Consider the following 264,322-nt stretch of genomic DNA (forward strand, 5'->3'; position numbering starts at 1 on the left):
GGAAATCTTTCACAATAAAAAGCTCTTTCTTATGTTTAAACAGAATTGCCAGTATTTCAACATTTGCCCAGTGACTCCCATCCTATGAGTGGATACCACTCAGAAGTGTCTGGTTCCATCATTTTTATTCCACCCCAACAGGAGCCATGCTGATAATATCCCCCATGCTTTCCCTTCTCAAGACTATAAGGTCCCAGCTGCTTTCAGAGAGCTATACTGGTCACTTCCCAAAGCAGAAAACAACAAAGTCCGAACACTGCTTCTCAGAAGAAGTTTACTTGACACTGGCTGTAATCAGGGGAACAGAGAAACCCACAGAGAAACTGGTTCCATCCGTATTATCCTAGTAATGCTGTGAAATTCAGCGGAGATGAGCCATATCACTAATTAAGGTGGGCACATCATCACACCAACAGTGTTCTTCTGCCCGTAGGCCTGAGTTGATATCACCCTTTGAAGACTTCCAACACGGGTGAGCAAGAGCTCAAGAACCTCCGCCCTGCGCTCCCCTGCATTGTGCATGCTGGGGAAATCAGCAGAGGTGTTTCCTTGGCTGTATACACACACATAGCCACTGCTTTTTACTTTTAAAAAAGTCTCCACAATATGTGATGCTTTAAGACTGTAGGCTCTTTCTTCCTTAGAGATGTGAATTAAGGTCGGTCTTGCTGTGCGTTCAATACCAGCCTGAGGAAAGAAATATTAGCAAATTCTGATAATTCTGGTTAGCAGAACAGATAACCTCCCCACCCCTGTAAACCAATATTAATGCAATGGCTCGAAATATCTGGCAGCCCTGGGAGTAAGGAACATGACTGCAGTTCTTTTGTATATAGAAATCTGCAAGAACCAGCTCATGAGACTGCAATGCTCCAGTAGATTTTAAGGATCCTAGATAAAATGTTTTGTATCCTAAATAAATAAATAAATAGGCAGATAGATAATTGGGTTTTGGTTTGTATGCATGACTTACCAAGCATCTCTGGAAAGCTGTATGAAATGACAGACTTCTGAAAGACCCTCAATCTGTTCCCCTGGCCATAAGCTTGACAGGACACAACATAATGCTTAATGCATCTTTTAGCAAAGTGAGCATAATGAAAACAATGATGTGACTTTTTGTTGATTCTATAGCAAGAGTCTATCAAGGTTCAGTTCAAGGCATTCACAACAGAAACAATTTCCAAGACCTAGCACAGAGCAGACAATCTGTTAGATGAGAGAGCCTTAGTCCTTTAAGTTCCTGAGCCAATTCATGATAATGTTATTTAGTGTAAATTTCCATTTGGATGAATGGTAAAGAGCTTGATCTATAACATCTGTAATTGAATTAGCAACCTCTTTGTTTCCCTATTCTTTTTATGACCGGGCCATGTATGCGTTTTGTGCACATTCTGAATTACAGCGCTCAAGTCATTAGTGGGGAAAAGTGCCACATAAAGCGCTTTTGGAAGTGGATCTTTATTCCATTCAACTTTTTTTCCTTTCTGGAGAGGTGATGCTTTGCCTCTATTTAATTCTGTTTGTTTCACGTCGATTCAGTTGGATTCCATAGATCTGCTTTGCATGGCTGATATAATTTGACCCTTATAAGCCTAAAACTGGGGCTTCAGGATTCATTTGTTTTTCCATTATTTTTCTGGACAAGAATAGTAATGGTAGATTAGGAAAGAAAAGACTAATTTAACAAGGGATTTAAACACTTGCTTAATTACATCTCTGCTGAGGGCAGCACTGATTCAAGTGCTTAATTGGGTGTTATTTGAAAATACGGAAGGATTGCATGAAAAGGGCTTTGTGAAAGTACCTGAACACATTAACCACGTATTATAATGCTCTGCATTAAAAGAGGCCGACATTTTGAGTTTATCTAGTGAATCCTATGCTGAGCAAAGACTGAAGAAAATGGATGACAGGATAGGAGTAAGGATACTTCTGCTTTTGACAACATATGGATGTTTACCTTGGGTGACTCTCCCATTTTCCAACACAATTTCAGCAGTATGAAAACTGTAATCTCTTGAGTGACAAAGAAACTGCAGTCCATTTTTGTAAGTATCTACATACCTCTCCATCAGGATCAAAACTTGCTGTGCCAGGGAGGAACATGATTCTGGCCATCTCTCAAATGGGGGGGAATTGAGCCTGAGAGTTAGCAGAGGTTAAAGCACATGGAAAAGAATACAAACATTACCATGCCTAAATCAATTAGCTCAAAGTACTCAAGTATTGTATACTGCCCCTGAAAGCAATGAGTTGTCTCTTCAGTTGTTGACTATCACTTGGACTATCACACAGACTATCTGATCCCTCCAGCTTCCTGAGCATCAATGTCACTTTTATAAATGAGGAGTATACTCCTAAATTAGTAAAGTACAAGTGAAAGATTTCCCTGTACTCCAGCTAAATTTTCATCAGCAAAGCCTTAGCAAAGCTTACATTTCCACTGGTGCTTCAGGACAGAATTTGAGACAAAATTATTTGTCACGTCTTTTAAAGCTGAGATACTGGAATCAATGTACAAACACACCAGTGGAGACAAACAATTCTTAAAAAACAAAAATAAAAAAATATGTACTGCTTGCATGGATACGTGCATATACATGATTATACCCATACTAGTACAAGTAAGGTGAAAGAACAGCTTGTTTGAAAGGTTTAAAGGCTAATAAGAGTGAGATGTCGCTGATGCTGGATAGGGTAAGCAATAAAAATTTGCCAGTGAATTTACCTTCCTAAGAGGAAAATGGCATTCAGTAAAATGTTTGGAGCTTTTCCTCTTGTGAATATCTTTATCGAATGGGGCTCTGGATCATATTAGCTTAAGCCCTCAACGTAGAGCATTCTTCTCCCCCTCCTTTGAGGTGTAAGTCCTTAGGGCTCCTGCCAAAACGTATTGCTGAGAGGCATCTATGAGAAACAGAGCCAACACACACACACTACAGCTGGGAGAACAACTGAACAGCCAATTCCTTCAGGGCCCAATTATTTGCCACAAAATTGAAGGACTGGGATGCATTTCTGGCTTTAGACACCTCCTAGCCCACTTCGTTTTTTCTTCTGCACTTCAAATAGTAAGAAATAAATAAAACCATTTACCAATAATATGCTGAAAGATCCTTTGCTGAGTTTGAGGCTATTAGTATTCAAGTAGAAAACACTGGATATTCATGTAATCAACCTGATTATTGTGAATATGACACTACTAAAAGCTAATCTGCGCTGTCCAGAATCATTTAAAATAATGTCTTTCAAAAGCATAAATATATTTTTTACATTAGTAATCATTTGAGTACCTGAAGTTAGGATTGCTTCCAGAAGGTGATTTAAAAGATGTCTCATTTTAAGGGACAGAAGGAACCATTTCAACTACCAGAAAATGGCTGAACTTGATATTTAGAGAATGCTGAACTCATGCTTCAGGAACCAGCTTTTCTTTTTAACTCCCCAGCTGGAATCTTATTGAATACATATGAAATACATCTCACAAATCAGTAGAAAATAAACCTGTATATTAAGCATCTTTGGGTAGAGCAGTTGCTATAGTTTGTTTATAAGATTGCTAGTAACTGAAGTGGCTTCCAACATTTGTGCTAGCATGTGTTCAATTTGTTTGCTGCTTTATATTAAAAAAATTTAAAAAAGATCCAGAAAGGACAGATTGTCATGATCTCAAAGGAAAAAGAACCAATTTGCATAATGTTGCAGAATAAAATCAAAATATAGGGAATTTTAGTCACTTTAATTTAGCAGCTCCTACAGTAGAAGAAGAGACAGAAGTTAACCATTGATATATGTGAAGTAAGATACCTTTGGAAAAAAGCTTCTTCAATCACAGTGCATCCTTTTCCTCTGTAGACAAGATACTTGGCATAGAGCCTTCCACTTGGCCTCTTCATGCTGCACTCTATACATTTTAAGCAAAACAGATATAAAAGAATGTTGCAAAACCAAGCAAAAAGTGACATAGCTATCTACAAATAAGAGGTGCTACACATCTGCAATGCAATTGACAGGCATATGTTTGACTAAGTTACAATTCACGCATGCCAAAGTCAACTAAGTAGCAAAGGAATCTGTAATATGAGTTACAATTACCCAGATTAATCAGCATTGATTTTAATTTCCTTATTAGGTTAATTATTTTTAGTTATTAAAAGAAAGAATAGCACTAGTTTGTAACAGAACAGCTAAGGGAAAAGAAACATTCTCTAGCTGGAGTCATTTTTACTTGCTCATAAGACTCATAATGTTATCAGTGGGAATCAGGACAATAAAAACAAGAACCCAACCAAGAAACTAGACTGCTTACTGCCAAACCTTAATTAAGCAAAAAAGGAAATAAATAATGTGAAAACAAAAATCATACATGCTGTGTATGCAAAGATGAGACCAAATCAGGCTTTGAAAATAGATAACACAAAATAATTAATCATAGCAAAGCTGGATTTCAGAAAAGAATTGGAAACCTCATTGAAAGAAGGAATTCTCATGCTTGCCAGCAGTGACTTCTGTGGATAGCTGGCCACTACCATAATTCCAGGTTTAACATCTCAATATACCACTTTATAGAATCACAGAATCACCAAGGTTCGAAAAGACCTCTAAGATCATCCAGTTCAATCATCCACCACCAATATCTTGCAGTAAACCATGTCTCTCACTACAACATCTAAACATTTCTTGAACACCTCCAGGGACTTTAGTGATTATTTCTAAGAGTGCTGAGAGACACAAGTCTGTGGTGAAAAGACACCCACACACTTGCCCTGTCTTATTACATAAATGAACCAACGTGTCAACAAACAAATTATTTCACAATGGAAAACACTGTAAGGAAAGACTTACACTTCATGGTGTATAGTCCTTATCCTCAAGGAATACAGTAAACACGAATGAGTAAACACGTCTACTTAAAAATAAGAATTTTAAAAAAAAATCTTCTCATATATACAACACAGTGCTTCCTCAGTTGTTTATGACACCCCTCATCCACTAGAATTAGTGATATTTCAACCAAAGGAGAAAGAGCCTCTCTTCCCAGACTCTTTCCATCAAGGCATGTCCTGGTCTTGCTCTTTCAGGCTATTACAAGTTCATTAAACACAGAATTATGGCCAGGACACACACACACAGATCTTAGTAATATATGGGCAGGTGAATGTACTCAATGTTTGATTTTGCACAGTCATGCTGGAAAACCCAATAAAAATGTGCCAATGGGATAATCAACTCTTTAGAAGAGAACAAGCAATGTTCATATTCAGAATCATTATACACAAGGCTGGGAATGAGGCATGAATATTAAAAATAACTTTTCATCCACTGTTAGATCTTCGCTTTTTCACTTCAGATACATACGTGTTATTTTAATTAAGCAGCACAATTCAGGGTCAGCCCCTGCAAAATGCCAGGCATTCTAAACCAAAAATCATCTGCACATAAGGAAGCAGAAGTTGCTAAGATTAAATAATAAAATAGAATCATAGAATCACAGAATGGCCTGAGTTGAAAAGGACCACAATGACCATGTAGTCCCAACCCCCTGCTGTGTGCAGGTCGCCAACCAGCAGCCCAGGCTGCCCAGAGCCACATCCAGCCTGGCCTTGGATGCCTGCAGGGATGGGGCATCCACAGCCTCCTTGGCAACCTGTTCCAGTGCCTCACCACGTTCTGTATGGAAAACTTCCTCCTAATATCTAACCTAAACCTCCCCTTTCTCAATTTAAGACATGAACCTTGTCCTTGTCCCTTGTCTTATCACTATCCACCCTCACAAACAGATCCACCCTCATAAACAGTAAAATAGTTCTTGACTGAGGTTTCTGGGATCCTATCTATATGTAAAACCCCAGGAAGCAGTCAGTAAGAAATTTGGGGAGAATACCAGTATTTACTTAGAAAAGCTGAATACATTCTCCCCTTCCCTGCTCCCTTTTTTCTTCACACCCACACAAATCTAATGTCAGAACACTTTTATGTTCATATGTAGATCAAAATTTTAACTTGTTCCAGCAAGAAATGAAATTTTCTCCTGAATTTTCAGCATTTTCCATGGAATGAAATTCTCCATTATGACAAACAGCTGTTACAGTAGCACCAATGCTCTCTGACACTGGAACCAAGATGTATGCATTCAAGCAGTGGACTCTGCTCCAAAAACCCTGCATAAAACATTAACACTCTTCCAAGTACAACTCTGTGTTCCACAGTCCAAGATATGAAATATTCTTACCATAGTTCTTCTAAAAAATTACATATTCCGTAAGGATTCCTCATTTCTTCTTCTATGTAATAGATCTACTAAGTTTATGGCAGCTTTTCAGCTCGTGATTTGTATACTAGAATGTATTTTGTGTCACTGCATCTCGAACATAGATGGAGAGCAAAGAAAAATACGATGGCGAAAGTATGAATTAGCTGTTTCCTACCAATATGAGAGCCATTCGTGTGAAAAGGGCAGTGTGGATTTCACTCTCAGTTACATTTGGGCTCCTTTACGCTCCTGTGCAATGAAAGAAGGTCACAAGTGCTGAAATGCCATCATGTAGTACCCCAGGACATGGATCACGGCCTCTCAATTCCCCTATGCTTCTGATATGTCATCCGGTGCCTGCACCTTCATTTCCTTTGTTATTGCTTTTGTCCATTCCCCTTGTTGAGATTTCTGGAGAAGAAATAAATTCCCCTCATGAATAAATGCACCAGGTAACAGAGGTGAAAGGAGGAGAAAGTCTGACTTGGGGTACGTGAACTAACGTGACTATAAGAATGGAGCCTAATTGGCCATGGTCTATGGATGTCCCTGAAAAGTACCCAAAAAGTCATGCACCAACTTAGACCCTGTCTAAACATGGCCTGTAGACGATGACAAAAAAAGAAGCCTCAACAGAAAAAATCAAGTTACTGCTGTAGGTGTCTTTTGGCCAAAATGCTGCTGTTACGAGGACATGGGAGACAGTTTAATTTACAATGGAAATGACTGAAGAGAATATCAGAGGATTCATCTGTCACATCTATCAGACCACCAGCTGTATGCATGGCCCGAGGCTACGACGGCATTACTGGTTTGATTTGTTGTTGTTGATTGCTTGCTTCATGTTAATTCATTCTACTGTACTAGAATGTTTCAGGGGCTCATCTGTTATTATTAATATTAATAGACCAAAGCACTTTCGACCAAAGAACTCGAGGCACTTTACAAACATTAATTAAGCTTCACAAGACCCCTAGGGGTAAGTAAACTTTCAAGATCTCTTGAAAAGGTCAGAGAGGGCTTGGCTGAAAGTAGCAGCCTTGGTTAAATTCAATGGACTGAGTAACAGGAGACTGGAGTTCAAGTGTCCTTTTTATCACTGACACTCCCCTCTAAGAAATGACTCCATATCTCTATGCCTCAGTCTTCCAGTTGAACAGGATGGATTATGGGACAGGTCTAGCTTATGGGATCTGGAGGAAGGACGAGATGACAAATTATCAGGAGAAATAAAAAAGATACTGAAAGCATCAGGCTTGAAAACAGAAAGATTGATAGTTTTCTTCAAAGTGGTACCTGGAAATTCTCTTCTGAACTGTGGACTTGAAGTGGTCCATAAATCCCATGGGAGTCTCTCAGGTACAAGAGAACATGATATAAAGGAAATGGAAATTGAGGTCCTTGAGAGCACACAATCAAGGTCTGGTGCAAGTGTCCCTCCATTACCCAGAGAACGACCACCTTCTGCTGCAGCCAGAGCCATGGCTTTATACAGAAAAGTAAAGGAAAACAAGGTCTGTGTAATGGGAGAAAGGAACTTCTGCAAAGCCTCCGCTGCTCCAATGGCAGTTCTCAAAGAGATCAGTCATTGAATTGGACCAGAAGAAACCCTACCAGCTGGGTTACACCATCAAATGGACACACAGACTCCCTCCCACCTTAAAATCCATGACGCTGTGCCAAATGAGAAAGCCCTCATCTCTTTCAGAACTAAGACAGAAATCTCATCTTTTCCACTTGGTTTGTGAGCAATAATTCCCCTAAATGCAACTGCCTTCTCCTCATTTAGCTTTGCCTTTTTGGATTTCTTTTTATTGCTTTTCTAAAGCAAACAACCTGTCCATTCTCATCACCAGTATTTCAGGGAAAGAGATTTTACGTTTGATGGGAAGAAATGAGATACTGTGGAGATGGGCAGCGAGATAAAAACTGAGGTAAGTGCATTCAAAGCGTCACAGAATCCATTAGGGGAGGAAACACTGAATGACTACAAATAATTTTTTAATATTTTCCTATTCCAGGAAAAATCTCTGATGTGTAGAATGTGAGAGATCACGTGAGCCAGGTAATTAAGTGAGATCTGGGAAAGCTGCAGCAGCAAAATGTATGTTTTGGGAACTAACATTGAAAAACCAAACAAACAAAAAAAAAAAAAAAACATGAAACTGGTTTTCCAGCATTCATCGGGAAACCCTCCCCTGGAAAACAGGGCTGTCTACTGTGAAATTCCTCTTTAACTTGAGAATTCCGTTTCTGACCCCATTACATGCTCAGAGCTAATAGGACCACTTTCTGCACAGCACAAGGGCTGGGTGTTGCTGCTACACCAGGCAGGACTCAGAAAGCATTTCCATGAGCTTGCAAAACACTTTTCCTAATGTTTAGGAAGGAAAATTCCTCCTAACACAATGGTGAAGAACACAATGGCTGTAATCTCTCTTTACAAAGATGAGCAAACCAGACTGAGCAGTTCATGAACCCAGAGAGCTCTGTAAGTGCCTGAGATGGGAACCTAATGCTTCTGGTATTGTTGCAAATGTATTGCTGTAATTCATTAGACTTTTTAGAAACAATGTTTCTTTAAATATATTGTTAAATTGGTCATGCAGGAGTCGTTAGTCACTCTTGAGATAAGAGCTTGTTTTGTGTTTTTGAACTCCAGTCCTTATCTTTTAGACAAGCACAGCAACACTCCAGCTATTCACTAAACAAAAAATTAAAACCCAAACCAAAACATGCTGCTGAATTAACATGCAAGCTATCTGTCACAGCTTGTGCCTTGTCTTGGAAGCTCTATGGCAGCAGAATGCTCACCGAAACCAGCTGCAGCCCTGTAATTCAAAGGCTCATACAGGATCAAAGCTGTACAGCACAATTCAAGGAGAGTATTTCCACCAATTTCAAATAGGAGACCTGGGTTTCAGGCCTAAACAGCTAATTAACTGTGAAACAGGTAGACAATGCAAAGACAAAAGCTTCACAGTAGAAGTGCACAGATTAGCCAACTGCTTAATAACTGTAATTACCCTCTTCCCAAGTGTTTTGTTATTTTCACCGCACAACTCCTCTGCCTCCAGCTCCAAGATAAACTTCAACTTAATGAAATTGGGGAAAAAAAAAAAAAAAAGAAAAAAAAAACCACTTCCCACATTTAATACTTTCATGCAAATGACAACCTTTGGGTCTTTTTTGCATCCAAAATGCAAAGTGTTTTAATAAAGCAATAGCCAATGTGTTGCACTGCCATTGTTTAGAGATTTTTAAATGTTATGTCAATTAATAAAAGAGCCCAAGCCACAGAACATTCAGGCTCTGAGACAGCAATTTAGGGAACAATAAAACAAGTTCACAAGGTGCATAAAGGTATTTCAAAAAATGTTCTAATCTAATTGTCTCCATGTTCATATCATCTATTAACAACACCAGTTAAGAAACAGCTCCAGCCAAACATCAGCTTTAGACTGGTGCACAACACAAACTGCTGGTTCCTTCTCACCTAGAGAAGTGCTTTGTCAGCACTGTGAAATCCAACACAAGCATCATCTGCAGATGTCATTCCAGATCCTCCTCCCTGGGCTTGTGCTCCACTCGTTGCATTCTTAGAGCCCAGATTTGTGTGTTGCCATTTGTTCCTTTGGTGATAAGGAAAAATAACGCAAAGCAATCTGTTCTTTCACTTCAGAGAATTATATACAGCAAGGGGCTCCAAAAGGGATAAAAGCTTTCCGAATATACACAACCCACACTTTGATGCACGTGGGATAGGTTCTATTGGTTCGCTTTCAGCCTGCCTCCTTCCTTCTAATTAGCTTCTGCATAGGTCTGCAAACAACACCCTTACTCCCCCAGCACCAACATACCTCCACTCTCTGGACCTTAGTTCCTGTTGCTGATAGTTGATCTAATTTTGAACATGGAGTTGAATGAAAGGCAGGTTTGAGGTTTGTTGGTTGGTTGGTTGGTTGTTTTTTCCCCAGAATGATTGTTTGGTGTCCTTCCATCCTTTCTCTTGCACTCTGGGAGCTCAAAGTGAATTGCCACTGCCAACTAGTGACAAATATGAATAGTATGTGGAGAATTATGCTGACTGATTTTGTCAGTAATTCTTGAGCAAGATTAAAAGATGAAAACCCAGCCAACAGAAATATAAAATGTTATGATTGTTTGAAATGTTGCTAGATTGCAGCTAATTCGTAGTTACTTGAAAGTTATTACATGGCCTTTAATTTCCCAAGCTAGAGCCAATCTGAGATTCACATACAATTCAAATACAAGAAAAACATAACATTTAGCAGATGTTTAGGATGGCAGATGCATGTTGTACTCCCACCAATAGAGACATTGGCTGTTGCCATGACTATTACATAATTTGCCAGGATTTACCACAAAAAAAAGACAAGGTTCTTTTGGAAACAACCTTCAGTAGTCCTCAATTCTTAACTGGATATCTATCAGAAAGAAATCTGACCTTTGGTAACTAACTCAGAGATGGAATGCTACAAATGGATGGGCCTCCCACCAACTTTGAACTGAAGACTAATGGAAACAATTGTCAAAAACATCCAAGAGGTTTAGGAACACAACTGGGTAAAAGCACAGGTTCACCGAGTCCCGAAACATTCTTGTAGCACAGGTTGAATTTTGAAGAGCTTGAAGTGTTTTAGGTCACCCTATTAGATATTCCACCTTCCCCTCTCTTCTCTGCTGTCCATTCTTCTAATTGTTCCACTTGGAGAGGTGAGATAGGGCAACGTTCTGATCAGTGTTTCTAGGACTGATGTATGTATTTCTCTCTTTAAAAGACAGTCTGGGGAATTGAGAAAAAATTGAAGCCATTTTCCTAACCTCGTGGCTCCCAGAAGGCACGAATAAAAGTCCCATATTTTTGTCATCAAGCTGATAGCAGCAATCTTCAGATCTGTGTGAGTCCACAAACATTTACCTGGCAGAATTCCTATAACTCACAATAAAAAGATAAGCCCAGAGCAAATTCCATTTCGCTGGTAGTGTTTCTGTTCTGAGCTATTTCTGAGAGAACATAAATGGGAGTTGACTATTTAAACCCTTCTCAATAAGTGGCAAATTCTGACCCTTTGTTGTGTTCCTTACGGAAGCAACAGTAGAGCATAAGCACAGCTAAGGTTACAGAAGCTTTCCTTAGCTGACACATCTCCAAAGGCTAAATCTCTTCCCCAGGATGCAAGATAAACTTTGGGTCTTCATCAAGAACATGCAAGTCTGAGATAAAGGAATAGGTCTCTCAAGTGGCTGTTCACACTTTCATGCTATGTGTCAAGCAATCATTTAGCCTGTATGCTGCACAGACATCATTATTTGACAGCTCAGGACACCACCCCTGTCATTCATTTCCAGGCAAGCCACATCATTTCCTGGTGCCTCAGTTTTACACCTCCTCAAAATGGAAGATAATACAATTTTCCCTGAGTGGCTTGTCGACAACAAAGCCCATAAAAGAGGCATCATTCACTGTCAGTGATGGAGTCAGGATAACCACCTGAAGAACAGCTGCAGAAAATCTTTGCACTTTACTCCTCACCTAAAGCAGATTGCATGGGCACGATACATCAGCTTAATGTAGCTTCAAGGATGCACAATCTGTGCATTTTAATTGTGTTTCTTAACTGTTCCTGTGAAGGACGGTTTGTTTTAAAAACTCTAATAAAAAGCTTTTTGCATTGCATGGGTTTGTTTAGTAAACATACAGAACACTGAAATCCATGAGAGACAGAAATCTTAATAAGGAGTTAATACTGAAGCAAAGCAAAAAGCATCAACCCATGCTAGGACCTAAGTATAAATGACAGAAACTATTGCCTCATATGTCTAAAACTGTTTTTGGTATATCTGCATCTTGTAAAGCAATGTAATTCCATTTTCATTTCCATTTACTTCTCTCAATAGCTTTCCTATTTACCCCCTCCGAGCTCTACATTATTTACTGATTGCAGAAAATACGGGTTGTTCCATTATTCCTTGTTCATGGCTACAAAGCAAAAACAGTTTTCCAATAAAAGAGAAGAAAGTAGGAAAGAAACAGGGGAAAACAAGCAGACAAACAAAAACAAGCTCTAAGAGAGAACTGGATAAATAGTTTACTTCGAAAAACCAGTAATAGCCTGTAGATGGTGCCTACCTGCTGCATCAAAAAATATTTCTATAACCACAGACTATTTAACTTTGACTTCATTGCACCACTGCAACAGAAGTTCCTCTCCCATCTATGCCATCTTCACGTCTCACTTTGCTTCTAGTGGAAAACCAGGAGTGCCATTTTGAGAGTTTCCTTCCTTTTCCCATCCTTTCACTCTTTTGTAAGGAGGATTTAGAGAAAGGGAAGAACCAGAGGATAAATGGTAGTGAGAACACATGGCTGTGCCACTGCTAAATCTCAATCTGCTCCTTTATCTGCAAGGGCAGCCTCTCTCTGAACCACAGACAAAATTCTTAGGAGGGCTAAAAAGATATTTTTAGGCTTCCCCTATCATAATGAGGAAATTCAAGCAAATTCTTAGGCAGAATTTTGTTTGTGGAGTTAAGCCACTATCAAAAGACCTAAGAACACCATATTTTAGAGAATTTACCAATGTAACATCCACAGCAACAACAATAACCCTATAGAACTACACAGTATTACCATACTCTTAGAAGTAATAAACCTCATACTGAAAAAGCTGCTGTAATTGCAAATGTAATAAATAGCTTGAGAAATATTACTGTAGCACTGTGTTACATGGGCAGTCCAGTCAACACGATCATTAATCAGAATTTGTCAATACAGTGTGAGATAATCACTTTTAAAAAGCTATCTACGCTCTTGCTTTCCTTTAGTTTCTCATCTGTGGAACTTTCAGATGCACTCAGCGCTGCCTGTGCTTCATTCACACGTCTCCTGAATCCCTTACAGACAGAGACTGGCATGCAAAATACAACTGTATTTCCAAGAGCCTTAAATCCATCCTCATGGGACCTAAAAACCTTTCTGTTTCTGCAGTGCATGGACCTCCTGCAATGGGCAGCCCACAGGATCACTGCCTTCATTTTAAGAATAGAGCAAAAGGTGGATAGAAACTGAAGTAAAAAAGAAAGTAGAGCTAATACTAATATGAAAATAATGTGTAAGGAAAGGCACAGAATGGTAGAGTTGTTCAGAGTGGAAAAAACCACTAAGATCATGCAGTCCAACCATCAACCCATCAAACATTTTCACATCCAAAAAAGAGAAAGATACCAAGACGGGAAGGTAGCTGAACTGAGACAACTGTGCTACATATAAAACTGATCAGCAATCCAAATACATTCAGAAATAACATGTGGTGACAGAATTCAAAACAAAACCCAACCGAACAGCAACAGACGTTGGTCAGGAAACAGAAAACTGTTTTGTTTTCTGAGGGGAAGAAAGGCAAATATATTACTCTCTTTGGAACTGTGGCATGCAGCCTGCTGGCAGCTGTAGCCAAGAGATGGCTGCTCCTACTGTTTTCTATGCAGGCTGTAGTCCCAGGCTCAGCTCCAAACACAGGACACACGCTCAGACCTCAGACCTGTCATGGTGGAGAAGGCTGCACCTTGAAAGGTAACTGCAGCCAGGGAGCCTTGCCTGCTTGGGGACATCATAAACCAGCATGGGCAGCTGTCCAGAGCTTCCAAACCCAAATGTTGTGAGAGAAGTTATTTTTTCTTGTTCTGTGAGCATCGAGAGGAAAAATATCTTCCTTTGAAAAGAAAAGGGAAAAAAAAAAAACCACCAAACTTTTGTGTAGATAAATTAGGGTTTAGCAAAGACCAATACTGAGGGATTCTTCTGCAGGGAGCTGCAGAATGCACCAGCACTGCCAGAGAGCTAACTTATTTCTAAGAAACAAATGATTGTGAAAGAGCAGAGATTGCATTGTCTACCTGTTTTTAATCCAATTCCTGGCAGACAGGTCAAGGATATTGCATGCTGCAGTCACCAACGTCAGTCCTTCCTGGGAGAACTTATTCATGCTCAGAGCAGCAATGAGGTGTGCAGGCAAAGTGAAGCTGCACAACAGCAGCCTCAGCTGCTTGTTAACTTAATTCAACTCAGCAAACAGTGGAAAAAAAAAAAAGTTGTTAGCATTTAGCAGATTATCTCTGCCCAGAATGAGTCTGCTAATGGATACAGAAGCAAGAGATTTTTTTTTTTTTTAGCTGCTTTTAATTATCCACATAAAGTTCTCTCCCTGCAATCCTTTAGAGATGGTGTTTTATATGCATGACCCACAAACTCTCCATACAGATGACATTTTCCTCTAGAGCAGTTTCAGGTTACTAAAAGAAGAGAAAAAATAATAATAATTACAATCTATCTATTCTATTTGGGTATGAAATACTTCAGGTTAAAACTAACCAAGCTAAAGTTATACTCACATTTACGTCTGCTCTGAGGATGAAGAAGTGAAAAGGACAAAGCTGAAGGGAAGAAGAGCTGCTTTTTTCTTATTATTAATACTACCATTGTACGCTTTGAATTTTGTCTTTTTTTTTCTGACAAAGCCCTGACGCTATTACAATCCAGCCTGAAACAGGATTTATTCCCTGAGATAATCCCAAACTGGTTTTCTTACTTCTTCTCTTTGAGAGAAATATACATGAGTTGGATGATCAATTTTGTAATTTGCAGTTGCCAAGCAGCTTTGAAGCAATTTAGTGATTTGTATACTTATTTCCTGTCCTCACCGATGGCAGGAGATGATATAAGGATATTGAGTCTTAATAACCTATTCATTTCCTGGATCAAACTGGGGGAAGTAGAATCAGAAGCATCCTTCTGACGTTCATTATTTTGTACAGAGCCTGTTTTTCTGTTGTGAAGTATCTGTGCCTTTATTTAGGAATGGCACCCTATAGCAAAGGGCCAATTTGAAAAAATACCCAGACACCCCTCTACTTGCATCTTGCAACCATCTGCAGATGGGCACTCAGGATGCTTCAGGTGCATTAATGCAATAGTTAAGTTAATGAATGTGAAAGAAACACCCATGTGAACACTGTCATTCAAAAGTGAAGCATCTTCTGCTCACTGCAGTTTAATCCGACTCTCAGGATTAATTTCAAACATATAATTTAAATTCACTAAACACTATCAAACTGGGATTCACTCCATTATTAAGCATTTATCACAACACAAAAAGCCTACATTAATTCCTATCATCTACATCCCTCTAACCACCCTAAATAGGAGGTCCACAAATCACATCCCACGTGCCAAGAGGCGAAGGAAAGGGTCCAGGACCCACTGCTGAAGTGATTAGCTTCTGGTCAGCAAGGAAATAAGGAACAATCAAGAATCTCCTTGGGGTGCAGCATCCCCAAGGGCTTCTGCAGCATCATGGGATGGGACGTGGCTTAGGGGCCAGCATTGGTGGGAGGTGGATGGTTGGACTTGGTGATCTTAGAGATCTTCCCCAACTTTCATGATTCTATGGTCATCTACCTACAGAAAATATGAGTTTAAGGAGCTGAAAGTCAAACCCTTCACTAATCAGTAACCAAAATAAAGAATGTTCTTCCCCCCAATCCTTAAAACTGATTCATTTGCAAGCAACAGCTCATGCCTGTTGTTTCCCCAGTAGATTTTGTTTGAGTTGCATTTTTAAAAGGACAGGAATGTTTTATGAAGAAAAATACACAATCTTTCAATTTCGAATAGCATTTTGAACAAAAGCAGAGGGGAGGTGGATACAGAAATTGATAACACGTCAATGTGCAGCCAGCGTGCTTTACCCTACAGCACATTCCAGAAGCAGCCAATTTTATAGACTGAGGATGGAAGGAGCTGGTGCTGCTCGGAAAGCAGAGCTCTCAGCACTCCTTCCTCCAGCCCCTTCTCTAAATGCTTCATCAAAACTCCTGCAATGAGCTGAAATCTCTGTGCTATCTCTGCCCATTGCCACCGCTTGAAAAGAAAGCACTGTGCAATTGCAAAGCTCCCAATGCTGTGCACCTCTGATCCCTAATTAGTTTCCAGCCGTTTCTGTAATTTAGGTTCTTGCACTTCGGGTCAAAGGAAGCACTTGCATTTCAGATGAGAAGCAGTGAATGTGAAAAATATTTCTGAAACAAGAATCGACCACTTCAGGAATTAAAAATAGCACAGTTATGCACAAGTAGATGCTGTGAAATTTTCTTGACACAGAATCCCAAGCTATAGGTATCTCTCCTCTCCATGTACTCAAGCACATTATCCTCTATTCATTTAAAAGTTATGTGGCTATTTTCAGATGATGTATCCTGGAAGACAAAGGCGACGGGCTTTAACTAGGTCACCCAATTCTATTTATAATAGTAATTCAATGTCCCTTTTTCACATCAAACATTTGGTTTACAGTCACACTAAACACTCATTAACTTGTTACTTGGTGCCATCTCGTTTTCTCACTGCTCACTCCTCGCTATACAAATAAAATACAGAGCAGCCCCTCTCTGCAGCATTTCATACAGCACTTCTGAGCTGCATTTAAAGATTTTGAGGAAAAGGGTTCCCATCTCTCACCTGGAGAGTCTATTGCACAGCACAACACATTTTTAAAGCAGTCCCATTGCTGGGAGTGGTCTGCTGAATTTGCAGAGATTTTCCTTTCTCCCCTTAGAAAGCTAATTTGTGAATTTTAAAAAATGGGAAATTCTGAATGAAGCATCAACAAGACATTAAGCACGGAGACACAAACAGCTGGCTGCAATATTGGCAAATAATGTACAATCTGAGATAAGGAAGGATTTACTCAAGGACCCAGGTGTGGAGCACGAAATGGAGAGCAAGAAAGGGGCAGAGTAATCATCTGTGTAGAAAAGAAATCTATCTCAAAGGTAACAGGAATTCAGCAGATTATTACTATTTTAAACCATAATGTGGTTAATATTGATTCATTTCTGCAGAGATCAGAGAAAAATTCCCAAAGCCGGAGGTGTGTCATCCTGCAGGCACTGCCTACTGAGCAGAAACCAGGTAGGTAATGCTCACAAAGAAAGAAAACAAAAAATGATGTCATTTTCCTCTTCTGTTTGTTCAGGTTGTTCTTATAGGAAGATATTTTCTGTTTAAAAAAAAAAAAATCCTGTTGGATATCAGGGGGAAGTTCTTTACAGAGAGAGTGGTGAAGTGCTGCCCAGAAAGGCTGTGGATGCCCCGTCCATCCCTGGAGGTGTTCAAGGCCAGACTGGATGGGGCCCTGGGCAGCCTGGGCTGGTATTAAATGGGGAGGTTGGTGGCCCTGCATGTGTTGGGGGGGTGTTGGAGATTCATGATCCCTGAGGTCCCTTCCAACCCTGGCCATTCTGTGACACCATGCAGAAGGAGAGTTTTGAATGGGGTGAGAGTTCATCTCTCTCTCTTTTGCTGCTGGGGTGCTAGCTAGGCATTGGTCAGAGGGTGGTGAGCAATTGCTTGTACATCATATATCATATACATTCATGCACATATATTTGTCATAACTATTATCCATTTATCATAACTATTATCCTTCCAGTACATGGTTTTATCACAACCCACAAGCTCTACTTTGTTTTTTCTCTTCAGTTCTCCCCCCCATCCCGCTGGGAGGACTGAATGAGCGGTGTGTTGCCGAGCCACCCGCCACGTTAAACCACAACACCTACCAACAGAATCGCTGCCCACCACCACTGAATCCTCTTTTCAAGGTCTTTCCATCCGCAGCCTCCAGCACGCCGCTGCCACCTGCCTCCTCCCCAGCTTCCCAAGGCCCTTCTGTTGTTGAATGCCACCCGAAGATGCAATGTTGACAGAGCTAATGGCTGGCTGAACAGATGGCAAAGAGAAGTTAATTGATCTACTGGGGCAGAATGAATCGGCCTTGTTGAGGAGAATATGCAAAGATCCATAATGAACTTTCATTAGAGATGGAGAAAGTTCTGTCACACGTACAGACTCTATTATGTGCATTTCATGATGCATATCCAAATTCCAGCTTAATGACTTGTATCCACTTCAGAAAACTTAGCTCCTTCAAACTGCTACGGAAAGGAATATAATTTAAAGCTTTTCCTTTATTTTTTTCCAAAGCAAATTTCTTCTGCCAAGCTATTCTCCTCAGAAATAAAATCCTAATTTTTTTTACATCGAAGGACAAGTCTGTTTCCCTCATGCCTGCCATTTCTACATTTCGCTGCAATACATTTCTGACCAGACAGAAAGGAACCTCTGAGAGGTTTTAAAAAAAAAAAAAGCCAAAAAATGGACTATTGTCAGCAACATCAGCAACACTCTGAAAAATGTACTGCAAATACATCCAGGTTGAATTTTAGAACGGGAATAGTATAGGGTGGTATGGAGCTCCCACCATGACTTTAGAAAAAAATCTGGATGTCAGGAATCATTCAGAAAAAAAAAACAGATTTTCCTGTAATATCAAATCCTATTTTTTGCAGAGCAACATAAAAAAACATATTCAAGATCACAAGAAAATTCTGAAAATTTGAAGCAACCGGAAAGGAACCTCACTTATCTACCAGTAATATTAGTTATTCTTCCAACCTTTGATGACTTAAGCTTACAATCTCTTCCATACCAGGCAGAGACTCAAATCTGCTAAAAACAATCCAGAAGCTTACAATGACACCAGTAATTACAGTGGTGGACAGCACACTAGATGCACCATCCCAAATATTACAAATATCTGAAGGTTTTACTTCTTGCTGGCGCACTGTGCAACACAACCTGTTGTAGCAGATGCAGCAACGAACCCCCGCCCAAGTTTACTTAAAAAATCACCTTTCAGGTTCACATGCATTTAATGATGAACAAAGCTCTCGGATGCTGAGAAATATTAATTTGCCTCCAATAATTAACAAGCCTCTCAAAACCAAAGGACCACAGAAAAAAAAAACTAAAAAAACTAAAAAAAACCCAAAAAACAAAAGCTCTACAGGACCAGCAGAAAATTCTGGCAAAGACAAAAACCAACACACTTTTATATAAAATTTGTTCTATGGAAATTGGTTTTAAATAGCTCCACGTGGGTTAGCAAAATAAAAGCCCTTCAAGCTTAGTTCAGGAATTTCCATAGAAGGGATTTCTAAGGATGTCCCAGTGGCACATAAGCACCTGAGTTTCAGTTGTTCTCTTCTGGGTTATAGGAGTAGGACTGCAGAAGGCCATCATTGACTGGAGAATGCAAAGACTTTGTGTAAACAGCTGTCAGCATGCTCCCAGCCCAGCTATTCAGGCAATGTGCTCAACCAGTGCAGGAAGGAGAGATCCCTCCCTTCCTTCTTCCTGGAACTATGGTGTAAGTAGCAGTTTTGAGAGAGAGAGTTTCAGGCAGTGAAATCCAGGCAAAGCAAAATGAAGGGACCTCTTAGGATTTGGGAGGTGAAATGCATTCAGATGAAATTGATATAAATGATGCAGAATGTTCCTGTCTGCTCTGGACTGCTCCCATTGCTTTTCCATTCAATAGAAGGATAGCCTGTAATGCAGGTACCCTGCTGTTGGCTTATTTACCCAGTTCAAATACATGCAATGCTACACTAAGTACTCCAAGAAGAAGGCAGAGAAACTATAAAACAATCATGAAAGAATTAGATCCGTATAATTCGGATAATCATAGGTGGAAAAAAAATATTCATGTGCATCAGACCATATGAAATTCAGTCTTTGCATTTCTTAGAACACTGTTTCTCATGCAGGGAGATGTCAGGGACTCTTCCTCCAAGCTGCTCAGCACCCACAGCTTTTACAGATACCTCTTTCAGGAGTGTTATCAATCCATATGCTGCTGTGTGCAGCACCAGGCTGAGGAGCTGCTCGTTTCAGTGCTGCTTAGCATGCCAGCCTCAATACCTTACAAAAAAGGGCCATTATGAAGGGTATTTGTGAATGCCAGCAGGGTGCACATAAAACCCCAGAAACGACCCAAGTACAGGCAGAAAAAAGAGTCAAGAGCAGTGCTCCAGAGACCTGGGCTTGTTACTAGCTCTGGTGTTTAACACAGATGACCCTTATCCAAGTCAGTTCATTTTATTATGTCCCCAAAAACCTGTAGCATGGGAGCAATGATACTGACGTCCTTAAAATCTATGGATGAGAAGTGCTACAAGAGGCAAGGCATGATGTACTCTGAGCCCTCCGCAGCCAGGCAGCAGCTCCCAGTCCTCTGAATGGACTCACACCTACCTCCATCAGGTGGTCCTGCATTTTTTAAGACCAGTAAGATCGTAACAACCTCTTCTGCCCTCCTACATAATGCAGGTGACACAATTTCATCTTGTAAGTCCTGCAGCGAACTCAACAATTTATTTTTTAATAACTTGATATATATTTCATCAAAACTGTCATTCAGGCCCTCAGAGCTGGGAAAACAAAGACAAGCATTACAGAAAAGTTTATGATTCTCTCACTCCGAGGATTTCCACTTTGCATTCATTGTTTTTGGCAGACTTACTGTTGGGAGGTTTTCTTCTCCTTGGTTATAAATATTCCATGCCGACTTTTAATTAGAGCAGCATGTTTGTTGGCAGAGACGAAAGTCACTGGATACCCCCCTACCATTTGGGCTTCGTTCATCTGGATGGACTTACACTAATATATACACATCAAATCCCTGCATAACTAAAGAAGAATATATTTTATTGAATTCAAAATTTAATTGCTCTTACCAACAGGTGCATATATCACAGCAGGAGAAGTATTTGAACTTGCCCTCCCTTTGTTTAGTAACTTGTGAATTCACTAAGCAAGTAAAATATGGGGGTTTTAGCAGGTTGTTATCTGGGTTTAAACTGGTCTTGTAAAATGCTTCATTAAACATGAATGCTTACTAAAGAAGCTTACAAAGTTGCTCAGATTCGTTCCAGAAAGCACCAGGCTCTCCCTGAGCCCTTGCTCCATGTACGTGAGCAAAGGAAGAGGAATTCTATAGGGAAAGATGAAGCAAAAACAACAGGAAAAGCAGAGAGACAAACATATAAGCCATGCTTTGACAGTGAAACACAAAGAACAGTATGAAAGCAGAAGGCTTGACGTTGGTAACTGCATCTAAAAGAAAAACAATATTAAATATGGGGGCTTGTGATTCAGTTTCCAGGTTCATGAACTTATTATTACAGGAAGAAATCTTCTTCCCGAACTACATCATCTAATAGATGATGACTGCCCAAAAGCAACATGAAAACTTTAAGCTAACACATGATTTTATTCCTTATGATAATATTCCTTATGATGACAGCAACCTGTCCACATATGCATAGCTACAACCTCTGTGTATTACTAAGAATCTTTCTCTGCTGTTTATGTCTCTGAGATTTCTTCCAGGGCCTGCTATAGTATTCTAATGGATTATACATATTGTGCATAGCTAACATTTTAAGTCCTGATTTATGTCAAGATTTATGGCCTTGCGTAACCCCATGTGAAACTTACACTGTCAGAAAGGTTATGCAGTCCCTACTCAAGTCAGATGTGCTGGATCCCGCAGCAGCCCAGACCTTGGATGAGACTGGAAAGCAACACAGAGCCATCCATATTCATGGATGTGGCTGTTCACATCACAGAGAAGAGCATTAAGCACTGCAGTCAGCACACAGCAGTGATGTGGATGGGACAGCATTTGGGACACCACGGTGTAGGACACAAGCATGGGACACACGTACATTCCATGCTGAGAAGGATCTCTGACCAGCCTGAAGATCTATGTTTTATACCAAGGTTTCTCCTTACTGGCTGAGTTTTTTTGGATTCTCAGATTTCTCAAGTTCCCATATTTTATGTAACTATTTTCTACCATTACAAAGAAGTCATTCTGCTGTTGTTATTTTTCCTTCTTTCTTTCGTCAAAGATTTTTATGCCCTGAAGAAACAACAGTAAGAGGAATTCAGAAAAGACAAATTTGAAAGACATTCCTTCTATAACACAGACAATTACAATATACAAATTTATTGCTCAGCCCTCTTTATTCTGCACAATGACTCCAATTCACAAGACGTGCTCAGTTTTAAGCTCAATGATTCCAGCAGTTCAGTCCCCAATTGTTTCCATTATGACAGGCAAGCTATAAAATGTTGCTGATGATCAAATGGATAGTTCCAAAGGGCAAGGGCATGCTGGATGCTTAAATTTACACCAAGTGTGAATAAGAGAATAACAATTTCCATAGGCCACCACCTGAGTCGCATTCAAAACAGTTATCTGGCCCACAGACATCTAAAAGCAGTGCTTGGTGGTTCATTATTCTCCTGTGCATTGGTCCAGGATGCACAAATGTGATTTGGAGTTGGTATTTCATATGCAAATGCACGGTGACTTTCTGCATCACTTGCAGAATGAAGGGAAGAAAAGCAGCTGTTAAGGAGACAGTATGTCGTATTATTTATTCATGAGCAACTGAACAGAAAATTTGATGGGCTTTCCACTATAAACAGTAAGATAAATATAAGGGTAAGGTATTATATTCTGCACTCAAAAAACTTAGCTTAGCACTGATATATTGGGTCCTCCAAGTCAATCTTGTGAAAGCCACGTAGCATCCTCAACTTGGCACTGAGCTGACAAACACTGACAGGAAACACTGAGTCATCAATAAAATGTTACCAATATTCCCTTTTTCCATGAGATTTAATTACTTCTTCCATTAAAAATAAACGTAAAGCAACACTGAATCAACAGAACTAAACACAAAGTCATTGGGAGGAAACGTCTACATGTGGAGTGTTTCATTTGACCCAAATGAAAACTCACTGCTGCAGGAGTCACCTCAGTATGCCCAGAATTCCTCATACTGTGAGCATGATTTCCAGAGCAGCAATGTGGAGTGTGAAAATTATCCTGATGAGCAAAGGCAATTTGACTGGAGTAGGTCAACTCAAGTCATTAATGGACTGAAACAGACCAAGACATTTGCTAGACAAAGTGAGACACCTAAAATTAACAGGATCCAGGATTACATAGAAAATGGAAAAAACTGCATTAAGTTGAGCCGATGTTTCTTTGTCCCACTCTAGCAATGCAAAAAAATAACGCATAAATGTACATCCTGCTGAAGAAAAATCTCATAATAAACTCAGAAGTGCGCATAAAAATTGCCACAAATACAAAATTACAGCCCTAACATACATTATAACATCATGCTTGAATTTCCAAGAATCGCTTATCTGAATTCACACTGTATTCTCATTTCTTTCTTGAGCAAGCTCAGTTCCCAAGGAACGTACACAACTGATGAACTTTAAAGCTAATTCAGCTCCAGTTTAGTTAGCTGAAGCAGAAGAGACACCTGAGACTGAAATGCTGTATACTTCCTCAAAAAACATCAGGATTGGATCTGGCTGAACCAATTTAGTCTTTTCTCGCAGGACACTGAAAGAGCCATTCAGTTGCAGCAAGTTTTGATCATTACGACTGTGAACCAGATTTGATCTTGTGACCTCCAGGTTGAAACTCCCAATTCCATTATCTGGCCCCTGCACTGCTGAGTATGAATGGAGACTGTGTAACATAAAGGACTGCATCTATTTCATTTGTGCAGCAGGGAAAAGAGGCGAAGGAGAACAGAAGCAATAACACCAGATGGCCATCAACCTTTTTTTTTCCTTTCCACCAGAGCAAAATTACTTTATTCCTGGAAAGACACGGGGGTAGCAGCAAGGAAGTGGACACCATGAGCTGACCCTGTGTTCATAGCAGAGCAGGACAAGAAGCAAAGTCAATGCCATGCTGTGAGAAGAATAGAAAGTGTCAGTCAGGGAAGCAGTGCCATCTACTCTCTCCCCTTCGAGAAGCAAAAAAATCCCAAACAAATAACAAACAAACAAACAAAAAAGCAAAGACAGATTTAAGTTTCCATCAGAAATGAAATGAGGACCTGAACTAATGTCTGTTGTTTGCATTACTATATTGTGAATGGACCATGGCCAAGACAGGGCTAAGCCCTTGGCCAACAAAATACTTTTGTACCCCTGTGGATTTTCATTATCTGCACACAAACCAAAAAAGTATTGGAGAGAAATATCTTTGAGCAAAGAGCACACCAGGTCAAGGCCAGGCTGCGATGAGCACATACAGAAGCTGTCCTTTAGTCTGGCACCCCACCCTCTGGATACACACACATTTAGGTCTCATGCCAAGACCAGGTGTACTCTCATCCTTCAAGCTTTGTGTTTGTTCTGCAAATCCAGGCTTGCATGCTAGTCTCATCTTCAGGTTATTTCTCACCACAGACCTAGAATGCATGTCACACAAAAAAATGCATTGGAAACCATAAAAATTCCTGCCCTTGTTCTCATCATTTTCTCTGCGTTCCACCCCAGGCAAAGAAAAATCATTTGGCTTTACAATAAATTCTGCTGGAAGTCAAGTGCTATTAAGGGCTTCCTCATACTGTTTACCACGGGAATCTACCTTGATGTCTTTCTGAGCAGTCCCGTAAATGTTTGTTTATTAAAAGGTACAAGTGTTACTACAGCCCTACAAGCATCGGAGTGATGAGCTCTCTCTTTACAACTGTGGAATAAATAATACAAAAGACCAAAAGAGAACTATAGATGTTATCTTGTTCGACAGAAGAATGTGGCTTTTACACCATACAATTAAGGATGTAGTCCTAATACTATATAGCAAAATAAAAGTAAAACCACTATACTCTTAATGTTATATAGCAAAATAAAGATAAAACCACTGTGCCTCTAGGTTAAAGAGCAGGAACCTATTGTAACTGTTGGTAGGTATTATCCTCCACTGCCTTGCCTTTATTGCTGTTGTTTTCACCATGTAAAATCAGTACACACTGAATGCCACGAAGCAGCGTTTTGCAACTGGCACCTGATAGGGTTTGAAATCCTGGCCTTTCAGATGCATCTGAATTTAATTTTGTTTAAGTCTTGTAGATGGGTACAGAAGATAACAGCTGCTTTTGATATGGAAAGGATAAAAGAGAAAAAGGATGCAGAAGAATGAGCATTCTTCAACAGACATAACAGTATCTCCTTCTTCTGCATCCAGTCAACCAGCTTCTCGCACCTCTTCCTACTGCAAGCCATTCTAACTTCATACTAATGAAGAGAATTTCCTGCAAGGCACTGCTTGCCTATGCTGCACCTACAGCCTTTGCTTGAAGGATTCATTGTATGATCCTTGCCTGATGAGCTTCTAATGTATTAAAGAAACAATTCCAACTCCCCATAAAAAAGAGCAAGCTATGCATAAAGTAAGCGCACGTTATTTCAGGAGCAAAAAAAAAAAGAAGATATATTTTAATGTCCAAAAATTAGCATAACTTTCCTATTATTCTAGAGTCCGCTTGATTAAATTAGTCTATATCACTTTAAAAAGAATGAGATTTGAATTCTAAAGAAAAAGAGCTTAAAATTGCAATTGGAAGAAAAAAAAATTTAACAGGGAATGCATAAAAGCAAGGTATCACAATGTTGTCCATAACAACAAATGCTGTAATCCCATAATAGAGGGGAACAAAGCATCAGCCTCATGCAATCACCCACTGAGATGGCATTCAGCTCATGCTACTGGAGAGTCTTTACCATTTGCAGATTGATTACAACATGCCAGCTTGTTCTCCCTCCAGATGCCTTCTTACTTGCAGTAGCTGATGTAAATAAGCCACTCAAGTCCTACACTACCGGGCAGGTGAAAAACAGGGAGGCTTGCTTGACTGTTCAAATTGCAGTAGACACAGTGGTAGGTTGAGATAGTACTTCCAACAAGGCCTTTCTTCAGCTAATAATGAAATAATATTGGATAGGCATTGCAGGACGATAAAGCTAGAACCAAAGATTGATCCAGTAAGAGCTTTTGTTGGTATTTTGATGGAAGAGTCACCTTATTTTGAGTACTGCATTGCCACAATTTCTTTACATGGATCAAATACAAGAATTCAGAATAACACTTTCATTATATTTACTTAAATATGAATCCATAAATATATGCACTGAAACAGGTATATGATATTAAGATATTAATACAAGGTTTGTCTACTTAGGATAGCACTGTTAACTATGAGAGAGCACAGTTTACAATGCAAAGATAATATCCTTCTGACCAGAAAAAAAAAAAAAAAATTAACCACAGCCTATAATATCAAGTTAATAATTCCCTTTTGAAGAAAGATCACAGTATCTTGGCTCCAATGTAGATTATATGGTGCAAAAACAAACAGAGAATAACTCATCTTGAGCAGCAATAGGAGAGAAGGAGCAATATTTTCTTTCCTTTGAACTGTAGTAACATTTTCAGGGCTTCATAGGAATCCTGATTGCCTTTCTCACCCCTAGCAAAGTTCACAACACACTGATCGAAACATTGATCCCTATGATCCCTAATGTTAGCTTTGGTAATGGAGAAAAAAGATTTCATTGAAACCATACTCCAATTAGGAACCGTGGTTATCTGAACATAAAAGACCCAGTAATTTCTGCTGATGCGATCATTATTGCAGAGACTTAATTGGCCAGAACTGTCAATGGCAATTAAATGCTTACAGTTGGGACTCTCAGAGGCTCAGTGACTTACTGCACGTTTTTTAAAGCATCCCATTTGTTCAGTCACAGTAGATGCCTGCAATAGTGCCGGGAAACCTACATTTTGTTCTATGGTAATAGTTAAAACATCCTACAAGCAGATCTTCTATAATTGCTAGCTTTATAGGCAGCAATCAATTGTCTTATCTTTGTATAGAGAAACTGCACTTTTTGTCATTATTTTTTTTCCACTCCTTGCTACTTGTGAGGTGATTGCAATGGGAGCCAGTAATTAGAACCGCAGTGAACCATTTGAGATTTGAAAGGTTGAAAACACTATCCTTCTGGGATACTTTGTTTTGAGAGCTTTTGGGCTGGTGACCCAGTCTAAGCTTCCCTAAGTTCAGCTGAGTGATGTAACCTCCAAAGTTTTACAAAAAGGAATTGCCAACCTAAAATCTGGAGAGTCAAAATGGTGGGAGAGATGGTTGGCTAAAAAGCACAGCTGGCTGGTGTGGAAAGTTGTCCCAAAGATGTTTCCTAGTCTAACAGCAGGCTGTATATGATTTCTGTATCACGCAGTACCTCCAACATAATGGCATGCCCAAACACAGGTCAGGCTCTGGCATCAGAAGCTGTCGAAACACAGGAAAGCACAGTCACTTTAAGAGAACATCACAAATCAAGGTTTAAAAAGGAGAAGATGCAGTGGGCATGATGGCAAATCTCATTAAGGAGCATAAGGCAGATGTTCCACTGTGATATATATAAAGAAGAATGGCACAGAAACTACCTAGTGAATAAAGGTCTACGGGATACGGCCTCTCACTCCAGTCCTGTCATTGACTTTTCACACAACTTTCAACATCTCCAAGTACTTATCTGTACACAGATCTCGATTTTTATCTAAATTAAACATCCCTGTTTCTTCTGAATTCCACTCCAAATCCCAGACAGTAAATCTGTGTTTTGGGGCTGGGGGTTAACAGAAGGTAAATGCTATTGCTGGTTGGCCCATTCCATTGAGTTAGCCCATCTCTGGCTTTCAGAGAGAAAGCAAAGCACCAAGCAGTGACTCATCCAATTTTGCTAATTCTTTTGTATGAAAATGGGTACACAGTTAGGTAGATTTAGGGGGTGAATACAGAAAGACTTCTTCCTCATATACATGCTTTTTTCACAGATTCCTTATTTTCAACATTTTATTATGAGCTACCACACAAGGACATATATCATTAGTGTAAGAACTGGCTTCATGCTAAGGAGAAAAATAGTAAAAGTGGGAGAGGCATCCAAAGATCTGTAAAAGAAAATAAATTCACTATATAAATCACTACAAAACTAGGTACCTATGTTTCAGGTCCAGAAAAGAGAGATGCACTTTATAAAACCTGACACTGTCACCTGGAGTCTATGAAAGAGAAACAACAGAAAGAATCTGGATGCTAAATTTGTCCTTCATTTAGAGCCTGAAAATTGTGGCTTCATAAATTTGGAATAAATCAGATAACTTCAGTCCCTTACACTACCAGCATTTTGTCATATAGATTGTACATTAGATACTAAGAATCTGGATGCTAAATTTGTCTTTCATTTAGAGCCTGAAGATTATAACTTCATACATTTGGAATAAATCAGACAACTTCAGTGCCTTACACTACAGGCATTCTTTATTACAGATTGTACGTTAGATACTAAATGTTAATATTAAGCTGCATTTCCCTCTGAACAGGCTTTTTGAGATGTCTCCATTACGTTGGCTAACAAATCCTGTCCCCTTCTATGACTGTTCTTTATATGAACACCAGCCTCTATTTTCATGGATTAGGCTAGCAAGAAGCATCTTGGCATCGTGTCCTGTGGTACAACTGGAAGCATACTGTTAAAGCTGTATAAAATGAAGGAAATTCTCCATGAAGAGGCATGAGAGGCTGTTGTGTTCCAAACTCATGGCAAGCTAAGCCCTGTTTCCACTGAAGAAAACAAGGACTATGAAAAAGTCACTTTATGAGAGTCAGAGAGCAAAGCCTAAGGAGTGCAAAGTTGCAGAGTGGAACTGGTATACAATGCCAGGCTGCCATGCACTTGTGCCCACAATGCAGAGTTTTGCAGAAGATAAGAGGAAGGCAACCCAAAATGTGAGGCTTGCTCTGGAGATTTGTGGAGCAGTCCTAACGTGACACTAAAACGTTTCAATCCCCTGTGCTGCAGTGTGACACCACGCCATACAAAACCAGTTGCTAAAATCCTCCACGGTGATTCTAAATGTTTAAAAGGAGAGGAGGCATAAGGTCGCTGTGAACAGATCCATGCTCACAATTTCACACCTGCTGAGGATGCGGCTACAAATTTCTCTCAAGTGACAAACAGCATTGGATGTCAAGGTTGAGAAACGAGGCAGGTCTGAGAATAATGAAAGAAAATCTGATCTTTTTAGCAGATGTGTGAATCTGGGTGAGCGCAAAAATGGATGCATGTGGAGGAAATTGTCATTTCTGGAAATACCTTTCTCCTAATGAAACCATTCCTCAGCAGGAATCTGCCTTTCTGTCCTGACTCTCCAGGAAAGCAAATGCTTTATTTGCAAATTTAAACATCCCAAACTCTATACAACAGACCACGCTAATAAAGAGATGCATCTTTGTAGGAACTATTGATTTTTTTTTTTTAGGAAAACAGATGGAAACGAGATAAGGTAATGCTAAACCTCCTTCAATAAGTGAAAAAAGGATGGAAAAAGGATGAGAGATACAGTTCACATTTTATAAACCAAGTTTCTAGAGGTCAGAGAGAAGTTAATTATGCCTGCAAAGGAAAGGCAGCTACAAAATTATTAATAAAGACGTTGTTCAAACAGTTCAGTGGCATTTGTGTGGTTTTCAGGGTTAGACAAGCATATGAAGCTGTTATTGTGCTCTTCCCTAAAAGGAAGCTGAAGAAGCTTACAAGAGGAAAAAGAAAACTGAAATACAAATGTTAGAGGACAGAAAAAATGTCCAGTTGCTCACCTGAAAAAGCATGGAAAGAATTGAGACGAGCAATACCCTGCCTGAATCACTGAGCACTGCATGCACCTACACTGCATTTCCAACCATCCATCTGGTGTGGTGCATTTACTCTTCCAAAAAGACAAACTTCTCGAAGATCAGATGTTAGGAAGCACAAAGTCACGTATCGTTCATGTTGCCTTATGAACTACTTTAGCCTGGGTGCTTCATTTTTCTACTCTAACGGCAGACAATACTAGTGAAGTGCTCACTAAATTTGTAAACCAGGTGACTATAATGCGGCATAAACACGTTCATTATGCAAATATGATTGCCTAAATCTTCAGATATAGCTCATTTATTTGTATGAAGCTGAAGATACTCAGTTCTTTGCCTTTCCTCCACTAATTCAGTAATGGATCTTTCTAGATAATTGTTCCTATTCCACCAAAAGCTATTCATACTCCAGTAAAAGTAAAAGAAGGCACTTTACCCTGCAAAGCAGATCTGATAAAGGAGAAAAAGTTACCTGGGATTTGAGCTTGGATTTTGCTTCCTAATTCAGAGGGATGGGTTGCAAAGGTAAGAAATGCATTAATGCCTCGTTTTTGAAATATTCTGAGGTCTTTTAATTTATATTTTTGAATAACACGGATGTTGTATGGAAATTTGATTGCTCTGGCAAAGCAGAGTGTAGACACCAAATAATTGCAGGTTGTAAGAACAAGAAAACTGGAGAACTGTGCAGGGTTACCTTAGAAAACAGCTCCTTAAAAGCAAAAGGAAGAAATAATAGCAGTGAAACTCCACAAAGTCTTCAGCTTTCACAAATATCAGAAGTTCACTGTTCAGAGTGAAAGTAAGAGAAAATGAATGCAAATGCAACTTGAGATGGAATAGGACGCAAAAGCCCTAAGGGTGATTTTAGTGCTGCCAACTCCAGCATTAAATAATCATGAAACTGGCTTGAAAATCATGAATTTAGGAGCATTTTGTCTTTTAACAAATTGCACTTCTTTACAGGTTAAATATTCTTGCACCTGCCATCTCCTGAACAGCCAGGAAAGACAAAGACAGCCAGAGGGAAATAACATACAACTGCCACTGGCAAACCAACCACTAACACCAACCTGTATGGAGCAAGTCATCTGCGAGTACAACAACCAATCCTCACCACAGTTAATGATTTTCCTTGATTATCCACACACTTCTAAAGCACAAAACAGTCACACACGACGATTCAGCTCCATCTGGGATCACAGACAAACCAGCTAATATAACACCGCTCATGGGACACATCGTACCTGTAAGAAAATTCAATTTTATTTTGTTTTTCTCAGTTTCACCATTCCCATCCTAACAACAATCGATCAACACACTTTGCAGCCCATTGGTTTGGATAAGACGAAATTAGGGTAGAACACCAGAGTAAGCAACTCATATTTCTTTGAAAGCAAACGAGGACTGGCTCTCCTAGGACATTACACTTAAGCCACACCACCACAACAGTACTGCACAAGACCATGCTGTGGAATGCTCCTACATTTGCAGAGGAAAGGCTGAGTAAGCTGGATCTGTTCAGCTTGGGGATAAGAAGACTAAGGGAGGGATCTGATAAATGTTCATAAATAGCTAAAGGTAGGTGGGAAGCAAATGGATGAGGCCAGGCTCTTCTCAGTGGTGTGCAGCGATAGGACAAGGAGCGATGGCCTAAAAGTTGAACACAGGAAGTTCCGTATTATTATGTGAAAGAACTTCTATATGGTAAGCGTGACAGAGCACTGGAACAGGTTGCCCACAGAGGTGGTGGATTTTCCTCCTATGGAGACCCGGATGGACACCTACCTGTGTGACCTATTGTAGGGTACCCGCTTTAGCAGAAGGTTGGACTCAATGATCTCTTGAAGTCTCTTCCAACCTCTGCGATTCTGTGAAGGTTAGAGCTGACTCTGGCTTCTCCTCTCCAAAATAAACATTTTCTGTATCCTCCAAAACCACACAGACCTATTAAAGCCACTCCTGCCATTTCCATGAAATCTGCATTGGGCAAATGCCCGTCTCCAATTAAACTGGAGCATTCCTGTAAAAACATCCAACACATGGCCACAGACACTAAACATCTCCTCCCTTCCCTTTCTCTTTTTCAAAGCAATGCAGTCCTGTTCCCAGTGTTCTGCTGGGCAGTGGAAATGGAACTGGTGACACATCTCCCATCGGCAATAAATATCTTATTGGTCTTCCCTTTGTCTACGCGTAGGTGCTGACTCTGTGAAATCATCATAGCCGGCTGTGAATGAAGCATGAAATGAAAAACCCTTGTCCATTCCACAGAGAGATGGTGCAGAATCATTTTTTACACCATGGTAAGAACTGTGTGCTATACAAACAAAGCAGCCATGAGTGCTTGGAAATTCTCTCATGCATTCCCGTTCTGTTAACTACATTATCCTCTTCTTCCTTTTCTAGTTCAAAGAATCAGTGAAGAAAGAAAGATCCACTTCCAGCACTAACTCCCTCCTCATAAACACAGTGGGGCCTGATTCATGTAAATCCATTAATTGTAACTGAATTGTTTAATATCAGAATGAAAGCAAAGAATTCAGTTCAATCAGAATAACGGTGGTTACAGCATTTAAAGCACACAAGCGAACAATACCTTTGCTTAAAACACATGAAAGTGTTTTTCAACCTTTTCTTCAGCTGCTCTTTTTCTGCTAAGATGAAGTTTCATCTCACCTACTTGGAAGAAGCGTAGCCATCAACAGGGCTTTCAGGTTTGCTGGCTACAAACATAGCTCCACATGAAACAGAGCTTTCAAAAGGGTGCACAAGGCAAGTTCAGGACCTGCTGCTCATTGAATATGAAAAGAAACCAAGCTGCACCTGAAATCCAAATGGTGAAATATTCAGGAGTTCACAAGAAACATTACAGACTGACAAGCTTCTGCAGGGCTGTACAAAGATTTCTCAGGAGCTCAGGCTGCGTCGTATCATTAAATAAAGACAAGCCAGGGAGCAGCCATTGCCTTGAAGTCAAATGGCATGGGCAGGCTCACAGCTGCACACCTCTCGGCCTGAAGAGAGCTCAGCCAAAATTCCAGTGCGAGAGTTTGCTCCTGGGCCTACAATGGGAACAAATCATCCAGGACAAAAGTTGCAGCCCAGATAAAACCTGATTTTAGCAGGCCAAGACTGCAGTTGCTCTCTGAAAACACTGCTATGAAATTAAGCTTAACAAGCCAGAAAATACAACGCACTGCCAAAGAACAAGAAGCCATTTGTACAAGCCCTCGAAGCCTACAGTCCACATTAGCTGTTATTTAGAGTGAAGATAACGTAAGATAGCAAGAGGAAAGAAGAGTTGTATCAATAGCCAGAGGCAAGCCAAACAGAACATGTTTCTGCAAGTAGGCAGATTGGCTTTTCACAACCTAGTCTCTGGTCATCACAGAGAAACTGCAATTAAAAAGCAGAGCTACATAGCAGTAGGCTTTTCTTCCTCTACAAAGCATGTATACCACCATATATAGGACATACAGAACACTTCAAGTCTTATCTCAGCATTTATAGCTTCTTAAATGTAACACTGCACTGCAGCTTTCTTTTTGTTACAGGCCACTGTTTTTGAGAATGTCCTTGCCAGGAACTTGAAATGAGAGTACATCAGCACTCATATTAAAAGGTCACTGCTCAGGAACAGAAGAGGCTGCAGAGCATCAGTGATTGTCAGCAGCGGCAAAAGATGTGTGGAGAAGTGATGTCAATCAGAAAACACTGAATTATAGAGTAGGTACACTAAGCAGAGATGGAAAAAAAAAAAGTAAAAAGTGTGTTTTTTTATTAAAAAAAAAACAACTTCCTTTTTTGTACGCAGAAATCTGAATATAAAAAGGCAGCAATTTTAGGGATTCTTTCTGGTAATGCTTTCGTTCTGAGATCTGCATTCCACCTTCCTCCGCTTTCAAAAATCAGACTGGTGGCAAATGAAACAAAAGACTTGAAAACCCCCAAACCCAAAGAACCCTTAAAATTCAAAATACTCCCTGAAAATTCTGTGGCTGCTTTGAGCATTTTGAAGCATATTTTGAAGTTTTGGGGTAAAAAATCCGATGTTCCATCACAGTACATCCATTTCAAAAAGCATCTCAGCTCCTAGCCCAGTTTCTTTGCAAGTGGGCTCTTTCTTGTCAGCTTGTTGCATCGGGGACAGAAAGGCAGTAACTAGATGTGTACTTAGCAGAGAAATACAAGAACAGGATGTCAGCCTCTATTAAAATCCAGGTTGTAAAACAGGGCAGCAATATTTTTTTTTCTTCTTTTGTGATGAAATAATCATATCCAGAGTTTTGTTTTGTGTGAGGAGGCATGTGTTAGGCTCTGTCATCTCCGTGTTAATTGCCCAGGAGTGAGAAGGCTGACAGTGGTGATGGTTCCATCAGGGGATGCTACTCATGGACTGTGGATGCTGTAAAATTATTAAAACATGAAGGGAAGCAGAAAGAAAGCACCTTTCTTCTTCTACCAGCTCTATCCACCAGAGAACACGCAAAACTAAATCCTCACTTCAAATTCCTCTTTCAGTCATGTTTGATTTTACTGACAGCTTATCAGAAACACTGATTGGGTACATCTACAATGGAGGCAAAGGTATGACTGCAGTGGCTGTAGTTAGAGCAATGAGCATTACAGCTGCATCACTGAATTGCCTGCAGTTGAGAGTTTGGCTCACTAAGAGTCTGAGAGGAATGCCACATCCTGCACTGAACTCTGTGCTGCAGGAGTGTATTATCCACTGCATGCAAACTATGCACATCCAGGTGTTCTGTGATCTCATTTCAACTTTTGGCATTTTTAAATGGCATTTTATTCAGTGGAAGCTTCTTCATTTCTCAGACAGGTGGATGCAGGACATCTTTTGAGAGCAAAACAAGAGGCTGTGCTGCACCTCGTACATTTACAAGACAGTCCCTGCCTTTTAAAAACTCCCTGCCTTACAGCCTGCAGTGCAAGCAGGAGAGGCAGAGGCATCATCAGGACAGTGCTCGGGTCAAAAGGAATTTCAGCCTCAGCTTCTCAGCTCCTTTCCATCACTCTTCATCTACTTAAATTACGGAATGTAAATCACATCATGGCAAGGGTGTGCCCAGTTGAAAACAGAATCATGGAGTTATTAAGGTTGGTAAAGAACTCAAAGATCACCAACCCCAACTCATCCCACCATGCCCACTGACCATGTACCCAAGTGCCACACCTCCACATTTCTTGAACATGCAAAGGCACTGTGACTCCAGCACCTCCCTACCAGCCTGTGCCAATGCATCTCCACTCTTTCCAAGAAAGAATTTTTCCTAACCTCAAACCTTAAAGGGAAGAATAGCTCCCTATCAGCTCTCAGTCTGCATAGTGTCTAAGGAGTTCACTAAGTCCTTTGGGAGTTGCCATTTTATGGCAACACATATCTGTAGGAACATATTACAGCCTTCTGTTTGCTTGAATCCCAACCTTGACCCTTTAGACAGGTATTCTTCCTCAGGAAGCTGTGGATCCACACATGAAACCAAGCACATGTGTACTCAATCCTCCCCATCTTCTCAGCCCACCAATGTTCTGAATACTTTATATTCCATTCAAAGGGAGACCCTGATCCTGCAGTCCTCAGACAGGGAAAATTCTCCAGGGAGCAACAGTAGGATCAAAACCATGATGCGATGCACGCCTCTTGGTCATATTTATTATTAACTTCTCAGCAGAATGGCTGGAATTTGACCTGACAATAACAGCCAAACTCTCTGTCTCATCTATGAATTTAGCATCTTATGTTTCAAAATGCATGCTATTATTAGAATATGCAGCGCTGCATCCATGCAGAAATGAGAGCTGTGCTCTGTATGGTTAGAATTCTGCACAGTCTGCATACAGCGATAAAAATTAAGCTCATATACATAAAAGAAAAAAAAAAAAAAAAACTACTGCATTCTTGATATTTTAACTCCTCAGAGAATTCCCTGGGAGGTGATGATTTTTTATCCAAGTAACTATTATATCTCTACGATAAAACAAAGATTGTGTGACATTTTAAAAGAGAATTAAAATACATAGAGTGGGCAGAAGGTCATGGGAGAGCCTATGCCTGGCAGTTAGAAGAAATTTATTATCTAGGCACGAGTGAATGGAACAGAACCAAGGATTTAATGGACAGATTTAGAAATGTTACTAATGCTGTCACTGAATGCATCGTTAACTTTGGAAAATTTGCATAACTAAGTTAGGAAAAAATTTAAATCCAGCAAAAAAAAAAAAAAATCCTATCTACTTTTAATTTTTACCCCTGCTGCCTGTTTGCCATTTGCATGCTCATCTAGACACAAAGCCCCTGGAGACTGCACCAGAGTATATGGAGAATATTTGATAACCTAGTTCCACGTATTTAAATCCCAGAAAATAAAATGATTCTTCAGCAATGCTACAACAGAGAAACTTTTAATATATTTTTCATCGGCACAATTCATCACCTTACTCTTTGTTCATTATGTAAGGATGACAATGAACGTGCCTTCAAGATAGATGGCAAACAAACCCCTGCAAGAATCCGCTATGCTTCTCCTTCCCATCTGTACCTTTTTAAAGTGAATTTATATAGCAACGAAAGGCAGATTTGTAGACCCTGAAAGGGAAAGTTTAAAAGTGAAAAAATGAATTGATGTTGAGGAGAGGATAATGAAGACTTGTTACATGCACTCCAGTGAGGTTCAGGCCAGCATTAAATACATACAAATACCTAAAGATGCAACAGCTTAAGACTTGGAGAACAGCAACCAACTCCCACCCAAACCTTCTGCACTATGTTGAGCAAAAGGGAAAAGATTCTCAATTTCTTAGCAATAAAACACAGACAAGCAGCACTCTCATTGAGACAGTGAAGACCTCTAACAACACTATGGCCATTGAGAGAGTATAAAGCAGGCAAGTAAATCACAGTACTAAGGGTTACCTGACCTTTAGGTGAGCGTAGTTCTTCACATAGTTCTCCTGACCTTAGTACGAGCACACTGAGCTGTGCCAATGGAGGATAACACAGGACCATGAAACTTCAGAAAGTCTCTCATCCCTTCTTCAAGAACAGATTTCTTTTCACCCCAGCACATTTGCTGGCCCTGCATTTCACATAAATAAGGACCTCTGGCAATGATTTGATGCTTGTCAGGTTCTATACTTCATATAGAGATGTCAAGCACCGTTTTAACTCAACTTGGAAGCACCTTCAAATGCCTGTTGTCAGCAAAAGTGGAGACAAAAAAATTTTAGAACGAATCAAATACAGGGAGCCTCATTCAAGACAATAATCACGCTATTTTTATTAATATTTTTTGTACAGATTAGCAATAAAAAACTAAACAGGAGCCTCATAATAGCTAGTGTGTTCTTGTGCACACATAAGCACCCATTAGATTAATAGTGTAAGGTGGCAGCAGCTTACGGAACTTGTTTCCTCTGCCATTTGCAGCTATGATGAAATCCTCCAAAGCATTGCTTTCCTATCACTGTCTACATTCCTGTAAGCTCTCTTCTCCTGAAGAGAAACTCAGATCAAATATCCAAGCAGAGCTGGTACTTCAAGGTCTTTGGAAAAGCCTTGGCAGAAGAGGGAAAGACAATGCACTTTCATCTAGGGGCTTAAGTTTCAAAAGCATCCAGAATCTGTGATGGAGGAAAGAGTTGGAGAAGGAATCTTGATATGTATCTTCTTTATTTTCTTTGTCTCCTTGTGCCACAGTATCCACCCCAATATAGAAAGCAGCAAACAAAGTAGCTTTAGTTTAAATATACACACATTGACTGCTCGTAATGGAGACCCTATATACTAAAGAAGCTCTAATCCTTAGGAGCAGTAATGTGATGATGGCAAAAATGAGAGAAAACACGGCTGTATTGCAGGTTAGAAAGGAATGGAAAAAAGTCTGCAATCCAGCAGACTTCAAACACAGACTTATTTTTGAACTCTAAACTGGGACATCTCCAAAGATAATCCTGGGAAACTGCCCTGCTTCCAGAAAATCCATCCATTTTACCCTAAGTGTGAATCATTAAAAGCATCATCTCTGGCTTCCTAACCCACTTTGGGAGGGTGGGTATGTGAACAGCTCAATTGTAAAAGTTCAGTATTTGGTACGTAATACCTAGGCTAAAGCCTCCATACTAACACTACTCTTGCATATATAGATGAACAGACATATTTTGTATTTTCTACCTCCTTTGTATAGTAAGAACACACTTCCATGGCTAGCACTGGCTGCAGTGAATTGCTTCTTGCAGAATTGAAGGATTTTATGTGTAATTCTATGTTCTCGGACCGAAAGTGTCTCTGGAAGAGATAAACAACTCCATCCCATAAAAATTCCTCCAAACCTATAACTAAAATACAGCAACCTACACTGAATTAATGGGAGAAACACATCCTTGTTGCCATACAAAAAGTTAAAAGTCTGCATTTGGACTGCTCCATATGCATCACGTATCCTTTTTGAATAGGATTATGCTCAAATTCCCCACACTGGTAATTATTGTATGTAAATACCCAAAGTCGATTTGCCAACCGCGTGGCTGTATTTGACATCTGCATATTTCTTCTATACACCGTAACTCTGCATGCAGACAGCTGCCTGCTTACATAAATCTGCCATTTGACTTCATGAATCTCATGAGCTGTAGTGTAAGCAGGTCAGGTTTTGTGTAGAAATGCTGGAATTAATGAGACCCCACAGTGCAGGTGTTTCTGGATGAGCAGGCAGAGGCTGGGGTTGGCTGGAGGAGGCAGGGTTGTTGTTTGCTGATACGATTAGCAGTAAAACCCTGATGGTTGAGACAGAGCAAGTCCAGCACCGTTGCAATTAGAGCTAAATGGCTGTAAAACACAAGCGCTCATTTTAAAACACATCTATCCTTATCCAAATCAAACAGAAACCTTCTCAACGCTTCACTCTGTGTTGTGTACCTCAGAGGCCACAGCTGCTCTACATTTATTTTGAAGACATGGAACTGCAAGGCACAGGTTAGAAGAACACAGCTGGCATACATTTTCCAAAGGTAAAAATGTGAACACTGTAGATTCACCAAATATGGAAACATCAAACTGTTTCAGAAGCAGAAAGTCAGAGACTACTTCAGTTTGACTTGAGAAATGTCATCTGTTATTTCAGTCCTTTTCTTTGTTGCCGTTGTTTTTAAAGAAGGAACTGAAGGTATTAAAATAGAAAAATATTCAAACAAAATGCCTTCAGTATTTTCATTTTTCCTTTAGATTTCTAGCTGCGAATTTCCCACAAAGTTTTGAGATCAAGTTTTCACTCAGCTCTAAGATTGAGAGGCTCATTTGGTCACAGATCACTCGGTAAAAGTAAAAGAATGTCACATACATCTAAAGATTGAATGGGGAAACATGGGGAAAAAGAAAGTAAGAGCAGTTCTGACAGAAGGCTGCTCAGCTTGCATTGAAGCAGCTATCACAAGGATTGCATAGAGGACAACTGTATTATTCAGAGATGCTGAACAACAGGATTATGGTAGAAAAAGAGTCGAAGACTCTTACCGATCAAACAATTCATTGTAAAGGCAGGCCTGAGAAGATTACTTTCAGTTTCTGAAAATCACTAGCTGTAACAAATATCTCAAACGAGGATCTCAGAAGCCTCAGAAGGTGCCTAAGCCTTTTTATACATCAGTGTGGGGGTGAGATATTACACCCTAGTCCTTGACAAAACTTCAACCCACAGGATAGCATTTGCCATCATGAATAAAGGAGGCAACAAGGTCTAAGACAAGATTTCAAAACCAGGAAGGGGAGAAAGTAGAAAAGGAAAGATTTATAAGTTTCATCCCAATAGCAAGTAGGATTCTGTTCGCCAAGGTTAGCTGACACAAGCACAAAAATGTAATAGCTATAAATTTGTCTCCAACAAGATCTATCGTCACTTGGAGATGATGGAACCTGTTTTATCATCTGACTTTTAAAATATATACACAGAGCAAGACATGCTATTAACCTATAAAATAATACTGCTTTTGAAATTTTAAGCGGATACCCAGTATATATTACTTAAAGTGGAAATAAAATGAGTATGTGGTTAACCATTTCCCCAGTGAAACATCACTTTCAAGAAAGCGTGCATTGAAGACTTCAGGCCATCTTATTCATGCAAATAGTCCTAGATAAATCAGCACGAAGGAAAAAAAAAAAAGAAAGACAAACGCCTTCACACAATACTAGCTCTACTGGAAGCACAGAACTGAAACCACTGTATGAGCAGGGATCTTCCCATTGAAATCTCTTTCTCAGAGCAAAGTGATGAATAAAAGTGGACAGTAGGCCAACATGCACCGATTGAAATAATCATCAGCATTTCTCTAGCTAGATAAAAGTGAATAAGCAAATGGAGTTAAAAAGTTGGAAGTGGCTTGTAAAGGTGCGTTCAAGCTGCGTGAGTTGACTACTTTTAGCCTCACAATCATTAATGAAGCCTAAGTGGTATTCATTACTTGTTTCCAGTTGCAGTTGTACTCTTTGGATGCAACTTTACCAGGACAAGCAATGGAAATACCCTCTCCTCCTTTCTCATTCCCCTCTGCTGTGTGCACATCCACACACAGGAGGAGCAAGTCAGAGCCTTGTAGCTACATGGGCATATTCCTCATCTAGATCAGCTCTGCCCATCCCTGCTGATTACTCTTTTCTTTTTCACCTGGTCACATTCTAGAGAGAGGAAGAGAGAAGTCTAAGAGGACAAGAAGTGATACATGACACTGGAAGCAACCCCCTGTTCTGGGCTACATATGCCTTTGAGATCTGCACAAATGAATTTGCTCAGCAGATTTCCAGTTTATACTCTACAGGATATCATAAAAGTGAATATTTTCCTATTAAAAGTTAGTTAGAAGCATTCTCCAGAGCCAAAGATACTTTAGGAATTCTCAGATCATCCTAAGGAAATCAGGAGCTCTGTGCATGCCCACATCAATTTCTTTGACCTTTAAAAAACTCTTTGAGGATGGTGATTTTTTTTTCCTGGTGATGAAAACGTTGCATGCTGGAATATTTTGTAATCTGCAGTGCTGGAAAAAAAATAAAAACCCCATCCCTGAATGTGGGAAATGACTCTTATTTATCACAGTCTATCGCAAGATTTAGAACAGAGTAAGATGATTCCATCTTAAGGTTTGATAAAGCTGAATTTGAAAGAAATAAACCCAAAACCGAGTACTGTGGTATCACGGACACGAGAGAAACTTGAATATTGCTCCAAGCATTTGAAAAAACAGCTTGTTCACAGCAAACTATCATCCTGAAATCATGTTGAGAATGTGGAATAGAGACCATCTTAACAAGTTGTTTCTCTAGCGTCAAAAAGCAGATTTATGTCAAGTTCTGAACTCAGAGAAACCATGAAATACTCAAATGGGTGGACACATCATTGTTGCAAATGATGATATTAATGCCAAACTAAGAACAAATGACAGCAGCTATTTCTTTGAAATGTCATAGAACCAAGGGGTCCTTTAAACAGAACTGTAGATGTTTTTATAACCTGTGTATAACACATACAGACTTGGATGGCCCTCTCATATTTCCATCGCAAAAATCTCAATGCAGTGGATATCTAAAGCAATTGCTTAAGTTTCATTATGTATTTCCTAATCCCCACAGAAGCACAGCTTTTGCTATAATCACTATTATTTTCTGTGCAAGCAATGATTCACCTAAAGCAGCACTGAGTAGAGTCAGACGTTTCATGCACTCCACTTTTTACTTTGAGGTCTGGGACGCAGCCTTGGAGCAACAGCACTGAAAAATAATAGCGTGTGTCACAGCCAGCCCTTTGAAAGAAATGGTCTTTTGGATAATACTTTATATACCATGTAGGTTTCTTCCCAGTGGCACTGGATGTCCAGACGGGGGAAACATATGGGATTCTATTGCCTTCTCAAAAAGTTTGCACGCCAATTGCAAAATGAGACTAAAGCAAAGTTTTTTCCATCAGCATACACAACTGCAAAATTCATTCTAATACAAAACAGAAACGAAACCCCTTTTCAGTGAAGGGTTTCTTCTCTTAATCACTTGGCTAATTGTTTCTAGAATAACATCTGCAAAGATCTGAAGCATGTCCCAGCATGATAGGCAAACCTCTGATCCATGGCGCTGCCTCTCCCAGTGGCTTTTGCTGCTGTCTGCCCTTATGGGGCACTGCATGCCATTCCCAAGAGTCCTCTAAAATATCACCCTTAAAGTTGTCTTTAAAGGGTAGTTGTGCAAGTACCACAGCGATGCCTCTTTGCACGGGACAGCTGCATTAGAGCCATGGAGGAGTATTCCTCTGGATTGCAATGATTCATCCTACAAATATCCCATGTAAGCACTCACGAAGGAAAGGAAGCAGAAATATAATCCAGCTGAAGTATTTGAGCCCAAATGCATGAAAAGCCTTTTGGACAATGCAAGTTAAACTTACAGTTGTCACTGCCCAAATCCATCCCTGGTGCAAACATTACTGACTTCAGCACAAGAAGCACTGCACCAGCTGTCTCATGAACTGGAAAGAGGTGCTGCAGCGATGCTTTTCCTACTGTAGTTCTCCTGGGTCATACATCTCAGGACAAATCTTTACTGGCACCTCACCTATGCTCCCTTTGCTTCAGCTGCAGACTGGTGCAGATGGTCTCTGCGGGTTCCGTGCTGAGAACTCAGATGCCACCCAAAAGCTGTGGCACACTGACAGCACTTTGAGCAAGCCACCACTTCTGACTACCAACCAGTTGCCAGGAGCGTTGCATGCCTTCAACCCCATGAGGCCTCCCTCCTCTCCAAGTCCTCCTCTCTGTATTTGGTTTTATATATGGACTATAATGAATTATTGGAGACACACGCTGAAGGCATGGTTGAGCAGTCATGCAAGTGAAATAGAATACAGGGAGAGAGAACCTACAAGAGGTACATGCAGAGGTCAGAGGTACTCAGGCAAAAATAGAAAGCCCATCCCAAGGGGCAGCTTCCCTGAAAATGGTATTGTTTTGTTATTAACATGCCTACCGAAGACATTAAAATAGGAATACAAAAGTAAATAAGAATCCTGTGGGGATGAGAAATTGTAAGAGAGGAGATGTGCTGTTCTGTTGGGAACATATCAGCTCATTTCATCACATTGGGCAGACCCTCACAAGCAGCATTTTGTGCTGCGTGAGATCAGAAAAGCATCTTTGCTCTGCAGTCCTGAGACAGGTGGCTCCATGCCAGGGGAGACAGGTATGTGAAAGCAGCTGGATTTGTGGAACAACTTTAATGTAGGCAATTTTGCACAGAATTAGGTATCTCATTAGTAGAGAAACCGGCATGCATGTGCAAATAAGGGGACAGACCATGACTTTGAAGTAAACCCTGATTAAGAAGGAGGATGAATTCAAACTTGCACAAGGTTTGCCAGAGAAGTTGCTAAGAATTCCTGTTCTCATGATGCCTTCTTCTCACCAAGAACCATTTAGGAAACCACAGTCCCAAGTTCTGCTCTGTTCCATAGCAAGGATGGTTTCAGACCAACTCCTCAACATTTAGAATTTTCTCTTCCTTCCCATTGGAACAGGTCCCATTGGCATGTTCTCAAGAAAAGCCTACGACTGCTAGAGGACCAACAAGGGACACTCAGCAGAAGCATCATTTGGGGGAATATTAAGAACAGGCAGATCTAATCTTGGCTTTGAAGATGGATTCCCTGCGCAACGTAGGGCAAGTTGCTTCCCTTCTCTTCCTCAGTTCCCCACCGGCAGAATGATGACAATACTCACTGTTTCTCAGAGCTTACTCCCAAGTAATACTGTCGGTATAAATCCACTGCACTTGGAAAATTAAGTGTATTTTAAGACAGGATAGAAACAAATGGGAAGGTGTTACATCAGATGATAAAATATCCTATGAAACGTTCAACAAATGAAATATTTCCTCTGCTAAATCAGAATAAAAACACAAAAATCTCAATTGTCCTCTTACTTTATAGTTGTATAAAGAAGGAAGAATTTCATCCAGGTTACTTATTCACTGGGTTCTATTTAAAAAAAAATAAAATAAAATAAGAAAGAAATAGGCACTTCAGAGGCCAATTCATCCTGCTGTAATACAGGTAAGATAAATGGCTTTTATACCTTCACATAAAAGAAGCCATAAGAACACCCTAGGAGTAGGCCCTTAAACTTGCCAAGCCAGCTCCTATTAACAGAGATGAATTTCATTCTACCTGAAAATCCAGTCAAGCTTTAATTTTGGATGAACCCTTGACTGTCAATTAAATTTCTCTTTTAATTAAAAAAATCATGTGTGAAAACCAAGCCCTTCGTTTCACTCCGTGCTATCAGCGTTCACACAGAACACTTCCTGACCAGCTCTAGCAATGGAGAGAAAATTATAAATTTGTTTTGGTCATGGTTTTATTTTTTTTTTCCCATAACTTAATTAAACATAATAATAATAATAATAAAAAAAAAGGCTCAATCTGTTGGAGGCAGCAATCTACTCCCAAAACCACAGAGTGCCTCAAGCTTCTGCAAAACCAGAATAAAACTCACCATTTTCTGCTGTCTATTCCATTCAAAAACCTACAGGGTTTCACTAGCACAGTATTTTACCCTAAGGAATGACTTGAGGCATTTAAAACAGCTCCTGGGAAGAACCAAACAATATTGTGAGGTTTGTATTATCTGTTGTCTGCCCACATAAAGGTGTAATCGGTATCCAGACCAAGCAGCAAATGCAGTGGATTTTAAGCATTACATTTTAGTAAACTTTCATGATTACTTAAATACAAGTCAAAATTAGTTAGGTGCTTGTGACTCCAAAAGGTAAAAATAAGTATCTCTAACATCACTTCAAAAGAATAATTGGTGAAATTGTGAAATTGCTAAAAGCAAAGGAATTGCTAAAGCAAATATTCTACAAAGCAAATAGTAGGGGTTTTTAACTATCACAGTCACCCAAATGACAACTGGATCACATGCACCTGCCATGGTGGGCTTTTTTTTTGTTTTTTTTTTTTTTTTAAATCACAGGGCTTTGGAAACTCAGCTTTTACTTCCATTAATAACATTCCATCTGATGCTCACAGATTTGGGTTCAGCTCTTACTGTATTTCCATTTTATTCTTGGGGGCAAAGGAAAGTGTTAGTCTCTAAAATAAAACTCCCCTGAGATCTGCCCTCTAGCTTATAGCAACTTATCCTCTCCATGTTTCAAACTTGTTTCTAACATGAGCCAAGGAAATGACTCCAAATGGCAAAGGTTAGCAAGTACGGCTACTTCGTGAGTGGATAATAGGAAGGAAAGCCCATTACACTTGTTATTTTTCCATTAGGTGCTTCTGAACAAACAGCTCTCGTAAGTGGAGTCTTGGCTTGATTCTCCTTCGTAATTAGAATTGTTCTGCAGTTCACAGTCCTGTAAAACCTATTCACTTACTAGAACACATTTTACTACTCAGAGACCCAGTCTAGAAAGACTGAAATAATGGGCTCGATAATTCAGACCAGAATTTTTATGACTGGGGAGGGCATGACCCAGTCAGGGCATCACAAAAGCCTGTGTCACGAACAGTGAAAGTTGCAAATGGATAAAAATAAGTTGTTCACTTGATGGTGGTTATTATTAAAGCCGTCTGAGATTCTTGGATATGAAGGATACTTTTACAGTTGCTACTTTGGAGGCAAGTCACAGTTTTCTACAGTGAGAAAAAGGGAAACAAAACTTGGGTCAAAGCCTGAAATGATTCAGGACAATTCCATCCACAAAACTGCAGCAAGGCAGTTCTGAAAACTTTGCTCCTCATGTTTAATAAAATCATGCACTTCCAACAAAGCCATCACAAAACCAGGATGGCCACTGATGTGTTTTTACACCCATCACCCAACAGTGACAATGAGCTTATTAAATATTGAAATCCCCAAGCATTGCCTGGATCCCAGAATTATATATTGCAAACCACGTACTTTAAGTTGCAGGTATTAGTTGCCACAAAGTATTTTCCCAGTCATCTCCTTCTTCTCCCCTTCCATTCAGTGAAAAGGGCTAAAACAAAACACAGGAACAAAATCTATACAGCTTAGCACCTCCTAGTTAGGCAATGCAAATGAGCTTTTTGCCCATGATAGGCAAAGAGGTCCTAAAAAAAAAAAAGAAACCAACATGAAAGTAAAGCATAAAAGTAATCAGAGAATATACAGAAGTGACCCTTGTAAAAGATGACATTTTAATGGAAAGTGCCATGGTGACATGAAAATGCTACAAGTGACTATAGGCAGAAATAAAGACTTACAAAATTAGCCTGCCCTTTAGCAGTTGCTGCTTTAGGACTTTTTTGCTTGGAAAAGTTAGCACTCAGCCAACTAAAGCATAGATTTGCAGCACACACCACTCCATGGTAATTCCCTCCATCAATGATCTGGAGCAACTCCCTGCTAGACAGCTTTCTCTAAGAAGAAAGTAAAATCAGTAAGTAAAACGAACCTGTGCATTACACAAATCAAAGCTCTCACTGTACAACACAGCAGAGTTAAAATTAAATATCAATGCTACATAAAAACTGTAACGAAGGTCTTTAAAGTAAACCATGCCATACAGAGATGCTTTTGATGTGCAAGAAAAGCAACTACCCAGGAAGTTAGTGCCAAATGCATACCCCACGTGTCTTCATGCTAACAACTCCTGCAAGTTTTGCATTTTTGTTCTAACACAGTAAGAGTCATTGGCATCTTTGAAAGACACCAAAAGACCCGAAGACACAGCAGCACAAATTGTGGTCCCCTTAAGCTGCCGGTCCATGTCTTGGAGAAGAAATGGAGGAATAAACTGATGGAGGCTGAGTGCACAGCGTGAGGTTAGCAGATGAAATACGAAGGTTAAGACCCATAATTGCTGAGTGTCATGCCAGTCGTGGCCATAGTCAATCTGTGGGGCTGAGATCAGGTGCTGGCATCAAGTGATTTAGTGCAGCTGAGCTAAGTGTCTTGCCCCCTGAGGTCCAAACATAAATACAGCCATGCTTTTTCCAGCCGAAATCCCAAAAGCAGTCCGATAAATTGTGCCTCATTTTCGAAAGTTCTTTTCTGGGGGAGAAATAAACAAATAAAATAAAAAGCTAAGGTTCTCTCATTTCCATGTTTTACATCTATGAAAAGCCACTGGAGGCTCATGCCCCAACTCTACGCAAAGCAAACCTCCTAATAAACACCTTGTAGACAAGCAAGCCACCCAGAACACTGTTCTCAGCTCATAGAAGAGAATTACTCCCTTCTCTGCCAGTTTCTGAGAACGATGCTCTCAAAGAAAACAGAAGAATGAGTATTTAAGTACGCTTAGAGAAACGCAGCAACATCCAAGGTGCTGGTTTCATTATAAGTCATTCTATGCTTGAAGGATGCACCCTCGCTGTGTAATGCTCTTACAGCAGAGGACAGGTGGACAGCAAAATAATCCCACAGTACTCTGGATCTGCACTGTACTCCGTCAGAGGTGAACACACAAAATATAATTACAAGTTCTGCATCATCTCATCAGGTACTTCTGATCTGCCTTTTGCAAAGCATTAAAGAGGAGCATTTGCCCAATGCTGAGCATGTGGATTAACAAGGACTGGAAATTATCCTTGCAGCGACGTGCCACTGTCTGAGAGCTTTAGCAGAATTGGAACTGAAGAAGGCACGTAACAGGAAGGAATACTGTTTTTGCAAAGCAGACTGCAGACAAAACGCTGAGGTGAACATCACCCTGACAGGTTGCTGCAAAGTGGAAAATGCAGTCTGGGAGACAGCTGAAACAAATAAGTTTTTATTTCACGGAAAAGCAGGCACCTCCTTCAAAGCACAGCGCACTACAGGACCACAAAAAGACACTTTGTCAGTGTCGATGATGGAGAGATGAACCCCAGAAGAAGCAGCTTGCAGTAGCATCATGCTGGCATTTTCCTGAAGTGCTCCATTCAGCCACATTCGCCCATTTTGCACATAAAACTGTTTTCTCAGGTGGGAAGTTAAATTCTCAGCACATTAAAATGGTGCCACACCATTTTTTGGCCCCCATTGTACTTGCCCTTCCCTTTCTTTTTGCTGTCCCATGGGGGCTCAAGAGTGATTCAAAAAAAGCCACAACCTTCATGTTATTATCAGATGAAGCACCTACTGCAAAGCAGATAGCTTTCCTTGCAGGTATTGCACTTTTCTCCCCTGGGTAAGCACGATACCACCCACTCAGCTCCAAACCAAGTTCTCACTTTATACCTTCCCACCAGATCCAAAAAATAAGTTGACAAAAGTAAACAGCAGTGAATTTAGACTTTTTAGTTTCTGCCAAGTAAAACAAAAAACCTTAAAGCAAAAACAATTCACATAATGCAAACAATGAGAAGTATACAATTAAAGGAGCTATTTATGCTTCTGGAGCTGGAAATGTGCTGCAGGTAACAGAAAGTTTTCTTCCTATTACAAAAGACAGTCACAAATTACCTTGAAGGAGAAGGAAGGATAAAAATGATCTTTGAAGGATGAGTGTGTGGGAAGTACCTTTGAGCTTTTCTGTTTTGTCAGCTTAGTCTCATCGTTAGAGGAAAGAAAATAAAGTCCACTGGGGAAAAAAAAAAAAAAAAAAGGAAAAAAAAGAGTACAAGGGCCCACCTGTCTGCTGGTACAGAGTGAGGCTGCTCCACTGCCTCTGGGGCTTTAACCTTTCACACCCCCGGGGAGGCAGTTCACACTGTGGATGATCTACACAGAGTTTCTCTCTCCCTAAATCCTCCACTTCAACACAATGCATAATGCAGAAGGTTATTTTGTATTACTACTTTGCAGTCCCAGGCTTTCCTAAGGACAACAGTTAATAAGGAGGCACCCCAGCAGGTAACACGAAAATCTGTCTTGTGTATTCCTTCTTGGTTTGTTTACTTAAAGTGGAGGCAAAAATACACTAAGCAAACTGATGCATTTTTAGAGCTCCATGTTCCCAAACATTTGCATTAGAATCAACTGCTAATAAATCCAGCATATCCAAAGTGATTTTCTGTACCTAAATTGCAGGCTTGTGGAAAGCACAACATGCAGCGCACTTAAACGCCTTTCAAATCTCACTTTTTAATATAATTACCCACCTTTTTGCACTGAATGAAACTAAGACAGGGCTAGATACAGAATGTGCTGCTGCCTACCTGAGCAAAGCTGGCAGCATGCAGCTTTTCTCTATCCCAGGTGAGAGCAAGTGGGCTGGCAACATCCACAAACACAGGTGTTGCAGGTGGAAATAGCAAATGCGTGTACGATTGCATCTGTGCTAACTGCTCAGATCACCACCTACATGCCCTGTATTCACAGCTTTTCAGCAGGAAAAACCAATCTGAATTCACACTACTGGACAGCACAAACAGGTCCAAGTGCTGCTGTGTGCCTGTGGGCTTTGCATGCCCAGCTGAGCCCCCCCAGCACAGCCTGCCCTGCTTTGCAGTCATCTCCTCATTGCCCCCAGGTAAAATCAGCAGGCTCATTGTGCATCTCAGCACTGTCAGGCTGCTGTGTCAAAAGGCAGTAAGCTATGGAATAGCATCATGTAAGTTCAAAGCAGGAATACAAAGCCCAGGCCAGTGAATATTTCATGCTAACGCCTGTTCTCTTGGCCCGTGATTCTGCATACAGTGTTGTCTAAGCTGTTTTCTCCAAAAGGATTTAAAAAAAAAAAAAAAAAAAAAAAAAAAAGCCTTGTTCAGGAGAGAAGCGATAATTTACAGCTTCCATTTACTATTCTACACCAAGAGAGAGTATGGCATGAACCAAGCTGACTTCTCCATCCCTACCTGTGTGAGCCCTGCAGGCAGTCAGCCAATACCCGCAGCTTGTAAGCCAAAACCAATGCTGTAGTATCTCATCAGGAGCCATACAGGGAGATCTTAACACCTTTCTCAATCCAGGAAAGGGACAAATAGTCAATAGCGCAGTCGAAACTCCTGCATTTTGTCTGAATTATTCCTCTCCCATTTTCCTTTGTGGTGTTTTATCCCCCACTCAAAGATATATCCCCTTAGAGCACCCTACACAACCCTCTCCCTGTGGGTGCACATACCTTTCAACTGCTCTCAGATATCTTTTATAGCCCATCCTTAACAGCTGTTTAGTCAAGCCATACATACTTTATCACTTTAATCTCCCCTTATGAATCAAGCTCTCAATCCTCTTCATCATTTTTGCTGTCCTTCCATAGCACTCTATTCCTTCTTAGCTGCTGTTCTCCACACCAAGTTGATAAAAGAAGATATCAAATATTTGGACACCTCTTATATTTCGCAAATTGTACCAGTAGCTTTGTTGTACTTTTCTGACCTATACATCATGATGTTTATTTCGCCTGTTCATTGCATTCTTCTGCTCAAAATCTCACTAACCCTCCAGTAGGGAAAGAATAAGCAGGTAATCAAAATATGGAATACTAAAAAGGTCAACATAGTACAACACCTGAGCTACTACATGTATTAGATATTAAAATTTTTATATCTCGTACATCTGAGAAGAGAGCAAGAGAGAAAGAAAAAGAGCAAAGAACGGAACAACAATCCATTCAAGCATCAAAGACTGTAATGAACGAAGAAAAAGACGAGTTCTGAACTACCTATCCTAAAAAAAGTAATTCTTTTTTTTTTTTCAATAGGAAAACGGATTTCCCCTTATCTGCGTTATGCTAAATATTTAGAATAAGGCTGCTTTTCAAGAAGATCCAAAATAAAACCTGTCCTGGAAAGAACAAGTTGGTAGGCCACTACAAATAATGTAAATAGACACTTCATATATCAAATCCTTAAGATCATGTTAGTGTTGTTTATATTATAGTAAAACACCTATCAAAATAATATAAAAAATGATATGAGGAAGAAACCATGTTTCTTACAGAAGCCTTCAATTGAAATAGATATAAAAATGTTAGGAAAGTATTGAAGCATAAGCGTTGAAAGAAAAAGTCTCAAAACATTTCAGATTTTTCTGTTTACATTTTTGTTATGACATATTTTTGCTCCAGAAAATAGAAAATATATATTTTTAGCTGATGAAACACACACCCGAAGCCCGTGTTTAAGATGTATATAGAATAGAACTCAGCCATGGCTTTTCAGACTACGAGAAGTTGTAAGTAAAAGGAAATTAATGATTCCCCTCGATAGAACAGATTCTGTTTTATCTGCCCTGCTGCTAAGTGGGTATAACTGCATATGTGTTACATATATTTTCCTTTTAACAGCCATATCCCTTGTTTACAAGGTCGAAAATGATATAAACCCTAAAAATTTTAGAAACATTTATGCGGGTTGGCAATGGAAGTGACAGCTATCAGGCTGTGAGAGAACTGGTGAATGAGGATGAATTTAGTCCTTTGGCTATGCATCTGTTACAGACCAAAAGCCTTGAATTGGAAGAGGGAAAGGCAGTGGCAGCAAACCAGGACTTCATTCATCAATTAAATTCATTTTTCATAGTAGCATAATGAATATCCGAGGGAGTGTTTAATGCCAAGCAGAAGAAATAAATAACGAAGAGCAAACTTACAATTAAAAATACAGATATGGAGAAGCCTTCTACAAGTTGGAGAGATTGCTGGTTTTTTGCCCAACTATTCATCCTTCACAGAAGCATGCATCTACTCCTGCAAGAAAAGAGAGGTCACTGTATTACAATATGGATGAAGAACATGCTTGTCTGAATTTTGGCTCTCAGTGTACACATACCATTAGATCCCTCAAAAGCAGCAGCTCATGACTCACTAATGGTAAACAGGATGTCATTAGATTTCTCCAAACTAGGAAACTTCCTGTCCTCATATGAAAATTAATATTAAAGCTCAGCGCATACAAAACCACCACAGGAAATGATCCATTCAGCACTTTTTGCTGCATGTGAGAAGCTGAAGGCTTACTAGAACTAAAGTCATGACTTGAAGTCATTCTCCTTTTTTTTTTTTTTACAATTATGTTTGGTCTGAAATCAACAGTGTGTGAGCAGTTTGCTCAGAATATCAAGGAATCATAGAATGGCCTAGGTTGGAGGGGACATGTACAGTTTGCATGTAGCAAGAAAATCTAGCTTCATTTATATCATGCCACATTTAACCAAGGACAGGCTGCCATTCTTCCCAAACCGTGGACCAAACTCCTTCCAGACAAATGGTGACAGAAAAGCTTTCTCCCTTAGGATATATGCAAAAGGTGCATCACTTCGGAGCCTACCAAGAAACCTCAAGGTCTGAGCAACTGAAAAGTTGCCCTTTGTAAGGTGAAGAGATCTTATTTACTGCATTAAAACCCATAAAAAGCAATGTATGCTCAATAATGTTGTCATTACTGAGACAACTAACAGGCAAAATAAGCACTCAGGATACTCAGAAATGCTGAGATAGCATGAGATGATCATTAGCTAAGTGAATATGGAATTAGAGGGATCTCCAGATGTTTTATTCCTCTCCTGTGTCTTCCTTAGATTGGAAGAACACACCCAAAATCCTTTTTCCCAAGTCAACGCTGTATTACAGCATCCTAAACAAATGCACGGAATTATTGAAGTAGATTTTGCATTAACACCTTAAAAATAAAAGATGACAGCAATGAGTAGCTATGAACGTTTGAATATACACGTATCTGCATCAAATCAACAACATGTCGTACAGATGTCAACAAGAGTTGCAGGGTGAAGGAAAGAGGAAGAATATATACGAAAAGAACATAAGCAGGAGCAGCAACACTGACTTTTGTGGGGTTGCTCCCACCAGCACCAATATCAGGCAGCACCATTGAAGCACTGCACCCATGTGCTCTTATGCCTCAGAAGGCAGCCAGCAGCCTGCTGGGCAAAACCAGTGCTGAGATCAATGTTTCTTGATACCCTCCTGAAGAGACCCAGTGCAGAAAGGTCAGGCAGGCACTGGGCTGTGTTGGCTTTCCTTCCATTCTTCATCTCAGTTGCAGAGCAGTCCTAGATCCTTCCTGACTCCTCTCTTTGGAGATCTGCCAAAAGTCGAGTGCTCTCACGAATACCAAAACACACTGACCGGTTCTCTCAACAATTTCTGTGAGTGTTGCTTTCTAGCAATCATTAGAGTGGAGCACGCACCCAACAAAGACCTGGATATGCAAAATAAAGCAAATAAGGCAAATGAACACTCTGCTTGCCATTGGAAGACTGGACGGTAATCCCAGCATCACTTTGCCTGGAAATACTGCATTCCTTCTCCAAGAAAGAGATTCATCATGGGGACGGGGAGGTCTGAGAATGGGAAGGAGAAAGGGAAATCAGAGCTTGGAGGGCATACATCACCCAGTAGAGAACTGAGGTCACTGTGCTGCAACTGGGGGAAAACAATAAAAATTTAAAATAAAAACAAAAATGGAAAAAACAAACAGCTGTGTCACAAAGGCTGCTTCCTCTTAATTTTTCCTCATTAGAATGTTAAAAAAAAAGACAAAAGGACAATTGTACCATGATTTGTGCCTGATGCTCCATTTTATTTACAACACTTTCCTTTCTTAGCTAATAACTCATTAATTTTTTTTTTTTTTTTCCTGGAAAACAGTTAACTAAGAGTGGAAACAGACACAGTAAATTCCTAGATAAGTAACTTGAAAAGATACAATCAATAAAATCCTGGGTGGCAATAATGTTTCCATATTAAATTTATGGCATCTGTTTAAACAATACTCTCCCTCCTCCATTATTCTAAACGTTGCTTCAGGAGGTCTTTTTTATAGACTATATTTTTTCTTTTATGGAGGGACTGTAAACAGGCAGTTAAACTAATATTTTGGTACGTTTGGCATGCTGGGTTTCATTTTATAGAGCCTTTCAATAAAAACTCATTGCAGCTTCAAATGCTCTCTTACAGCGTGAAAACTGGAATGGCAGAAATTTCCTTCCTGCTCTACCCAAGGCACAGTGCTGCATAAAGATGGGTCACAGAGCTTCCTATGGGATATATTAGAAGCATACTGTGAAAAATGAGAAAGTTCTAAAACAAAATCTATCTTCGGCTTTATGTCCAAGGTTCAAGCCAAAAATGAAGCCCACAGCAAAGCCTTGCTCATCGAGGAAACAGGGTTAGATGTAAATGTTTGCTGTTATTTATGTTTTAATTAAGAAATCCTATTCATCTTCATGTACACCAGATAACCTGCCTTCTGCTCCAGCTACTAAGAAAAGCAATGCTCAGAAGGAGCCAGCCTCAAAACTCAGAACCAAAACTCAGCAGTGCTCTAGCAAGTGGTTGAACAAAGAATGTATTCTCTTCCCACTCCAGAAGTTTCTTTAGGACTACATAAATAAACAATTTTGTCCTCTGGGTCTGTTTCCACCTCATTTCCCAGTGAATGATAAATTCTGAGCTAGACAGAAGATGTGAACACAGACATGAACAATTCTCCATGTCAACTGAACTAAACATCAATTTCTTTGTTTAGGATGTTCTCTGGGGGGATTTTTAGGGTTACTTTTTTGTGATGGGGCCGACTCTTCCCTCTATGTTCATATAGCAATGTGCATACGGAAGCCTTTAAGTCCCATTGCAAGTAACACTAATAATGCAGTAGGGACACCAAAGTAAGACAAGCAACTACTTCTCACTTTTTGGAAACAAACAGCACCATAAATAGGTTGATTCCTTCGAAAGCGAGTGGATACGCACTTTCTAACCCAGAGAAGCAATACTGCTATCTTTAGAAAATGCTGGTATCCAGAGCTTTGTTTCACCCTTGCTTGACATTGATGCAAGCTCTCCGAGCTACAGGACTCTCAGGAACTTCTGCTAATGTCACAGATTTTTTGGGCAAGTGATTTGCAACCTGTGCTTAAGCTCGCTCCTAAAAATGAAGAGCCAGGTTATTTACGTTCCAAGTAACCAGACTTGTATCAACTGGAAAAAAAAGAAAGAAAAAAAAAAAAAAAAAGGAAACAGAGGATATTAACTCTCTCTGTTTCTTATTTTTACTGTCTTTATTGATTGGGAGAAGAGGTTCTAGGATGGGAACTCTTCTGTATGAGCTTTTTCGATGTCTCTGAGTGCGGGTGTCACAGTGCGTGCCCTATCACACATGATGTGTTTCATTGAATTTAAAGGAAATTTAAAAACAAAACAAACAAACAAAAAACAAAACCTGAAAGCATTTCATAACAATGAAGAAATAATGCCAAAATTTTATAGAGAAAGATTTCTCCATAGATGTTTTCAACAGCACGCTTCTTGTTGTCTTTAATCAACTTTGGATTAAAATATTCATCAGCAATATTTCTTGAAGCCTGAGATGAACTGGAGCCCCTGTTTGAGTTATCCTATGGAAGAAGATTCATCCCTAAGTAGACACATAGCTATACCTGGCTGCATTGCAGCTCTGGTTTGGGAGGACAGAGATGTGCTTAATCCACTCCCACGAGGAAAGGGAGAAAAAGCCTTTACTCCATTCCCTTCTCCTTTGTATATTAGCTGCCATCCCCTACCAGATCCACAATGAAAACCTTCCTTAGGTGAAGCAGCTCCCCAGCATGTGTCAATAATTTCAATGATCATTTCGAATTCCTCTCTCAATCATTTTCTAGTAGAGCAAAAATTATTTACACTTATTGTGGCTTGGGCACATCCAGCTGCTGCTTCACCTACTCCTTCCACAGAATATTAAATCTCATAAAGCAATTGGAAATAATGGAAAAAAATAAAATAAAAATTGGAATCATGAAGCAAGTATAAGCAAGAGCAAAAGGAGGAGCTCTCCTTTTAGCAGCCTCAGTGTATAAATTGGAAAAGAAAAAGAAAAAAGCAGCTAAATCAGCAGGAAGGAGAGCACTGCCCCAGGTCTGCATCAGGCACAGCAGCCCTTCACCACATGAACTTTGCTCAGGTGTTCCCTATTTCTTCCCAAATACAACGATTTAGCACCTTTTTTTTTGCCAGCTAGCAAGATGAGTGGGTTTGAGGGGTTTCTGTGCCTCTGGTGTTGGGTGCTGACCTGGTTCCTGAGCACTGTGCTCTGTGCTGCTGCTGTAAGCTCTATTTATAATCCTCCTTTCTGCACATCCACTCACAAAAATATTATCAGCCTGTCTGGGATGTGCCCTTTTCCTTATGCAAGTATTCTGGCTAAAAACCTCAGCACCACTGCTGTCATTCGTTGCTTCCCAGCTCCCTTTTCTTACAGCCCACGATCTGAGATCTGTGAAAGCTGAGAGGATTTTCAGAGTCTGATTTCAAGCTTTCTGGAAATTCCTAAAAGCACAACATTGGGTTTTTTCTATTTTTGTTTTAAAACAACATTGTCTTGTTTTAGCAACAACATAAATCCAACAAATTAGATTTCCTTACCTTGGAAAAGGGCGATCTCCAAGAGATAGGAATTCTGAATAATACTTCATCTAACGTTCTCTCCCAAGGTTTAATATGAATCACCACCTGCAACTGTCTCTGAGCTTAGACAGCAAGTGGGAATCAGCAGCATTGTGCTGGATCACAGTCCAGACTGCTTGGTGTTATTCTCCTATACTAACTAGTTCAGCTAATTAAAACCTTGTTTCCAGCTGATGATAGCTTTGGGAGAAAAAAAAAAAAAAAAAAAAAAAAGCATCAAACTTTTCTTCCAAAATCACTGAGTCTTTGAATACTGTAAACAGAACAAAAAAAAAAAAAAAAAAAAAAAAGGCAGATATTTGGCAGTCTCTCTTTTTTGAATGTAAAGCATGAAAGAAAGCATGTGCGTGCTTAAATCAGAACATTTTTCATGGGCTTTCTTTGCTCCTTTGACATGCTTCTTCACACAATAAGTTTGACAGAGACAGTCAAGAACAGATGAAGTGAGAAGCGAGAAAAAATGAATGTGCTATACATAATCTTGTAATTTGTTGCTGTTGTTGCATATCCGAAACAAAAATCAATTTTCTTATTGACAGTCCTCTCCATCCAAAATGCATATATCCTGCTTTATTGCCAGTGGTTTCTCTATTGTGGGCTCTTGCATTGATTTTTCTTGTTTTGGAAAGGATAAAAACCACGCTGAAGCATTCATTTTGGGAAGAGAGCATGAAATACTGCAGAAAGCAAACAAGAAGAGGCCACGTTCTGGGGACAAGGTTGAATTCCTGCAATATTTCCAAGTTGAAAAATCTACGTGACTATTTAGCAGCACCTGAAGATCAATCAGGACCATTTACACAGCGGCTGGACGGCTCTAATGAATTTGATAATAAGGGTTCTGGGAATTTGCATAGCCACATTTACATTGTAATGGTTACACTGACATTGTGTTGGGTGTGAAGGACCTGGAGAAATGATTGATGACGCACGTAGCGAACCAGTGAGCTGCCCCATGTTTCTGTCAAGTCGCTTTGTGCTAGATAACAGTAACTTTTGACTAATGCTTCTACTACAGAATTGCTGTGTATTCATCCCAGTGACTAAAAACACTCGGTTGATTTTTCATACTATTCCAGATAAGAAGTTTCGAGCTTAAAGCTTATTAGTGTTCTGAAATTAAGATGGAAGTTTAATTCCTCGGTGCAGTTCAGACCCTCCAGTTAATCCTGGATATGCTACCAAAGGATTTTGGTTGGCTTGCTTCAGCCCCACTGCTGTAAGAGTTCCCTTCCTCATTCCTTTTCATTCGATTCCCACTCATGCTGCCGGGCCTAGAGGCATCTATATTCAATTTGCTGTCTTCGTTCTTAAACGCATCTATGAGGTTATGGCCCCTATTAGACTCATAGAATCACAGAATCACCAAGGTTGGAAAAGACCTCCAAGATATTATCCAGTCCAACCATCCACCTACCACCAATATTTCCCACTAAAACTATGTCCCTCAGTACAACATACAAACGTTTCTTGAACACCTCCAGGGTCAGTGACTCCACCACCTCACTGGGCTGTAAGAAGAACTGAACATGTTAAATACTGAGCTTTAAGAGTTTAAATAATACACAAAATGAAACCCTAATGAATTAAGAAAGGACAATGAGATGCCCATTAGAGAATTCACGGCCTAAAGCATTTGTTTCTACGCCCAAGCAGTTTTTACTGCATCTTTCCTGAACCAGCAAGCAGTACTGATAATTATGCAGCATTGTAGCCACACATACCTCCTCTCCTCCACTCAGGGTAAACTATTAATGAGTTGTAGATTATTTTCATGTGACAAGTCTAATGCTATCTGACCTAGCTACTTCTGAACGCAGCAAACTGAATAAATCTCATTTCTGTCACATCAGCAAAGCCTGACAGGACATGAGTAGTTTTGAATATTCCAGATGTGAGCAGCAGGTACAGCATTATACATATCTCCATGGACAGTCATCAAGTCCTGAGCAGTTATTACTTCCCCTTATGTCAAAAGGAGAAGAAACTGGATTAAGAGAGGACTGAATCCTAGATAAGTAATTCTGAGCATACCATCATGCTGGTTAAAAAAAAAAAAAAGAATAAATAAATAAAAGTAGGTATGGATTTGTATTTAAAATGTACTGAATATTGAAAAACAAATATTGGTCTATCATCACATTAAGGGCTGTCACAACCACAGCTTGTATGTAACACTAATATATAACACTGCCTATCTACCGAGTGCTAGCTAAATGCATAACACTGCATGACACAATGAGTAATGGAAAAAGTATGATAGGAAACTCAACTGACCTGACACCCAAAAAACAATTTCTATATTCATTTCCAGGGCAATTCTGTTCCTCACTTGAATTTGGCAGCTCAGTTTTTATCGCAGGAACATACAAATAATAAACATGGGCTGCTAGATCTTTCCCTGAAACCACCCTGCCTCCAGCAGAAAAAAAAGAAAAAAAAAAGAAAAAAAGAAAAAAAGAAAAAAAGTAAAACCAAAATACATTTGGCAATGAGATGACACTTGATCCTGTCAAGCTGATGTGACACCAGTAGCCCCCCCTCATTTGGTCTGCAAGAAATGCACAGCAGCAATCCACAGCGGTGCGCAACAATGATGTAGCCACACGTGATTAGCAAAGATCAATATTACTTTTACAAAGAAGGCACCCGCAGGTCCCTTCCAGCCAGGCGGAATTAAGGAGTGTGCATTTTCACAGAAGAGTGGGAACAGAATGCTGTGATCTGAACACAGCCGACCTCACACTGTTTAACCAAACGTGACTGCCACCTCCACGCGCTCGCAGCACAGCCAGCCCTGCAGCCCAGCTCTGTGTCGTGTACTGCTGCTGTTCCCACTGTTGGTTCAGTGTCTGCTAAACACTTAGAAGCACACAGCTGGCCTTTTGTTTTCAAAGTCAGCCTTGCAGCATATTCATCAACAGATGCTCAATATGCAGTTGTAGAAATAAGGGTTCTGGTGCAGGGTGAAACTCCTTCGTATCCTAGGTAAAGGGGTGAGAACATAAAAGCCTCTGCATCAGTTCATCTCAGAGTAAACTGAAACAGCTCCACACCAGGATGGTTTCCACACTGAGGGCCAATCTGAGTGCCAGTGAAGTTGGAGGAGGCTCACTACTGACATAAATGAATACAGAATGTTTTCAGGTTGCCAGACTTGCAATACAGAAAAACAGCCTGAACCAGAGAACCACCTTGGCACGGATTTAAAGATTCATATTAGAGATTAGAAAATCACAGAATGCTTTGGGTTGGAAGGGACCTCAAAGTCCATCCAGTTCCATCCCCTGCCATAGGCTGGTTGCCTCACAGCAGCTCAGACTGCCCAGGGCCCCATTCAACCTGGCCTTGGGCACCTCCAGGGACGGGGCACCCACAGCTCTCAGGGCCTTACCACCCATCTCTATACAGCTCCCAGGTGGAATTCAAAGCATCACACCCATGGCTGGTACCCAGACAAGTCTCTCAAACATATTCACAAAATTCTTTTGGTATGAATTCAGATCAATCCAGCATATGAGCTTGGAAATAGGAGATATGAACAAGAACCTAAGAAAAATAAACCTAGTCATTGTATTTGAAATTTTTTAACTCTCTACATTTATCTATATTCAGAGCGAAAGTTTGCTTGTAAGACCTGGACAGCTCAAAGGGTCTTTTATCTGCAGATTATAGGTTTAAAGCCAATTTGCGTTAATAGCCACTTAAAGTTCATTTCCATTCAAAAGCTGTTAGGTATCATATGCATGTACAAGCTTTGACACAAAATTAGTTGCAGAGGTGAAAATTATCTTGGAAATATCTACAAGAAAGGGACTGACACTACATTGTTCCTAACTAGATAATTCAAGCTATGAACCAGCTTCTTAGTCATCTACATAGAGTGCTGTGAAACAAGACTATTTCAGTGAAAAAGAGATGGAAATAGATGTAAAATCCTAAGGACCATTTCAGTAAACATTTAAGCATTATTCTATAAAGTTATATATATATCAATTGTTTAACCATTACTGTATATCTAAATATTATTACATACATATAATTCAACATTATCTAGCATTTTCTTAGAATCACAGAATCATGAAGGTTGCCCACTGACCAAGCCTCTCAGTGCCACATCTCCATACGAGATCTCTTCTGAGCCTCTTCTCCAGACTAAACCATCCCAGTTCCCTCAGATATTCCCCATAAGACTTGTGCTTCAGACTCTTCACAGTTCCACTGGCCTTCTTTGAACACGCTCCAGGTTTTCAATATCCCTCTTGCAGTGAGGGGCCCAGCACTGACACAGCACTCAAGATGAAGCCTCACCAGTGCCAGTAAAGAGGGAGGATCACCTCCTGCTCCTGCTGGCTGCACTATTGCTGATGCAAACCAGGATGCCATCGACCTTCTTGGCCAGCTGGGCACACTGCTGGCCCATGTTTAGCTGAGTGTCAGCCAGCACTCCCAGATCCTTTTCCTCTGCACAGCCTTCCAGCCACTCTACCCCAAGCCTGCAGCAATGCATGGCATTGTAGTGACCAAAGTGCAGGACCTGGCACTTAACCTTCTTGAACCTCAGTACAATCTGCCCATCAATTAGCCTGCCCAGGTCTCTTTGTAGGACCTTCCAAGTCCAAGCAAATTGACACTTCCTCCCAACTCAGTGCCATCTGCAAACTCACTGAGGGTGCACTCAATCCCCTTAGAAGCAATTCTTACTGTGCTTGTCTCATTTGAACAACCAAAAGTTCATAAAACGCACAAGGAATGATCTTATCCCTCTGCAGAACGTTCTGGGATACTAAACGTGTAACCTTTCAACATAAAACCATATAATAGTTTCCACAACAGAATCAAGTTTTGGATTATCCCAAAGCTCAAAGCAGTTCTTCCGACACTGCACTTGGATGCAAACAGGTGAATGAACTCAATGCAAGGAAATGACAGCAGGGCAATGTTTTTTTGTGGCTGCTCAGTACAGACAGATCAGACAGCTCTCTACCCTTCTGCATCTCTAAATGATCAATACAGATTGTGCCAACTGTTCTGTGTAAATAATTGGCCTAAGCTAAGGAAGAACGATTAATTCCATGACACCAGAAATGTCGGCAAATGCTAACTGTTATTATAAGTTTCTCTTTGAGTAAACTTTATTAGCAGCTTCTTCCCCTGCATGCAAATTTCAACAATTCTCACACCATAATTAAATTAGCATTGTTTATGCTTTAGAATATTTAAAGTCTGAAATTATAGGCAATAACTATAAAATACAGTGATAATTAATGACAACAACTCATTCCTACGTAAACTGGGCTGAGGCTCTGCAGTTACAACACTTTTTATTCACAACAGCTACTTTATGGTACTTGAAATTACTCAGTAATTCTCCTAAGCTAATTTTTATTAGCATGGAAAACTTTCAATGGTAAAGGGGGGAGGGGGAAGGAATTATTTATGTTCACATTCAGATTGATTAAGTTTTAGGTCACTTCTGACTGCTTATGCTGTGGCACTAAAAAATATCACTGTAGTGGATTTGACTACAAGCAGATGCCTTGTCCAGATAATAAGGACCTTGACTGAGGTGTTAGATTACATGTACTGATCCTGACTCAGCAGCTGCCAAGGCATGATGCTGGAGATGTCTTCTAGAGCTTGTGCAACCCCTTTGGTAGATTCAACCACTTGCAGTCCAGCACATCTCTTCACTGAAGCAAACTTCTTGTGCAACTTTGGTCAACAACAGCAGCAAAAGTCTGCTAGAAGTACGAGCCTGAATTCCCCATGTTGTAAAAGCTGGTACAGCATCTAAATCTTGAGAAGTTTTTTGTGTTTTAGCATGGAACAAAGCTTTAAATCATGGAGACTACAGTAAAATTGCTTTTGCTTTTTAAAAAATGGGGTTCTATACACCACAAAGTAGAGGGCAAGAGATCAGCATGGCAGTAGCTGAGGGATGACTGGAGACATCCAAGATAATAAAACCTATTAACTCTCCAAACTCCAGATTCCCAAAAATCACAGGATTGAAAAGAAAGCATTTTGGGGGTTTTGAGCAACTTGGTCTAGTGGGAGGTGTCCCTGCAGCAGCCAGGTTGGAACTATATGATCTTAAAGATCCCTTCTAACCCAAACCATTCTATGATTCTATGATTCTAAGATTCTGAATCTTGACAGAGATCAGTTAAGTTTTATTTTAAGCTTCTGTAAACACAGGAAAGGAAAGGAGTAGCAAATTAAAAACCATGACGTTCCTCCCAACCCCAGGTTTATGAAGTCAATACAGAATAGCAGACTGTCTCAGATGCAGACACTTCCTTTAGAAATAAAAGAATCTTTCACGTAAAATGAGTGTCAGTGACCTGGAGAGGTGGAACTGGTTTACACAAGACAACTTTCACTTGGAGAATTCTCTTCCAAATATTTTCCTGTTTCAGGTTCATGATGCTGCAGGTGCTGGATACCCACATACAGGGTGGGATTCTGATGCAACTCCATGGAATCCCAAAGGAGCAAGTTTGGAAGAATTACAGTAAGCTGGTCCATTAAACAATGCAAATACACACAGAAACAACCAAATACCAAAGCCTAGCTCTGCTGCCACCCAGGCCTTGTGTCACCTTGTGCCACCCAGACCTGCATTCAGCAAGCATGAAATGCTCCCCATCAACACTTTCCTTTGCAGCTAAGCCAGCTGCAGGAGAGCTGACTAACCACCTGCCTTCATGAAAGGAAGAGCAAATGTGAACAAAAGTTCTTGAAATCACAAGAATCAATCCTGATACACGTCAGCGTGATTTGTATGACATGAAGTGAGAGGTCCACCCCGCCCTGCAAAGGCCTAGTGACAGACAGGCGCTGAAGAATTTATAGTCCAAACAGACAAGATCGATACAGTGTGAGACTCTCTTTAAAAGTGAAGAGAATTAATTGCTAGTATTATAGTCCAGAGGGAGAGTTAAAAAGCTGAAGTCACTGGACCTGCACTCCTCAATATCTATTCAGTTAGCCAGGAATCCATGCTACTTTTCCTATACAAGAAGGATTTAAATCCAATTAGACTCCCCATTTGGTTGGCAACGTCTATCTGTGTATTTACATCACACTCCTTACGGTGGTATCTCATCATCTGTTCCAGGAAATCTTTCTGAGCACAGCTAGGTCACTCTGTGTCCATCCAGCCAATTATTTTAGGAGTGGTTAGAGATTTCCACTTTTGCAAAAGTAGTTTCTTGGCAACTAATAGAGCTCTGAGGAGACATCCCTCTTGATTAGAGCATAGATCTTTACTCTGACACCCCTGAACTTTTTATGGTTGGTTGGAAGTTCTGCAGGCACAGAAGAGAGAACAAATTTCAGACTTTATTGGCCGAGGAATGAACGTTTAGCTGCTGCTGCCACCTTGCTTCTCGTTTGGACTTGAGAAATGCATTGGTCAGCTGGATCCTGCTTTTTCCTTTGCCTTCTCTAAAGTGAAAGAATCATGCAAGGAGTGCAAAACATCACTTCAAGCTCCAGTAGGAGTCCTTTGTACCAGCATGGGTTAACAGACACCTTGGCGCCCTTTGACATCACAAGGAACAATTTGTCTTCACCTTGCAAGAAGCATCCAGAACACTGCAAAGCAGCTGTTGCTCTTGGACCTGAGCTTGTAGCTCTCCTAGAAGCACAGTGCTCCTCTGGGGTGGAACAGTGGCTCAGATGGTATCGATTTCAGCTCTCTCCGTCCATCCATAACCTCCCACTCACCAAATCCTGCTTGGATTTGTGACATTAATGGAACACGCAAGGTTTATTCCAGTCCAAGTATTAGGACTAACAAACCTGTTATTTAGATTTGTTTCAACTAATCCAGCTCATTTAAACTGGAATGAGTACAAAGAAAGAGCAGCTATACGACAGGTACTTGACCAAACATACTGGATAAGAAAATGATGAGAGAGCTTGTCGGTGCATTATCAGGCCTTAATCTCTTCTGCCAATGCATCTGCAGCTAGAAACTGCAGTGTGAATGAAGCTATGATGCATCCTCACTCATTTCTGCTTTCTTCCTTTTCTAGCATCAGTCTATTAGTACACAATCCTGTGTTATATGTATCAGCTTAATGACATTACTTCATACAGAGGTAGCTTGTGATTTCAGTCACCTCTCTCCTACTCACACATAAATCCACAAGGGCAGTATCCTTTCTCCAAACCACGCTGCAAATGCTGGTTTGCTCAAAATACAGGACTGGATGCAGAACTCCTGGCTCATACTGCAATCCCAACGCTTATAAAACATAGACGATTTCCAGATTATTTCCTGAGTGCAGCTGTTGAAGGTGTTGAGTTGGCAGAGTGGGGAAATAGATGTGTTGTTTATTTGCAAAGCAGGTACAGTGTGAGCATCATTGGTCCCAGCTTCCTCATACTGCCCCTGCCAATGTGTTGTACCTCATCCATGGCTGGGCTAAATTCCAGCCAGCGAGCTGAGAATGAATGGGGCTGCATCCTATTATCAGTCCTTGGAGCAATACAATCCCCTCAGTTTATGAGCTGTAAAATATGTACTTCTACCTAGTGGCTTCCTAGGGCTAGCATCTTCAGCACTGAAATCAGCAGAGCTTTGCCAAGGTACACTGCAGAGTGCGTAGGATAACACAGAGGAGCTGCAGGGCTGGTAAAGGGACACACAAAGTAGACAACTCCTTGGTAAGCAGGGCTGAATGGCAAACAGATTTCCTGGCATTTTTTCTGTTCATCAGATGGGAACAATAACATTTAATTTTTAATTTTTACTTTTTTAACTGCCCAACTGAAAATTTGATGCGAGGCAATTTCATGCATTGCTATTTACACCTCACCTCATCCTAAATGCCCATGATTTTCAAACCTCTTAATAAATAGATACACACATACAATTACACTCGAGCCTATAGTTTTTCCCTAAAATTGGTTGAATTTCACTTTCTAGAAACTTAGATGCTTTAAATGCTTGAAAATTTTATACAATTCCTCCGCATGCGTTACCAACTGACTACATAAAAATCAACCTCCAGATCAGAAGAAACCAAATATTTGCTTTCAGTTTCATTAGGAAAGATAATGAATTTCTCCTCCCTTCTCAGAGAGGATGAGGTGAAACTACATGACTGAACAACCTCACTTTACTGCCTCCTTATCCCACAGTAAACAAAATGAAATATGGCACAGCACAACTCTCCCAGCATCTCAGCCTGGAGGAACATTTACTAATTTATTGGCAGTTGATGGGGCCAGAAAAAAGAAGGTGGAAAACAGAAACATAAGGAAAGCCTGTCCATGCCAAGAGTTTTTCACAACTGGTTTGAGGTTCAGGCATGAGCTGGTGCAAACCAGCATCTGGACTATAGACTTCACGAGGCAAAACCCAACTTCCTCTGGTTGAGTGCTTGAAAAACTCTGAGTTGTCCAGAGTTTTTGTCCAGTCCTTTACATGCGGCACTCTGAAGTGCTTTCAGATTTGCCTCACAGCACCCAAATACCAACTCTCAGCAGAATTTGCTGGTCTCAAAATAAAGCTTGATGCATTTATGAAAGGATCATACAGCATGGTTAACAGGAAGAGAAGAGCATGAAAGGTTCATTCAAATATAATGTTTCCAAGGGTGATTTTTGCAATGATGTTTTGCAAAAGCAAAGAACTGCATGCAGTCCTTAGCAATGCAATCATTCTTGGGAATATCACTTGGAAATTATGGCTTCATAATAGTGATAGCTGGAGGTTCCAGGCAAAATCTAAGCTCCAGTTCAGTAGATGTTGAACGAGCACAGATGAACAGATGATATTAACCTAATTTGTATATTGATACTTCGTTAACAGACTGCAAAAAAACAAAGATGAATTTACTTTCCAAGGTCACATAAAAAAAGCAGCTGGTGGCAGCAGGGATATATCCAAGCCTCCTAGTTGTCAGTCCAATAGCAATCCACTTCTGCACCTGCGTCCCTAGTCTGGGTGTCCAGCATTCAGCCAAACACCTGATGCATGCACAACACTCTGGATTCAAGGAGACAAGCATGGAATTCATTTCTCCAATCCAGTTTTAAGTGCCAAAGGAAAGTCAAAACACTCTAATGCCTAAGCTACTTCTCCTTTCTATACTAAATATCAACAGGGCTTAATAAACCTAAGATTCTCCAACTTCCCACTTCCTATGCACAAAGCACATTATTAATCTTTCTCCTCAAGGAAGTTGCACCCACAAGTAAAGCTTAACTCCCCCTTTAAAATGAAGGTGTCTTTATTTCTTTTTCTCTCTCTTAAAAAAGCTAGCAAATTAACAACGAAAAACTCAAGCAAACAAAAATGATAGAAATTGCAATACAGTAAAGGATTACCTGAAGCTGAGCTGCATACACTGTGCCTCCTACAAAAGATTTACCAAGTTGGCTATTAATTCCAAGAAATCACAAGGAAAGTTGGAAGTATATTTCTTTGAATGGGAAACCTATACTCAGGCACAGCAAGCAGAAAATTGGCTGACACAGCAGCAGCAGTTGAATGTAATGGGTTACCCGTATGGGCTCCTTAATCTCAAAACCAAAGCTAAATTTGCTTCGTCCAGTTTCTGCTACATTCTCTTTTCATTCCAGGAAACATCCAGCCCACTCCATTTCATTTCCTGACCTTTCACCACATCCCCCCATCTTTTTCAGGAGACTCGCTTTTATTTGTTAAGATAGGATTTGCCAGTCCTTCCCCAGCATACATTACTGTGAAATATGCTTGATATTTAAAACGTACAGTGAATTCTGGAATTAAACTTAACAGCAGACTGCCTCTATATGAAAGAGAAAATAATGGTTACTTATCTCTTAGATTACTAAATTCAGAGATTACACGGTTATAACCAGTAGATCCTTTATCTTTCCTTCCTAGCTACGATCAGTGTCATTAGCACAAAAATCTCAGTGTGCCGAGAAAAATATCCCCCGTCCATGTACTGTTTGCATTCAAGTTGGGCCATCTCTCACTTTAAGCTGCAGATATCTCTTTCTGCTCTGCTGTCTCAATACAGCTTGCAGCTCTTCTGCACAGCGGAGCGCTGGGGCGGGTTGGGGAATTAATTTCGAGCAGTTGGTTCACCAAATCCCATGGGAACTGTGCACTGCAATAACCTCAGCAGCTGGTGCTCCAAGTGAAAGGTACACTGCTTTGACCCTGCCTTTAGAAAAAGAACAAAATAAAAAGCAAAGCAATATGACATAAGAAGAAACAAGAACAGAAAACACTTTGCCGTGTGCCTCGCTGCTTTTGGGGAAGAGCAGCCACACGACAGGGCTGTCAGTCATCCTAATTAATACACCATTGAGATGCACTCAAATACTGTGATGAGCAGTACAACAAAAGCTGTACAGAAATACTCAACTCTCTTACTCTGATACAGATTAAAGGAAAATACCACTCAGCCTGGATGATTGATTACATTTTCATTTGGTAATGAAAATTCTTCTAATAATTATGTTTTGCCAAGAAGAGCACAAGTTCCCCTTTTGAAAGGCTGGTTTCTGAATACAGAGAAGGTAGAAGAGCGGAGGCTAACATCTGTTTAATTTATAACACACTGCCTGTAATAGCCTTACAACCATTCATAATTTAAGAAAGTTTCCTTCATAAACGCCAACAATTTTTGTTTGGCAAGCTATTTATTTGCTAACAGGACATCACAGCCTGCTTTACTGACCTCGTTGGGTACCTCCATTCACTGCCAGATGCTAACAAGAATCCCACTGTGGCACTGCAAAAAATATCAAAGTTTCTGTACAATTGATTCTAGTTGTATTTTACAAGAGATTGATTCAACCGACGCCAGTTACACTGCTTAAGCCACTTATTCACATTCCCCAAATAAAGTCTAGGATTATTTAAAGCTTTAATGTTGCTATTAGACTACCATGGCTCCTGTATATATAGAGCAAAAGAATGCAGAGTGTTTTCTTGAAGAAAAAACTGCAGTCTTTATAGGAACAGAGGGCTGTGCACGTGAAGGCAGAACAGAGTCAAGCACTGCTCCAGCACTGCGCTGTGGTTCTGCTGTTGCTGGGAACTGCAGTGAAGCATATGTCACTAATTTGGGGATCCTCTTTTGTGCAGGGTTCTGGTAGCAGAAGAGGGGCATGGGGAAGCAATAAAATAAATAAAGAATTTCAATCCACAGCTCTTCATGGAATCAAGGCAAAAGGCTGCACTGCGCTCCATCTCAGCATGGGGTGAAAAGACTGATTCACAAAGTGTGTTCAACTTTTCACCTGTTCCTTTGCCACCTGAGACGTCAGCAGCCACATAAACTTTTCTGAGGCATGTGATTCCTCGTCAAACAAGACAGCTTCTTATGCAGTAACCTTCAAAGCATTAGGGAGCATTGCTGAGAAGCAGCAGTGATGCACCGGCGCTGGGAGGACAGTCCATGGAGATTTAATGCTGTGCAGCCACTGAAAACATGGGAAGGCAATTATAGCTACTGCAAATTGCACTGAGAACATCAATAGATCAAGGCAGTGATCCAGCAAAGCACTTAAGCACATGCTTAACTTTAAGAGCTCACTCCTCCCAGGCTTGAGCCTGCTCCATTGCAGAGGAACAGCAGAAATGCCATCAAAGGAGAGTGGCGTGCACTACTCCTACAAGCAGCAAGGTGGGCCAGCAGGTAGATGGTCAGTGCAGACTGGCAGAGCAGTCTCAGAACTGTTTTTCAGACTCCAAATGCCTCACCCTGAAGAATCAATAGGAAACCACCGACCAGGGCAGCAGATCAAACGAACTCAAATGAGTACAGCAACTACAGGAAGAAACATTTTTAACTGGCATCGGGAACTTGCTGGAGTTGCTAAGTAACTCTTAAATAATCATGAGATTTGTGATATTAAAAATAATGCTCTGGTTTTGTATCCACATACTTTTTGCTGAAGGTACCAAAGTGCTCCAAGTAAGTTCAGCTTCATAATTCATCCCACAATTCTTCTTGCAAATATACCACTGTCTTCCCATGTTTGTTGAAATGCATGATTGATGGTTTCTGAGAATTTAAGCATTTTGGAGCCCGGTTTCTCGTAGCCAAGAGTTTATTTATAGGATGAGCTCTAAAAGCAGACAGAACAAACCATAAATAGCAGAAATTTAAGCAATGGGATTTTCTTAAAGGAAAAGAGAGACAGGAGAAATGTGCTGCACTCATATGGAATTACAGTGGGATCTGAATACCACGTTGGGCATCTTGAGAAATTCCAGCCTAATTTTACTGTTTCTATCTTCTTTTAATAAATTATCCATATGAAGATTCCACTTTCGAGTACTTTCTTTAACTCAAACTACTCCACATGATTTATTACATATATCTCTGATTGCCAACTGTTCCTCATTATTTGTTGCCATCGTTACTTTGGCAACGTGCAATTTGTTGCCTTCATTGTGAACTTGCAGCCAAATCAGGGAACAGAAGAATAGTGAGCAAGCCTGGAATTAATTACAGAAGATGAAACACTTTTACGGAGGTTTACTTTATACCAACCCTTTCAGTATTAATGCATCAAGCAGGATTTTGGTACCCTGAAACTTGCAATTTGCCTCGGGAATAGCTCTTAGAACACAGATATTCAGTCTGTGCCTTGTGTTGGCTTTGTGAGCGTGCACCTGGCAGATTTGGGCTGATCCCATTCTTCAAAGTCTCTAAAAACAATCCTTCCTATTCCTTTTCCCTTTCCCTTTTATTTAATTATAGATGCTTCCAGGAGATGCTTATTTCTACTGAAAGCACAGTAAGAACTAATCATGGCTGGACTACTAAACATTTTAAATAAGAATCAAGTATAAATCAAGAATAAGATTAGAATTCTGAGTTGTGGCCCATGGAGCTGGTTGGTACTCTTCTACAGAACATGAATAAAAGAAATATCCTAGGTAAATACTCTGCTTTCATTGAAATAATCCTAAGGAATTAATAACTGAAATGGAAAAAGAACATTTTAAATCATTGGAAATAGAACACTGAAGTCAGAAGGCGCTCATTTCATCTTACCAAAATGAAAGGGCTTAATAACATCAACAAGAAAAATTCCCAACGAAAATGTTGAAAGTTCTCTCCCTGCAAGAAGATCTAGTGATGGAGATGCTGCATTAACTCACTGAACTATTTTTTTCCAGAGCATCCTCCTTCAGTCACCCCTAGCATCCCAAAATTATGAGAAACCTTCAAGTGTTTAAGGATTTGGAATTAACAAAAACACTGCATTCCTACAGAGCTGTGATCAAACAGCAGAGGGGGGAAATTGTGAAGCGTAGCACCAGGTTAAAGTTTGATAAATGACTGTGAAGTCATTAGAAATTCTTGCCAAAACAGCACCAACAGACAAGACACCATTCTCCTGCCTCCCATCCTCAACTCCAATTTTTTGGTAACAATTGTTCATGGAAATAATCTGACTAAAGTACTAACTAGCTTTTTAATTAAAAAATACGTTGGTTTTTTTTTTTTCAGTTTAAAATTCTACAACTTCAAAGCAAAAAAACAGAATGAGACTCTCCTTTATCCAGCAGTTAATAACAGAGCTGATGTTAGGTTGCAGAGGAGGAACATTAACCAGTTAGTTACAGAGACGGGCAGCACAAGCAGAAGAGATGAGAGGACTCCCACGTTCTGTTGGCAGCTGCCAATTCATAATTGCTACTGGGCTCTTCATCAACGTTCCGCTGCCACTGGCATAAGATAACTTCATCCATGTCCTTGTCAAACTGCTGAACATTCAGAGTATAAAATATAGACATAGATATAGACTTTATTTTCTCCTTGGAGAATTTATGTACCATTACATTCCATTATATTTTGAACATTTAAATGATGTTGAATCAGTGATCACTAAACCAAACTCCTCCTTATTCAGCAAGGGTAGGATCTTTGACCCCCAGCTGCCTCTACCTAGAAGATGAATCCTTTTATAATACTGACAAATTATTGCTTCTCTGTCTTGACTTTTAATTAAGCATTTGGAGTCAGCAGCAGCCGAATCATAACTTCACTCTAGTTATAATTCCTAACTTCTATCCATGGCATTATAATACCTTTCAAACATGAGAAGCCAAACGTTGAAAACAAAACTCATTATTATGCCCATTCGCGATCAAAGAAATGGTCTGGGTTATTTGTTTTATTTCATTTTCTGTCCAGAAGGGGATGATCAATGGAATGCATCACTTCATGACACAGCTGCTATAATGCATTCATGAAATGTTGCCGACACCCAGAAACAAACACTTTTCAATTTGTAAAATCTCTGCAAAATACTTTCCTTCAGCCAGCTATTAATCAAAGTAAATTATGGCAGAAATTTGCTGTGCTGTCCCTTTTTAAAAGTTCCACATCCTCACTTTTTTTTAAAAAAAAAAACTTTTTTTTGTTGCAAACAAGCTACACCTGGGAACACCAGTATGTGTTTGGATAAGGGATAAAACCTCAGTGTGTCGATGTGAAACACGGAGCAGTGTGTTGCTACTGATCTCCTTGGGAAGAGGCAATAGCAAGCCCATGTTACTGTACAGCAATGAGGTCTTGAGTATAGAGAAATTTTAGCACTACAAATAAAGAAAATGGAGTTTCTTCTTTCAGCTTTTTATTTAGAAAGCGACCGTGCTGCTATGAAAAAAGGTGCTGGGTAAAGGTAAGAAGGAAGGAGCAACTCTTAAAGTGAAGCAGTATACAATTATAAAGGAATTTTCAGTAGGGAAAGGGATGAGAGACTTATTACCTCTTCAGAGGATACGTATCTTTACACTACCTTGTTAAATGGAAAAACAAGTCTGCCTTTATTCGTTTTCACAGAATCATAGAAAGGCTTGGGTTGGAAGGAACCCCAAGGATCATCAAATTCCAACTCCACTGCCACAGGCAGGGCCACTAACCTCCAGAGACAGCTATTAATTAAAACCCTAAAAATGCCCTACGTGTCAAGTCGGGGGAAGTATGCATGCTGTATAAGCAACAAGAAGAACCTAATCACGTTACTGTCCTCTTTCTGCTTTGCTGCACACACAGGAGTTCATTTTTACAGGCCAATTTCCATTTACATCATTTTTCATTGACTCAATTCTCATTTGGGGGCATCTGGAGTCTCTCTGCTTTGCCCTCGTGGGGGCCCATCTGGAGCGCTGTGTCCAGGTCTGGAACCCAGTACAAGAAAGACAGGGAGCTGTTGGAGGGGTGCAGAGGAGCCACAAATATCATCAGGGGGCTTCAGCACCTCCACTACAAAGACAGGCTGAGGAAGCTGGGCTTGTTCAGCCTGGAGAAAAGAAGGCTGCAGGGTGACCTCATTGCAGCCTTCAGTACCTAAAGGGAGCCTACAGACAGGAGGGGAATCAACTCTTGGAAAGGGGAGATAACAGCAGGACAAGGGGAAATGGTTGGAAGTTGAGGGAGGGGAGATTGAGGTTGGATGTCAGGGGGAAGTTTTTTGCTGTGAGAGTGATGAGGTGCTGGAACAGCTGCCCAGAGAGGCTGTGGATGCCCCGTCCATCCCTGGAGGTGTTCAAGGCCAGGCTGGATGGGGCCCTGGGCAGCCTGGTCTAGCATTAAATGGGGAGGTTGGTGGCCTTGCCTGTGGCAGGGGGTTGGAGATTCATGATCCTCGAGGTCCCTTCCAACCCTGGACATTCTGTGATTCTGTGATTTTACCAAGAACCTAGCAAAAACATGGTGACTGCTATATGCTTAGGGATTTGGGTTTTTTGAGTTTCATTGCAAAGTAAAAGCTCAGATGCATAGCGAGCAAGGCCAGCTAGCAAGATACAGCAGCAAACTGGGATGCCCTTACCTGTTGAGAATACATTAATGCAATTGTTCTTTGTACATTATTAAAGATGATACAGGTGTTAATTCCCATGACTAATAACACTAGGAAAATTAAATCCCTTGAAAATAATCGTCATTTCACACAAAAAAAGGACTTTAGACAGTAAAACAAAGGACGCAAGTGTGCACTACCCCTCCTAAATATGTCACTGAATGTCATTTAACTGCAAAACAATCTATTAATCTTAATTACTAAAATAAGAAAAACATGTCATTTGCCTGGTTAATCAAAATCTAGAGCTATGGGAAAAAAAGAAAAAAAAAAAAAGCTTGCCATTTACTCTATTGCATTTACTTCCCAAATTAAACAAGTGACTCATAATTATCAGCTGACCAGCATCACCTGCAGACCTGTATTTCACTGAAGGCTATTTACTGTGCCTTGAACATTACTGATACCTGAGCCTCTCACAATAATGCAATACTAAAATCAGAACCAAGGAGGAGCAAGTTCCCTATGGGATGGGAAGACAAAGGCTTAAAAACTATTGTGACACGGATTTTCAAACACGGTTCTGCTCAATAAGGCACTGGAGTAAGAGATGAAAATTGCTGCTTTGCAAAACAGTTAAGTGCAGTGCATAAGCACCTATAACATACTCATTCTCCAGGAACATTACCAGCTTGCACAGGGGGTGCTGAGTACGTACACCAAGTAGAAAAACAGAAACTGTACTCCTCTGAAAGCAGTACTCCTAGTTCCATCTGTAAAGAAATTTGGGTACGTGTAAGGTAGGACAGAAGGTCATAACAGACTGAATGTGGCTTTTAAGCAGTTCTTTTCAGCATCCTTTAACCCAAAATAATTCCAGAACATGAAACTGCTGGACTGAGTTTAACATCTTCGAGTTATTACTTTACTTCTTCCTCAAAACAGTGCCTGACTTTCCTGGGGGTTTCCAAATGTCAGTCATGAATCAGCTGTTTGTCAGAACTCCTGCCATTTAGCAACAGACCAGATAGAAAGGATGGAGGAGGCACCAGGAGCTGCCCTCACCCAAGTGCCCAAAGGCTGTACAGACAGAGGAGATATTTCACAGGGATAACCAGACAGCTGCAGACAGACAGCCCTGCACCCTCCAATCCTGTTGCTCAGTGTTGCAGATGGGGCTTCTCTAATTCTCATTTGGGATTCAGTATTCATGGCAGTAAGTGAGAAACAACAGCACAAGGAGCCAAGGAACTGAAAAGGAGAATGTTGTCATCAGTTACGATAAGTGGATCTTTCTGGGAAAGACCTGAGAAAGGACAAAAGTAGATTTAAAAAAAAAAAAAAGAGGAAAAACATTGGCTGGTCTCTTTACATGTAAGGAAAGGTTCTGAATGAAACATAACTATTTGCAGAAACTAAATTAAATATAAGCTTTAATGTAGTTGGAGAGAAGCTACATGATCGCTATCAGCCTTACATATCACTGTTTAAAAATAACAGCTACATATGATGCAAGGAAATACTGTAAGCCCTTCCTATGTGGAAAACAGTATTACTAAGACACAAACTGCCTTATCTGAAGTCAGAAGAATCATATAGGGAGACAGGGTGGGAACATGATGAGGCATTGGCACAGGCTGCCCAGGGAAGTGTTTGAGAACCATGGGGATGAGGGACATGGCCAGGGGGCATGGTTGGACTTGGAGAGGTCTTTTCCAACCCCAGTGATCCTATATATGTATGTATATATATAATTTTTTTTTCTGTACAGATTCTTTAATCTGTATTTCTCTCGTCTGAGTCTGATGTGAAAATAGTTGGTGAGGTTATTGGGGTTTTGGTTTTGTTTGTTTGACACAGCAAGTTTCCACACATCCAAATTCCCACAACAAAACTGTTGGTTTTCATGGGTTTTTTTCCCAAGACAAAATACAGATTGCATGAGGTCCTTTCGTACTGTTGTTCATCAAACTCTAAATCTTTTTTTCAAAAAAGATTCAAGGGAAATTTATCAATGAGCGCTGTAACTGAGTCCTTGCCAGGGAGCAAAGCTGCAAAGCTCTCATCCACATTTTCCCTTAGAGTCTGCATGCTTGAATGCCTTCACTCTGCTTTCACCCCCGTGAACAGAAAGCAGAACATTGTCAGAACCAGAAGGTACATCAAGATATGACAAAGACCTCCTGAACAGACATAAGTGCATTTCAATTAAAACTTGGGCTTTGCTGCACTAATTGTTCCCATTATGTTAATATCATAATTGCTGCCATTTTCTTACATACTTTTGCTGCTCCTAACAAAATAGAAAAGCAACCCATAGAAAACTTGAGCACGCCATGAGAAGTTCCAGAGGCAAAGAACAGGAGGTACAGTTAATTTGTGAGAAGATTTTGCTGGAGTACTGTGGAATAATGCAACTCATTAACTCTTCATTAAGTTTAGGAAGCCAGCCTTTTAAATCATAATTAAAAGATACTCTCTCTCCTCTCCTCCCCCCTCAAAATAAAAGTCTGTCAAGAATATGTCTTCTGAATAGATATTACAATGAATTTTTCTGAAATGTAATCGCTAATGGATTAATAATTGGATAGTTTGCTTAATAGAAGAGTGCTTATTATTAATAGAATTGCTAACAGTACAAGGTATAGCTAATAATCCCTTGCTTTTTTAGAACTGATACACAGAGGAAGGAACATTGCACATTCCCAACAAGAGCATATATTTTCTTTTGTTCTTTTCTCACCCCTCTTTCTCTTATTCTCCTCTCCTAGCACTCTGACACTGGACACCAACACTATTTGCACCTGGAATGAACTCTTCATATCTTGAAATGTTATATGAGATAGTATTAAAGAATCATCATCTTCCTTCCATGCCTAGTTAGAGGAGCATATATATAGGGGGCATGTTTTATACAAGTCTGGAGCAAGCTAATAGCAGCAGCCCTAGCTAGAGTCTGTTTCTTAGCTGTCTCTGCTAGAGAAGACCCTCACACAGCTTCGTGCTATGCTGTGTTGTGCAAGCATGAAGTTGCACTGAATACTCTTAGCTTTTCTTCCATATGGTCACATCTGAGACATGTTCCAGTGGCACTCCTGGTCAGCAATCACCACCAGCAACTTTTGGTGGTTTAACTGAAGATTCATCTTCCCGTAGGCACACGTACCTTGCACATCACTATAACAGCAAGCAGCATGTGATAGATTCTCACCCCTGACTACTCCACAGGGTGGAGGAAAAGCAAAAAGCCACACAGAGGGACCAATAAAACCAATGGCACTGACTGAGCAGGACTCACCACCACCTAACGATGGTACTCACAACAGGCTCTCTGCAAAGGAACAGCAGTTGGCAACACAATAAACACAAAATAAATAAGATTTACAGATATGTCTTGAAACTATTCCGTTCAGGTCATTGGAAACTTCTTATCAGTTTCAAAGGATCTCCCATTCCCAGAATTTAGCTTAAATATGGCACGTAAATAAAGTGAGAAAATAAAGAGCATCAATGTTGTCTCTGACTAAACAGCAGCGTATCTAAATAGCTGGAAACACTCCTCCTAACATCATCTTTCTTGCTCTGGAGCTAATAAACCAATTTCAAATTACTTGTAAACTGTCTAAATAATGAGTGACCTACTATTAAAGAAGGCTAAATGGATTAGCTTAACTGCAGTTCCTACAGCAAGACCATTGATACGGAGGGACTGATTTTGGTCTATTCTAAGTTTGATTTACATCATTCTGGCAGAGTAAAGGGGAATTAAATTAACATAAATGTGATCTATGTCCACTTAAAAAATCCCTTCCTGCTTCTGTGTTGAATAAAGGTAGCTTACTGTAAATAAGGCTGAGAAAAATGACATACAGGTTGCTACCTTGGCAAGAGAATAAGTAATCCTCAGGGTAAGCGGTCTAAAGCAGAATAATGTTAGCACCTGACCTGTGAAAGACATGAGGACAGTAAGTCCAGCTCCTCCTTTAGCCAGGGAGACTAAAACTGGACGGCCTGATGCCTTTCCTGCTTAGCAACATGAAAGCAGAAAACTGGAATTAACATCACCAGCAGAAATGACCCTCCCAGATTCAAACTTAGTTTCATGACCGTATGGTAACAGCAGTGTATCAAAAAGGAACAAAGTTCAGCACAATGGAAGCTAAATGCTCTGAAAAAGATTAAACAAAACCCAATTTAAAGCTGGGATTCTTGCCTTTTCCCACAGCTGCAGCTTGCATTGCCTGCTTTTCCAGCTGCCTACCTGCAATCAGACACAGAACCTCTGCACCCAGGAGGACCCATCCTCTTAGCTCTTTGAATTCTCTTCTATACCTTCTTTTTTACTGCAATCACAGTGAAAAACTCAACAGCACTTAACATGTACTGAGATGATTGTCATGGTGACCAACATCGATCCATAGTTTATTGGAAATTCATGACTGTACCCACATGCTTCCTTCTGTTATATGTTCAGATCATTTCTGCTTTGAAATATAGATGACTCCTTCTTGCATACCGGAGGATAAACAATACTTCACATAACACCATGGCCAACCATACATCTTTCCAGATCTCTTCTGGATAGCTTCACTCTGCTTGACAAGGGTTATGCTGTTTCCCCCTCTGTCTGCAGCATTAATGGAGTGTTGACATTGCCTTTTATCAACCTCAGCAACACATTCATGAATGCCCTGCCACCAATAAACACTTCAGAGGGTAAAAGAGGATTCAAATATTCTGCATTTTGCCCAACTCTGAGCAAGGAGCTGCTACTCAGTTGTCTTCCATATGCAGAAGGCTTTTGAGACACACTTCTTCAAGAAATACTTCTATAGAAATAAACATATGGAAAAACATAGATGCCAGATAGTCATCTGATAATAAAAACAAGCAGAGCACACCAAATTCTAATGCTTTTGAACTGCCAAAGACCCCAGTATGTCAAGGGCAATGAGTTGTGGTTGACACGCATCCCTGACAACCACCAAGGACCAGGTGTAGCTCTTCTAATGGAGGAATTCAGGTGGGCAGCCATAGAGCTCACAGCCCAATACACAGCTTGTTATCAGCAAGGCAACTTGTTTTTGTCTGATTCCCAGCTGCAAAGATTCCAGCTTTGTGAGATACAAGAGTAGGTCACATATTTAGCAAACGATAGTCATTCCCTGAAGATAATAAAGAAGTAGCTTGTCTGTCACCAGCCTCCTTTTGTTTTTGACTTTGAGGCACATTATCTTTGCAGCAAATAAAATGCAGGTAATAAAGGGGACAAAACAGAGCCCGTAAACAACCAAAAACAAATCTCAGAGGCTAATAAAGAAAGTGCAAGAAAAAGTTGAGCAACTCCAACTTGGTGTACCACCATGGGATTCTGTACTCCCTCCAATACCATCACATAAACTGAGAACAACTTTCTACACTCGTCCTAGAGCACTCTTGATTTCTTCTCTTTCCTCTCAGCTTCTTTCCATATAGATGTTCCAAAAAATTTGAGGATCCTCGTTCACAGAAGACCACCAGCCTATTTTAACAGATTACATTTGTTTGCCAAGCTCATTCTAACACACACAAGAAAACACATTTACTCTTCTTTTGGAGGAATTTGTTTTCTGAACATCTCATAACATTTTTACAAGGGCTTCTTTCGATGGATTTCAGTTTCCTCTGAGAGGTTAAATAGGTTTAAACCAAACATATCTGTTTCTGCAAACAAAATTTGGATTTAAACCCCATTTATTACACCCATAGAAAGTTCATCTCAAATGCAGACAAAATAAGTCCATTTCAGCATCGTCACGCCATCTCTGTTAAGATAAATTCTTATTTCAGACTACAAATACACTTACACGAGAACTTAGCTCCAGGGAGGGTGAAAAAGGCAGAGATTACGACAACTTGAAGCCAAACTGCACTGCTTCACTGGAACAAATTTATAGCAGTTGAGGATCTGGTCTATGCAGCAATATAGGCTACCCTGCTGCTGTACTTTCATGGTGCCACTGCCAACATTATTTATAAATAAATACAGTGATTAACATTCCATTTGCATTACCTTCAGCAGCCCCTGGTCTTCACCTTTCCACTCTTTGACAGTTTGAAATATAGCTTGTATAATTCAAAAATCATCACGCAATTCACTGGGCAAATTCTTGCATATCATGCAAATTCCTATGTGGCAACAAATTAATGATTCAGACTAATTTGATATTTAACTGTGTATTATTTGAAATTTCCTATTTACAGGCAAACACCGCCTATAAAGACTAAAGAAATCAAAATCAGACAATCATCCACTCAACAGCATTCTCCCCTAACTGCAAACAATAAATCACTTCACATAAGTAGTTTTAAGCCATAAAACTGCAAATAAGGCATTTTGTGCTGAAAATTGATTTCTATTGAGAACTATACCTCCATGCAACTTAATTTGTAACTGACATGGATTGCGAACGGGCCTGCAGTATAAAAAATAGATGACAGTAACTAATTTAGCTGCATATTGGTAGTCTTGCATCTTCCATATAAATGGAACTTCTGGTATCTTTTCTTAAATGCACAGGACCCAAAATAGAAAGCTATTTGTGCAGAACTGAAGTGCGAGTTAAAGTGCTGTTGCAATACATCTCTGGAGTTCAACTATAGCATACTTTAATTTTTCTTTCACATCTGCTTTAACATTTATTGCAGCAGGGTATGATCAGGCATTAGGAAGGCAAGATTTAAGTGTTTTACAAGGATCTGAGCAGACCCAAAGAAAGAGCACTTGCATTGTGATAATGCCAAATAATATCTCTGCCCAATTCCAAGATACACTAAAAATAAAAGCTCTGCATTCATGCCCTGCATTAGCAATGAAAGGAGTCCCAGAGAATGTCTTATTACTGCAGTGCGAGTTATCAAGTTGCCAAGAAAGGCTACTACAAACTATTTTTATGATGCTTGTTACTGCTAAGCAGCAAAATTTATGTTGTCACATAGGAAACACGGATTATTAATACTTCTATAGAATTCAGCCTGCCTTGAAACCAAAATAAAACAAAAACGAAAGTGAGATTGCATTGTAGCCAATTTCTGAACGTATAGGTCCAAGACATCATGACAGACAGGAATGTATTCACCTTCTCAACTCAGGATGATTTGGCCGAGCGGTCGGTAGCTTGATTGGTTCTTGCCTCTAGTGAAGGGGCAGGCACAGCGTTACCAGAGATGGGAAAATGTCTGATATGTTCTCATTCTACATCCTCAGGGAGAGAACACGAGTAAAGCGACAACACCTGGATTCCCTGAATCGATTACATTAGAGTACTTGCACAACTGGAGTTAATTACTTGCCCAAAATCATTTGTCTGGATTGGAATTACAGTTCTCAGTCTTTTGCAAGCTAGAAAACCACATAAATTATTCCCAAAGACAAGCAAAGATACAGCAAGAACTGAAGTTTTATCCTCCGTTTTCTCAGAGCAATAACAACTTCTGAAATCTTGGCCCCACTGGAAACAGGGGAATTTTATTACCAGCTTTGATGGAGACATGATTTCCCCAAAGCATATTGTTTATAATAAACAGGGTACATAATGGACTTCTCAATGTTGAAACCATAATGAGGGAGTTCTCTTTTTCTCCCTAAACTGCAATTTGGAGGCAGAGGTATTTTAAGCCAATTGCATAAAAAGGATGCATAGCTGACAGACTTCCCCCACCATTCTGCTAGCCTTTCTGCTGGTTTGGGAGCCTTAACATACATGCTGGATCACATTTTATGCTCTCTGCAAAGTTTATAAAGCCATTATTGAACACAAATATAGATATATTCTTTCTCAACTTTTTTTTTTTTTAAAGTATGTCATCATGTTGATTTAAAAAGTGAAATTGTGCCTGTGAATGTTTAATGAAAATAATGGCAAGTTAGTCACATAGAAGCGGAGACAATTTACTGCCCCATTCCAATTTCATTGGAGTTTTTTTATTTCCAGTTACAAAGACAGTTTCTGAAGTTGTTGCAAGATCATTTCCTTCCCTCCTCCCCTCCTCCTAACCCTTTCATTCTGTGAAAATTAAAAAGAATACAAGAATCTGGTCATAAAACCTGAAGAGGTACAAGATTCATAGCTGTCTGCTCCTAATCCCTTCATCCTGCAGAGCACACACCAATTGGTCTCTCTGCATCGACAGCATTCTCAAACAGGTCTGTTTTCCTTTCCTTTATAAGCCTGAGCCCACCAGCAGTCCCAGAAGACACTTCAGATATCCTTACATGGCAGAGAGTGGCACCATATGAAAATTCTGATGCAAATGCATGAGTGCAACACCAGTAGTGCAGTGCCTGAGCCACATTTATACGCTCTGCCCTAGGATGGAGTTATCCAGAACTGTTCCTACAACTGTCCCCAAGCCAGAAACACATTTGTTTTGTATTGCATACTCTATTTAAAAAAAAAAAAAAAAAGAATTCTGAGAATTCAGTGTAAGTAGAATTTACACTACAGTGAAGGAGAAATATTAAAATCCACTATTATCGTTGTGCTGCTTCATTGTGAGTTATTTTTATATGCAGAGTACTCATATTTTCCTCGTAAACCTTCAACTATGAAAAATCTACATCACATTAAAGATTTCCTGTAAGTGAAATCTACAGCTATGATTTTAAAGGAGATCCATTAACACTTTTATTAAGCAGAGGAACACAAAATATTTGTTGAATCACAGCTCAAGTGCCATTCTCAGTGTGATCTTCATTTGCAGCTGCTGACAAAATAGTGGTCATGATTGAACTGAGCTGGATATTATTGAACAAGCATCAGCTTTGAAATTCTGCAGCAAAAATAAGATCAAATTACTGAGAGAAAAGATAAAACACAAAGGTATGGTCTGTCCAGGACAAAATATCACTTCTCACCACCACTGAATGATCAATGTTTCTTGTGTACTCCAGTGAATACTACTTGCTTTCAAGATGGAGGCTAAAAATTTTTAATTTTTAACTACACCTCCCAAAGCAGAAAGTTTCACTTATGCAGTAGATAAGCAAGCAATCTTATCCTTCATATTCTAAAATAGGAATTTTGTTAAGAAGTGCAGCTATCCGATTGCAAATGAAGCTCGGATATTTCCAGCCACACCAAGTATTTACTTGCATACCACGAATCTAGCAGAGGAAGCACATTCAGATAGCACAGTTCTACCTTTTCCTTAACATGCAAATCAGGAAACTGCTTCTGTTCCAGCTGTCAAGCCATCTAACAGCCCTTTATTTGATCTTCACAGAAAACGATGACTATTCTGTGTGCCAACAACATCAGTCTAAGCAGGGGATATTAGTATTGAATCAAGCGTCCCAAGGACTTTTTTCCTCAAAGAACACCACTTCAGATCTCTATGATTCATGCTAGTGTTCTGCCAGTATATTTAAAAATAATCCTACAAAATGTTTACTTTGTAGGGTAATCACAGACTCATGGAATGGCCTGGGTTGAAAAGGACCACAATGATCATGTAGTCCCAACCCCCTGCTGTGTGCAGGTCACCAACCAGCAGCCCAGGCTGCCCAGAGCCACATCCAGCCTGGCCTTGAATGCCTGCAGGGATGGGGCATCCACAGCCTCCTTGGGCAACCTATTTTCTGTGTGAAAAACTTCCTCCTAATATCCAACCTAAACCTCCCTTGTGTGATCAACTAGTCCAGTTTTGTTTTTAATAGAAAAACAAAGAAAATTGCTGGATTTTCACACAGAGGGTGGTAACACACTGGAACAACCCAGGCTATTCCATGAGACTGTGACGGCCAGAGATTCTTTCCAACCTCAACCATTCTGTGATTCGATGACTTCAGCTTTTGTAAACACTTCTTTTTTCTGACATCAATGAAAGCCTGGTGGTTAAAAGATGCATCAAAAGTTCAGTAACATCAGTCCACTTCCTCTACATTCCTATTTGCATGCAAATCTCATGAACATCCAAAATCAGACCCCAGGTTTCTGCTAGTTTCTTTTAGAACTGTTTGTCTTCGACCCACTCTACTTGGCAGGTTGTGGTCTTAGCATTCAAGCATTTAGAACCATACCCTTTTTTCACAATGTCTCTTAAGGAGTTCAAAATCCAGCTGCAGTTTGTGGAAAGCAAGATCCCACAACTGAGTATGACGATATTAATCTCAGAGGCAGTATTAAATCAGAGTGAATAATTGCTTTTTTTCTTTGTAACCAGTATGAACAACAAGCAGTTTGGTTGGTAAAACTTAATGAAACAAAATCCAAAATAACTGCATGCAAAGTAAAATTAAATATCCCAATCTCAATCCCTTCCATGTAACTAGATTTCACTTCTCAATACCACAACAGGAAAGAAATAGATTACTTCCATTCCTCTCAGACACACTGCGGAATTTGTAAATGAATTTATTTAAATTTTTTATTAACTTAAAGAACTTTTTTTTTTTGAAAACAAATCTCACCCATGCAAAATATTCATCAACTCTGTCGTGTCTTTTTTGCATTTCTGAATTTCTGCTGACCCTGAATAAAATACGTAGTTGGATCAGTCACAAAACGTTCTCTATTTATATATGGTACAATACTTCTAAATGCAGAAAATGCCCAGGAGAGGTATTCTGATGAATAGTTACCCCTGAAAAGACTTTCAGAGTTACAGTGATTCACCTTGTAGAAATAAGACTGGCAAGAGACCTCTGTTACAGCAGTACATTCTCCAGACTGTGAAAAAGCAGACGATGCTGATTTGTTAGCGGCAACAAACCCTTGAAAGAATCTTCATTAAAGATTCAAGTTGGCTTTATGAGCCTTGATTCAAGTTTTGATTGCTATAGTGATTTTATGTACATCTTTGGCATGAGTAACAAACCTGGAATTTGGATTGAAATTACACTCATAAAATGCAAGTATTTACTCTTCGTTCACTGTACCTGCTGCCTCATAAACTGGACTAGCTTGACCTGAAGTTATTTAATATTTAAAGGTTACAATTCAAAGAGTGATTCATGCAATAGAAGGTATATTCCCAGCCAATTCCCAGCCTGACAAACCCCACCTACAGAAGTTCAGATTTGCTGCACTTTAAAGCAACACTGCCTTCATTAACAAAGGAACTCGGAGTAAGCAAAGTCATCTCAGTACCTCTCCCTTGAGTGTTTATTCTCACAGATCCTTTTTCCAGCCTTGCTTGACACTTATTTCCATCCTGTTCTGATGGCAGTCTATCACCTCAGTAGTTCTCTAACTGCTATGACCCTCTATTAACTCAGAGTTTAGGAAAAACTGTGCTTAATATTTTAATTATACCTCCGTTTGCGAGTTTAATTCCCCTGACACAAGACCCAATGTCAGCTACTGGATAAAGCTTTGAACCGAGGCTTCATCCCAACATCTGACACTTCTGATCATAATTCCACAGCAAGGAGCTCAACTGTCAGGAGTTCTTCAGGCTGCAAAGTTATTGAGTGGCCTAAGGGAAGGTCGCTTTCCCTTGTTTCCATACTACTTTATTTACCACATGCATGTTATATATAAATTACTATTAAATTCCTTTGAAAGGTGGCAATTTTTGTTTTTTGGGGTTTTTTTTTTTTGGGTTTTTTTTTTTTTTTTTGAGATCTATTAATAAAATATCTGCTGCTAAATACAATGTTCATCTGATCCCATCAGACAACTCTCTAACCTGCTTGAGGATTAGAATCTAGGAAAAATAAGCATGGGCATTAGCATTACTGGGACTCACCTTGAAGACATACATCAGCATGAATGCTTATAAATAAAAACATGCCTACTTTGTCTCACAGAGTTAAAGAAAGCTGTCTTCAGTGATGGTCTTTGCTTAAGCTAGAGTAAGGCTGCTGAAGTAATTACTTTAATGAGGTAAACCAACAAACCAAATGCTTAATTTCTATAACATCAATCAAAACGAAAACTGACAGCACACTGCTAGCCAAAAAGAAACACAACATACACCTACACATTGTTTGTTCCAGAGAGGACCTCAAAGTATTAAAATAAGAGATTATTTGCACAGCCTGTACTGCTCAGCACGCTGCTGTGACATGTTTGTTGCATTTCATCAGTGCTCTAAATTGAACCACGCAGCCTTGGGAGCTCTGGTGACCAGGGGGGATAGAAAATAGGCGAACAGCCAGTTTTCCTGCTGCCCATAGTCAAGCAAACAGCGTGCTCAGGGAAGGCTGATGAGCAGAAGCAGTCACCAGCCCCACTGGTGCAGAGAATCTGGCATAGTCTCCCCTTCTCACAGCAGATGCAAACTGCTAGACATTTGATCTGAGTCATAATGCTTGTTGCCACAATTCAAGGTCAAGAGGAATAGAGAAGAGGCTTTAAAAAAAAATAAATTATATATATATACATACATACACACACTCTACAGAAGTGTAGAGCAGAGTGAAGTCACCCTTTCTACTCATTCTTAATTTGAAACTGCTCTCAGCATTTTATTTCCTCTAAGGACACAGCATTTTTTCCTGCATTTTCCAATATTACATTAATCACGGAATTTGTTTTGTATCTAATCTTCCTTTCCTCTCTGTAAAATGACCTGCAACCACGAGCAGTGAAAACAGAAAATAACCAACTGAAAGTGGTAGCTCTGAATTGCGTTCCTTAGACTGAGTCATAACAGTTTGACATAAGTTTATGTAACGCTTCCTGTATTAGATTTGTAATGAATTTCACTGATAAAAGAACTGTGCTTATCATCTTGCAAAATAACAGACTTGTTGACATGCTACTGGCTGCTTTACCCTGGAGACACTTGGTAGATACTCAGCAAAGCCCTTATCCAAGGTCCACCGTGTGTCCCATGGATTCAGTATGGTCTGTATTTTGCTCTTAGCTGGGGGGATTATTGCCTCACCAATGATAATCCTCATCTCAAACCTACATCAGGGCTTTTATCCAGTTTAATCCAGAGAAGCGTCCACATCAAAGGGAGTCTCCAACAGGGTAACAAACCTTCTGGTTTATTCTAACTTTCATGGCTGCATCACTCTGCACCTGTATGGAAGACAGGAAGCTGTGCCAACCACCAGTCCTGTCATCTTCACTAAAAGCTGCCACCTGAAAGAATTAGTGAATATAAACTTTTTACTTACAGTCAACCTAACAGTATTATATTTTCTAAAAAGGCTTCTAAAAACTTATGATGCTACATTGGCCAAACTGCAAAAAGCACTCGAGGGTGCGCCTACGTTAATCTGGCAAATGAATTATGCAGGTGACCTATTAGCTCTGTCCATGCTTTAGGACTGTGTTTTCCATTTCAGTAAGTGCAGAAAATCAAGCAAAAGGCCATTTTCAACAGTAAAGACTTCAGTCAATTATTCTAATGAGTACCTGACACATTGATGCTAATTAATCAGTGACTGATTATACATCTTTTAGGTGTCAAGACAGCGACTTAACGTTGAATTTAACAAAGCTAGAGTAAGAGTCAGACACCTACGGTTCATGTAATGCTAAATTAGCTGCATGTTAATTGGATTAAATTATTTAAAAGAAGTTACAAAATGTTGACCAACACTGTTATGAAATGCTGAATCAAGGTGACATTTCCCTATCTGTTCAAGAAGGATGAGAAGCCAGTTGCTTGTACTTTGTGTACTTTGTTTCACAATAAGCAGGTGAACCTCACCTAACCTAGGTGTAGGTAGATGTGGTCTACCTAGACTTCAGCAAAGCCTTTGACACTGTCTCCCACGGTATTCTCCTGCAGAAGCTGGCAGCCCGAGGCTTGGATGGGTACACTCTTGGCTGGGTAAGGAGCTAGCTGGAGGGCCGAGCTCAGAGAGTGGTGGCGAATGGAGTTAAGTCCAGCTGGTGACCGGTCACGAGTGGTGTTCCCCAGGGGTCGGTGCTGGGGCCTGTCCTCTTCAATATCTTTATTGATGACCTGGATGAGGGCATCGAGTGCACCCTCAGTAAATTCGCAGATAACACCAAATTGGCTGGAAGTGTGGATCTGCCTGGGGGTAGCGAGGCCATACAAAGTGATCTGGACAGGCTGGAGAGCTGGGCTGAAGCCAACAGGATGAGGTTTAACAAGACCAAATGCCGGGTCCTGCACTTCAGCCACAACAAACCCAGGCAACGCTACAGTCTTGGGGCGGTGTGGCTGGAGGACTGCATAGAGGAAATGGACCTGGGGGTATTGATTGATGCTTGGCTGAACATGAGCCGACAGTGTGCCCAGGTGGCCAAGAAGGCCAGCAGGAGCAGAGAGGTGATTGTTCCCCTGTACTGAGATCTGGTGAGGCCGCATCTCGAATACTGTGTCCAGTTTTGGGCCCCTCACTGCAAGAAAGACATTGAGGCCCTGGAACGTGTTCAAAGGAGGGCAACAAAGCCGGTGAGGGGTCTGGAACACAGGCCATATGAGGAGAGGCTGAAGGAGCTGGGATTGTTCAGCCTGGAGAAGAGAAGGCTCAGGGGAGACCTCATTGCTCTCTATAACTTCCTGAAGGGAGGTTGTAGTGAGCTGGGGGTCGGCCTCTTCTCTCGTGTCATTAGTGATAGGACCAGAGGGAATGGTTTCAAGCTACGGCAGGGGAGATTCAAGCTGGACATTAGGAAGTATTACTTTTCAGAAAGGGTGGTCAGGCACTGGAATGGGCTGCCCAGGGAGGTGGTGGAGTCGCCGACCCTGGGGGTGTTCAAGGAAAGACTGGATGTTGTGTTGAGGGACATGGTTTAGTGGGAGCTATCGGTAACAGGTGAACGGTTGGACTGGATGATCTTTTAGGTCTTTTCCAACCTTGGTGATTCTATGATTCTATGATTCTAACCTCTAATTAGCGATCAATCACTACACGCGCTGAGACAATGAATTGTGCAGAGTAAAGTCCCAAATGTTTCCTTACTGCTCACTGTCCCTTTTATTACTTATTTTCAGTTAGGGCAACTCAGTCACAAATTACAACCCTAGAAGTATTTCCACATCAACTCCTTGCAGTCTTCTGGAGAACACCATTAGCTGTACTCAGCCTCTCACACTAAGGATAAGGAGAATCCCTGGAAGCACTCACTTCTAAAATGTTACTGTTTGTTTTAGAGTAGTGTCCAGAACCCTTCAGACTGAAGAAAGATGTTTCATGCACTGTAACCATACAAACATTTGACAGGACTGTCTAACTACAAGGCTAAAGGCTAAGGAAAGAGGTGAGAGATTTATTTACAATTATGGCATGATAGCAGCAAACTAGTAACAGAAGTGCAATGCAGAAATTTTTTTTTTTTTTTTTTTTCCAACTAGTGGACCATACATTTGGCAAAAGCAAGCAACTGGAAGAGATATGATCTTTTCCTTCTTATCTTTTTTTAAGGAAAGAAACCTTTAGTGCACCATAAGTTAATGCAACTCCATCAGATCTGAAACGCACAGCAGGAAATGCACTGGAGACTCATGCGTGGAGGTATAACTTACAGAAGCAGTTCCATACAGCCCAAAGAAACCATCCTATTTCTGTGAAGAAGGCTTTTGAAGGATTATGTCTGTGGAAAAGATGTAAGAGAGACTAGCCTCAGATAGCATTATGTTCCCCTCCAGGGGTGTGAATCTGCTAATGCCTTTATTCTACTATAATTGAATCTTTAAAACTGTAGGGGAGAGGGCTCATACATTTAGATTCAGCTTCTGATCCAGTTCTAGCAGTGAACTTCTCTGGGTTTGTTGACAGTGAGATGAAAGTATTTTGAGTACATACTTGTCACAATAGGGGAAAGAAAAACTATCAATTTATGTCTTAAATGGAATAAAAGAGGAAATGAAAACACAACTTTCTATTTTATATTAAAAAAAAATGTGTTCCAAGTGTGGAACTAAGCATGGCTTTAAGGGTATCAGCATTACCCTGCCAATTACATACCGTAATACTTTAGAGAACAACTGTCCTGAATGGCTAAAAAATAGCATGGTAGTGAAGGAATGTTGCGTACCCACATCTCTGGAACCCTATCATGGTGTGATCAGCACCCAGGACCTGCAGAAAGCTGTTGCTGTTCAGCCTAGAGTCCAAGCACAAACCAGGCAGACACAGAGTATTTTAAAGACTAATTTACATTAGTGTGAGCTACTAATACCAAACATGGGGAAAAACAAGCTACACTTTCCCTAAACTTGACCAGGTATTTCACTTGACAGACTCACGAAACAAACCCCTTTCTTGTAAAACTCAGCTCAGTGCCTACCTTGCAGCTATATTTAAACACAACAGCAGCAACAGCACAAGCAAAACTTCCATGAAGTTTAAGCTCTTGTTTTCAGACTCAAGAAACCTAAACAATTATGATTCATGATTGCACTTGTCCTCCTTCAGCAGAAGGAACTGCTTATCAGTTTCAGACAAGTTTCACAAAGGGAAAGAGTACACAGAGCTTTTGCTAATGTTTTATCCCCAGCACATCCCAGCCAGAAATTCATAACTTCTGTAAGCTTATGAGGCACAGAAGGATCCACACATAAAACACATTACCTGGGCCATCAAAAAGAAAGAAAATAGTGACTTTTAGATACCAAATGCATCACCTCTAACCTCAATAATTTCTTGTTTGTTTAATAGGAAACAGATGTCAATAAAGCCTTTCTATGGCTGTTGTTCCTAAGCATGAATAACTGGAAAGATTGACACCATCCTACTTAAAAGGTTTGGAGTGGGGAGAAGGGTAAAAAGCTGCTTGTTGTATACTTTTTTACAGACAAATAGTGGGACTGATCTGCAAATCCAACTGCTCTTTCCCCCACACACCTATGAACAAGCCTTTTTAAGGCTCCAGAACAGAAAGCTTTAAACTGGAAGAGGGTAGATTTAGATGAGATATCAGAAAGAAATTCTTCACTGTGAGAGTGGTGAGACACTGGAACAGGTTGCCCGGAGAGATAACCCTGGAAACATCCATGGCCAGGCTGGATGGATTGGCTTTGAGCAACCTGGGCTAGTGGGAAATGTCACTGCCTGTAGTAGAGGGGTTGGAATCTTAGAGGTCCCTTCCAATTCTGCATTCTATGATTCTGCAAAAGAAGCTAAATGCTCTCACCAAGCTCTCTTACATATCCCAAGAGATGTTGAAATTCACATTCAAAGACAGAGATTCTCTCTTCTTTCCCTATTCCCTCTTCTAAAGGTCATACTGAGTTAGAAAGTACTGCACGCTGCATTATTTTCAGATTTCTGTAAATAGCAGATTTCTCACTGGCAATGAAATCTCACCTTCAAATATCCCATTTCCCCATTACTTCTCTGGGACTGTCTCCACCACACAGCCTCCTTTCAAATCATTTTTGTTTGCTCCGGCTCAAAGAAAAGCAACAAATATAATTTTTCATCACATTTCTGTATTCGAGTAGATTCGTCTATGAAAATATTACAGGTTGAAAACTGTCATCAGCAAAAGCTACCAGCTGACATACAACAAAGCTCTCGGGAATTATTTCTCCTTCTCTTGTCTACCTAACTGGAAAGATCTCTGTAAACTGCAATAGAACTCCAACTTTTCAAGCTGCATCCTCTACTACTGAATATTTTTAGTGCATCTGTTGAGGAGCCTTGTCTCATGAGCACTATAGAAGAGCCAAAAGATCTTGTTTAAAGCAAAGCTGAGTGCTCTCCCAGGACATATCTGGCCTCGTTCTCCACTCATTCAGAATGATACAATTCAGAACAAGTTGAACTCCTTTGTTCAGACTTTCTTGGTTTATTATTCTCAAGTATTCTCTGCTCCACTAAAAAAAAAAAAAAAAAAAAAAAGGGTATTTTCCTAACAGCATCAATATACACATAACATAGTTTCCACATTTGTGTGCAGGCTCACAATTCCTTTGGGTTAGAAAAATGAATGTATGCACATTTGTGCATTTGCAGATGCCTTCTGAGACCAAGTACACGCTGAACAGGAAATGCATCCATCAGAGAGAACTCTGATGTTAAAATAAAATAATGGCCAATGCACTAAAACATATTGCAAGCGTTTCTTACAGAGCCTGGAGTCTCAGGCATATACCATCCCAGCCATAAAGACCAGTCCCCCGTGTATTTACCAGGAATTATAACCTCTGTACAAGAGCACGCATGTGCAGACCAACAAATATACAGCTACTTCTGTAGCTACCAACATTTTACTTATATCAATGCATAAACTCATAGGAAAGTATTGCTCCCCTACTTTAGAACTCACAGAAGCTGCGTGTGCAGCTGAATGCAGGCATACAAGGTCATTGTATTCTATGCCTGATAATGCACCAGACATTCTGAGAAGTGGCTTTGTTACCTTCTAAATCGTAAGTGACAACATTCAAATGAGGCAATATTCAATAAAGATGGAACAGCTTTCAGAACCACTCACATCCACACAACAGGATGGATTCGGAGCTTCAGGTTATGGGGAAAGCATGAGGCAGGTGCTGTACACGCCCCCCCCCCCCCCCCAACCCACCAAAAACAAGAGAACCATCTGAACGTTGTAAGGAAAGCAGAACCACATCTGCTACTGCAGGCAGAAGATTGGGAGCTGTTGCTCAAACCAGCTTGAATAACCAAGGTGGTCCTCAACGAGTGCTGCTCATAAAGCAGATGTGCTTTAAGCTCTCCATCCTGGCACTTAATAGAATGCAACACTATAGAGTCATAGAATATATTAGGTTGGAAAAGACCTTAAAGATAACTGAGCTCCAACCCCTCTGCGTTGCCCCTCATCAGATCATCCTTGTCATACTTTTATCACCAGTGGTCAGAGCCAAAAGGCGGGATGGGAATACTGGCAAGAAGAATCATCAGGAAGCTTTGATATCTGTCTAAAGGGTGCCCTCAAATTGCTATGCAGCTCATTCAGCAAGATGAAAAATTCAAGGCATTCGATGAAATGTGACATTAGTTTGGACTCTTCATTTTAAGCTCTCATTAAAAATGATTGACTGCAATAAGAAATCTGAACAGAAGATGGATTCTTGTACCAATTGTAGGTGTTGTCAGAGGGTGTTTAAGCAGATTAACACAAAATATTATTTTTAATATTAGCTCTAATAACAAGCATACAAAGCATGCATGGACCTGGCAGCTTTCAACAAATGTAAATGTGAAATTACTGAAATGAGCAAAATTTACCCAAAGAATTTAGGAGAATTGGGTGCCCCATTCCCAGGATCATTTCAAAATCCCACACTAAATGAATCATCTTTTGGAGGAGTTTCCATGAGTTAGCATAGAATAGGTGCTATATTAATTTTTCTTACATTGTGACTATCAGCAATAACAGAGTAAGTTAATACTGCTGCATGGATACGGACAGCTCTGAAAAGGATAAACAGTTTTCTAAATAAGAACTACTGGAACAACAGAATTATGACAAACACCACAGCATACAAAGCACCATGTGGCCATATTTCTCAATCCTTTTCCTTTTTGCTTTCTAACATGCTGATTTTCAAGTTTCTGTAAAGGGAGAACTTGAACTACATTTTTAAAATGTACTAAAAATTGTTAAAAGGCTACTTGTAAAATAAACTGTAATTAAAAATTGCTTAAGAGATGAGGAATTTTTCGGATTTAGCAACCTTCACATAACTTTATGTTCACCCCTACGAAGTACAAGGGAATCATTCACAGCCAAAGAGAAAGCATCCAAAGTTCACTCTTACATGTTTTCCTTCTTAATGAAGGAAATCCCATCAAGCTTACAGTGAAAATTAAGCTTAGCTGGGAAATACACAATTCCTACGACGGAAAATTATTCTTTTCCAGCAAGTCTCAGCACTGGTTCTCTCAAAGGCTACAAACTGTCAGAAGGGCTTTTCCTTCACTTGGTAGTTGGGGGAGGTGACATAAATGAAGTAAAGAATGAAACTAAAAATATTAAAAAAAAAAAACAGGGAAGTTTGTTTTTATAATACACTGCAAATCTGAACAGCAGCTCTGCAGGGTAATCTAAGGCTGCTGTTAAATGAAAACTCAGATACAGCCTTGGTTGGTGGGCACAGCACCATTCTGTCCTCTTCTCAGGAAGAGGCACCTGTCTGGCACATAAAGCTCTACTATTCCCCAATGGGAAAAGGCAGCCAATTATCCAGAACAAATTGTGACTGTAGCAGTGAAGATCATTTTATTATTGCCTGGAGGGCTTTTGAAGCTCTCCCTATGAAATTGTCTAGTAAATAATTCAATGAAAATGATTTACTTTGGTGGGGAACGTACAAGGGAAAGCCTTTCAAAAAGAGCATTCTGTCAAAAGTTATTTAAATTAATTTAATCTTAAATTCCAAACAAATTGACTTAGATTAACTTTCAATATCAATTAACAAAAGCTGGTTGTTCCTTTGTGTGCTCAGTTAAAGGGTTGAAAAGAAGCTAATAACACGGTTCTGCTTGCTCTGTTCTTTTCCATAAATACTGCAACAGGGCACTAAGAAGTAGGAGCCTACGATCACAAGCCATGAACAACTTGCAAGAATTAAACTGACTTCTTTAAAGCTCTGCAGTACATCTCATCCTCCAACTGTGATGCAACCTAAACTGAACAGCACGCAGCGCAGCACGCTCTCATTCTTTGGGAAAGCTGTGTTTGGAGCTACACTGGAGTTCATAGCAGTGCAGGTCAGAGCTAACAGAATGAACCCGTGTTTGTGTAAGACACGTTCACCCCCCACAACAAATGGAGTGAGATTTTCACTTGAAACACACGTGTCTGCCCACATCCTGAGCATATCATAGCCCCCTCCACTTCCTTCCCCACCCCTACAGCTGCCATTGAACAGCACCAACAACATCACCCCTTTACCTCCCCCAACCCACTCAAATAATGGTTAGAACTGTTAACAATGTAGCTCCACCTCATGAAGAAACTGCCACAACAAAAGACAAGCAACTAGTCCACTTTCAAAATGACAGTATTCCTTCTTAAATCCACTGTATTTAGCCTTGGGAGAATTTAAGCTGGGAAGAAGGACTTTAATTAATATCAAAATTGAGCAGGGAATCTAAGATGGAGTTTGCTCACCTCCTCAGTCCCAAATGGCACCTGACCTCCATCTCAGATACCACAGGCACTGCTGCGTAGGGCTCACCCATGCTGGAACAGCATCCATCCATCACCCCTAAGAAGCAGAAGGCTGATGAACAGGAGCCCACATCCCTGCATAACCAAAGGAAGGTGATAAGAAGGCAATGGATGTTAGACAGGTTGAAACCTTTGAATGCTAGCGCAGATTATAGCAGCATTAAACATGACTTAAAGGGAAGAGCGTATTCCAGTGCTCAGATATCAACTACCTGGTTGTATTGTAAAGCACAGCCAGTAGAATGGAAAGGAAAAGACCTTCATAAATATGAATTATAATGTATATTTCACTGGATTATTTCCATCCTTTGCTGTTACTTTCTTAGAGCTTTTGCTGTGCAGCCACATCTTACAAGAAAGCAAATACTTGCAAACCAGCCCAAGACCATCTTCTGAAGGCATCTCAGGCTTCTGCAAAAATTATAGCATGATATCAAACATGCTAGGGCTTGCAGATTACAGTGTGAAGTCCTCTAAATTAAAGCCAAAAATAGAGAAGCACATTTGAAGTTACCACAAGCTATCTTTCATGAAGTGCCAATCCATCTCTAACAGCTGGAGGCTTGAGAGCTCATGAGCATTATTATTACAGGACCCTAATCAGAAAATTTAATTTTCAGAAACTCTCATTTTCAGGGGAAGCATAAATTTCTATGGAATTGGATTTTTCTGCCACCACACGTGTACTAGTAAGCTTTTCCTTCAAATATCTCATAGGGTTTGACAGAAAAAAAAGACTGGGGGAGGAGCAGTAATGCTGTTTCAACTCCATTTCTGAGTTATTGTTTCTCAGTAGTTAGTGCAGCTCGTGGGAGGTGATACCAATTCAATTTGCAAACTGAACTCTCCTCTTCCTCCCCCTCCCTTTTGTTTCATACCAGGTTTTATTGGAAAACCAAGCGTGCTTAAATCACTGCAGTGATGATTAAATGCACAGAAACAAGGTTTAAATACGTATCAAGGATGAACACAAACCATATTTGTCTAATATAGCAATGATTTAGCATGCCAAAGGTGGATGGTTGTGCCACCTCAAAACCAGAAGAAACAATTACAAGCAAGCTAATGTACTGCAATAGCACTTCCTCAAATTCTCCTGCCACCAAAGAGACCACATTTATTTATTTATTTTTAATTAGAGGGCAGGTTGCTCTGATAACCTATTTCTGCCTGACGGAAGGCCACAGGAGAGGCTTTCCTCGATTATTTACAGCACTGTCACTCCTTACCTCCACCTTAGACATAAAAGACATAGCAAGATGTTCTTTGTGAGGAAATCCTAAGCTGAGAAGCGATGGTAAGCAATTAAGAAAAGATCCACAGCTACTGAAACAAATTTTTATGTCTGAGCTGATTCAGGCAAAATAGGAATATTAATCTGCTTCTTTCCATTCCCCAAGTGAACTCCTTATCTCTGCTAAGTGTTCTCCCACCAGTTTTACTGCAGCTAGAACTCCTGACGCTGCTCCTGGAGAGCTTTCTGCTGTACTCCTGCAGAATAGCTCTGTTTCAGTGCCTTAGCAGGCTAAATAGTAATTAACATAAACTTTCCTGACTACCTTTAAATTTGGCCAAACGAAGTCACAAAGCATTTGGCTGGGGTTTTGTTTAGATCTCTGGTTCTACATTTTTACCTACACCAATTGTTCATATTCTATCACTTTATATTGATGGAATGAGGGCAATGCTTCCTAAAGTCCTGAATAATAGGAAAACAAACATAAGATAACCTGCATTGCCCAGGGATTTCAACTCTACATCTAAGGGACAAATCCCAAATACAATTTTTAATAATGGTGAAACTTTGACATAGCAGTTTAGAAAACAACTCTATTCTACTAATCTTAATCATCAGATGGATTATATGACAAACATTACATATTTTAATATTCCAGTAATCACAAAAAGTGGAACTTTAATAGAAATCTTTTAAAGCTCTTACCAAATTTGGATGGTGTATTATTTATACCCTCAGTCCCCAAATCCATATTTTATGCAACTTCCAATTACTCTTCTAACATAGTACTTATTAATTTAAAAGCAATGATACTTACCAACTTTGATTCAAACAGATGGCTTTGTCATCTACAGCAGCAGATTAACTCTTTCCAAGTGTCTCACCACTCTGAACACCTCAATATTTCCCAACAACAACATCCAATGCAGAATTAACACTTCACAATGCCACATGTTGAAAATAACCCAGGAAAGCCCTTGCTCTTACTTAGCAGCTGGAATTCCCAAGAGCCAACAGTTCACACACTTGGCTTCAACTAATGATTCTCCCCCTGCATTCCCAACAAGGCAATGATAAAATTTATCGGGTATAAAAGCAGTATTCTCAGTTTACGCTCATCCTTTCATTTATTTATTTTTAAACTCACACTGAAGTTTATTTAGAGCAGAGTGTATTCTTTTATTAGCCCATATAACACCCAATACACAGAGGCTCCCTACTGGTAATGAATTCTAAAACACTAGTTTTGAAGTTCATGTTGATTAACATTAACTGATGACAGTGAAACAAACAGCACTGTGATGCAGCGGAGTGAGTGCAGTGCAAAGTCTGTAATGTTTATACTGGAGGGAAAAAAGATCACTATAATTAAATAAAGAATGAATAAGACAGTGACTGGGATTCCAAGGAGAAGAAATATCTTGAGAACAGAGAGAAATAATCCTTGAAGCAAATGACCCAGGGATGCATTAGGGATTCTCCAACAGTAGTTTCCAAACTAAGGTTGCATGCCCTTCTGAAAGGCTAGTTCAGATCATCATATATAGAAGTTCAGGACATCATCTAAAACCAAGAAGGAAAACGTTGCTCTTTCTGCTCATCCCCAGAAGCCTTAAAGAGTAAAGGGAAACTGCTAAAAGAGCTCTGCAACAATGGAGGAGATGACATAGAATTGCAGAATCATTTGAGTTGGAAGGGACCTTGAAAGGTAATCTTGCCCAATTCCCTTGCAATGAACAGGGACATCTACATCCCACTTCTAAAACACATTTTTTAAGCCTGAAGTCCCATAAACAAGAATCTCAAGTGCTTCCGAAAATTCCATGCTCCAAGAGTCTGAGTATTTTCTTTCTCAACTCTCAATTTCTCAAGAAAGAGGAAAAAAAACAACACCTGAAATTAGTAGTTTTGATGAACAACAATTTACACACAAAAAACCTCTTAGGAAGGCAGATTACATGGTCAATAATAGCTACAGCTTCCAGAAAAAAAGCAGCAGTTGAGTATTTCAGCGGTGCGAAAGCAATGCCGGAACTGACTGCTTCAGAAGTTGCTGTGTTTCTCAAACATTTTCTGTCATTAGAAATACTTCTGGAACAATAAATAGAAGAAGATTGCTCAAAGATGTGAATAGCAGCTTTAAACTTAAAGATCATTTGTTTGCGATGACACAGTTACTAAGAAGGACTACTGACACGTTACTTTCTCTTGAAAATGAAATAAAAATCTATTGTCCACAGTTCCCTGTAAACTGTGATCACAAAAATAACAGGCTTTCATAAATAACCGTGATGTTAACGCCGAGCAACCTGAAAAAAGAAATTGTAAAGGTGTCACTTCAGAACGCCAGCGCTTGGTCTTTCTTTAAGTTTAAGCCTCAACACCCAGAAGTTATTGTCTTAAAATGCAAAGGCCGTTCTTCTGCCAAGAGAACAGTTGGGAAAAGAAAAGTGGTGCTTCCGTGAATGTTAAGGTCCTCAATAAAGCAACTTCCTGCCTTTAGAATCTATCCCAACCAAGGAAGAGCAGAATTGGAGTGCTGAAGAAATTCTTACTTTGTGTTTTTACGCTAACGACAACTAGAAAATGTTTGTCTAGGAGGTAACTACATGAAAAAGCTTAAATTACTGAAAGCTGTATCAGCTACTCAACGCAACATTTCATTGAACACCAATTTATCCTCATAATAGCAGAAGATTACAGGCTTACTACCCACCTTCTGCTTCACAAGAAATTATATACAAGGTTCTTCACATTTAAAACTGCTTTTCTGGATAGACTGTGACATCAGTAGAATACTTAAAAAATGGTATAATTCAAAAATCACTGGGTAGACTGATTTTGTAAAAAGATCTGATTTAAAGCAGTACCAGGACCTTATTTGCAAAAGATCTGTTCCTTGCAAGACTAAGATAAAAACATCACGTCTTTTTTATGTTTAAAAAAAAAAAACCTGTGGTCTAATGATCAAATTTAAAAGATGAAGACTAGAAAATGTCAAATTTGAACAGGAGAAAATGAGGGTTCATCTAATTTAACTAGATGAGAGGGGAAAAATATCTAATTTCAGGTGACTGATAGGTGCAGTAAGCTTGCAGAAAGTTATTTATTGTTGAAATTCTCTGTATTTCAGAAGCCCTAGGGAACGATTCTCCTCCTTCATCCCTAACTCAAGGTTTATGACATTGCAGAAGTAAAAACAGTTGTTTTTCAAGTCCCAGTCGCATGTTTAGGCTGTGTATTATGTAAATAAATAAACAAACTACAAATATAGTTGCAGGTGCTGTCAAAGTAACTCCTGACTTCAACAGGGAGGAGGGAGAATGGGTATGTAGAAAAGCCCTGCTGCACTATTCCGTCATGTACTACAGTTTGCACAAGCAGATAAGAAAAAAAAAAATACTTAGCTCGGAAACTGAGAGAAGTTCATTGAAACAATTAAGCTCTGTGTAACACTCAGAGCCAACAGGATGTAGAAAATGCAGTCCTTATTTTCTATCGTTTAGGTAAAAGAGATTAAATTATGCAAGCTAAAATACTGACAAAGGGACAATGAAGCATTTTGGTAAGGTTGAAAGGTAAGAGAAACACCCATATTTTCCCAGATTCCCCAAAGAAAGGACCTTCTCTCTCAACGTGGAAAATTCCTCTTTAAAAGGAGGAAGAGAGAGAGCAGAAGTCTTTCCACATTTTGAGAGAGGGGAAAAAAAAAAAAAAAAAAAGCACTTCTCTGCATATCTTGAGCTGGCCATTAAAAATAAAAATAAATAAATAACCACACTTTAAGGTGTGTTGTATTTGCCAGTGAACAAATAAAGGTCATGTGTGTGCAGCCAATGTTAATTTTGTTTGCAAAAAAAAGTAAATAGATACAAATGAGCCTGTAGGTTATAAGAAAATCCTGTCTGAAAGGCTTATTAAGAGTAATTTGTTATGTTTTCCTCCTAATTACAGGAATTAATAGTAATAATATAGCGTACACTCTCCAAGATTAATGGGACATGTTTCCGTTCTTTGTGTATCCATTTTTCAGCATAGAACAATTGCCCAAAGCCCCATTTTAAGACTTAGTTTAATTAGGGAGGCTTCAAACAGGTATGAAGTGGATGAAGCGTGAGCTGTTCATATATAACATGGGAGTACATGTGTATACAAACACACAGACTTTAAAGCACAAAAAAAAAATTATCTCTCTCTTTTTTGGTCGAATACATTAATACATTAGAAAAGTAAAAAGACAACAACACAGCATGCTTAAAAAATTCAAAGGTGTCAACTATCTTAACTGGAGGAAACGGGTCCAGGCCTGGAGCCCCCAGTACAGGAAGGACACGGAGCTCTTGGAGCGGGTCCTGAGAAGGGCCACTAAGATGATCAGAGGGCTGGAGCACCTCTCCTATGAGAAAAGGTTGAGGGAACTGGACTTGATTAGCTTGGAGAAGAGAAGGCTCCAGGGAGACCTCATTGTGGCCTTCCAGTACTTGAAGGGAACGTATAAACAGGAGGGAGAACGGCTACTTACGAGAGTGGATAGTGATAGGACAAGGAGGAATGGTTTTAAACTTAAACAGGAGATTTAGGTTGGATATTAGTAGGAAGTTTTTCCACTCAGAGGGTGGTGAGGCACTGGAACAGGTTGCCCAAGGAGGTTGTGGATGCCCCATCCCTGCAGGCATTCAACACCACGCTGGATGTGGCTCTAGGCAGCCTGGTCTGCTGGTTGGTGACCTGCACATAGCAGGGGGTTGGATCTACATGATCATTGTGATCCTTTTCAACCCAGGCCATTCTATGATTCTATGAAATGGTGCCCTCTGGCTCCATTTCAAAGTAGGTCTCAGGAGCTGATGAGACACTTGTGGCCTGAGGTCCTCTGAATGCACAACTAAATGGCTAAGCCTGTGCCTGCCACATCTTCCACCAGCATCCTGGGGAAAAAAAAAAAAAAAAAATTTAGCTAAACATATGCAAAAAATACAAAGTCATTTTTGGAGCACGAGCTCATTTGTGGTTTGTCAGATCCAGGTAGCTGTCAACAATCCCTTTTCAATAGGGAACAACAACAGAAACAGCAAGGATAAACAAGAAAGGAAATACCAAAACCTACAAATTAGGATAGACTTCAAATCTCAAGATCACTTGTTCTAAATAAATAAATAAAACGTCCATTAGCTATGTCATGTCCTTAAAATAAAGGCTACAGCAATGGTAATTGTGTAATTAAATTAGCAGGCTTTTCCATCTCCTTGATTCATTAATCTAAGAACCTGTTGCAGAAAATATGGAATTAATAAGTAACTGGCTTATAAAACAGCTTTTTGTAATTTATTTGCCAGTTCATTAAATAGAAACAATAAAATAGAAATAAGAAAAGCAGCCGAGGGAGGGGTGTGATTCTTTTTCTGTCCCTACAGGTAATTTTTCAGAACGTGATGGATTACTTTTGTTTGTTGGCTCACTTGCTATTAATGCTGAGAATATGTATTAGAAATAAAATTGTATTTGCATTGTTGTGGGGCTGAGCAACGAATGTTATATTAACTCTCTACCCACTCTCACAGCAGTTCAGATATAAAAGCCAACAGCCATCTCTGACAAAATAGTGCTTTGAGAGGGAAAAAAAGTGATCTCTTTGTCTATGAGACAGTTGTTTTTCTCTCCAGTGTCCCTGAAAATCCTTGGGCTGTTTCTCCTTTGCTTCCCAGGTAGAAATAACACCCAAATCTAAACCCTGGCTAAAAGAGCTTAAGTTTTTGGTTGGCTGTGAAAAAGATTTGAGTGTGATTTCAGGCTTATAACTTACCCTGGTCCAGGTTATCAGTAAAATGTGTGAACCTCCTGGGCTCCCTTCTCTGTTTCCTTTAGAGCAAGATGCAAAGAGGCAATTCCTGCTTCCAAACATAAAAGACTGAGCAAGTTCCCATGGCAAGTTTGAGAAAATACATCCTTCAATCCTACACGTGGCCAACTGTCACAAAAAGAAACTCTTAGAGCATCCCACAGCACTGTGATGGTTACACATTAGGTGGAAATCCCTCTGGAACTGGTTGGCTATGATCTCCTCTTCCTCACATCAGTCTGTTTCAGAAGCAACGTTGGCGGCTGTTCCAACAGCCAAAACTCACAAAGCAAACTGAGCGCAGTTGATATTCAAACTGTGAGGTTTTGAATCAGAACTTCAGTTTAAATTAGAAGAAAACATCCAAATGCACCCCTGTCCCCTGAAACTTGTTTTCACAAAGGAAGTCTTGAAAAGTCAGCTGTGCAGAAAGAAAAGCTTTCCTCCCTTACAACACTCATCTCATCAAGGATGCTGGCAGAGTGCTGCCTGCATCACTTCAGGACAAAAAGAACCATTTGTTAAACTTGTTTTGGGAACTTCTTGTTAACTTCGCACCCGTTTTGATGGAAACAAATAAACGGAGCCTCTATAAATAAGCTCTACCAGCAGGTTTAAGAAGTGGTAAGCTCCATCAGTGGAGCGGTAATGAGCATTTGGTGTTGAAGAAGGATGGCAGTAGGTAGTAACATCTGCCACGGGCACAGCTGCTGGTGAAGTGCACATTTATCCACACCCAGAGGAAGCACAGCATCAGGTATGCACCTTCCTTGAGCTCAGAAACCACTTCCACAGCTTTGCTGCCCTACTCATACTCAGCACTGCGCTGTGAATCTCCATCCCCACTATTACTCTTCTAGCCAGAATAATCCATTAGCTTCACCGTCCAGATCCAGAAATTTAGCAGGCGATGGCAGCTCAGGCTAATGAATCATTAATTCTAATTAAAGGATTTTCACTGTTTCCTTTCCGCTAATTGCGTAAATAATTAAAAAAATAGCCCTTTACTGTACATCAGGAATCTGCTCGTGGTGTTAAAGACAGCCTCCAAATGTTTTCCTCCAATGAAATGTGCATCACAACAGACTAAAAGGCACCAGGGTACTCACCTCCTGTTAAAAAACAGAGGTCTGCTTTATGTGCACTTTGAGTCCGACAGAGATAATTAGACTGGCAGGGTGATTGCCCTTGTTAAATTGAATGAATGAGAAACACTAATGTTTAGGAGACAGGGGAGATGCGTTGTTTCTATTTGCAGCCAGCCTTTCTTCATTTTGCTCATTTGGCTAATGCTGGGGCTTAGAACGTGCCCTCCAATACAAACTGAGGAAGCAAGACATCCATGCTATTGTGCTGCCATGAGACCTCCACAACCAAGCAACACAGCAAACATCCCGTGCCTATCTGCTCCTGGATGTCAAGTAGCACAGCAAAGCAGGAGTTTGCAAACTAGAAACTAGGTAGTCTGCAGCACAGAGTAACTGGGGAGATACGAATTCTAGGACATTTTTGGGCATTTTTCAGAGTTGGGTTGAAGTTTGCCTTCTTTTCACATTGAACTAAAACATAATGATTTCTTCACTTTGCCAGGCAAAAGACATTTCAAAAGTAATTCAAGAACTTCAAGGAGTCCTTATAAAACTCTCCAAAAGCTCACAAGAGAGGTTAGAAGTAAAGCTGATTCTTGGCAAGGGCCAGGATCACTCAGGATTACCAAAGAAAACACAAGTTCTATCACCACAATCTCCAAACTTTGGGACTTTGGGTCCAGACTACAAGTTCCGCCCATCTCAGAACCTCTTCTTCTGAAGAGTGTGTTCCAGCACCATTCATTGCTGAGGTTTTTTTTGTTTTGTTTTTTTAATGCCCGCTTCACTAAATGCAGGGATAAAAAAATACTAAGGAAGTGATCTTCTAGGATTAGGATGGCTGCTTACCAAGCGCTAAAAATCTCCCTCTTGCCCCTTCCTGATGTGACCACACATCCTTTCAAAAGGAATCATCTCTCTATGCATCCCTTAAGCACAATATTTCTCACTCCCCCAGACACTCCAGCAAAAATCCTGTCACCATTACTTCATTTCAAGCCCATTCGAAACCCCAACTTAGTCCATGAATTTGCTAGTTATATCCCTTTTAGGCAAGACTGTGTGGCTTATCACTTAAACACACATCAGAAGATCTGGTTTTCATTCCTGCCTCTATCCAGAATCACATGCAGACAGCTAAAACCTCTACTTTCATCTCATCCCTTCATGTTCGTACAGGACAATGTTTGAGTACATGCACAGTACTTACTGCTGTACAGGGGTCCAAGTTCCAGCTGGGGAACATGCACAGTATATACATTCAGGGTTGGGTTGAGATATTGGAGCCCTTAGAAACAGTGCATCCTGAGAAATTTGCTGGTAGAATTATGATTTCAGATTGAATTCTCCCAGACATATGCTCTGAACAGTAAACTTCACTGACTGCAGTACAAGTTGTTCAGACTCACCCTGGCATAAATGGAAAGGACAACATTACCCCATTATATTTTTCTCCCCTAAGTATTCAGAAAATCTCTCTCTCTCTCTCTCTCCCTCTCTCCCTCCCTCTCTCTCTCCCCCCCCCCTCTGGTAAACACCTGCCAATGAATGAAGCACAAGTATCCCACACTGAAAGCAAATCCAGAGCTGTCACAACTTCCACCGTCTCCATGACTTCTGATGATAAACAGGACATTCCATAGTCAGGATTTGGACCCAGAAGAACTAAGAACAGGTGAGAGTTGGAATCAACACCTCTGAGGTCATCACAGTCTTAGGAAGATCAAGACAGAAGATAAAACTCAAACCCAAGAGTGAATTCTATGCCAAAGGTCAGAAACAAGGAAGGAAAAGCATATTATGACTTCCTTTCAGGACTGCCTCAGTATATATCTTTACTAAGTGACTCATCTGGTTACACACACAAAATGATAAACATTTTTTCAGTGCTTCCAGAAGCCAAAGGGAGTCAAAGCAAAGACTCTGCCAAGTTAAACAGCTATTGAGTCAGATATGAAGGTGGCTGTCACCAGGCTTCAAACACACTTAGCGTCAGTGTTCCCAGCTCCCTGCATGAGTTTTTAAAAAGGAGGTAGTTCTTTCAGTTAGGGCAAATCATTCTCATTGTAGAATTATAACCCACTCTAAAAACAGAAGTCTTTTGCATAAGAAAAATAAATGCTTACAAGCAGAGGCTGAGAGAACTGTAATTGTTTAGCCTCAGGATAGGGAAGGGGAAAATCTCACCCACGTGAATGATTAAGTGATGGGAAGGACTATGGAAGATGCAGCCATGCCTCTGTGCTATGCAGTGACAGATAGTGAAATACCAGGAAATTCTACTTAAAGACAAGGAAAAAATCATAAGACAAAGCTTTTTTGCTGAGAGGCTGTCACACACTGGAACAGCTTCCTTAATAAATTGCATTTCTGTTCCAGAAGAATTATATTCTTATTGTGAGCTGAAACAAAAAAAGAATATGATGTGAAAGCTGGAAATCCGTCTTGGGGAACACAAGAACTTGATGTTGGATGGGATACAGTAGGATAACATAACCAAAGCCTGCTCTGTAAAGCCACCTGTTTGACACGAGAGTTCACTGTGGTCAAGTTCAACCCAATGATGATATTCCCACACTGATGAACAGCAGTGTAGCTGTAAAATGGCAGGGCTAGATTCCCTAGCATTACACCCAAGAAAATTTGTTGTAATTCCACAGCACAAAAACAGAATTGGTGGTTAAGGCCAAAAGCAGGGTGTCAGAATTTTCCATCAACAGAAACATTGCTCTTTCCACATAACAGCTTGAAAAAGAAACTGCTTATAATCACGTAATAAAAAGAGAAGGCAGTTTTCACCAGGAAAAACTCCTTCCTGGACTCCTGCCATAGCACATACTGTATATTAGGAAATAATTTGAAATATTAGAGTGGTTTATCCTGGACATTTGTATAGACTCTGAGCTCAAGACACTTTTCTGGCTATTTGTGCCAAGTTCAGCTCTGTACCAGCTCCCTGGAGAGTCTTCAGGGCTGAGTAGGGGGGGGAAGCACAAAGAAAAACTGCTGCTTTGAAGGAAAGAGGGAAAGATAGGGTAGGAAAAAGGACAAAAAGACCAAAGGATCTTCCCTTTCCACAGCAGTCTTCAAAGCTTAAGAGGTCACAGCTTTTAACAAAGCCTCTGGCTTTCTAAGCTAACAAGAGATTTCATCTGAGGCTATCTTCTAACCCTAACCCTTACCCATCCCTTCCACTGTTCACAAGGGTAAGATTGTCCTCAGCAGTTCAACACCCTCATTTCATTCAAGAGAAAGAACAGCTCTGTCTTCTACCCTGTTTTCTTGACCAGCTCCCAGGGTGATCAACAAACCGAAACACGGAAAGCCCTGTCTGTCTGAGCATCAGTTAGTGCAAATATTGCATACTACCTCAAATTCAGTTTTGTTGCATGGGTCCTGGTGAGCCAAATTCAGACTTGGTACACTGCCAGATCTATGTACTGAATGGATTAGCTGCCTCTAACTCTGCTACACCTATTATGATGTTACTGTCCAGAGTCACATGTAATGTAGAAAAGGAAGATACAGAGAGAACAGGTGATTTGCACTACTGTCAGCATAAAATACACAGCAACAGCCTAGCACTTCATAATAGCAAGGAAAACAGAGAAATACAATACTTTTCTGAACAGGAGGCATTTGTTGTAATTATTAATGCAAAGATTGAACGTTATTACCATAATGTAACTCAAGACGCATCTGAACAGGGCCCCCTGAGGGAAACAACTTGATGTATGTTTACAATCAAGCATGCTAGGGAAACAAAAGGACACTTGAGCTAAAGAGATATATTTATCCACGCAGTATTTATAATAAGGCATAAGAAGAGCATCTACTACATAAATCATCACCTTTCTAGGAACGCAGTCTTTGGCCTCAATAGCAGATCAGACAGTCTCAATTTATAGTAAGGTCAACTCCTATAAAGAGAATAAATGATTAATGGCTGTTACAGATGAGAGTAGTGCTTTAAAGGCACATCAACAGCAGAGGGTTACAATCGACTTGAAGCTCCACAGAATGCTTACTCATTTGCTCAAGTATTTATCACTTATTGAACTATTGATATCGTCTGCAATCACACTAACAGACCAAGCAAGGCCTAGATCTCGACAGGATTAGAATGGGGAACTATCAAGCATAAATACTGGGCCTCCATTCAGGTAGAAAAGCTGGGATATAAAGCTTCATTCTTGCTACACCCTTTCTGATCTGGCGCCATCACTTCCTTGCTCCTCATCACACATTCACATTTGCCTACAGACTAGAAGTCTTCTTTCCAGTTGAACACTCTTGTGCATTCTGTTCAGGCCACGATCACTGTGTCAAAACATGTCAGCACATTATGATATATCTGAAAAATTAGAAGTGCTAAAAACGTTAGTGAAATACATTTGAATTGGTGAAAAGCAAGCTGCAAAGCCGGAGTGATTTGTTTTGACAATACCTCCACCTGAAACTTTATCTAAGCCTACATCTTCCTGGGAAATGCTTTTGTCAGAATCGAAACATGTTTTCCAGAGAAAAAAAAACTGTCCGCACCCAAAGTGTTTGTTTAGCTACTGCATCATGTAGAGCTGGAACAGGCTCTCATCGTGTGCTTTAAGCTGTTATTGTCACCTACGCAGTTTTGCTTGCCATGAACCTGGGGGGGACAAGTGATGACCTGAAGGTCCTGGTCCAGCATATTGCTGCTATTTGCCCATTATTTTCCTTTCATGCTCCAGCACATCAACCTCTCTGCTCTCCAGCTAACATTAACACCTGTCTCCTGAAAAGTGGTAACTCACAGCTCCCTCAGTGCAAACAAACATGCTTGTATCACTTCTCAGAGGAAAACTAACTGCTATCCAACTCTCTAAAAAGTGCTAAGTCCGAAAAAAATTGAATGCAGTGCACTGATCCAAATTAGCACAGGTATGTGACAGCTTGTGTCAGTCTACCTCAATAAAAAGGTTTTCTTCACAACACGGTGAGGGCTTCATTAGGTTTTTAACTCTATTAATAGAGTTCATTAGTTAAAAAGATTCACTTAATAGGATGAGGGGAATGGCCCTAAGTGCTCTCCAGGCTGGAGGAAGTCTGTAGGCACCATGAGCATTAAAACATATTAAGCAGTGCGAGCCCAGGAACCCTCCGGAGTTTTGAGAGTATTACTTTTAAATTAGAGATGGGAAATTTTCCCCATTGAAGCTGGACAGAAAACAGCTGTGCTCATTAAAAGAGGAGGAACTGCTAAGTAGTTATACAATCAACACTATGTAATTAACAGAGAATTATAATAGTAGATCTCGCACTGTGATTTAGTTACGTGCAGGCAGAATGCTAACAGCTTTGCAGTCTGCTGCCTTTTATGTTGCTCCTCTTGTTCAGCTGCATTGCACGGGGTGCAAATCCCAAAATGCTGCTGTGCTCCTCTGCCTCGTGCTGCAACTAAGACCAGGGCTCTCCATGCCATCGTGGTGAGAAGTCTGCTCAGAGGGGTTGGCTCTTCCAGCCTAACAGCCAACCTGAAAACATCTGCCCTGCATTTTAAAGGGAGTATCAGGCAGTCACATAAAGCTTCCACCAAGCAAGAGAATGAGGAATACATGCTCCCTCCTCAAATTTCTGTGCGCTCCTGGCCACAAAAGCATACTGAGCAATGTGAGAGAAGCCCTGAAGCAGTCCTTCATTTAGATTCGTGTTGACTGTGCTTGCATGGAAAGTTTGACTCTATTAGCCTGAAAAATCCCGTATGCAGCAGGTGAAGATGAGCCTCGCCTCTGACAACTGAGGACAATACACACCAGTACCACAGTAGCCATGAGAGTCAAACCCAAAAAGCAAACCAAGAAGACCTATTACCCTATGTCATTTCAGATTGGAGTTCTGCAACGTGTTAGCTGGAGAGCATCTCATGCAAATTCACTCCTTCAGCAGACAGGTTTAGCTATGCCATTATTGCTCAGTGGAAACCTTCCAAATTTTGGGAGATATATTGTTGGTAAGTCTCAACTATGCACGACGCCCTGCTGCTTCATCCTGCCATCCTCCATCTCCAGCTGCCCCACAGGACAGGATTTTCCTACTCAACATCAGGCATCGAAAAAACCAGAAGGAATCCCCACACACTCTGGTGCTGCACGTTTGCCTCTGCAGAACAGAAAATCCTGGACAGGAGAAACACAGCATTTTCAAGTGCAACACATTCAAGCTTTCTGGGATTCAGCATTAGGACTCTATCAGCTTGTGTGCTGCCAAGATGAGCAGAAAATAATACTAATTATAGTTGATGGAATCAAAAGGTACAGCTGCGAGTCCACAAACTGCTGACATAAGAGATCATCAGCAATGAACAAGACTACTACTGAATCACCATCAGTGCTTTTAAGTTACCCACTGGTGTACCTATTTATAAATAAATTTCTCTTTCCCATTATCCAACGGGATGGCAAGCAAGTTCTTTATCCTCTGCCTGGATTTGGCACTCCATGGGATATATAATCACCAAGTTATTAAATGTTTTGGTCACATTTAAACACAAATCCACCGGAGGCATCTTCCCTGAGTTTCTTAAAACAGGATGGCTTCAATCACTGCTGTACAAAGACTTCTGGTGGCACATACATTCTCCAGTTTCAGACTTAGGCTTTCCCAGAATTGGGAAGTCTCTTGGGCTAATACTGCCTCTTCTCTCCTTCCTGCCATCTCTAGAGAAATGGGAAATTGAGATTTTTCAAGCTCATTTATCAAATGGCAATTAGGTAATAAATCTAATCTCCAAGTCCTTATTTCCCAGTCATCTTCTTTAACCACTAGATGACGGTACTTCCTTAATTAGCAGCTCGATTCCCAAGGTTTCTGAGAACTTCCACCTCTTGTTGGCTCCAGTTGGAATTCTGGATGCTCAGGAGTTCCGGGAATCAATTTCTAACTACAAAAGACAAAAGCGTTCTACACATTTAGAGCCACGTTGCAAAGTTTTCTCCCAAAATTTTCCCTTTTCACTTATGACAAGAAATTGAAGGCCCTAATTCTGCAACAGGACCTGCCATGTCATGTATGGAACCACAGCACAACTCTGAAGCCTTGACCTAGCTTTAGTAATGGGATACAAGAACTGGACATAGAATTGCTGTTACTCCATATGCTTATTTTTAGGGACTACTCAAAAACAAATGTCAGTGTAGCCATAAAGGAAGTGCCACACTTGCATTAAAACACAGTTTTCAACTGCTTTTTAATGATGAGGATTGGACAGACTATTTTAGCTTCTCATGTTAAAACAAAATTACGCATTTTATTTTATACTTCAGAAACTTCTTTTTTTCCCCCCGTTCTCCTCAAGGGATTTTTTTTTTTTTTTTTAATTGTTTCTGGAACAGCACATTATCATTTAACCCCCTTGTTCAGTCTCATTTTCCGCTTTCTCTATTTTCACACACAATTGAACTGACTTAAAGCAAAATGGAATTTATTAAGCCGAAGACAATGTGGGTAATCAACATAATGCAGTGTCTGCTAATCCCTGGTTACTCCATTTTTTACTGTTTATTCGACTTTTGGTCTACAATGTTTGGAGCAGAGAATATGGATTTTCTTCACTCAGAAGAGTCATTCAATTAGAAAATGTGTGCAATACTGTGCACGCTGTATGCCCTATGTACCAGCACAGCACTTGATAAGAGGACTATCAATCAAACACACGCAAAGAGCTCAAGTTTTCAAGGCTCTGAATATTCTTTTACCAACCAGTAAAAGCAGCAACTACATGGGTGCTATGTAAGCTTTACCTAGCACAAGTTTGGTCAGAGGTTGTAGTTATTCATTCCAAGACGACCACACAAGCTCTAGCTCACATCTGGCTGCCTTTGCATAGCAATTTCTTTACATACAAAGACAACCTGCACAGCAAAGGGCTTGCAATTCTGAATTTCCATCTCAAGAACAGCCCACAATGTGATTTATCACACACACTTTGCTTCACACCATCCAGCCATCCCACAACACTGCCACTTCAAACACAACAGCAGCATTCTGGGATGCATGGAACCTTTAATGTGAGGAACTCTATGGGAACAATGCACACGTACTCATAGCACAGTCCTGTTATTTTACTACTTCAAACTTGTGCTGCAGTAGCCATTAACTTTCTATGCTCTAAATATTGCAGCACATAGAAGAAAACTGGTAGCAAACAGGTCTGTCTTCCAAGAATAACAAAAATAAAATAGGCAGTAACTTAAAAAAAGGATAAGAGCTCAGTGTCCCATGCTGTTTTCTTCAGTATACGCGAGCAAACGTCAGAATAGCAAAATTTTACCACACAGCTCAATATTAGCTTTCAGAAACATATGTACGGCCAAACACGGAACTCCAAACAAGATCTTCCATGTGGCCAATTTCCTCATGTCAAGGCATTAGCTCTCATTTGAATGGGCAAACATCTAACCCAAATTATTACTACTCTGTAGTCGCCCAGATACCAAATTACAAACAACAGATTCAGCCATCTGAATAATTTACAGAAAATTAAGAACAGCTCTTTTACAAAAGCACATCTGACTGCAGAAGCCAACTGCTTTCTGTAACGCAGCGTGGTCAGTTTGTACAAGATAAACAAGAAATAAAACTGTAAAAAAAATGTTTTACTAAGCATATCCTCATGGAGATATTTAGTCCTTTGTTGATCTAAGAAACCATATTTCTACTTGTATTTAATTTCATTTCTAACTGACATCCACGAGGCTTTGTCTGGTTCTCCGTTCCAGAGTGTTCTTCATTTAAAGGAATCCAGAGCAATCTAAGTAGCATTAAAAAATAAAGATAACTCCACACATTGTATGCTAAACAATGACGGAATCAAGTGTGCTCTCAGCAAGTTTGCTGATGACACCAAGCTGAGTGGTGTGATTTACACAGTGGAAGGAAGGGATGCCACGCAGAGGGATCTCAACAGGCTTGAAAGGTGGGCCTGGGTGAACCTAATGAAGTTCAACACAGCAAACTGCAAAGTTTTAAACTTGGGCCGGAGGAATCTCAGGCATCCATACAGACTGGAAGGAGCAGTCCTCGAGAGCAGCCCTGCAGAGAAGAATCTGGGGGTCCTGATGGATGAAAAACTGAACATGAGCCAGCAGTGTGTGATTACAGCACAGAAAGAAAATGGGATCCTAGGCTCCATCAGAAGAGGGGTGGCCAGCAGGGACAGGGAGGTGATTGTTCCCCTCTATTCTGCTCTTGTGAGGTCACATTTGGAGTGTGTCCAGGCCTGGAGCCCAATACAAGAAAGATGGAGAGCTGTTGGAGGGGTGCAGAGGAGAGCCACAAAGATGATCAGGGGGCTGCAGCACCTCCACTACAAAGACAGGCTGAGGGAGCTGGGCTTGTTCAGCCTGGAAAAAAGAAGGCTGCGGGGTGACCTCAGTGCAGCCTGCAGGACCTAAAGGGAGCCTAAAGACAGGAGGGGAATCAACTCTTGGAAAGGGGAGATAACAGCAGGACAAGGGGAAATAGTTGGAAGTTGAGGGAGGGGAGATTGAGGTTGGATGTCAGGGGGAAGTTGTTTGCTGTGAGAGTGATGAGGTGCTGGAACAGCTGCCCAGAGAGGCTGTGGATGCCCCATCCACCCCTGGAGGTGTTCAAGGCCAGGTTGTTTGGGGCTCTGGGCACCTAGTCCAGTATTAAATGTGGAGTTTGGCGGCCCTGCCTGTGGCAGGGGGTTGGAGATCTATGATCCTTGAGATCCCTTCCAACCCAGGCCATTCTGTGATTCTGGAAACCAGAACAAACATTCACTCTCAGTCCACACTAATGAGCTTTGGGAGAGAGCCTTCATTCAAGCATCATAGTTTTAGACAGTAATTCAAAGAGCATTACGAGACTTGGTGAAGAAATCTTAATGCCTTTCAACAGAAGTTCATCATCAGATGCTACCCTTTCTATCCAAACCCGCCACTAATTTCCTCCTATCTCAGCTACCCATCTGTCACGTGGCAGTAATGATGCAATGAGAAAAACACAACTGCTTATATAAATATATCTGCTGACTTTACAGTTTTCTAAACTCATCACAAGTTATTCCCATGCATCTTCAACTATTCAATGAGACAACAAATGAAGCAAAACATCTGTCAAAGTCTTGATAAAAGAAGTAAACTACATTGGAAATTTTAATTTCTAAACTTGAGATAATAATTTGAAATAATTTATTTTAAGTTTCCCAGGCTCTTGTCATCTATAAGCAACACTGTCATTTCCTCTTCCCAACCATCTCAGCATCCATTTGGGTATACCTTGAAGCTAATTTTGAATTTGGAGATTACAGTTGTCCTTTGTAAGCTCTGCTACACAAGCAAGCTACTTAGAGATTTAAAAAAAACAGGAAAATTACATACTTGATGCTGAATTTACAGCAATGCCAGTAGGTTTTCAGTGTTCAGAACCCATTTCTAGTGTTTCTAGAACTGGACACATGGCAATTGCTGGCCTTCAGAAAGTCAATCCTTCTCCCAGAGAGGAATAAAAATGCAACAAGATAGCTCAACTTCTTTTTCTGTGCTCTTTATGATTGCTAAAATGTTTGAAAAGGAACATTACAGAACCTGTTTTGCGAATTAGTGTATTTCTGAAGAAAACAAATAGGCTTACAGAATTCTCTTCAGCTCTTTATCAGCTAAACTGGATCTTAGAGAGATAAAAATCGACCAGTACCATATCTTTAATCTATTATTTAGTAAACCAAATTTTTTCTCAAAAGCTAAAAGCAAGCCCGACTGCATTTTGTAGTTTGTCAGGTGTGCACAGTGTGTGCATGCTTTCTGTTTGTGTTTTAATTTCACAGCATCTTCCACTCTACTTTAAGCCAAAAGACAACGTTTAATAACCTTGCTATCCATAGAGACATAGCTGACAAACAGTGTGCAGACCCTGCGTAAACAGTTTTATGTGTTTTGACTCTTCTAGCAAAGGCATTAATGCAAAATTTTATTTCGTTTAACAGCAACATAAGAGGAGTTAAGTTTCCTACAAAACAGATAATCAAGTTTCTGCAGTTTAATCCAAGTGAAAGAATATGAAGGTCACCCTGCAGGGCAGAATTTATCCTGGCTTGGGTCTGCATAGTGTCAGCTTAGGTCTGAATTAAGCGATTAGATACATTTGGCTGGCTCTGCACACAAGTTGCTGTTTGTCCATTAAGCTCCAAGAGGCTATCTGAGACACTTGGACTGGGTGGTTCCTCCTTCTGCCTTTCTTTGAGTTTGAAAATACTCGCTTTACATTTTCTGTTTTATGCAAACTTTGTAACATGTTTGTAATGTTCATTTCATGTTATTGTATAACCAGATGATCTATGATTCTGTATACCAACTATCATTTGTAGTAGAGCATTATGCACATTCATCAAATAACTACTGCTATTCTCAGGAGAGAAAAAAGCTTATATGCACATACATGCACAAAGTTTATTGTTATCTGGGTAGTAAGAGGATACAGAGGAGATGATGGAGCTTCAGCCAAACAACACAAGTCAGACTGCGTATGTCACTTTCCACCTCAAAACAACTTACACTTTTCTCCCAGTGAAAAGGCTTATTTACTAAGTCAGTTCAGCCCAATTCCGTTTTTCTCTAGGAAGACAGTGCTGTAAAACAGTCACAATTCACTGCTGGGCATTATAAAGATTTAAGCAGGAGTTAAGTACTCTGAACTTCTTGCTTTTGCCCCGGGTGTGATTTGTGCTGAATCAAACCACCAACCCGCACAGGTTTCCAGTAAATCTACTTTTAATCCTTAGCCCCTAAAGAAAACGATTCTATGATTCTAAAACACCAAAATTCAGATGGCTTTCACCCATCAGAAATTCCATTGTTTTCTACCCTTGCCATACTATTCCTATTCAAAACCTCCTCAACAGTTTAAATTGCAAACATTAGAAATTTCCACTTCTTCCCCAACAACTTCACTCTGTTCTCCTACTGGAACTCGAGATTGATGAAAAGCCTACAAGCAAGCTCAACAACCTCCAGGCTGAGGATCTCCAACAATTCCTATGATACTCTCAAGTCTGAAGGCGTGAACCTGCTCTTTGTTTTGCCTCTCCATGTCCAACATTTTATTAATGGTCTCTGCAATCCAGATAATGATTTTAGCCTGCACACACTCACTCCATGAAATTATGATGCGATTAGTTCCCACTTTGTGATCCTTGAAGCCATCTTTCAACAAAATTTGCTGTATTTCAGTCTCTCCTGGAAACTGAAATGATTATTGTGAAGCATTGATTCTGAAGTCCAGTGTCAAAAACAAAAGAACAAATACAACAGGAGCTCCTATATGAGCCAAGGCAACTTAGTAAAAAGATTTGGAAACATTGGTGGGGGGGAGGAGAAAAAGCAATAAAAAAAGAGTAACAACAAAAAAAAAAATACCCTACATACAAAAAAACCTTAACTGAATACAGGCCCCAGCACCATGTCCACGCCCTTTCCATGACGCCCTCCATGTTCCCCGAACACTCACAGAGCCGAGGGAAGCAACTGATAATGGCTCAGTGATTTTCTATTTAGTTTCTGAAACAACTTCCAACTTTGCCCTCCGGGATGTAATTCAGACTACAGGATGAGCACCTGTTGAATAAAAGGAAGGAAATGAAAACCACCTCCCTCAACCCTTGCAGGTGGCTCTTTGCCCTCCCCACTCACACACCAACCCACCCAGCCACGAAGTTTCCCCTTGCTCTTTTTTTGCTCGCTTAAGTCTATCTTTCTCTCTGCTCAGTGCCTTATCTCTGTGGCTGTATGGCCTATATTTGCTCAGTTTTGTGTTCACATTGCAGGACATTGCGAAGGGACTCAGTTTTGTGTTCACACATTGCGAAGTGGCTGAAGCATCTCCCACAACTCACAAGCAAAGCCTTCAGCTTTTTTACTTCACTTTTGGGTCTTCGATAAGTACTGCCAATTAACCTCACAAAGTGCTCGGATTCTCTGACAAAGCATCTGCATACTTCTTAGAAGGCTTTTGTCATCCATTATAATGGATGACAGTTTGGCCTATTGACCTACCTTTCCCAACCCTATCTTGTAACATAAGCACTACCTTGAAAGCTTAATAAATCTGTTTCTCCAATAACAGAAAACTAGGTTGATTCCTCTATAGCTCCCACAGTATGGATTTCTGAAAAAAATTCTGTCATTTTTGACAAATACAGCCTCTCTGCTTCGCTGTGTAATCCTACCATAGGCCCAGCAATCACAAAACTAATAGGCCCTTCACAGATTACATCTGAACCTGAATTATTTTTTTATAACCTGTGAACATTTTTCATAGTAAAGCAGTGATGTCCACTTCCAAAAAACAAAAACCTGCCTGTCATTGGTGTGATTTTTAAGTCTCTGTATCTTACAAATACTATTGTTTTTCCTACTGATACCTTAACATGCAGAGCAAGCAATGGAGCATTATTAATAAAGTTCCAGTTCATTGAAATAAATAAACCCCAGGTTCAGGCCTGAAGGTAAGGACCTGGCAGACTGATGGATATTTCTCTAGTACTTCTACTGCAAATGATAATTTATGAGTTTGCAGCTATCCATATGGATCACAACAAAAGCTTAAGTGCCCTTGAGATAAAGAGAAAGATGAATGGTTAGGCAGATGTGAGGAACTGGATGGATTAGTAGAGTGCTAAGGAGATATAAACAGCTCTCCCCCCAAACCTTTATTTTTCTCCCTATAGTCACAGATCTGTAGTTGTAAAACTTTACATTTTACCATATAAAAGGTACCATACCACGCACTATTAGCTCTTATTTAATTTAAATCAATTAGCCAGTGGCTCAAGTATTTTGTTTCTACACCCAAACTTGATGAAAACATGTCTGCTGTATTATCAAAGGAGTCTCATTTTCATGCTATATATCGCATTGCTCTTAATATTTGGAAAAGATAACTTACCTTCTTCTATTGTTACCTGGTTGGGAAAATTTTGGTCAAATAGGCTTACTCATTGAATGGCCTAGGTTAAAAAAGACCACCACAATCATCTAGTTTAACCTCCCTGCCACATCAGAGTCACCAACCACCAGGCCAGGCTGCCCAGAGCCACATCCAGCCTGGCCTTGAATGCCTCCAGGAATGGGGCATCCACAACCTCCTTGGGCAACCTGTTCCAGTACATCACTACCCTCTAAGTCAATTACTCAATTTTCTTAATCCCTGTAGCAACTGAGGGCTCAGCGCAATGGGAAACGTTACAAAAGAAAGAAGTATTTACCTCTGTCTAAGGATCTAGGCTCGCTGTAGAAGCTCCACAAAGGAGGAATTTTCAACAAGAGATCCTTTCATGGTAGCAGTTAGCCCTTAAATGGGGTCTAGGAGAGGTGCAGCCAGGTTCCACCCCTTCCAGTCACACAGCTGAATTGCCTTGCCTTGTGCTCACACGGCTGACCGGGTCCTTTCCCCAGCTGCTCAATCAGTGATTCAGGCTAGGACTCAACAGTTCCCGTACAATCCCAAAAAGAGAGCTCTCTTTATTCAAACAAAGGGAGAATCAACTGGAGACATTTTTCCTCAACCCATCTGAAATCACAGCCTCTTTTTTACTCTTCCTGATGTATTGTTCCTCCTCTTTTCATAACTGGCCAAAGAACTTGGAAGTTACAGACTTCCCAATCCGCCTAATACATATTCCTCTTTGTGTGTGACCTGCTAGGCTTACATGGTAAATCCAAAGTTCATAATTCACGCTGTCCATAGACCTTTGTAACTAAAAACTTATTTGGTGAGAGTAGACAGACCAAGTGGAAAGGAATTTGTAAGCTTCTGCACAACTTGCAAGCAAGGGCATTGTGTTTGCAAGCATCTGCGTAAATGATTTTTATTTACAAGGACATCTCTCAAGGTAAATTTCAAATTAAGATAAAAAAAATTTCAAATGCCAAGAACAAATTCTCCTGAAAGAGCTCCTCTTACAATGAAATAATTTAAGAAACACCCAAAATGGGAAGACTGCGTAGTTCCAAAATCTTGAGGAACAAAGTATTTCATAAGTCATTTCAGGCACTCGTTCTGGAAAGATCTTAATTCATAAAATACTCTTATTAAAGTAGATTCATTACTTCCCCAGCGCAAGACCAGTATCACTGCAGCTGCTATGCAGTGTTTGCTTTCTTTCTGAACAGATTTGGGAAATAGCTTCCCTTAGGTCACCCAGTATTGTTGTGGAGTATCAGGAAAAGAAAATGCAGAATCTGAGGCTACAGTTCCCAGCACAAGTTGGGAGGCTGCACAATTTTGCATTCAAGTCTTGGCCACTACCAATATTCAATATAAACCATACTAAATCTTCCTATTTCTAAAAGCAAGTAATAATTTGCTTTGCTACGCCATCTCTGCTGGAATCTAATGCAACTCTTACAACCATTTTATCATTTTCAACAATTCAGTTTCAAAACAAAAAGTTTTAGTTGATTTTTAGCAGCACACTTGAGTACACAGACTGTCACATCTATAATCAGTTATTCTTTCATTCCTTGTCACCCAAGAGGAGGCACATTTGAAACAGCACCAACAAACCCTAAGGAGTTTGGATTACTTTATTTTAATTGTACTGACTGCGTAAATCAATAGCATTTCAATTCTTCAAAAGTGTTCACTCTATCATTTTGATATTAGAAATAGACTAGCTACATTATTGATCCGAGTTACATAAGCATATGTGGATGTAACATTTACTTGGATGAATAAATTTTTAAGTTCAAAAAGTAATTCCTTTTTTTCCTCCCTACTTTTCTCAAACTGGAATTCAACATCTACAAAAACCCACTAACTAATTTATGGGAGATATCGAATATATATTTCAACACTCTAACATTACACAGAGGGGATCTTTTATTATTGCCAAGGCCATAAAAGATGAGCAGATTCAATATTTTATATTCCCATCTATTACTTGGCATGCAGAGGATTCTGAATCACGATGGTGAAAAAGCATAATATTTCTCCTACCCAAGTCCCACCATTGACTTACTGTCTATCCACATGCCACAAAGCCATACAAACATAACTGATGTTGTTCAAGCACCAGACATTGAACATTACATTACCAGGATACGTTCAGGAGCTGGCAGCCTCAGGATGGTCTGTCAGGCAGCTGAAGGTAAAAAGCACAATCATGCTGTTTTTAGTATCCAATCTAAAATATCTATACCCCCACACTGCCAGAATGTACCCCCATACAGCATCCAGCACAGCATTTGCTTGAGCAAAACTCACCATCATGAGGAATTAAGTCTTACCATCTTTGGTAAGTACAAAACTCTGACGGTCAAACAGTGGCTTACAAACTATTGAAACCAATTCTTAAAACTCCAATTGAAACACAGAAAAACATCCACAGAGCATTGCATTACCAGGACAAGGTCTTGGTCAGACCCTTCACACTGCAGCACACGCACACAGTGTGAAACAGTTTGTTTTTTTTCAATCCAGCAATCTTCCATTTACCGTCAGGTGTGTCCACACAAAGTTATAAAATAAATCAACTTTATCAGTTTCTAGCACCTGTAGGTCATCTTTATCTCAGAATTCTGGAGGGATGTATAATATTCAGCATGAACATTATGGTTTCACTCCAACATCAAAGACTTCAGCAATGTGGAACTAGTAAAATGGGGCAGAAATATATAATCCATGAGAAAACTTTGTTACTTACTGAAGAATGTTAACGTGTGAATATTATTTTACTTTAAGCCAAGAATCCTGTACTGAAGGTACGTTTCTCTCCTTAAATTCACGCAAAAAATGTCTGTGCCCAAACACTACTGAAAGGATTGCTTTTTTTTTTTTTCTGAAAAGCTCTAGAGAGACAAGACATCAGGAATAATTTGGATCTACCATTAACCCAGTGTGTGGCCTGGGCTGATTTCAATGAAAACTGAGATGGGCTGGAAAAAGCTGTACCTGTAATTGCAATGATACACAAAAGGTTCTATTAACTACACAAATGAGGCACAGAGGTTTAGGAAGTCTTTCAGGAAAGAGGATTATTTTCTCTGTGCCCAGCACAAAGAAGTGCTTACCTAGGTGGTAAACATCAGGCTATAACAGAATGCAAATAAATAAATTAATAAAGCAATTAACAGACAAAGATAGAAACAAGTTCAAAGTGTGGAGCTTTGTGGCTGAAAATCTTTTTTTTTTTCTTTTGTGGCCATTTACTGCAATTACTTCAGCATACAGTATCTTCTTTCCAATCAGTAGCAATACTGTGCACTGATTTCCAAGCTCTTATTATTATTTAATTCTGATTAACAGAAGACTTTACTGATGTTTATTGTTTCATTTGATTTTATTGTAAATCAAAACACATTCAGGCAAGCAGCTAAAGAGAAACAAAGACAATTCATATCAGCATATCTTTGGAGATGCCTACAATAATTGATGGCTTCTGTTTTATTTCCCTAGGTGTCAAACAACACCTACTCCCACCTGAAAGTAATTATCATTCCTCACCATTAATGCAGCTAGGCTGATTAGCATATACAGCACCCTTTCTGGCTGGTGATTCACAAGGAAGCACAGATGTTGCCTTTAGAGGGAATACATTTCACCTACCTCTTCAGTTCAAGAGATAGGCTTTCCTGTGGCTAAAAAAGGCAGTTGTAAATGGCTACTGCCAGAATAAAGAGACAAGGGGAAAACTTATGAACTCCTAGAGCTTAAAAGCTTTGTAATACCTCTGTACCTAGTACAGCTTTTTAAAAATGTGTCTACAAGCTTACCATGCAACTTCAACTCAAGTGCTGCATACAGAAGCTTTGGCAAAGTCGTTTATTAGTGCTGCTCGTTATTCACTGCATGATATATACATATATTTTTTGATGTTTCACTTTTTGAAAATGTATTGAAAATGTTTCAAAGAGTATTAACAGCCATGCTCACATTACTGGGGTTTGATATGGTTGCTGCTATGCATTTCAAACTACTTTCCAAGCTCAGTCTTCAACATTGAGAATTTGCAGCCGCTCTCAAAGTTGAAGTACCCTGCAAAGTACAGTTGCAACCAACCCAGAATATGTTGAATTTTCTTAAAGAAAGATGTTTTGGTGGTCACGTACTCTCTTTTTTTTTTTTTTTTTTTTTTTTTTCTTTCTTTCTTTTCCCTCTTACTTTAGGTAAAATGTATTATGAAACTTTCTGGACACAGAAGTATCAAAAAATGCACTCTGCAACACTCATCAATGAAAGAAAATCCAAATCTAAGTTGTTGTAGGTTTTTTTCAGCCAAAATAACGTAATTTTTAAAACGAATTGTGAACCTTTTCTTAAAGACTTTACTTCCCATCCCAAAAATGTGGTTTTCTATTGAAAATATCCTCACACCCACTCAAATAGTTAGCTCAACTTTGAAAATTTGATGTCAAACTTTATTTTTCTTTGTTTTGCTCATATTCAGAACACGTGGCTTGTTGTCTGCTGCATGAGCCAAAGAAAAGATGATGCTTACAAGTGAGACAACTCTTAGATCAGGTTTTACAGAAGACTGCTTTGTATTGTAGATAAAATGGGCCTAAACAGATCTCAAAGGATGCTTAATTACTCTTATCAAATATGTATGCATTGGATTTGTTGCACTCGGATTAGGCATGCAGTCTATCTTGAACAATTTTTTTCTCTCATCCTCTTCTATTTTCTCCTTGGGAGGTAATTGTACTATAGACCATGAAAAGCCTACAAAAACCTTTATGTAGAAAGCTTTCTGAAGCACCAAATATGCTGCTTGCTTAGTCATGATGTTATACAGCTCAGTTTGATCTAATTGGTGTATACAGCAAAAAGCACAGTAAACCTCTGAACAGGTTTTGACTTAGTACATTCTTTCTTTCAACATCAAGAAGCAGATCTTCACATCTGCCCTTCTATATCCAAGGTTTTAATTGCATCATACTATCCCACACACTGCATTACCCCAAAAACTGTATGTACCTTTAACGGAACTGCAGAGTGCCAAGACAATCTGCACTACTGAACAGTATGGGAAGTGTTAGAAATATGAAATAAATCCTCATAAAATTCACCTTTTGCTGCTAAAACTTAAGTTTTCTTCAATTCCGTTAGTTTAAAACAGATTCATACTGTGCCTTGTGCTACTCGAAAGCATGTTGTAAATGACCCTCTTCAAACAACCTAAGTTTAATTTCTACCAAATGTATTCAGGACATTTCCCCTCTGCTTACCTGCTGCACTGAAAGTATAGAAATGGAAAAAAACAATATTCATAGCTGCATTAAGCCAAATTATTGAGAAGAAAAAAAGCTCTTAGAAACACTAATTCATTTAAGGTGTCCCAAGTATCAAAGACCAGTGACTTTCTCTTTCAAGCTCGTTCATGTCAAGACAGAAGATGCTTCTCTATCCAACAGTGTATATGTATCCAACAGCCTTCAAATTTGTCTACAGTCTGCATTTATTTTGGACAAAACAGACAACAAAAATGAAAAAAAGATGCATAAGAACTGAAAAAGTCCAGAGAAAAGCATCAAGAGCCATCAACAGCCTAAGTGGAGAAGAGAACTGAATTTGTTTTACATAGGCTAGTGCAGAAGGCCGGATTTCAGCACTGGGAAAAGGCTGTAAATCTGACAAAATGAACAGATGATACTGAAGACAATCTCTTATATCCACCTAGAAAGAACTGACATCATTAGCCTTTTTCATTTTCTCAGGCACAAACAGAATGGTTTACTCACCTTTCTACTAACTAAATATGAAAGTAAACCCAAGTGAACTGACTTGATCAACACCGCCAAGCAGACCCTACACACAGATAGCAATAGAAACCTATGGTATGGACTCTTAATGCTTCTCCACATTCCCTGGACACTTACAGGAAAACTCAGAACAGTACTGAAGGGATAATGTCTGTGCTATATTTAGGAAATATTTCTTCTTATTGGAGAGAAGCAGACTTTTTCCTTCTCAGATAAGAGTGATTTCCCTTGAGAATTCATATTTTGATGAATTCTTTCTAAAGACAAAACACACTGATAAAACATTTGCAGTTAATATGAGTACACCAATGAATACCTGCAACATGCGCTCCACATCAGCACTGCTAGTGCAAGCAATAAGATTCATCTGATTCTTATAACCTCCACCTTTCAAAAACTGCTCCAGGACTATGCAGCTGGGTCCCCAAAGACTTAAGAATATATGTATACTGTTCCTTTCACAACTCATAATTCATTTTTGGAGACATAATTGATAATATCTATCAAAACCTACAAGCATCTGCTGACCTGGGAAAAAAAATTATCTTCCTGGGAATCTGAAGTAATACACTCTAGTAAGACTTCAGGCATTGCTTCAAGCTTTCTTGTTTCTGGGTCAAAAATATCACAGAGTTCAAACCATATATAATGAAAATCATAAGCTGCTTGTACAGTTTATTAGCAGTAGGAAATCACATTTGAAATCAGGGCTCCACTGGGAACGTACAGTCAACTTACATGACAAAGATAGCAGAAATTAATATATTTGTGTAGGCATTTTGAAGAGCAGCTCCACTGGGGGAGAAGAAAGGGATGGTGGTATCCTGGCAGCTTTGTGAGCACGTATGCAGGACAAGAACCCAAAGTGTGCATTTTCAGCTTCTAGAGAGCAACCAATAAATAGAGATTCAATTCTGTTCAAATAGCCTAACAAACCTCAGTAAACTGTAAATATTCACAGATTACTATGCCTAGGACCTGAACAGATATGAATGTTTTTTTCGTAAACAATGCCAGTTCAATCCCAGTAGAACAATGACCTAACGTGATATATGCCTCTACTTTAGAAAGGTTTTCCATTTCCTCTAGCATATTTAGAGAAATCACCTTAAATGATTTCAGATTTTGAAACAAAAGGTGTCAGTAAGGTATCCCAAGCACTATGTCATACAATCCCCCCAGAGTTCCAGTTAGTTCCTCTCTATAGCAGTTCAGGCTGCAATTGCCTTTTGCAGAACAGATGAATTCATATTGGTACAGGAATCCTACTTACCACCCTAACAGTCTATAATGTATCTTAAAAACCTCCATATTTCAAGCTCAAACACTTGTGATAGATATTTTTCCCTTTACTTACCCCTTAGTTTTCAGGTAATAATAAAAAAAATAAAAATAAAAAAGGATTCCACTTTCATTGTGTTGATACAAGACATCCATTAATCACTGACTTCCCCAAATTATTTTTTTAAGCAATTCAGATGTTGACCTAATTACTACTGCACCACTATCAAACTTAGATACAAAGGAGACAGAAAACAGTTCTCACTCAAATCAAGGCAGAGAGCATAAAAAGAAAATCTCCATTTGAACCTCTTTGTTCCTTAGTTATTCACTTCTGAAAAGGAGAATAGAACTTCCTTAAGTCACAGAGGTGTTGTCAAAGTACATTAAAAGATTAAGGGTTGCTCAGATAGTACAGTAATGGAGGACAATACCTAAGATAGTACTGCATTTATTCTAAGCCATACAAAAAGAGCTCAGCTACAGAAATGCTGCAATATGCTTCTAAAATGCTTAAGTATTCTTAAATCATTCTAAATATATATTACCAAGAAAGAAGGGGTTTGTGGCCAAGTGTAAAACAGCTTTGTTCTTAAGGGGGGGAAATGGCACTTTTATCAACTTTCCTGTTTTATTCTCTCATTTCTATCCCTGTGTTCATTTCCACTTTACACTGCAGTAGAAGTCAGTGGTATAACTTAGAGCTTTGTGAATAGGTGTTTGTTCACTAAACAAGTTAAATGTGTTTGCATAATTCTTACAAAAATAAGATTTAGCTTTCACTGAATGGCTAAACATTGCCTATTTCTCTCTGCAGATACATATCAAAACAGCAAAGGTAAAAAACACATAGACCACAAAAAGTTTCCAAACATGAATCTTATCACAAAGGGGAGAGTGAGCCAAACTGTGCTAGAGAATACGAGAACGGTATAGCAGAGAATCACCCAAATGGTCCAATATATTTTCATGACAATTGCACAAATACTAAATACAAGGGCAAAGAGAATTATGACGTGAAAGGTTCAAGATGAAGAAGTTTTAAACATTTGTACACTTTACTGATTTAAATAGAACTAGTTATGTAATAATATACTGAAGAAGGTCAGTAAAATTAGCTCACTAGTTTTAAATACAATACTTTCTAGAACTGTTGCTGGTCAGTGTCCTAATTCTGCTTTCACTGAAAAGTAATGGAACAATGGTCTCTGCTTTTCTTTCATTTTCAGCACCTGGGAGGATTCTTTTTTTGAAGAGTTTTGCTTTCCACAAATGTTTACAGAATTACAGGAAAAACTCCCTTGAACAGAGACCTTCTAGCAATATTGCACATTCAATTGGACATTCAATGATTACAACAAGAAATTAATCTCTACCCCTTGCCAACATCCCTTCCCCACAAAACCCAGTGCTGTAGCTTTGATGCCATGAGAGAAGTTGCTTAGTAGACCATATTTTGAAAGCTTTTAACCTGCTTCTCACCAAACCATACAGCAAGATACATTAAGCTATAAACCTCCAGAATGGTGTTCTCAAGTGTTGTATTCCAGGCATGCAAAACTGGTAAAAGAAGAAAAAAATAACTCAAACATTTTTAAAACATCCTTTTTTTTTTTTTTTTTTTTTTTTTTTTTTTTTAAGAATTCAAAGACATGAGCTAAGGATGGAGCTATCCTCATACTGCTGATCTGATCCCTAGTTTTATGCTGCCTAGCTACCTCTCCCTGTTAGAAACATACATAAATTGCTCCAAAAGTAATGCATCTTACTTATTTCCATGGAAACTACATCCAAGACAGAGCACAATAATCACTATTTTCTCTGATAGAGAAAATTATCAGCTATAAAACGCTAGTTTTTTTTCCAACTCAGCCACCACCATTAGCTGTGCATTTTCACCAACAAAGAACAAGGCCTGCATGCTGCGTTCATACAAATTTGCACCAGCAAAGGCGATCCATTCTCACCACTGCTGAAACACACCACCCACAGCCTCATTGTGTTCACATCCATTCTTTGGTCTCCATAAACATTCAGCAAATATCAATGAATGTCAATGAGTGCCATATTTTCTGCGTTGAAGAATTCAGTTCCAGACCTTGACATCATACACATTTCCATGTCAGATTCCATTTTGTCAGATTGCCTCTCTGCTGCCATCTGTCTCACAGCAACAAGACATAATGGAATATTGGCAGGAGGTTCAAGCCCTACTGCTGTACTGCCAGCATCCACCTCTGACACCGTAGACCAACATAATAAAATAGCAGGCATTACTTTCAGAGCCTGACCCACTCCTACTACAACTCCATGCTGTCTCCTCTGTAAGGATCTGCAGGCCACCATGAGGCCTCCTCTCAGCCTTCTCTTCTGTGGGCCAAACCATGGGACCTCAGCTGCTCCTCACATCTTGCTCTCTAGAGCCTCCTCTAACTTTTCAGCCCTCCTTTAAACACTCTCTAATAGTTAGGTTCCTCCTAACTGCTCTCAGTGAAAAAAAAAAAAAAAAAAAAAAAAAGTATGGTGTCTTCTATCCTAGCCATCAATTTGTCAGTTTTTCCTTCATTTAATGGCAATTTCTTGAAGGAGAATGTAAAACATCGGAGGAACAAACTGTCTCAGTTCACTTCAGCTTCTCTGAAGTCTTTAAAAACAACCTGTTAGTGTTTGTAGCTTTTGCATACGTACCTAGAGAGCAAAGCCACAGCTGAAACAACTGTTGCACACATACATACAATTATTGCACTAATGATGTTTGACATCAGTACCATCCCAGAAGTCTAATTGCCAAGACTCAAAGCTAAATTTCAAGACTGGCTATCACTAGAGCTTTCATTTAGACACTTGGCTCAAGTGAAGATTGCTCTTGTGTTAACAATGGAAGAACAGTTTTCTGACAGCTGGAGTACAAATATTCCTAGCTTAAAGGCAGCTCTTTGAAGTTCATAATCTCTTCTCTCTTCCGTACTCTTTTTTCAAGCAAAGAACACGTGTCTAAATGCTTTATCATGGCGACTGTGTCTTGGCATTATCTTTGATACTGTCTCAGTGTGTGTTGTAAAGATAATAAAGAATCTAGCTGCTGGGAACCTGAACAAGTTCCCACAAGCATTTTCCACCTCTCTTCTGTTTGTACCGTCAGCTTCCTACAAAGCATTTACATGGAGCACTATTAGTGTTGCACGTTATTTTCTTCCCTAGCATTCCCATGGAGGAATGTACTGCAGTTTCAAAGTAAAGTAGCAGTGTTCTTCCATCCATTTTTTTACCCTTATTTAAATTACTAATGCTGTTTATCGTGCAAATGGGCTTAATGAACTTGGTGGTCTAGTTACAGAGTAGGGCACATGCACAAAGGTGAAAGCTTAATTTGTGGCATTCCAGTTATCAGGGCTGTGTCAGAAGGTTGGGATATTCACAGAAGAGAAGTCGTGCTTGCACTTTGTCCTATTTTACTGGATTTGCACAGTATTAAATGGAATTATAGATACAGTTATACCTTACGTCACTAATAACTGTAGCTAAGCAGAGCTACCTCTGTTCCCACTCATTTTTCCTTTGTAAAGGGTGAGCATTAAGAAGTTGGCACGAGTGCAAATAAATATCTTACTTACTGAAAATGATCAATAATTGTAATCATTGATAATAATTAATTATTAAAACTAGTCAGTTAACTATAATCATCACTGCTCAGAAATTAATATTGCAAGCACGTCCTGGGGCAAACACCGTATATTAACAAAAGATACATTTATCAGCTACTAAAACTCATGTCACTAATTGTGACAAATACAAAGAACACCTTCCAAGGAGTTCACTAGGAGATCCAACACCTCACCCAATGTTCAAAGCAAAGGGTTTCTGCCTACAACGGGCTGCATTAAGCAGCAAGAGCAGCATGGCACAAACTTCCTTTTGCGTTACATCCCAAAAGTGAGCATTGAAAGGTTCAGAATTCCCCTCATTTTTCCTCTTGTAAAGGAGAAGACAGAATTTCACCAGCTTTCCCATGTGTAATTACTGCATGTAGCAGGGTATTTAAATGCATAAATTTTGTTGATAGATTGTTACTTTATTAGTTCACTGGATGATTTTCTATAATTACAATAGTTTGTCACTAGGTTTTTTTCTCAAATTTGTCACCTCAATTACATAAATTAAATTGATTTATAGAAGTGTGTTAATATTACTTACCTTCGGTACAGAAATCACAAATAGAGCTCTATGCAGACTGTTCAGCTCTTTGACCACACAGTGCATTTTCCATTGATGAGCATCCCTCCCCGGTCTGTGGGAAGCAGACAGAAAAACATTGAGGACAATGTAAAGCAAACACTAGTGATGCAAAGCTGTTTTTCCTTCCATGCTTGGCATTTTGCCTAGCCTGTATTTTGGAACATATGGCCCCTCCTTAAGAAATAAAATAAAATAAGAGCAATTATGAGTTTTGCCTGGTGGCAAAGGAAAGGCAGAGAGGGAAATATATTTGTGTTTTATTCTAAGCTCTGCCACCAACTTGTCATGAGTCCCTGGGGAATTTTAGCCTTTTGGCATCTCTGTTAGCTCAAGCGCAACATAATTAATTCAAATATCTAATTACACATTCACTTTCATTGAGGACCACAGAGTGTCTCCCAAATTATTATTATTACCAATAGCTCCAAATACCAGAGGTCACAGCACTGCTGTTAGTCTGCAAAGGGCCATCAATTTTAAATAATTCACTATAGAGGTAGTCTAAAGCACAAGGTATTGCTTTGTCCAAACAGCAGCATCCTGCTCCAAGTTCACTCTAATAAAAATGACAAGAGCAAGACAGGAGATAGTCAAGATCTCTGGGATACCACTGAAATGTATCAATAATTATTTACTTAATATTTAAATAAAAAATATTTATCTTACTTTCAAAACCCTGGAATATTACATCTGAAAGTAAGAACAACGCTTGGGATTTTCCCACATAACGGCCTCTCCCTGTATTATGCAACATAATAGTATGCATTATGTCATTATTAAAATAATAGAACCATATACAGATGAAGACTTGCAAGAAATTCCTTAGTTTTATATGAAATAGCACCTTCTGTTCTTATTAGGATTCCAGAACTAAGAAAGAAAATGAAACAAAAACTAAATTAACTTCTTTCAGGTTTAGTCTGTATCATACACAGCAATGTGATTCAATTCTAATTTGAAATGGCCCTCTGTCAAATGTAAGATCAATTCTGTTACTGGTAGCATTAATAACTTGCACAGCCCTTTTTGCTGCAACAAACGCCAAAAGAAAACATAAAAGAATTTGCATAGAAGTTATTTCTTAAAAGAGGATGCTGTTCCCAGTTGTAGCAGCATAAATCATGAATCACATGCTGAGACTGAACCCAGATGCAGTTTTTTATGGGCAAAAGTAAAACAAAATGAAGAACCTCTAAACCTCAACCTTTGATTGAACATGTTCTGCCTTTTGCCTCATCGCATTTCTTAATAGTTTTGTTAAAAGTATAAATAAATTTTTAAGTCATTTGATAGATACCTTAAAACTCAAATACTACCTCAAGGAAGAAGTCATCCAAAAGACCCACACAGACTCAGAGAGGTGGATTCAATTTTATCATACTCAGCATGTATTACCTGCCTAGAATAGCTCACTAATTGTCATGTTGCCCACTTGCATGTCATTTGGATGCCTGCCCTAGGGCATAGGTGCTGAGCAGAAATATTTTCACTTACAGTAGGTGGAATACACAGCAACTCTTGTCTGATTAGCAGTCAGTCACATCTCTGCAAACAAGATTGCAGGTGTTGTTGCCACGTACTGCTTTACATTTTGGTGAGTCCTGCTGATGTGGACATCAGAAATATGCAACCAAGTGTTTTCATTACCCTTAAGTTTTGCTTTTCAATCTTCAGGACAGACATTTGGCCAACCAGCAGTTCTACTTGCTTTGGTAACCTGCCTAATCTCTTGGCTGAAATAGATCTTTGCTGCATTTTCCCTCTCACTATGTTCTTATGAATAGTAACAGGAACTCTGAATTTTCTCCTTTCCCTTATTGCCTTAACAGTATTGTAAAAATCCCTTCTTGCCCAAACACACATCTTTGCTCTATTTACTGTTGCAGAATTCCTTCTGTTTCTACCAGAAAGTTACAGCCATTTTTAATCAGCATGCTGGTCCGTAGCAGCTGTAATGAGAAGGAACAAATGTGTCAGTAAGACACCATTCATTCCTTCTAGTCCCACCAGCAGGCTTGGCTCAGCCAAACACATTTAGGGCTTCTGAAACAGAAACATTTTGCTGTTTATGAGTATCTCATTTCTTGATAGTTTCGACAAATAAAATTTTAAAGAGTTGAGTGTCTTAACAACCTGAGGAGCCCACTGAGACTTGCTTAGGAGCTTTTGAGAACTTTATCTTCACACCTGCAAACAGTGAAATCTCCCTTGGGTTTTTGGCACTGTTTCTTTTCCATGTTTGAATCCTAGACTAGAGTCAGAGGCAAAAACTGGCTCAAGTCAGGGGGTTTCTCTTAATTTTTACCAATCAAATTTGAATTACTGATTCTGGTATGAAGTGATATAGGTTGGTTTGTTTAGCAATAGGGATTAGTATATTAGTTTAAGAACCAATATACTAGTTTATAAAAGGAATCCATAAATGATAGTTCTAAAACTCTCCATTTCAGCTTTAGTGGGTGAATAGTCTTGTTTTTCCTCAATAATTTTGCACTGGGTATAGTATACTTTTATCTTCTGCCTCAATGATTTTGCCTCACAAGAAATACTGGAGTCTCAATAGAATACTTTTATTTTTTACCTCAAATCATGTAAGGACATTTTCCTCAGGTTCCACATACGGTGTTTTTAAAAAGTGACTCACTATGGCCTAATAAGCCATTGAAATCTTCCAAACTGGGGAAAAGTGGATTGAAGTGTGTCAAAGGCTTCAGGGATGAAGCTGATGGTGAAAGCTGGGGAAGAAGTAGGTGGGCACTCAACCACCCCAGATACCACCAGTATACCATTAGCACATATCTATGAGATCTTGAAAAAGAATGAATATGTATGTCGATGTACTGCATATGTATGTCTTAGCTGTATAAGTGTAGAACCTGAACTCTGAAAGGATGCACTTGCTGGTGAAGTTGCCCAGTTCACATCATGAGGAATAAAGGAATGCAACCTTCTAACACCATATTGGAGTTAGAGAGTTTTCTTCCTGGATTTTGGATGACTGAGAAACAGACAGAAATTAAGCAAGGACTTGAGAAAACACTTCACCTTCACTGCAGACCTCTCCCCTTGCAGCCTCCCACCCCTTGCCCACATTACATTCTCCTGCTTGCTGAGGCAAGGCTCGCTGCTCGAGATTGGGGTCAGGGCTCTGCTTCCTTTCTTTGCTGCTCCTCCTTTCCATCTCCCTCCACCCTCATCCTATCACAACCTGCAGCCCCTTTGTGGTTCCATGGTAGAGACCCACTTTTCTCTGAATACCTCCTTTTTCCATACTCTCCATTTCCTCCTTGGCACCAGCATCTCCTTTCAAGTCTTCTGTCCTGACTCAAACCTTCCTCCTCGGGGTTGAAGTTTGGGCAGGCAGCAGCCTTGCTTGCTCTGAGTCCACCCCCAGCATACCTCTCACAACTCTGCAGCCCCCATCAAGACCAAAACCCTCCAGTTCCATCCAACACAGGCTATGCGAATGCAAGACTGATACCAAAGACTTAAGCAATTTAGTTAGTATTCAAACAGGCCCCTTGGTACTCCAGAAAGATAAAAACAGGCTCCTGTAAGCAAACATTGTGAGGAGGCCCAAAGAGCAATCTGCTTACCTCAACATCTGTACCATCTACATGCAAACTAAAAGACTAATGCGCAGCCCTGGCAAGAGCCCCTTGATTGAACAGAGCAGATGCAATGTTAGATTTAACATGTTTGATCATTCTGGGAATATGTGGAAAACTGTGTGAAAATTCATATGTCAAATAAGAGTTATTTAGCTCTGAGATGTACATTCTTTGTCGAAAGATCCCCACACGCCCAGTGCTGCAAAAACCCAATGTCGATTTTCTAAACCATCATTTGGTTTGAAGAGTTTTCTTGAGTAAGATTTTCAGTAAGAAGGCTATTGCTTCAGGCTTTAGAGAGGGGGCCAGGAAACACTGCCTGCAGGTTTGCTCTCTCCTGTTCAGGTGCTGCCACCAACTGTTTCTCAGAGGTGGGAGCAAAACCAGGTGAAGGCTGCACAAGCTGTAGGAGCTCTAATATCAAGATATTCCTTCACCAAATATCAGCCTGTTCAATCAAGTGCAAGCAGCACCCAACCATCACCACAGCCAAGGAGGCCCCACACATCTGTCTGTTGTGAGATTTCCCACCCACACTACCACAAGCTCCATCCACCTTTCCAAAGGCCCAAACCTGGCAATTTAACCCTTTATTCATTCTTTGGCTTGGTCACAGGTTAGGTACACTGACAGGCAGTTGATACAAAATCTAACAAGTGCAACCAGTGCATTTTCATTTCCAAATGAGGCCTGCAGGGGGATTGGCAAATCAAAGAAATGGATGTGCAACAGAGGTGTTCTCACTCAGTATTTATGGGTAAAACTTGTCAAAATGTATTAAATGTTATTTCTTCTCCCCTTTCCATCTCATGAATACTTTGGAAAACAGGCCAGAGATCCTAAATAGAGATTTATTTGGAGACAAGGCTGCTTCAGAGCACTGCACGTTGCCATTAACCATCCAAATTATGGAGCAAACGTTCTGTGTCAGCTTCTACTGAACATCACAGCTTTATTACAAAAGCATCTTGTATACCCACACTTCTCTGATGGCTGGGAAAACCAACTTTGTTCATATTAACAGAAAAATATCATACAAAAAAAACCATGAAGGTATTTACAAGACAGCGCTGGCTCTCTCAACAGCAACGTGTAGACACCAAGTGGGGAATTCAACCAAGAATTCAACTTGAGGCTGTTTTTGTTCAAAAATAAAACCTTTTGTCTGTTTTCTTTAAAAAAACTGGGGGAAGGCAAAAGTGGATTTATTCTGAATTAATGGTTTTAGTGTATTATTGGCCTAACCAGAAATACTTGCATAGGCGGCAGTGCTCCCTGGATGTCCCCTGCAGTCAGTAGAACTGGCTCTGTCATTAGGATTTCACAGTAGGAACTACCTGAAGTACTCCACGTGTGCCTCAGAGCACAGTCCTCCAATTGCTGAGGGAACCTCTGCAGACCAGCTTTCTGGCTCAGATGTTTATGTTCAGCATGAAACTTAGCCAGGGTGACTCTCACTCTCACTTCTAAGTTTAAAGGATATTGGAAGAGACGAGCGTAACCGCAGCTTGGCTATGACAGTGGCTTGAGATGCAGTTCCACAGCAGCTTAAGTGGATCCATTTCATCCAGCTAACCTGGCACAAAAAACTAACCCAACCTAAAAAAAGCAATTAGCTTTCTGCTAGCTTACTGACCTGCAACAGTTCTGTGCAGGGTCAGAGAAGCACTGGAGCTGGCACAAGTGAGGGTATGAAACTGCAGCACCCAGTGATTAGATTAGCAGAACATTAAAGGAGAGGCAGACCACTACAGAAAGCTGCAAGCTTGAAATAATGATGAAAGTTTATGACACCATACCCAACCTGGAAGAACTCCAGGATTCCCTCTCAGGGACTATATATTCTTTATAATGAAGCTTTTTGGGGCAGGGATCACGTCTGTGTGAGGAGGAGGTAGCAATAAGAGAAAGCAGAAGAGAGATGAAATAGTGGAGGGAGACAGAAAAGTTCTGGGTCTGAGTCTGTTTCCAGCTGTGGTAATTCAAACACTCCTATTCATGTATTTAGAATGAAAAGATAAAATTCCTTCTCCTGCCCTCTGTCAAATTGAGGTCCTGAATCTGTTCAGGACAAGAAGGGTTTCACAGTGCCTGCCACAGCTAGGCACTGTTTTGACTTGTAAAATCACACTTGTACGATATTAAAGAAGAATACATATATATATGTATTTGCAATGAAGATGGAAAGAATACTGAAATACAACTTAGGGAAAGAAGTGGCTGAATATAGTTTTGTGTGCCACAATAAATCCAATTTGGTGCCTAAAGAGGAAATAAAATGATAAAGATAATATTCTTGACAAAATTTCACAGAAGGATACGCTGGGAAAATCTATCCAGACCATTTATTCCTCTGTGGACAACAGGATAGACTCATTACAAATTCTGCCTTTGTTGCTGTGTAGAAATGAAAATGCTAATTGGTTTACTTGAAGTTTAATTGAAAATTAATAGAATTTCACTAGAGATTTGCAGAATAGGACTAGAGTTAAAATGACATTTGATTAAAGTCATACTAAAAATCTACTCAAGGACATTTTGAAGACAGCAGCAGCGGAGTTCCTTTTAAGGGCAGAAATAAATATTTATCATTAGTAATAGCTACTAACAATATCCGCAGTTTTTAAAGCAGCGTAGAGAGATAACGGTACCACAGCAAGTTTCCACTTATCTCCACACCTATGCAACTCAAAGAGATAAAAGAACTTGTTACCTTCTCCAGTTAGCAGCACCTCTACATCCTTTATAAAGAAATTCTGAGGGAGTCAGCCTTGTTTAGCTTAGAGAAGAGAAGGCTTTGGAGACACTTCATTGAAGTCTTCCTGTACGTGAAGGCAGCTTACAAGCAAGAGGGAGACTGACTTTTCGCACTGTCTGGTAGTGATAGAACAAGGGGGAATAGTTTTATACCAAAAGAGGGGAGATTTAGGTTAGATGTTAGGAAGAAATTTTTTACTCTGAGGGTGGTGAAGCAATGGAACAGGTTGCCCAGAGAAGTTGTGGATGCCCCATCCTTTGAGCAGTCTGTGCCAGTGTCTCACCACCCTCACCATAAAAGATCTTTTTCTTATATCTAACCTAAATCTACTCTCTTCAAGCCTGAAACCATTTCCCCTTTTCCTATCACTATAGACCCCGCTAAAATGTCTGTCCCTTTCTTCCCTGTAGTTTCCCTTTAGATTCAGAAAGGCCACAATCAGGTCACCTCAGAGTCTTCTCTTCTGCAGGCTGAACAGCCCCAGCTCTTTCAGCCTGTTCTTGAGACAGGAGACGTGTTCCATCCTTTGGATCATTTTTGTGATCTTCCTCCAGACATACTCCAACAGATCTATGTCTCTCCTGTACTGAGGACTCCATATCTGGACGCAGTACTCCAGGTGAGGGGCAGATCCCCTCCCTTGCCCAGCTGGCCACACTTCTGTTGATGCAGCCCAGGGTGTGAGTGGCTTTCTGGGCAGTGAGTGCACATTGCTGGCTCATGTCCAGCTCCCCATCAACAAGTATCCCCAAGTCCTTTTCACAGGGCTGCACTCAATCTTTTCATCCTCTGGCTTGTAGTGGGAGTTGCCAGCTGTCGTGTCTTTTTAACCTCAAAAGAGCTCCTACCTTCTAGCTGCTACTTCTCAAAGAAAGATTCTGTAGTCTGCTGGAATTCATGGACTGTCTTTCATTGTATTTCAGTAAGATCTACATTTCTGGTCTTTCAGGCAAGACTGCTAAATAACTACTCCATGCTTATGAATATAACCATCATTAAGAACTGAATTAACTCAGAATGTAATCAACAACTATATGGGCATGGATTCATCATCATACAGTCACCAGTACAAGACCGGGAAACACTGGCCCTTTTGGGAATCTGGGTGTACAAGAAAACTGAAGTGCTGCAAAATGAGTTTCAACATAACACATCTTCTTGCTCTACAGCTCTGTAATGCTTTGCTACTGAAAGCAGAGTCAAGTTATGGTGTTAAAGAACACAGGTATCTGAGATTTTTAAGTAGAATACAAAAAGACAAAATATTTCCTATAAATTTCCTCTATCTTCTTGAACAAATCAAATAGGAACTGGCCATCTATCTGTACATGACAGCATTCTCAACCATTAGAAATCAAGAGATATACAACTGTAAATTTTTTCCTGTGCCATTGCTTTTCCTCCAAAGAAATGAGGTCGGGCTGCAACTCTTCATGAAGGACTTCTCTCATCCCACTGAATTAAAACTTCATAAAGATTTCTAAAATTAATAAAACAACAGTACAGTTGACCAATGTTCAACAATGATATTTTCACAAAAGAAAAAAAAAATGCTTTGAAGAAAAATAAAAAATTCTTGTCTAACTGTAGAAAATCTGTCCTTGCATATCACCAAGTGCTGGTATGAAATGAGTATACAATCTCTTTATGGAAATGAACAGGATCAACTGAATATTCATTTGATGGACTGAAATTCAACTCGTTTTAACATTACTATGGTAACAGTTTGGATGACATTTGATATTTACTTCAACCATTACTATTTCAGTATTATCATGAAAAACAGCCCATTTAACTGCCACCTCTGTGAGCATATGTGAGCATACTTACATGTTCCCCAGGCCTGACTTAATTGCTTTCCTTTGCAGTCATAAAGCTAAATCAGCACTAAAAGAAAATATCTATTGATCTTAACCACAGAGCCATCTATTCTGAATACTGTCACTAGTAGGCTCCAGAGAAAATAAAGGCATTCTCTTAAATTACCAGCTGCTAGAGCATTGCTACAGCATTCCTTCATCAGTTTTCCTAGGAGGTCAAAAGAAGGTAAAAGATTAAAGATTCATGGAATTTTTAAAAGTATATTTTAACTGTACTGTTTCTATTGATGATAAAACCAATTTTTACTAGAGTTACTGTAATTTCTATTCAAGGACATGATTGAGCACCCACATTTTAAAAAGACCTAAGACAAAATGTCCAAGTTCTGGCATTTACATAACTAACAGCATTATTAACCTCTGGGTCAGTTACAACTAGGGGCATGAACTAGAATTAAACCACAGCAAGAATAACCTCAATTTTAAATTTTGGTAAATGTTAGCTTTTACTGTGTACACGTCTGTCAGTACTTATGATGAAAAACAATTAATTTCAACCAATTAAAATAAGCCAAAAGATTTTTGCACATCAGGTTTTCATAACGAGTATAAAATGGTAGACAGTTTTGTGTCTAAAATCTGTGCTTCCAGTTTTCCACTCAACAACTGTTTGTGTATATCCTTTATTGCTAATAAAATAAAAATAAGTATACCTTGATTGCAGTGTATAATAGAAACATACATCACCCAGGCTTTAAAGTTCAATTCTACTGAAACTCCTTTATTCCATTCCAGCGTTGCAAAAAGTCAGCAAGCATCTCTACCAGAATAATAGCCTTGATAAAAAATGGGAATCAGACCCTTGCAATTTCGTTTTGCCACAACTAAATTAAACAAGGATGAAGCCAGTGAGCTTCATAACTCTAGGGTCAAACAGAAGTAATTACATTATATAAGTGTTTTTCTTTGAGTACTTTCTCAATCAAGATTAGTTCAATATACAATAGGGCCTTGCATATTTGATGATTTTCAGTCAGACTGTGAGGGCAGTAACTATGGCACTTTCTTGTCTAGAAAATTCTTTTCCGGACATAAATCCCAGAAAACAAATTTCAGCAATAACATTATTGTCTTGCCCCGACACCATCAAGTGTTCTTTTCGAGCCTGAACATATCTTGTCCATTGTGTTCTTACGTAGCACACAGCAGAAGAAAAACCCAACTGAAGAACTTCAAACCTCAGCTTGCTGAAATCCTGGAACATATGAAAAACATTAAATAACACACAATACAGATACCACATTCTTGTTAGGTATTACAGAATTGGATCCTTCATTCCCTCAGCCCCCAGAGAGTTAGAAGCTACCAGAATTTGAAATTGGTCTATCACTAAGAATTACAGTTAAACCACTATCTATATCAGGTAACAAATGCTACTTTTTTTTTTTTTTTTTCCCTCATCACTAACACCTACTTTTCTCCTAATATCTCTCTCCTCAGCAATTTGGCTTTCTAGAAGTGATTTCCCAGAGAAAAATGAATCAGAGAGGTGTGATAACACTAAAACAATTCTCAAGAACTCCCAGATTAAAAATGTCTGGGCATAAATCACTGGGAAACTCTGCAACTATTTCTCTTTACACAAGAAGAAAGTTCAAAATTGGAGAGACAGCAGACAGTGGCTGGCTGCATGCTTCTGCTGTGTCTTTGCATTGTAAATAGGCACTTGAACTGTAATGAATGACAGCAGTTTAATAGAACTTGTCTCGATCATCACCAGGTTAAAATCCAAGAGTCCCCCATAATATATTGAACGATAGCTGCAACAGCCACATTGTAAACCTTATAAACAAAAGAGAAATCTTTGTCATTCCCCACATCCAATGGGGGTAATTCCAACAACTATCAGAATATCCTAAGCAGAAGAGACGAAGCTCAAAGTAAAATTTCTTTACCATCATCATTCAAGGAAGTAAAACATGCACATTGTGTTACAAAACTGACCTTGAGCCATCATGGGAATTCCTGAACATTCAGCAGCAAACAAGGAGAGCAAGAGCATTTCTGAGACATTCTTTATTAATTTACCCTAAAATCTCATTTTCATACCTCTCCTCTTTTTTTTTTCTTTCCAGCTCTCTTCCAGCATGTCAGAAAGATTCATCTAAGTCGACACAGAATCTGTTCTCTGTCCTTCAGAATTTCATGATACCAAGACACTGTCTTAATCCTTGCTGAACTTCAGAACCTTACTACTCCTTTTTTCTAGCCCTCAAATTATTTTGCTTTGCTTTATGTCACTTCTTTCTCTTAGCTCTCATTGCCAAACAGATTAATCCTTTCATTTCAAACTCATGTCATTATTAAAACCTCTATTTTTTATTTTTTTTTTTTTCTGTTACGCTGCATCTGTTGCAGAGTAAGATTTTAACCTTCTACTTAAGTTTTATAACTCGCAGCTTAACCAATTGGATATAATTTGGAAGTTAAAAAAATGGATCTTTTTTTCTCATTCACAGATAGGTTCACATGCAGCATTGGTTCCTAACAGAGGGGAATGTAACTACTGAACAACTAGTGAACAAGTCCCATTTAATGTTGCAGGAAGCTAAGGGGAAACTATGGCTGCAGAAGATCTGTACTGGACATTTTATGCAGCTATAAGTTCCATCACCAGAGTTCACAAACAAGGCACATTTATAATAATTTAAACAAAAATTTACACAACTTGCATCACAAACCCCTTCTTTCAGCATCAAAGAAGTATCAGTGGATGAAAAAGTCTACCAGAGATACTGAATGAGCAACCGTGAACTTCATGTAACATTTAAACAATGAGCTTTTGCTTGCATTGCACCAATAATTGTACTAAAAAATCAAAATACCAACACTAGAAGTGGAGACATCTATTGTAGACATGCAGAGACTTAGGGTAAAAAGGAATTTGCAGCCTATGTGAAGGTGTTCACTGTCTTTGATTAGTACTATAGTCATTCTTCTAATTCAGAGACCAGGAACTCGTTAATGTCAGCACATGCCTGACCTAAAACATTTTGCTCTTTACATATTTCATGAATCCTGTCTTTGGCAAGTTATCAGTGCGCTGCTGCTATGCATGACATGTTTGACTCCAGTTATCCCAGAAGGCAGTTGCTGATCACTAGATTGCTAAGTAGAATAACCTGAGTTGCTCGTGAATATTTGATTAAACATGAAGAGCCAATGTTAAACAGCTGTAAAGGAAGAAGGAAAAAATAGATATCAATACATGAATTGCTGCTACTTGGAAAATCAGGCTTCGTTTTTCACGAGGGCACTGGAAGAAAAAAAAAAGCTTATATAGAACTGCTTAATAGTTAGAGAATAATATAATAGAAATCAGTAGTCTTGTTTTAGAACAGACATTTTCTTTCTTATTCAGTTAAACAAAACCCCACTTTTTTCCCTCATTCTCTAGCAAACACAGTAATTGAACACATGCATATGAAACAGAAAATTGAAACAGCAGAGGTGAGAGCAGTCGTCTTTGACGAGTTGATGACTTCAGACTTTCACTTTGTATTTTTGTATGCTTTAGTAGATACCACATTTCCACATGAAACAGGTCAACTGCCCCAGACAAATACCTTGCCTTGGAAATGGCAAGATGACATAGGCAGAAACATTTAGGGCAATCAAGAATGGCTTCACGTTGCAGCAGGGAAGGGTCAGGTTGGATATTAGGAAAAACTAAATAGTGGTCAGGCACTGGTACATGCTGCCCAGGGAGGTGGTTGAGTCACCATCCCTGGAGATGTTCCAGAATCGTGGAGATGTGGTACTACGGAAAATGGTGTAAGGGAAATATTTGTGATAGGTGAATGGTTGGACTAGATGATCTTAGGGATCTTTTCCAACCTTGATGGTTCTGTAATTCTAAGATTTTTCTAAGAGTAACAGAAGCTTGGAAGGTCCACATTTCTAAAAAGATTTTCACTATCATACATGCTGTACAGGTATGTGAGCATTCATTCACACATGTTTCTAAGCCAGTAGATGATCTGCTACCTTTTGTCAGGGTAAGGGAATTCTGCTGCTAATGGAAAAAACTCACCATCCTAAATTGTAAACTGATTACTCCCAACTCTGCAACCAATAAACTGTGGGGTCTCAGAGACATCACTACCATATGCATCCCTTTGGCCTATTGTTTCTTTTGCCTATTTAGTGAATAGAACTGTCATGCCTCTGTAGACCTTGGAGATGCACATGCAGAACGTAGTGCACTGTGTCCCATTCTCATTTTATGCTTCTGGGAATGAACATAAGACAAAACACTAAATAGCAGTGAAGTGGACAAGAGCAGTAATTATACCATATCTGAGCTGAGCTGGGCAGCCTGTATACATTATCACAGCCATTCAGTTAAGAACATCTTCACAACAGCATCCTCTTATGAGTGTGCTTGTGCAAGGTCAAGCAAAAATAGTAGCGTGGCAAGAAGGAAATCTTTAAGATGAGTACTCAGGGAACCATCAGTAATACAGGCAACATTCAAGCACTCCATTGAGAACGCAGGGTCCCCAACTGAGTATTCAAATATGAATTGGTCAGCCAGGACCATTTGAAACCAATTACTTCTTTCCCAAGCAATTGTAATGGAATGATTATGCAGGCAGATGGAAAGGAGAATTAAATGCTTTGGTGAAAGCGTGGGAGGACAGCAGTTTGCTCAGTGGTAAGATGTACTCTGTGCTTTTAATAAATAGCAACAAATTGCACGTATTCAGTTAATGTCAAGCAGCAAGGCATATACTTGACTTTACTGAACTGGGTCCAAAACACTATTCTCATCCTTGTTGCCTTAAAAAGAAAAGAAAAGAAAAAAAAAAAAGTGCAACCATTTCAGAAGCACAAAGGTGCCAGGATATTTCTTATTATCTGACACAGAAAGGGAGCTTGTCATCAGCTCCCCAGATTGAGTCATCAGTACTGAAATGACTAGTTTAAATCACTTTTTTTTTTCCACTAGGTGCAACATGCACATCTATGTAGCTTTTAATACATGTTACAAGAGAATTTATTTTTCTAAACAATACAGCAGAGAAGCACTGAGTTCTCAAGAGAGATGGATAGACCAGGGCTCCTTCTGTAGCTGAATTTAGTATTGTTTTAGGACTTGTTTTTATTATTATACATAACCTTTTCACTCAATCTGACATGAAACAATTCTGACAGGTTTATTAAAACCTTTTGTTATTACACTTGACATTTATGAAGGGTAGATGATAAATAAGCAGAGGAATGACATGTTTGCAAGAAATTCAAACTCTGGTGAGAAATTCTCCTCCCCAGCCTCATTTTTAAATGAAATCTACCCTCTTCAGACATTCATGTCTCTCTAGGAAAAAAAAAAAAAAAGATGATGTAGTTTTTCTGAACTTGAACAACTAGTTTGATCTTGCTTTTTAATTCAGAACATCGTGATTTTTCTGTCTGTTTCCAAACCACAGAGGTCTTATGCAAGTTAAGATTATTCACTTTATTTAAGCAACAACACAAAGGGCAGTGAGCTTTAGTGTAGTAAATTCCTGCTGAAATTTAATATAGTTTGACACCAGCTCTTACCAATTTGAATTGCATATCGCCTGAGAAGCTCTTCACTAGCCACTAAACTGCAGCCACTGCTGGGGAAGAACATGGAAAATAGATATCAGTACCTTAACATGGATGTACAGAAATCATGGAATTCCTTAGAACATTGTCTTCTTCCATAACAAAATATTAGAAGATACATAGTAATTCTAGTTATAGTACTCCATGCCCAAAATTTTTGACACAGGTATTAAAAAGTAATTCAAATCAGAGTAGACATTTTTAGGGCAAAGCGCATAGCTATATGTGCTGTCATAAACCATGCAGACTCGTGCATTGCTTCAGTAGGAATCACCAGGTCCCTGTTTAAACTTCATCAGATGTGCCTCACAGACAGCTCCACAGGCTGAACCCTACCTTGAATATGGCTTCAACTGTACTGCAAACACAGATTTATCCTCCAGAGAATCAGAGGTGTAGAAGAGAGAGGTTCAGTTGGGCTTTATCTCAGCCCAAAGTCATGACACGAGCAGGAGGAATGCCCAAATCACAGAAGTGTTCCCAAGGCCCCACATTTGTTGATCTGAAAAGAAGGAAGCTTTTTCTGTCAAAAGATCAAGATGTATTATTTTTCTTTTGGGCTTGTATTTTAGATGAGAGCCATAGTAATTTCCATATGCTGCCAGGTATGTGCTTTGTTTCTGCTTGCTGTTGTATTTTGCCACTGCTATTTAATACCTCCTGATCTCAATTCTCTGATGTTTTTGCAATTCGGAAATTTGGAGCTCAGGATGGAATGGGAGCAAAGGGAAAAAATGACTGAGGAGTATTGGCTGAAAGTGAGTCACCGCAGTGAGCATCATCTGCTGGGCTTTGTTGCTGACCAGCTGTGTGAGTGAGGGAAGCTGTTCTCTTCGAGGACCTTTTCTCCTCCTATGCTTTATAGTTCCAGTTAGACAAATGCAGCACAACAGGAGCTGTCATTCAGTATATGTTTGTATAGCATCTATATTGGAGATCTGGGTTGGAATCAGCAGGCAATACAGTAATAAGTAAACAAACAATAGGGGATATTCAACTTGGACTCCATTAGGAATTAATCCAAAAGCCCCCCCTCCTATGTACACTTAGGCTGTAAACCTGGTCTGGGAGTCTTTCCTCTTCTCATCTCTGTGTCCATTTCTGAGCACAGACAATAACCTTTCCCCTCACTTTCTCAGTCACTGCCCTGGGAAATGTACCATGGCTTGTAGACTTTGCATGTAAGACCACAGTTTTCTTGAAAAGGCCTGGAATTGGTCAACAGGGGGGACAAAATCTACATAGTGTATTCCACAGCTATGGCGCAATGTTTGCAAACTCAGCCTTGCTTTTTTTTCCATGTTAAAACCCCCTGCAAGAGACCTGCAGGCTGCTCAGTTTGGTTCATGCTGCCGTAGGGAAATCTGTTCTCTCCCCGCTGTAAAGCTAAGGGTTATGAAAGGGTATACACAGGAATGGTTATTTCAGTGGTAATGAAGTCCCTCCATAATTCAGCAGGAGTTAATAGCTGTAACACACAAGTGCCACAGCTGGCAGGATCCCAGGAGACATGGCAGGCTGACCTCCATGAGGGGATCAGATGTTGCTTTAGCCTAGCTGGCACATGCTGCTGTCAAAACCAGTCCTGTCTCAGAATTCTGCTTGTGTCACTTGAGAGGAAACGCAACTATCAGTAGGGGCTCACTGATGCTTTTAACAATTGTGCATAAGCAAAAAAGGTGATAGGAATAAAGAACTTTGGAGAGCTCTGTCACACTGAGGTTGTGATTCAGTCACTGCAGTTCTCATTTTTGCAGGAGTAACTATTGAAGGGAATTAAAATGGTGAATGGGAAGGAAAGTGACATCCATAAATGTCACAAGCAATATGGAGTAATATAGAACTTCACATTCATCATCAGTTTCTTACAAAGACTGCATTCTTTAGTAATTAGAGCTGGGGTGTCAGGTGGTATTGCTGAATTATTTCCTTGGCATTCTTGTATTATTTGAAGGATGGTATAACACTGCAAATGGAAGAGATCTATGTCTGAAAATGTGCTTTGGGCAAATTTAAAAGCTCTGCAATGGTCAACTGTGTAAAATTTTCTGCAGTGTTCCCTACTAGAAGAGAAAATTATCAGCCATGTTTCATTTTCATTTAGTATTATTAAAATGCAGTCCTCTCACATTTCTTAAAGTCTCTCAAAGTTTGAATAAACTGTTTTTTTGTTTTTTGGTTTTTTTTTTTTGGTTTGTTTGTTTGCATTCAAGAACAATATATTTTTCAATGGAAGTTTTGTTTTGATCACATCAGACACTGCGAGCAGACCTCAAATGTCAAACCCAAATAATAGAGTACAAAGCAAGCGGCATGAAATTTGTATTATCTGTACTGGGTGTGATCAAATGTGAACAAATGTATGATTCCCAAACACAATAAACACTGAAAGTTTAAAGAGGAACTAGCTAAAAACATAGGCGATATTGGTGTTTTCTGTATGTAAAAGACTTTCAAAGTTTTATGACAAAACAGAGCCATCCAATGAGTTGTATCTTCTCAGACTCTTGGAAAGGGAAATCTTATTTGCATAAGAATATAACCTTGTGTAATCTTTAACCTTGTACAGGAGTCAGAACAAGAGAACACAGAATAATCCCCACATTACAGCATATTATGGCTACACTAGCAGAGGACACGTAGTAAATCAACTATAGAAAAGCATAACAAGGTTGTTTTCTTTCATAGTATGTGCAAAAATGACAATCAAAATACTTTATAAAGGTGTGTTAAGGATCAACAGAACTTATTTTGATGTAACTTAACCATTTGGTTACTCTCCATTTTAAGAACTAATTCCCAGCACCCTTGAGTGCCTCTTGTGTGGAAGTGACAATTTCAACACAGTCTCAAGTGAGACTACATGGAGAATGATGAGCCTTTGATTTATGCAAGAGGCATGCAATATTAAAGCATAAATAAAAATACAATCAAAGTAAGGTTAGAGTGACTATTGCCTTGAAAATGCAGCTAAGTAATGTCACAAAGTAAACAGAAAAAAAATACTTAATATGTTCCTTAAGGGAAAGAAATTCTGAATTTTTCTTGCTCGTGTTTTCCAGGGAATGAGTTCTCCAGCTCTGAATAACCCTGTGTATATAGCACTACCACTTTTAAATCCTCCTTACATATGGTCATAAAAGTTTATTCAGAAGACAAATTCCATATCATTTGTAATCATACAGCACATCCTGAGGTCATATACTCCTCTGCTGCAGAGACATTCGTCTGCATTTCATATGCAGATGCCAATAAGAGAGACTGAAATCATATTAAATACTGAGAGATTGTCATAAAAGCACATCTAGTAGATAAAGAAAATCTTTACAAGAGGTGTGATGGACAAACTCTGTAATAGCAATCTGATTTATCATGTGTGTTCCGCACTGAGAGATGCACAGGCACCTTTGAAATGATGGCCTTCAACAACTTTTTTAGAAAGCAGTGAATTTATGATACAAATTGGAACCACAGGTACATAACTTGTGTGTTCCTTTCCATTCCAGACCCATTCACACGGTTCCTGTACTACACTGAGATTTATTCTAACACTGCATCTCTAGTGGGAAATATTGGTGACAGGTGGATGATTGGACTGGATGACCTTCGAGAACTTTTCCAACTTTGGTGATTCTATGATCTTTCTGTCCATAATCCAATCTTCAAACACTAATTTCATTGTGCAAATGAGGCACCATGAATGCTGTATGTTGAATATCTGGGCTTTTTGCTTTCTTTTCAGAGAAAAGAGAAATGCAGCTGGTAGATGTCAAGAAGTAAAGCAGCAAACTAAGGGAGCTGGGTGATCACGGAGCTTAAGGCCATGACCATTCCAAGGTGTGAATATTGGTGGATCTGCTTCACTTGTAGGAATCACACTCAGATTAACTGCATATCAGTAATAACAGATGGCGAGACGCTATTTTTAATAAAGCACAGAAACAACGTAATTCAAAACTAAAAATAAAAGACAGAAATTCATTTCTCTACACCGCACTTCTATTTCTAATCAGTGTTAATCAGAGTATTCGATACGTCAGTATATGTCTAGGTTGTCTAGGTTTTATAAATCTCACTTTACTCTTCTGAAGGGGTAAATTGCTGCTCCCGCTCCCAAAAAAAAGGTCTCAGCTTTGAAGAGCTTGGCTCCTGCTGGAAAGATTCAGTATTTGAATTATAATGACAAGGAATCTTACAGAGGAGAATGATGGTCTGAGGGTAAACAAACTGAAAAAGAAAGATGATATGTATTACTGAATGAGAAGCTTTTCTTTTTATTCAAGGCTCTTTCTTACTTGTCCATCAGCCTGGGAGATGACTCATTAATCCTATATTTTGTGCTATATTCTAAGCAGCCTTGCTGTGTTTCTTCTGTGTTTTTAAACTGTCAGTTATGTGTACAAAGCCACTCAGAAAGCTCTGAGGACGGCTGCTAATTATCTCAGAGAACAAACAATAGTCCTCAGCTGGAGCAGCTAAGTGGGAAAGCCTTTGTTATTTTTAGTACAAAGTCTCTACTGCTCTTCAGACTGTTTTAAAATATTGCTTTGTTCTGTATATTGAATTGTTCGAGCCTGTAATAAAGTGCACTCAGCTGGGATTCAGGACTGCCTTTCTTGCTTCTGTCACTCACCAGCTTGATTTTGCATCCAACTGTGAGACTATGCATAAATAAATCTGTTCACATGCACACGTCCCTATGATCAGAGTCCTGAGTGTCAGGAGGAGGCTCTTAAAGTCAATTAAAACTAAGAACTAACGAACAGGTAGAGCTGCTGGTATTTTAAACTTTGGACTTTTCCAAACTTAAGCAGCTGAAAAATCCATTCCGCTACTCCTTATTAAGACTATCGTCGTGCCACAGGCTTAAGCTAAAGGAAAATTGAAAAGCTAATTAGAAAGTAAAATATTAGAAACAGCCTTAAAAAGGAAAATAATGGCAAGCAAGTCAAGTTCAGCCTATGAAAAGGAATATAATGCAAAGCAAATTAATACACATAATAAGGTAAACGGATGCAATTGTCAGATTCAATTTAGTGAGCCTAAATTAGTTCCTAGTTGAATTTCACTTACAGAAATTCAGATTTGTTAACCTTAAATTAAGCAAAATTTATTTTTCAATTAGCTTGTGCAACATGAAGCAGAAAAAAATTACAGTAATAAACAGCAATGGCATTTGACAAACTAGGTAAACATTTCTTAGCCTTAAAACTACGTTAGTCTGAGATACACTATGGTAATTTGGTAAACTTTGCCTGGTAGAAACTGACATAGGTGATCCCAAGTCACATTTCTACCAACCACACACTAGCTGAGACAAATAGCCACAAGGACAATGAAGCTCAACTACATCAGTAAGGCTGGAACACTACTGGACTTGAAATGTCTCTAAAACAAAAAACTCATTCAAAAGTCTGTATATTAGCAATGGTAAGAGTCAGTGTGGGTTTGCACAATTCAAAGCCCTTCTTTGGGACCACACAGTAGTTTTCATTCTTTACAGGGTTTCTGGCATCATAGATGTCTCCCAAAGAGAGACATCTGAAGAAACAGCCACTATCACTTTATCTTTGAGCTTAGATATTACCCAGTTCATTACAAAACCCACAGACCAATTTCTGTTCCTTCCACATACATTTGAATACTCCACATGAAAAGTTACTGCTTAGAAACCTAGAGCCTACTAACATTCCACTTCTAACGTTTACCAAGGACTCCTGAATTGACCACTGGCTGTGACAATTACAATCTCACCCATGTACTCCATGTCCATATCACTGCTCACTATTCTGTAAGAACAGTGACAAGCTTGCATGTTACAGATTCTGTCAGTTCTTTGCTATTATGGTAAAGAGTTTCTGGGGGCCATTTCCTACTAGCAGTTCATGTTGCTATTGCTAAAACGTCTGCAGCTCACAGAAATACAAAGCAGCAAAGTTTTCCAATCTGCCTTACAAAACCTCCTTGCCAGGAGACTCAAAGATTATGATTCTCTATGTCAATCTTACACAAGATGTATTCACAGATAAGCACAAAGACAAAGTCAGTGCTGTATCAAACATCAGTGTTCTGAGGCTAAACATGAGCTCTGTGTCCTACCCTCAGGCTGGGCAATGTCATGCAGTACACCTTTCTGACAGCAGAATGATAAAAATATTATTTCCCTATTAGCAGAATTCCTCCTTAAAGTTTCAGTAATAAGACATCAACCTTAACAATTTCCTGACCAAAAGATTATGTCCCTGACCCTCAAAATAGTCAACGTGCACTAGGTACGTAAATGCATTTATGGATTTAGCTCATAATCTTTTATTCAGTTCATTGGTTTGGCTATGTTAAAAACGAGTTTTACCAAAGTGCAATAACCTGCAACAGGGCTTTTTAAACCACAGAGAGTTGTAATGAACCATTTGGTTGTCAAAGCTCCAGTGGTGCAGTGTCCCTGTGATACACGGGGACACTTATGCGTCCTAAGGCAAGATGCACAGGAGGCAATGTGTTGCTGAAGATCACTACTCCCCCTTAATCCTCACCACTTCTTTCCAGACTTGAGGGAGAGATCAGTTTAAAAGGTCATTGTGCTTTTCCTTGCCAGGCTGAACAGAGACCCAACATTTTGGATCTTTATTCCTTCATTCTGATGCTCCTCCTGTGCTTGCAAACTTATGACCTAATGAACTATTCTGTATTTCTTCTGAACTGTTATGTCCCATCCCATTCCCCTTCTAACCAATGAGATAAGGACATTTCATTATCAGGCAAAATAATCTCCATTTGCAGAATTAATCAAGTTCTTTGCAACCTCCAGAAGAAAGCAGTTCTATTAAACATGTATTATTAACAATAACAAATGCTTCAGCCCTCTGGGTACTACTCAACATCTACAGTAAACGTATTATCATAAAATACACATTCTTAAATTCTAAGGAAATAAAGCTTGGAATCATTTTGGCTAAGATGGTTCAGGCAAGGATATCTATCAGAAAATCCATTATGATGAAGAGAAGCTCTTATAGCACAGAAGGGCTTTGACAAAAAGCAGTCAAAGTGTTTTTATCAAGAATAATCTATGTGCACTGTAAATCCCAGTTTGCAAATACACCACAAGACTCAAAAGTCTTTTCCATTATATTTGCATTTTGCTCAAATGGTTAGCCAAATGCTGGGTTTATTTTTCCCTCTTCATTCAAAGAGTATTTCACAGACAACTCAATGCCTTTAATCCCCAGGTAACGCCAACATGGCATTTTTGTCCCTCTTCAATCATCCAGGGCAAAGCTAAGTAATCAAGATGACCCACCTACTTCATCCTATTATTCTTTGCCTTCAAAGATGCCTTTCTGAGGCTTGTTCTAGATGCGGGCACTCAGCCTATTGTATGGCCTTACAAAGATGGAGAAAAAAGAAAGCAGGATGGCTTTCAGTGGTGGCGAGATGCCTTTTCTCCTCTCCTCCACAATTTTGTAGCAATTTAAGAGCTAGGAGACATAAAATATCTTCCAAGATGGCTCCTACACTAGCCTGTAGCTGGCCCTTGTAACCAGGTAGAAATTAGAGAGAAAAGTATAACAGCACACATTGCAGAGGAGTTGCTTCTCACCAGCTATTGAACCTTTTGGCTCCCTCCGAAGCATTAAGCCTAACCTGCCTCTTCCCTTTAATGAGGCCCCTGCAAAAGGGATCTGTAAGGAAAGCCACTAAAAACAGCAACTAGTTCTTTTGTACAACAACTTATACCCACCATGGAAACCTTGAAAAAAGGGATTGGAAAAGAGAAATAGAAGAAGGAAAAACACAGCATTTCCTGTACCTGAAGAAATCCTGACTGTCCCAAGACATTTGAAGAGCAAAGTAAGACAAAAGCACAAACCTGAATCATTCCAACTATTTCTCATCTGTCCGCCTTTTTTTTTTTTCCCTGAGTGTAAAAGGGATCAGGAAATGGAGTAATTTATTACATATTTTATTGTGCAACATAACACTCCCCAGTCAAGGTTCTTTTAAACTCTTTTTCCAATATAAAGCATTGCACTAAAAATGCAGTTTAGTTTATATACTAGCAATGCAGGTTCTTGTTTGTTAAAACTGATCAAGTGTTGTGATCCCAATTACTCAAGGGCTAATTGCATGAGCAGGTAGCTTGCAAAGTGGCAGTAAACTACCTTCACATTCATGGCTGAGAGCATGCAATTCAGCCCAAGAGAGGAGCCCTGCTTGGGCAAATCTGCTGCAACGGCCTCCTGATTGGGAGGCTTGGTAGTTGATTCATTTTATAGCTTATTTTACTCCTTTCCTCTCCTCAAAAAAAAAAAAAGAAAAAGAAAAAAAAAAGAAAAAAAATACAAAGGAAAAGCATAAAAAGAAGGGCAAACTAAATCCATTGGCCTTGTGTTTTCTGCAGTGTAGAAAATTAAACAGTGCCAAAAAAAACACAAGAGGCCACAGGCTGAGAAAGAATCCCTGGACAGCCGCTGCACAGCTTATGACAACTGTTTCATGCACTGCTTGGCCACTCTGCATCTGTGGAAGCAGATGGAGAAATTTAGAGATGGAAGAAAAAAAGCTTCTTGCAAAGCTTTTTTTTTTTTCATCTCTTAGAAGGAAAAAAAATCAGCATTCATAAAAGAATGAATTTGGAAGTGGAAATGAATTGAGTGAAATAGAAAACATTTGTGGACTTTTGAATCCTCCTCCTATGTAAGAACTTTAACAAGGGTTCTGAAGATAGGTGTGTTTTTACCTTTCCTTCTGAACAGTGGTATTGTCGTCATTTGCACAAAATGTAGCTTTGAGGAGGCCTTAGATCTCTTCATTACTATCTGTGTTATGCACAGGTGATGTGTGGAAGTATGAAATCAGAAACCACGTAGATGCTTTTCTCCTCTGGACAATGTATTATTCATTAGAGATGGATGGATCATCTACAGCCCTCAGCACAGATCCTGGACCCACTGGCACCAGCCGTGTCATCAAGATCCTTCCAAGATCTTCACTTCTTGCTTCAACAGATTCAAGATGCATCTTGCTACTGCAAATGAATCTGTCAAAAGTCCATTAAATTCATCATGTATGGGAGCAGGCAGTGCTGCTTTAAGCTAGAGGCAGAGCTAAACACACACACGGTTTGGGAAGAACCAACAGCTGAGTCAAGGGACCTTTTGTGCTGAGCATCTATCTGGGAATGCATCCTGCTTAATGAATCTCAATGTGTTTTCACATATGGCTGTGCGTTTTTGAAGGGTTTGTACTTTTCATTTTTCTTGTTTTAGCTGTCTTTCACAGTTCTGCTGCCTCCTAGAAAACCCCGGAGTGTGTATTTCATTAATAAGAACCAACTTTCAAAAGAAAATATTCATCTTAATTTGTGAAGGGAACACAACTTGAACCTCTCCTGAGACAAAATGTTGCTTATAGAAAAGGGAGGAGAAAGAAAAAAGGTGCAGAGTGGAGCTTCAAAGGTCTAGTTTCCATATGATAGAGCCTGAAATAAAAATGTATAAAAACCTGTCTGTTTTATGGCTCAACTTCAGCTTAAGGCTGAAAGGAGTGCACAGCCTGTGATGAAAACTCTCCTTCAGCCCAGCCTACTACTTCTCAGCACAGACCTTCAGAACAGATTCCTAAATTCTGGCTTATACATCCTTTCCCCATTTATTACCTGGATTTTCAATATTCCAAGAGACACTTTAATCATCACACCGTGCTTTAATTGTTATTAGCATTTAGATTATATGGTAATCTCACAGCCAAAAGTCAATATTAAATTACTATCCTTGCCCGCTGAAGAGTAATATATATGGAACAGAGTTGAAATGTGTTTTAAAGTTTCAGTTCAATTTTATGTCCTAATTACCCCAGAATGTTATGAGAAGACTGTAACATCGTATCATATATTCTTGTCATCCCATAGGCAGCTTTATAGTCACATAACAAAAGTATATTGAACTCATTACCTGGGAGCATAATTGAAATGATACAGAGAAACTGCTAGCTGTTAATAAGGCCATGTTGTTTTTGGTATTGCACCTATCTGCTGTCCCTGGCTTTCCAGGATAAAGTTGGATTGACAAAGACAAGTGCCTGGTAGAAATGGAAGCATTCCTAACTCTCCATCTGCTAATAAGATAAAGAGCCAGATTCTTAGCTCAACAGTTTCAACCGACTTGGAACATGGCGACACCAAATTGCACCAGTTGACAATTTGACTCAAAGCATGGATTTTATTTATTTTTCACTGGGGGATCTCATACAACTGCTGTCAAACCCAACCAAGCACAAGTTCACCACCTGCTCAGCTGATGAGGTTCAGCTGGTTCTTTAGGGAGGCAGTTCTTCCCATTACACTGTGAGCGTTTCTGCACAAAGAGGTATGGGAAATTCTCATTGGGAAGTATGAGGAACTTAGTGCTTTTAAAGTTTGCTCTGAGGATCACTAATACAGCTTTTTGCAGAGGTGCTTATGAGTTTCTGCAACATAAGCCATAAAGGCAGCAAGACATACAGAAACAGAATGTCCCACTGAATTTCTGAAAATATATCAGTTTTCTACTCGTGGCATGACTAAATGCTAAGAAGAGCAGACTTGTTGCTGTGTCCTAAATAGTTAATCTCCTATGCATCTTCACATAAACATCTCTAGATATGCTTTAAGAATGCATCCTGAAGAGTTTTTCCCATCAACAACACATGGAAATTTCCTCTCTCACCTCAATCATTTTGACAGAATTTAGACACATCCTCAGCTTTACTTGACATGCCCTGTGACAAAAATATTGCTCAGGAGATTAAGCGGAACTTTTTGTCCAGTCTAATTTTAAGTAAATCCAGTGACAGGAATTTTATCACTTTCTTCAGGTCATTCAGATAAATGGTTAATATGCACTAAGCGTTATAGTACAGTTTCAACAGAGGAAAGAAAAAATCACCAAGCTGCTTTTAACACTAAATCCTCTTATGTCTATCTTGCTAGTCCACTATCCTTGCTAGTCTGCTGCAGTATATGACCACATTACTGTGTCATGCCACAGCTTTATATTTCCTTTGTGTGTTTGTTCTGCATATATGTATACTCTATAGCTATATATTCTATAGAATGAACATAAATGTATATATTCCATAGAATGAGCACACATTATAGAAGGGTTCTTAAAAATACTGCTATGTTCATTCATTCATTACTACATGGATTTTATTGGAATTGCTTTTTCTCTGTTATTAAGAGCCTTTAATTTGAAGAAATCTCCATTTCCATATCCTAGCCTAACGAAGAAAAAGGCCCTTTCAGAGCAGCTTTTAGGCATATCATTTAAAACCAAGCATCTGTTTATGTTTCTTTGAAACCTGCTTAAACGTAAGCATGTTATTTCTGGTTATACCCTTTGATTATCTCAAATATGATTTAGCACTGATCAACAATAACTAAATTTTGCCTTTGGAGTTTGTCTCTTGCTGACATCATCACACCATGCTGCAAAACTACTATTCACGAAGCACATTTCCATTACTGTCCAAAATCTGAGTGTCCTTGAAAGGTTTCGTGTAAAGAATTATCCCTTGGTATTAGTTATTAGTACCACAATTGAAAACCTGCATGAGACTGCTATCTTTACAACTCCCTGCCTGGAGGGCTTCTGACAGCTGATAGCAGTAAATTGAGGCAAAAATATCCACAGGCACAGACCTCTGGCAGAATTAGGACCATTTATACAGCACAAACTTTGGCTGCATACTACTCCTCTGCAAACTTATACATCTCTCATGGTATTCTACCCATATGTGCAAAAGTCTTCTTTTCCATATTATCTCAGACTCAGCACATTTTTAATTGCTTTAAAGACATTCACTTGAACAGTTACTCTGCATCAGTCTGAGCAATCTATGATAGGACAGGGAAGCTGTTCTGTCATTCTAATAGCAGCCTCTTTGCATACCTAGAGCAAAGGCAATTCAGTTTTAAATGCTTCATGATCCCAAATATGAGTTAAATATACAGCCAGCGTAATTCTGAATCCAAGGGTAATTTATTACTCTATATTATCATGTAACATTTAGCATTTAATCAAAAAAATCTAGTATAATTGCTATTGCTATAAACTCAAATGATTGTTGACAGCTTTATAGTCATCTCCTGGAGGAAGAGGATATAGTCCATTATTAGCATATGATAATCCTACAGAAGGAAGGGAGTTCTTACACATCTTGCTAATAGGGGGCGGAAAGCACATTAAGACAAAGTTTAGGCAAAACCTGATGAGAGCAAGGCAATTTTGGTTTTGCAGAATTGACCTAGTAAACAAATTCTGAGGGCTGCCATGAATTTGTCATTGTTTTCAGACTCTGAAGAAAGTGTCTGTTAAAAATATACCCAGCCTATCTGTAACAAGCAGCAGTTACAGACTTGGTATGCAAATACTGGATGAGATTTTGTGGATGGTGTATATTAGAAGCTCTTTAGCAGGTGACCATAACTGCATTTTCCTGCCCTAAAACCTACTAATTCTCCTTGGTTTTTCAGTTACCCATCGCTTGGCTGTCAAATGCTGTGCACACACTAGAGATTGAGTGTACTGACTTTGTATATTGCCATGATTGATTATTCAGACCTATTAAGATATTTTGAATATTCTAACAAGAAGCCATTGATGTTAAACTCTTTGCTTGGTAGTCACAGAAGCTAAGAAATTCCTAATTGGAGGGCCAAGGCATCTCACCACACCACAGTGTGGTACTGTGTGGTACATTCTCATTACCTAAAACAGCAAACAGTAATCACTGAACTTCTCAAAAGTATCTTTCAACGTCATTTAAAGTTTTGAATATCTCTGGGTATGTGTTGCTTAGAAACAATACCATAGTCTAGCAGTAATATCCATGTTATCCTTTTATTTATGGAGGGGTTATGCTCTCATTCTTAATGTCTTCATATTGCAATAATTTCATCATTTTTTACACAACATCCTTTTCCATGAAGGAATACTGGCAACTGAAGGTTTCTGGATAACAATAATACTGTGAAGACGGTACTCAGCCAAAAGTAATTTTGAAAACGAGCTAAAATGTCTGTACTATTCTCATAGTCTTTGCAGAAGCAAGGTGGGACAGTATAGCAGGTGGGAACAGACAAGCTGAACACAGCTTGAAAGAAGAATGCATAAATTGGAAAGTGTCCCTAAAGCTGATTGAGCCTTTGCAAATAAGACGATATAAAATAATTTATTCTGGGAGCAGCTCATGAACGAGCAGACGTCAGAAAATAGTTTTACAAGAAACCAGTCTAGATTATGGCACATTGGATCAAGATAAGATCCTGGCTCTGCCAGGAAACTGAACACAAATCATTGTTTCACTCAAATCTCCAGTTAAAATTGATTTTCAAATCGGTTGTAGTTTCCAATCAAATCCATATGGGTAATATCCAGCTGTTCTGTAGCACAAGCTGATCAAAGTATGCTGCTTTTCTCAGCTATCTGCTATCAGCAGGTAGGCCACCACAACACGACATTCTACCAACAAAAGTGTTATGTGTTGAGAGACAACGGAGGAAGAAATGTGAAAGGTAAAATAAGCAAAAATATGCTTTCCTAAAGCAGTTCAGCTCATAGATCTTGCAAAATGTACTAAAGAATGACAAAGGCAAGAAAACAAAGCAAAAAACAAACAAAAAAAATCACTAATAAAATATCCAAATGATTTCCTGAAAAAAAAAGGAAAAAAAAAAAGCTACATCAGATGAAATTAAAGCTATAATAAAGATACATCCTAGTTAAAAGAAAAGATGATTAAGCCCTTATCTCACTAAGAGCAAGCTACCTATCTGGAAATTTGTAAGTGCATAACAATTTTGTACAGCATCCTCTTAAAAATGAATCTTGACAAGAACCACATTCTTAACTCAGGGTAGGGCTAAGCATACAGTTAAGATCATATGTACACAATAAATTAAAGGAGTTTTAAAGTTCCTACCACAATCCTAAGGAGCTGATTGTTAAAAATAGTCCAAAATTCAGAGGCAAAATGGTAAAAAAATAGGAGATGATGTAAAAAATAAAAACATTAGAACGAAGTTGCTTCAGATTTTACAGTATTGCTGCTGAATCGCTGGTCCCTGACAAATATTTAAAGAGATTTATCCTGGTGAGAACCCATAGACAGAGAGAATCACTTGTGAAGAACGCTCACTGTACAATGAATAAGACAAGAACTGTATAGCATCTTACATTTAAGTTGTTAGAGCTTACTATTGCTCTTTTCATGGCAAGTTCCTCATGAACTTTCACTTCACTTACAGTTATTTGTCACCCAAATGATAGTTTTGTTACTTCCATGCTGAAGGCACTGAGTCAGAGAAAAGAAAAGCACTCACAGCTGACTCACTAATACCAATCTCTTCCAGATTTCTCTTACAAGTATTGACCCAACCCAACTTGGCTTAGCTTTGAGAACTGACAAGGCCAGACACTAATAAAAAACCATTGTAAGTAATGAAGGCTCCCCATATTTTATTATTTTGTGAGGAAACAGAAATCTGAAGGCTTTCAAAATCAAGATTTCCATGTTAACTCTCCAGTAAAAGGCACAGTGTCCAGGATTTAGCTTAATATTTTGTGGATAACATGAAGGGAAAAGGAAAAAAATCTCAAGAGGAGAAAGCAAAGCTTGAAAGCCGTAATTACCTTTTTCCTTCAGAATTTACACGTCTCATGAATACACAGCTAATTTTCAAATTAATCCTTTACTGATGAAAAGGAGTCTTTCAAAAATTATAAAAACACTGAACAAGGTTTTTATTAGCTTTTAATTGAGTGCATTTACTAGAACCTGAACCATGCTTCTAGACTTAAAGTGTTTAAAGTTGAAAATGAGCTTTTTGGCAAACGTAAAATTTCAATTATATTTGAGAAGTGGTTGAGAAATGAGAAACAAGACAGCTTACATCATTCAACGTGAAGGCAGCTCTGCAGGCTTTCACAAACCACCTATCACCTCTTCAGAAGCAGTTCTGCACGTGACAATGGACACTTCTAAAGTTTCTAACAGAAAGTACTCGTGTCTTGACTGATAGGCAGAAAACTGCCAGGATGGTATAGATTATAATTATCAATGCTGCCAGTTTCACAATCTGAAGGTTTCCAAGTGTTTTGCAAACACAAGTGGATTCAGTTTCATAATTCTTCTTGGTATGTAATTAAATCCCAGCACCTTTGTACAGACAGAGAAGCTGAGGAATACTAATTTTGCTAAAGGTTAGCTTGCCTGCCTGGAAACAAAATCTCTGGGATTTGCCTCTCTCACTCGTATCAGCAGGAGCTGCCAATACCAGCTCCAGAACTCACTATGATTCAAGCTTTATTCCATTAAGTATCCATTCAGAGAGGAGATTTCAAGAGCAGACACCTTTAGAGAACAGCCTCCTCCTTCAGCAGTATGGAAAAAAAACACAAACACACACACACACACAAAAAAACCACGCAAAGAAAATACCTTTATACTTCCACTTCACTCCTAGCAGCAATCATCCCTGGGAGATTTTCCATCGCTGCTCCAAAATTGAGCTTGTTATCACTTCCAACCAACAGTTCAGTGACATTGTACTGCCCACGTGACACTATTATTGCACCATCCCATACGCTTGGATCAAGTCCATCACTTCTTGGGGTTGTTTTGCTCAGAGGATTCCGGACATCTGAAAAAAGGGGATTTCCTTTGGATGCCACATGGAGCAAGGAAAAGCCCAAAGTGGATGAGAGCTGTAATTATGTACAAACCGAGTGAAGGCACAGAGGAGGAATTAGATAGCTCTCTTTAGGGTAGATGAAGATATTAGAGGTCTGGGTGTGGGGAGGAAAATTCTATATTTCTAATGGAGATATGGGCAAGCTGATAGAAGAAAGAGTCTTTATTCCAACTTCCCCAAGGTTTTGGGTGGTTCTTACTGTGTCTATCTGCTCTGTTGTCCATAAATCCCTAATTATAACTGACTAAAGCATGTAGAATGGTGACACAAGCACCACATACAACTTGTACCCACAGTATACAAGGCAAGCAAGATTTTGTGCCAGGAATAACCTCGTTCTGCCCTTTGCAATTGGGAAGAATCTTCTCCAATATAGTTGAACACATCTGTTGCAAGTGCAAGTATTAAGAAAGCACATAAAAACAACATTAATAGTTTGGCTGGAAGGCAAGAAAATCTAAAGTTAAGTCTGTAACTCCATCCTGTGGTACAGAGGTATTACAACACATTTTTTAAATCCAGGGAGACAAATATTTTTCAATTTTATACACTAATACCTAGGCAAATCAAAGTGCCTTTCAGATTTCCTTTTGGATATCCTTCTTCTCACGTATGACCTAGACAAGGTGAGCTTTGCCAAATTGTGTTTGCTCAGAGAATTTTACTGCACTTTCACTGAGGACATTGATGGAGATTTTGTCTAAAGTGGTACAACTGTCCAGCATTCAGCTAGACAATGTTCTTATGGAAGACCCCTAGTCTGATTGTGTAACCCTGGATTTCTGATTTAAATATATGCAGTGCTTTCCTATTTATGTGGAACAGTTTAAGAGAGAAGGAATTATCCCCACCAACTTCAGTGTGACTCCTTTTAAAGGAGTGGCATTTGAAGAAAATGCTACATAGAAACACATGCAGAAGAGACCCAGATCTCAGTGTTGCATCTCTGAATCTCTACATGCACCTTTCCCAAGAAGCTGAACAATTCTAGCAACCTGTCTGTGTCTCAGGATGCCACTTCTGAGTCATCTGCCACCATTCTTCCTGCTTTTAATAAGTTTAAATAGGGATGGTTAGGTTTGTGCTGGGAAGGTCAGCAAACAAACAACCCATCATGTTAGTGCTGTTTGCTGCTCAGCACCAGAGTGGTGTGAAAACCAAGCTTGAAGCATTTCAGACCACTGAAGCACGTTGTTCAGAGCTTGCTTGTCAAAGCTTAGCACAAGTTTGGCCATCGTTCACCCTGTCATCAGTCTTGTAGTGTTTATAAGCAATGTTTCAGCATCTGAAATGTGAGAATGTTTTGAAAAAGTTACAGTTGCAGAACTAGAGAACTGGGGATTAAATGATTCAAGGGATGGAACATCCCCCTATGAGGACAGGCTGCGAGGTCTGGGGTCGTGCAGCCTTGCAGAGACTCCAGGGTCACCTGATAGCAGCCTTCAGCATCTAAAGGGGAGCTGTAAGAGAGAAGGGGATAGACTCTTTAGCAGGGATCTGTTGTTACAGGACAAAGGGAAATAGTTTCAAACTAAAAGAGGAGAGATTTAGATTGGATAAAAGGAATAATTTTACAGTAAAAGTGGTGAGGCACTGGCATGTGTTGCCCAGGAAAGTGGTGGATGCTCCATCTTTGGAGATATTCAGGGATGAGCTGGAGGAGCTCTGAGCACCTGATCAAACTGTGGATGTCCCTGTTCACTAAACGTGAGATGGACTAGATGACCTTTTAGGATCCCATCCAATTCAAATGAATCTATAATTTTAAGAGACATGGGTTTTAGGATAATCTCTATATCCATATCTTAATAGTGGTGAGGATCTGAGATATACTTCTTTTTTTTTTTCTTCAAGCCAATATTGAAGAGCCTCCTAATAACAATCTGAAAAATCTTTCAAAAAAAAAAAAAATCTACCTTTCCACTGATCTCAGTGCTGCTGCTATCAATGGAAAGACATCTGTTCTGTAAGTGGTCAGGTGGGGCACACATGGTGTTCCCTTCCAGTACAGCCCTTGGGCTGGAGCTCACCTTCCTCAGAGATCTGCAGGTGGGGCAGTTCATGCTCCTTCATCTGCCTTGAGCAAAAACAGTTGCGTTAGCATGGTAACAGGATGGTTTTGCAGGCTGAGCTGCACAGCTGATTAGAACAGCTCGTGTATCCCTGCAAGGAGCAGAGTTCTGCTGGGACAGCATTCTCAATGTGTGCCATAATAACTATCTGAGGGCAGGATATCCATGTACACAATCTGGTCCAGTTGAAAGTATCCTATCATTTCCAGTCGATGTACACATGCTTAGACATTAGGTGGTACTAACCAGAATAGCCAGGTATTGAAGAAAGAAAACTGCTGATAAGAAACAGATGATTTCCTCCTTCCCCTTTATGCCTTCAGCCTCGTTTTGTCCAGCTGAATCAAGCTCTCCTTGATTTGCTCTAGGCAAATCAGCCATACAGTGCCCAAAATTATTATTCATAAGGGAAAAAAAAGTAAAAGATAAAACAAATGTCCCATCCACTGCAATATATTACCTTCAAATTCCCACTTCAGACAATTTCTCAGCATTGTAATTTCCAAACTCCAAACCAACCTTTTGCTGAGAAGACTCTGACAGACAGTAGAAGGAAGGGAGGTTAATCACAGATGTGCATTCCCACTAGATTTTGTCTTTAAGACAGACAAGCAAAGGGAAAAGCAATAGTTACACACCAAAACAAAGCAGTGTTTCTTGAGAAGAAACATCACAGCAAATCACATAGACTTTCACTCATATAGACATTAAAAAGTGTACTTTTTTTGTAGTTGAAAGAGACAATCGTGTGTCTTGATTTTTCAGCATAAACAGCATATATTCAAAGAGTGGCTGTCAATTCACTGAAGACAAGAAATATCCTTTTATAGCTGTTTTTAACATGAATTCTATATGAGCAGAAATGTCCCATTAGCTCATCAAACCTGCATTTACATTCAAAGCAAAAAGTAGAAATCCAGACGTTTTAATTTCAGCGCTCCCAACCCAACCATGTGCCATCTCACCATCACCCTCTTCCCATTTCAGCCTGGGAAACCTTTTGTCCAAACTGCTCTTCCAGTACAGGTTATGAAGCAAAGAGCCACAAAGAAGGAGAAATGCATCAGAGGCTGCTATTCCCCAACCACTGATTCAAGTGAACCATCATCATTAGAAGCAGCTTTTAATTTGCTTTGTTTTAAAGCTAACTCTTTCTCCTTTAATAAGAAGCTTTTAGAATGTGTCTCATGGTTTTTTTGTGTGTGTGTTTTTTTGTTGTTTTTTTTTTCAAAGTTGGAAGACAAAAAGAGAATTAATGTTTCCTATTTTCTGCAGTGGAAATATCTTGTACAAAGATACCTAGAATAAAATTAAAGCCTTGGAGCAATTTAACCCTCAAGTCCTGCATATCTGAGCCAAAAATACCCCAATTCCATCATGGCTGGGGCTTAACGCAATGCAGATTTTCTTCCCTATGCCAACAGTTCCAAAAATTTTATGTCCCCATCAGAGGCAATTTTATAAGTATAACTGCACTTAGATATTGAGGTATTATTCTAATTAGCACCCTACCAGCACTATTAGCAGTGTGTTTTAATAAGCCTCTAGGATGATTGTCTTTTCCTGCATAGGTAAACTTGGGCTGTACGGAGGAACACTGTGATTGTCCCACATACTGACTGGACACGTGGAGCTGCTACGCATCACTGAGCAGACACCATATAATGGAAATGCCACATTCAGGGGCTCCAAGCTGTCATTTATTACAGCACCACCTCACACCATGGAATCGCTCATAATGCAGTTGCTGTGTAAGTTCTTCCTCCACTGCCAGCTTGAATCCAGCTGTATGGGAGTCCAGCTACGCCCCACGAGAAGCATGGCACAGAGAATTAGCTTCCAGCCTGACTTCAATCCCCACCAGAGTGCTCTGGCAGAACATTTTAGGACACTCCTGACAAGGCCCTTTTTGGAGCTGCTGGAGGCAGAGGGATGCAGGTGTATGTGGTGATTAATTCATGGCAAAAATCTTGCTTTGCAAAGAAACACTGCAAGTACTTCTGCCTGTGGGCTCAAGGGTAAAGAGACCATGCGCCAGTCTGTAAGACTCGTGTCCCCTGTTTGAGGATGGACAATTATAGATTTGACATATTTTGTTCCCTTTGACCTCAGTTGGAGAAGATCTGATAAAAAGCCAATACAAACCTATAACAGAAAGGGAGAAAACATACCAGCAGAGAGACTCTGCTCTCCTCTACACAACCTCCTTCCCCTTGCAGCATAGCCTAGCTCACCAAGACCACACTACAGAGTAAGAATTTGCTCAGTGTTGAGTAGTTGCGTTGGACTTTATGATCCTTATGAATCTCTTCCAACTCAGGATATTCTATGATTCTATGCAAGCTGACTTTTATCAACCAATCCCCAGCATTGTAACAGAGATAGAGGAGAAAAATAGTCTTAAATTCTCTGTTTGGAGCTGCTACTGAACTGGAAATCAGGCTCAATTCACAATTCAATAATCTGAAGCTCTTCTGATTTTGGCAAGTGTTGAAAACATCAGGCAGGCTGCAGATATCCAGTCTGTAATTTATAATGCTAATAAGAAAGTTCTTTGAAATAATTGTGCCCTCTTGCTTCCTCTGTTTGTTCAAATTTTCAGCTTCATCTGCTTGTGAGAACACAGTGTTATCTGATAAGTATTGGGTTCAATACTTAAGATGCAAAGTTGCAGAAGAACTAAATGTGTTTTATGTGAGTGGGATGGAGGGGGCAGGAATAGACTAATCCTAGAATAGTACACATCTGTGCTGGAATAAAGCCATGGCTTTATCCTGGAGAGAAAAATAAAATAAATGGAGAAAGTATTTCACATTTAACACAAAGCATATGCTGACTTCAGATCATCACACACCTTAGAATTGGAAACCTAACAGAATAAGAAATGCAAGTGTGTTATCTATACCATCTCTAAAACTGATATCAGAGCTATTTTATAGTTCTGTTAAAAATAGATTATCATCATGGTGATACATGCAACACAGATGAGGTAGGGTCCCATGATTAGGGAAGAGTTAGAACTGCCAGCAGCTAAACTTCTTACCATGGCTCCATCACTGTAGCTCCTAGAGGTCTGAGGTGTTCTATTCTCCCATGTTTTCTACTGCAGTTTGCTTTAATTTATTAAGATTCCTTTAATGATAGTACATATGAAATAATTAGAGTGGAGTAGGTTGTTTTGTGCAGTTGTGTTTTATTCCCTCTCTGCCTGTTCTCCTGCTTCCCTTCATCTCCACCATCTATTTACTTTTTCATTCTTCAAAACCTTATGCATTTTTAGAACAAAATTTGCTCAGCTTATTTCTGGGTTTCTCTCTGCTTATCCCCGTGAAAATCTTGTTGACTTCCATCACTTCAATAATTAAGAAACTAAATGATGAAAACAAGTGATTTCTAGGCAATTGTCTTCAGAGTTCCCATAATAGCCCTTTCTAACAAATTTTGGCAGTAAAGTGTGTTTTCTCTGCATGAACTTTAAGGCACCTGAAGACATATTGAATTTGGCCTCTTCTCAAGAGGAACTCCTAAATGGATGCTCACCTTGGGTTTTATTTCATTTCCATGATTCAATGCAGCAGATAGCATGCTGATTACACAAAACTGCCACATATTTGTCATTGCTTTAAACTCCCTCTCTGAGCACCCAATACCAAAGCTCAGTGTTTCCCTATAATTCTGCAATAAAACTCTGCTTTCTTGCATTGACATTGTAGCTGTATAAATCACGTAACACAGGTCTATGGCCAACCAGAACCCACTTGTGCAAGAGGTGTAACCTCATGAACAACCCAGAGTGGCCACCACTCCATCCTTTCCCCATCATGTGAGGTTATTGCTCACTGATGATTCAGCAGTTGGCTGCTGTTATTTCTGCTCTCTGAAGACGGCATACATCTATTCAGCACATCTGCACTCCAAGCAAAGTCATGCTCAGATAGCCAAATGGGTGCTTGTGTTCTGGCCACTGTTTTAGGGCTTACACCCTCTGGAATTGTTTTTTTCCTACCTGTGGAATAAGGGATCGGGCTCAATCTCCATCATAAAACATTTTGCCAAGTCCTAATAAAATTACAACACCCAGCACATACACAATATCTGTTTTCCAAATAGGACTCTGGATGGATAACCAGGCACCAAGAGACAACAGTAAAGACATGAAAATATTCTTAGGATTTTATTGCCAGACCTCAAGAAACAGGAATCTCAAATGTAGAAGGAAGAGCAAAGCACAACACTACTTCAAATCCCTCTTTTACAGGAACATAAAATGGACATCTAATGCAGTGCTATCATAAAATTAAATCATGCTCTCTTGTCATTTTGTATGGTCTATACCGACAGATTAAAAACTACATGGCAAAATGTAATTTCCCAAACTGAAGGTATGAGAGGGGTTTGAAATATCTCCGTCTGCACTGTCTGCTCAGTCCTGCGTCCTCGTGGTAATAAAGCAACAGTCACAGTTGGATAGGATTTAGCACTGCTGGGTGCCTCCAGGGTACAAGCAATACTTGTCTTCACGGTGCCAATGGAAAGAGCGAATGACAATTACAGTGGCTTGCAAAGGTTATCTTTTTTTTATAGAAAACTCAGGAGCTAGGGGGAAAGAACTTGAGGTTTACGGAATCTTAAACTTTGAAGTCAACAGAAATGAAGACAATAGATCCCCACCTTATTTTCAAGTTGAGAGTGTGGCTCTCAGTGTTGCTCTTCATGTGGATGTTGAGCAAGGGCTATTCCAATGCCCCTCAGGATACACAACATTGGTAACTCAGTGTCTTTAATAGAATCATAGAACTGCATAATCTCTCTGTAGCAGAAAGCACTTCAGCCAGACAAACCTTTGCTTCTAGAAGTATCATCTCCCTTAAGTACTAGCAAGAAATCTGTCATGGAGACTGCATACATGGAGATGGTGAGCAGCCCAAGCTGGTTGACTCCTGCTACAAGTCTTCCATGGCAGGGCTATTGTCACAGGCACTGGGTGCCAATTTGTGCTCGCATCCACAGCTCCAAGCTCTGTAAATATAGAATAACCCAGCCAGCTCCACCAGCATCACTTCCAAGGTACCTGGGGGTGGTCAATCTGTTCTTGCATGTAAGCAGCAGCAGGAACAAGTAGATTGCCAAAAAAAGTCAGGACTGCAGGTACAAATGAACTCTGTTATTAAACTCAGCCCAAAGATTACTGAAGCGAATTACAAAGTGACATCACTGGCCTTTAGCTTCTGCCCATAAGTGAGATTCAGTTCAGCGCTTCAGAAGGTCACAAAAATGGCTAGAAGGGGAACTTGAAGAAGTTAGAAATGGGGTATAATGGAGCACAAGTATATCTGCACATGCATGCACACCTAACAAAAATAGCAGCACCAGTCGAAAGGCCCATATCTCATTTATAGTAGCACCCTTGTGTCATCTAAATTGGGAAGAAAAATTAAATTGCAGTTTAAGGTCATAGTCAGCTTAAACCACTTCCATGAAGCAGCAATACGACCTCTTAGAAAGAGGCTTATCCCAAACAAACGTGCAGGAATTCTGAAACTTTACCGAAAGTCGTATATTTTGCAGCTGGCTGTGTTCTCTGGCACATGCTCTAAGCTATATAGATTAAATGGTCTGCTAAGATTTATCAGACTCGAAAATGCACTCTAGTTGATTAAAACTTCTGACTTCAAACCTTGAGTCAATACAAGTTCTCATATACAAGAGAAAGAATAGGAATTTCCACTGTTCTCATGTGAGATTTGACACGAAATTTCTTGTTCTCAGTATTGGAAGAGCAGGAACCTGACTCTATCAAACCAAAGAAATCCACTGGAACTAATGGGATATAAAGGCACTTTATGCCTATCAGGGCTCTAGGAAAACACCTTAGCAAGAAACAAGAATCAGAATCTGTAAATATCTGCAGATATGCAATAAATATGAAATTCAGGCCTGTAGAGCAATAATTTTTGTTACTTCGATGATGCCTTGCAGCCTTCCATTTGCAAAACATCAGCCTCGTGCCAGTACTCCCCAGAAGCTTCATAAAGGATTTTTTCCTTGTGATGGAAAAATTATGGAAAAAAGTACACCTCAAATAAGTAGCATAATGACTAGGATGACCTCTAACAAAAAAGTTGCATGCAATTTATTTCATCAAAATTATATGCACTTCTACTTTTAAAGTGTGTCAATTTTTAAATGACATGAGTTAAAATTACACATTCTTGTAAATTTTGTTAAGGACTCAGGCAGGCTTTGGAAAAGTGACTGATTTTCTCTCCGTTTATCACTTGTGGTTAACTGCATCTGTATTTTTGTTGCTGTGTAATCACAGACAGAAATGATAAACATTTCAAAGCTTTCATAGTTGCAATTCATGCACCATCAAAAACAGATCTTTTCTCCTCAAAAGGAGGAAGAGTTATTTGTACCTGAATCTGGGTGCTTGCACTGTTGCTCCTTCACATTATGTGAGTTTTAAATATTAACAACATGAGGTGACCTTTTGAAATGCATCTGAAGATGGACTAAGCAAACAAGATGATATCCCCAGTGAGAAAAATAAAAGACTTGGAAATTTGACTTGAAACTTTATATAGGAGAACGAGTTCTAACAATGATCTGAAAGGTCTTACCTAACATTTATTCCACAGTAAGCAGCAATCCCTACACCCAAGGTATCTGATGGTACGTAAATAGTAAACAGGCATCCCTAAGACTTTCAAAAATACTTGGGAGCATAAAAACAACAGTTTAAGCATACAACAACAAATGACTCATTTTTTCTTCAGAAGCCTACGTGCCTTAAAAAACCTCTTCACACAACAAGAGCAGTGAAAACATGCAGGAATGAGCAAACAAGGTGCAACGTTCGATTTAACAAAGCACTTCTTTTTCAGAAACACAGCAAAAGTCCAAGTCACAAAAAAAAAAAAAAAATAGTCGTATATATATGAATCATTATGGAGCGTAGCTTTAAAGCATTTGCACATTGCACAATCAACTATGAGGTGCTCTGTGAGAATCAGCAGCATATGCCATACTAAAAATACCGACCAAAACAACATGTTATCTTAATTTTTGTTGTTTACATTTGTTGGCAGCTTTGAAAATATGAAGTGGGATTTAATAGCGCTTGGAGTGTCTCACTGATTCATTATTCAAAATCTGGACCTCAACATTCTCTTTGAGTCATTGTACTTATATTTAGCGTCAAGTAAACGCCTTGTGATTCTATCAAAAATAAACATGAAGAGGCTTTAATCAAAACTGAGCAGAGGAAACTATAGCCGTCCCACACTTGTTCTCTTAGAAAAATTTCTTTATGTTAATTTTCATATATAGGAGTCCGAAAAAAGTGTTTTCTAGCAACAAAATGCTGAAAATAATCTGGACTGTATATCTTTGTGATTCACTGAGGCAAAGATGGGATCTAAGAAAACAGCACTGGACCAATACTGACACTTTAATGAGGATATGTCTGTTAGTGAGGATTCTAGAAGACCCAATATCCGCCTCAAGCTGCCAGGCACCAATAGCTGTAAAGTGCTAAGAATCACATGAGTGAATTTCAGCCCCACGAACTCTCCTCTCTTCTTTCCCCATCTCCTTTTCCCAGTTAATGTCAGTGGAATGCAATACAGACACCCAGGCACTTGACCATATAAAAAATACATTTCCATTGAAAATTAAGCTAGAAACTTTTCTTCAGGCTTTGACCAATCCCATATTGCTGCATCTCCATCAGCATTCTTATTAAAAGCAGATGGATTATTTCCGTTTCAAAGCAATCATTTCAGATTTCACCAAGGTGTTAGTAAAATGCAGAGAGGGCCATTAATGTTCTTTGAAATGTATTCTAGGAGCTAAGTTTTAATGCAGGTTGATTCAGATACTGTTTCTATTAATATCAGCCTGAGCTATTTATGTGCATGTGTGCAGAAGTGGGCACAGCAACGCCAATGTCCATGTCCTGTTCTCCCCAGTAATCAATCATCAAGACCTGTTTAAGGAATTTTAGCCAATATTGCTCAAGTATCATCTTGTTTGTTTACTATCAGCATACATTAGGGTGTCTATAGCAGAGTAGTGGTGGCTGCTTTACTCACTGAAGTCTATTTTCATTGCCCTAGGATCTAGTGACAGACACTAGGTAGAAAAAATCCCAGCATTTATTCAAGGCACAAAATTATCAAGCTGCCCATGTTCACACAGCCAGCTCATGCCAACATCAGGAACTGAACAAAGATTTTTTTGTCTTCATCCAGGTCTTCAGCCTCAGAAGTGCCCTTCTGAATGCTTCTCCTTCCCATATGCTTTCTTGTTTTTCTTGGAACCACACTGCAAATCGACTTCTCCTCATCTTAGCCCTGCGCCTTGGCAGCACCTTTTGCATGCTGGCACTGTGGACATTCCTCTGCACATGAGCACTTTAGCGATGTGTTGTGGCTTCCAGCATATTTCAGAGTAAGGATCCTGCATAAAAGTGATGGAAAGCAAAAAATAAAAATAAAAATAAAAATCCTTTATCTTAACAGTGTAAATCTCGTGCTGACTACAGATGAAGAATAGATGGTGCCCATTTATCTGCAGCGCACAGTTCAGGTTGATAGGACTCTCCTTTTTACATTACACCAACTGATCTCTGCTGGTAATTATCCACACACATGTAGGGTACATCTACTGATCGGCACCTCTGTGTATGCCATTCCTTTGGGGTGCCTCATGTGGATGAAATACAACACAGTAAGATGGCACTTGTCAATATTTGTGTTGAGACAGTGCCATTATAGAGAAAACCTACGGGGACAACCCCTGTGGTGAGAGGCACAGTCACAGCAGATGTATTCACAGCTGCAGCAGCCCACAAGAACAGCCAGTACAGTGGCTTTTGGCAAAGGGAAAGCAATGTGGGGGGCTGGATTGGCTCTTTCTTGTGTTTGTATTTGCTTTTTCCTCATCTAATAAAGCAGAGAGACAGATGCCCTCTCCTAACAAACACAAGCTAAGCCGCTGATACCCTCCAAGCAGTAAGGAATTCATTTTTAATCACCGTATTCTTGGCCTAATATACTGCCTATAGCTTAACATCAGAACTGCCAAAAAGTACAGCCCAAAGCAAAAAAGTTTTTGCTAGCTAATTATCTCTTGTATTTAAACCAAAACAGAAACACCCTCTCGAAAAACCTCGTTTTCAAATTAATTAGATTTACAATCCTGAATGGGTGACCATCCAGCAGTAAAAAGTAAGATTCTTATACAAGTAATGAATTAGCTCAGTCATCCAATAAACCAAAGCAGCAGAACAGTCTTTTTGGCTCTCTTATGAGCACAATTGCCATCCTTGCTCCAAATTAATGGCTTTTGCCAAGTACTCAGAAGGCCATAAGGGAAACTGTTTCAGATCTGCAAGGGTAAACAGTGTTTAAAAAAGAAAAGTCTTGGCTCAGACGTTAGCATAACCTGCCTAGTAGCAATGTTTTAGTAATGGGGGACACTTGCACGCTCCTAGATGTTGTGGCTTTGATAACAAGACACTGGGAAGAGACATCAAGCATTTAGGACACTGCTTTGCAGTGCCAGAGTTGCAACTCTCCAGCCTCAGCTGCTAAAATTTGAAGGTGCTGCTTCACATGAAAACAGAAGCATGATGGTGCCTGATGGAGAAACAGGATGGAAGACTGTTTAAGGGGAAAAGGAGGAGTGTTTGTGTCTGCCTGCTGTTAAAGCTGACAAGTTTGTGAAATATTTCAAAATCTGGTCCAAACCTTCTTTCTACAAAAAGGTTTCAAGATGTTCAACAAGACTTAGCGCAGAAAACTCTGTACACGTTTTGAGAAAGTTCCTCAAGAAAAGCCCATTACATATGCTGACATTTTTGTAGTCACAATCATATGAACTAAGGATATACTTTTTGAAAATTTATCTTGTACTGCATTTATTCAAGAGAGCTCCAAGCAATGCAACCTGGTTCCACGCATTCCCAGAATGCAAATAAACAATCATTGTGTTTCTGATGGAGTCATAACACCATTGTATTTTGTCCTGTGCATTCATTAAAAACAGCAACTTGGGTATTCTCTGGTTACTCCCCTATCCAGCACTTCACCTTTGTCACTTCACAGGTCTTTTGCCGTATGGGAGCACATCGCCATGGCATGGATGGAGCCCGCCATTGAGCTGAAAGTGTTTTATAACCCAGGTGAAGTCAATGGGAAGCACCAGCCACACTCTCTCCTTTGCTTTTCACCAGTGCTAAACACTGCCAGCCACAAAAGCTACTTCTACACAGAAGGAAAAATACGAGAATGCTACATATCATCCTGGGCAATAAAACAAGCAATGTTTGGTCAATCATGGGATGTAAACCCATCTCAGGGCTACGGCTCAGTGTTGCATTACATAAATGATTCCTTATGGCATCACTTAAAAACGTGCTTTAATCCCAAAGCACTATTCAGGCTATTACTTTCTTATGAGTGACTTCATAAACGGCGATTATCACTAACCCACTACAGTAAATAAGGAGAAACAGACAGTTTTTATTTTCCCACAGCAGAACTGGGGGAAAATACATGGCTGTTTTATGCTTGTTTAAGCAGTAATGATCCATTCCATGATCTCTCCCTGCCCCAGCTCTACCCTCGGGCAGCCTTTCACTCACTGCTGGGGTAGGAATAACTCAAAAGGCAGAGCTGGAGTTGAATGGGAGATATTTTACTGTGGTAAGTGACTTTAATTGAATGTCAACTGTCTTTTTTTTTTTTTTTTTTCCTTTTACTTTCCAGGACCAATCTATTTTTCATATCTATTCTACTATTGTTCATCATAGACACTAATGAGTAAGAAAAATATATGTATATATATATCTGAATAAAGGCAGCCTGGCAACAGAACAGAATGGAGGAGAGCAGGGCCTGACCGATTTTAGAAAATAATGAACACCTTTTCTCTAACAAAGGCTCTGCTGTCATGAAAGGATTCTTAATATTGATAACTTCTTCATGCCCAAACTCCTCCATCAGCTGTACTGTTACAAAGGCTTCACCTGAAACAAGCACTCTGATAAAGGGCAAGTCATCATAAATCAGGAGAGAAAACCTTCTTGGTGAAACCTCGTTTGAAAAGGACACGGGGGGAGGAAGCATCAGACGAGCCAAGGAGCTGCTATCTCAGAACACCTGTCTTAGATTGAATAAGAATTTGGTTTTCACTTGTTTCAGTAGAGCTTGTATGGAAGCATGGACCTATATATATTGGGGTAGGAACGAGATGATCTTTGAGGCTGCTTTCAACCCAAGCCATTCTATGGTTCTGTATGTAAGGGGGTCATGTTTTTATTCCACTCACTCCAAAGAAGCCTGATGTCTAACACATTTCCTAAAGCATCCAACAGGGCAAGGCATTCTGCATTCAGGTGCTGGAGTATTTAATTATGCAACTTGGCCTGGAGTTGCAAATGAGGCAAGCCATGCCTAACCTGTTCCTAATGGAAGAAAAATCTTGTGGAGCTCCGAGTAACATTTGTTTGGACTGCCGGGGCTGTGGACTGCATCAAAAAACATCATCTTTCATGGCAAAATGAAATTATCATCAATATTATGATCTCAGAATATTGGCTAAAGGCAAGTGAATACCGAGCTACAGCTATTGCAAGACAGATTGTTCATACCCAAAATAAATCACGTGGATTTGCTTCTCTCAGAAGCTGTGGCAAATACATAACAGTAGCAGAGGAAGCACAGCTGGGTCATTTCCCTCCATAATCTGCACCACAAAGAGAAATTATCATCACATTTGTGGGATAGAAAAATCTGCATTTCAACAGCTTAAGATAATTTGAAACTTCTTGCCAGGCTGGGTTTCGTGGGCACTCCAGCACTTCCAAACTGCCTTACCCTAATCACTGTGACATTTCCAGTCATTCAAGTGCATTGTATCAAGTAATGGGAAACCTATTTATATGGGAATCGGAAAGAAGAGGCGCTTTTACATCCCACCACTGGGTAAAAATACTGCCTCGCTCCTTCCGATACAAAAGAACATCTCTCATAATTTAGCTTCTCCAGCTGAACAGAACCATTTGCCTGCAGAGCTAAGGGGATGGCAAAGAATTTGATGGGTTCTCCTATAGGTTTGTTAACAGCAGCTGGCTTGGGCACCTCGTGTCCGGAAATGCATTAAATTCGGTGCTGATACAAAAAGAGTTGAGGCACAGCATCACTAATAAAGCAAAAATATCCCAGGCATAACGGAGAGGACAATACATCCCAACATGTTGTCTCCTGTAACACACAGGCAAGATTTGAAAGGAGCTTAGGTGCTTAATTCCTTTTAGAAATCTGACTCTTGGTCATAAATGTACTTTCTATTCCATTTAAATAAGTCAGAGGGACTCTATAGAAGGTGGGTGCTGGATGTGCCAGATAATAAGGCACTAAATCAAAAGCTCAGTGGAGGGGCGTGTGTTACTGCTATTATAGATCCAGAGAATAAAGCGTTTCTTTTGGAAACTTTCTGAAACGCATTAAGCACAGCAGAAATAGAAAACGCCTCTAAACTCCGTGGAGTTACATCTTGGGAGATGGTTTCAAAGGGTTTGGAGATCTTCAAATGAGGGACGCGTGTAGAGGTGAGCTATCCATCCCTTTGTGTTTTCTGCTGGGGCTGTTCTGCAATAAGCACAAACAAGCAGTGTGCAGACTTCTTCCTCGTGGCACGAGAGATGCAGCTGTTTATGGCAGGAAGACAGAAATCACTGCGTGTGACTATTTCCATCTCCCCCTGCTTTCACTCTGCCCCTAAGACAGCGAGCACAGCAACAGCCCAGCTATTACACAAGGAGAACCCAAAGCCACGGATATCCCTTTCAGTCCCTCCTGCACAGTGTCACAGTGACACAGTGTCATCCCTGTGACCCCCTTCATGTCACTTCCTTCGATGTGGGGACTCTGCCAATGCCACCTTGGGAATCATGGTGCCTGCTGCAGTCCCTATGAGGTTATAATGGAGGTAAAAGTGGCATATAATGTCACGTTATTTCTATTTTTTTTAGGGGACAGAGATGATTATCTGAAAAAAAAAAAAAAAGTGACTGTCCCTCAGCTAAAGAGCCATGCTGGCTGTGCCTGCTGGCTTTCCTTTCCAGTGATTGCACACAGAGCAAAACACGCAATGAGGCGATGCGACGTAAATGACATTTCAGCTAATTAATGAGGCTATGAGCAACTAATCATGCAGCATGTCAGTCACTTGAAGAAGTCGCCCTGAATGCCAAGGGTATAAATTAGCAATCGAAATATTTACATTTTTTTTAGAAATGCACTTTGCCCCAAAGGGTAAACAGAGAGAACTGTTGGAAATGTCTCTCCCTCCTCTGGAAGAAAAGGCAGCGGAAGCTGAAGGAGCTCAGGACCTCAGCAAAAGCAATTCAGTACATCCCAGACAGGGCATGAGGCAAATCCTGCTCTAAATGCAGGTGTAGAAGCCCCATGCCATGCAAGGAAGCTCCCATTAGCATTATCAGGATCTTAACGAGCAGCTTGCTCAGCCACTCACCATTTAATTCCAGGACCTGATCTGATCCTCTGCCCTGTCACTCCAGAAAGCGCCTTTGTCTTGAGTGAAACCACATCACCTCCCAGCAGCCAGGAACAGATGCTTAAACATTTATTTTCCTTTGAAAATGGAACATTTTCTAATAAAGAGTGTTTTTTTTTTCCCCCACAACTAATTCTGTTATCTCTCCGTGAATTTAAAAGGAACATTAATTATACTTTAAATAGTTTCCAACAAATCCTCTGTATCCTCCCAGATTCCAGTATTATCTAGTAAATTAATCCTCAACCACTTATCAGGCTTAGGGTTAATTGATATATGACTCAATCTCTTTTCTTCCTAAAGTAAAGCAACACTGTGCATACATTCTACACTGATAGGCAGCTAACTCCTATTCACTTTTCTATCAACAATTACCTGTCTTCATTCACAAGTCCTCCTCCCTCAAATGTTCTATTATCAATCTTTATGTGGATGAAATCAGGTGATTCTGGGACACAAATTCTTCCATGCTTCACCCGACAAGTAACTTGTTAGGAATTTAGGGTAGAGTGGAAAGAGCAGGCAGAAATGCACATACATAAGGAAATGGCCACCTATAGGATTCACTGCAAAGCTCAGTGTCACAAATATACCAGAAGTGTGCGTGCCAAGACCTTGCTGTCATGTTGGATGCCAAAGACAGTGTTTACTGGTCCATAAATATAAATGAGGAGCTCAGGATGTTACTGAAAGCGTAAGCGCTAATAGTGTTAAAGCAAAGAGCAAGAAGGAACAATGGATAAGCCTCTAAGGAACAAAGTGACCTTAGGAATAAGCTGTTAAGTCCCCAGACCAGAAGATCTGTTTATTTTCCTCAGACAACAGTCTGTGTTTAACAATCACAGAAGCTGATGAATTATAGAGCATCTTATCCTTTTGCCATCCTTACTAGCAAAAAAGAAATATCTTTCTAATAAGTGCCAATTAGTTTTGTTTCTATACGTGGAGGTGTTTATTGAGATGTAAGGCACTTAACAGCTTAGCCACATAAATGTAATTGTAATCAGAAATTAGCCATCAGCAGCTCAGAAAATGCTAATGAGCCCCTAAATACCTTAGCCCCTAAAGAACAATCTCTAAACCATTCAGGTAAAACTGCTCAGGATATTATATTCTGCATTGCTCAGAGGGGCAGGGATCAGACAACAATGGATGGCTGCAAGATCATGGATAACAGAAGGATCTGACATGTGATTGGCTCTTTAGCCTGTTGAGTCAAGAATTTTTCATTTGTCCATTATCAATGTCAATCTCTTCACAGGAAAAACTGCCTAGAGAAAGCCTGACACCTGTGCCTTTACAGAAAAGAGTTCCTTACTGCTGTTTGCTGGTCACCTTGACATATGATTTGTCTGTCAGCATGCGTGGGCACATCTACTATTGGCTGTAAACTCATGGAGAATTTACTGCCTACAAGAGGCTCGAGCAATTTTCTAGAACTAGATATGCATCTTGCTTGCATGTGCATGTGTATAAGCACAACCTATAGCTTCTCTGATTATTTATGGGCAAACAAGTAATTAAAATTTTTATTCTGCCTGTTTCAAAGGTTAGAACAAAAGAAAACCCATTTTTCTTTCATCAACAAAGCTGCTGCCCAACCTCATAACTGTCTACATGTAATAAAGAATAGTGTAAGGGGTTTCTCATGAAACACACTTTACATTTTATGCAATGTACTGAGAATGGAAGCGACTTGCTGACTTAAAATCACAGAGGGTGGAAAAGACCTCTAAGATAACCAAGTCCAACTCCAACCCATCACCATCACACCCACTAATCTTGGCCCTTAGTGGTGTATCTACATGCTTTTGGACAAATCTATTGGACTTCTTCCAATGGCAGGAAGGGGGGACAACTGAAAATACAACTTCCACTGCTGGTAAACTGTACACTCCCAAACATCCAGCTTTCCAGGAGCAAAGATCAGGAGACATCTTCACAGTGCTGGGTAAATGGGCTTCAAGGACTGGAGAAAGTCTGCACCGGACATCCCTGGTTCTTTGCTTTCCCAGCTGTCAACAAGTCTTGCTTAATCCTCCCATGCATTCATGCTCTGTTCAACTGAATGCCTTTGCAAAGGTTGCCTTTATAAGAGAAAATGGAAAGCAAGGTGCTTACAGGCACAAGATGGGGAACCAGAGCTCCTGGCTTCTATTTGCAGCTCGTTCATTTTCTTACTTTGTGACCCTGAAAATAACCACTTGGCCTTTTAGTACAAAGCTGAGCATAACCAACTCTACGCACTATACATTGATGTCATTAAGGCTGGCTGCCAACTATGTCAAAAACACTCTGGGTATCTTCTAAGAAATCAAATCCTGCCCCAGTAGGACAACTATCATGTGCTATGGAAGAAGAGGCTGTATGTACACAATCAATCATGTTAGTATTTTAAGAGTTTATGGGAAGTCAGTGAGTGCTTAGAGAAGAAAATCTTGCAGCTAACATTAGCCTAAGGAAGACAGAAGCAAGAGAACCAAGAGCGAAGCATTTGGATCACCTCTCAAAAAAACAAAACAAAAAAAAAAAGGAAAAATAAAGGGGGATGGTTAGAAAGAAGCAGGGGCCAGGGCCAGACCAACATGTAGTTAAAGTTAATTTGACAAGGCTGTTTGGAAGGTGGTTTCTTCCTGAAATGGGCTCAACTACAAGATTTGTAGGAGGCAGTTGTTCTCCTTGCAGAGGCAATTGCCTACGGTGATTTCAAGCATCAGAAAAAAATTAAGAACAATGAAGCCAAGGTCTTAAAGAGTGCTTCAGTCATAGTGTTATCTGGATTCTTCTTTCCACAGAAGTATTTTTCCACATTGAAAGAACTGAGAAAACATTTCTGTGCCTAGGCAAATACCAGAAGCAACAGATCCTTGAGGAATCAAGACACGCAAAGAGATGTGAGTCACAACAAGGATTTTTCTTTAAAAAGCAATCCCAATAAATATCACATCAGACCCAAGTTCCGAGTTCATCAGTAGACCAGAAATGAACGTCTAGAGAAATGAACTTAGTCAATAAAAGCACAGATTGGCTGTTGATTGAACATCTGCATCAGACTCCCCAAATATCTTGCTCAGTTTTGAAGGAATTGATTTACTATTTTAGTCCATTTACCTCAACCGCTTGATAGAAAGAAGACACTCAGCATGTAACAGAAGTGCCCCAAGCAGAGAATAAGTAATTCGGAGGTTAAGGTAAAATTGTGCTTTTACTAATTTCACTAAATAGAAGGCTGCTGTGCATTTGTTGGCATTGGAAGCTCTGTGCTAATTCCCAGGCTGTGAGCTTTGCTCAGCAATATTTCTTTGCAGCACCGTGAATTTAATCATATCAAAATGTCAGCTAAGAAAAATGAAACATACATGGGTCTCTTTCCCTGGATTGATGTTTAGCAAAAGAAATAGATGTTTTCTTAAAGAGGCAGTGGGCAGCACAAGTTTTTTTACACCTACACTTTCACCTTCAGGCTCAATTTGGATTCCACTCCTCATAAATGAGACCCCAAAGAAGTTTTACCATACTGAATGTAGTTCAGCTGCAGCTATTGCTTCCTTTCCTGCATTTATTTTAGTGCAGGAAATGAATATGGAAAATGGATATGAAACGATGGTGTTTATCCTCCAGCGTGCCAGTATACACCCATATATCACAGCTGGCCGAAAAGCCAAATAATCCGTAACACTGAGCATAGTTGACTCAACTTCGCATCTTCAAACTGTCACAAATTCTCATTCTTTTTGCTGAAAACTGCTGACCTCTAAATGGAAAACGCCATATTTAAAACATACTGCATTCACTGTCATACATCTATGGATCACTCTAGTAACTAATATAAGCACCACTTCTCTGTTGCTTTAATGTGTAGGCAGTTATATAAAAAACATGTAAGCATTGTGTGCACACCTGACAAATCATGGTACTATAGCACTAAGTAGACAATACCAAAAGAAAAACATACAGCAAAACTGCACATAAAAAGAAATGCTTCTTAAGGCAAATTGCAGTACCTCTAGTAGCATATAAATGCCCCTTCCCCCAGTATCTCATTCTACATCTAATCATGACATTAACTTGGACTACCGCTATTTAATGAGCTGTAGTGAACTAAATGCCCACTTCAAAAACCAGGTAGGATTAAATGCTGTTGCTCCAACTAGAAAAGTAATTAAAGAGAATTGATATTAATCCAGGGGAGCTAAAGGAAAGGACAATGATTTATGAGCAATATTGCTGGCATTTTCAAGAGGCATAAAAATCATTAAAAATGAACATCTTAAAACTATTAGGAAAGCAGCTATAATTGGATAAGCAATCCAGTAAGTCTTTAAGGCATTTGGTCCTAAAGGTAAAAATAAATCGGTAACCTTTCAGGAAAATATAAAAACACCTTTGCAACCTTAAATGCCTTTAATGAGAAGGATGAAATTACTGCAACTAAAACATACATACTTGTTGTTCTATTCAAAGACATTATAAAACACATTACAAGTTCTGATTGTTCATCTCACTGAGGAAATTTGGCAGAAATTTTGAAAGTATTTCATTATTAAATTTTAGTTTTTGTTCTGATTTTTTTTTTCCCCAATTTATTAAATTAGTAGATGTAATTTCTCCTGGCAATGAATTTACTAGCATCCTCAAAGACAAAACTTGGGAATATGAGCTGAGGGTACTCTAAACTAGAATAGGTTGCCCCTAGATATTGTGGACTCTCCACTCTTGGAGATATTCAGTGGATGGAGTTCTGAGCAGCCTGTTCTGGTTGACCTTTGAGCAGGGAGGTTTGGGAGGGATGATCTATGAAGTTGCCTTTCAACCTCAAACTTTTTTGAAGCAAAGGACATATTTAAGAGTATATTGATGCACTGAATGTTCTCTGAAGTATTTATGGATAGCACCTAAAGCATAAAACTAACCATTCACTTTCTCAAATATTTCCCTTTCAGCATTATGCTCATCTTGGCAGGTTGTATCCAGTTGAAGTATCTTTGACTTTGACTTTAAATGGATATGTACATTCACTTAGTAATCAATATGTCCTGTAGACATATTTATCGGTCCCTATTCTCTGCAATTAAACTCAGCAAGAGCAATAACAATACCTTTAGCATTCATCCTTTAAAAGTTGTCCTCTGCTTCTTTTAATTTGTCTGAACAGATGGAATCTTATGCTATCACCTTGTAAACTTGTTCATTATCCATTAAGCCACTGAAGAAGTTAAGGGGAATAAATGAAGTATAGAAATGGTTTAGTAGGCACTGCTACTTTATCTTTAGAAAAATTTTAGACTAATGAATAAAATGGGTTCATAGAGGGTAGGGCTCCAGGAAGTCAATATAAAACATCTAACTGACTTCAACACCTTGTCAAGATTTATAACTAATGGTTTCTTCCCACTTGGCATTCAAAAAGCTGTGGTCTTACAGTGTCGACACACCAGTAAAACCCCAAATCAACCCTGAATCACAGGAAGGAAGACCAATAATGATTGGTATTTCTGCTAATGTATCAAGGATGCTAATAACACTGCCATTCATTTGTCCTCCAGTCTGTGTTTTCAATCCTCAGGGCTGAAAACCACTTGCAGAGATGCAAATCCTGGCATGTTGGTGAGCGTTTGTGTCTAAAATTACTTGTATGTATCAAATTTGGTAAGAGTATTCATTCAAGTGAGCAATCACAAACAAAAAGCAGGTACAGCTTGGCCCATTTGAAAATCCGAGTGATGAGACATCATTTGGAATAATATATGTAATATATTATAATATTTGGTATTAATTTTGTATTAATCATTTGGTAATAATATATGTTCAGGGCACAGATGTTGTTTCTAGCTTTATTTCAACAAACCTACTTCAAAAAAGGTGCAAATTAAACTTTAATTATAACCACTATCCTCATGGAAATTAACATACTTAACCTTATGATATTCAGTTATGGAAAATCTCTCCCCTATCAGTGAGGTTAGCATCATGCCCTCCCTACACCACAGTATTTTTGTTTTCCTCTTGCTGCATTTCTGCAGTGAGATAACTAAGGCAGCGATAACTAACCACATAACCAACATCAGAAATACATTTTTTCCACAGGTTTAACCTTCCATACATTTGGTTTGATTCCAAAACCTGTTAACAGGAGCAGGACTGAACCCTACCCAAAGCACCCAGCATAAAACACAGTTTCCAGGCTACCAAAAATGACAGAAATCATTATTAACAACAGAAAGGTCGGGTTTCTTGTAGACAACTTTTCTTGGAGATAGACATAGCAGAGTTTTTCCCAGATCTTATATTCCATCAACCATTAATTTAAAAGAATGAAAATAATGGTGCATGATACTGCCCCAATTAAATGAAAGTTTATCAGAAGGCACTCACTGGTCAAAAATTACAGATGTGGTAAGATATGGAAAGAAAACTATAAGGTAGATGAGGCATTAGCATTGGCTTTAGTAGCATGTGGATAACACTGCAGCCTCAGCCATGAGTTAGATCACACACTCGAGCAGACAGCTGAACTGACTCTGTGTCGATTGGCAACTAGAATCCAGCCCTGATTGATGCAAAGAGCTCTTCTTGCAGTGGTCATCATAGTCACCAAAGAGTTTTAAGGGAAAAGAGCCCAGCACAGCTGACAGCTTTGGAGAGTTTTAAGAATTCTCCAGCTCTACCTTTGGTTTATAAGGAAAATAAATGATTTCTTGTAAAACACACATTAGCAAAATCTGCTATGAGTTTTAATTTGAAACAGAAGCGCTCTCACTTTCACATTTAACAAATTCAGAACCATTGCAATTAATATATAGCATATTGCTAATACAGAATGCTTTTAAATGAGGAAGGGTATGAATCTATCAGCTCTCTTACTGAGACTTACTTTGTGCGGAGATACACTGCAACATTAACTCTCCACATATACAGGACAAATGCGTTCCCTCCCATCATGATATCAATCTTACTGCACTGCCTGCAGGTACTCTCAGACAAATAGAAAAAGATATCTGCTACGTGAAGTCTTTAGCTGTTAAAATAAAATAACCACCAATTCCCTCCCTCCAACCGTGGTACAGAGTAACTTACTGAGTATGGACCACCCAGCAATTATAGTACATGGACCTGATTGCTGGCTGTTATCTTCTCCCATGTTCATTAATTACTCACAGACACCTTGTTCATACAGAGTGATTTTGAAGCAATGTACTAAACTGAAGACACACATCATGAAGCCCGTTATCTTTCTCCATATGCTAAAGGCATCTAACACCGGTGAAACCTTGAGGGACAGTGAAGCATAACAACCCTAGATGTTTATTTTGGTCACGGACAATGTGCTGGAGGCTTTCAGAGCCTTCACAGACTTTCTGCCAGGTTGCAAAATATTGCTCAGAGCAAACAGTTCCCCAGAGGTGCAATGGCTACAAACTCCTCCAAGATGCAGAGTTCCCATTTTCTGTAGTGCTCACACCATTTTGGCTATGAATCAAAGCTTAACTTTGGCCACGAGGCTGGGCAGCAGTGCAAAGAACACTTAGCGGTGCTCCCATTCTTTCCCTACCTGGAGCCAAACTCACATTATCGGCTTTGATTTGCAGTACTTCCCAATGGCTCTGTGTGCTTGTGGCACTGAGAGACGTGGCTTAAGTTGTACAGTGGTGTTGGGATGATGAATGGACTAGATGATCCTAGTAGTCTTTTCCAACCTTAAGGATTCTATAAACTACAAAGGCTACCAAAACACATTCCTTAACTTCTTTATATTCAACACATTACTTTTTGGATAAGAAACTACTTACAAATACTGGAGAGTCACTTCCTAAATATCTTCTCGGGTCTCACGTACATCTCCCTGCCTATGCTATCGAATACAGGCACACATCCTTCTTTCTGTTATTTCCCATTGAGATAAAATTTGCTGAAAAAACATCCAGATGAGACAATTAAAAATAGTACACAAAGGGTATCGTTGACACTCTGGAATGCTGTTGACAAAATTAAGACATTGCTTACAATTACACTCCTAGTAATTTATGCAGCCACTAGATTATGCCAGCACAGGCAATGCCAGCTCTGCTAATGAAACCGAAATCAATTTGACAGCAGAATGATGGTGGATTTTGAAAACAAGTACCAACAGTTTGCAGGTGGTTTAGGCAGCTATAAAATTTGATTTATAGGGGCTTTTTAATCCTTATTTTAATTCACCTTGTGGGAATGCACTGTAATAAACCATTCTGCCATGTTACAAATGCCAAGCTGCTCAGGATCCAGTGTGGTTGCAACTCAGTGAGATCCCATAGATTTGATTGCGATTTTCTTTTATTTATATTCAAACTACTTCCTTCCCACTCACAGATATGGGTTTCGTTTTCTGGTGTACTTATTTACACATCCATGTATTAGAGAGAAATGAATTAATAGAGCCACAACTAAGGCTTACTTGAAAGTTGGCTGTGCCTTGTCATTCAGAAGCTGAAATCTGTGCATCCAGCATTGTATCTGATGGCACATGGCTGCTATCAATCTCACTGCAACACCATTTCTGCTCCAAAGTAATAGGCAGTTCAGTGCTCCTCAGTGTCCTGTCTGCATAAAACTGGATAGCCCAAAAGGGACCTTTGAAACAGTCTTTTAAATGTGGCTTTGTGATGTTACTGTAATGTGTAGGAAAGGTTCATAACAAAACGTGGGAAAAAAAGTTGTGCAATAATAAAAATAATAATGATTTTTCCATGATGCACAAAACCTCCTAATATACAGACAGAAATCCAGCAGCCTGTATTCCTCTAACCTGAACTGCCAGTGTTCTGCAGGACTCCCTGCTTTCTGCATCATTTGTATTCCTGCCATCCACTGCAATCGATTCAGATGAGATCCTGGTGCTGCTGTTCTCCGCTGCAAATGCCTTTCACAATGCAGTGGGGTTTTACAATTAGATTCCGTAACTACTGAGCTCTATAGGAATTAATACATTAAAAAAAAAAAAAAAAAAAAAAGGACCAAATATGACACAATATCAAATTCATTAAAGCACATGGGGTGGAAAGGGAGGGCTTGTATAGTCAATGTATTTGGAAGTGCTAGCATTTTCCTCAGCACTAGATAAAAAATAAAAAAAAAGGTGAGACTGGAAGGCTCTCTGGGATGGACAGAACTGATGATGGAATGAGCACTTTTTCTCTAAGAAAAGAGAAATTGAAGTCCTTTGGCTCAGACTCAGTACTGCAGGAGTTCTTTAAAAAGAGCTGCAGATTTCCAAGACCGACATAATTACTCACTGGTTTTGGGGGCAAAATGTTATTAGCATCACTTTCCATAAGCATGTTTTTATAAATGTTTTAATTGGATAGAAGTTGAGAGAGGCTAAATTACACTTCTTAGAAAGACAGTAGCAATTTTGCAAGGCAAATACATTGCACAACCAATCCAGAGAACCATCTGAGTGCTAATAGGTATAGGGGAGAGGAATTACTTTTCTCACCTCTGACTGATAAAGACAAAATATGATCTGTGGAGCTCCATCTTAAACTTTAAAATGAGATAACAACTTAAGAGCAAGATGAGAACAGAGCTTCTGGCCAGCAGGACATAGCATCTGAAAGGATGTGTAAAAGCACGGGAAGCAATCCTCTGTCTACTGAACAGGTAAATAATTGGCAGGTCTGGATTAGGTTAGAATACATACATTCTAACTTGATTTCATTCTCATAATTTCTAACACCATTATAAACATGTAAAAGGCCCTCCAGGCTTTTTAGTATTGTAGACATGGTGTAAAGCAGGCTTGAGACAAATTATGATGAACCTTAGAGCATTCCTGCTATTTTAAGAGATATTTCCTACAGTCTTTATACACAGCAAGGGGGAAAAAATATCTGAAGACTGTAAACAACACCGAAATCAACAGGAAGACTCTCGCTATATGCTACTTCTGTCCATAACTTTATTAGAGCGTTTCCTATGTAAGGAATTACGCAGACATCAGAAGCTCCTGTCAGCATGCTCACATATGAAAAGGGAGAATGGTTTTCAGCTCAAGGAGAGAAGGTTTAGATTGGATATTGGGGGAAGTTCATCATAGGGAAAGTGGCAAGGTTCTGGAACAGGTTGCCCAGAGAGGCTGTGGATGCCCCATCCCTGGAGATGTTCAAGATCAAGTTAGATGGAGCCCTGGGCAGCTTGGGCCAGTAGCAGATCTGGAGGCTGGTGGCCTTAACTGGGGCAGAAGGATTAGAACTTCACGATTCTTGACATCCCTTCCAACCCAAGCCATTCTATGACCTCATAATCTAGCACAGGCTTAGCTAGGATAAGTCCCTAGGAACTGCTTTCACCCCCCAGCACACTTCCAGAACACCAACAGAACCTCTCAGAAGAGAGATTTAGAACTCCAAACCAGACACCAACAAGACACAAGAACCCCAGCTCCACCTCCATTCCAGTTTTCCCTCAGCCACTGATTAAATACCTGTTCAGACTATGAGCAGCACCTGCTCAAACAAAGCATCTGCAGCACCTGGTTTTTCCCTAGAGGTCTCCTTCCTCACTGCTAATTCAGCCAAATCCTGGTTAGTTACTGTAATTTGATAAGTGCCTTTTGAATGGTTACAGCTGTGTAAGCCCTTGGCTCCCAGTGCTTTGCGCTTCACCTTGGTTTATTATCCTTTAGGCAACTATTTCCTGCTTTTTTTTTTTTTCTTTTAAATTTATTGCATGTTTACCTGCTAGACTTCACTGCCACTTTCCCAATCAATTACATCAGAGAGAATATTGTCAGTGTGGCTCTATTAGCAAATACATCACATTGCTCCCAGCAGAGCTCTTGGTGTGACTGCCACGGTGATATCTGCACAGCAAATTACACAGATGAGACTCAGGTGCTGCAAGTGGCCACTGCATACCTTATCAGCAGAAGGCAGGAAGAATGATGAGACCAAGCAGGGAAGCAAATCAGTTCCTTAACTGTGTTTGAATACTTCCTAAATCTGCGTAGCAAGAAGTTATTTCTCTTTGGTCAGATGGGTTACTCCCACATCTACTATTAGTAGAGCTGTATGTTTATAGCAGCCCTATGAGGACTGTAAGATTAAGCCTAGGTGAATAATGTTCCTATTAACGTTGTTATTCTGTATGAAGAGTAAATATACAATTTTGTCAAGAGGAGGAGAAAGTAGGTTCAGAACTCATAGGAAAGTTTTGCTACTGTAGAGCAGAATTGAAGGCTATTTTTTGAATTCACCACGGGTCGCCCCGCTCATTAGCATTAATTAGACGTATCTCTAAAGATGAGGATGAGAATCTGGTCTGCTGTAATGTCCTCAAAGTCAGATGGTCTCACAGAATCATAAAGGTCAGAAAGAAAAAGTAAGACCCAAGTCCAACCCCAACCCATCGTACCATGCCCACTGACCACATCCCTCAGTGCTGCATCTCCACAGTTCTTGAGCACCTCCAGGGATGGTGACTCCACCACCCCCCGTGAGCAGCTGTGCCAATGCCCGACCACTCTTTTGGAGACAAAATTGCTCCATATATCCAACCTGAATCTTATGTTCTTCATAAGTGGAAATGGATGCAAGTTTTCTGCCATTTCTATAGATGTCTTTTTAGCAACAGCACCTTTGAAAGGGAAAGGAAGTCAGAAGTAGACAGGAAAAGGACATCTGTTAGTACATTCCAGTCAAGTCATATGAAATCATACATCACTTCAATTACATCAAATTAAAATTCAGATAATTATTTTGACATCTAGACTCATGCATACCCACCACAGTGCTTTGCAGCTGAAAGGCACAAGGCTTTGCTCATGTGGTTTTAGCACAGTTTTGCTGGATGAACTCCATCCTTGTCCATGAGAAGGTGAAATGAGAAGCAAAACATTAGGGACAAATCTGAAGCCTGTCTCTCCCACATTCTCAAGCAAAAGAAAGGGGAAACTCAAATACTACAAGGTCAAAAATGAGACAGAAACAAGAAGTTATCCTGCAGTTGTGTGAAAACCCATAGGAAAATCAGAGGCAAATGGCTGCATAAAAACAAAATATTTAAGGAGAGCGAAGCATTTGAAGGGAAATTCTACTGCACTGAAGGATCCCCTTCTCATTCAGATCCAATGCATACTGTAATTTGTCAGCTGCACAGCGTATAGGGGATTACCAGAGCCCTGGAAATGTATTGCTTCTCATTTCCTTGTCAAAATGGAAGTACCCACATGAAGAATAAGGAATGTTTTAGGACAGGACAAAATAAAGAAAAATAAAACTTACAGCCTAAATGCATGTTTTTCTGCCATCAAATGTATCACTTTTCCTTTTTTTTTTTTTTTTTTTTTTTTGAAGCTTTACATTTTGAAACAGAAAGACAAAATCCTTTTTCCGTATTTGTTGCCTCTACAAATTCTTATTTTCCAACACTTTGACGAGGCCCCGTGACAAAGAAAATTAAGGACAGGATCTCTGCAAGTTATATTTACCTGCCAACTTTCATCAAAACCACTCACCCAGGGAACTAACTGGAGAAAAACAGCAAAAAAAACACTTTCACATTTCTCAAAACCTGAGAACCACAAAAATTCATCCTCAATAACCCTATCTGAGTCTGCATCACAACCATACATTAATTTTACTGCAGTATTTTTATTAGACATACCAACTTTCACACATACACAATCTCTCAACAGGAATGCATTTAGCCTATGATTTCTAAAAACTTAATGTGAAAATCAAGGTCAATATTGATTCAACTTTTTAATTACATTTGCAAAAAACTGGAATAGATCCTACACTGTGTAATTCCCATCTCTGGGTTTATAAGCACTCTGTAAGGGAGAAAAATAATTTCTGTTCTTCAGAACCAAAGAGTGGCATTTCTGTGTTGATAGAAGAAAATCAAAGAATAATGGAGCACAATGAAAAGTGGAATTGATCCCTGCATTTCCCTGAGCAAACCTGGATCATAAACACATTACAGACACAAAATGGGATTGAGACACTGCCACCATCTCAGTTTTCACTTGCTCTTGTAACTATGCTGCACTGCATTGTTCTTCCTGGTCCCTTCCTCTGGCATGACATTTGTGATAGCCTCCAGCAAAATGACAAACCCAGGGCATCGCCATTCCTGCTTATGCATTGTCTTCTCCTGCTTCCTGAATCCCTCTCCATTCTATTAAAAGATCAGATGGCATCCAAACCCAACCCAAGGGACTTGATCAGAGATCTCCATTTTCAACCCCTCTGATATTCTCTTCCAAGACAAAACACCCAGCTGACATTACTAGAAACGTTTTCATCCCTTCTTTTTGTTGTAAGACCCTGCCATCTGGACCACTGTGCCATCTCCACAGCCTGGCCACACTGATCCAATTGCCCCTAATCCACCCAGCTCTCCTCCCTCCGCTCCACACATGCATTTGTTCCTTAATCCCTGGCACTAAGCGCACCAACCAGATGAACTGTGTCTGATCCAGACCAGCAGAGATTCCCAGCACGTCCTTGGGGCTGAGCACATTGCAGAAAGCCTCCCTTTATACATATGGTTATTAATGGGATTTGTGCAGTTTTTGACCCTTCTCCCCATTTGGGGACTGGCTGACCCACACAAGCAGCCTCACTGGCAGCTGGTGGGAAGGGAGATCCAGCAGAGAGAGAAGATATTGTCCCATTACTTTAATTACTCAGAGGACATGCAGATATTTAGCCTTTCACAAGTTCACAGCATAATGGAGGAGAAAGAACAAGGCTTTGCTAGCCTCTGCTGTTGCTGGCTGATGTTGCATGAAAGGCAATTTAATGAAAAGGATGTTTGTTTTACTTGGGGGAGGGTTGTTTGGAAAGGCCGACTCTTAAAATGAAACCTTCCTGCACTGAGGAACACCTGTAATAAGGTTGCAGGAGTCCTGCAGCTCAGGGCAGATGGAAAAACCCACAAGAGAGAAGCAATTCAACAGAAACTACTTTCCATAGGCTGCTTTCCTGTTTCAGAGGAAGGTAAGTTCAAAAAACAAACTCAGTCTGTTATTTTTAGAAGAAACATTTTCTTCAGGTGAATGGTTCATTGCTAAAGCAAGACACCAGCTTCCAAAAACAAGTCCATCCACTACAGCCATCTCTCAAGCACGGTGCATCTGGACTCTCATTTCCAACATTCTCTCCATTTTTTTACTTAGAATTTCAACATTGCCTCAACAGCTAACAGCTGCACCACAGCATATTATTTATTCTACAGGGAGAAGGGAATCAAGCTTCGGCAGAAGAGAAAAGGTTGTCACTTTTAAGGTGGGATCAGACATCATTTACAGTACATTGCCAAAGTATTACCTTTGTAGCACAACCTCTTGTCTTATTTTAAAACAAAAATGAAGCTACAATGGCATCCACGTGGAATTGTTCACATCTTGGAGGAGTAAATCTAAAGGAACAGCCACAAGTGGGTTTTATTTATTTTTAAAACAGGAATCTTTGCTGTTCCTTTAATTATTTTCTCATTACAAGAAGAGAACTCAGAGTTTGAAGTATGGATCCTTTCTTAGAATGAACTAGGACAAGAAAGGCCAAAGACTAGTTTTTGAAGAAACTTCAAAAACAGAAAATATTATTACAGCCTCCTTACATCAGAGTAAGTAGCTCTGGGGAGACCACTGAAACAGTTTTGAGGGTCTTTATACCCAAGAACTACTTTCATACTTGTGCAGTGAGAAGTCATACACAAGGACACCATCGTGATTTGGATGGATAGTTCTAGTTCTCAACTTCACCTCCCAGAGAAGATGGTTCTTATCATTTGGAGTGTGAAAGCCTACATTTCTCTAAGCACACAACATCCCCCAGGTTCATCGATTTATTCCCTTTATTCTCCTTCATTCCCATCTCTACGTCCTCATTAAGATGTAAACTTTTAAATTTATTTTAAGTTAATTTATTTTATGAATGACTGAGACAGCAGGAAGAATCTGTGCTGGAAAATTAGGAGCTATATTATTATCTGCATTACAAGAAGCATTTCTTTGTACTTCAGCCTGAAGACACAACCCCATGAAAATGTAGCTCCTTGGAAACCCCATCCATTTCACTTGCTTGTTATGAATATCCATACCTAAATCCATGTCAGCACATACTTAAGGAACAAGTGTGCACCTGAAAATTATGAATCTTATCACAAAGGATTAATCCAAGAGACAACAAGAAAGTGCTTACATATTTCTGAACGAGATAATGTCTTCCAAAATATCACTTCTGTTTCATAAAAAGGTTTCATTTTCAAACAATGTGGAAACAAACTCCACCATGCAAGCAAAAGCCACAATCCACATCAGCTGACGTGGACTAGGAATGCACTGCCAAGGGAGGTAGTTTAGTCATCGTTTCTGGGGGTGTTCAAGAAACATTTAGATGTACTAAGGGACATGGTTTAGTGGGGAAATATTGATGTGGATGGTTGGACTTGATGATCTTGGAGAACTTCTCCAACCTTGCTGACTATGACCGTACAATTCTTCAATATTTTAGAACTTTAAAGAATTGCTTCAGGAAAAGGAAAAAAAAAAAAGGAAAGGAAACTACATATACCTGCACTTGTACAAGTACTGCACTTGCACAAAGTACCAAGTATTGCAACTTTTCTCTCCTAACGGGTTTTTGCAAGTTTGATAGCACGTCTTATAGCCCAGACGCTTCCTCAAACTTGAGATCAAGTGTATTTGAATAAAACAGTTTGTAATAAAAGAAATGATTCTTTCCTTTCATTGCTGAAAAATAATAACAGAATGATCTTGAACAGGATTATATTGAACAATTAACATTAATTGTTTATGCTTGTATGAAAGACCTTGACAAATTTACAGTAATGGCTTATTTTTCTTTCAGGGACAGAAAGTGAGTGGTTCTCTATTGGCTACAGGGACATGGCATGATGTTAACCCTGACTTAGGTAGCTATTCAAAAACCAATTAATTGCAACTGTGAAGGAAAGGAAAAAAAGAAAAGCACCCAATAATAACAGTCGTAGACAGATGTATTCTAAAATCACTTTATTCCCCACTGTATATCAACTCATTAAAATAAACACATTCAACAAAGCTTGCAAAACAAGCAGTTTCAATTAAAGGAAGAAGATATTGCCAGTCTCCTTGAAAAACCAATTTATAATGCTTCCTTAGTTGGAAGCTGTCAGATACACATGTGCTACTCGTACACAGGCTGTTCAAAAATGAATTTTAATTAAAGTTTAACCTGTGTAAAGATCTTTCATCATAGGTGAAAGAAAGATCTTCAATGGTTAGGGTTCTTCTCAGCCAAGATAAGAAGGAAAGCATAAAATTTCCATGAAATATAAAGGGTGAAGGGCATAGCTTTACCTTCAGTTTCTTCATCACTGGACCCTATTCAGCATTCAAGCACATGCAACATTCAAACCATTCTGGACAAAATTATACTGAGATATTGAAGCAGCCCAGAAAAATTAAAATTCTATGGAAAGATTTCTTACACTCTTTCTATTCTCTGTGTGTTTAATGTTTGGTATAGGAGGATGCTAATCAATGCTGTGGAGTTGTGGATGCTCTTGAATATACTCTTGAATAGATCACAGACTTCTGCAGCATGAAATTGAGAGATTAAGTAATTTTCCTTTCTGCTTGCTATTGCACCAGAATAAAAGCTGAGTTTCTCCCAGCTCCAGCGTTAAAATAGAAGTGCAAGATTGTGGGCTGTCTTATTTTGTGCACAGTGCATTTAACGGCTGCCTGAGGTGGGTTGCTGTTTATGAAGGTACTGGAACTGCACAAACTTGGCACGCTCACTGTAACAGCTCGCTGATTGGAAATGATTTTCTGCTTTAATAAAAGAAAACAGAAGTTGGGACTGGAAGGCTCTTTGCACACACTTGGCAAGTTCCAGAGCACAAAAATCTTGCTGATCACTGTGCAAATCATGTTGTTAATTCTCCTCTTTTGCAGGATGTGCAATGGAGCTCTTTAGGATAGCTTTCCCAAACGTGGTAGAGAGGAAAAATGCTCCACAAATCTATCGTAGGGTACCCTGGAGCCCCCGAGCTTGGCAAAGTCATAATGTGAAGTTCAGACACTCAACTGCTCTGCCCAAAAGGCTGTCACTTGTATGGATGGACATCTTTTGCTTCACATCCAAGCTACGACTGCACAATTTTCACAGGATTCAGTGCCGCAGAAGCCAAAGGTTCTGTACATCCAACTTTGGTCACTCGTGAAACACAAGACAACAGCCCAAGAAAGTGTCTCCTCTTCTGACATTGCCACACTCTGAGAAAGTCAGGCCTCTCATCAGGCATCTTAAACACCATATGGCCACAATAAGAATCCATTTCTAAAAACTTGCTGAGCCTTATGATGTATGTCCCTTGCTAAAAGTAAAAACGCTGCATGGAAGATGATGAATTGGACAATATGCTTGCTTTAAAGCTTCAAACTGCTTTCAGAGCGTATGGAAATGCCAGGCAATTATTACACACCTCTGTAATTCTTGCTCAAAGATATTTCCCATTTTAATTCTCTTTGGAAGAAGGTGCAACTACTTGGCTCCAACAGGAAAAAAGAAATAACTTTTCAGGTGTGGGTTAAAGAGAAATAAAGTAGAAATCATTTTTTCTTGTGCCCTTGAATATTCCTTGTCTTGGCTACTTGATAACAGAGCTGAATAGAAATTTAAAATTCTAACATCTGCTTTAGAGAAGGTTCTAATAAATTGGGAATTGCTGGTCTGGGTCAAGTTCCTGATCCTACCTATCCAAATTGCTGTCAGAAACAGCCTAGGGAAAAGCACTAGAGCTGCTACACCAAGCACTCCAGAAGAATTACACCCAGCCCTTTGATATTTCAGGACACCTAATCACTACCACTACTTCACCTCTAAATTTTCTTTTTGCCCATGTCATTTTCCAATCCTTCCCTCAATCTCCTGCTGATGTTCTTAAAGATTTAAAGAGCCCTCTATAAATATAAAAATAAGGTATTGATTCCCACACATTTACTGGAGCTTTGGCAGAACAGAGGCACTGGAGTTTGTTTTACAGTCCATTAATAGACTGACAAATTTGTTGGTTCAGATGATCCTAAGGAATAAAAATACTTAGTTTCCATGGTACTGAATGTCACCTACATTCTCAAATGACACAAGGTTGGATAAACACAAATGAAATGTAAGAACGTTTAGTATTGCATGTTTCAGTGTGGCTTTTTGGATGCCTTTTACGTTAAGTGAAAACTATATCATTAGACAAATGTGGTCAACTTGCTTGTTGCTGTTTGCAACTGAGGGTGATGACGCCAAGGACGTTGTGGATGCCCCATTCCCGGAGGCATGCAAAGCAAGGCTGGATGCGACTCTGAGCAGCCTGGTCTGGTGATTGGTGACACTGCACATGGCAGGGGGGTTCGAAGAAGGTGATCATTGTGGTCCTTTTCAACCCAGGCCATTCTGTGAAGAAAATATTTGCAGAGAATTGTGCAGCAGGGAAGAATTGCTTCTATAGAAAACACACACCAAATCCTCACTCCAGGAGAGGCACCAGCCTTCTCAGTTCAGTGAGCGGTGGCAGAAATTCCCCAGATGTTATATCAAGAAGCCCTCTCTCCCTTGGGACCCTATGGGATCCCAGCCTAAAGCTGCATCAATTTCTTCCTCCACAGGGGTGGTGAAACCACAGCATTTGAGCAACACCCAAAGTGATGTTCAGCGTATTTTCTCCCCCAACAACTCTGTATGTGCTCTATTATTAACAGCACAGTGGAATCACAGAGATGCTAATTGGCCTCCTTCTGTTCACACAACTCTATCATTCCATTTGGGAGGATCAGGAAAAAGGTGAATACTTCAGATAGTTAAATGCCATGTCTCTCCAGGCATCATCATCTTTAAATCTCTCTGGTGCATGAACTTTTCATCTGATCTCATCTCTCAGTAAAAGAATGCTATTACAAGCTACCAAAGCAATCTTCTCTAGAATAAAGGACTACTTCAAAGAGGAAACACACAGAATTAAGTATCAAAAACACAAATTTATTTTCATTCTACATAAAGTTACTTGGCAATGAAGCCAAGAGATTATGATGCTTTATGAATGATTGAATTTAAAGTCTTTTTGTCTGTTTAAAAAGTGGTTCTTGTGCACTCCCAAAAGGTTCATGACAGCCCACCTTGAAGACCTAGTGACCAAGATGATCTTAGTTGTGTTTAATTGTAGTAGTAATAACACGCAGTCCTTTGTGTATTCTGTTAGTTAGAACATAATCATAGAATCATTAAGGTTGGAGAGGACCTCTGAGAGGACCCCAACCCCAACCCACCCACCATGCCTACTGACCATGTCCCTCAATGCCACACCTCCATGGTTCTCAAATACCTCCAGGGTCAGTGATTCCACCACTTCCCTGTTCAGCCAGTGGCTACAACTGCTCTTTAGGAGTTTTTCCTAATATCCAAGTTCATTACACTCCTCAATGAAAATAAAGATGTTGTACATACGCACGCATAAGTGTTGGATGCTTTTAAACTACTTAGACTTTGATATAGAACGTGATGTTATCTAGGTCTGACTTTGCTGAGCCTCTGATTTGGAGAACTCCTCAAAGCCTGCGAGACTTGATTCATTTCAGTTCATCCCCAAAACCAGCAAAAACATGAAAGCATAAAAACCAAAAGGTATTCTCACGCACTGAAGCTCACTAGCACCATGTTTGAAACAAAATAGCCTCACCTGTTTGATGAGACAGGGTGAAGGAAATTAGCTGCTAGTGATCACATGAACTTCATCCTGATAGGATACAGCAGCCTACCTTAAGCAAGGGGGGGGGGGGGGGGGAGGGTTTACTGTCATCAACAACAAACCATCCCAAGCTTTTCTTACGCAGTGGAACTATTTTTCAGTAGCTCTAAACCAATTTTTAAAATCCTGCTCTCACTTCAAGCAATTCTGTGAGAAACCCACATTGCATCCTTCCCGTTTCAGCAATCACAGCTTATTTAAGTCTGGCAGTGACTTCAAGTGACCAACTGATCCAAGCCCCTGCTCAAAGAAAGGATACCCAGTTATCTCCAGTTCTTTGGTTTCTGACTAGGAATAACTGTCTTTTTCCAGCCCCTTTACTTGAGCTGCAGTCAACTACAGTATCAGTCTAAAAGCTACACAAAAGAGCACATAAATTGGAAGGAAAAAGGAATAGTGAGTAGCAAGTAATGCTAGTTATTGAGGCAACTTAACAGAGAGAACCCGTTATATTCTGCCATTTGTGCACTGGTAGAGCTCTCCTGCAATGAGCAGTCAACGCTACACCCTCCTTTTTAAGATCAAAGTGACTTTGAGGAGACAGCACTAATGATTTCTGTGGTTCATGCCAGTACTTCAGCTATTCAGGGAAACACAAAAAGGAGGAAAAATATCTTTCTAAAATTCTAAGATTCATTCTACTCCCCCCACCACCACTCCAATAAATATATAGGTATACCATTCTTGAGACCCACAAGACATACTTTGAGAAACTATGGAAAGTGTCTACATTTTCGCTACAGGCTAATGACCGTGTATTGCTGACTCTTTAGAAATAGCTTTACAGCAACTACAAAAAGACACTTTATAAATTTACTGAGTCTCTAAAGTGACATATTCTTAGGGAAAGAAAAAAAAAGATGGAACAATCATTTTCCACATAGCTGTGTAGGTGTCAAAATACTAATTCAGATTAACCTTTCCAGGAGTGCTTACATGATCCAAAAGTTGGGGAACCATTGTCTTTTCAATTTCTTAAATAACTACATCTTTGTCCCATAGTATGCTATGAACTTCAATCAAAAGGTTATTAACAATGGAAAAACTAGCAAAATTGGTTGATTTTATTTAAAATATTATTTCAGAGTTGATACAATTTCAAAAATGTAGGTTTACTTTGGTAAAGTAAACTTTACTTTGGAAAGCATGACAACTATTTTTTCCAAGTGTGTAATTGAAATAGTCAAGTAAACATAATAAGATGCTTCCAGATTGGCCATAGCACAGAAGAGACGACTGAAAAGAAGATCCCCTCTGTCTCTCTGTTTTGCTTTCTATTGTATCTGCTAGGTGTTCTGTGAAATTAACTGCATAGTAACATTTCAGCTGCAGAAATCATAAGCATTCTCACTGTTAAAACAATACAGAATTCAAGAATTCAAAGGAATTTCTCAAAATCAGGAAATGCAATCTCTTCTTTGTTTGCCATTGTGACAACAAAGGCAATACTTCCCTGGGAAGTACATCTGCAAGCACATAAATGTATATTGAAACAACTATCACCACTGTACATAAAAATAATTCCCTATATGAAGAATAAAATGTAAGATCGTACAGGCAACCACAAGAAATACAGTTTTGCCTTTTCCACTTAATTACCTCTTTCCAGGATAATCCTATTGCGCTTTCTTAAGAGAAAAATTGAAGAAAGCAGTTCTAACCCAACAAAAACTGAATTCTTTCAAATTTGCATCGTATTCAAATGTATGAAATCTGTAGGACTTGATCTTCTCTCACTGAAGTTAAAGGCAGAAATTATCTCAGTTAAATGAAGTATTTTCAAAAACCTGAGCATCTCTCTGCCCCAGTTTCACATCCATAAGCAAGTAAAAACAACTTTTATTTCCAACTCAAAGGATTATATGTATTCCTGGTGCCCATATTTATATGTATAGCCTTAGCAAAACAAAATAAATACATGAACTATAGGACAAGTCTACATGGAAGAAAAATGTTGAGTAAGACATTTTTGATCTAGGTAGAAACAACGAAGATATTTTTGGTCCAAAACCATCATTCTGTTCCAACACATTACTTTATTCAATTTGATGAAAATTGAATGACCAGAACATAATTAATGGTCGAAACTCTTTCTGTTTAACAAATCGAAATACTTTGAATACTAACTAGCCATGTGTAAAGCTCATCAATATTAATGCAACTTTCTGAAACATATCATTTTTTCTTCGTGGGCAGAATAGACATTAATTGGAAATAAGTTTGATAAGCAAGGCTTTTCAGGAGCCTAAAAAGTGATTAGGAAAAAATTCAGAGTTGTGTCCAAGAGATTTAGGAGCCTAAACTCCACCTTAAAAACATGAAATTTCTGAAGATCTCAGTCATCTATCCTCACTGTGAATGCCAAAATAATCCCACAGAAGCAATATTCAGCACTGAAAACCAGGATTCATACTTATTCGCAGTAAGACACAAGTTCACATGTATAAGACCTCAAAACCACACTGAAAAACAGAGAACGAAATCCAGACTCTCAAGTTTGATAGTCTAAAAACTAACAAAACAACAATCAGAAAATAAAAAGCACCATGATGACAGAAGAACATAAAGCTCTTACCTCTTAGAAACCACTATAGAGCAACTCAGAGATCTATTTATGTTGGCTTTACAGTCCTAAAGTTTATTACAGGGAGAGGATAAACCACGTAAAAAGTAAGCCATGTTTTGATTATTGCTATATGCAATATGTCTCCTTACCTCACAATTTCACAAAGCAACAAAAGCCTCTTTTGCACAAAAGAGAAAATATTTTCTTTTTAAATTGAACAGATACAGAAAGATGCTGCAGATGTACCAGAGAAGAATCACAACAAAATAATTACAAAACAAAGAGTCATAAGATGCTACTTGTAATGCGATGGAAAGTGCAGCAACGACAGCAGAGTAACAAGGACCCAGGCTGTAGCAAGTGTAGACTTGCTCAAATACAACAGCCATGGGTACAGAAATACAGAAAAAAAACACCTCACCTTCAGAAGGCCCCCGGTATACAGGGATCTCCAATAAGATACCATTATCTCCACTGCCAAGCCTTAAACAAGGTCTGGGAAGGGGTGGATGGTGGCTCCAGCCCTCCTATCACTCTGGGGCACTGCATGCAACTGAGCTCCCCTGGATTGGCCCTGCCCTCCCACCAGGTGCTCAATCACTGCTGTAGGCCGTGACTTAGCATCCCTGCTACATGATCTCTGCTAGCCTGCACTACACCCAACTCCAGCTGTCCTCCACCTCAAATATTCCTCCTTAGGCAATGACAAAGAAACAATTTTGCTAACATACATGTGAAAACATATATATATATTTATTTAAATATAATCAAGAATTTTAAAACTTAAGCGCAGAATCAGCAGTCCACAACCTTGATATCAAGTTTTGCCTGATCAAATGAGCAGGTTGTAGGTTGTCGTCCTCATTAAGATTAAGCAATTTATTTTCATGTCTTCAGGTGCAGTTCTTGAACGCTAATGTAGGACACCATGTTAATTGCAAAGGCATTACCATAACAATCATTTATACAGTGTTTCACATAATAAAATACAATGGAAATAATCTAACACTGCAATGTTACTTGAGTGACAACTTCATATTATTATGCACTGTGGTGGACTGACATAGATTGCATTGAAGGCTATGGTTAGTGGGAACGGTGATGGCTGGACTATATGATCTTACTGGTATTTTCCAAAATTAATGATTCTATGATTCTATTAACACAATTTTGTCATTAAATAATTGCCAGTGGAATTTCTTAAGCTTTTTTTTAAACTTTTTATTTCTTTCTTATCTCAACTGTTTATTAGATTAAATTTAAGAAGGCTAAGGGAAACATGAGTCATTAAATCACTTGAAGGTGCTTCCTGTTTATGAGGCAATAACCATTTTCCTGGCCTAATAAATTCAAGGCCCAAGGCTAAACATTTATTACCCCAAGATACTGCTATTGTTAAGTTAATTGGAAGCACTCTGAAGTTGTTACTATAATGAAACTTCTAATAATTAAATATTTGGGTGAAATCATCTGTTTTAAAGTATATGAGATTTTTTGTTTGCTTGCATTTTTTTTTTTTTTTTTTTTTTTAATGAGGAACGGAGGAAATTTGGACAACACTGCTGATCTTTATGAGTTCTAGTACCAAAGGAAAGTAATTGCATCCAATCCATACTGTGAAGCCAGAAATGCACAGACACCCAAAGGCCCCCGGTTGTTTTGCTGGCTTGCTAAACTCTCATTGGCCATGCATCACTCTTAATGAAAGCCACTAAAATATGCCAGATGTTTTAGATCACTTTTTGTTGCAATCACTTGCAGTCCATAGCATGGGGGATCGGTTCACTCATGCTTACACCACTCCACCCCAATAGACTCAGTGAGCAAGCCAACACCACTGCACAACCTGCAGTGGCACTACCTCTGACAGCTTTGCAGACACACTGTTTTCCTAATGAAAAGAAAGCAAAGTCCCTAACCCAGAGCCAATAAGGGAAATGTTGAAGATCAAGGAGCTTCCTTCCTTTCAGTGCAAATTGCTGAGTGAAATCTAGCTCAGAGAGTAAATGAATGAAATTCCTATTGATCAAGGGATGGATTTCAAGGACTACAGAAGCAGAATGAAACAACTACAATAAAAAAAAGAATCCCATATGTGATGCAGAAATACACACTGCAAAGCAGCTGAATGGAGTGATAACAAGAGTAAAAACAGGATAAATTACTGATCCTCATTATTTTACATCCAGACTTGGCTTTCACCTTCACTTTGTCCAAGTTTGTTTCCCAAAGCATCCATCAATCTCTAGCGGGTGTCATTCCACTTTCACTTTCCTTCAATTCCATCTTTTGAGAGATAACTGTATTTAGAGGGTTCCTTTTGGCATTTCCTCAGAGCTCTGGGGGAAAAACATGCACAAATCCAACTCCCCCAATAATACAATGCACTGGTCATGCTGCTACTGATTCCTCACAGCTACTATCCTGCCAGCTTTCCAGCAGTGGGAAATCCACCTGAAAAAAAAAGCTCTGATGACATCTCCTTGCCTGTGTAAGCAAGCGTGCTGCTAATATTGAAAATTTCTGAAACTTTGCAGTCATTTTGAGGAATATAAGCAAGGCCCGTAGTACACACAGGAGTGAACAAATATTTGTCCATAAATATTATTTCCATTCCCTTTAAAGCAAAGATAACTTTCTTTCCATTGACTTCAGTAAACACTGGATCTGATGTAAAGTGATCTGGCTAAAAGGCATGTAAATGCAGCTGTCGTTTTGAAAACCATGGATTTAACTGATTTGCCATTTGAACAGCTGAAATTAATATGCCTTGTTGCTATAACCTTGCACAGCCTCCACGCTCCAGTAAAAGTATCTATTCCTGACATCATAGCAAAGCAATAATTACAATAATTTTAGCAGTTATTAATAAGAGATGCATCTATAAACACACTTCAGAGATTATAACATCAATGAGTGAGGAGCCTCAGAACATTAATTTTTCAGCAACTCCATCTATATAGCTTCATCATCTAATGCACTGATACAAACAAATTATCCCATATCCAGAGTTTAGTATTTCCTAAGATTTTTTTGCTATTTTTTACTTACGTAACCATTTTTAAGAAAACACTGTCAATCTAGCTCAATTCACGCTTTTCAAAGAGTGAAATATTTGATCAAGCTCTGATCCTGGGAAATAAAACATGCAAATTCATGCTTTATTTTTGTTCCAATAGAGAAAATATAATTTTTACACAGTTTGCTACAGAAAATGTTTGCAGAGCCAGTGAATGAGAGAAAAATAAGGAGTGTCATCCTAAGTGCATCAGCATATGTCAGTGTTTGTACAGTAAGGGGACCTGGGTATTCTGCAGCTCCCCAAATCCAGCACAGGAGGACCAAGCATTGGAGAATATATCATAAAGGCCATAATCAAAAAAACATTTATTAACAATAGTTTCTATCTCTTATTGCTTTCCATAGTCAGCTTGCATGCAAGCCAGGAAGCTAGATCTACAATCTTATTATATTTCTTTTTTCAAAGACTTCCTCAAAATATCAGAAAGCAGCTTAACCTTGAACGTACCGCTTACCTCACAAGGAAAAAAAGTTTATTCAGAAAATGGTAATTAATTTTCTACAGAGGCTGAAATCACTCTGCCTAAAGCAAAATCCTTCTGACATTATTAAATGTCACAGTGCAGTTAAAGTACAATTATAAACTAATTCACAGAATAAATCTCATTAGTTTCCTGAGGCCTTATGAATAAACTGAAAGAAAAGCGTTACCATATTTGACTTTCATCTCAGCTTTCCTAAACAGACACACAATCAAAAAGCATAGCATAATAATAATTACAGGTGATCAAAACCAGAGAGCCTGGGAAGTAGCAAGATACAGATTCTGCGCATACACTGATTGACAGCAATGGAAAAGTGCTCCGCCTTCCTTCATTGCTAACCTATAAAATTTCATCTAGGAATGAAAAATATAAAATAAATAAAGAGAACTTTTTTTAAAAAGAGCCTACAGCAGCAGCATGTTCCATTCAGCAGAGTTTCGCCTCTGCTCCTGGAGCTGCAAAGTGGAATTTGCTGCTGGAATCCAGAAAAGCTAGATGTATCTCTCGTTAATAGTTTGGAAAACTGTATTTGAAACAAGCAGTGCTTGCAAATAAGTTGATGGAGAAAGCTTTTCATTGGTTAAGCTATTTCTTTCTTCTTCTTTTTTTTTTTTTTTAAAGAAAGCTGTAGCAAAACTAATAAAAATTTGTGAAGCGTTTCTATTTTAGCTACATGCGGTTCTGTTAGAACCTCTTCAGATTTAGCTGTCTCACACAGCTCATGGGGGATGCTGTTAAGCAAGGACTGAATCATGGAATTGTTAAGACATCTAGTTCAAGCATCAGCCCACCCCTACCATGCCCACTGACCATATCCTTCAGTGCCACATCTCCACAGCTCCTGAACACCTCCAGGGACAGTGACTCCACCACCTCACTGGGCAGCCTGTACCAATGCATCACCACTCCTTCTGAGAAATTGCTTCTTATATCCAAGATGAGCCCCCCCTGGTGCAACTTAAGGCTATTCCCTCTCATCCTATCACTGTTACTTGGGAGCAGAAGCTGATAACCCCCCAACACAACCTCCTTTCAGACAGTTGTAAAGAGCCACAAGATTTCCCCTGAGCCTCCTCTTCTCCAAACTGAACCATCCCAGTTCCCTCAGCTGCTCTTCATAAAAACTTATGCTCCAGGGACCTCACAGTTCCATTGCCCTTCTCTGGACACGCACCAGCTCCTCAGTGTCTTTCCTGCAGTGAGGGGCCCAACACTGAACACAGCACTTGAGGTGTGGCTTCAGCAGTACAGAGGGAGGATCACCGCCTGCTCCTGCTTGCACTCTTGCTGATACAAGCCAGGATGCCATTGATCTTCTTGGCTACCTGGGCCCACTGCTGGCTCATGTTCAGCTGAATGTCAACCAGCACCTCCAGGTCCTTTTACTCCACACAGCCTTCCAGCTGCTCTGCCCCAAGCCTGCAACGATGCATGGGATTGTTAAGACCAAAGTGCAGGACCTGGCATTTGGTCTTGTTGAACTTCAATACAATTGGCCTCAGCCCATTGATCCAGCCTGGGTGGTGTAACAGCTGAGAGAAAAAATGCTTCAGTTATTACCATTCCCTTTCTTTTGCTCTGTGTATATCTTTCACCTCCACACTAAGACAATGAGATCAAGATTTGCCATGGGGATAGGTTATCTAGTTAACAGATAAATTAAATTCTGCTGGAAAATAAGAATGATGAAAGATGGCCACAAAAGGCAAACTTGCCTGACTGTGCTGATGACAAAGAATCTCTACTATCCGCTTCATGTCTTTTCGTCTGAGTTGCATAAAAACACTTCTCTGTGCTAACTAACATGAAGAAAACATATTTATTAGAAAATTCAAGAAGGGTAAAGAAGGCATAGAATCTCCCTGTTGGATTTGGCTTCAAAGAAGGAATTTCCTTCTTCTCTGTAGCAGATGCACACGCATGGCTGTCTCTCTTTGTTTAAATAGGGATGAACCTTCTGGGCTTGGGAATTTGGCTTTGATTCAATTACAGCTGAAGGCTAAGCAGCTTATCCACAGCTTAGCTGGAGCAGAGATCCAACTGGCCCATAAAGCTCAGGCAACTGAAATTTAGAGTAGAAAGCATGGAACCAAAATTTACTTTAATCCACTGAGAAGACAGAAATAATGATACTCTTTATCCTTTTGTTTTTCTGCTCTGGTCAGATCTATTAAGAGGTATGTTGCTGCCATAGGTCTTTACACGAAAAGAGACTTCACTTGGAAGAAGGAAAACTGACATCCTGTGGGCTACAACACTGGGATGAGGTTCAGTGTGCAGAACCAGGTTCTTACAGGCTGTAGGACAGCTCAAACTATGTTATGCAATTCCAACCCTGCAAAAACTTAGCATTTAACTCGAAGTGCTTAATTCATCAAATATTGAGTATTTAACTCAAACCTACTACCTAATATTTCCTTACAAATTAGTTCTAAAGAATTTCCAGTGATAGCTGGGTACAGATTGGAAGGGGCCTTGGGCAGCCTGTTCTAATATTAAATGGGGAGGTTGGTGACCCTGCATATGGCAGGGGAGTTGGAGATTCATGATCCTTGAGGTCCCTTCCAACCCGGGCCATTCTGTGATTCTGTGATGCTTGGATACCACAAATGTAGTAACTGCATATTAAAGTAGATAAGCAGTAATGAAGCACTTCTAACTCCATTTTGTATGAAAGGAAGAGTGAGCCTGTCAAATCTGTCAGAGCCACAGTTCAAATTTTGGATTGTAACACAACAGTGGCAACTTGCAGCAGCTGAGAACCTGACTGGTCACATAACAACAGCTGTGGAGGGTTCTGAAGGAGCTCTGCAGTTAAATTCCAAATTGCCTTTCAAATTATGGAAATATCATAAACAAGTAGCACCTGAAAATGTAATCCAAAGCAAATAGAAAGATGGTGGAAGAGTTCACTAAACAATGAATGTGCAGAAGACTAAAACACTGCAGTAAATACAACCTGCTTAAAACCATACTGCCAAATGCAGTAACGACATTTATTTTTGCACTGACTTACAAGTGTTCTTTACATCAAAGCCAAATTAAAAAGTTTTCTTTGTGTGTGTGTGTGTGTTTTCCCTTATATTGCTACGATCGGTGTATTATATGAGAGTGATTGCAGAAGTGAAAGCATGACATAATTGGAAGCAATATTTGATCATCTCACATTAGATTAAAGAGGGAGAATAAAGACCAACATAATTTGCACTGTGACAACAGTCTCCTGTGACATCTTAGTTGCCAGCATTTTTTCCAGTCTCCTAGCACATAGAAAATTTTGGGGATCAAGAGGTTTAAAACCTTGGTTATGTTTTTGATCTGAACAAATTCAATTACTCTATTGGAAGAAGTAATAATAATAATTTAAAAAAAAAAAAAAAAAACATAGTGAGGACTTCAATGTTTTTGTGCAAAGGAAGGAGATTAATGGGTACTCAAAGAGTGAGATCCTAAAACATAACTAAAAGACTGAAGAGACATATCCACACTTGGGCCTGGACTCAACTCATCTAAATTAGGAAACCGCGTGTGATAAATTCACTCAAGAGCAGATGATGAGACAGGCAATTGCCAGGCAAGTCAGATCTGATGTAGGAGTGTATTAAGCAAGGCTGACTGCATTAATGCCAGTATTAGATGGGATGAATTTAATCTTAGCGCTTTTCTGCTGCAACCTATTTTAGACTTGAGAAATAGGTTATAATTCAGCCTGTGCTGCAATTGTTTCATGGCTGAAGCTGTAGCTCCAGTTTAACTCAGTGGGACTGTTGCAATCATCTTTAAATAGGTGGATGGATCTTATGAATCAAAATCTAATTGTCCTAACGACACTACAAAAAATAGGAGAAATGTACTTGGCAACGGAGAGGGAAGTGAGTGCAATCTCAAAGTTGCTAAAACAAGGGGAGAACTGCATTTGTTTGTATTCAATTCCTACTGTGGTAATTATCTCTGCAGATTTTGTGATAAGTCTCTTGGAAAGAGGCACCGGGAGCTGTAACACATTGTTCAGTAAATGTCACTTTGTGGGAATGGAGTGGTGTTCATTAGAAAGCCATAAGCAGACTCTATACAATGAAATTGTAAGGAAGTAGGCTGGTTTGATGTTTGCACAAGGAATACTAATTTCCCTGCTGTCTCTGGGAGAACCTGCTGTTTTCAAGAAGAGTTTTCTAAGCCAGTATATCCTGTGCCAGCAAGTGGTCCAGTAAAGATGCACAGATCTTAGTAATTCATCATAATGCTACATAATTCTTTCCCAAACATAACCTGCTTATAAGGATTTGTGATTCTTTTGTTCCACAAAAATATTCCCAATCAACCTGAATGGAAGAACCCCAGGGGTTTTTTGGCTGTGTAGCTGAGCTGGAGGCAATGATTCATGCCCATCAGAGACCTGTGCAGCAGATGTAACAGTCCTAGCAGAGAGCCTCACAGCTGTGAGAGGGACTGTTTGCTCCAATTTACAACCCTACAACTCAAGCCTCGTGGCACCCAGCTGCCCAGCTCCAAGGAGTGGATGGCCATTGGGCAGGAGGGGGGCAGATGTGGCTCACTGAGCTGGAAACCTGCACTAACCCTGGAAATTCATCCAGAACATGAATGCCTCTGGTGATATGGTGTAGGGGGGTTTTCTGTCCCCCCAAATTCAAAGGCCTGATTATGATCTGACTACTAGATGGTCTTGTGTGGAGTCAGGAGTTAGACATGATGATCCTTATGGGTGTGACTTGGGATATTCTATGAAAAGGAATTGAGAGGATATGGAAAAGGTCAATATTTCAGAAAATTGTACTCAACTAGAGCCATTCTTGCCAAAATTTTCCTGTGCTTTAAGCGTCTACAACCCAGCTTTCTGGAAAAGAGACAGAACAGCTAGATCTTTTCTCCTACCACCCACCCCTCACATATTTTTATGCTACCACATAAGCTCTGCCTAACCATTTAGGAGCTGTCTTTATACAGTGTTTGCACGTTCTTAACTATATGGCATTAATCAAGATGTGTTATACAATGGGTCATTCCCACAGGTTTTTCTGTTCTTGTATGGACACGAAGGAGCTCTACTGGGATATGTACAGACTGATTTGTTTTCACAGAACCGAAGAATCACCGAGTTGGAAAGGACAATTAAAGGTCATCCAGCCCAACTCCTCTGCAATGAACAGTGACACCTACAGCTCAATCAGGATGCTCAGAACCTGGTTCAGCCTGACCTTGAGTGCCTCCAAGGATAGGATATTCACCACCAGATTTGTGCCCATGGTAGTAATTTCATTCACATCTGTGTATCGTTATGTGAGAGGAAATGAAAAACAAATGAAGAAAATGAAGAAAATTCCTTTATCCTAAAAATGCAAGTGACAATCTGGGAAGAGGACCAGCTGATAACATGGACAGAACAAAGGATTCTTAGCATCACAGGAAAAATAATGACCTGCCCTGAGCTGCAAAGTTAAGAGAAAGAAATCTGGTTTAACTCAAGTCCATACTTTAGAAAAGTTTGATTTTTTTTCCTTATGGATTTCAAGTCTAATGGGGAACTGGTTAATTGACTTTCCAATCCACGAAGAGAAGAAGGACAACAAGCTGATCCTTAACCGAACACAGCAATGCCGATGGCAACTGGAAGAGTAACTAATTTATCTTCAAAGTCAACACAGTTTCATACTCTGGGAGAAGTGCATAATTAACACTGCAAGGGGAGCTCCACCACTCTGTATTGAGCAACGCTATCAGTGCTCCTGTCCTCAGGTGTAATTCAAGTTTGGAGTTGACAGGACAGGCTGTTGGTTGATGTAAAACAGCCCAGCTCCATGGCTGGAGCCCAGTCGCATCCGTTGAGCATCTAGCCCCAAAATAAAACAGACTGGAGTAGCTGCACCTCACCAATTAGGCAAGGTTTTCTCCCTTGCAAAAATTATACCAGTCATTAAGTGAACTTTAGGCAGCTCTCCCATGAAAAATTTCACTAATAAGCAGATATAATTATATTAACTATGCTTTTTTAAATTATTATTCCTTGAGTTTGTTATCACTTAAATTCACCAAGGTCAGAGATGTACCAAGCAAGTGATGCTTGGAGCAGATAACTCAGAAGTCAATGGTGCTTGAAGACTAATAATTAAGGCCTAATCTTTTGTGTTTTAAACACTTCAAAGAGCAGCAGTCTACAGTCTTGCTCCTCTTTAGATAAAGGAATTTACTTACCAAACCATATTCAGGGGCCCCTACAAAAAGAAAACATTATTTTTAGCTACATTCTGGAATGTTTCAGGGAAAGTTATCTGCTCACATAACTATAGTAGTGAAGGATATGACTCAGTTAAAATAAAAACACTACACAGATTAAGTACATTTTATTCCATTTTTTCATACACTGGAGTATCAATGGCATACAAGCTTCTCTCTTAGAGACAAGCCTACAAGTCTTCCACAGGCCACAATAAGACATGGGGTAGTGCTTAATACATACCTCAGATACTCATCAGTGCAGTCTGAGGGCTGACCTCTATTGGAAGAGCTATGGGAGAAGTCCTCAAACACACTTTCTGCAACATAAATAAACTTTCAGCATGAAGGGAAGCTGTGAGTAATAGAGCATAAACTGAAATTCCTATGCCTGGTAAACATCCAGGCTAGCCATTAGCAATGGCAAATAAAGCTGTTCTTTCAAAATGGTCACTTAGGAGCAAAAGCATAGCCACACTGGAGCATAGTCAAAGCTTTGTGCATAATAAGCTATTTTTGGTTTGCTGGAATGAGAGAAGTTATGGCTGAGCCTTTCAGTTTTTGAAAATATGAAATGTACTTTTTATTTTGCATATATATGCATGCATAAAGAGCAGTTGTATATCTCTAACAATATGGGAACACGGGAACTAACAAAATCATTTATTGCATTTCGTCTCAGGAACATGACTTAAAACTGAAGGAAACGTGTGCATTTATACACACCTACATACCTACATTTTAAAACACATCAGTTAATATCTATTATATATACTGTTCTACACAGGCATAATCTCACTACTTTCAATCCCAGTTTCTGAAGCAGGAGCAGTGATGCACTGAGACAAGAACGGAGACAAGGTTTAACCTCAAGAGGGTGACAGCTGGCTCTATAGGAAGGACATGATGTGCCATCCCCAGTGCATGACACCTCTTGACTAAAAAGTGACATTTTTCTACACAGAAAAAAAAAAAAAAAAGAGGAAAAAAACCCCATATATATAGATATATATTCAAGCTTTGGGCAAACCATAACACACTAAACCTTGATGCTAATGATTTTCTAGCCACATATGAGCCTGAGTCTGTCACTTCATGGCTTGGGAAGGCAGTCCTTGCACCGGGAGTAATGCCATCTCAGCAATGACACACAACTACTGTCACTGGGGCTATGTGGCACTTTAGCAGCTAAACTGTCCGTAGCTACAGGGACTTTTAGCTCATGTCTTGGAGCCAGCAGCTTTGTTCTCATCTTCCCCCAACAACAATCTTCATCAGCAGCACTGCTCTGGATATTGATGAGATCTGCAGAGCGTGATGTTGTCACAGATGTGCAACCATTTGCTCTTGGCTTCAGCTACGGGTGGCCTCTGACAGGAGGCAAGTTGCTCAATGACATAAGTGGGAAGAGAAACAAGCCTGAAGGTTCTTGTTTTTGAAACATTGAGTTCCTACAACTCCTCTTCTGCTTTGCTCAGTACTTGGGGAGGATCAAGTCCAACAGCAACACACATAGCTCTTTGCAAACCTTCTGAGATGATTGGGCTGAAAATGACAGTTTTCATGTTTCCTCTCACACATGTGCAGTGTCCGTCTCTAGCGAAGTTTACTCACAGGAGTGTGGAAAAACAAAAGATGACCATTTGCTGTGGCTTAGTTTTAACTGAGTCCTCAATAGCTGATACTGATTCATGTAAAAAAATCACTTTCTCATTCGCTAGGAATTTGCAGTGTACATAAACATTCCATTATAAGCAAAAATGATAAACACAAGAAGCCTTGATTCAGCAATGCCATCTAACCTCCCTACCTGGTATAGGTTTCTCTCCTTACAAGGGGCCCTGGGACTAACATTTAGAACTTTGTATTAATTTAGATATTATTTAAAGAAAAGAAAAGAAAAAAAAAAAACAACACCAAAATACAGATATTTCTATAGAAATTTTCTTTATCTCTGTTGCACTTCTATGTGATAAATTTATTTATGCAAGAGACATATCCACAAACATTTGAGATTTCTCTGTACAGAAGCTAGTTCCAGAAAGGCATCAGCACTGGAAGTAGTCAAAGCACACTCAACTGCAGTGTTTCTATTTTTCAAGGATTCTTTCATTAAAATTACCAGGCTGGCCTACAGGCTTCCTCTGAAGCTTAAAATGCATCTCTGCTCCCTCCTTGCTGCATGCAAACAATATTCATAGTTTATATTTGAATAGTTGTAGGTGGGTTCTCCAAGACAAGCAGCAGACTCAGAAAGTAAGAGATAGTTGTTATTCTCCCCTCTATCTTTCAGTCCACTGAGAAAGGCACCATCAATACCAAGAGGTTTGGATCACGCTGGTTCAACAATGTAAGGAAAACTAATTTTTCCATTTTTGTTACATCTTTTTTCATGGAAAAACTAGATACTTTTGGTTTCAGAACAGTCAATTCAGTGCTTTAAATATATATATAAAAAAAAACAGAAAATAGAATGCTTTGAAAACACGCTCTTTTTTTTTTTTATCTCAAACAACCTTAGAGGGAGCCAAGATCTGCAGCGCTCAGACAGATGTGCATTTCAGCACTGAGCAGATTGCACATTTTCAAGCTGCTGGTTTCCATCTGATTTAATATTCAGATTTGTTGGCATCCGCCAGCAACTGAAAAGGAAGGCCTTCCAGAAACTCAACTTTTCAACTCATCATACAATTGTTCATGTGCAGCAAAACAAAAAAAGCATATGGGGGAGGCACAGCAGAGCTCTGGGAGTCATTTCCCTCTCTGCATTTCTGAAATGCAATTGAGAAACATTTTGAAAAACGGGCTTTTGAAAACAGAAGCCAAACAAAGTTTTATCTGCCTCTTGTCACACGTGCTAACAAAGAAGCATACACTCCAGGAAAGGGCTGTGCTGAACTTTGTGCAGCTGTGAGCAAAGCTGATCTGTTCAGAGCAAGAAATTCCACATGCTCACATTCCTCTAATTACAAGAACATTACATCAGCCTCAAGTTGGATTTAGAATTTAAAGGTTATCCTGAACATAGCCATATGTAAGTCAAAATTTACCATGAACATGTATGATGGTATCACTTTTATTCAGGGTGACATTTTTCACTACACTATAGTAATTAGATTAAGATTTGGGATACAGCTGTCTCATGCAATTGAAAATTCTCCCTAAGCTGTCATTTACAGAAGGCACTCCTCCATATTTCCCATGTGGTCCTTTATGCTCGTAATTTGAATAAATAATGTTCTTACACTTACCTCCAGCCACGCAGTGATTTGAAAATTATCACTCTGATCATGCAAAGTCTCTCCTGATTCTAACGAGCTGTCAAGATTTTGAAACTCACAGTGAAAGGAAGGTCATTAGTGAGGGCAAGGAGAAAAAAGCTGAGGAACAGATTTTCTTGTTGGCAGGAAGAAGAGAAAAATCAGACATTCTCTCTCCTTTTCTCCTGCTCTCCTCCATGCTGTGAAAATATTTATTTGAGTCTTTTCAGAAGTTATGCAAGCACTAAGACTTAGGTAGAACAGAAAGGGAAAGATCTACTTTTTGCCTCAAAGTTAGTATTTTACTAAAGGTAGAAAAAAAATAAAATGAGAGAGAGAGGCCCTATATACAAGGGAAAGGGCACGGGAAAGAGGCAGAAGCATTCCATCACAGCCCATGTTTCACTGACACTTTACCAAATATTCCAGCAAAGATTTTGTAAACCAAACATAATTAGTTTCTCCAAGGTAGCGCAGAAAGTTAGCATTATCAAAGAGATCTGAAACCTGATTGAAAAGCCCAGTGGTAGCCTGTGTTTTATTCCCAAAAAACAGAAACCAGGCTGCCCGCAGACTGATTTACCAACGCTTCTCTTTACCCTTTTGGAATAAACGAACGTTTTCTGCCATTAGTGAACTCTGACATTGAGCACTGAATGTGAAGTTTCACCTTACATGAGGCAGAGCCTCCCAAACAGCTCTATAAAGAGCAAAGACAACAGCTGCTGGTTCGTGCTCTCCATGGTGCACTATAACTAAAGACTGCTCCCTGACAGCATGCAGCAACAGCATCGTTATATTACTTTGTGCAGCAGGATACCGTGGATATAAAGAACCCAAGACACATCCTTCTGAAACATACTATGGGTAAATAAATTGCCTTTGGCATTCCCTTTTCCTATTGCACTTTAAAAGGCAGGCTGGGCGTTAGAGCATTATGAATTTTCCTAGAGATGTTCAAGCTAATTTAATTGGAATAATCTGTTTATTATAATGCACATAGATCCAACCCATCAATTGCAGAGTGGCTGTGTGGCAAGGTTGCTCCCGTGGGTATGGTAACAGCTAAGCCCCAGTGTGTGCTTTACACACACTTGTTAACTAATATATTATGCACCGTATCTCAGCAAGAAACTGCATTCCCAGTGGACTTCAGGCTCAAAAAGAACAAGTGGAAAAACAGCCCATGTGTCACCTCTAAGGTGTTGAAGAGGAAAGATAAACCTGAAGAGCCTTTGTATAGCAGGCACAGGGCTAAAAGAGAAGATGATAAACCAAAGAGATAAGGGAAAGAGACAACAGAATCTATTGCTACAATCCATATCAGGAGCTGAAGTCCTCTGGTTTCTCAATGGATTATTGCATTTCATTCCTCTCATAGCTCTGGGAAAACACGAGACCTCATGTCAAGCACATGGATTTTATAAAATGAAATGTAAAAAGAAATTTTGATACTTCTGCACCATCTGCTTTTATGGGACATCAATTAAAAAGCACAGAATGCAGCATCGTATGGCAGGGACCAAACTTCTGTTCCATGACAATATTTTGTAGAAGCACATCCATCTCTTCTCCCTTCTCCAAAGAGGTAGGGAGAGAAAGCAGAACATATGCAAATACCAAAAATACTGAAAAAATTCTAATGTGAGGTTTGATGTTTGGCTAATACTATACTTAGACCAATACAGTTTAGCGGTTGGCTTCTTCCCAAAAACAATGAATCAGGTATTTTACTACTTTTCTTCTTTAACAGTACTGTAAAGCTACCAACAAGTAGAGCCTGAAGAGAAAAGGTGCAAGCAGTGAAAGGATTCATCTATCAATATGCAAATCCTCACACAAGCATTGCTCCAAATGCTAACTTCAGTTGCTAAATGAATGGAGGAAACATTTGGCCTTTGCAATTTAGAGAAAACTTCTTTTTAAGGCCCTCAGTTCTGATTACTCTGAGTGAACACAATATTGTTCATACACTTGACTCCCAGCCCATATGCTCACATCCTTCTGATGGCTGAGCTCCTGTATTTTTGATACCATTGCAACAGGACATGGGTGCAATGGCTTTTCACCTTCACAAGACAACTTTTTCAACTAGCAGAAGAAATGCTTTTAAATGTGAAAAAGAGAAGCATATGGTTTAGGAAAAATGGGCAGAAACATGCTTCGGACACCAAGAAATTAAAGCTAAGTACTTTTTATCTTTCATGAACACAAGCATTTGAGAAGCACAGAAATACAGAATTTTAATGCAAACTTCATGGCTGAGGTATCTTAAAATCTTACTCTAGTTTGCTTGGTGGTAACAAATGAACTGTGTAGCAGAGCTCTGGTTTTGGTGTCAGAAACCAAGTGCCAGTTTACTGCTTAGATTAAAAAAATACATTCCTTAGGGCTGTGCATAACCAGACTTGGTGTTTACATCTTTATTTAATGCAAACTCCTGGAGATGTAAGATGCAGCGACAGTGTTCTCCTCTGCAATTCTTGAAATCTGAGGATCAAGATGGACAGACCAAGTAACACGAATGGATACATATAAGAACTATTAAATGGAAGGGATCAGGTCAATTAATATTTTGATGTCAAAATCTTCTCTTACAAGCCTGTTGGCTGTAACAAGAATGAATTGCATGTAATCCAATTTCTCCGATCACTTCTGAATGAAACTCTTAAAAAATAATTTAAAAAAAAGGATAGTTCAGTACCCTCCATGAGCTGGTATTCAAATTGCACATCCCCTGAGAAAGGAATGGTGAGGTCTACCATATTGCTAATGCCAACATCCCTCCTCTGTGGCTTGCAAAGGTTGATGAAAATTCAAGGTGAAGTCTGAAGAAAAACAGGCTGCTCTTGAAGGCTTGCAGGGATAAAACTACATCAGGTTTCTACAAAGGTAAATGTATTAAAGGTGCTGGGAGGATGAGCAAGGAACTGGAATGCAGACAGTATGGAAATGTTTAAACAACTCAGATAAGCAGCACCAAGATATACAGGCACACTGAGAACCATGTAGTTTAATTTCCTGTTAAATGATACTGTTTTATAAACAAGATTCTGTACAGTTCATCTTTTTGTTTTTGTTGTTGTTGTTGTTAGTGGATAATAAACTGGAATGGATAGTTAGGAGATAATTAGCAAGAGTGCTTTTACAGTTAATTGGCAAGACTTATTTTTCTCTGCACAATGCCAGGTGCTGTCTGAAGTGCTTGTCTTCCAAGGCACTTCAATCAGCAGTTATGCTTTGCTAAACAGCAAAGGGTCTGTAGACACAGGAAGGAATGAAATCACATTTAGGATGGCCCAAAAACCAGAAGAGCATAAGGACCTCTTAACAGCCTCTAGAAGGTTCACTGCCTCCAGCCTGATGTTGGTTTTTCCAACAAAAAATTCAAATAAAGTCATTGTGCAGCATCAAAAATACTATTTGAAAATTGAAAATTAATAAAGTGTTCACTGTCAAGTTTCTAGCTGTAAGGATGGAGGCAATGCTGTCAAATGTTTATGAGTGATTAATTTTCACATGTCAGGAGATTACAGAGGGGTTTTTTCCCAAAACATTCTTCACTGCCTCAAACCTTGTGAAATTATTTATAACTGTGAAAAGAGTATACATCATTTTTATTCTGATTTGATATTATACTGCAGTGGATTTTCACCAATCTGTGTAACTGTACAAAGCTTAGGACCCCTCAACTTTTCCTTCCATCAGTTTAAATAGCAATTTCCATTATTTTCTATTGGTTACTAATTAACATCAAATGACTGCTTTTATACAATTTTCTTAAGCAGAAAGGCTGCTGGCAAATTCTTAGCAGGGATTGAACTACATCAATAAGTATAGATTAAGATTGTGCTAGTATTGCAAAAAGATGTGGACGTATACGTAGTATTTCTTACCCAATATAAGTTTATATATAAAGTTTATATATATATAAATACATACATACAATAAAGGTATTTTTAAGAATTTACAGTGATTCTGTTCATTATACACCATGTACCAATATTAAAACATTTAAATCTTACTGTCTTGTACTCACCAAATTTTTGGAGTAACCACATTTTTAAAGTGTGTGTTCAAAATTTCAAGTTAAAGAGTTAAATTTAAATCCTTCTCTTTTATTTGAAACTAACCTTAATGGATGAGGCATCACAAAAGAATCTGCACACATTCACTGCTGTGTTCAAAGGGGCCTGAGCTGAATTTCCACAATTCCTATCACCCCAAAACGTTTCTTTTCCTCCCACACGCACTTTCTACACTTAATTAATCAGTAAGAAGTCTTTCATAGCGTTTCACAGCTCCATCAGCCCAATGCAGAGTGATAAGCTTCTGTAGCATGTCAAGCAACAGAACAGTTACTTAATTATCCTGCCAGTTTTAGCAGATATTTGATACAATCGTTTATAACATAAATTACTTCTACAGGGAGCATGAACATTTGTTTAAAATATCACTAAGTACAAACAGCAGCAGTTCCCATTTACGAAGTACAAATGTAGGAGCCTGCTTAGCTACAATTAACAACAGTCACATGAAGTTTTTTCTTAGCTTGTATTTATTTTTAAGATATTAGAGCTTAATTTATTTCTAATACATAAAATCTGTTCTTGACTGAAGTTTAGTGAGCGAGGAAATCCCAAACCATCCAGATCAGACACAATTTTTGTAATAAAATTATATATGTCATCCATATGCCTCCCAATTCCAAGAGAAAAAAGTCTTCTTTTCTACATCAATGGCACATTAGTTTTATTAAAGATAATTGTGTTTTTTGGCTCTAAGTACTGACATGCTGATGAAAGTGTGTAGGGGGGAAAGCCTTGAAAAATCTCTTTATTCCCAATTTTTCTAAGTGATGATTTGGAGTATAATAGTGCTTGATGAATGTTATGTTTAACTCCAAAATAAAACAAATCTCCATATAAAAAGGAAGCTATGTATCTATTTTTTCTGCTGTGAATACTGAAAATTGAAGTTATACAAATTGAATTTGGCACATTTTTTAGTACATCTTACATCCATATGCTACTAACTTCTCAAACAAATTTATCGGGGGGTACCACCAAACAATCCCTTAGTGTGTGAAACATGTCCAGGCCATAGTACCATCAACTCAGATACCAGCTGGGTTGTCCTCTCCTCATTACAGAAGTTCTATGAGCACCAGTAAGGATAGAAATAATGCAGATGCAAATGGCTGGGGCTGCCTCATTGTTCAAATAGCTGATCTTTAAAGAACAGTGTAAAACTGAATTGAGCAGAAGGAATTTCTTCCTCTTGGAGCTTAATCATGCAAGATTTGCATAGTGAGAACAATGTCCTCCAGAGAATAAGCAGAGCAGTCCACAAAACTACCACTACATATAAACAAGAGATGGTGTCATCCCTTGGAGAGCATTTTCTTCTAGCTTTGAGTTGATGTTGCATCACGAAATCATTAAGGTTAGAAAAGGCCGCCAAGATCACCACGTCCAACCATCAACCCATTACTGCCATGCCTACTGAACATCTACACACTTTCCTCAAAATATGAGTTGAACTTTTTACAGAGGTGCAAGAATACAAGGTGCAAGACGTTCTGGACAACAGGTTTTGTGTTTTCCTTTCTCAACTTTTATTCCACATTTTTATTTCCTGTGTTCCTTGCACGCAGCCAATTGCAGGTAATAGCTCTTGGCAGATTCACGCTGGTAATAACAACACAATGGTGTCAAGCTGGTTTCAAATCAAAGGCAAAGAACGCTTTTTAAATATCGGATGTTTAACACAGTCTGGCAGACTAACAGTACCCTCATTTCACGCTACATGTAGGTCAGGCATGGGAGGTGGTCAAAACCTCTGCTACGCAGCCCTACCCAGCTCTTGTCAAGCTGGTAGAATTACATTGGTATATGTAGGTAGAAAACTTGACCTACACACTTGGGTTTAGTGTTTAGTGCATCTGCTTGGACATTGTTCAGAAAAAGAATAAGGCTTAAAATAGAAAAACCCAACCACTGAAAATTTACACAATATTATACATGATCATGTATCTATGTACGGTAAGTTTATTTTTTAATATCAAAATATTCTTTAAATTGCAGTAATTAGCACACCAGTGAGAGGATGAAATTAGACAAACCCATAAAGGACACAGATTTCTTTGCTCATATTACAGCTTTTCTAGGGTGGATGGGAAGAGGTAGATAATCCATCACTTCAAGTCTGTGAAATATCCCACACTTTACCTCAGCCAGAAGTTATTATAAGGATCAATTCAGGCATTACCAAGTGTGATTCCAGCCTGCATTTTATGAGCAGGATTAAACCAGAGGAGCCTGAATTGGCCTTAAAAAAATCCAGCCCTATGGAAGTAATCCTGCTAAGCCGCTTGGTTTGCTTGTATGGGTGAGGATAGCCACATCCTTCGGTGTTACAGGATTAAGATCCAAGGCCATGAGATAAATCTCACCTCTGATTAAAACAGATCAAAAATATGTGTAAAAATGCCGTGGTTGAGACTGCCACTGACTTGAGTTTGGCTCACATTCCCAAAATCTTGCAATAATTTTGGAGCTAGGTACTAAATGGGAATCATTTCTCCCTCAAGAGCAATGTGCTCGTGACTCTCCAAGCTTCTGATTTGCATTTAGACTGCAAGGAAAGAAATTTCCTTTGCAACAGTCATCACCCAGTTTTCACCATTTGAATATTTCTCCCCTAATTAATGTCACTTACTGTAAAATATTATTCTGCATTCCACAGAGCGGCTGTAAATTATTTACTTGTAAAACATGTTGACTTTTCCTGAGTTGTTTGTACAGTAAGCACTGCACCATCTAAACTGTAGGGGGAGAGAGAAATCAATCATTCGTAATAATACCCAATAGGAGGTTTACCACATGTTATATCAATTTTTATGTCTGACGCAAATAGCTGCAGCCATTACTTTGGATTTTTATTTTCTGAAGGGAATTAGAAATTCACTGTTACCTTCTGCTTCTCTTATGCTGCCTTTGAACTAACACAATTTAAAGGTGTTTGGAGGCTGTTTTACCCACTAATTAAGGCAGCACATTAATAAAAGACCGTTTTAGAATATTCATTAAACACACAGTCTACACGAAGCAAAACAACTAATTTGTGTATGTAACTTAATGAACCCAGAATAAAACAATGATAGAGCATCAAGTTAATCAAATGCTTTTAAAAAAATCACGTTCAAGCTTACTTCTTGTTCCATATCTGACATATTCTGTGTTGCTTACTATATGCATTACAATTTTAGGTATTTCTTTCAGTGAATGAATGATCAGTATTCATTACTGTTGTTAGTGAAAGGTGTCTGCATCAGCCCATCAAAAGACAAGCTTCATAATTTCAGAAACCTACCAAGGAAAAACATAGGCTTACTGTCTTGCCACACTCTCTGGGTGTTTTTTCTTTGGGTATTTACGCTCTCCATTTTTTTTTCTGCACCTACAATAAAAATTCTCATCCAGGTAGGATAAGCATAAACCCACCACAATAATGCTGTGGATTTAAGGATTTCCCACAACTGCAAGATGCTGTCGCGCTGTGCAGCCACTGATCCATGCTGAATGCTGGATCTTACAGATATCAAAGCTGCCATTTGCCTGGGGCAGCACTGACTGTGTGGCCATCATCTGTAGCCCATCCTGAGGCACCCAGAGTCAAAGGCTTTGGACAGAACAGGAGAACTAATGCAAACTGCCCCCAGCCTCACCAGGCTGAGACAAACTATCTCCTGAAATACACATAAGTGAAAGTTGTAAGCTCATGCTGCTTACATCATCATAGAATCATATAATAGAATCATTAAGGTAATAAATGACCTCTAGGATCCCCAAGTCCAAGCCCAATCCACCCCCATCATGCCCACTAACTACATCTCCACAGTTCTTAAACACCTGCCGGGACAGTGACTCCACCACCTCTCTGAGCAGCCTTTGCAACGCATCACCACTCTTTCTGAGAAGAAATTTTCCTAATATCCAATCTGAATCTCCCCTGCTGCAACTGGAAACCACCACCTCTCGCTCTATCACTGTTGGAGTAGAGGCAGGCACTCCACCGTCTTTCAGAGAGTTGTAGAGAGTGAGAAGATCTCCCCTAAGCCTCCTACTGAACCATCCCAGTTCCCTCAGCTGTTCCCCATAAGACTTGTGCTCCAGACCCATCACAGCTTTGTTGTCCTTCTCTGCACACGCTCCAGGGCCTCAATATCTTTCTGGTAGTGAGGGGCCCAGCACTGACACAGCACTCAAGATGAGGCCTCACCAGTGCCAGTACAGAGGGAGGATCGCCTCCTGCTCCTGCTGGCTGCACTATTGCTGATACAAGCCTGGATGCCACTGGGCATCTTGACCACCTGGGCACACTGCTAGCTCACATTCAGCCAAGCATTGATTCACACCCCCAGATTCTTTCCCTCTGCACAGTCTTCCAGCCACTCTGCCCCAAGGCTGCAGCAATGCATAGGCTTGTTGTGACCAAAGCGCAGAGACCAGCACTTGGTCTTGTTGAACCTCATCCCATTGGCCTCAGCTCACTGATCAACCTGTACAGGTCCCTCCGTAGGGCCTTCCTACTCTCAGGAGATCAACACTTCACCCTGACTTAGTGCCATCTGCAAACTTACAAAAGATGCACTCAATCCCCTCATCCAGATCTTCAATTAAAGTATTAAACTGGTCATTTTTTCATTCTGACTACAGAAGCAAAGCAGAAAAAATTATTTATATTGCAAAGCTGGATTTTTCTCTCCTAACTTGTTCTTTTCAAAGGAATGAAAGCTTTCAAGCTGCTCCTGCAATGCTATTGTCAGCCTTCAGCCCAAATTGCTGTTGAGCACCCACACACCCAACAACCAGAGCTCTGTTCTTCCCAAATCTGCCCCACTCAAATCACAGAAAGGAGCAGAACAAAACAAATCTACTAGCTCTCTGCCTCTCATGGGTATTCACTGGGGGCTTATTTGTAATGCCATGGCTTAAATGTGAGCAATGTGCACTGCTATATGCCACTGAGAACTGAGGTTGAAAGACAGTGCATAGATCCATAGGTAAGATGGAAAATTCCAGAACAATATTTCACCTTAATTCTAAGCCTGAATCAGAATCCACAGCAATCAATACATGAAAATGATCCTGCCTGCAAAGCAGCTTCTGTCTCCCACCAAAAACCTGCTCTCCATCCCCCTGTCATTCTGCTGTGCATCAGATGTCACTTTCCAGCAAGTTCTCAAGAGAAACCAAGGAACTTTGACCCATTCCACACTGCTATTTTTTGCAGCAAAGTAATATCTAAGCAATGAATTATGATGTGCATTAAGTTTATGACATTTAGCATACAGAGAAGCTGCTAGATATTTATCAGTCTACTCAACCACTCAGTGTCAAAATGTTTATTATAAAACTTAAACACAGAACAGATGTACAGAACTGTGACTCAAGATGAATCACCCATAGTTTCTGTTCTGTGATCAATACGTCTGCTTTGGTGAAATATGATAGCAACAAAAACCGGTGTGGAAACTGATTGAAACACCAGAACTCCAACACAAGCTTTGCATTCATTTGGAATAGTTCAGAATGGTCCTTGAAATCATACCATAGATAAATGCATTTTCTCTGGGACAACTGGCATAAATTGAAATCATCTATTTATCTCCATTGATGCCTAGCGCATCATTTGGCTCAACTTGCCATGACATTTTCTCCCCTTTGCATTAGAGTTTGAGATTACCCAAGTGGCTGCAGTGTAAGTAACAGAGACAGGAGTTTGTCCAACAAATAGTAGTTCAGCTTCTGTCTTCAAAAATTAATGAAGAAAGTCCTTATAAATACCCAACCTATTCAGAATAACACTGAATTGTTATGTTCCTATTCTTACATTGTACTTTCTTTCACTAATTTACATACCATGATAAATGATTTAGAAATCAATTTCAGAAAGTCCAGTTTACTCACTCTTTATTTAAAAAAAAAACCACCACCACACTACTTAGGTTTCCTATCACAACCAATTTAATTTATTGCAAAAAGAGAAACGTCATAAGATTTGGATCTATCATAGGTACCACAGGGTAATGGAATGTTAGAGGATATTATGACTGTGAAACATGAAGAAGGGAACAAAATTATTTCCATTTATAGTGGAAAGTAAATATTTGAGATAATAAACTATCCCATGTAACCAGGATTAGAATTAGAATGGAAAAGAAGAAATAGAGGGATTCAATTTTTAAAGGCTTATTGGTTATTTATGAACACGCAGTAACGACAAGTTATAAAAAGAAGAAAAATAATCTTGTGATAAAAGCTGCTTATTGGAACTAAGTCTGAATTTGGATTCTGACTGCTCCTGTGTGAGTTTGTGTAAGTTCTGCACACTGCCTGTGCTAAAACTCCCCAGATGTAAAAATGGAACAGTATTTCTTCTTTTGCCAAACTTTCATTACTTTGGCCTATTTAAATGACACCCTCCCCCCCCACCCTCCACAAAAATGATGACTTCTTTCCACCCAGACAGAATAAAAACACCCCAGTCTTCAGGGGAGAGTTTTGCTTCTTTATTCTCATTTCCTATGAAATGCTTATTAGTTTCTCATAACAACAAACATGTGACAGTTTGCCTCAGTCTAACGCCATTCTCTCTCGATTTTACTAGGTTTGCAGCTTTTTGGTGTTGCTTTTTCAATTTTCAAACAATTTCACTAGTCAAAACAATGACTTTTCTAAGCCCGTGTCTGATTGCATGCATTTTCCTGTGCTCCCCCAAACTTTGGATGGATGAGAAGACTGTAATAAGTCACAGCAAGCTGTCCTCCCTTTCAATGGCATGAAACTTGCACATGCAGATGAGGTCAGGTTAGCTAAATGGGTTAGAAAAAGTGTAAAGCCTCCACAGATTTCATTCACCACTGATCTTCTGCATACATTTTTTTTTGAAGTCCTAGAATTTCATTCTGCTCCCTTTCCTTATCATTTATCTAGCCATTTTGATCTTTGTTCTTAAGTCGATACCTTGACTTGGCTTAGAAAAAAAGAATGCATGCACTGATGTTATCAACACCGGGCAATTGACAAGTTACAAAAAAAAACCCAACGTTATTTTAATCAAACCACAAAAACAGATTGATGCCAACAGCTGTAGCAATGAAAGAGAAGCTGAAAACCATTATACAATTTACCAAGCATCAGTGAGCAGGCTACGGCTCAGTTACTGCACTCCAGCGGATGATTTTTTTTTTCTTCTGTTATAAAATTCGGTGTTTCGTTGCTGATGATCCAAAAATGGCAGTTTGCTCTTCTTTTCTTTAAATACTGGGAATGGAATGGGGCAAAAAGTCACAAAACAGCTGAATGTCTGGTACAGTAGAACGAGAGGAAACATCCTGTAAAGCTATTCTTCCTGATGGGTTTTCACTTATATACAAAGCACTGTTTATCACAGCTAACGGTTAGCCATCCTATCACCACTGGGCTGAAATATCATACAATATCTATCCTTATGAGTTAATTCTGTACAGTCTCATTTCTCAAAAATAAAATTTCTGCCCTGGGCTCCAGAACAGAATTCTTGCAGTAAGATGGGACTATTCTCCCTCTTTAAATTAAGAATTTTGTAGGAGATTAGAATATTGGAGCTATGTTGAATTCAAAAACTATTATCTTTCTGGGCTGTTACTTCAACATATGTCTTTTCAGTTTGTGGCTACACTGTGCCAGATGTACAAATGCAAAGCAGATCAAAAAAGGCAAATGGCTAAGCAAATTATTGTTTTTTCTGTGTTGTTTTCTTTTTATTACTTTGTTTTTGAAGTCAACCTCTTTGAAACTGATGCTAATGAGTGTTTCAAGCCCAGCTTCTACATCTTAACCATAAAAGCATCTCTCCTTCATGTCATCAATGGTAACAACAGTGCAGTTGTTTTAGTTCTTGCAGCAAGTGGAAATTAAATACAGCCCTCTTCACCTCAAACCTTTAAAACAAAACACCCAGCATAACCTACTAACATGGCACCAGCATCCTTCCTGCTGGTGGCTGGACTGCTTCCACTTCACACCTACAGACCCAGCATAAACAGAAACAGAATGACTTTAAACATCCTTCTGGTTTAGACATAAATATTTGGGATTTAATGCCCATTGCCTGAGGAGTAAAATGGCTTTCCTGAATGGCAAGCATGTAACAACAAATCTGAGTTATGACTTAATGCTGGTTGTGGTCTGCAAAGTGCTGGAATATTGATGTTGGTTTCCTCCTCTAATACCATGTATTATTTCAGATAAGCTGATGTTAGCATCTTCTTGGCAAGCAATCCACAGAAAATCAATATATCAAAAAAAATGAATTATTTATGCAGTAGAGCTTAGCATAGGAGATGAATTTTACTTCTCCACCTGCCATTTAAGTTATCATAACTCCGTAATAAAGCTGATGTCATTATCTAAACTGTTAGTTCTTTAGCTCTTTTTTCTGTATCATTGAAAACAATTTAGTCAATATGCTTGCTTACAGATGGCAATTTTCCAGAGCAGGCAGAGAAATTAACCTGAAGCCAAATGTCATCATGTAATTGTTTACATATTGTAATATATCTATTTATTTTGTTTGCTCTTTTTGGCCCAGCTAATTTCACCAATGCAGTTTTTATGTCCAGGCTGTAGGCAACAATCAAGCATCTGAGGAGCCACAATATTTCTTTCACAAATATCTCTGAAATATTCTCACCCCCAATAGGTGTTTTATTTTGAATTGAACTGACTTTTTAAAGAAAAATTTGAGAAAGGTAGAAATGGGCCACATGCCAAGTATGCTCAGTAAAGACTTCAGTGAAAAGCTCAAAGATGACCCTTCCCATAGGGTCCCAAACTTTATTAAAGGAATCAGGCTCCATTTTTCTGCCAAGCAACTACGATGGTCTTCTGCCCTTCCATTAGTTGCAGAGCAGACCACGTGGTTGAACATTAGACATTATATTTTGCTGTTGGTTAGACACTTCAGAATGTGAATTACCCAGCATCTGCCAAACCCACCTAATGAGCCCAATTCAAAACCCTTATATAATCCAACAGACATGCAACTTTACATGCTGAATGTCTATGAGAACTGTAGCTGAAGAATATGACTATTAAAATAATGGTATATCTATGGACATCCCATGAGTAGACAGCACAGCTTTATTTCTCCTTTAATAAGCAACTTGGCAGACTTCTAAGCTGGATAATGTCTTTGGAAGTATCTTAAGTAAGTCAAATACTATAGCAATACCAGTGGAAATAGTCTTCTCCCAGATTTTATTTCAAATAAACACAGTCATCATCTTCCAAATTGGCTTCCCAAATCAGTGAGTTGTCTCCTATCAGTACAAACAAGTGCAACCAATCTTCTTCCCTCTTGGAAACCCTTAACATCCAGTCAACAGAAGTCCTGTGTTGACCGCTGCAGTATATATAAAACACAAATACCAAAGTCAGATAGGCTTCAAAATAAGACACTCAACTGCAAACTTCCCAGTGGCATCTCAAGGCCCTTAGAGCTCTTTTCTGCAGCCATTTTGGGAATAAAACTTCAGAAGTTCAGACATCTGGAGAGGAATGCTGCCAGAGTGAATCTTCACAAAATTGCACACTGTAGCTGCAACCAACAGCTCCACTTCTGACTTCCAACAGAGATTATATCAGACATTGATTTTAACTCACACAAGAAGTACTTGTTGAGATAGCTGCAACAAAAGCAACTGATTGTACCTTTCAAAAAATACCACTTGAAAGGGAAAGAGAAAAGAGTTTGACTTTACAAAGACTCAAGTTAAATCTATCATGCTATTAACTTAAAAGACAGGAAAATCATCTTATTGCAAAGTTGCCAACTTTAATCTTTCTGAATTGGTTTGAAATACATCTTTCAAAGTGGAATGAAATGTGTGTTTTAGTGTACAGTAATTTCTGGACTTAGTGGGGGAAGTTGCTCCTTTCTTTGCTTTTTTTTTTTTTTTCCCCAGATGAACTCATTTCTAGCAGCTTACTGCTGCCTTGTGATTGGTGACCAAAGGCACGTAATCAATGAATATAAAGATGTTATAATTATGAAATAAACCAGAAAGTTTAGCTAAGCAAGTTATAATAACGAAAAGAGAACAGATAGAATGCTTACCCACATGCTGGGCTCCCTACAAAACTTCAGAGAAGGAATCTCCAGAAAGAGATCCTTTCCCCCTGGTAGTCAGCTCTTAAATGGCCTAGGAGAGGTGGAGCCAGGCTCCTTCCGGTAGCACAGCTGAATTGCCTTCACCTGTGCTCCCATGGCTGACTCATTGCTCACCTCAGGTGATCAATCAGAGGTTCAGGCCATGACTCAGCAGTTCCCATACAGAAGGGCACAGCACAGCACTTGCTAAGCAACTGCAGTTTGGAGTTAGGTGCTAAAATTTCTAAATTTTGTATGCTTTCATAAATCTCCGATAGCCTGAATATGCTAAATTGAAATGACTGCAGCAAGTGTCATTGCATAGCAAACTTTTTTAAACATGCAGACTGGACAAAGGGAGAACTCCTCCACAGATTCTTATGCACTGCTGTCTCCCTGATTTCCCAACACATGTTTTCCTTTGGCAAATCTGGTGATCCAGCAGTACGCTTAGAGGGCTAACAGCGGTAAATCAACAAAGGGCAGTAACCACTTTAAAAATTCTCTGATAGATTAAAGAAGATTTCTGAGCTAATGGTGCCATTTTGTGTGACCCCACGAAGGATCAGAAGTAGATATGCAAGCAGCTGGTGAGATGCGATCCTACAAGCCACTGAGGAAGTGAGAAAGAGAAAAACCACAGAGAGAAGAGCAAAGAGAAAACAAGTCTAGTGCTACGCTAATGAAGAGCAAAGCCAAGCCACCTCTATTCTGTCCAGCTGTGTCTTACTGTCAAAGTGCCTCAAGAGTTGAGGGCAGCTGCTCACCCACCAGAGCATGCAAGAGCTTTTCCATTACTGCAATCTTCTTCCTTGGAAATGTTATTTATCTCCCCCTCAGGATTCAATTCTTGCATCTCAGGAGATTCATCCACCCCCACCAAACGCATTGTTGCATCTGTTGTAGTGATGATTATGCATTTGTGATCAGCTGCAATCACATGTGATATGCTTCAGCTCACTAATCTGCCAGTTAAAATGTTTGCAGAGGGGATCCTCTCTTGACTGAATGAGAGGAAATTTATGTTTTCTACCCAGATCCTCAAAAAAGTAAAATAAAATAAATCCATGCCTATCATTGCGCAAAAGAAATCTTACTTCATAGCACAACTCCACCTCTCACAAAGAGAGCTAGTGCTGAAAATCTCATAATTTCATTTTTGTTTATTTATTTTTACTTACTAAAGGCACGAAAAAAGCTCCATATAGATTCAGGACCACACAGCTCACGACACCATCAGCTTCATTCCACATGTGAACTTTTATTAGAAAAATAAAGTCATAGATTAACATCGAAAAACTCTCAAACACAGAGTATCGGCAGAAAACTGATTTTGCATAAAGTCTGTATCTTATTGATATTTTAAAATGTCATTCAGAACTGGCAAAACACATCAAAATGGATTTTCTTATCTGAGGAAAGTTAATCTAAATTTAACAAAGAAAAGATTTTGATGATCAATCCAGTTATACTTTCCTGCACAACTGATCTGTTTTCAAAAAGCATACAGTAAGTGGGGTTTCACTTGTAACTTTGGTTTTCCTTGGCTTGGATCTGCTGCTGCTGCTGTTTCCTCCCCAAATGACCACATGTAGTTCCCTCCCACCATGATAATGTCTTCATCTACTTCGTGAGCCCATTTGATAGCTTTAAAAATTAAGGGGATAGTCTTGAACTGGTAACACTTGAACTCTCTGACAGCTCAAAGTAAGACTGTGACAGCTGCTCTGCAGTGGATGTTCCCATATACTTTTCTTTTTGAATAAAATATCCTTTTTCTTTACTTTCCCAATCTCTGTATTAAAGGTAAATCTGGTCAAGAGATTATTTACTATTACTCAACCTAAGAAAACTCCATTTATTTAAGCATCTAATGCATTTGCTATATTCAAAGCAAAGGAAGATGCCACATGAGAAACTTATTTAAAACTTCCATATGATGATTAAATATTAGGATCTCCAAATTTTGCTATTTCACTTCTGCAAAAGCCCTTTTATTCAGTCTTCACTGCAGCATCCAAAAAGGTGCAAGTTGCCATGGAAATCCAAATTTCCATGGCAATGCAGCATACAGCAAGACATTATGGTGTCAGCCTGGACATGGAGCACGAAGTGAGGAGCCTGTGGGGTTGCTGGGAAGCAGGCGATGAGGTTTTGTGTTTGTAAACACATCACAGTATTAATTGGGTTTGCTTTTAGAGGCAAAGTTGGGAATAAAATGCAGTTAAAAAGCAAGCAGCTGGAAAAGAGAGTAAGGAAAAGAGCCAAGGGAAAACAGAAAACCAACTGTTGGACTTTGAGACCTGCTCTAAACTAAGCTTGTATTACTTGAGCCTCTTGTCAGTTCCAGCTTGAACAGTGCCCAGCAGCTCAGCTCTTAATTAACCTTCTCAGCATTACCCTGTGGGGCCTTAGAATAAATAACCCTTCAGTGAGTTACTGAGCATTTTTCCTCCCTATCACTTACTCTGCAGACCTTCCCTTCTCCCAGTCTCCATCTCAGTGTGTTTCATACCAGGGGTTGAATTTTTATTTTCCTTCTCCAGAAGACAACTGACAGCCACTCAGCTTGCTCTCTTTGGGCTCTCCTGCCATCCTAGTGCATTTCTCCTCTACCACAGCCTGGGGAATATTCTCCTGCCTTCCCATCCTCAGTGATTTCACACCATCTCCCAGTGATGTCTCTTCTCTTCTAACTTGTTCTTCTCTTTGTCCCAGTGCACACCCTTCTCTGCCTCCTTATAACAGATGCATTAGTTCTATCAGTAAATAAAAAATGAAACAAACAAACAAAAAAAAACCTGCCCATGTTTGTTTCTCCAGCTAATGCTTCATCTCCATTTCTTTTCTAAGTTCATACTGATGATTTCATAGCCCCCCCACATCAACTGTCTGGATGGAAAAGAATCGTTCCCAATGTCTTTTCCTCTTTCTTGTACATCCCGTCCCTGGGGAACCTTATTCAGAAGTACAAACTCAGCTCTGCTGACAGCTTGCAGATCTGTCTGTACTTCTGCTTTTTCCCTTAATGAAAATTACATAGGCTTTTAAAGATTAAATCACTTTTGAGATGGAATTTTCAAAAGCATTCATTGGCTTGGAAATAGATTACCAGATATTTCCCTACCCATCACCCATCCCTGTGTATAAATTGCTGACACTTTTTTAAAAATAAATGGCTGATAAGTACTTAATATGCAATGTAAAATCACCTGTGACATGATTCATGACCTATTAATCATTAAGACCTAGAAATACGGACTAATTATTTCTTACAAAGAGTATCTTGCACATCTTTTGTCAATTCTAAATCTCTAGATTGCATAGAAGGAAAAAACATGAACATCTCATATAAATCATGTACAAATTCAGATAAATCTAATCTCTTTCCAGTACTATTTCTCTTTCTAGGCAAGGGAGACATTTATCTGCTCAAATATCCATTCAGTTACCAGGTGCTTGGCCAGCATTTGATCACAAATATAAATAAAAGTATATGTGACGTACTGCTGGAAAACACCAATAGATCTGCCATTGACTTAAAATTGAAACTGCAGAAAATTGTTTTTTTTCCCTTACACATGCAAAATCTGCTAGAATAAGGAGCATGGGAACCAAAGGAATTAACAGAAGTTATAATATTGAGAAAGATAAAAGTAGATTCAACATCAGAGGGAAACATTTACTCTGCAGTCCTTATATTAGAAGAGAGTAGACCTTTCTCAAATATTAAGGAAGAAATGGAAGAGTGGTCAGGCACTGGAACAGGCTTCCCAAGGAGATGTTTGAGTCACTGTCCCTGGAGGTATTCAAGAAACATTTAGATGTTGTACTAGGAGATATGTTGTAGTGGGGAAATACTGGGAGTAGGTGGACAGTTGGACTAGATGATCTTCAAGGTCTTTTCCAACCTTGGTGATCCTATAATTCTATGACTCTAAGAAATTCAAGGCCACTGAAGTTTTGAATTAGGCCAAGATCTCACTGCACAACACAGCATGGGCCTAATTCGTAGAATCATAGAATCGCGAAAGTTGGAAAAGACCTCTAAGATCTGCTAGTCCAACCGTCTACCTACCATCAATATTGCCCACTAAACCATGTCTCTAAATTCTATATGCAATGATAACAAACTGCCAAACTTAGAGCTTATCAGCTTTCTTTTCTTTATGGGGCAAGAGGATAAGACAGGAGAATGAAAGTGATTATGTTACACATTCAGCTTCCCTTCTCATACAGATTCCCAGCTTCTTCATAGCGCAAAGCAGCAAAACAGATGGGATACTGCCAGGAAAACATCCCTTTGTGTTGACACACAAGCTCAGTATTTGTAGAAATGTCATTAAAAGCAGTGACACTGTCATTTTGCTTTCCAAGGAGGGAGGTTACATAAACATTTCTTCCTTTCCACTGCACTACTTAACCATTCATCTAAGTTTCTATGCCGAATGAGTCCCAAGGCTCAGAGCAAATACCATCTGAGGCTAATGAGCATTTGCCTAGAGAGGGGTTCAAATGCTTGGGCCACTGAAGAATTGGAAACCATATTATGACTGCAACAAGGGGCCCAATTAGTGCCAATTGTAATGGTGGATTTTGCAGCTTGGACAACCATCTGCTGGGAACCAAACCGGGACAGAGCTCCTAACGGTCAACTAAAAATAATCAGGCCTGTGGACTTCATTAAAAACTATGCCTTGAATTCAGCTTAGTTACGTTGGCAATAAGCTTCTGTGGCAGAAAGAATTTAAACCTCACTTGGTTATTTTGCAAACAGAACAGGGCAAACATATATCTAATTGTGCAGGAATACATGCATGCCCAGAATAACCAACCAGCTTTTATGAGGCCAAATTAAATAGCATTGAGCCAGCTCCTGCTTCTATATAATTCCACCATCTACCCCAGCAGTGTCACCAGCTCATTTATCAGATTACGCTCCTACTTCTTCTCACTGCTAATCTAAAGAAAAATTTTATTATTGCTGTGTGAATATTTGACCCAGAAGAGAGGGAAAATAACTGCATGACTAAAAGCATGCAAGCAAAGTTTCCCTGTAGGCCACTAAAAGATGAGATGTCAGGTCGGTGCTTTATCCGTAGGTGGGATTCCTACCTTTCTTCACATTACTTTTCACATGGAACAGGCCACTAGACATCAGAAAAGAGATAAAAGTTGTATACATACTTGAAACTGTCCTCCTTGACATTATCTGCATTTTATTGCAGGCTTCCCCTAAAATAATGACCTCAGATGGGGAGCACAATCTGTGTTTTACAACAGCTAGAGGCATAAGTAAATGCTTAACTGAAGAAAGCAATGGGAACAGAACACAAAATTAATTCAGAAGCAGTCAGTGCAGGATTTAGCACAAAGCTCTTGCTACCTGCTAGCACAGATACAAAAGGCTTGCAAGAATTTTTCTTACAGTTGGAGGAATTTCCAAAGATAAACAAGAACTCTGTGAAAGAGTAATACTCACACAGCACCAGAATTCACCTCTGACTTTGTTTTCCCCTTCATAAACCATTTTCTCTACAGAGCAGCACATCAACATCTGTATTTCTGTCCCTTGCAACACGGACTCATTTCTTATTTCAACATCCATCATCTTCCCACCCAAATGACATGAAGCAGCCCCTGCTTCCCTCCCTTTTCCTGTGCTCCCTGCACAAGATGCTCCTGACCTACATCCCATGCTGCTCCTATGAGAGCTTCCCATCCACGTGAATGTCTTGGGAGCTGACCTCATCTTTCTCCAGAAGAGAAGCAGCTGACTAATCTCAGTTGTTATTGCATGGTATCCAATGCTTTGGCTTGCCTGGGCCACACTGAGCGAAGAGGAATTGTCTTGGGCCACACATAATATAAATAGGTTGCTCAGAAAGTAATGTCTATTTATCTCCATGGAAACTACAACCAAGACAAAGAGTGCAATAACAGTATCTGATAGAACAGATTTTCATCTACAAAGCACTGTTTTTTAATGTAGTCACCATCATTGGGTATGTATTTTCACTGGTGAAAATTTGCACCACTGTCACTGTCACCATTGCTGAAACATACCACCTACTGTCTCACTGTGCTCACATCCACTGTTTAGTATCCATAAAAACCTGACAAGCATTGATGAATATCAATGGCTGCTGTTTTTTCCACATGGAGGAATTCAGCTTTGCTTCATACTCACTTCCAGCTCATATGCCATTCTGTCAGACTGCCCCTCTGCTGCTATCAGTCACATGGCAACAAAATGTGATGGAATACTGGTGGAAGGTTCAACCTCTGCAGCCATGCCACCAACATCTGCCTCTGAAGTTGTGGACCAATATCATAAAATAGGAGGCATTATTTCCAGAGCAGCCACCATATGTAATATAGTTAATGTATATAAGCAACAAAACTTATTTGCACAGACAGACCATATTCATGTCATTGCTTTTTGGCAGCACATTTGTGAACACCTGTTTTCAAGGATGAAGAAGAGTAAAATTTCATCAAAAATCTCTGATGTGTACCTTGAGACCTCTGTAAGAAATGCAGCCGCTGCTATTGAACCAGCCCGTGCATTGGTTTCACAAAGCAAGATCAAATATCCCACTAGTCTTATGCTTTTGTTGCTCTCTTCTTTTTAACTGTTTTAATAAAAAATAAATTAAAATGTAACTTTCATAGCTTACATATGTTAAATGTATTTTACATTTAATGTGTGGCCCAATACATTTCCTCTTCACTCAGTGTGACCCAGGCAAGCCAAGAGTTTGGACAGCCGTGCGTTAAGCCATGTCTCTAAGCACCACGTCTTCATGTCTTAAATAGCTCCAGGGAGCAGCAAGCAGCAGGTAATGGCAGAGGAGAGCTGAGGCTCTTCAGCCTGGAGAAGAGAAGTCTCCAAGGAGACCTGATAGCACCTTTCAATATCTAAAGGGAAAGAAGGGGAGAGTCTGTAGCAGGGTCTGTGGTGATAAAACAAGAGGAAATGGTTTCAAGCTCAAGGAGGATAGATTTAGGTAAGATATGAGGAAAAAATCTTTTACAGTGAGGGTGGTGAGGCACTGGAATGAGTTGCTCATGATGTGGTGGATGCCCTGTTCCTGGAGACTTTCAAGGCAAGGCTGGATAAGGCCCAGGGCGACCTGATCTAGTTGTGGATTCCCTGTTCATTGTAGGGGAGTTGAACGGGGTGGCCTTCAGAGGTCCCTTCCAACTTTAAATATTCTATGATTCAGTGATTCTATAACCTGTTACCTGGTGACATTATTTGGGTTGGAAAAGACCTCTAAGGTTACCAAGTCCAACCATTAACCAGCCAGCTCTACCACTTAACCAAGTGTGTCCAACCCACAGGCCACATGTGGCCCAGGACAGCTAGTAATGCGGCCCCACTTGGTCACAAACTTTTAACCTTATTATGTGACTTTGAGCAATATTTTCCATGGGTTGATTGCATGTTGATCGAATGCAGCCTGCATAGGCAACAGCATGGAGGGAGTGGTGGAATGCAATGCTAATTCTGCTTCCTACACACCTCAGATGAATCAAAATTCATGTGTATTACACATTGTACACATTTGTGCTGCTTGGCAGGTAAAACACTGTGATTGCCAATAATAGTATTTCACCCCACCTACACATGTGTGCCTGTGAAGACATGCATTTATTGTTATTAAGTGGACATGTAATTTTTCTTATTTAATCATTAAACTTGGGCTTGTGTTATTTCAGAAAACAATTTAATAAGCTAACACATTCACTTCGGAAGAAACATCCAGAATACTTGAGCAGTGCTGACCAATTTTGTGATTTCCAGCATCTTCAAGACAGGTATCAAGTTATCTGTTCTCTGCTCACCAAGAAACACAACCACTGCCATCAAACCAGTCTGATGTGTTAGTTTGACAAAAACAAGGCCAAATATCTCACTGGTTTGTTTTCATTATTCTTTTTTTCTAATGTTTTAATAAAAATACATTAAAAAGATACATCTAGTTGCTTATATACATTAACTGTATTATATATTTCATATGCAACACAAGACAATTCCTCTTCACTCAACGTGGCCCAGGCAAGCCAAAAGGTTGGGCACCCACGGTCTGGTGCAATTCAACCAAGCAATGCATCACCTTAGCATTCTCTCCATTTGTCTTTTTTAAGCTTCGTTTCAAATCTTTCTTGATGCCCACTCTTTTTTTCCATCCCTTTTTCAGCTACACACCCTGTGCTCAATCCTTACAACTTTTCCCTCCATTCCAGCCTACGGATTCACCGGAAAGCTTTCAGCCCAAGTTGTAGCTGTGTGAAAAGGATGGAAAATTATAAATACCGGAAGATTAAATCTATCTTTCACATTAAAGAGAGTCAGGCCATGGATACTTTCTGATGGCCTGTGCTTTACATGGTGAAATTTAGAGCTCAAAAATCTGTAGCTGAAAGATCCTAATAGTAGGACATCGTAAGCAAATGGGTGAAATTGAAATGGTGCTATTAAACTTTATCATACCCTAGGTGCTTTGTGACTCAAATGGATTTTGACCGAGTGTCTCATATTTACAGGACGTGTCAAATATTTATTATACTTTGTCAGCTTCTGCCAGGTGCCACTTACACACTTCTATGCATAAAGTTTTATTACCAGTTGTTTGGCTTCATTTCCATAAACCATTTGGTTAGCATAATCACCTGCAAGTGTCAGAGTAACACACATATAAATTAAGGAATTTTTTTCTTCCTTGTACACTTACCTGACAAATACTTGAGCTTCAGAAGTCTCTCAGCCATTTAAATTGGCGCGTGTCTTAAGACTGTATTAGCAAGAAAAAACACGACCTACATCACCCTGCAGCATTTGCAGGTAAATAAAAGGTTAAAATCATAAATTCTCCTCTACTCTTTTTTCTCTTTCTGTTCTAAAAGTGGGTAATATAAGTCAGTTCTTAATTATTTCACTACCTAGGAAATACAAATCCAGCAACGAGTGACTGATAAGTAAGTAGTCTTGTGGCATGCTCCGAGATTTAAAAGATGTAATAAAGACATGGGTTTGCAACCTTGATGATGTATAGGGCTCTGAAAACTTATCAAAGCATGCTTCATAGCAGCTTTTTGAAGTTTACAACCTAAACGTGGTAGAATATAGCCAAATAGTCAATAGACACAAGAGCCCCTACAGATTTTACGTGGAATCAATTGAAAGATTTGAACATTTTTGCCACTTATTCTCCAGCGCTGCTGATATTTTACAAGGCTGGGCTAATTGTTAACTCACTGACTAAGCTTGAAGTGGGAAAAATTCCAATGCTATGTAGGTTTTTTGGCTAATGCCACTGGTCCCTTCAAGGTCACTTAACAGGTCACGCCGGGTATTTGTTAACACAATAAACTGCAACAATCTCTGATTGTTGGAAAATTGGCAGTTGCTAATTACCTCTCTTTCCAATTTGCTGAGAGCAGCATCCTCTAGATGAAAAAGCACTCGTTCTGATAATTAAATTATAACAAAGAGTCGACAGATACATGCAAAATTTACATTTTTATATCAAAGATGACATTTGATAGTGACAATCCAAATGCCTAGAAATCTGTCTTTTCAGCACTAATGACTCTTACAGTAATAAACACCGTGTGCTGTGACCCTTGCCAAGCTCTTTGTAAAGTTGAGAGGACGTTTATTACCCTGTACGTGCCCATTCTATTGAAGTTATTGTCTGAAATAACTATATTCCTCCAGTTGCCTTGGTGGATTTATCCAAGTTTTCTTATTTTATACCTTTTTGGAGGAGAGAATGCCTGCATGAAAATTTAGTATGCTATATAACTCGTCATGAAGAGATCTTGGAACATCTGTAGATACACAACATAGAGCTTATTAATAATTCTCCTGTAGCTGAAGGCTACAGATGAAATTAGAGAAGCAAATACTGAGCATTTTTCACATCTATAAGGCTACCAAATAACCATTTCTGGGTATCATGCCTTTTGCTAAATTAGTTATCTGCATCATTGAGCAAGGGTATGAATATGAGCATTGAAATTACTACCCACGCAAACAGGTCCTTACCTACGTACAAATGCATATTTCTCCTGCAACTCTGATCTAGGAGAGAAGAAAAAATAAAAGGAAAAAGTGTGTGTGATTTTTTTGTTGTTTCCAATCTTCATTCCTCAGCCAGTCATTACTTGGATGTGAATTACGGACACCACTAAAAATTTCAACCACAGCCCTGGATCCTTGGTCCGGTGCACACATCCTATATGACTATCTCTGCCCTGAATCTGTCACAGCAGTAAATTAAGCAGACCAAGGAAAGGGGAGGTTATGGAGTAGGTCAGTGGCAGAAGGGTGGATAGGAGTGCTGAGGATTTCTCACTGAAGGACAGCCAATAATAAATTAAATAAAGTGAAATAGTCTGCTCAAGACTTTGTGTACTCCATAATAGCGATAGGCAATGTGGGAGAAATGGAAAAGGAGACTAGCATAAAAACCCACTCCTTGAGTAAGCTTTGGATTAATTTCAGGGAGAAAAAAAAAATCTAATTAGTGGTGAGATGTAAAATTTGATTGGGATAAATAGATACAGTAAAACACAGAGTTTGCCAAATGCATTCTTCACACCCAGAGATTCCCTGTATGTCTTTGCAGTTCTGTTTCTTAGCAATCCTCATCTGAAATATCACCAAGGTGGTGTTTTTTGTTTCTGTTGTGGTAGTTTGCTTGTGTTATAAGGCTCAGAGCATGAAAGTAAACTGAAGAGTGCAGTGAAATTGTGCTGAAGGACAGCATGGCAGAGAAGGAACAGTCGTCAGGGCTAATGGACCTCCAAGGGAAACTTGTCGGAGATGGAGCAAGAAAGATTTACCCAGAGAGCCTAAAGTAAATGAAATAAAGAACATGTCAAAAACATTACCCCAAACTGAAATATACAGTGTCAGCAAAAGGCAGATAAGGCAGTGTTATTGTAAGTGAGCCTTCATTAGTGCCGCTAGGAAAAACAAGAAATTCTACATCAGAGTGCAGCATTATTTTTACATTGCCCTTGATAACTCATGCTTAAGCTATTAGCAGATCGCAGGAGACATGTCTGACGAACGCAAGAAACTGATGCAAGAAAGACCAGTTAGCTGGGTACATTTGGAGAAAAGACATTTTGGCAAAATGATGAAAATAGGACCGAAAACAAGAGGGTGGTGGAGAGAAATAAAGATGGGACAGGGGAAAGCCTGAGAAACATTTTTCTCTTATTTTCCTCACTCTTGTCATCTCCATTTCAGTCATGTCCATCTTCTCCATGAGGAACTGAAACCTTGAGCTCTAGGGAAAGAGGAAGGAGGTGAACAGTAGTTGGATGAGCCACTGAACATCCTAACTCTGCCAACTGAACTCTTGACCTCTTGAGATGTTGTCCATCCATTTTAGTCCTCCTCCTATGATCTGAAACCCAGAAGTCATTAGGAAGGTTCCAGTTGGGACCAAAAATTAGGGCACTGTCCCTGGGCATCTATCTTATAGTAGAAAGAAACACAGCAGCCAAGCTGCCACCACCATTAATTTCAGTATCACATTATCACATCTCAAATTCTCCTGGGCTTAAAGCTAATATTCCTGGGGAGCAATCAATAAAACTGAATGCAAACAGCCAGCAAGGATGATGAACACCTGTACTTCATCTGTGCACTATCTCATTTATTTAGCACACAGATAAAGATTTTCTTCCACGAGAAAATTAAATGGCAATGTATTCCCCATGGAAAACATTTTTTTTTTCTTGCTTATGCAATACAGAATACTGCTCGCATTATAGAAGAAGGCATTTCTCAGTGTTAGTTTTATTGATATCAATTAGTCCTTTATTACATTTTCTGGGATTCATTATGTGCAGTAATTAATATACCAGGCTACCATTCAAATCAGCAGCTGTTTAACATTTATCTGGGAAGTGAACTAAAAATAATTAAAAACAAAAAACAAACAAACAAACAAAAGAAAAAAAAAAGAAAAAAAAAACAGAAAACCCACATACAAACCAACATACCAATCTTAGACACACACCTAGAAAAACCACAGCAAGTCCAAACCACACAGCCAGGCTCCTCCAAGGCAGATGTGAGTAGTGGATGTGGTACAAAGTAAAGGAATATAATTTCCAGATTAGGTTGTTCCAGATAAAATATACAGTGGTTTTGAGTTCTTGGCCTTCTAATTACTGAGCCCCAAATTAGCTAATGGAAGATAATTATCTGAAATTATATTAACATATAAATATTTTGCTGTTTTTGAAGCAAATCTTGGAAACTTAGATCACTGCTTCTGTGAATTGGCATCTCTGACTGCTATTCCTCATCTCTCCTTTGGACTCCTTGCATACATTTTCCTAGATGACAAAGTGCCTTTTAATATTCTTCACGAATAGAGCACCAAAAGCTATTGAAATTAAGAGTATTCAGGAAAGCACTGACACTTTCATTGTGAGCAGGTTGGTTTTTTTTTAAGGCGCTTAATTACAAAATTGGAAATACATATGATAACAGAGCCATTCATACTGTATATTAAAAAGATTTCATTATGCAGAAGCTCTTTCAAGCAATTCAAAATAGTCATTAAAGAACCCACCTATTTAAAGCAGTGTTTTCTTGATGGAAGAAAAAATCATTAAATCAGTGTTTGTTTTCCTTTTTCATTTAAATCCTCAAGCTTTGACTCTTCTCATTCATGGCAGATAAAAATTCACATTTCTGAGAAACTTCCTTGTCCCAGTTTAACGCAAATTTGGCTGGTTGTGGGTTTTTTTTTTGTTGTTGTTGTTTTTAAAAGAGCTGGATTAGATTTCCCTCTTTCCCCCCTCATTCCTCAAAGACATGATAATTAACACTTGCAGTATGAACTTATTAGCTGTAATCTCCTGATCTGCATTATGTAGGAGGTCCAACTGTTGCATTATCTCCTTATAGGCCTTATTTCATGTTTTAAAGAGGAAAAAAAGAATAAAATTCATTTCCCATGAATCTCAATACAAAGCTCTATTGTGAAATAGTTCAGATTAATGCACACTAAACAACACATACATATTCCATTTTTGTTACAAATGCAATTTCTAGTGAAAGTGAAGGGGAAAAAGAGAAGCAACAACTGATCTCTTAGCATTTGCCTTTAAACAGCCAGCTGCTCCAACACACAATGAAACGAGGTTTGGCCTCAGATTCTTTCTGCTATCATTTGCCACATGCAAGTCATGGTCATGAGCTAGAAGTTTGCTTTCCTTTTCTGGTCCCACACAGCCATTTGAATCATGGAATCATTAAGGTTGGAAAAGACCTCCAAAATCACCAAGTCTAACTCCAATCCATCCCAACCATGTTCATTGATCACGTTCCTCAGTGCCACATCTCCATGGTTCTTGAGCACCTCCAGGGATGGTCACTCCACCACATTTCTGGGCAGCCGGTGCCAATGTATAACCACTGTTTCTGAGAAGAAATTCTTCCTAACATCCAACCTGAAAGAACAAGCGAAGTATGCCAAAACTCAGTGACCACGTATTTTTCATTTACACTGCTGGACACAAACCCATTTTAATCCAGCATGTCCTGAGCCAGGCTTGAGTCCAAGTTGGCCTGGAGCCTCACATATCCACACCTGCCTACAACTAATCCATTTGGAAAGTAAGTTTTATGGGAAGATTTGCAAAAAAAAATAGTGTCCTTAGCATGCTAGGAGAAGTGTTAACCAAACAGCTTCCTATGTCAAGAATAAATGACTGCCCATCTTATTTTAAATTCTAATTACTGTAGAAACCCAACTTTCACCTTCTATTAAATATATCTTTTTAAAGGAAGTAATTTCTAAATTAATCAACAAAAATTAGAATGGTTAGTGTGGTTTCCTGTAATTTGTTAAAAAAGAAGCAACCCCCCGTGTTTTATCCTCATTTCCATGATGTCATTCTTCCGGGTAAATGGATTCATACAGTGTTAATTATCCTTGTGTTCATTCCCTGTAGTCCAACTGGGGATAAAAAATTAGATGTCATTTATAATCTTCAGCAGTAGTTTGCTGAATGGATATGAAGGGAAACAATCCCAGCCACTTGGTCTAAAATTGTTTAGGAAATATTCAGTATTTTAAAAGGAAAACATACTCCTATTCACTTTTTACTCCCTTCTTTCATTCTTAGGTGAGACTAAAACAACTAAGATAAAGAAAACCCTAGATGTATGTGTTAAATACCAATTCTTCACATCCAGTAAATTGGTCCAGTAAAGAGGAAAGCAGATGTTAAGGACACCTATCGATACAGAGCAAGGAATTTGATTTCAATCCTGAGAAAGAAAAGAGATTGGAAATAATAAAGTGCTGAACAGATCTAGGAAGAAAACAAAGAGCAGATTTGTTTTTTCCCTTTTTTCCTTTCCCCTTTTCCTTTGCTTTTAGGCCTTCATTTGGTACCTGAAGCAAATTTGCTGTCTGAGTATTTAATATTCATTGCATCTCAGTGCTACTCAGTCCAGTGCAGCGAGTTGGGACAAATACGACGGCCCAGAGAAGTCCATCAATCCCCCAGACAGATTTGTAATTGGGCTGCTGAGGGGCTTATTTTGTGTTTATTACTGATAATCTCAAGCAACTTTCCACAGTTATTTCAAAAATGGCTCAAATTGGACTCACAGACATTAGTTACAAGGGATGACTTCTCCAAGACCACCTGGAAACATGATGGAGTGAGCTGAGCTGATGTGTACAGACAGAAATCCTGACCCTTAATGCCTCCCAAAATACACATTGCCTGACCAATTTCAAAATAACACTTTATTTCTTGGGTTCCATAATTACATTGTAACATGTTAGCAATGGTAAATATTACTCTGAAAGAATCCAATTAGAGGAGCTCGATTGCAGCTCAGCTTATTGTTTTGCTCAAAAGCCATTCCTTCAGTGTTTCCTCACTTTTTTAAATTAAACAACAGAAAAACACTTTTTTTTTTTTTTTTTTTTTGGGCAATCTAGCGATACTTCACCACAGAAAGAGCAATTTTCTGCTTAGTCACTTTCTTCTTGATGCCAGTTCCTGTGTTTAGAGAAATGAAAATTTAACTGAGTCATCACCTTTTGTCAAACTCTGTGTTCCTCAGCTTTATTCTTCATGTTCATATTGCATATTCAGAGGACAATTAAGCCACAACCCTTGAACAGTGTCCAAAATTTGTGCTTACTCTTGTAAGCCTGCATCTTCTTGTCCTAGCACTCTCTAGAACCTATGAGGAGTGTTGGTGTCACCTGAAGGATCAGGAAGAGATGGATGCCAGAAAAATTACTCCTGCTCTGCATGTCTATATGCCAACCTCTGCTCCTTGCAGGGATCATCGTAAGCGGAAATCTACACTCGCTGGGCTGCCAAAACCTGAACCAACATCACATACAGGAGCCAAACAGAGTGACTGAAGCCCTGAGATAACATTCAGGAAGGGATTGCTTTGCTTGTTCCAAATGGGATTTGTTTAGAGGGTGGACGTGCAAGGTGAGGATTAACTTGCGTTGCTTTCAGGTTTACACTGTTTGAAGAGACAAGAGAAAACAAGGAATATAAAGGAAAGCAGCAGTTGAAGAGATCAGCAAGCAGATGAAGGCAGCTGGGGATGGAAAGGAAACAATTGGAGACAACATTTTAGTATTACTGCAGCATCTCTAAACATCTAAGGGGAGGAGGAAGGCCCTTGAAAGGTGCTATGTTAACTTTGCCCCAGTCATCAGCAGAACACATTCAGAAGCTGCAATGAATTCTGCAGGAAAGCTCTTATGGAAAGGCAACCTGGGTGGTGATAAGAACATGCATCCTGTATATGTGGTGCCCTACAGGGCAACCAAGAGAGCAGGTATCTTCATCTTGTGTGTACCACTTCCTCATGTTGCAATTTAAAACTCCCCAGTTTGCTGTAATGAAGTGGGAAACCAACAAGTTCTTCCTACCCAACCCCACACTCGGAATTTCCTTGGTATCAGTAGAATTAACAACTTGAAGGAAAATAGACAGATTTAATGAATTAAAATATATAAATTAATACACATACCATAAGCAAATGTAATGCAGGCCCAAATTTTTAAGTGCTGATTTCAAGTCCAAGTGAGATTTTTCACAGATTAATATCTGTGGAACTCAGCTTTCCTTCCAATCCTGAAGCAGAGCTGAGCTCAGTGGAAACCTTATCCAAATAGTGCTTTCACCACTCTTACTGCAGTTACAAAGAAGGGAAAAGAGGCACTAGGCTGAAAGCACACAATTAGAAATACAAAAATTTCCTTTCCTAATGCTAGGATTCAATAAACACCTGCAGCTCCTATTGATTTAGGTACCCCTGGAAATCAAAGCATCTTTATATTACATTCTCTCTCCTCCATCCATTTCCCTCCTAACACCCCCCCTCTTTCCAGCTCCCATAAATAACTAATCTTTTTTCTGCATTTCTAAAGAACTCTTTTATTTTATTATTTTTTTTAACAAAGCATGACAGCCTCTGGGATATTTCTGCTGGAAGTCCTGAAATGATGCATTACTTTCATACATCATCAAAACAATAGCACATAAATGATGTATTACAGCAATGGATTATCCTAATGATGGTAGCTTGATGACAAAGTGCCACACTGCTATTAGAGCAACGTTGGGGGGAATACTGCAGGCAAGCCAAGAGAGTTACACTTTGCTCAAAACAAGGATTAATGTCATGATGTGGGAACAAGCTCGTAAGGGAAAAGGAACATAGCTATACTACACCAAACAATTACTATACTTAACGCAGTAATGAGATTACAATGTCTGTGTTTGCTTGGAAAATATATTACCATTGCTCCATGCTTGGGTGCTAGAAGAGAATATTGCTCATTCCCTAGTGACAGCCACTTGAAGGTTATTGGCTTACATTTCATAGTCTGTTTTAAGAAAAATATCTAGAAGAAACTAATATCTCATCTGTTGGTTTAAAGCTACAGACATCTTCAGATTTCTTGCATATATAAATAGCGATAAAATGATAGCCTGATTCTTATCTCAGTCATTTAATAGCTGTTACATTTGTCTGTCTAATGCCTTAATCCATTTTTCCAGAATTACATCACTGTAATTAAGATCATAATTAGTCCTGTCACTTATAACGCTTATAACACTGAAATGTTGAATGCTCACTGATTTTTTTCAACCTATCTTCCACCTACATCCAACTGCTGCCATGTAATTGTCAGCACAGTATTCTCACATTTTCACTTCAGAACCTCAAATCCCAATATAATTAATATGAACCAGTCAAGGCCTCTAGAAGTATTAATATAAATCACTGGGTTCTCCAGAGACTTGCATACCATGAACTCTGGGACTCTACTCTTCAACTCCTTCCTAGTCCCTCAAACCACAGGCATTCCTTCATGCCACAAGCAGGCATTGCTGCATACTAAAAATAATGCTGGACAGCTTCCACCTTTGTGAGCAATTCCCATCTCCTTGTTAGTTGGCTTCACATACTGAGCACAGCAAAACTTGCCATTTCAAATGCTTTCTCCGCCTCAAAAATTGAAGGAGGCAAGCAATGCCATGCCACTGGCAACACCAAAGTGCTTTTCAGAATTCAGACTGGTTTTTCGAATTGCCCGTATCAAGTAAACAGAGCAAAGAATTGCAAAAATGTCAACATGAATGTTTCTGACATTCCCAGATTTTGTCGGAGAAAAAAATCTTTGTGATTTATTAAAGACAGGGACTCACAATCTTACAGCTCAGTTTTGTCATGGGCAAAACAAAGTGCTTTATTGCAAAGAAAGCATTGAAGCAGCTCAGCAGTAAATATCGTACGTCCTCAAATCTACTGTGAATGCAGCCTAGAGACACTACAGAACAGAAATTTTAAAAAATTAGAATACTTCTAGTGAAAAATCCCAATTCTTGAACACGAGACTACCCTCCCCTTAATAGTGTCTCATATTTTTACAGTGGAAAAAATATCATTTGATAACAACTGATCTGTCACTGTGAGCACGCTTCGTGTTCCAATACTAAATTTCAATAGCACTGAATATCTAAAACTAACTTCATTCTCCTGCTTCCAGCTGTAGCAATGTATTATTCTCACCCAGCTGAAAGGCACACTCTCCTTGCACAGCCCCATGGTCTTATCTGGTTCCTGCACTCCCGTTGTCTTGCTGTTGCATTATCGATTCTACGCCTGCCCACCCCTGGCTTCCTTCCACACTTTTCTTTATGGCAGCCCCTAATATAAAACTCTCTAATCTTCGCCTAAACATGTAATTTTCTGGATTCTGCTGTCAACTTTTAAGATCAGAGTTCACCAAGATAGGTTTTTTGAAAAAAGTACTGCAGGGGAGTAACAGGGCACATATCACCTGAATTGTCTCAAGAAGCCTATGACTGACATAAAGAGACAATGAAATGCTCGAGCCAGGATAATTAGCAAACTGATGATTAGAACAGAGAAAGACTTTCTGACTTCTGGTTCTAGTTTCTTCCTCCTCCCTCCCAAAAATCACCCTTACTATGTTTAGAGGAGGAATTAACAAGGAAATCAAGAATATTCATCCTCATTTCATAATCATCATCATGCCCCATTGCAGAGGGGTTGGAACCAGGTGATCTTTGAGGTCCTGTCCAACCCAAGCCATCCTGTGACTCTATGATTTCACGTTCTGAGGAAGATTATCTTACACACTAAGAAGGAAGGTGGCTGGGAATCTAGGCTCTCTTGCCAAGCTCTGGAAAGGTGCAATTTAAGGTTTAAAGCTCAGTCTCACACGTCTCTGCATTCTTATTACTCCAAGCCATGGACTTCATATAAAAAACATCTTGATCTTCTTCAAGTCAATATATATTTATCTAAGAAGCAAAAGCAGGCAACCAGTAGGTCTGGGTCCATCCTTTTAATCCTCCATTCGGAAGTTCCTCAAAATGCTTCATCAGAAGACTTTAGTATTATCTGGGATCCTCATCCCAAGCCTCAAAGCCATTGGAAGCTGTCTCCAGAACTTCCACAAGCTTTGGAACAGCACAAGTGACAACATCCAGAGTTTAGGGAGGTTTCAGTGCTTTGCTTATTTTCTCACTAATGAATACAGTCTGAAGTTCTGTGTCACTGGTGTTTCTGCTCACACTTCAGATGACTGAGAACACTCGTATTTTTGCAGACTTCTCAGTGCTAGGCCAAGTGATGTACAGTCATTGGGCAATAAAAGCCATTGACTGGGATCCTGCAGTTCTTAAAGATCTGCATGAATGTCAGCTGGGCTTTCCCAGTTAAAGGCAACAATATTGTTCTATTAAAACAAGAAATTAAATCTAATCTAATGAACAACTTGCCCCATCTATTTCTGGCTTTTGGGCAACACTGTGTTTTCATCTATATTCTGACTAAGAGGGGCTGGAGATGCACAGCATAACTGGAGGATTGCACAGACTTGTAATACAGATTTGGAGTCTGTCATCTTGCTGCTGGTCAAAGTATTAATGATGGTGTTAAACTGATCGCTTTCTGCTTGCTTCAGGGCATGCCTGACTTTTTATTTATACATAGCTAAGGATAGCAGTGCTACTTATTTCCAGAGAATAAAGCCATGACAGAAATATATTTGTGAGCCTCTTTCAACCCTTCAATTGCCTTCAGTTATCTTCATTTGAACTTCTGGATTCTTCTGATAAACAGGTTGCTCAGATAAAAGCTAATTCTTGACGTTTGAGAAGCGGAGATGAAATCCTCAGCATTGCATGTAGGTTTCAGACTTTAAAAAGGAAAAAGGAATTTAATTTCACTATGCAGTGACAAGTTTCACTTCCAGAGTTCCTTCCTCCAAGTAATCTCAAATCACTTTACAAGCTTTAATAAAGGCACAATGCTAAAGAGATTTCTTCTACTCTAATGATTTTTAAATCCATTTTTATACAAAGCACATTCAATATTATAACCTAATTTTTCTCCGCTCCCTCTCCCCTTCTCCTTTTTAAACTTTCATTATAAGCTATTATTCCATTTGTCTTTTTCGTTCTTTCTTTCTTTTTGTATGCTTTCAAAGGTCTTTTCCATTTGGGGAAATTCATTTTCAATGAAAACAGTCAAATAACTCTTATATATAAATTTTGTCAAATACAGAAGCTATAAAGAAACGAGGCAGCAATTTTATATCAGACCCCAAATTTGTTTAAAACATAATATGAAATTGTTAATGAGTAGGCACTCATTATTGAGAATTATTGAGTTCTCAGTATTGAGAACTCAGGTCCTAGATTCGTTTTCCACATGCTCATCTAAAACTGTGAAAGTAATACTTTATTTCTTTCACATATAGCACAATTTGTCTCATTTTTTTCTGAACTGCAATAACTGGTACTCGTACAAGCTCACTCATACATTTTTCTACTATTTCTAGCATGGTAGACTTGATTTACTTTTAGGTAGTAGCCTACTGCCTGAGTCCATTCAAAAGAAGGAATGAACAACAGGCTATAGGAAAAATCAAGCTTTCTTTTTTTTAATGACCAATAGAGACAAATAGGGATAATTTAACAGGAGCCGGGGCAATGAGATCATCCTTTTTGTTCAACATATTCCTGGTTTCTTGAGTCCAGATAAAGGTCATGAAATTGTAACAATTCAATGTACAGACGTGGAATCTCACTGAGGACATGGAAAACCATTGCACTTCACCAATTTTCTTATCATGCTCTTTGTCTCAGCTGTAGTTTCTGTGGAAATAAATAGGAGGTATTATTTTCCGAGCATACGTATATTGAGGTATTATGGAAACAATAGTAACTGTTTTTGCTTTCTTCCCTACTTCTAGAGAAGGCTCAGGGGAGACTTTATTCTCTCTACAGTGTCCTGAGGTTGTAGTGAGATGGGAGACAGACTTGGCTCCTAGGTAATAGCAATAGGATGAGAACTGATGGCCTCAAATTGTGCTAGGGAAGATTCAGATTGGATATTAGGAACAATCTATTCTCAGAAATAGTGGTCAGACAGTGGAACATGCTGCCAAGTGGTGTGGTGGAGTCACTGGAAGTGTTCAAGAAAATAGTGTATGCATCACTGAGGAGCAGGCATGGGTTGATGGTTGAACTAAATGCTCTTAGTGGTCTTTCCAACCTTAATGATTCTGTGATTCTATAATTACAGTTCAGGTACTTGGTTGGTACTAGGCTGCACACATTCAACAATTTTGAATCCAGAAGTGTTTAGATTCCTCATTTTGCCCTCCTTTATAACTGATTGTATGAAGTTCTTTGGATTTTTGTCTTGGTTTATGCTTTGTTTGTTTGTTTGTTTCCCCTCCTGTTCTTCATCTTAAACTTTCAAAGCACTTTCAGAGTCTCTTTTCAGTCCACACAAGGTGATTTGTCCTGCAGGTTTTTTTTTCCTGGGCACATCATAACATATTTGACTGTATTAAACACAGTGTGCTGGACAAGGCAAAGGGATGCTGGCACCTTGTTGTCCCAGTGACAACAAATGTGTGCTTCACTGACCGGTGACGAATGTATCAATGCCCTAACAGCTTTCTCCAGTCCAGTTAAAATGAGAAAAAGTGCCTAGCACCTTACAGGATGAAGCCTTAATATAGAAGATAACTGCACCTAGGGTGGTTGAGGCAGCCAACTGAAAAGAATTGCCTGACCTGGACATCTAAATCAGCCTGTCACACTGTGTGGTATTGGAAATAGGACTGTGCATTTGGGCAACTTCTGTTCATCACTCTCCAAACATCTGTGACCTGAATGTTTCAGGTCAAAGAGATGAAAGACAAAGTAGCTCAACACCAGAAAAACAAGATCCAGAGGTCAGGGAAAAGACACAGTGCTCAGCAACTCCAGCCTCACGCTGCAGCAATTGTGTTTTTTGAGGATACCATTTAAGCAGGCAGAAGCAGCCTTTGTGAATGTCTGTGCCAAGTCACCCTTTCAGATGTGCTGCATGAAGTATAGAATGTCCACCTACCAAGTGAGCCCATCTGAGTGCCCATTAACCATTTTCATAATGGTCATATTGTAATAACAGGCATAATCATGTCCACTGAATATCACAGAATCATATCTAGTTGGAAGGGGTTTTTAAAGGAGTTGGAAGAGGTTTTTAAAGGTCATCTAGTCAAACTCCCCTGCAGTAAACAAAGACATCTAGAGTTCAATCAGGCTCAGAGCCCGGTCAAACCTCACCTTGAATGTCTCCTAGGATGGGGTTTTCATCACATCTCTGAGCAACCTTTTCCTGTTCCTCGCCACTCTCACTGTGAAAGACCTTTTCCTTATATCCAACCTAAATCTACCCTCTTCAAGCTTGAAACCATTTCTTCTTTTCCTATCACTACAGACTCTTATGCTCCTCAATACCACACCTCCATGGTTCTTGAAGACCTCCAGGGTTGGTGATCCCATCACCTCATTCAGCAGCTTCTTCCAGTGTCTGACCACTCTCTCTGAAAATAAATTTTTCCCAATATCCAATCTGAACCTCTCCAGTGCAACTCAACACCATTACCTTTTGTATTCTTATCCACTGTCTTTTGTTTTATAAAGGAACCATCTGCTCCAAAGACTAAAAATTTCATAGCTGTATTTTCATAGTGGCTAGCCCATTAAAAAAAGGGTCCTGCTATTGCGATTTTGTCCCACTTCTACCCAGCATACAAGAGGGAAACCTACCAACATCTCCTACCAGGGCAATAAATATTACAGCCCACATAGGTAATACCCCCACAGCAAACACTGGGCAATTTAAGCTGATTTAGCCACTGGATGATGCTTCAACAAACCTCAGTTACACTCATGTGAATGAGATCATGAAACTATACATCAGATGGAGCATAGTAAGATATTACCCTGCAGTTTTTTTGGTCAAATGTATGTACTTTCCATTCTAAAAGGTGTTAGAGGGTCCCTCCACTGTGCCAAATAATGTTTCCCACCAGATTTCAGTGATAAGCTTGGGCAAACTGGGTGCAAAATCTTACTATATGCTATTCTTGACTCCAGGATGTTGCCACATTGAGTAGTACCAAGTAAGTAGTGCTGACAAATTGAATCAGACCTCCTGGCTCTAAAGGCATTCTTACTGTAAAGCAAGAAAGTTCTTTGTATTCCCCTAACTTTGATTACGTGTTCTCCCTCCTCTAAAGTAAACAGACCGTTCTCTCCCCAGGGAAAACGTGATGGTAGGACTACACAAATGTCACAGCAAAGCTGCAATAATCATAAACTGGGAATTAAGTCCTGCTTTAAGGATGGCACACACACTGCCTGCTCTCTCCAAAGATGCAATACAGCAAAAGTACACAGCTTGGGATGGGGCACAGGCATCAGAATTCATTCCAGGCATCACGTTGTGTGAGTTGAGGCAAGCCTAGTTGTTAGCATCCTCTTTCCTACTGGGTAAGCCTAATTAAAATATAAAATGTCAAAAGCCAGTATGAAATATAATATCCCTGCAGGCACTCAGAGTGAATTAGGCCTATCAGCAAGTGAAGAGCAGGCAGCAACCCTCCATTTGGAGAAAAGATTACAACTATTAAGTAGAATGCAGCTCCAAGCAAGGGGACTACAGTATTTGCTGAGCCTTCTATTTGACTGCACTTGTCAGAAATTGCACACAAGATGGACCAACCTCATTTCTCTGTACTTTATGTGGAATTCACGTCTGGACTCTGTGCATATCGTGCTCTTTCTCAAATTCTTTCTTTTGTTCTGTAATTATTTAGCTACGCAGCGTTTCTGTTCTGCATGACAGGCCAGCCTCAAATCTAAAGATTTTTGTTGTCAAGGGAGAAAGTATCACATATTGATATTGATTACTTACACTGAAATGAAAAGAAAGGCATGAGGTCAATGCTGTCCCAACAGAAGAAAACACTGCTCAGTTTTTGCATGTCCCAGTGAGACCATTTACTATACATGCTGAAATGAAGCAAGCCACAGAGCTTCCATTCTTTGCCCTCTCTCATAAAGGCTCTGTGTACAAGAACAATAAAAGTCCAGAGTACTCCTATGTATGGTTCAAAGAACTGTACTTCTGCCCTCCAGGCTGACAGCAAGAGCTGAACCCTTTGAGCTTTTAGCTTGAGGTTTTAAACTGTCATATCAGAGCATGGCTTCTTCTTGGAGAATTATTGGCGTCTTAAGTCACCAGTGCTTCTGAGCTTGGAGCAAAGTAGTTGGTTTCAGTATCATGAAGATCTTCATGGTTTTTATCTTGCACAGAGCATGAATACAGCTAACACAATGTCAAACCCTAATCGATGTTAACTTGCCTTCCCATTGCAGATGATGGATGCTCCCAGCAGACGATCTTGTTCCCTTTAGCATTCTGCTGACCTTCCTCAAGCATATTGAAAGACAGGAGTGGGAAATATTCCACTCATATCTCCTTGCCTGTCCAGAAAACTGTGCATGTCTACAAAGGAGATATTTCATCTTCTCACTTATTATTTTTAGTAGAAATATGCCATATACGTAGTAAGAAATGGCAGAGGGATGACGTAACACCTTCTCCAAGACTGTTCAGAACAGTGCATGACCACTTAATACCACTGGAAAAAAATAATGAATTAGTCCTGGAGAATAATTTCAGCTCAGTCAATTGACTTATTTTAATACATTAATTTAGCACCTTATTTCTTTAAGTATAATGCTTGATCCTCCTCTGATTTATAGTGTTCCAGACTGGGAGAAGGCCACCAAATCAACCAAGTAATATGGGTGAAGGACCTCCAAGCCCTTCTGTAGTGCTCCATTTCTCCTTCCAAAATTCTATAGGGAATATTAAGACTCCTGCATGGCACAGACAAATATTGTGACGTGCAACATGCCAGGCAGTTGAGATATTTAATAAACTGTCTCTTCCACTGATATCCTGTGACATAACTCTGGTTTCCAAACAATGCATCATTAACATCTGATTATGCAACACAGAAGAATGGAATACTGCTTTACATCTGCATACCGACATTCGCCAGAATTGTGCTTGTATGTCTTCACATCCTAAAAATAGCCAGAGAAAGGCTGTTGTCATTATCAGGATTTGGAGATGAAAAGAGAAAGAACAGACTCACCAACCTGCACTGTATCCACTTCAAACTAGGGAGTGTCAAACGCATGGCATGCATTTACTCAGATGGGGTGTCATTGAGAGCTTCCCAACCATGTTTGCTTTCAAATTTTGTAAGATGAAAACCTGAGAAAAGGGCCTTCGTCTCTTTGATTGTAATTTGTTATCAATCGCCATCTCACAAAAGGGCTGTTAACACCTGAATTCTAATCACTGTCAATCTGCACTGAATTCGTATTTCTAATATCCCATCAGTTGATTGATACTGCTTAACATCAAAAGAAAAAAAAAATCAAATTACTGTTCAGTGTGGTCTAATTCTATGGAAAAAATATGCAAAAATAGCTACATCTGACATCCATTTTATTAATCAGACTATTTTTAGAAGATAAACCAGTCAAGAAAACAGCAGGAGTTTAATAAACTGTACATTAGTAGAACGATTATGGAGTAGTTGCAACAGAATGTTCCCTCTGATAGCAAGCAGTAGGAAACAATGTTCACTTGGAATGCACACAGTATTCAAGCAAATAATAAATTTCATGGCCCTCTATGTCTTATTCTGCAAAGTAGGTTTTGAAAATGGTAGGGAATGCCTGCATTTAACAGTGAAGGACCTCAAAACCATCAACGGTTTTATGATAACATCCTCCTCCTGCAGAAGGAAGCATTAGTACACTTAACAGAGAGAGATGTAGTCTGGATTTTATGTCTTAGCCAGGTAAAGCCAGGGACAGGAGCTGAGCTCATGACCAGGATCTCTCTTTTTTGGACCACTCCCTTTCTACACATTAATTCTTTAAATGCCCTGGATGAAGGTTCAAGGGAATTAAAGGACAAAAATACATCATTCAGTTTCTTTAATGGCAAAGTAGGCTGTCTCATACAGGTATATGTATATGTATATATATAAAATATAATTTTGATATTATTGGTCATTTTTACCATCTAAAGTACTAACAGTTCTCAAACATGTAGAAATGCTCAATTGGAGACATCCTGAATACTGTATGTTTTAGAAAGCACCCATGAAAAAAAAAAATAAAAAATTTTCATCTTCCAACTTGTCAACTGAGCCCACGCTGAAAACATATGTAAATATATGTAAATTTTATGTTAATCCAGAAGGCTCTAAAGACATGAGATAACATTTCGTCATCATCGGCTGGTGCCATCCCTACTAACTTAAGTGCTAACAGATGTACAGAATGATTGTAAGGGATGAAACAAGAAGGAGCAGTTCAGACATATCCCTTTATTCCCTTTTGTCTGTACATTTTGCCAACCACTAATTATAATTATTGAGTGTCATAAAAAATAAATTGCATATAGTAACACGCTGGCTACTATGTTTTATTTCAAAGTAACTTACGGGCACTGTATTTCCCCATGCAGTATGAGTCCTTTGCAGTAATGAAGTTGTCACACACAAGACAGACTTTTGCATGGCTCCAACTGCCTTTTTTTTTTTTTTTTTTATTATAACTGTTTGCAACTTTATGTCATCTTCATAAATGTGATCAATAGCAATAATAACATTGTAAGACAGATTATTCTTTTCCCTCATAAGCCCAGCCTTGCTGTTGGTGGTAGCTCTACTTCGTTTTTTTTTCTTACATTTTCACTATTTCTTGAGTGAAATTCACACAAAGAAAAAACATACTGGCCCCTGCTCCTGGTGGTTGCACTGTTGGTGATACAAGCCATGATGCCATTAGCCCTCTTGGCCACCTGGGCCACACTGCTGGCTCATGCTCAGCCAAGTAACAACCAGCACCCAAGCTCCCTTTCCTCCATGCAGCAATGTTTGCTCTGTGCATGTTTCTACATAATGATATATATGGCTTGAAAGTCTCACCTCCCAGAGCCCTGTACAAACCAAGAATCCCAACACCGTCAGACCAAGCAAGCAGACCAAAAACTCCCAAAAACTCCAGAAAAAAAAAAAAAGAACTGTGTATATGAACACTCATTGGCACGGTGACCAAGCAGCTAAGTAAAGCCATAATGATTACAGTCCACATAACTGGACAAACCTACTGCAGGGAGCCTGCTTTAGCAGGGGGTTGGATTTGATGATCACCACAGGTCCCTTCTAATCTCTGCAGTTCTGTAATTCTATGACTTTTTCTGCTAGAGGAAGTCTCAGCAGACAGGCAGTTCCTCAGATCGTGTGAAGAAGTCAAGAATTTGCCAGAAAAATACTTTTCAACTCTGAAACAAACAGAAAAATTAAATCTGAGCCTCTAAGACTAATTAGGTTAATCAACACAGCTATTGCTATTCCTCAGGCACTGTGAAGTTCCAAATGAAGTATTGCAGACACCAGCAATAATGTATTTGTTAAATAAGCTTAATACAAGGTGGAAGCTGGTGGAGAAATACACACAACCTCGGGCATTACTCCATCATTTTCTTAATGATCAAATATAACCCCATGGTTTGAGGGAGTGGAAGTTGGCATTGCTGCCAACCTGCCAACGTACATCCTATAAGGATCCTGCGTGCACATTTTGCATTGAACAATTCAGCCAACCCTTAGATAAAGCTGATCTACAAGTGTTTGCAGAGCTGAGGCCTGAGCAAGTGCTGCCGCAGGGAGGAAACATAAAGATGCATCCACACTGATAGCTCTATTACAAAATCCTTAATAATTCAGAAGCTTTTGGAAGGCCAGGGAACATGATATCACTATCCAGAGCAGAAATAGTGTCTCTTCAGTTTGTTTGGATTTATTTTTAAACAAGTTTAGCAGCGTTCACATGGAGGCTTTATGAGAGGTTATAAGATTTCAGAGTGTTTTGGTCTTTCGAGAACCAAAATTTGACTTAAAAAATCAAAATAAATTTGAAAAAATATAGACAGACTTCATGAATCTGTTCTCGAAGATCCAAAGGATGGGACACCTCTCCTATGAGGACAGGCTGAGAGTGCTGGGGCTGTGCAGCCTGGAGATGAGAAGTCTCCAAGGAGATCTGGCAGCACCTTTCAATATCTAAAAGGAAGCTGTGGGAAAGAAGGGGACAGACTCTTTTCAAGGACTGCGTTGATAGAACAAGTACAAATGATTACAAGCTTAAAAAGGGTAGATTTAGGTTGGATATAAGGAAAAAGTCTTTTACAGTGAGAGTGGTGAGGCACTGGAACAGGTTGCTCAGAGATGTGATGAAAACCCCATCCTTGGAGACTTTCAAGGATGAAAGGCTCTGGGCAACCTGATTGAGTTGTGGATGCCCATGTTCACTGCAGGGGAGTTGGACTAGATAGCCTTCAGAGGTCCCTTCCAACTCTAAAGATTCGATGATTCTATTCTATAATTCTAACCTAATTTACGGGGATTAAATTTTTTTTGAAGCTGTGGATCTCAGTAAACCCATAAGATCTGAAGTAGCAACTAAATTACTACAGAAGAAAAAAAAAAGAGAGAAGGAGGGAAGGAGGGAAAGAAAAAGAATGTGACAAAAGAAATCCCACGTTAAAACAAACAAACAAAACACAGAGTAAACCAAATACAGTTTAATGGCAGAAGTGAAAGCGGTGCGGTGACAGCATGATGGATGAGGTAAAAAAAAACATGCAGAGATCACTTAGATGATAGGAAAATTCTGAATGCTGGGCACCACCAGAACGTAATGTTAATTTAAGGCAGAGCACAACCTTGTAGAATGCAGGCTGACGGCAGCAGCTCCAGTGACAGCTCTGCGGACTGTGGCTGTCATTGTCCTGACACCATGAAATATAGGGAACAGCAGAGTATCTTGATCTATGGTGGAGCTGCTAGTTGCTGCTTGGCTGAAATTAGACCCTGATGAGAAAAAAAGAAGTCATGAGGATCACCTGGACAAAGTCAGCTGTTGGTGGCTCATAAAAGGCAGGTGTAGTTGTGTTCTCGTTGCTCAAACATGCATCAATCTTACATACAGAGCTGTGCGAAGAGTACATGGCGTGTTACAAGATGATGGAATTCAATCAGACTTGCATGGCTAATCTCACATTTATGTTTATTTATCCTTTCCTGCTATGAGGATTTCCAAATCTGTTTTGTTTGATTCAAAGCAAAAGTTTGTATGCAGGTTGTTAAAGGGAGAGGGAAGATGATCTGTCAAATAAAGGCAACAATTATAAGCGAGAACTGTTTGAAAATGCGTTTGAAAAAAAAAAAAAAAGAAAATCTGGCTTTGACACTTAAAAATTATCAGATTTGCAGTTTGTTCTTCAAGTAAAATAGATCTTGGTTTTATAAGAAGCAATGAGATGTGAGGAGCAGAAGCAATGTCTGCAAGCTTGAGTGGTCCTGCGTGGAGCCAGGGGTTGGACTCGATGGTCTTAATGGGTCCCTTCTAACTTGGAATGTTCTTTGTTTCTTTGGACCTCTATCAAAGGCAGAAACTCAACAGAAAACTTTGTTAGACACAGAAAAGTGTCATCTTTTCTGCTGGACCCCATTTATGTTCAGGACTCTATTCCCAATTTCTTCTCAATTTCCACATCCAAAGCTATTTTAACTATGCCCTGTTCCTAAGCAGAAGAGAGCCTGTAGTTATCTCCTTATCTATATTTGGACAGTAGTAACTCCATTCCAGACTGCTCATTTTAATAGCAAACACCATTACTGTCCAAGCAACCTCTGCACTCCATGGGAAGCACGTGGTAAGCACTCTCCTGTGCCTCATCTGAGTTCTGTCTTTGTCTGTGGGCACTCATGCTTCCCAGTTCACCAGGGCAGAACGAGTTTGCATCGTGTCATGGTGCGATGACTACAAGAGCTGTGGGGTTAGCTAGGAGCCCCTGAGCTGGGTAGTGATCAGATTTGTTCAGATCTCATCCTTCTGAGCAGACAAGGCCAAACAAAAAGCCTTTATAAGGAAGAGAAAGAGATGCTAGGAGAAAAGTGATTAAAAGCATAATTTAAAACCACAGCTGTGTGGATATTCACATTACGTGGCCTTCTTGATGTCATGAGAAACACAACCAGAGTGTTCCAGATTCTGCCCACATGTCCTTTTCAAAGCATCAGAGCATTCTCCAGTCACTCCTACCAAAGTTTTTATCCTGATGAATGTGCAAATATTACTAAGAGGAAGAAAGTGAAAGGGATCCAGGAAACTGCAAATATGAAAATTAAGATTTTGGTCACTTGGCTTAGAAAGAAAACTGCCTGGAGAAGCAATTACTCAGGTGCACAAAATAGAAATCAAAACGAGCATGAATCAAGAGTGGCAGAAAACAGAGAGATGAACAATAAACAACTGTGGGGAGATTCCGTTTGTCAAGTCCCCATCCCTGTAAGGGAGAGTGACGGATGGACACGGCACCAGCTATATCACCTGTGTGTCGCATCCTGAGTATCAACGAATCCAACACTGTCACAGTTTGAATCAAAACGAATGCTAAGACAGCTGTTTGATGGGAAAGGGACGGAGTTATCTGTAGAAATGAAAATCATCTGGCTAAAGAACAAGGACAGTTCCACCTCTGACATCACAATCTAAATTAATCAAGTGCTCATTTTCAGTTTTTGTCTCCTGGCCTACAAAAACCTGCAGCTTCACTGTGCAAGTTGTCAACCCGTTATGACAGGTTACATTTTGTTGTCTCTTTTTCAAGAAGCCTTGCTCATAATTAAGCTGCTGATCACTAATGCTTCAAATCAGTTTATAATTGCTAATTCTCTTTCCCTCCTTTCTACCTTTTGCTCTAAATATATTTCTCTGGGTATGATATTGCTTACAGCAGGGAAAAGGAACACATTGTTTTCAACGCACACAGAAATTGTGAAGATGAAGGAAAAAGACTTTTTTTTTTTTTCCTTTGGAAATAATAAGAAGAATTACAGATATGTGAGCAAATGTACAGTATAATCTGCAAGCTATAATTTAGGAGAGAGCTACAGATTTCGTACCCATCATTTAGAGAGGGAGACAATTACAGAGCAGAGGAGCCCTGGTGCTATGGGACTGCCTCTCTAACTGCAAATTTATGCTTGTTTTATATGTATTAAAATATATATGAAAAATGAAAACTCTTGAGGATTTGTTGATGCAACAAACACTTTGATAGCATTTAAGAAAACAGGCAATTTACCTCAAAATATTTACACTGCAATGCATTGGGTTGCTATCTACATTTCTGCTTGCAAATGTCCTCCAAGATCCGATAGAAAAAAAAAAAAAAGAGTTTCTCTAAGATGCAAGTGTTCTTAGTAAAAGAAATTCTGCTGTGCAATGTAAAGGCCACGAATATCTATAATTAGCATGCTTTGCTGAAATAATAAAACACTTGAATTTTCATTTCACATAGCCTAAGCTGCTTCCGCATTACAATATGGAGGCATCTCAACAATAGAGCTGCAAGGAAAACTGTTCTTGAAGAAAAAGTAAGTGTTATAGACTGATAGCTCTCCACAAAGTAAATTAAAAACACGAAGTTTTTTCTGCTTCTTTTTCTTTTTTAGAGGGAACTCTGGGCTATGGGAGATACCGTCCATTATAAAACAGACCAATACAGATTGGTTAATGCTTTCATCTACTCTACCTTTTATAATCAATGAATATGCAGATGATATAATTATAAAACATACAAGAGAACTTGGCTAAGCAGGTTAGTACACCAAAAAAAAAAATAGAGTGCTTATCCTTTTCCTGGGCTCAGTGGAAAACTCCAAAGGAGGGCTCTCCAGAAAGAGATCCTTCCCCACTGGTAGTCAGCTCTTAAATGGGTCTAGGAGACATGGAGCCAGGCTCCAGCCCTTCGGTAGCACAGGTGAATTGCCTTCACCTGTGCTCCCAGGGCTGACTCATTGCTCACCTCAGGTGATCAATCAGAGGTTCAGGACATGATTCAGCAGTTCCCATACAACCTTAGACATCATTGCTACAAAATGACACATCCCAGGATTGATTAAAGATGTAAGAAACTTAGTAGGTGAATCCTACTAAGTGAAAATACTGTTTGGTTTCTTTTGCATGAGAGTTTGGTGTACTTCAGTCTACACCTTCCTGCATTTTCAGTTATCCCAGCAAGACACAACTATATCCAGAATTCATTTTCTTTCTTTTAGTCCTTCTGCTTTAGAGATAACAGGAAGACATAGAAATGCAACAGCCAGGTCGAAGCAGTTGCTCTGTACAAGTCTAGATATCTTTTAACCCACTTCTGTATAACTCTGTGTGTAAAATGAAAATGACAACACTAATCTGGTTCCTTGTGTTGCCCACTGAGACCATAAGCACATGAACCAGAGACTGAAGGAGACAGGAGGCAGAAAGCAGAAAGAATTCCAGTCTTGCAATGGTACTCCAGAGGATGCACTATCATCCCTCATCTTACTGCAGAAAGTTAAAGCAAGTGAAGTTGGCATTTTCTATCAAAGTACAGAAGAGGCTACATTCAGAGCAGACTGTTCACTGTCTGCTTTAGGAACATTTCCCAAACTTTTCTTTCTCCAAATCAGCCTTATGTTTAAGAAATGGTGAGAAAACCTTGTTCTACCCACTGATGCTGCTGATAGAGACCCTGACACACCTTACTGGAGGTCCATTATCCCATGCAAGAAGATGGAGAATGAGGCTACTGAAGCCAAAGTAATGATGGATGACACCCCTCAAGAAAATTATAAAGGAAATCAATATTATATCAAACACTTGTGTTTGAGGTTGGCAGCAATTTGTGATCACACTTTCTTATTAGGAAATGCTAACAGGGTCAAGCAAAGTATAGCAAGTTGTTGGTTTTAGCATGTACACCCCTGAGAGATGCTTTAATTAACCAGCAAGGAGATGAAAGATAGCAAAGGACACACAAAGTGTCCATGTAATATCTTTAATGTACCGTGCCTGGCTATCAACACTGGAACACAGAGCAAAGTGACCCCAAATCAAGGGAGAAGAGTTATTAAGGTGTTATATATAAAAGTTTGAGTGTATGAGAGAATGTGCTGTGCCACAGGACTAATAAAGCTTTTGCCCACCTGTTTTCACATACAGACTTTCAGCAGAATTCTCTGTAGGCTCAAACAAATGTGAACGAGACTTTCGTTTATTTAAGGGATGCACCACAGAGTTGATGAGTTGCCACAAAATAGCTCTAATCCAGTTCCTAAGGATAGCAGCATCTGTGGAAGCGGGATTTAAGTCACCTGTGTACGACCACGATGAAGCACCTTCCTCCAGACACCACTACAAATGCAACCTGAAGCCGGTGTTACCATTGCCTAATGCTGTTAGCTGACGTTTGCTGCGTTTCTGTCTGCCTGCCAGTGCACTTAATTTCATTGACACTGAAACCTTGTTCACAATGAAGGTGAGAGGGAGGAGGGAGAGATCCTGGGCTTGCAATACTCACTAGGACTCACTTGCATAGTGTTTCAGAGAATTGGTAATTCTGCTTGGTGGCACCTGCCCAGCTGTGCTTGGTGCTTGACATAACACAGCATGACAAGGATTATTAGTACAACCTCAGATCTCAAGCTCTAGTCCTCCTGCAACAGCCTGCTGCCTGTGTCCATAGCTCTACTTGAACATCCTTTGTACCTGGGAACTGGGGTAGTCACTCACTGGTTTTAAAGGATATAGCTTATTTCTTCCATCCGTCCTTTTGTTGTTTGTTTGTGCTGCTCTGATGTCCTAATGAACCATCTCCATGTTAACCCCAGATCTGCATGATGATTACTACAGATATCACCTTCTGGCTGGCTGAAAATTTCTTTTAGTGATTGCATCACACAAGTTTGTCAAAGAAAGAGGGCATTTTGGCAGCAGCATGCCTTGAAATCCAATTTTACTGTCAAGCCCCTGGTACTAAAGTCCAGCCACTAGAGCAGACTGCATGGGAACAAAAATGAACCTCCTAGCCGTAAAACTGGGGATTTATAAAAGTGAGTCTAAAAATCTAGAAAATTTAGTTGATCTTATTTTCTTTGATGAAACTGAATGCCAGAATCATGTCCTTGTCATAGCAATCAAAGAAGTCTTCATCTTTGCTTTAGGTACTGTTCTACACAATCTCTTCCACAGCGACGCAATTCTGCCAGCTGGCATTGAAGTAGTACGCTCCATTCACACCAACCAAATGAAATAAATCATATTTCATTTTCAGCATTCAAACGAGTCCCTACACTAAAAGCTATTCTGAGGTTGCTTGAAAAGTCTCTGCCTGAAGGAAAAGTACAGTAAAAAAAAAAAATCCCTAAATTTTCATCTTGAGTTGTGCACTTTAAAACAGGAAAAAAGGCTTTTTTTAAAGCACTACAGATTAAATTATGGTCACTAACCAGTAATCAGACAAAATTGGATTATAATAACTAGTTTAAAAGTCTGGACTATAGATAATTCAGTTAGGTTACATAAATACTCATCAGTTATAATCTAGCTAGAAAAATATAGTTGATTACTTTGACAGCAAAACTGATACAACTCATGCAGCTACACATTTTACATCTCTGCAGTCATATTCTATATCACAATAAGAAAATCCAAACTGATGTGCCCTTGAATGAATGCATGCCATCTCTGTGCCCGTAAGCCGATATCCTCCTTGACAGAGTCCTCATAGTAGCTGTCAAGGAGTACAAGTATCCTGATGAATTATCCACTCACTGCTCACAGTTCAGACCACAGAAACACATCATGTGGGTCATCACACGTCCTCAGGGCTTTTCCAGTTGCTGTGGTCAGTATTCTGCCATCTGTCACCAGCCAAGGTCTCTCCTTGAGTACAGCTCTTTGGGCATGTTGCCATACATCAGCTGTCAGTAGATTATAGCTTGATGGCTCCTCCTGCTCTTGCACCAGGATTCAGCCATGCTGAATTACACAGTGGGTTGCATCTGCCATTAATGAGGGAATGGCTTGAAGGCTGGTAATTCCCACATCTTTCCAGAAGTGAGATGAAAGAAGGGCAACAAAGTTGGTGAAGAGTTTGGAGCACGAGTTGCATGGGGAGCAGCTGGGGGAACTGGGATGGTTTACTCTGGAGGAGGCTCAGGGGAGAACTTATTGCTTTCTACAACTCCCTGAAAAGAGGTTCTGGTGAGTTGCTGTTGGCCTCTGCTCCCAGATAATAGCGATGGGATGAGAAGTAATGACTTTAAGTTGCACCAAAGGAGGTTCAGATTGGAAATTTGGAGCAATTCCTTCTCATAAAGAGTAGTAATGCACTGGCAGAGGATGTCCAGGGAGGTAGTGGTGTCTCTGTTTGTGGAGGTGTTCCAGAATGTGGAGATGTGGCATTGAAGGACATGGTCAGGGGGCATTGTGGGAATGGACTGGGATTGGATTTGGTGATCTTAGAGGTCTTTTCCAACCTTAATGATTCTATGATTCTATTCCCATCTGTCCATTACACAGAGTTCTCCTTTCCTGAACAGAAGGGCAATTGAATTTCAAGACAAGAAGGCCTCTACATTCTAAGTACATTTTTGTCTCACACAAAGACATCCAGCTGCAATTCTCCATTTTGCCTTAAGAGCACAATATTTCTTCCTATTTCTAGCCTTACTGCTACACATTTCTAATCATGCTGTAGCAGGCAAAAGATGTTTGAGAAAGTTTCCATGCCCTCTCAAAACCTTATGTAATCTTGTGTGTCATGCTGTTGAATGCGTTTAAAGCTTATTTAGTATCTACACCTAAAGTGCCCACAGTAATTTAAATAACTTTCTTAAAAAAATTCTGTGAAGTTCATTTATTTATTTTATTCGGTCAAAACACACCATTTCAGATAGGAATTGATTTTTAAAAGAAAACAGGTTTCCTTATGAAAAACAGTGTATTTCATAGAATCACAGAATATCCTGATTTGGAAAGGATCAACAAGGATCATTTAGTCCAACCAAAAAATAAACATTCATTAAAATAAAAAAAGAACGACTCCCATTGAACTTAAATTTTACTGCAACTGTAAACCACTTCCACTAATTAGCACACCAGTGGTGTAAAGCCTACACTTGTCAACTAGCAACTCCATTAACATCAGTCCCAACCTTACCAAGTGGAAACACTGGTGCTGAAAATTCCAGCTGTAAATGTGGAGTAGCAGAGGTTGATGTGCATGTGGTGCAATGGTTCCCAGGCCTGTGCAAACATGGTGCTGGTGCTCCACCAAGCAGCAAACGGGATGGATCCGTGGAGGTTTCTCATAGGCAGGGCGTCTCTCCTCTCCTGAAAAACACCAAGGTGTGTCTCTCACAAGAGGGGTTTTAATTTAATTTCTTTCCCTAGTGCTCATCTTTGGATGGAAATACATAGATTAATTTCCTGTGTTCATGACAGAGCTGTGATAACCACATGGGAGCACATAGTGAGGTGGCAGAAAAATTCTAAGCATGGTAAAATGCTCTGAACACTGCTATCTCCATGGCAGAAAAACCTCAGCCTTCCTCCCCCTCCGAAATGGCATAAAAATGCAATTGTGTATTGCTTCCTCTGTGAAGGTGATGGGCCGAGGAGACTAAAGGGGATATAAACTCCCCATATTCTCAGCATGAACCAATTATTGGGAGATAAAAAGAAAAATCTGCAGGTGATGTGCCCACATATCATCTGTATAATAGAAATAACAGCACCACTGCTCTGCTCGGCTTAGTGTTGAAAGGATGAATACACTGGAAACCTCAGGAGTACCAACAACCTTCTTCATTTGTTCCTAAACTTTACTTCTGAGACATGAATTCCAAAGACACCATCCTCAAATCTTCATTTTGTCATCAGTCCTCAGGCGTCTCCGTATATGTATGCTACAGGGGGAGGTAACAGGGGCTGCTTATTTTTGCATTCAACTCAATCAATTTGTTTTGGAAAGACAGTTTTTAATCATTCTCAACTTGAGAGCTGGCAGTGCAACATTTCAGGCTGGTTTCATGGCAGATTTATAAGGGAGTTACCGACAAGATCTTAACTATGGAATCATTAATGTATTGCTACAGTAACCCGAGAAACATTCAGTGATTTTTATTGGAACATACATATTTCTTCAAGACAGTTCATGACATCTTATCAGATTTGCTTCTGTAAGGAAAGTTTTCATATTACAACAAAGCCATTTTGCTGTTGCTGTGGTAACTACAGCACCAGTTACAAAAGGTAACCACAGAACAAACGCAATCGCTGTGTAAAACTCATGGCCAAGTTTTCTTCATTGTCTAGAAAAGGAGAGAGAGGTGCTAGAAATAGAAACGAATTAAAATTCAATAGCAAATAGCAGTTGGGAATCTGAAATTTGAGGTCAGCCCCTCAATTCTGTATCCTTCCCAACCTGATGTCTTCCACTCGCTTGGCATTGGGCTGGTGTGACTAGATGCTGCTGGTGCTCCTGCAGTCACCATCTCCCTTTCAACACTCAGAAACTCGAAATTCCTTACAAACCAAGAATTCTGCAATCACAAATGTCCGAGTATTGATGTGTCGGATCTGAATGGGTTTGATACTGCTTTGCATTAAGGAAACTGTATTCCCCATGGATTAATTTTCTTGGGCTCATTTTCAGCAAAAAGTACTCCACACTTGTTTTATATTTTTATCCCCAAATCTCAATGCAGGGCACACTGGTGTATGTAAAATCCTTTCTTAATCAAAGTGGAGGTTCATTTGATCACCTTCTGAGCAGTCAGTGCTCACTTTCCAGATGTGTCAAATCAAAAGGAATACTGAGAAACCAGAGCACTCACGTGAATTCATCCCAAATCTAGCATGAAGTTCTTCCCTTATGCGGGGCAGAAATTTTGTTCCATTCTCTCCCCAAATATGACAGCAGTCTAGCACATTGCCTATTATAAGTGGATAATATGTTAAAAACTGAGAGTTTTTTTGCTCTTCAACAGTAATTTTCAAAATTCTCAAGTCAGAATCCTGCAAGTCTGGCAGAGTTTCATAAGGATGCCTTTTCTCACTTTGCAAAATTGATACTGTTTCATTAAGTTTGAGGAAGGAAGGCTGTTGAACAGCAGCACCCTCCGGAACCGACGTCATCTCCTTTAATCAAGGAAAATAACAGTCATAAATCATTTGATATTTTAACTTCTTCAACAATGATGCGTGCTATTTTATGGCCCTTATTGCATCTTGTATGCAAATGATTTTGTCTTAGAGCATACAACAATAAATTTTGCATACAGAGCTACTGGATTGCTTCCACTTCCTTGCACTGAGCTGTTGCACATAGTCATACACTAATATCTGCACAACAAAGTCCTCAGGGCAAATTGTGTCATCTGCAAAACAGCCTCAGTGGAAACAAGCACAGGGTTATAACAGGAGTTAGCAGAGCCAATAGCCACGCACAACTCTTCAGAGATAGGATTTTCTGGCAGAGAGACTACAAACGCCATTACCGGAGAGATGGAACGTTGGGAAGATACTCCAAGTTGTTTGAAATCTGTTCTTCCCTCTCTTGGCAGCTTCTTTTCAGACAAGTCCTCTGGCCTGTCTGTACTTTCTCATTTACAATACGGACAGGTTGCCTGGCAATCTTGAGAAAATCTGGTCCCGCTGGCCTTTCAAGACCAAGGTGTTGCCCCAGTAATTATGGGGGCTCTGAATTATCTTTTAGAAAGCTACAGAACAGTGAAAAACCCTCTTCCCAGTCCCTGAAACATTGTCATTTTCCATTCAGTTCTGCAAGACCTCCCTGGAAGGGTTTGCCTACAAGTACAGTAATGACACAAGATAATTGCACAGCCACTGAAATAATGCATGAGTCTCTGGGAATGAGACCTCGGAAAGGTCACAGGCTCTCTCATTATCTTTCTACTTTCTTTTGTTTCTCTGCTCTGCCCTTTTTCATCCTGAGAAAATGCTTCTGAATGCTAATGGCACAGTGCTTGGCATCCTCTTCAGCAACCATGTCAGCATAATTAATTAGGATGGTAGAACAAACACCATTTCACACAGGTCAGGTAAACCCGTATTGACACCAGAGGAAGAGCAGACACAGGAGGATGCACAGTACCTAACCACGTTGCCAGGATTCAGGAAACAATAGAAGAAAAGAAAATTCAGCTAGAAGTCATGGGATGAAATGGAGAGAAATGCAGCCTGCCTAACAATGGAGATGTATTGTAGCAGAGAGTCACCTGGGAAGGATGCTGGAAACCAGACAGAGCTTTGAGGCTCTCCACAGACAGAGTTAGATCCTGCCTTTAGGTGCAACGTGAGCACAGAACAATGCAGGAAAGCATTTATGGCTCATTTTCTCTTTTTCTTCTGTCTTGCTGACTGGCAGAAAGATTGGCACCAAAGTGTTTTCCTACAGCTCTGAACACTCCGATTCCTTCCCATTGCCCACAGACTTTTCCAGGGACTTGGTTAACTAGAACAGAGGCATTCATTTCATTCTATTTATCCTTTCACATACACACACTTGTGTTGTAGAAGGTCATTACAGAAATAAGGCAGCCTTTGAAGCCCTGGGGAACATTTCTGCATCTTCAGTGAACAGATTGTTCTTCTCATACACAACCTCATGTACATGTACCCCCAAGGAACAGAAGCAAAATACTGTTGCTGCTCACAAGATGTTAGTCATGCTGAGACATCACGATTCCTTCTCATTTAACACAGGTGCCTACGAGAGCTGCCATATCCATCTTTTGGCCTTAGAAATCAAAGGAAACATCCCATATGTCAGCATTTCCCCTTGCAGTCAGAGAGTGCCCCGATGGGAGGTTTCGAAGTAATATTCTGGTGGAAAAATCCTGCAGTGTCTATCCAGCTAATGCCTTTAGCTCATCCTTAATGTACAGTTGGCATGGATGAACTTAATTAGAGCAGATCTCTGGGACACCATGCCTCGCTTGATGTGGGTGTCACACAGGCAGCCATTGGCACCAAGAGCAAGACAGCTAATGAGGAAACCTCTCCCTGGTTCATCCCAACTTGGAAAGTTGCTCGCACTTGAGCCCTACAGACATAAAATGCTTTAATTTGGCACCAGACTTAAGGCACCAAACAGTTTCAAGTGGAGGGCTGTAAGCAACACTCATTTTTCCCTTTCTTCCTTGGTATGAGATGAAGTTTGGGGGAGGAATGTTAATTTCTGCATCTCTCACCTGACTGATCAAATCTAATATTTTTAAATAGAAAGCATAAACTGAGCAACTTCAAATGTCAAAACGTTGCAGAGCAATGTTAATATATTGATTCCTGTGTCCTCTGACACGCAAAGAACACAATCTCATTGACTGAGTGGGGAAGTACTCCATTTCTGATTACTTCAAATGTCAGAATGGTCAAATTGCTACATCCAATACCACGGCAAGGAAGGACATGTGTCCAGATTGTTCCCCTCCTGTGCATTAGAAATAGATGCTATGCATGTAGGGGAGGGCAGTACCGACTTTTGATACCATACGGTTGAGTGAAAGCCTCTGCAACATGAATGCCTGAAGAAACAGCCCTGAGTTTTGCTGTCAATTGTTGGATTTCTCTCGCCCTTTAACAAAAGGAGCTCTGAGTAGAAGACCTTTAGGGAAACAAACTGAGATTGAAGCAGAAAATGGACAAAATCCTGGTGTAATTAGTTGCAGGAACTAATGGGATCACCTAGAAGAAAGAAAGAGTTACTCCTCACAGATAGGCACAGGTAAGCATTCAAACAGAGCAAAGCAAACCAATGGCACACGCCATGGCAAAATCCATCTTCAACCAACAGGTGGTTCAGGTTCCATTGCCCAGTCTAACTACTGATACTCTGATTTTTGGTATCCAGAAAAACAATTAATTCAATGAGCAGGGCCAACTCTGAATGCATCTTACAGGCTTCCCTTGAAAACTCTGTGGGATGCTGTAGGGCATCTTACAGAGGACTTACAGAGCACCCATGTAGTGTATAGACTCAGTGCAGGGCTGCATCATGCTGTGGGGATGAGAGATATTTCCTTCTGCAGTTATCTTCCCTGTCATTTTTAATGCTTTTCTTGTAGAGGTCCACATCTCTAGTACAGCTTCTCAGCCAGCTCCATGGGAATTTATTTCTTCTCCTCAAAAAACTGCTTTTCAGTTTCAAACAGAAATAGGTTTGTCAACTGGATGGATTTGATAGTTAGATGAATGTGTTTTATCAACGGAATGGATTAGGCTGTTTGCATTTTGTCACCGCAATCTCAATCCATCCTGCCAATAAAACATATTTCATCAAAGCTTTAGGCCACCATGCTAACAGAATGTGTTTTGTCAACAGCCTAAATCCATCCTGTCAACAAAATCCATTCCAAAGGAAAATAACTCAATCTCTTCTGTCAACATCAGGAGCAAAAACTTGTTTGTTAGTATATGGAAAGCGAAAACAAACTCCATGGTTAACCATCAATATTTTCTGGTCAAAATAGGAAAAATACGAAAGTATCTATCAGCTTAGCATATGTAAATGAAAACAATTGGTAAAATTAAACTACACTTAAGCATTTCCTGCTGTGACTGGGATGTGAACAAGCTATGGAGGTGTCCAGTCTGAAGCCTGAGGCTTTTGCTACGCAGACTTCAGAGATAGATCATAGAAGTAATGGTTAATGAATAAATATTAATTAGGAAAACTCAAAGGCTCTGTATGCAAATTACTAAAGTTCATTGAAGACAGAGAGCCAGAAAGCCAATTTCTCTTGCTGACAGAAAGCTACAGTGGCAGAAACATAAATAACACTGTCAGGAGGTTCCATTCTGTCCCTTGTGCTTTAATTAGAGCTTGCAAATTAATTGGACTGATCCAGCCATTACGGTCAGTCATGCTGCTCCTTATCTGTACCTCTACTGTTGCTTTCTACGGTCACTTAAAGACACAGTGTAGATTTTTTAAGCAAGGATAACATCAGGTCAGTGACAGAGCCTTTCCGAAGAAGATTCAGTGTAGCCAGGGCCTTCTGAGTTCATAAATGACTTATGTTGGATTTAAAAGGACATTCTGATAGGTGGCAATCCTGTTTGTGCGTGCACATGCACACACACTGAAGCAATAACTACAACTTTGTAGAGGAGCATATACA

General features: G+C 39.6%; 1 long non-coding RNA gene across 5 annotated transcripts; it reads right to left on the reverse strand.

The window, feature by feature from the left end:
• Nucleotides 1-260: 260 nt before the first annotated feature.
• Nucleotides 261-156,971, reverse strand: LOC104914248 (uncharacterized). Of its 5 annotated transcripts, XR_014887986.1 has the most exons (7): nt 156,748-156,971; nt 127,382-127,475; nt 51,314-51,410; nt 17,900-18,059; nt 3,811-3,907; nt 2,068-2,145; nt 261-687 (listed from the first exon to the last, which is right to left on the reverse strand). It is a non-coding gene; the product is annotated as an uncharacterized LOC104914248 (long non-coding RNA). The 5 variants fall into 5 exon arrangements; XR_014887985.1 differs by lacking the exon at nt 17,900-18,059 and having other exon boundaries at nt 156,748-156,961; XR_014887989.1 differs by lacking the exons at nt 17,900-18,059; nt 127,382-127,475; nt 156,748-156,971 and adding an exon at nt 116,410-116,872.
• Nucleotides 156,972-264,322: the final 107,351 nt, after the last annotated feature.

Source organism: Meleagris gallopavo, chromosome 24 (genome assembly GCF_905368555.1).
Source record: "Meleagris gallopavo chromosome 24, MGAL_WU_HG_1.1, whole genome shotgun sequence".
Lineage (NCBI taxonomy): Eukaryota > Metazoa > Chordata > Aves > Galliformes > Phasianidae > Meleagris > Meleagris gallopavo.